At 58.6% G+C, this 280,912-nt stretch overlaps 2 protein-coding genes and 2 long non-coding RNA genes across 10 annotated transcripts; 1 reads left to right on the forward strand and 3 right to left on the reverse strand.

Annotated features, from left to right (window-relative positions):
• Nucleotides 1-10,463: 10,463 nt before the first annotated feature.
• FADD (Fas associated via death domain) lies at nt 10,464-15,837 on the reverse strand. 7 transcript variants are annotated; one of them, XM_066382724.1, is made up of 4 exons: nt 15,142-15,837; nt 11,464-12,111; nt 10,673-10,753; nt 10,464-10,594 (listed from the first exon to the last, which is right to left on the reverse strand). In XM_066382724.1, the coding sequence occupies exons 1-2, from the start codon at nt 15,425-15,427 to the stop codon at nt 11,756-11,758; spliced, it is 642 nt and encodes a 213-aa protein (XP_066238821.1). In that variant the 5' UTR covers nt 15,428-15,837; the 3' UTR covers nt 10,464-10,594; nt 10,673-10,753; nt 11,464-11,755. The 7 variants fall into 7 exon arrangements, with proteins under 7 accessions (XP_066238821.1, XP_066239273.1, XP_066238907.1 ...); XM_066383176.1 differs by lacking the exons at nt 10,464-10,594; nt 10,673-10,753 and adding an exon at nt 10,775-10,833 and having other exon boundaries at nt 11,503-12,111; XM_066382810.1 differs by lacking the exons at nt 10,464-10,594; nt 10,673-10,753 and adding an exon at nt 11,085-11,189.
• A 7,418-nt stretch (nt 15,838-23,255) lies between these two features.
• ANO1 (anoctamin 1) lies at nt 23,256-184,460 on the reverse strand. Its single transcript, XM_066383432.1, has 28 exons — nt 184,250-184,460; nt 106,885-107,057; nt 100,931-101,263; nt 87,682-87,780; nt 86,621-86,772; nt 84,633-84,687; nt 81,360-81,411; nt 76,119-76,184; nt 75,458-75,513; nt 71,404-71,445; nt 65,856-65,920; nt 64,889-65,023; nt 59,800-59,960; nt 54,625-54,707; nt 52,220-52,231; nt 51,542-51,613; nt 48,904-48,981; nt 47,795-47,869; nt 42,649-42,850; nt 42,369-42,480; nt 41,267-41,324; nt 39,130-39,230; nt 38,374-38,519; nt 35,422-35,574; nt 31,397-31,449; nt 29,501-29,685; nt 26,561-26,666; nt 23,256-24,833 (listed from the first exon to the last, which is right to left on the reverse strand). Exons 1-28 carry the CDS (start codon nt 184,305-184,307, stop codon nt 24,591-24,593), a joined length of 3,126 nt encoding a protein of 1,041 aa, XP_066239529.1. The 5' UTR covers nt 184,308-184,460; the 3' UTR covers nt 23,256-24,590.
• A 59,880-nt stretch (nt 184,461-244,340) lies between these two features.
• Nucleotides 244,341-248,563, forward strand: LOC136388523 (uncharacterized). The gene is made up of 3 exons (XR_010748189.1): nt 244,341-244,570; nt 248,036-248,124; nt 248,404-248,563. It is a non-coding gene; the product is annotated as an uncharacterized lncRNA (long non-coding RNA).
• A 4,368-nt stretch (nt 248,564-252,931) lies between these two features.
• LOC136388524 (uncharacterized) lies at nt 252,932-255,760 on the reverse strand. The gene is made up of 3 exons (XR_010748190.1): nt 255,606-255,760; nt 254,509-254,892; nt 252,932-253,354 (listed from the first exon to the last, which is right to left on the reverse strand). It is a non-coding gene; the product is annotated as an uncharacterized lncRNA (long non-coding RNA).
• Nucleotides 255,761-280,912: the final 25,152 nt, after the last annotated feature.

The following is a 280,912-nucleotide window of genomic DNA, read 5'->3' on the forward strand; positions in this document are numbered from 1 at the left end:
GGGGTCTGACTGCTTCCCGCACCTGTGCCCTGGTGCCCAGCGCCGCCCTGGGCCACGAAGGGTGGTCCGGGAGAATGTGTGAACGAGAGGGAGGGTCATTCTCCTGCCTCCGCGCACAAACATCCTTCCGGCGAGTCTCACGCCACCACGCCACCCCCTCGTCCAGTGGGCAGCTCCCCGCGGGGAGAGAGTCTGATTTTCCCAAAATAAAAGGGGATGGGGACCGGAAGTGTGGCTCTCTGCGCTCCACCCTGACTGCTTGGGGCCGGGAGCCAGCAGACGGGTTTATTTCGAGCGCTGGCCCATGCTTGCAGCAGAGTATTTTTGGAGCACACACGAGCCTTACTCGGGTCGCTCCCGTGCTGGGCAGAGATGCCTGGCCACTCGTGAGGCTGATGGCTGCCTGCCTGTGTTGAGGTGGGACAACCTGGGAGCCCCTGACAGGAGGCGGGCCGGCCGGGCTTTATCCTGCGCCGCTTTCTGCGCCCCAGCAGGCCTGTCTGGGATCTAGAAGGTTCTGCAGGGCAGGCCAGCTTCTCTCGGTCTGAAGACTTCACTCACCCACCTCCTCGTGTGAGGGCCCCCGGGCCAATCACCACACTGCTCTGCACCTCTCCTTCCTTACCTGTCAGAGGGGAAAACGGCCTCCCTTAACTACAGTTCGACAACACGCCTGTGCGGCTGACACAGGACATGGGCCCTAGCAGCGCTCTGGAAAACCCCAAAATGTCTCTATACCTTTAAAAACACACCTCTTTCTTCCTAAGTCACGATATGCATTACTACATGTGTTGCCCCTTATAACTCAGCCCGAAAGTGTAAGGACAACTCTTAGGAATCGACTTGTTTTGTTTTCTCATTTTCCAAAGAACAAGCAGTCAGCAGATCTCCTGGTAAAATAAGCGGTATCTTTAGTCCTGTCCTTGGCCTGCTTACTGAACGTATGTCGCTGACCCTTCCTGTCTGGAAGATAAAATCCAGGCCTTTCGCCTGACCAGGCGGTGGCGCAGTGGATAGAGCGTCGGACTGGGATGCGGAAGGACCCAGGTTCAAGACCCCGAGGTTGCCAGCTTAAGCGTGGGTTCATCTGGTTTGAGCAAGGATCACCAGCTTGAGGCCAAGGTCGCTGGCTCAAGCAAGGGGTTACTCAGTCTGCTGTAGCCCCACGGTCAAGGCACGTATGAGAGAGCAATCAATGAACAACTAAGTGTCACAATGCGCAACAGAAACTAATGATTGATGCTTCTCATCTCTCCATTCCTGTCTGTCTGCCCCTATCTATCCGTCTCTCTGACTCTCTGTTAAAAAAAAAAAAAAAAAAAAAAAATCCAGGCCTTTCTTTTACGTTCAGGTTACAAACTCTCCCCTGCACCTACCCAGAACCAGCCCCCCTAATCTGCTTCCTGCCTCCCGAACAAACCCTCTAATTCCAGGCCTCCTGGCTGTTTTCTGTGCTTGAATGGCTCATCATCTGGCGAACTCCTACTTACCCAACTCAGAAAGGCCCCTTCTCTGAAACACAGTTTAAGCGTCCTGGAAACCACATGGGTCGTGGAGTCAGGAGGCCTGGGGTCTAGTCTTAGCCCCACCTTGCGATTTGACAAATCCCTTCAGCATTCAGGACTCCAGTTTCTTCACTTGTCATTGTTTTCCTGTCTCCCCTGTTAGACCTGGAACTCCCGAATGTCGAGTACCACACTGTACTCACCCCCAAGTCCTCTCCTCCTCCCCAGCGCCTAGGGCAGTCACTCCCCTGTGACAGTGATGTCAGCAACCAGACTCCTGGTGCTTCAAGTTCTGCATGGCCTTTGTCCCAGGGCAGCCCTCGGGGAAGAGGGGAGCCCCCAACTTTACTCACGGGAAATGCAGGGGTGGGGGCTCACAGCAGTACGTGGGCAGGGCCACGTTCCTCATGGTGCGCAGTCATAAGGAGCCCAGCTGCAGGACGCAGTGGGTGTCAGAGGCAGCCCAAGGTCACCCTCCTCAGGAGGCTGTGGGCACCACAGCCCTGCGTACTGAGCCCAGACAGGGAGCCAGGCGGTGACTCACGCCTCGTTTGTTTCACAGATTGGATGACAGAGCCTCTCAGATTAACCGGAAAATACAACCAGAACCGAAAACCCCAATCCACCACTTACGTCACCCCTAGCCTAGAGGAGGGGCAGTTTTAAACCTAGGGCTCCACGCTGGGCACTCAGTTTGCCCCGGGGGTGACCACGATGACCTTCTCGGAAACAGTCTCACCACACCGCTCCCTGAGCTTCTGGTTGGCAGTGGGGGGAGTTGTCTCCTGGGGGCCAGATCCCCACAAGACCCCCGGAGACTCTGGAGCAGCTGGGCCTCTCCCCTCCACCCCACCGGGGCCCCTGTCCAGATCAAAGGTGGTCCCAGCCCATCTTGAGGCTGGGAAGGTCAGGTTAGAGCCTGGGGCAATTAGTGTACCTAACACTTGGTGTAGAAACAGTCCTTCTGCCTCCAGGCGGTGGTGGGGCCATTTCAGGGCTCCACCCAGGACCGAACAGACTCTCTGGGGGCGGGGCTAGGGCTTCTGAAGTTTGAACACGTTTCCAGAAGGTTCTTCCCCGGGGCAGGTGCTCCTGCTCTCCACTCGCTGGCCAGCTGGCACCTGCACCCTGGAAGTTCTCCCTCCAGCCCTGCGATGCACCTCCCTGCCCACTGGACCCTCCCATGGAAGCCCCGAGCCCCCCCCCCCCTTCAGTGTGATTGGAACCGAGCATCCGGTGGGCTACCCCTGCCCCACACCACCCCCAGACCCCCTTCTCAGGACGCCATCACCTTCCCCAAATCTCTCAGCACTGCGGAATCCGTTCCTGCTCTTCTCTCCACCGCCACACACTGTCCCCGTGCCCCCCACGCATGTCCCCCGCCTGGCCCTTTCCGTGGAGCCCAGGCTGGCTCCTCTGGTCTCCCTGCAGCCAGAGCGGCACTCAGATGACGCAAATCCGGTCACGCCACCTCCCGCCCGCGCCTCTTCAGGGCCTTCCGGTCACGCCCCCTCCCGCCCGTGCCTCTTCAGGGCCTTCCCCTTGCTCTTGGGGCGAAATCAAACCCATGGCAGGTTCTGGCTGCGAAACAAAGGCAGAAAGCGAAACGGAACAAAGGTTGGAGTGGTTGGCACAGCAAAGCGAGTTGTCAAAGGACAGCAGAGGTCGGGGCACGGGGCCTCGGGAGGGCCAGCACCCAGGAACCAAGCAGAGCTGCTCCAGGGACCCCCGACAGCTGGCACTGCCACCCCAAGCCACCAGGAGACCTCTACCGTGTGGCTCCAGCCCATGCAATGGGGCACCTTGGAGCCCTGCTGGGGTGCTGGGCTCTGGGCTAGCTCTGAGTTGCGGGAAGGCAAGGTGGATGCCTCTGTTCTGGGAGGTGGGGGCTCTAGGCAAGTGTAAGGCCAGGGGCCGCCATTGTGGCCACTCACATGCGCGTTGGATTCAGACAGCCAGTAAAGAAACAATGGAGCCAAAAACTGGTGGGCCATCAGCTTTAACCCTAGCTTGTACCTGGCGGGCAAGTAAAAACACACACTGGGCTCCAAAACCCACTCATTCAGTGCTCACAAAGCTACCGACTTATCCGAGTTTCCTAGAATCAAAGGTTTCTAGCTCACCAGCCTTTACTCACCTCTGTTCCCCATCTCCTTCTCTCTGCACAAAGTCTGCACAAACTGACATCTCACTCAGCACTCCACCATCTTGGCTGCTTCTCCTGGCCTCCTCCACGTGGCCTTCTCTGCTCTCCTCTCTAATGCTGATCTCAGGAACTGAGAGAGCAAGCTCCCGATCTGCCCCCATTTTATAGTGTAGAAATCCAAACCTGTAATCCAATATACCAACAAGGAAGTCTCTGATACAAAGTCACTTATCTGAGGGTAATGGGATTCCTCATGAGAGCGCACCACCCCACATCATGTATCAGTCAAGGGTGTGGGGAAAAGCTTAGTCTTAAAACTAAACCTTAGGCTATAACTACCCTGCCTGTTTACAGCCTGTCCCCCACACCCAATACAAACTATAAGCGAGCAAACATATATATCATATTTACAAACTTATCCGACCAACAGCAAGAATTTCTTAGGCCTGTGTCCCGTGAGCATGAGACAGGAGCCCCAGGGCAGGGCACGCTGATTCAGCCCCTCAGTGATGTTCATCTCTGGGCTCTGCTCTCTCAACACAAATGTCATGGCGATTGTGCCACAGCCCCAGGAACAACAGAGGCTGATGCGTCCTTACTTGTGTCGTGACCCCTGCCTTGTGGGCAGGCCACAGAGTCCTCATGCCACCCTGGGAGGTCAGTGCTCAGACAATCCATTTTGTAGATGAGTTCTTTTGCCCGGAGTCACATAGTTCAGTAGCAGAGCTGGGCTTTGAACTGGACCTGGCCGGCTGGTCTGGTCCAGAGCCAGCCTTCCGGGGATGCCAAGCCCTTGCAAGTGTGAGTCACTGGGTCTCTTATTAGACCCACCTTCTTCATTGTTACCTGTTACCTCTCCAGGGTCCCCCGTGACTTTTTGGCTACTCGAATTTTGATCTGTGTTAAGGAAGATGAGTGTCTCCCATTCTCATCAATCCATGTGCATTGATTTTTCTTCCCACAGCCTTTGGTTTATGGTCTGGGCTGCAGACACCATCACCAGGGCCAGATGACAGAGGGGTCTCTACATAAGAACCCCGGTAGGGCTTGCCAGCCAGGCCTGGGTCACAGGCTGCTCAGAATGCAGCTCGGAGGCTGGGTCGCTGGGTGTCACCCCGCCTCTGAAGGTTTCTGGGGATGAACGTGTGACCAGAGTTTATACTCCATCAAGCTGTCAAGGTGTGAAGGCAAGTCTTTAAAACATGCAGCCACTTGGGGTAAGTAAAAAAATGACATTTGGTGACCTTTACAATGTCCCTACCGGTTACTCACCACACCATCTGTAAAGCCAGTAGCCACGGCCACCATCACAGCAGCCCGGCCCATGCAGGTTCGCATTGGATTCGGACAGTCGGCAAAGAAACAGCAGAGCCAAAAGCTGGTGAGCCATCTTCTTTAATCCTAGCTTGCACCCGGTGGGCAAGTAAAAACACACACTGGGCTCCAAACCCACTCACATTCAGTACTCACAAAGGTTTCTAGCTCACCAGACTTATTCACCTCTGTTCCCCATCTCCTTCCTTCTCCCTGCACAAACTGGCTTCTCACTCAACACTCTGCCATTTTAGCTGCTTCTCCTGGCCTCCTCCACGTGGCCTTTCTCTGCTCTCCTCTCTGCTCTCTCCTCTAATGATAATCTCAGGAACTAAGAGCACAAGCTCCCGTTCTGCCCCTACTTTATAGTGTAGTAATCCAATATACAAAATAGGGAAGTCTCTAATACAAAGTCACTTATCTGGGGTATAATGGGATTGCACCACCCCACATCAAAAAGGGTGGGAAAGGCTTAATCCCAAAACCAAGCCCCAGGCTCCAAGGATCCTGCCTGCCCACAGCCCGCCCCCAACACACATTAATATCACCTGGGCGACGGCTTCCATGTGGGCAGCGCCATCTTTAACAAAGTGAGCATAATATATTTCATCTGCCCAACACCATCTGAGCAAGCCTGGGAGGGGGAGGGTCCCACCAGGGGAGAAAGGAGGTTGAGGAGGAGGGGTCTCCACGGTGGGGTCGGCCCGCTAGAGAGAGGTAGCCCAGCTAGAGCAGGCAGTGCCATGCTGAGCCCATTGCTAAGAATCTCCCGGATAAAAGCATGGGCGGGCGGGTGGATGGAGTATGTGGCTCAGTCTCCCAGAGGAGGGCTGTGTGTTCTTGTGCATGTGGCACCTTCCTGGGGTCCTTGGCTGGACCTGCTGGGACTGGGGAAGTGTGAAAGGTGAATTCTGGGTCTTGGTCGCCATGGGGCTGGCTGGGGCAATGGTGGGTGATGGTCGGCACACCCACCCCAGGAGGAACTCCCCCAGTCTGCCCGGCAGGAAGCCCAGCAAAAGCAGAGCCCCCCGGGGTTCTGACACCCTCAGATGATGTTTTCTAGCTGGCAGGAAACTCTCTCCCCCTCCCCACACCTGGGCATGGCCCTTTATTGTTAAGAGTGTCTTTGTGGAGCTCAGGGAGCTGGGCCCGGTGGGTGGGGCAGGACCAGGGCAGGACCAGGGCAGGAGGGGGCCCAGGGTGGGTAGTGGGGCAGGCTGCTGAGCACCCCTCCAGGGCATCGTGCTGCTGCCGACTGGGGTCGATCCTGAGGGGCCCAGGCACCCTCAGAGCCGGGTTTCTCCAGCCGGTAACCCCTCCAGAAGCAGTAACACTGACCCAGACTCCAAAGAACAAGGTTTTACTTGTAATACTGTCACCATGACACATACAAACACAGGACGGGTGGCCGTGGTGGTGGATGGAATGTCAACTGCAGTGTTATATACCGCTCACAAAAATTAGGGGATATTTCAAAATGAGTATTAGGCGATAAAATGTCCCCTAATTTTTGTGAGCAGTGCATATTCAGGTCGCTCGAAACCATGTCCACACAATAAATTAAAAAAATAAAGGTTTGTGCTTCTAGCCTTCAGCACTACATCAATAAAATCACAGAGAAATGGCTACAAAACCGGTACAACTTAAACTGATAACGCTAATTTAAGTTACTAATTAAATAATTCACCTTTCTAGGTTATCACTGGACGAGGACCCCGCTCACCCACTGAATCGGCCTCTCTTCCTTGGTGACAGTGCGGTGGGTATACACCCATGACTCTTGCCAGTGTCTTAATTTAGTGAGACTTAAAGAACTGAGGGGTCCTTTGATGAAAAGGGATTTCAATTGCAAATTTCCTCCTCCAGAGACAAGCTCTGCCTTTGTATCCGCTCCTGTGGAGGGAGACTGGGCACGTCCTTGTGAACATATGCGGTCCCGTCATGACCGCCTGTCCGGCTCCACACAGGCACACAACAATGTGTGTGTGAGTAGTAGATCGAGTGCAGGGAGCAAGATAACTCATAGTGGTCACAGAAATAAAAACCACAAGTGTATAGAGCTTGTAGTTCTGAGAACAGAGCCAGGGGCCTGCCGTCTGTGGGTGGGGAATGGGTCAGAAGGGGTGGCAGGGGCAGGAAGAACAGAGTCGGATTGTCCAGAGAGGGACTGTGGCTCACTGGGTGGGCGGGAGGGGCTGGGAGATGGGGTCCAGGCAGCCCCTGCGGGCAGCCCAGGTCTGTGCCTTAGGCAGCTGGGTTAGTGGAACCAGGCACGGAGCTGGGCAGGGACAGGGAGGGGGTCACCCACCTCCCACAGAGCCTATGAACATGCTCTCTTACATGGCAAAAGGGGGCCCCCCTATGTGGCAAACACTGCAGGTCCGAGCACCTCAAGGAAAGACGGGGGAGGGACCAGGGACCTGGGATAGGTGAGGCCAAGGGCCTGGGCTCTCTCGGGCCGTCCGAGAGGGCTGGACCGCTGTGGGAGAGGGTGCACAGGAGAGGCTGAGGGAGGACCACTGGGCGCCCTTCACGGAGAACGGTTAAGAGAAGCATCCAGTGCCTTAAGGCTGAGCATGACCGAACAGGTATGCGATGGGTCTGGTGACTTGTGACCTCAGCAAACGCTAGGAAGCCGTTGAGGCCCGAGGCCCGTGAGTGGGGAGAGAATGGGATGGGAGACGGCCTCCCAGGAGCGGGGGGTGAGGGGACCGCCAGAGCCCCGTGTGTCCAGTGAACAGGCCCAGCTGTGGGGTGGGGGGGGGGGCGAGCAGAAGAGGAGGGGGGTCACCCTCTGTTCCAGTAAATGCAGTGGAAGGGTTCCCCTTCTGTGGCCTGCAGTCTGCAGAAGGCATCGGCTCCCTCTCCGTCAAGGGAAAAGGGCTGAGAGTAAAATGGGACCCCGAAGTTTAGCTTTCAAGTAAAGCACGTAAGTGGTGGGCATGCTCATCGGAAATATAAACTTCACACGATTGCAAAAAAGAAAAGGACGTGGGTCTGCGGGGGTCTGTACGCTACCAGAGATCCTGGCCTGAAAACAGTGTAGCTCCGAAGTCAGGACGAGTGCAACTGACTGGGTCTGTGGGGGTCCCTACGCTACCAGAGATCCTGGTCTGGAAACAGTGTAGCTCCGAAGTCAGGACGAGTGCAACTGACCGTCCTGAGGTTATGCCGCTCTGATCAGATACCAGTCACGGCCTGACCTGTGTGGCACAGTGGATAAAAGCGTCGACCTGGAACTCTGAGGTCACCAGTTCAAAACCCTGAGCTTGCCCGGTCAAGGCACATATGGGAGTTGAAGCTTCCTGCTCCTCCCCTCCTTCTTTCTCTCTCTCTCTCTCTCTCTCTCTCTCTCTCTCCTAAAATGAAAACAACAACAACAAAAAAAACAATTTCAAATGTAAGGTTCTTTTAGACACCAGTCACACCTGTCCCAGGCGAGGTTCTGAGGAGACCCAGACACTGCCCGGAGGCAGCCGTCACGTCACCGGGGAGGAAGTGCCCGGGTCCCAAGTGGTGAGGAGGAACACCCCAGGGCCAGAGGCTCCAGTATTCTGAGGGACCCCTCCGCTGCAATTTCACGCCTTAATTCTCAGGCCAGGATGTGGGACAGCACTGGTGTTTCCTCTAATGGCCCCCAGGATGTGGGACAGCACTGGTGTTTCCTCTAATGGCCCCTGGGCAGGGAGATGGCACCACAAAAGCAGAGCCCAGGATGTGCCGCTGGGTCAGGAACACCCAGCAGACAGTCCAGATACCAAGCACACACGTCACAGAAAACGTGGGAAACGCAGCAAGGGTGGTGATGCTGCCATCAGAAAATCGTCCTCAAACACCCGATGTGCCCGAGTCCGCTGTCTCCACACCCTGCGTGTGTCATTTCGCTCCTCCTTCTGTCTCAGAGCTGGGGACACCGTGCGTCCTGAGGACGAGCTGCTTGCCCTGCTCAGCTGAGCCTCACCGCCGGGCCCAGTGGCAGTCCCGTGAACGTCTCCTGTCCACGGGCGGGGCGGGCTGGTGAACTAGCACTCTCTCCTGTCTGGCTCAGAGCCTCCTCCACCAGGGGGCAGTTCTTGTGCAAGTCCACCCCACTATGGCTCTGCCCTGGTGGCACACAGATGCCCAGGGCCGGGTGGCTCTGGGCCCACGGAGCACAGGCAGGAGGCGCGTCCTTATCCTCACCTCTCCTGAGCCTTGTGGCCCAGGAGCTGAGTTCTGCTTGGGTGAGGTTATTAGGTCACAGGACAGGTGACGTCAGACTGCTCCAATGCTCAGGCTCCCTCTTCCTCACCACGGGGACAGGAGCTGCTCTCCCGGGGGCCTGGGGGTGCCAATGCCAGGGGTACTTGGTGAGGGGCCACCTGGGCAAGCTGGCAGAAGAGCTGGGGACCAAGCCCCATGCAGTGCTACCAGGCCACGGAAAATTTCCAGTGCAGTAACCTTGCCATCGAAGCCTCTATCAGAGCAGCTGGTGTGATGGAGGGTCGAGGGTCCTTCCAGGTGAGCACATAGGAACAGGCAGGGTGCTGCCAGGGGGCTCGGATTGTCTACATTTCAGCACACCGTGAACCACAGGAACGGCAGAGCCTCTAAAACCTGGGCAAGAAAGATGGACACAATGCCCAGAAAACCTAATTCTCAAAGCTACCCACTTGGTAAACCGCTCATCTGTATTGGCGGTGACGATGTCTTCTGTCCACAGAAGCAGTCCTGACCCAAGGCCGGAAAGGCCGGGGATGTGCAGGGCCAGGCCACACCATCTGGGACTGGGACCAGCTCAGCTCCTCAGCCACACCCGAACCTGTGAGTGACGGACTGGTTAAGACCCGTGGTCCCAGGAAGGCTTTCAAGGTGATCAGGGAAAGGTCACCCCTGTCCTTTGTGTTGCTGTGGTGATCAGGGAAGGCCACCCCTGTCCTTTGTGCTGCTGTGGTGATCAGGGAAGGCCACCCCTGTCCTTTGTGCTGCTGTGGTGATCAGGGAAGGCCACCCCTGTCCTTTGTGCTGCTGTGGTGATCAGGGAAGGCCACCCCTGTCCTTTGTGCTGCTGTGGTGATCAGGGAAGGCCACTCTGTCCTTTGTGCTGCTGTGGTGATCAGGGGAACGTCACCCCTGTCCTTTGTGTTGCTGTGGTGATCAGGGGAAGGCCACTCTGTCCTTTGTGTTGCTGTGGTGATCAGGGGAAGGCCACTCTGTCCTTTGTGCTGCTGTGGTGATCAGGGGAACGTCACCCCTGTCCTTTGTGTTGCTGTGGTGATCAGGGGAAGGCCACTCTGTCCTTTGTGCTGCTGTGGTGATCAGGGGAACGTCACCCCTGTCCTTTGTGTTGCTGTGGTGATCAGTGAAGGCCACTCTGTCCTTTGTGCTGCTGTGGTGATCAGGGAAGGCCACTCTGTCCTTTGTGCTGCTGTGGTGATCAGGGAAGGCCACTCTGTCCTTTGTGCTGCTGTGGTGATCAGGGAAGGCCACTCTGTCCTTTGTGTTGCTGTGGTGATCAGGGAAGGCCACTCTGTCCTTTGTGCTGCTGTGGTGATCAGTGAAGGCCACTCTGTCCTTTGTGCTGCTGTGGTGATCAGGGGAAGGTCACCCCTGTCCTTTGTGTTGCTGTGGTGATCAGGGAAGGCCACCCCTGTCCTTTGTGCTGCCATGGTGATCAGGGGAAGGCCACTCTGTCCTTTGTGTTGCCGTGGTTATCAGGGAAGGCCACTCTGTCCTTTGTGCTGCTGTGGTGATCAGGGGAAGGCCACTCTGTCCTTTGTGCTGCTGTAGTGATCAGGGGAAGGTCACTCTGTCCTTTGTGTTGCTGTGGTGATCAGGGGAACGTCACCCCTGTCCTTTGTGCTGCTGTGGTGATCAGTGAAGGCCACTCTGTCCTTTGTGCTGCTGTGGTGATCAGGGGAAGGCCACCCCTGTCCTTTGTGCTGCTGTGGTGATCAGGGAAGGCCACCCATCCTTTGTGTTGCTGTGGAGATCAGGGGAAGGCCACTCTGTCCTTTGTGCTGCTGTGGTGATCAGGGGAAGGCCACTCTGTCCTTTGTGCTGCTGTGGTGATCAGGGAAGGTCACCCATCCTTTGTGTTGCTGTGGTGATCAGGGAAGGCCACTCTGTCCTTTGTGCTGCTGTGGTTATCAGGGAAGGCCACCCCTGTCCTTTGTGCTGCTGTGGTGATCAGGGGAAGGTCACTCTGTCCTTTGTGTTGCTGTGGTGATCAGGGGAAGGCCACTCTGTCCTTTGTGCTGCTGTGGTGATCAGGGAAGGCCACCCATCCTTTGTGTTGCTGTGGAGATCAGGGGAAGGCCACTCTGTCCTTTGTGCTGCTGTGGTGATCAGGGGAAGGCCACTCTGTCCTTTGTGCTGCTGTGGTTATCAGGGAAGGCCACCCCTGTCCTTTGTGCTGCTGTGGTGATCAGGGAAGGCCACTCTGTCCTTTGTGTTGCTGTGGTGATCAGGGAAGGTCACTCTGTCCTTTGTGTTGCTGTGGTGATCAGGGAAGGCCACTCTGTCCTTTGTGCTGCCATGGTGATCAGGGAAGGCCACTTCTGTCTTTGGGCTGCTGGGGCTCAGCCCCCGATACAGGGCCTGGCATGAGGAAATCTCTGCTGGGGGTGTGGAGGCTCAAAGGCTGGGTGCACGCTTAGCACCTGTGACTGTGCGCACACTGGGGCCCCTCGTCCCGCTCACTGCTGGGGCTTCACAGCGCTAGCATACAGAAGACGCCTGGCCAGCGTCGGTGGAGGGAGCCAGAGCTCAGCCTGCAGAGGCTCCTGGTCCCTGGAGAAGGGCAGTGGGGTCAGGAAGAGGCTCTTGGGGCGGGGGTATCCGAGTCCCACGACACAAGGGACACGTCACTGTGGCCACTCTCATTCTCGTTCTGGAGGCCCTGGGCCTGCTGCTCCTCCATCACGAGGTCCGCCACCAGGTTCAACCGGCAGGCCCTGAGCGCGTCCACTAGCTGGGACACCTCCGCGTCCTCCCGCGCGGTGTTCTTCCAGACTCTCAGCGACTCCCTCACCTGCTCCGTCAGGTTCCGCGGATACTTCACCTCGATGGCGTCGATCTTGGTGTCGGACACTTTAAGCTGACGAGCCAGTCTCCTCCAGTCCTTCCCCACGTGCTCGCATATGATGTCAAAGGCCGCGCAAAGGTCTAGGGGAGAGAGAACAAAATGAGCCACCAGAGGTTTGGGATGTTCCTTAGGAGGCAGATAACTCCAACAGGCTTCACTGCGCTGCCCCTAGTGCTGGGTACACAAGGGGTCCTCCTGCAAAGGCTGAAGTCACCCAGCAGCAGAGGGGCCGCGAGGTCAGAAAGCCCCATCCCACCCAAAACACTATCCAAGAGGCGTGGCCTGCTGAACACTTCATGGCTGGCGTGGGCTGCGGGGGAGCGTAATGCAGCTATCTGCTCAGGACGTAAGACGCTGGGAAGGAAACGGGGCTGCTCCCTACCCCATTCTGAATCGTGGCCCCTAAAAGACTATGTCCAAGTCCAATCCCTGGACCCATGAATGGTCTGTTACTGAGGGTCTTTGCAGATGTGATTACGTAAACCAGTGGTCCCCAACCTTTTTTTGGGCCACGGACCGGTTTAATGTCAAAAATATTTTCACAGACCGGCCTTTAGGGTGGGATGGATAAATGTATCACGTGTCCGAGACAAGCGTCAAGAGTCTTAGATGGATGTAATAGAGGGAATCTGGTCATTTTTTAAAAATAAAACATCGTTCAGACTTAAATATAAATAAAACGGAAATAATGTAAGTTATTTATTCTTTCTCTGCGGACTGGTACCAAATGGCCCACGGACCGGTACCGGTCCGTGGCCTAGGGGTTGGGGACCACTGACGTAAAGGACCTCAAGATGAGAACATCCTGGATTATGCAGGTGGGCCCTAAACTCAGTGATAAGTGTCCCGATGACACATAGAGAGTAGGCCACGTGACCACGGATGCAGAGACTAAAGCACAGTGGCCACAGCAAGGGTGGCTGGAGCCCCAGAAGCTGGGTGACACAGAACAGACTGTCCCCAAGCCCTCTTTGGTGCGGCCTGTCACACTTCCATTTCTGACACTGGCTCCCAGCTGTGAGAGAACCAACTTCTGCTGCTTTAATTCAGCCACCACGTCTGTGGTGTCTGTACAGCAGCTAGAAAACTAACACCCACCCCAGTTCTCACTTTGGAAGCCGCCCTGACTGACTATTAGCCTTCGGGTCCCTGGCTGCCATGTCCTCATCTTCTGAAGTTACTCCTGAGATCAGTGAGCTGGGTGCTCTAGACTGTAAAAGGGGGGGTCCTGGAACAAGGAGAAAGGAAGAATGCTGATTGCATCTGGGGCTTCTGCAAATCCTCATCTCCAGCTACGAATCCCCGAGACGCTATCGGCCTGGGTGCCACCCCGCCCTGACAGCCCTGTGGTCACTGGCGCTACCATGACCACACATACAGATGAAGAAACTGAGCACAGAGAAGGCCAGTGATTTTCCTGAAGTGACACAGCTAGACGATGGCAGAGCAAGATGCAAACCCTGGTGGTCTGGAGCCAGAGCCCACTCCCACACAATCATTATGCTAAACTGCCTGTCAAGAGTAGTTAAGAGTCACCCCGATCAACTCCCCTTCCTGCACTTAACCTTCCAGTGTACTTTCCTCCCACACATAGTAACCACGTAAATAAAATACAGACACATAACCTAGACTGGTCTCTGCGCTGCGTGGGCTACCTTTTAAATGCATCAGATCAGCACTCTCCCCCCACTGAATCTCCTCGGAAATAGTTTTCCTGTGTCCCATTTTGTCCAGCATCGTGTATATGTATGAATATCAATAAATATGTATCTTAATTTGTTTTTTAGGCAAAGCTGTGCCCTCAGCTTGCCATCAGAAAGCACCAGTCCTTAGGAAGTGACACCTGTAGTGTCATGTGTATATATCCCTTCTGGGTTCAGTGACCTGATGACCAATTCCAGGACACAACCGGAAGCCTGTGAGGAATGCCCCCAAAGCACTTCCTGCCCAGGTTCTGAGAGTGTGGCGTGCAGCTAAGAAACCCTGCTTAAAACTCAGGTCTCCTTTTCCCTCCTGGAAGCCTCTGCAATCCGCGCCTGCGGCAGGGGGGGCGCCTGCGAGCCAGGCAGAAAGCCGCTGCCAAGGAAAGAATGGATCCAAGGGGCAGTTTAGTGCCCCGAGGCCACCCTGCCTGGCTTCAACCCTAGCTCTGTTAGTAACTGGCTATGCGAGTCACTTATTACTGCTCTGAGCCCCAGTCCCCTCACCCGTGAGAGGAATAGGGGCAGATAACAGCATTTAACGAAGGCGGTCACTGAAAACTAAATACAGTAACGCGGCGCCTGGGCGCTTGCTCCCGGGCCGCAGGCGAGTGCCGGCGGCAGCACAGCTCCACGACACTGCCCCACCCAGAGGAAGTTCGCGATGCCTTTTCCTCCCGTGTCCTTCCTAATTTCTGTAGACAGAGTGGGGGTGGTGCAGAATATACCGAGCTGGGGGGGCACAGGTGTGGCCACGCTCTGCAGCCTGGGGTGGGGGGGGGCACAGGGGTGTCCACGCTCTGCAGCCTGGGGTGGGGGGGGCACAGGGGTGTCCACGCTCTGCAGCCTGGGGTGCGCTCCCTGAAAACACCGAGCTGGGGGGGCACAGGGGTGTCCACGCTCTGCAGCCTGGGGTGCGCTCCCTGAAAACACCGAGCTGGGGGGGCACAGGGGTGTCCACGCTCTGCAGCCTGGGGTGCGCTCCCTGAAAACACCGAGCTGGGGGGGCACAGGGGTGTCCACGCTCTGCAGCCTGGGGTGCGCTCCCTGAAAACACCGAGCTGGGGGTGGCACAGGGGTGTCCACGCTCTGCAGCCTGGGGTGCGCTCCCTGAAAACACCGAGCTGGGGGTGGCACAGGGGTGTCCACGCTCTGCAGCCTGGGGTGCGCTCCCTGAAAACACCGAGCTGGGGGGGCACAGGTGTGTCCACGCTCTGCAGCCTGGGGTGCGCTCCCTGTCCCGGGGTTTGGTGGCCCCACGCGCCGCCGCTCAGCCAGGTCTGCTCGGAGAAAACCCACGACAACTTCAAAGCCGGCCAAAGCTAGGCTTCCGGCCGACTCCAGTGGCGGCTGCCGGGCATAGTGGCTCCGCCTCCCCCGGTCCCGGTCCCGCCCCGGCCCCGCGCCCACCTCGCTCCCCCGCCGGCGCCCGGGCCACGGCGCCCGCCTCGAAGTCGTCCAGCAGCCGGAGCAGGTCGCGGCGCCGCAGGGAGACGAGCAGCTCGCGCAGCAGCTCGGTGCGCTGGCCGTCCAGCTCGCTCTGCTCCAGCAGCACGGAGAAGAGGTCCAGGCCGCTCTGCACGCGCTCCAGCTTCCGCTTGCCCACGCGGTCCTGGCACAGGAACTTGAGATCCGTCAGCTCGCCGCTCGACAGCCCGGTGGACACCGAGTGCAGCAGCACCAGGAACGGGTCCATGGCGGCGGGGGCCCGAGCCCGGCTCCGCGCGCAGTCCCCGCCTCGGTCCGCCTTCCGCTCACGGGCCGGCACCCCCCCACCACACCCCGGGACTCCGCGCGGGTCCCGGGTCCCGGATCCCTCTTCACAAGCCCCTCAAACGCGACCCCGCTACCGGAAGTCCACCACTGGGTTGCCTTCTCCGACGCCTCGCGAGAACTTGGGAACTCGCGCATGCGCCCGGAGCTTGATGGCAGCCGTTTCCGCCTGGTAGGCGCGCCGCCGCCGCCAGGGAGCACAACAGACAGGGTAAAGGCGCGGGGCTGGGACGGCCTATGCGCCTGCGCCCTCCGCACCTTCTCTCCTCCGCACCCCCCTCCCTCCCGGCCCGGATGGGAAAGTCTGGCCTTGGAGGTCCCGAGACCTTGACTTGCATCCCGGGAGGGCGATCCTGCGTTTCTTGCGAAACGTGGCAGCACGGATGCTGACAATAAATGCATTTATTTATTAACATCTGTGATGATGCATGGCCTTTAGTTCCCCCTGGACACCTGTGGGCGGAAAAGATTTACTCATACGTTTATTTAAGGGTTCAAGTTTGATATTTGATTGTTAAACTCGTAATCTTTGATGCTATGCATGCTCTTTGGTGTCTCTTGAGCTCCTACTTTGTGCCAGGCAGTAGGTGCTGGGGACAAATTCGGAAAAACATTCGGGAAGTCCCCGCCAGCCAGAGCTCAGTCATCAATCAGTACAGCAGCTTACACAACACAGATAAAGAGGGGCAGTGTGCCCGGGGTCAGTACGGCCTGGGCCCAGGGGGCGGAGTAGGTGCAGGGCGGGTGCAGGTGCAGAGGTGTGAGGTGCAGAGCTCAGCAAGGGCGGAGCAGCGGCGCCGAGGAGGGCCGAGGTTCCAGGAGAAGCAGGGGGACCAGCACTCTGCAGCAGGCAGATTAGGAGGGGCCTCACTGGCCAGGGAAGGACGGCTTTTCTATCCCTGCAGAGTATGAGAGGAGGAAAGAAATCATGAGAGTTTCCTTACACACACACACACACACACACCCCACGCCCTGGCTGGATAGCTCTGGTTTTTTTTTTTTTTTTTGTATTTTTCTGAAGTTGGAAACGGGGAGGCAGTCAGACAGACTCCCGCATGCACCAGACCGGGCATGCCCACCAGGGGGCGATGCTCTGCCCATCTGGGGCGTTGCTCTGTCGCAACCAGACCCATTCTAGTGCCTGAGGCAGAGGCCACGGAGCCATCCTCAGTGCCCGGGCCAACTTTGCTCCAATGGAGCCTTGGCTGCGGGAGGGAAAGAGAGAGACAGAGAGGAAGGAGAGGGGGAGGGGTGGAGAAGCAGATGGGTGCTTCTCCTGTGTGCCCTGGCCGGGAATCGAACCCAGGACTCCTGCACTCCAGGCCGACGCTCTACCACTGAGCCAACCGGCCAGGGCCTGGATAGCTCTGTTTGTTAGAGCATCATCCGAAGCACAGAGGTTACGTGTTCAATCCCTGGTCAGGGGGCACTGCAGATGGCAGATGGTGGCACTTCTGGACTCCCACAACCGCGTGAGCCATTTCCTATAACAAATCTCCCTGTACAGGTCTATGTATCCCATTAGTCCTGTTTCTCTGGAACACCTCGACTCATATAGCGTTTAGAGGTCACCCGGAGAGGGAAGGCAGAAAGAAAAAAGACAGGACAAGAGGCTGAGCCCCGGGGTGTCCACTCATGTCACTTGTCTGCAGTGAAATGCCCAACCAACTTCTCTGCCCTTTTAAAACTTGGGTTGCTTGTCTTTTTGTTGTTGAGTTGAAGGGGCTGTTGACGTATTCTGGATGCGAATTCTATATTGAGATGTATGATGTGCAAAAATTTCCTCCTGTTTCATGAATTGCCATTTCACTCTGTGGATTGTGTCCTGGGAAGTACAAATGTTCTAAACTTGGATGAAGCACAGTGTTTGTATCTTTCTTTCACCTCTCATGTGCCTTTAAAAAAGCCGGAGAAGGAAAAGGTATGTTTTACTGGTTTCACAGACGCAAACTGGTTTCTGTTTGTGCAGCTGATCCATCCGCAGAGCTGTTCTGTTCTCTTTCTCTTTGAATTGTCTCTGTGTTCCCTCCCTTCTTTTGTTCCCCCTTTGAGTGTTTGTTTTGGTCTCTCAGTAATAATGACACTGGGTGTTGCTTGGGGGTAGTTTTTTTTTCTAAAGAAAAAGTCTCCGTGCTGCGGGGCAAGGGTACGTGGCGGCCAAAATAATGCCAACCTCCGCCTCTTAAAAGTCCACGATCGAATTCCCAGACCTGGGAATAGTTTAGTTTCCATGGCAGGAATGGCTTTGCAGGTGTGATGAAGATTAAGTATTCCAAGGTAGGGGATTATCCCGGATTATTCCCAGGGGCCCGATGGCAGCGGGAGAAGGACTCCCCCACTGTGGTTGATGAAGCCCTGCCCACACCTTGATGTTAGCCCAGTGAGACTCCTCCGGAGCTGTAAGATAAAAGAGGGACAGACAGGGACAGAGAGACAGAGAGAGAGAGAGAGGTGAGGAACATCAATTCTCTGTTGTGGCTCCTCAGTCTCCTTAGTTGTTCATTGATTGCTTTCTCATATGTGCCTTGACCAGGGGGCTCCAGCAGACCGAGTGACCCCTTGCTCAAGCCAGCGACCTTGGGCTCAAGCCAGTGACCTTGGGGTCATGTCTGTGATCCGATGCTCAAGCTGGCCACCCTGTGGTTTACAAACCTGGGTCCTCTGTGTCCCAGTCCGACTCTGTATCCACTGTGCCACAGCCGTCAGGTGGTGTGTGTGTGTGTGTGTGTGTGTGTGTGTGTGTGTGTGTGTGTGTGTGTGTGTTGTTTTAAGTCACCTAGTTGGTGATAATCTGCCACTACAACAGAAAACCAGCTCTGGCCCACGTACTGGGTCTTCTCTTCAGGGTCTTTTCTTCCCCGAGTGCAGATCCCAGGCAGCCAGCAGAGGGCAGCAGCCACCAACAAGCAAAGCCAGGGCCGCGCATTGATTTCCGCTGGAAGCAGGTCAGGCTCCTGGTTACAGTGGGCGATGGGGGGCGTGACCAGAGAGGAGCACCAAGGGAGCTTCTGAAGTGCCGTGACATTCTGCTCCGGGTCCTGGCTGCCTCTTATTTTATTTTTTTGTGTGGAAGTTGACTGTACACTTAAGATATGTGCAGTTTTCTGTGTGTTATACTTCCATAAAAATGTGGGGGGTCAGGGGGCCAGGGTAGGGGGCAAAGAGAAGGGGAGAGGAAGAACGGAACACAGGAAGCAGACAGCAGCAGAGCTGAGGAAGTCAGACCGCAGTCTCAGCGGGTTGCCTTTGCCAGGTGTGTGCTCAGAAGGATCCTGGCAGGGGCTGCTCACAGCAGCCCACCCGAGGACAGCGGGCTGAGATGCCTGCGCTGGTTCAAGTCAGCCTTCCAGGCGCAGGCTCATCTGCCAACGGCTGTGGGAGTGAGCAGTGGGGGCTGCAGCTGTGGGCATCTCTGTGGGCCTGAAGGCATCAGACCTTACCCTCCTGTGTGATTCCTAGGTCCACTCTGCTCAAAGGCAGAACAGCTCAGTTGTCAGTCTGTTTGCCTGCCATCCATGCACCCATTCACTGATCTATCCATCCATCCACTTACCCATCCATCCACTTATCCATCCATCATCTATCCATCCATCCATCCATCCATTCATCCATCCATCCATCCACTTACCCATCCATCCACTTATCCATCCATCATCTATCCATCCATCCATCCATCCATCCATTCATCCATCATCCATCCATCCATCCATCCATCCGCTTATCCATCTATCTGAAAGGTATTTTTCCCCGCTGAGGAAGAAGGAAGGGCGTAGCCACGAAGTGTGGAATAATAAAAACTTTATTTAGTACAGTGCTTCCTGGACGATATTCTCAGGTCCCGGGGACAGAGCAGAGAACAGAGAAGTCACATGGGGTGATCCTCGTAGAGGATATTTAAAGGATCCTCTAGGGTGGAGGCGAGTTGATATGACATGGTGAAATTTCACTGGCTGACGGACAGTTGCTCTTTTCCAAGGATTCCAGGAAAGTTTCCTTTGGCACGCATGGGTGTGGGCAGTTCTAGCCAAGTTCCTGGGTCTGGTTCTTTTTTTTTCTTTTTTTTTTTTCTGAAGCTGGAAACGGGGAGAGACAGTCAGACAGACTCCCACATGCGCCCGACCGGGATCCACCCGGCACGCCCACCAGGGGCGACGCTCTGCCCACCAGGGGGCAATGCTCTGCCCCTCCGGGGCGTCGCTCTGCTGCGACCACTGGGTCTGGTTCTTCATGTGACCTTCCCCCATTGCCCATCACCTTACACCATCCACTTATCCATCCATCTATCATCCATCCATCCAACCATCATCCATCGATCCATCACTTATCCATCCATCCATCCACTTATCCATCCATCCATTCATCCAACCATCACCCACCTATCCATCTATCCATCCATCCATCATCCATTCATCCATCTGTCCATCTATCCACCCATCCACCCACCCATCATTCATTCATTCACTCACTCATTCAGCACTTCCTGGTGCCTTCTCTGTGCTTGGCAACAAGTCTGTGCACCTTCTGGGTCTGTTTTCTGGAAAGTGTCAGCATTTTCTTTTTTCTTTTTTAATACAGAGACAGAGTGAGAGTCAGAGAGAGGGATAGATAGGGACAGACAGACAGGAACGGAGAGAGATGAGAAGCATCAATCATTAGTTTTTTGTTGCAACACCTTAGTTGTTCATTGATTGCTCTCTTGTATGTGCCTTGACCGGGGGACTACAGCAGACCAAATAATCCCTTGCTCGAGCCAGCAACCTTGGGTCCAAGCTGGTGAGCTTTGCTCAAACCAGATGAGCCCGTGCTCAAGCTGGTGACCTCGGGGGTCTTGAACCTGGGTCCTCTGCATCCCAGTCTGATGCTCTATCCACCGTACCACCGCCTGGTCAGGCAGTGTCAGCATTTTCTACTCTGCTGTAGCTCCTACAAAACACAGGCAAATGAGTGTTGCCCAAGCGTGGCAACTCACAACACCTGTGCTGGGGGCCATTTTTGTGAGCATGTACATGGCTCCTAGGAACCTGTAGATAAATGAATGTGAGCTGGAGGTGGGGATGTGGGTGCCCTGAGGTGGGCATCCTGAGTCCCCCAGCCTTGGGAGTGAGGACAGCTCTTTCCCAGCATGCACCTCGGTCAGGTTCTGTTCCGGGGGCTTCCGCAGCTGGTCCCGCCTCCCAGGAAAAGGGACCACCCCGCGGCTGGTCTAGAAGGGCCAGTGAGTCCAGGAGCCACCGTCTTAGGTGCCCTTGGGAGGGCGGGAGGTGAATTGGGCTGGGTGGAGAAGACAGGCACCATCTGAAACAAGCCGCGGCCACCAGGCCCCAGGCACACGTGAGAAGGCAGCAGGGTGAGAAACGGGGCTGTGCTGTCAGGTGGCATGATTTTCAACATGCAACTCTGGATCTTTTGGTGGGTCTAACGGGTTTTTCTATGTTCAACCCACTCACATACCAGCGAACACTGACCCCATCAGACGGAGTTTGTCTTGGGCCAGGTGCAGCTGGTACCAGCGTCCACTCTCTAGGGAGGGCAGCAGATGCCAGGGTGGTGGTCCGGGGGGACTCCAACCCATGCCCACCACACCTCCTAGGGGGCCAGTAGCAAAAATGTTCAGCGCTAGGAGCCACAGAGCCGGGTCTGAAGGATGGCTGTGCAGCCAGCTTGCTCTGTGACTGGTGGAGCCCTGACCCTCTCTGGGCCTGCTGTGCCCGTCTGTGAAGGAATGGCACCGGCTGACCAGCCGATCTCCGGGGAACCCTTCTATGGCGGGACTGCAGGGCTTTCTGACGTTACCTGCCGCTCTTCCTCAGCCACTTCTACCCTCCCCCCGCCCGTCCAAGCCCCCTTGTTGCTCACCTGAACTTCGGCAACTCTCTCCTCTCTGGCTTCCCACCCGACCACCACAATGACCTAAAATGTGAATCAGGCCCTGTGGCTGCCCTGATTAAACCCACCCTGCTTCTGCTGTGGCACTCAGGGCCAAGCTCACGGTCCTCACGTGGCCGGCAGCCCTGCATGCCTTGGTCTGGATGCTTCCCCTGCTGTTTGCTCCAGCCACACTGCCCTCGCCACTCCTAGAATTAGCCCAACACGCCGCTGCCTCAGGGCCTTTGCATGTGCGGTTCCTGCTGCCTGAACTGTCCTGCCTTCCTCCAGGGTTTTCCATGCTGGCTCCTCATTGCTTAGCCCTCCAGGGGTCTCCCTGGCCAACTCAGTCACTGTCGGTGGTACCCTGTTATATTTCCACCAGCATCCCTTTCTTTCTGCAGAGTGATCTGGTTTTGGGTTCATTTTCTGGGTCAGTGTCTGGTGCCTTCTGCAAGAAGCCATCCCCCAGGGAAGGGCCCCGCCTGCCTTGGTCACTGCTCTCCTCTGAGACATAGTGTGAAGAAATGGTCTACAGGGTCTGGGTGCCAGTCTCGAGATCTTGGAATCGGTGTTAAGAAGCCTTGTGACCCCTGCCCTGCGCTTTGAACCTTCTCCGTATCTCTCAGATGAGGCTGAGGGTCCCCTTGTGAGCCTTCAGGCTCCTGGAGACCCAGGAGAGGGGGAGGGGTCCTGCGACACGGACCCTGGGTGCTGCCCTTCGCTCAGGACTAAGGATACAGTTGGACAGCTTCAGAAGGACTTCCTGGCCGTGGGTAACCAGGACGCCGGGGGCTTGCCGCCTGCTGACGTTTTCTTGGGGATGGAGTCATGTGAGCACAAGGGGGCGCCCGCGGCCTGCGGCTGGCTGGTCAGCAAGGCTCTGCAGGTGTGTGAGCCCCAGGCCACCAGCGCGGCTCCTGAGGCGAGCGAGCGTCCCTGTCTAACGTGGCTGTGCTGACGTTTGGTGTTACAAATGTCCCTTTTTCACGAAATGATGACGACCCTAGGCGGTGCTTTAAAAACAGGTGCCCCCCCCCCCTTACCCAAATAAAAACCCTGGTGACTCTAGGTTGGTTCCTGAAAGGTTGGGGGGAATGTTTAGCTCAATGAAATCCCAAATATTCCTCTGTGGGGTTGGTGGGACCAGGGGTCAGCATTTGCCGGGAAAGTGTGACAACTCCCTTCCCAGCACACACGTGTACACACAGACACAAGCACCTATAAACACATACACGTTTGCGCACGCACAAGCCCATGCACACACGTGTGCACAGACACAGGCATGCACACGCACATACGGAGAGCGGCAGTCTCAGGAGCCGCTACAACACTTCCTGTGTCTGTCACCAAGGGAAACGGATGCCTGTAGGTCCCCCCTGAATGTGCAGCTCAGCCACGGGGATCGGGGACACTGGGGACAGCCTCTGCAGCTTCCCGGGGCGAACGTCACCGGACAGTGTTCCGGGAGGAAAGCGTCGCACACCTAAGTCTAGTCAGGAGGATGCCTCGCCACGGCCCTCTGGATCCGTGCACGTTGACTTAAAAAAGAAAAAAAAGAGAGGTATCCATAGAAGGATTTTTGGTAATCACCTGATTTTTAATACAATATTCATATACAAAAACCAACATCAGACGACTGCCTGCACAAGAGAAGACAGAAGCATCAGCCCACATGATTTCAGTGAGGAACGGAAGTCGAGGCCACCTGCGGACTGGGGATGGGAGCTGGCTGCCCGCTGGCGAGCGGGAACGTCGGCGTCACGCCACACGTCCGGGACAGACACGGTGGGTGGGAACGTCGGCGTCACGCCCACACGTCCGGGACAGACACGGTGGGTGGGAAGGCCCGCGTCGCGCCCACACGTCCGGGACAGACACGGTGGGTGGGAACGTCGGCGTCACGCCCACGTCCGGGACAGACACGGTGGGTGGGAAGGCCCGCGTCGCGCCCACACGTCCAGGACAGACCCGGTGGGCCGGCCGTGCCTCCGTCCTGCCCCGTGCTGAAACCGTCCTGTGCCCCTCTGGGCGCTCACGAGAATCTCAGCGCAGCACTTCAGGTTTGAAGTCTTAACTGCCGCACGTTCCGATCACCCACGCCACCTACGGGCCCTGTTTTTACAACAAGCTTTTAAAACTCATAACTGTCCAACAGTCTAACGTTCCTGTAAGTAAAAATATAGAGAAAGTGTTACCAAAATAGAAGCCTTTATTGATAAAAATCTTTGGTAGGAACAGTATGTCAAATTCCTCTCAATGATATCGGGTTAACTAATGAAAGAAATTCCTTCCACCTCGGAGCTACAGGGAATAAACAAACAATCAAACAAACAAAAAACCACCACCGCCCTCAGATCAATCGTAGAATCGATTTAAAAAAGAAGAGAGACAGAAAAACTCCATAGATATCCGGGAGCTGTGACTGGAGCCGCGGGGAGCCTGCAGGCTTCCTGAGACCCTTGTCGAGAGAAGTCTCCCAGACATTCTCCTCTGAGAGGGCGCTCCCTGCCCTGGGCCCGTCAGCCTGGCTTGCGGACAGGGCCGGTCACCGGTGACATACTCAGCAGGGACACCTGCTCTCCTTGCTGGTTCTCCAGGAGTCACCTGGACGCCCCACGTCCTCCTACCTCTGGCGGACGGGGCCAGGCCACCTCTCTCTCCGACCAGAGTGCCGGATTCGGAACCTGGACAGCGGACGGAAAGCGAGCGCGCTCTTCTGACCGAGGGGCCAGGTGGGGTCTCACGGACCTGGTTCTCAAATGGTTCCTTGTTCCAGCTGTTCCTCCCTCAATGCGGCCCGGGCATCTGCCCCGGGGCCTCAAAGTACCTTTCACGTCTGTCAGGGAGGATCAAAGGGGGGGGGGGACGTCCGGAGGCCTCTGCTCACCCGCCCCTGCAAAGGAGACCCCCAGCCTTCCGAGAGACCACCGCCGCCAAGTGCCGGCCTTCGCCGCGTTATCACCCCATCCCCAGCAATCGTGCCAATTAACCTTGGATACGAAAGATAAAAAATTCCCTGCATAATGGTTTTGTGCAAAAAACAAAGGGGAAAAAGAAAAAACCCACCCAGAAAAGAGACCAAAAAATAAAAAGAAAAAAATGTCCTATCCAGAAGGTGGGTCTTCAAGGTTTGCTGCCAAGGCAGGAGTCCCCGGGCAGGGCGGGGGCGGGACACCGCCTGCCGGGAGAGGCGCCTGTGGGTCGGGGCCCCGGGGCCGCTACAGGGCGCCCGCGTGGTAGCCGGGGCCGCTCGGGCTGGCTCTGGGGCTGTGGTGGTTGCACGGCTCGTCCTTCCTGGGGCCTTTGTCCATCCAGGTGTCCAGCAGCTGCTGCTTGCCCTGCTCCTCCCGCATGAACAGCTCCACCATGAGCACCTTCTCCTTGTGCATCTGCAGGCTGATGTCCTTGGGGATGTCCGGGATGACCCAGTCCACGAAGTCGCTCATGAACATGACCAGGTTCTGGAGGGAGAGTCAGCACGTGGGGGTGGGAAGGAGGACCCCGGAAATGCCCCCCCATGTTGACCCCCCTCCGCAGCAGCGCTGACCCCTGTCACTCCCCTGCCAGTGGCCCTGGGCACCGCTTTGGAGCTCCTGGGCCTCGGTTTCCCGGAAGGTATAACCGAGGCAGGAAACTGGCCAACATCCCTCCCCTCCCCAATGCCCCCCCCCCCCCAGCCATGTTTGCCAGCCTTCTAGAAGGAACCCGAGCTCCGCCAATAGGAAACATCTCTCGGGGATTCTCAGTTTTGTGGCTGGGAGGCTCAAGAAATGACCCGACCGGTCACGTGTCACCAAGTGTGACAGGTACGAAGGCTTCAGAGAAATCAAAGCGAAAACGGCACAGAGACAGACGGAACGCAAACCCACCGGCGACCCGCGGGCACTTCCGCCGTTGACAAGGCCCCCCAGGATCACCCCACACGTGCGCCCCTGCCTGCTCCTCGCTAGGGAGGTATGGCAGGCCCGTGAGTTGGCTTTTACGGAAGAGCCGCCAGCTCCTGGGCTTTTCAAACTTCCCCCCAGTGGTCATCGTCGTCAGCATGTCCGGCTGAGTTAGCTGCCTTGTCCTGGGTGCTGGCGGTGCCCTCCCAGGCCCCCGGCCCAGTGGCGCTCCCAGACTCCAGCGGTGGCCGGTGTTGGCTGCAGGCTCCCAGCTGCCCCCTCTCTGGGGCACTGCATCCTCCCGTCCCTGCTCCTCCCTGAGCAGGGCAGCCCACAGCCAGCGGCCGGCCACCGTGGGCATTCAGAAGGCCCGCTCTTGCGTCAGGGCGGGCCTGCGCATGTGGAGGGATTCTCGCTCAGGGCCTGGATCGGGAGAGGCCAGGCCCCCCTCCCTGTGGAGCCCCTGCCTCTCCGGGGGTCTTCCCTCAGCTCCCCACATGCACAGAGCCCTCCTCTCAGGCCCCGCCTCTGGAGACCTCAGCCCAGACACGTGTTCTGACCGCTGAGCGTTCTGGAAGGCTGGCCGTGGAGGCCGGGGGGCCTCGGGGGTGGACGTCCTGCCTGCAGCCACACTGTGTGTAAGGGGCAGACAGGGGGGTGGGCTTGAACCTGGTGGCCTTGTTGTGGACTCTGAATGTTAGGGGTCCACATGGAAATCAGACCACGGCAGGGCCCACGTGGTTGAGGGGACTTCCCCGTCTCTGTGACATCAGCTGCCAGGGGCCCCAGCCTGACCCCTCGTGTGGGGTCCTCTCCACTGGAAATCACTCTGGCCTCAGAGCTGGCCCATTCCTGCCCTCCTCAGAGATGGGCTGGGCAAGGCCAAGTCCCCCAGCTGCTAGCTGGAGGGCGGGCATCGGTCAGCATGGCCCTCTTTCCTCCTGTCTGTACTGGCCCCGAGCACCAGGGACACTTCCTGCCCCACAAAGCTTGAGAGAGACGGCCAGGGGCGGCCAGGCGGGGTCACCTCCCTCCCTCCCCATCTCCTCCAATAAAGACCACCTCTACTGACCCAGGCTGTCCTTCCCAGTGGGTCCAAGTCCTTCTGCCGGTGCGAGGCTGCCCCCCTCGCTCATGCACGAGGGTCTCGGGGACCTGTCCTGGCAGGGGTCTGCCAGGCGCTCCAGGGACGCTCCGGGCACCAAGTCCGACACCGGCCGGCTCGGCCTTCCTGACCCTGTCTGAGCACGAAGTGCTTCCTGAGGGCCCCGGTGCTCAGACCCCTGGACATGGGCCCGCCGTACCTGGAAGACGATGACGAAGGCCAGCCGTGCCGCCAGGACGGCCCAGAAGTCCTTGGAGATGTCGTACTTGTGGTCCGACCACGGGGGCTCCCGGTAATCTTTGTACCTGCAAGTGCCGGCGGGAATTGGGGTCTGAGGGGGGACCTGGGGGCAGTGCCCAGCGCCGCGTAGCCCCCAAGGGCCGGGAGAGCCTCAGCCAGGCAGCCCAGCTGCCCAGGGGACGCTGAGTCTCTCTCCATGTCAGAGCGGGCTGTCCAGGAGCCTCCGTGGGCGGGCAGGACCCTGCGGGCCCAGTTGTGGGGCCGCAGACGTGGGCTCTGGCTCCAGCTGGTGAGACCCTTTCTCCAAAGTGAAGTCCCACCTGAAACCACCAGTAGGTCACACGAAGCAAGCGAGGCCTCCCTGGCTGAAGTGGGGTAGGGTCCCCAAGCCTGGCTCCCCTTAACCTCAACCCGACCCCCCTCTGTTCACAGAACTCCGGGCTGGGTCACGTGAAACCCGGTCTGGAAACCACCTGTCCACCCTCTCCCCTTTTTGCAGGGAAACGACCAGAAAAACTTAAAACATTTTCTCAAAGTCGGTGCAGGAGGTTAAACGTACAGTTGGCGCGGCCCGCAGGGCACCCCTCTCTTGCAGCCGCGGCCGCTGGCTGCTCCCTCTGTCTCTGCCAGCGGACCCCTCCTTCCCGACTGACCGAGCCTAGACGCTGTCTGCCGACTTCCTGCTCGGAGAGACCGGCTCCTTCACACCCTCCCCTCAGGCCGGCCTCTGTCCTCCCTTCTGGGAACACTGTCTGTCCACAGGCCCACAGCAGGAGTGACGGGCACCTCCCAAGCTTCTGGTCTCCCCATCCCCTTCCTCTCTCACGGAAGTCCAGAGATGCCCAGGACCGAGAACCTGAGGTCCTGTCTCCACCCGGGCTCATCCAATTGCTCCCTGCATTTGGGGGGCACTAGGGTTTAATGGGGCCGACACCCCTCTGCATTGGGAAAAGCTGTCATAGAAACCCACACTTTCTAGGCATGGGGCTGCAGGTGTGCCCCCTTTGGTCACAGTGGGGGAGGCCAGGAGGGGTGGCACCTGACCCTGGGCACAGGCGCCCTGGCCTGGACCCGGAACCAGCTGCTGCCTTGCTACGTGTCCCCGCGCAGTCACCGGGCCTCTCTGGGCCTCTGTCTGGCATTCCCTCACTCACCTCGTGGGCATTTACTGAGCAGCTACTAGGTGCCAGACCCCAGTCCAGGGGACAGACTCTGCAGGGAACACAGCAGACAGCACGCCTCACCCACAGAGCTCTATGTCTGGAGACAGCCAACCCCAGAGATAAGACTGGGCTGGGAACGCACACGCTGGTGCCAGCTGCTGGGTGGCACAGAGGTTGCACAACCTGAGCTCCGATGGGAACGGGCAGCCCGGGCTCTCCCAGCCTCAGAAGCCACATGCACCTGTGCTCAAGGCGTGCCGCATCGGGAGGTGGGGAAGTGTGTTTGGGTCACCCGGCAAACTCCTATGCATCCCTCAAAGCCCACTCCCAGATCTGCCCAGATGCCACTGCCTGCACTGACCTCTATCAGAGACAATCTTATTTTTTCCCCCTTGCTTAGCTCTCCTTAGCCACCTGCCAGCTCCCCCAGGGGAGGACAATCATGTCCTCTCTGGGGGTGGTTGCGAGCATCGCACAAGACCAGGCCTGTTTCAGGTCAGGAACAAATGGCAGCCAGCTGCGCTGCCCTGCTCAGCTCTGCAGTGCTGCCTCTGCCCCTCCCACACCCGCTGCCCCAGGCCGAGCTGGGTGCTGCCAGTACTTCTGGGAGGGGATGTTAGGGGCGCGGCAGGTGGAGCCCCGGAGCTCACAGCACCTGCCGCCCGCGATCCATCGCCAAAAGACAGGGGCGGGCGGGCCCGGCTGACTATAAGCAAATTCCTGGCCCCCAACCTGCCACCTCCATGGAGGTGAAAGCAACAATACACTTAAAACAACAACAACAACAACCTGGGCCTTTGCCGCGTCGTCTTAGCCTCTCCCCCGTGACCGGGACCCCCTGATCACGCACAGGACGGGGAGCTGCTCCACCCTCTCACCATCAGCGCTGACACCGCAGGGATTTCTAATGAAATGACCACATATCTCCCCGCCTTCCTTCTCCTTCATCATTCTTCCTCTAAAACTCACTTTCCGTTAAATAGGTCGAGCCTGAGTGTGTCCTCGGTTGCAGACAGGCAAACACCATGAAGGTGCTGATGCTCCTGACTGGCTTGGGCTCTGCCCTCCTGGCACCCGGGGCACGGGCCTGTGGCAGGATCTCAGAAAGGGAGTCTGGGGCCCCTCCCCCGTGCCAGCTCCCCAGCACCGAGCCCTCCCCCAGGGGACCAGGCAGAGGCGTGGGGCACATCTTTCTGCGCCGTTCCCTGGTCTGTGCCCACCTCCCCTCCCGGGCACAGAGCATGGCGGGGCACCGTGCCACTGTTTTCCGATAACTCAGGGCCAGCGGGAGTGTCTGCGTTGTCACACCACTGGTAGCACCTGCAGAATCCAGCAGACTCGGTCTGGGGACTTTGGCTGACTACCGGACAAGAGACATTCTTGCCACTGGACTGCAGAACAGAGAGGGTACAAAGCAGGAGCCCCTAGGGGGCCTGTCTGCACACCAGAAAACGGTGCCAGCATGAAGGGAACAAAGTGGGGAGGCGGTGCCCATGTGAGGCCCGATAGCAAACTGTATGGCACCTGGATCCAGCCATGCCTGAAGCCACCATGGACTTCTTAGTTAAAGGAATAAATCACCTTCTACCACCACTTGGGGGGGATCTTCCTTTTCTTGAAGCAAGATGGAGCTGTTCTTTGACCTGCTTACCCCTGCAAGAATCCTGGCTCAAATGGGGGTCCTCCCCGAAACCCACCAAACACGGCTCTTCCCCGAGAGGGGCGGAGGGAGGTACCTGCAGACGTGCACCTCGTAGCCCAGGTCCAGGGGGTCGTTGGGGGCCGTGCCGTCCTGGAAGTCGCTGACGTTGAAGGAGGACAGGGTGTGGTTGACGAAGCCGTGCATGGTCCCGGTCTGGCTGTACATGTACAGGTACACCAGGCGGGGGATGAAGTCGGACGTGAAGGAGATCACGAACGCCTGGGCCGGGAACAGTGGGTAAGCGCAGGCCCCACCGTGCAGGGGCCTGGCCCTGGGACACTCTGCCCGTGAGCTGGCAATGTGATCGGAACCCCGGGTGAACAAAAAAGGGGCTGGGGCACTCCTGTTTGCCCCGCTAAGAGCCCAAGGAGGGAGGCATGGGACGAATGCTGGCCGCCTCTTAGTGGCTGTGTGGCCTTGGGCAAGTCACCTAACCTCTCTGTGCCTCCATTTCCTTCTTGTCATGAAGGGATCACAACACCCTGAGTACAGTCCTCAGTGCCTTGCTTTCCTGGCTCAATTGAAAAGGCATGAGGAAGGGGGGTGGGGAAGGGCTTTGTGACGAAGGTACGGACCTGGCGTGTCCAGCTCCAGGGCTGTTCCCTGGGGGCAGCCAGCGTGGTGCCACCGTCAGAGCAGGGACCTGGAGCCTGGCAGCCAGGGGCCGGGCTATGTGATCTGTTGCCTGGTGAGGTGGGGTGATGGCTCCCTGCCTCTGAGGGCTATATGGGCACCCCAGGCGGGTGGGGCTCACGGAAGGCACTTCGAAGGGCCCGGGACGTGTCAGATGCTCAATGCATGTATGTCAGCTGCCATTATTATTGCTGCTGTTGGTTCTCATGGGACATCCGGTTGGATCCCTGGGGCTCACAGCACCCTTGCTCTGGAGAAGCTGTCTCTTGTGTTCCCAGTGCCCCCCACACCCAGGGCAGGGTGTCCTGACCTGCTCTCTCAGCATAAGGAGCTGACCTGTCCAGTGAGAATCTCTGGTCACGGCCCCCCTGTAATGGGTTTTCACCTGCTGGAGTGGCGGCCACCAATGGGGAAAGCCCCGTCTCGGGGGCTCGAGGGTTCCTGCTCCCGGACTGAGCACACTTCCTGTGCAGTGGGACCGAGTCCCAAGTCCTTACTACGATCCGGACCCAGCCCCCAGGCAGGCCCCGTGAGCAGCCCCCCGCCTGTGTGCAAAGGGTCCGCTTTTGAGGGTTCCAGCTTGGCCAGCGGCGGGAGTGGGGTGGGGGTCACAGGGAGGCACCTCGGGCACTGCCCAGCTGCCCAGGACACAGCCTTCGGGGTGGAAACACCTGGGTGGGTGGGGGGACCACCTGACAGAGCTAAACCCGGGCACCCAGGCCCTGGCCGAGTCAGGGGGACTTAGACAGGAGACCACTGGGAAGACGGAGGGCCAGTCTGCTGTGACCGCGGGCTGTGACACTCCTAACCTGTGGGTCAGAGGTGGGACAGGCAGGAGGGGCTGGGGCACTGTCCTTGGCCAGCCAGGCGTGTGTGGTGGTGGTGGTGGGGGGGTGGGGCTGGCAGCTTTCTCCCGCTTCTCCCGGTTTCAGGATTTCCCCAGAGCTTGCGTGAGCAGACGTGTCTTATATAAAGGGGAATGTTAACGTGTGTGTGTGTGTGTGTGTGTGTGTGTGTGTGTGTGTGTGTAAAGAGCAGGGTCATTGTCTATGAGGAATCCCTCCCTCTCAACGTCTCTCTGTCTCTCTCTTGTTTATTCTCAGGACTCTGGTGGACCGAGGGCTCCAGGTGGGCAGGGTGGATAACTCCGCTCAAGATGGCTTTAGAAAGAGGCCGAGGAGAGTTTGTTGCTCCCTCCCAGAGCTCCCCACCACGTCTGACGACGACCCTGGGACCCTCGTAAAGAGCAAGGCAGCTGGCCGCTGGCCGGGGCCCCCGCTTGCCCGACGTCACTTACGTTGATGATGACGGCGAGCTTGCCGATGCCTCTGAGGATGTTGTACCAGATCCCTGGGGGAGGAGAGGGGCACCGCGTTACAGACGCCGCCGCGGGCGGGCAGCGGCTCCCGGGAACGCTGGCTGGCGCCCCCGTACGGGGAACCGGAGCCCAAGCCCACGAGGGTTCGTGTCTAGAACTGCTACGCAGCTCTTTTTTTTTTTCTGTTCCTATATTTAGGGACAGGCCAGAAGTTGAACTGAGGTCAAAGAGCGAAGCCAGGCCCTGGCCGGTTGGCTCAGCGGTAGAGCGTCGGCCTGGTGTGCGGGGGGGCCCGGGTTCGATTCCCAGCCAAGGCACATAGGAGAAGCGCCCATCTGCTTCTCCACCCCCCCCCCTTCCTCTCTGCCTCTCTCTTCCCCTCCCGCAGCCAAGGCTCCATTGGAGCAAAGATGGCCCGGGCGCTGGGGATGGCTCCTTGGCCTCTGCCCCAGGCGCTAGAGTGGCTCTGGTCGCGGCAGAGCGACGCCCCGGAGGGGCAGAGCATCGCCCCCTGGTGGGCAGAGCGTCGCCCCTGGTGGGCGTGCTGGATGGATCCTGGTCGGGTGCATGCGGGAGTCTGTCTGACTGTCTCTCCCCGTTTCCAGCTTCAGAAAAATACAAAAAAAAAAAAAAAAGAGCAAAGCCAGGGCCCCCGGCTGGTGAGGCCGGGTTACGTACGTCCTGGGTATAAGGAGTGACGTGGCAGCAGTGGGCACAAACCACTTCCTGCTGCTGCACCTGGTCCAGGTGGGCAGAGGGATCACCGCGGGGCAGCTGGAGAAGCACGCGTCCCTCCACAGGCCTCCCCAGCAGCCGGGCCCGGGAAGGACGGGCTTTATCCGAAGGCCCAGAGCCTGCTGGTTAGGGCCTCAGTGCTGTGACTCCTGGATGGGGGCCTGGAGCCCCTTGCCTGGTCCTCACCTCACCGTCCCCAAGTCCTATCAGGTCAAGAACCCTGTCCCCGACCTGCCCCGAACCAGACCCGAGATGGGCGATGACTAGTCCGTCTCAGAAAGGGCGGGAGAGGCCCAAGGCCCGCTATCGTATCCTTGTCATTATGGAAGAATGCGGCAGGCTGGGGTGTCTCTACCCGGGGCAGGCGGAGGCTGCATCAGAGGCCAGGAGAGCCATGAGCACCGGGCGCTACCGAGGCTCTGTTTGGAGGGTGCACACTGGTGGGCCCATGCGGCCCAGAAGCCCCAGGCTCAGAGGCCACACCCGAGGTCAGCGGGCGAGGCAAGGCGCTGCGATCTCTGACACCCCGGCCCCGCCCCCGCCCCGCCCCCGCCCCCGGCCCGGCCCCGCCCCTGCCTCGGCCCCGCCCCCGGCCCCGCCCCGCCCCTGCCTCGGCCCCGCCCCCGGCCCGGCCCCGCCCTGGCCGGCGATTCTGTTCTGCTGGCTGCGCGGGTGAGCGCTCCCTGCTTCCGGCCAGCAGTCCCTGTGCCCGTGCGAGTGCTGTGACCTCATCCGAGATAACAAGCATCTTGTGGTTCCCTTTGGTCTTCCCTGGGGGAGCTTCGAGGCGTGAGAGCACCCCTGTACATACCCTTCACGCATGCACATGGCCCACCTGTGGGGCCTGAGTTTGAGACCCCCAAGCTGGGGCGCTGGGGCACAGGAGAGCCCGGGTACCTTGAGATCTCCGGGTAGGAGCCTCTGCAGGAGGCAGCTCCCACGCTCAGCACCGAGAAACGGTCTGTGGCTGGGCCCGGTGACTGGCCCAGTCAGTCCGGAAAGGGGACAAAGGGGAACCGGGTGGGCCTGTCAGAGCTTTCCGGAGCTCTGAGCTGAGCACGGGTGCTGCAGTGTTTCCGCCTGGCGGCTGGTGGTCCTCAGCGTGACCCCCACATCAGAATCACAGGGTCGTGCTTAAAACATGCAAACCCAGGACGCCAGATCAGCCCCTCTCGGCGTCCTGTCCCCCACACCCCCGCAGTCTCGGCCACCAGGCGAAGACACAGCAGTCCCTGGCGAGAACCACTGCTCGGAGTGATCTCCAGGGACCAGGGACGAGGCCCTCTGGGAAAAACCTTGGGACTTCCTTTGTGAAAATCTTGCAATGGAGGGCAGTGCCTTCTTCAAGGGGCCTCTGCCATTCCAGGGATGCTGAGTCCCATTTTCAAGAACACGCGGAGAGGCGTCTGGTGGCCCCTGACCACACACAGTGCCCCCGGAGCTGAGGGCCAGGAGAAGCCTGTCACCTGGAGGCTCTGCAGAAAGGCGCTAAGAGCAGGAAGCACGGTCATCTGTATGCAGGCCTGGAGGCTGACGCTGGTTCCCACGCAGGGCTGGGTCGCCCTCTGCAAGCCGCCACGCCCCTCTCTGTGCCCACGCTGGAGCCTTTTCAGTAGAGCTTCCCAGCCACCCCGCCCTGAGGGTGCAGGTCACGGGGGCCACTGGGGCCGCCCGTCCCCTCGGGGCCCCGCACGGATCACAGGAGGAACACAAAAGCCTCTTCAGGAGAAGGTTACAGTCAAGGGCCCATAAATAAAGCCATGAAGGAGGCGGATACGCCTGCCACCAGCCCCACAGGAACCAGGAAGTGAGCAGCTGGGTCCGTAAGAACCGGAGAGAAATGAGCCGGGCCAGCAAAAGCCCCCACGAGGTGCCTGGTTGAGAGCGTCTGAGCCCTGCGCGCGTGCGTCTGAGCCCTGCGCGCCTGCATTTGAGCCCTGCGCGCGTGCGTCCGAACCTTGCGCGCGTGCGTCTGAGCCTTGCGCGCGTGCGTCTGAGCCTTGTGCGCAGTGGGAGCGAGGGCCACCGGGGGCCGTGGAGGCCACCAGCCGCCACGGGCCCCTCTCACCCTGGGGGGCTTGCTTGTGTCAGGCTGTGGCTGCAGACAGCCGTGGGGGCCTTTGCCAAGCAAACGGTGCCAAAGCAAACACTGGCCGGCTGTGGACTTGCCGGGCACCTGAGAATCGGGCCTTTGTAAGGAACGGGCGGTAGGGAGGCCTTGCTCTTTCCCGCAGTGCCACCGGGCACGGAGCCACAGGTTTCCCAAGGACTGTCTAGGGCGTGCCCAGCAGGTCCTTCTGAAGCCCTTGGCGCAGGGTGAGCTTCTCAAAGCAACCCTCTCCTCACGGAGGGGTGCGGCTCTGGGAGGGTCCAGAGTGGCCTGCGGCTGTCAGACCCCCGGCCTCGGCCTTCCCGTCTGGAAGGTGGGGCCCAGGATCTGCCCAGTGTTCCTCACGAGGCTCCTCGGAGGACCCGATAGCTGAACAGCTCAGGAGCAGGTCAACGCCAGGCCTGCTCCGTGGGGTCCATCCTCGGGGCAGGTGTGACGTGCTGATGAGAACCCTCGCTGCACAGTCTCACTGGTCTCCGTGGGGGGTGGGGGTGGCCCAGGAGTGAAGACCGGCTTCTTACGTTTTAAAGCACAAGGTGACAAAGAGAGAGACTTGTCCACTCTGGCCCAAGGACGTGGCCTCGTGGCCCACAGACCCCGGGACGCTGGCTCTAGGGGTCTTCATGGAGACGTGCACCGTGCTCTGACCCGTGCCGGGAGCGGGGCTGGACGAGGCAGCATCCGGGGGCTAGAAGAGGCTCAGAGGGCCAGCCCATTCAGGGGCCTCAGCAGTCGTTTGAAATTACACCCGAAATCTTTCAGGGAGGTCCCGTAGGGAGGGCGTCTGTGTGCCGAGGCTTCACTGGGGGTTTGTCATGGAGAGAAGCTAATGTGTCCAAATGCAAGGTGATGGCCGCTACACCCGAGTCCTGGCTCCGGTGACCCTCCCCCTACGGAAGGTCAAGGTGTCCTGCTCCCGGGGCTCGAATGCAGGGTGGCGTCTGAACCAGATGAAGTCGCTGATACATGACCTTGTTTGAGCTGTGAAGGTGGCCGTTTCATACAGTTCAACCTAAGCGACCACGCTCATGGCAGAAGCCGGAGTCCACGGCCTCTCGCAGGCTCTGGCTCTGGCTTCAGCAGAGCGGTGTCTCTTCCTCCACAGCCGAGAATGTGCTCAGAACCTGCCCCCCAACCACCCTCCCTGCAGGCCACTCACCGATGTCTTTGGCTCGGACGGCCACCGGCCTGCGCAGCTCGGTGACGAACTTCTTGGCGTCCAGACGGATCTCAATGATGTTATTCAGCAGGGCAAACAGCGGGGCCAGGGGGAAGGACGCCACGAACAAGGTGACGAAACCAAACTGGATGACTGTGGGGAGAGGGGGGCCGTCAGCACGCACCGTGCCCCACCTGCCACTCGGCGGGGCCCTGCTGCCCCTCCAGCCCCGTGAGCCCCCGTGGGCCGAACGACTCTGGGTCCGGCTGGCGTCCTGCCTCCCCGGCGCTCCCTGCACATGCGTGAGACGGTGACCCGGGCCAGGAGGGGGCTAAGGGGGGTTCCAATTCTGCTCTGGAGCTCAGGGTATTTCTTTAACAAAGGGGCGTGTCCTCTCTTATTGCACATCTAATCTTAAAACAATAATATAGAATGTAAACTGTAATTGAAAAATAAAAAAAAAATCATTAACGGGAAAAAGTCCAGCTCCGTGAGCATCGAGGCCCAGCCTCAGTTATCTGTGTCCATACTGGGGGTGGGGGGACCTGGCATGAGACCCTAATGCTCCCATCAGCCAGACGTTCCTGAACTTGGGGGGCCTGCCAGAGTCTCCAACAGCCCCCAGTGTCCCTTTCGTTTGGGCACGCCACTGTCTGAGACAGTCTCGCCCATGTCTCACCACCCCCCTCTCACCCCTCATCAATAGGCCGCCTCGCCTGACCAGGCGGTGGCGCAGTGGATAGAGCGTCAGACTGGGATGTGGAGGACCCAGGTTTGAAACCCTGAGGTCACCAGCTTGAGCCCAAGGTCGCTGGCTTGAGCAAGGGGTCACTCACTCTGCTGGAGCCTCCCTGGTCAAGGCACATATGAGAAAGCAATCAATGAACAACTAAGGAGACTAAGGAGCTGCAACAAAGAAGTGATGCTTCTCATCTCTCTCCCTTCCTGCCTGTCTGTCCCTCTCTGTCTGTCTGTCACACACACACACAAAAACAAACAAAAACCAAAAATAGGCTGCCTCTGTGGCTTCTCGGCCTGGGCCGCTGCAGCTAGCACAGGGCCGGTGACCAGGACGGGGCCAGGACCAGGTTGCTGGGCAGAACTTGGCGGGGCTGCTGGTTCAGGGCCAAGGCGCTCCATGCCAGGTGGTAAACAAGGAAGTGACAGAGTATCACAGTGTGCCTGGTCAGCTGAGGGTGGCCATTGTTAGTCAGCCCAGCGGGTGGGGGGCTCCATGTGGCCTCTCGGCCTTGGAGGGGTATCCATCCGTCCATGGAGGCTGGTCCCCTGTGAAGGCTGTGGGGGTGGTGGGGGCCCTCGGGTAAGCTCAGCTGCAGGCCCTGCACGTGGGCCAGGGGCTTCTGAGGCCGGGGCTGTGGGTCCCCCACCCCTCTACATGGATGGGCACAAAAAGGGATGGGAGGGAGGGAAGCGGGTCCTCGATGGGGCCTGGCCCGGGGTGGGTCACTCCTGGCTGGGCCTTTTCTTGCTGTGTACGGGCACCTGTGTGTGCCCAGCTGAGCTGCACTCAAGGAGAAGGACGGCAGTGGGTGTGGTGGGGTGACAGCCATTGGGCACAGAGGAGGGAAAGAGGTCTGGAAGACTCATGCGGAGGGTCCCCAGAGTGCAGTGGTCCCTGGCCACCATGGAGAGCTTATTTTAAATGCAGGTTCCCTGACCCATCCCTCCTTGTTCTGTGTGGGGTGAGACGTGAGACTGTGGTTTTCAAAACAAACCCCTGGGCAGACGCAGCCAACGCCGCTGGGCCATGGTCAGGCCGTGCGGGGCGGGGCTACTGAGAACGGGGGTTGCAGGGCAGCCTTCCCTGGCTCCTGCGGGCCCAGGTAGTCCCTCTAGTGGCTTATAGCTTCTTGGGGCAGCATGGGGCACAGGCGGGCCGCTCCCTGGGTGGGCAGGAGAAGCCTGTCCCACAATCCAATGTCATCAAACCCAGAGGAAGATGGGACTCGACCTGGAGCCATCACAGAGAAGAAAACCGGGGAAATGACCTCGATCTCTGAGCCTGTCCCAGGCCGCCTGTCTCCCCCGGAAGGGTGTCTGGGAGGGGAGGCCCTCTTCCCAGACCCCACACCGAGTTGAACAGCTCACCCGCCTTGGGTTCAGCTTGGATTTTATTCCAGGAGAAAACAGAGCATGTCATCCAAACACAAGCCGGTTCCTTTTTGTTTGTTTCTTTGTTTTAAGCCTCAAGATTCTTTTCCTTCTGAGCCAATGGGGAAGCTGGGGAGTGACTTATACAAACCACCTGAGCCAACAGGAGTCCAGGGAAGGCTCAGGTGAAAGAGAGATCTCTGTGCCTAGCGGTTCATTAAAAAAAAAAAAAAAGCCAGGCCCCAGGTCTCAGCCCCCACACAGACCAAGGATGAGCCAGGGGACCAGCATTTTAAATAAGCTGTCGGTGGTGGCCAGAGGGGACCTCCCCTCTGGGACTCCAGTTTCCCTCATCTATTCATTGGGCACACGCACTGAGCGCGCCCGGCGCAACCCGGCTGCTCTAGGTGCAGGAGCTGTGCTAGAAAAAGAGGGTGACGGGGACCATCAAGCGGGGTTCAACAGCAGCCAGGAAGGCCCCTCTGGGGCGGACATGCGGAGCAGAGGCCTCGGGAAGGGAGGGAGGGAGTCACGCAGGTGTTGGGGTAAGAGTATTCCTGTCACAGCCCCAGCGAGGGCGGGGGCGACTGGGTCTGGGTGGCAGAGGGCTTGGGGGGGGGGGGCTGAGTGGGCGTGGTCAGGGAGTGGGGGAGGGGAAATGAGGTCAGGGAGGCTCCAGGTGGTGGCCCTGTGGCCGCACCTGGCCTCTTCCCATCAGTCCCTTGCTCGGCCCCCTGAGGGGTTGCGGGGCCCCTGATCGCTCAGTGCCGGTGAGGAGGCGTCTGGTCCCCCGGGGTGCCCGCCAGCCTGCCTCCCCAGGGCCGGCCCGCGCTCACTCACTCATCTCCATGTACTCGGGGGTGAGGCCCGCGAACGGCTCCAGCGTGAAGTCCGCCTCGTAGCGCTGCACCCTCTTCACCTGCACGTTGTGGGCGGAGGCGCTCTGGCGCTTCAGCCGCAGGTAGCGGATGAACTTCTTCATCTTCCTGAAAGTGAGGCCACAGCCCGTCCCCTCCGTGAGCTTTGCCGGGAGGGCGGGTGTCGGGGGCAGAGGGCGGGGACGGTCTGCACCGCGGGCTGGGGTTCTGATTCCCCGAGCCGTCCTCCCGTTGCACACCCCGAGCTGTCCTGTTGGCCTTGACTGCTCGGGCCACGGTCCCCTTTGCCTTTCCCCCGGGAACAGGGGTCAAGGGCCATCGCTTTGTTTGCAACGTAAGGACACAGAGGTGCAGGGAGGACGGCGGGCACCTGACATTACGGGGAGGCCCTGAGGGTGTCAGGGGTCGGGCTGTGCCTCAGTGGACCCTGGGAGGGCCGGAGGGGAACGTGGACCGAGGTTCCTCCTGCCAACCCCAGGGGGCGCCAGCCACGGGTCTGGTCCGGGGTGCCTGTCGGTGCTCAGCGTCCTCAGCCAGTCGGGGTGCAGAGTCACCAGCCTCCTCCCCCTCCTCCACTACGCGGTGGCTACTGCCCCGTCCCTGCCCTCTGTCCTCGCCACCTCCCTGTGTCCGGTGTCCCCATCCTGTCTCCCACAGCCCCCCCCCGGGTCCTGCCCCCCCGGGTCCCGCCCCCCGCGGCCCGCGGAGGGATACTCACGGGATGCCGATCTCGAACAGGTTGTTCTGGATGAGCTGCTTGCCCAGCATGATGATGCTGAGCTGGATGCACAGTTCCATCAGACAGCCGCCCGGGGCGCACTGCGGGGCGGAGGATGGGCGCGCGTGAGCCCCGCACACTCGGGCGCCGCCCCCGCGGATACAGCCAGCCCCAGCCCCACCCCCACCCCACCCCGCACAGGTCGGGAGGGGAGCTCAGCCCTCCTGGCGTGGGCCGAACTGTGTCCTCCACAAGGACAGGTTCACATCCTAATCCCGGAACCTCAGAATGGGACCTTATTTGGAAATAGGGTCTTTGCAGACGTGACCAAGTTAAGACGAGGTCCTGCTGGAGCAGAGCGGGCTCTGATCCAATGGCCAGCGTCCTTTATAAGAAGAGAAGCACACAGACACCCACAGGAGGGCCCGTGGGAAGACGGACGGAGGCAGGGGTCAGAGGGATGCGTCCACGTCCAAGGGAGCGCCAAGGTCTGCCCACGGCCACCAGGAGCTGGGGAGAGGCCTGGAAGAACCCTTCCTCCAGCCTTCGGAGGGAGCAAAGCCCTGTGACCCCTTGATCTCGGACCTCTGGTCTCCAAAACTGTGAGAGAATCAATTTCTGTTGTTTGGAGCGACCGAGTCTGTGGCATTTTGTCACGCCCCCATGCTTCCCCGGGAAGCTGGTGCACCTGGGCCTGCAGGCTGCTGGGGTGCGGGACCAGGCTCAGAGAGGGAAGCACACCGCCAGGGAGCGGGCAGTGCTGAGGCTGGACCTTCCGGCTCCTCCTCCTCCTCCTTCAAGGCCTGTGCCCTGTCCCTTGCACAGGCTGCCAGTCCACAGACCCTGCATGGGCACAGCAGGCTGGGGCCCATGTACTTCCGAAGCCACGTGGTGAGACGGCTGGCCACCTCTTTGAGGCCTAACGCCTGTCCTCAGGGGGCTTGTGTGGCCTTAGGCTGGGGGCTGGGCAGTGATGATGGGAGATAAGCTTAACTCATATCAGCAAATAGAACCCAGGGGACACTGGGTGACCCGTTGAGCACAGATGACTCATTTATGAGTCCCTAGCAAGTCTTTTTATACTGTTACTCAAGAGTTTATCTTGAAGAGCTATCATTTCATAAAAAAACGGGATCTACCCGGCAACCCCCGTCTGGGGTTGACGCTCAGACCAACTGAGCCACTGGCTGTGAGAAGGGAAGAAGAAGAGGGAGGGGAGAGAAGCAGGTGGGCGCTTCTCCTGTGTGCTCTGACCGGGAATTGAACCCAGGACGTCCACACGCCGGGCCAACACTCTACCACTGAGCCAACCAGCCAGGGCCACTTTATTCAATTCTACAAAGGCATGTTCTCAACTTCTCCAAACATTACATAGTTTGACGGTAGATACGACCTATGTAAAGGGTGCATCACAACAAGAGAGAGCTTTCTGGGCCTTTTGCAAACGTTCGTTACTGTGGATGAGGCCCGTGTCTTGAGATGTCCAGAGGCGGGCACTCAGTGGCTGAACTCTAGCTGGCCCTCCAGACCGCCAGACTGCCCTGTGCCCGAGGTCCACCCCCATCCTCTCTGCCCTGTTCTACCTCCTTGTTTTCAGAGAAGCTCAATTATCCTGACAGTCGGAGATGCTGACGGGTTCCCGTGACCTGAACCACTGACAGGCTCTGAAGCCCCATCCTGGCCTGGGGGGGCGGGACTCGGCGGCAAAGGGCAGCAGTGGGCACTCTAACCAAACCCGCAGTGGCCGGAGCGCTGAGTAGAAGCCCAGGGTCACCAGCATTGTGTTTTGGGAGGGAAGAGAAGTGGGCATTTCAATGTGAAAGTTAAAAAAAAAATGTAGCTGAATTTTGCTTTTCCCTCATCCTAACCAAAGAGAAAACACATGCAAGGTCTAATGGAAAAAGTAAAAAAAGAAAACGGTATCATTGTTTCGTTACAGTGACAGTGAAGATTCTCTATTTAGGATAATCCCATACAGACACACCTAACAAGGTGAGAGCCCGGTCCACCATCTGGCGAACAGAAAGCTTCCCCAGAGAAGGAAGGGAACCGTCGCCTGATACGGGGTCTGCCCCAAGTGCCGTGTGGACAGAACCGGACCTCAGGACGGGGGCGTGGGGACCGTGCGCTCCCTTACCTCTTCCATGCGGAAAGACCGGAAAATGTACACATAGTCGCCTGGGCGTCCCACAAACCTGGAACAGGGGGAGGGAGTTAGAGAGCAGAGCTCTGGCTGGGGGAGACCCTGGGGTGGGGGGTGGGGGTGAGAGGAGCTGAGATTCCCAAAGTTGTAGCCGAGTGTGAGTGCGTGTGTGTGTGTGTGTGTGTTGTGTATACACGCGCCTCTCCTCTCCTGTCTCATCAGCTAAATAGTGACCTCGGGGTGTTCTGTTGGTCGAGTGTTCATGCGAAGCCCAAACCCACACGGGGTCAGACATGTAACAGGAAACCAAGGAGCTGAGGCGTGCATGGGCGGACGGAGCCCAGGAGGGGACTGAGGCGATGCAGCTGCCGGAGTGCAGACTGCACCACCTACCACGGTGGGGCCACGGGACCCCTGGGGACCTCGGACAGGCCGCGGTGGGGGTGGTCCCTGAGGCTGTCTCTCAGCTTCCTGTGGGAGGTGTGGGGTGGGGGGCCCACTGAGGGCCTGCTCCATTGTCACGGATGCTCGCAGGGGGCCGGGACCCCTTGGCCGGGCTCTGGGACCCCAGAGTGGGAGGGCAGCTGTGGGTCTTATAATAAATTACGTGGTGCTGAGGAAGGAGCCTCCGGGAGGGGTTCTGGGGTCAGACATGCCTATCACCCCTGCTGGAGAGGTGGTAGGGAGTCTCGGTGGGGGGCCCAGGATGACTCCAGAGGGTCCAGGCATGGGGTACAACCCCATCACCAGCTGGGAACACCAAGCTGGTCAGAAGCTGTGCCTCTTACACCTTCTCCCATGGCCCTCGCCCTCTTGGGTCACCCTGACACCCTGTGGAAGCCCCTGCAGCAAGCTGCCTGGGGTCCCTGTTATCTGGAGTTCCCACTGTCCAGGGTCCTCACCGCCCGGGGTCCCCGCTGCCTCTGTAGGAACCAGGACTCTCCCAGAACCCAGTCGCAGTGAGAACCACGCTGACCGCTCTGTCCTGGGCCAAGGTGTCGTCCACGTGCAGGACACAGGGAGCGAGCCTCCCGCTGGACCGAGAGGAGCCGGTGAGGGAAAGGCAGTAAGTGTCAGGAGCGGGAGAGGTCCCTACCGGCCCTTGAAGAAAGCCACGTAAAAGATGGGGGTGTAGGAATTGACGAACTTCAGCAGGAAAGCCTTGAAGATGAGCCTCTCCTCGAAGCTCTTCTCCGTCTTTGGGACCTCTGGAGGGAGAGAGACGCACAGGCTGAGTGCCAGGGTGACCACACCGCTCAGCTTCCATGGCAACGGGGCTCAGAGGCGGGAAGTGGCCAGGCCAAGGCTCCCCAGCGGGAGGGAGGGGACTCCAGGGCTCGGCCAGGGGCTGTGTCACCTGGGCTGCGGGCACTCACCAATCTTGGTGAGCCACCTGGCTATGCAGCCGTAGACCTCGTCCAGAAGGATGATGACCACCAGGTTGATGATGACCGCAGTGGCCGTGACCGTGACCCGAATATTGGACCGCACGGAGGGCGAGGAGTTCATGGCTAAGGCGGCCGCCGTGGAGATCCTGTAGATGATGACACCCAGGACGATGGCGAAGGTCACAGCAATCTGCGGAGGGGGAGGGGACGCCGTGGCTGGGCCACCTGGGTCTCGTCAGACCTCCCCCCTTGCTCCCTCAGCCCGGCTCTCCCCACCCATCCTTCAGCGTCAAAACAGAGATGGCTGTTTCTTGTCACCCGCCCCACGCCAGGGGCGTTGTGGCATTCACTCCCTAGACGTGAAACCAGGGACTCATTTCTGTTTTACAGAGGAGAATGAAGATCAGAGAGGTCAGGTAACCAGGCCAGGTCACACAGCGCGCAGGCTGGGATTTACAAGCCCCGGCTTGAGCGACGGCATGCTGCAGGGGTCCCCAAACTTTTTTCACAGGGGGCCAGTTCACTGTGCCTCAGACCGTTGGAGGGCCGGACTATAAAAAAAACTATGAGCCCTGGCCGGTTGGCTCAGCGGTAGAGCGTCGGCCTAGCGTGCGGAGGACCCGGGTTCGATTCCCGGCCAGGGCACACAGGAGAAGCGCCCATTTGCTTCTCCACCCCTCCGCCGCGCTTTCCCTCTCTGTCTCTCTCTTCCCCTCCCGCAGCCGAGGCTCCATTGGAGCAAAGATGGCCCGGGCGCTGGGGAGGGCTCTGTGGCCTCTGCCCCAGGCGCTAGAGTGGCTCTGGTCGCAACATGGCGACGCCCAGGATGGGCAGAGCATCGCCCCCTGGTGGGCAGAGCGTCGCCCCTGGTGGGCGTGCCGGGTGGATCCTGGTCGGGCGCATGCGGGAGTCTGTCTGACTGTCTCTCCCTGTTTCCAGCTTCAGAAAAAATGAAAAAAAAAAAAAAAAACTATGAACAAATCCCTATGCACACTGCACATATCTTATTTTAAAGTAAAAAAACAAAACGGGAACAAATACAATATTTAAAATAAAGAACAAGTAAATTTAAATCAACAAACTGACCAGTATTTCAATGGGAACTATGCTCCTCTCACTGACCATCAATGAAAGAGGTGCCCCTTCCAGAAGTGTGGTGGGGGCCGGATAAATGGCCTCAGGGGGCCGCATGCGGCCCGCGGGCCATAGTTTGGGGACCCCTGGCATGCTGACTACTCGGCGGGTCTTCTCCCCACAAGCTGGTGCGTGAGCAGACGCAGGGGCATCCTCGGGGGGCGGGCTGCTGTTTAAAGGAGGTGTGTGGGGTATGTGGAGGGGGCTCCAATTCTGGGTGGGCAGTGCTGCAGGCTGGGCTGGGACAGTCAGATTGAGTCCCTTCTCTCAACCTCCCTGGAGCCACCAACACCCTTCTGGCTTGTCCCCAAAGCGAGCCTTTATCTTGCCAAACCCGCTGTTGGACCCACATGGAAAATAAAACTCGGGCTGGAGGTGGCCTGAGACGAGGGTGGGGGAACCGGCTAGAATGACAAGTTTGTTCCGTATGGAGCTGTCTGTCTGCCTGCTTGCCTGGGTTCCTTTACCTTTTTTTCCTTGGAGACCCTAACTCACCCGGGAAGCCCCTGTCCTCACCCTGTCCTGCCCTAGGGGTGAGGCCTCCTGAACCCCAAGCCCGAGGACACATGGTGGGGTGCAGGCTCCACGCCCTGCCAGTTCCTTCCTCTGTGTCCCGGGACTACACCCATTTACTCCCACTAAGGGTGCAGAGGGCGGGCCCTGTCCCCGCCAGGGTGGCCCCTTGAGGCCCCTGGGACCGTCCTGCAGAGGCACGGGTGCGCTGTGTGTCTCTGCAGCTCGGAAAGGCTGTGTCCGGTTCAGCTCTTAGGGAAACCACAGCCACCAGACGTCTGCTAGGTCCCAGGAAAGCTCTTATTTTGAACGCTGGGCCGGTAGCTCTGCTTCTGATGGTGACTAAAGGGTGACCACACCCTGCCCCAGACCACACCACCCACCCCCGATGAAGGAGCAGGCCCCATTCTGAGGTGTGGGCAGTGTTCCCCGCCAACCCCGGGGAACAAGGGCTTTCCTCGGAAAATCCCTGCCTCCTGCCAAGGGGCCCCTCCCAGGGGCAGGCACCGCCCTGGCGTCAGAGAGCGTCCTCATGCCAGCGTGTGGAGGGGCAGACTGGGCGGCCGGGCCGGCAGGGTGACTCAGCAAGGGCTCTCCCCCACCCCTGGTCCTTCCCAGCCGGAGGGCTGGCTCCTCCCCACAACTGCCAAGCCCGACGAGGGCCATCTCTCCCTTCCTGGGTTCAATTCCCTTCTGGAAGGAAAGGGCCATGGGGGCCAGGGTTCGGCTAGTGTATTCATTCCAGTGTCCCCAGGACAAGGACCGCGGGGGCACATTGTAGGTGCTCAACCAAAAATCTGGCCAGTGAATGGAGCTCCTGAGTGCGACACAAAACTTAACTGGTTCATCTGATGGGGTCACCAGGCCTTCCAGGGCCAGCTCGTTCCGTACCGACCGCCCCTCCCTTGCTGGGAGTGACAGTGCGCCCAGGTCCCAGCTTTCCCGAGACAGGGTGACCACAGGCGAAGGGCTGACCAGGGAGATGCCAGCAGAGGTTGTCGGGCATGGCTTCTGGAGAGCGCCTCCCAAGAGGGGCTGCCCCCACGGGCTCCGTCTCTTTCCCCTTAGCCCTAACCCAGGGGTCCCCAAACTTTTTACACAGGGGGCCAGTTCACTGTCCCTCAGACCGTTGGAGGGCCGGACTATAAAGAAAACTATGAACAAATCCCTATGCACACTGCACATATCTTATTTTAAAGTAAAAAAAACAGAACGGGAACAAATACAATATTTTAAATAAAGAACAAGTAAATTTAAATCAACAAACTGACCAGTATTTCAATGGGAACTATGCTCCTCTCACTGACCACCAATGAAAGAGGTGCCCCTTCCGGAAGTGCGGTGGGGGCCGGATAAATGGCCTCAGGGGGCCGCATGCGGCCCGCGGGCCGTAGTTTGGGGACCCCTGCCCTAACCCTTCCTCCCGCCCGGAAAGTGGAGATGGTGTTGGAGGTGGAGCAGCCATATTGCGACCAAGAGTGAGAGGAAGGTCGTGGAAGCCAGTGTCTGACGGCACAGTGGGGTTGCCAGACCAGCCCTGCATGGCCCACCTCCTCGCTTTTTATTACGTGAAGAATTCAAAACTCCCTGAAAGACCACTCAGGGAAGTGACACAGAGCCCAAGGGCTCCTTACTCTGGTGCAGAAGGGCCCAGCCAGCGACCCTGCCTCCGGCCAGGCCCTCACTGGTCCTTCTGCAAGGACGCTGCTGCTTCTCCCCCAGGGGCCTGCGCCTCCTGTTTCTTACACCCCGCCCCCCCGGGAGGGGAGCTCTGGGGGAGGCTCCAGGACAGGGACCACGTCATCCTCAGGTTGTGCCCCAGCCCCAAGCCCAATGTCTGCCCAGAGGGACCCTCGTGCGTCTTGGGCATGTGCTCCAGGGCCCTCAGTATGAGGCGGGGTCCGTTCAGAGTCGCCTGGGATGGCCCGACAGCCCTCAGTATGAGGCGGGGTCCGCTCAGAGTCGCCTGGGATGGCCCGACAGCCCTCAGTATGAGGCGGGGTCCACTGAGTCGCCTGGCATGGCCCAACGGCCCTCCCAGCCCCATCGACTTGGCTCCATGGACTTGGGGGTCCCCAGCATGGGTTTCTTTTCACTAGCTGAGGCCCCCCTCTTACCGTGTGAGTCCTCGTTCTGCTTCTAATTACTCAAATTCGAGGACCCTGCCCTTACCCCAGCCCAGAAAACCAAGACAAGCCCTGGGGGCCCCCTGGCTCCCAGTTCACACAGAACAGTGGGCTCTCGGGGCAGATGGCCCTGTGGCATCTGGCTCCATCACCTGCTGGCTGGTGGCCCGGGGAGAGGGGACGGACCTTCGGGCCTCAGTTTCCTCATCGGCTGCAGAGGGTGGGGTCAGGAGAGGCAGGTGTGAGGGCTGAGAGAGATGCTCTTGCTCTGTCTCGGTCTACAGTGGCTAGCCCGGGGCCCCCGGGAGCCAGGCCACGGGGCTGGGGGCTGTGCCAGACCCTTAACTTCAATCACCAGGGCTGGACAAGGGGACAGCCATTCCTTCAGTGACCCCAGGTGGCACTGACCTCTTGGGGAAGGACGAAAGCCTAGCTAGCCAGGGGCAGAGGCCTTCCGGGCAGGAGGCCCAAGCACTGTGGGGTTCAAACCCCCTCGGAGCCCTGGCCGGTTGGCTCAGCCGTAGAGCGTCGGCCTGGCGTGCGGGGGACCTGGGTTCGATTCCCGGCCAGGGCACATAGGAGAAGCGCCCATTTGCTTCTCCACCTCTCCTCCTTCCTCTCTGTCTCTCTCTTCCCCTCCTGCAGCCAAGGCTCCATTGGAGCAAAGATGGCCCAGGTGCTGGGGATGGCTCCTTGGCCTCTGCCCCAGGCGCTAGAGTGGCTCTGGTCGCGGCAGAGCGACGCTCCGGAGGGGCAGAGCATCACCCCCTGGTGGGCAGAGCATCGCCCCCTGGTGGGCAGAGCGTCGCCCCTGGTGGGCGTGCCGGGTGGATCCCGGTCGGGCGCATGCGGGAGTCTGTCTGACTGTCTCTCCCCGTTTCCAGCTTCAGAAAAATACAAAAAAAAAAAAAACAAAAACAAAACAAAACCTCGGAGAGCCGAGGTGTGGCCGATTCATTCAGCAGCACCCGCGAGTCCCGAGTCACGGACCCTCGGTTACAGTCACCGGAGCGGTACCGTCCTGACTCCTGTCCTGTCTGTGCATTATTTATTTAATCGTCTTCTTTTAGAAACTCTGTTTTGTCTTAAACACTATCCGTGAGATCAGGGTTTGAATGAGGAGCTGCTTGAACGTGTCACTCCCCCAATGAACGGTGTGTGTCCGGGACCCCAGGACTCATCGCATGGACCTCGGGGCATGCGGAGCTCCCTTGGGGAATCACTGGGGGACCCTGGTTCCTTCCCATTCCAGGGCCGGGGGGGCACCTCTCCCACCCGCACCCTCCCACACGAATACACCTGCCACGGTGACGGCTGATCCCGGCCCAGGTGTGGGTAACCAACGTCCTCACGCCACTCACCATGAAGACAATGGACACCAGGTTGGTGAAGTAGGCAGGGACCCGGTCCCTCCAGGTCAGCTTCACCTTGTCCGTCTGCAACACAAAACAACAACGCTGGGTCACCTGTGGGAGCTGTCGCGTGGGGAGAAGTGTGTGTGTGTGTGTGTGTGTGTGTGTGCGCGTGCGCGCGCGCGTGTGTGTGAGCACGAACTTGGACGACAGAAATCCTTAGAAACGCCTTAAAAGAAGACATCGGCAGGCAACGATGGAAACGTCTAGAAACGGCTAGGGTCTCCTTACCCAGGAGAGGATGTCACATAAGAATAGAAGCAGCAGTCGTGTAAAAATGGGGTAATCTGTGTAATGAGAATAGGGATATATAATAACGCCAAACGCTTTTCTAAATCAGACAAGTGGACCCCCCTGTCGGGGAGAAGCTTGTGTCTGGAATCCAGGTCGTGGGCTGCAAGTCCCACGTCTAAGATGAGAAGAGCCGAGATGTCTTGCCCTCCGCCACCCAGACCATACTAGTTATTTTTCCTCGGCAAGAGCAGGTTGAAATAAGCCACTACCCGGACGAATTCAAACGCCACGGGCGGCGTAGCCACGGCGGGCGCGGGGACCCGCGGCCTTGCGGGCTCTCTCGGTCGGGAAGAACCTTAAGTAGAAGCTGGTCACTAACCCGGGATGTTTCAAAAGAATCAGGGTGGTTTTTTTTTTTTTTTCCCCAACGGGAAAATGCAAGTATTCGGCCAAGGAATGCTGCTGAGGACATGACACGGGAGGCCACTCGTTCCAGGGGCGGGTGGCATGCGTGTTAACGAGGAGACGAGGACGGCGGGCAGGCAATGGTGACAAGCACATGTCACAAGCTCCCCCCGCCCCCAGCCCCATGGCCCATGGCCCCACTGTAGCCATGCAGTGACATCTCCACACGTCACAGCTCGTTGGGTGTGGCAGGAAGGCCAAGAAGCATGGATGTGAATGTTAAAAAAAAACAAAACACAACCCCCCCCCCCAAAAAAAAAACCCCCAACACAACAGTCAGAGTTTGTTGAGGAGAATGCAATGGACATGTGGTCGTTGCAAACAGTCAAGACTTGCATCGCCCCGAGACAGAAAAGTACCAATTTCACCCCCGCCATGGCTGTCTTAACCCTCTGCTTCCATTTGTTTGTTGACTCTTCTGGAATATTCCGGCGCTTCTGAGGGGAGGTGGGAGGGAACAAGAGAGCACCGCGGGGTGAGGCGTGACCGCGGTCCTGGCCACTGTCGCCCCCCTTGGTGCGCCTGCCACCAAGGCGGATCCGGGTTCTGGGTGTTGCCAACCAGTAAGAGCTGGCGGAGACCCACGTCCCAGGAGGTCAGGGGAGCGGCAGACAGGATCCCGGGACCGAGACCCCCCCCCCCCCCAGCACGGGAGGCCTGTGAACTCCGGCACGCCCAACGCCCACGCCCGCGTGGCAGCTGTAATTTACAGAGCCCCTCGATGCACAGACTCCGGGGACGCCGGGCATCGGATGCCAGCAGAAAGGGAGACACACCCAGAGTCCTCGTAAGCTAATATGCCAATTAAGGGGTGGGTTGCTGCTTTCCCTCCGCAAATTTGGCGCCGGCACCAGGGCTGGGGGTGGGGGGTGGGGGGTGCAGTGGGGGGGATGAAAACCATAAAAGAGCCACCGAGAGCCAATGAAATAGCAGAGAAAATAAAGGGTGTGGGCCAGCAGAGGCACACAGGGCCTGGGGTCCCGTCACCCGTCACAGCCTGCAGAAATTACCCCCCCGTACCTCGTTGTTCCCGGGCGATCAAAGGTCTCTGGTCACAGCCAAAGAGGTGGAGTGACTGTTTGGACTTGGTCAAATCTCTCAACTTAAGTGGATAGGACGTGTGTCACAAAGCTTTTTTTTTTTTTTTTTTTTTGTCCTTAGGAAGTAATGCAATGCCCATCCGTGCTCACACTGAGAGGAACCACTTTAAAGCCACAGGGTGGACTGTCCTCGGGCCACACATCTCAGCACAAGCTTGGGGCTGAGGGTGCCTCACCGAGCACAGGGCGGGGCTCCCAACGACATAGGCGTTTGTGCCTCTCCCTTCAGGAGGGGAAAACAAGCCCCAGCATGGGCCATCCAGGGCCAGGGGGTGCCCGCTGAGAAGGCCATGTGCACGAGGGGTGTGTGTGTGTGTGTGTGTGTGCGCGCGCGTGTGCACGCCCTCTGAGCTGTTAGGTTGAAAAGCCGGCCTCCCGACGCGGGGTGGCGGCTCACGCTCTTGTGGTCACTTCCTTTGCACCCTGGCGTCCGGCTCAGACTTCGAGGACGTGTGCAGAGAAGCGTGACCTCGCTCTGGCTGTAGGAAGACTGAGCTGGGTTTCAGCTGTCATGGAAACGGCAGAGGGGGCTTCTGGTGCACCCGCTTTACCCCCTGGGTAGGATGTGGGTGGTTGCGACCCCCAGCCACTCTGAACCAGCAAACTCTGTCCATGTGACACACGACAAGGAAGGATAGGCCCAGGGCTCTGTCCTGATCGGCCCCCAGAGGCTGAGAGTGCAAAGGGCACGCTGCCCGCTGCCGCCCGGATGAACATCTTCCCGCCGTCCCCGTCCCTCCCTTGAAGCACGGAGGCAAACTGCCCCGGCCCCGGTGAGGCGCTGACGGGTTCGGGGGCTCTGTTCTGGTTCCAGGCCACGTTAAAAAAAAGCCAAAACACCTCCGTTCAAAAAGAGCCAAGCACCTCTCGAGGCTGTGAGACTTCAGGTTGCAGGCGTGAGGCCGCCCACTCGAATGACAGGCGTGGGGGAGGGAAGAAAGGCATTTCCCATAAAAAGGCGAGGGCCCAAGTGAGAACATCACGAAAGCAGCGGCTCCCTCTCTCCTCCTCATCGTCTGTGAGCGAAACACGGAACTGGCCATGGGTTCGGGGACCCTGGTCAGGCAAACCCTTCCGTTTCATCCTTCAACACCGAACACGGGGGGGGGGGGGTAGACAACGAATGCCAAGCATACTATGAAAACGCTGCAAAGCTCCCCGGTTCTTGATGTAGAAACGGTGGCTGAGGTTTGAGATCGTACTCAGGAGAGATCAAAAAGGTTGCTCTTTCTAGCAGGTTTGACAAACTACAGCCTAGGGTCAAATCCGGCCCTGGCTTTTTTTGTTTGTTTGTTTGTTTTTTTTTACAGAGGCAGAGTCAGAGAGAAGGATAGATAGGGACAGACAGGAAGGGAGAGATGAGAATCATCAATTTTTCGTTGTGGCACTTCAGTTGTTCATTGATTGCTTTCTCATATGTGCCTTGACAGTGGGGCTACAGCAGACCAAGTAACCCCTTGCTCAAGCCAGCGACCTTGGGTCCAAGCTGGTGAGCTTTGCTCAAACCATATGAACCCGCGCTCAAGCTGGCGACCTCAGGGTCTTGATTGAACCTGGGTCCTCGCGTCCCAGTCTGAAGCTCTATACACTGCGCCACCGCCTGGTCAGGCCCCCGGCTTTTTTTTTATTTTTATAAATAAAGTTTTATTGGAACACATGCAGGCCCATTTGTTCACCCTGTTGCCCACAACAGGCTGCTTCTGAGCCACCCTGGCAGCACTGAGTCGTTGTGACAGAGGCCTGAAGAGTCTAAATACCTGCTATCTGGCCCCTGTCTGGAGACCGGCTTCGGTCTACACTGTTGATGAGCACACAGCGCTCGCCTCCCTCGGGTCCACACCACTGACGCGTGCACAATGTTTCACCGCTGGGAGAGCCGCCAGCAGCGGTCCCGTACCTCTTTGTTCCTGGATTCTTTCCTCAGCGACTTCTCCAAAACTCTGGCTTCATATTCGGCTCTGGGATGGTCCTGTGAAAGAAATCAAGTTGGCCTTTTTGAACTGGGCGTTCGAGAACCTCACCTTGGGCACGCATGGCACACTCCGTCCGTACATTCACCCCGGGCACCCGTGGGGGGACGGTTCATAGCTGGCTGTTTGTACCCTTCCCAACTCAGAACTCGCCGTGCGCGGTCCGTCCTGGGTTCTCCCCCCTTGTTGGGAACCCCAGCCCGTTGGGGAGGCCACAGAACCTGGCTGCGTGCCCCTCTGCGGCAGGTACGCCTGTCCCCCTGCAGCCCACTTCCTCCCTGGGAACACCCAGCCATGAACTGGCCCCACCAACGTCCTATCAGGAGCCAGTGGGGGTTGGCAGAGACAGCAGTTAAGTGTCAGCAAGCGCGGGCAGACCAGAGGCGCCAGGCCTTGGGGAGCCCGGAACAGGTCAGCCAAGGGCACTGGAACAGAAGAATGGGGTTAAGAGACGCCAGGAGATGGGGAGAAGCGGAGACCCCGCCCGCGGCGAAGGAGCCGAAGGCCGCTGGACGGTAGAAAGAGACAGACGAGGTGCGTGAGAAGGTCCCTCTCCCCCGGAGACAGGCTAAGGAAAGACAGAGAAGTGACAAAAAGTTCCAAACCTTGACAGCCTCCTTCAGGGAACCAGAAACATAGAAACAAAAACAAAAAAGACTGCATTACTTGTGTTGTTTTTAAAGAATTAGGCTGTGTCCTCTAAAGACAATTTTCTCAGGAACCAGGATGGAGGTGATGGATGTGGGTGGACAAGGAGTGCTCGGGGGTCCGAGATCCGCTAAATGGTCAGTTGCTGCTGTAGGTCGAGTGATTTTTGGAAATTCCCAAGTGAGTGCAGGACTGAACTGTCCCAGTCTCAGTTAAGAAGCACACAGGCCAAGGACAGGGACACGGGGTCCTTCAGCTCCCAGGCCAACGGCCGGGGTCCAGACTTCCCGGAAAGGCGGCCTTTTCGCTTCCAGTAATTCCCTCTCAAAGGGTCCTGGACGGTTACGGGAGGAGGCTGAGGAAAGACTCACCTTGGGGGCCTCGCTCAGTCCTCTTGGGCATCGTGGCCAAGGGCTTCAATCGCCACCCCAGAGTCAAGTGCCCAGGGGGCCAGGTGAAGAGCTCGTGGGACGGACCCCCGAGGGGCTGAACAAAGGGGACTGGCCCCTCCCCCTTATTTTCCCCACCCATGGAAACATCACGAAAAGGACAGTCTACCTCTTCTTCTAATTGTGTTTGTTCTTTGTATCGTATTTGAATCTTTCTAACTGAAACAGCAACAAAGAAAGAACCTGCCCAGGTAGCCGCTGGCCCAGATTCCACCACAGAGGACGAAGCTGGGTCCCATCCTGGCTGACCCCTAAATAGCCGTGTGTCCATGAACAGGCTGCCTCTGTCCTGGGGTGGCCGTGTGTGAAACGGGATAACGTGACCCCCTGTGGAAGAGGGTTGAGCCCAGAGGGGGCTAGCTGGGTGACTGGCCATGGGGCACTTAATGGCGCTGGGACCTCCCATGTGTCTACTGACCCCTTGAGCTCTGCCCTCCCCCCCACCCCACCTCAAACCCTCTTGAGTGAGACCTATTCCACAATCCTCTCTGGAGAAGTGAGGAGACCGAGGCACAGAGAGGTTAAGCAACTTGCCCCAGGCCACACAGCACGGGCAGTGCCAAATCAGAATGGAACCCAGCAGCAAGCCCAGCCCCTGAGGGCTGTGCGGCCCCCACTAAGTGCTGCGCCTCTCCCAGCAGACTCCCGTCCCCTTGCCCACCGAAAGGACCGTCAGCACGGAGCCGCAGCATGCCGGCGTCTCTGACTGGCTAGTTTGGGTTGAAGAGCTGCCGACAGATTCAGTTTTGGGAGGGAGTATGTTGCGTGGGGGAATGCAACAGGAATGTTAAAAAAAAAAAAATGACCTGACCAGGTGGTGGCGCAGTGGATAGAGCGTCGAACTAGGACGCAGAAGACCCAGGTTCGAAATCCTGAGGTCACCAGCTTGAGCGCGGGCTCATCTGGTTTGAGCAAGGCTCACCAGCTTGAGCCCAAGGTCGCTGGCTTGAGCAAGGGGGTCCCTGGCTCTGCTGGAGCCCCCGCCCCCCGTCAGGGCACATGAGAAAGCAATCAATGAATAACTAAGGTGTCACAATGAAGAATTCATGCTTCTCATCTCTCTCCCTTCCTGTCTGTCCCTATCTGTCCCTCTCTCTGACTCTCTCTGTCTGTAAAAAAACCCCCCACAAAAACGGTGATTTTCACACAACCATGAACGTTCATGAGACTTTTCTCTTTTTTCTAAAAATAAAATAAATAAGCACGGCGGTTTATAAAATTACGTGGAGACCCGTGTGGCCACACCTTACAGCTCTGCTCTGTGCTGTGGGGACCCCTGCTCCCTGTCATTCCCACTCATCCCACGGGGAGTCCGGCTGGAGCTGCCCGTTCAGGACCGGGCAGCGGCCAGGCTTCTCCGAGGAGCCCCGGGGAGAGGGCTCACCCGCCCGTCCCAGTGGCCATGGCATCCTGCACGCCCCTCTCTTGGGAAAGCAAAGATGTGGCCCCTGCTGTCCCCCTCTGCTAGGAAGGGCTCTGCTCCCAGTTCTCGGACACCCGATCACTGGCTCTGAGGAGCCGGCCAGCCCCCGGGGCAAAGGCTCACGGCCGGCTGCTTTGGGGGGGACTCGGCCTCATGGGGCGGGCGGGCGGTGGCTATTTCCTCCCAGACCCGCCCGGCCTCCCCTAGATAGGATGAGGTCAGCGCGGTGAGTCTTGGCGAGAGACCCTGACCGCGCTGGTGGGTGGGCATGTCCGTGTGAGCATGGAGATCAGAAACACTCCAACAGACATCAAACGGTCGCCCTGGCAACTGCTGGTGACTCAAACACCAGGAACGTGAACTGCTTAGGCAGGGAGCGGCCTCCCTCGTCTGGACGCGGGCTTCCACATGAGTCCCCGGGAGGTAACGGGATGGGGGGGAAGGGAGGACAGGAGGGAGGTTATGGGAGGGGCAGGTGCCACCCACTCACCTCCTCTTCCTCGAAGCCTGTGAGGTCCCAGCGATAATTGAGCCTCATCTGTTTCCGCTTCCAGTGCTCCATGAAGGTGGCGGCTGCAGGCAAGGAGGAACAAGTCAGAAAGTCAGGGGCCGGGGAGCCCCGAAACCCTGGACGACAGAAATGCATTCTCCCCTTCTGCGCCCTGTGGTGAGTGTGTGTGTGTGTGGGGTGACGATGCTTTGGAACAAGAATGTCACACGAACTAACTCCAGCCCCCTCCCCCACCCTGCGGCAGAGACAATCACCTTCCCATTTTACAGATGAAGAAACTGAGGCCCATGGAAATCAAATCCTAGCCAAGGTTGCTCATCCAGCCAGCGAGGGGCCAGGCAGGCTGGTTCCAGAGCCAGCGCTCTGAACCGTGCTGTACCACCGATCTTGAGGACTCCCCCCTCCGGCTAACAGGTGGAGTTCCTGTGGTCAGAAAGCGTGAGGGGTGGGCCAAGGCCGCTCACTCACGCTTCACACCCGTGCAGGTGGCCCGGCTGCCGCACCGCACGTGTAGGCATCATATCCCACTTCCTGTTCCCAAGAGACTCAACAGAATCCAAAGGCCGCCTCCTCCAGGAAGCCTCTGACCATCCTCCTCAGTGTCAGAAAGAAACTCCCTCCTCTTGGGACCTCTCCTGCTCACGGTGTCCACACTTCCTTCCATCCTGACCCCTGTCCCGTGTTAAGAGTGGCCCTTCCCGTGGTTGCGGCAGGGACGCGGCCTCGTTCATCCGGGCCCCCCAGCACACAGCCCGGAGCCCGCACGGACAGGAGCTCAGGAGAGCTCCCTGAAAGGCGGTCGGGCTCGTGGGAGCTCACAGCTGGCACGTGGAGATGCACGCGACTGGCCGAACCCTTCGTCGCCCACGGCGGAGGCTGAGGTCAGAGCGCAGGGCTCGCAGCCCCGGAGCTCAGGGGTCTCGGGCTGTCAGGCGTCACAGAGCGTGGATCTCATCCAACCTCACAGCCATCGCAGGAGGGAGGTGCCCGTCCTTCTCCCTTCTTCAGACTCCGTGAAACCCAATGGCCTCCCTGACGGGGGCGGGGGGGGGGGCATCAAAGCACAGGACACAGCGGGGACAGACTCCCCTGCGTGGTCACCTGCTCTGTCCTGGAATGCAGAGAGAACGGACCGTGCGGGCACTCTGTCCGTCTCCCTCCGCGGTTTCTCAGAGCGTGGGCCCGGGATCCGCGGTGACCACCCTCCAGCGAGCTTGTTGAACCACAGCCTCCTGGGCACCGCGGACCGGGTTCGGAGCAGGCCGCGAGGTCGCGCTTGTGCACGGGGCGTCTGGGAGCACTGACTTGCCCCTCGCCTGTCCTCCCCTCCCCTCCATCCCTACCGGTCAGATGAGTCGGCTGTCCATCCTCCCCGACCCCCACCCCAAACACGCAGGCGTCCTGGGTCTTGGTTTCGGCTCTCCCCGCAGGCCGCGTCCATCCCGTTGCCCTGGCTTGACCTGTCCCAACCGTCTCCGCCGAGGGGCCCGACCCCAGTCTCCCTGATTCCGGATGCCTCCCGGCTGGCTGCTGAACCCCTTTCTTGGTCCCTCCCCCCGCCCCCTTCCCCTGAACACTGTGCCTGTGGCCATGGCATGACCCTTGGCCGGCCTTCCAGCTGCCTCTTGTGCCAGCTTGGCTCATGGGAGCCCTCAGACCTGACGCTGGAGTCTCAGAGGCCACAGAGGCGAGGCTCTGCCCGACCTGGGGGTTTCTGCAGCTGCACACACCCAGACCAGCCCCGACTCCCCGGTGAGGGCCAAGCCGTTAGAGGCCGGGGGTCTTGTCTCCCAAACCTCCAGGCCCGGAGCGCAGCTGGGGCTCCATCAGTCTGACCTCATCCAGGCAGAGGCCACGTCCTCCTTCAGATGCCACCCCTGAGAGTGGCGACCAGCTTCAGGAACGGTGGCCCCCAGCAGTCACACGTTTGCTGGTCACACATCCACTTCCTCAGAGTGGAGATCAGAGGCAAGCCCCCTCGGGAACGGCGGGAGCGGCAGCACTCCGCGCTGCCTGTCAGCGCGCCGTGGGGCCGTGGGGACGGGGCTCAGGCACACAGGCCTCTGGCCCTTCGCTGTGTCTCAGAGTCACCGGGCACCCTCCTCACTTACCCTCCGAACACGTGTTGGCTCACAAACCCGCCCCTGCCCCCCGCCAGCCTTTTAACTGCAGCAGGAAATCACAGCGTAGCTCCCCATGTCCCCGTCTAACTCAGGGTGACCCAGCCGGGCCACCTGTCCACTCCACTCGGACCCCGGTCAAGGGGAAAGGGGCTCCGTTTGTGCCTCTGCCACTTCATGAAAGACCTCTTTCTCCGGCTTCCCGGGGGGCCGGGCTCCAAACCAAGTCATTTCCTTTGTTCTGCACAAACCTGACAAGCGGCGAAAACCCATTATTACACCATAATTTCAGAAAATTGATTCCGGAGAACGGCTACATGGGGTGGGCTCACAGTGGCTTCGTGTGACACCTTGTGTGAGGCTTTCAAATGCCATCAATTCCAGGCAGCAGGGAAGCGGAGGTCTCTGGGACCAGAGTGTCAGCCCCCGGGGGGCGCGGGACCCCACCAGGGAGCGGGGGCCAGGTTGAAACAAGGGTGGGCCCAGAGGGCGTTTCTCCGGGGACAGAGCCTGCCCCTTCTCCCAGGCCGCTTTCTGTCACTGTGCAAGCAGACACGTTAACAGCTGGAGGACAGGACAAGGAAGGACACAGTGGGTGACAAATCGGCAGTGGGAAGATGGTCCCTGAGAGGCTAATGAACGGATCTCAGAGTGGAGTGTGAGATTTAAAAAGAGCAACAATGCAAGATTGTTGCTAATGACTCTTGAGAGCCCTGAGCGGGGGAGGGGCACACGCACCTCTCTGGATCCAGCAAGCAGGCTCTTTCCTGTTGCTTCCGTCTTGACTTATAATAAAACCTCCTTTTTCCTAAAGTGAGCGCTTCACCGCAGGGGTTTGGCTTTTTTGTTATCTGCCCCACCCCTCCTCAAACATGGGAATGGGTACACAGAACTAGCATTTGACACTGTTTGATGGACAGGTGGGTTGGCTGTCTCCTAGGGAGACAATGAGACATAGTTGCCTTTTTCCCTCCTAGGGGTTGGGGCGGAGGTGGGAGGGGGGAATGAAACCTTCTGGTGTTCTCCCAAGGATGGGGCTGTTGGTAAGGGCTGGCCCACACCTCTGAGGGTGTGACGTGGCACAGCTCTGCACGTAGTAGCAAGCCGGCTGCACAGAACGGTGCCGGCTGGGATGCATTTGATCAAACCCCTGTGGCGCCGGCTGGCGGAGTGCCTCTCACGACCCGCCCTGCTCTTCCAGGAGGGCACAGAGCAGGGCTTGGGGGAGGGGAGAGGTATGACCAGGGCACGGATCTGTCATGGGCATTATGAATCTGTTAGCTGTGTGATCCTGGGCAAGTTGCCTAACCTCTCTGGGCCTCGGGGTCCTCCTCAGCAGAGAACACAAACAGAGCCTCCCTCTGCTGCGTGCTGTGGCGGGGTCCCTGTGTAAGCCGTGTGGGGCCCAAGCCAGGGCCTGGCATGCGGCCCGTCCTTGGTGCTGGTGCCGGTTCCAAAGGAGAAGGCAAGAAGACAGAGGAGGAAGCTGTCCCAGCCTAAATGTGAGGTGGTCCCGGGCGGGCGCTCGGTGCGCACGCCGGAGCCGTGTCGGAGCCGGTGACTGGGGCCCAGTGGCGGAGTATTTGGGGGCGGGGAGCAGACGCGGGGGTCCCTCCCTGCTCTGCCTCTCATGAGGGTGCCAGCGGGGAACGTGCCTCAGTGTGCGTGTTCATCTGCTCACGGGGGTCACGAAGACACCGCCTCCTGTAGCCAGCCGTGGGAATGAAGGAGCCACCGCCCGTCAGAGGCTCAGGACCGCGCCTGGCGCGGAGGGGGCCCAGCCCACGGGAACCACTGCTCTTTCCTGAAGGTGGGCTGACGCGGCTCACAGAGGGCCTCAGGCACAAGGTGAGAGTTTAGACTCGGGCTCTGATGTCCCAGGGTCTAGCTGCTGCCACATTTTCAAACAGCAAGTGCTCACTGAAGCGGTGTGCCAGCTCGCACGACGTCACCGCTAGCTCCAGGCACGGTCCGAAGCACGTCACCGGCAGTGACCGGCTCGAGGGTCCCAAGGACCCTGTGAGGTGGGCACTAGTACCACCTTCCACTGTACAGACGGGGAGCCTGGGGCCCAGAGAGTGGAGGCGACTTGCTTGAGGTCTTACGGGTGGTGGGGGACAGAACTGGGGACGAAACCAGGTCTGGCCTGGGTATGGGCGGGCACCGGGCTGGTACGCAGCCAACCCGGCTGGGTTATCCAATAGGACCAACCGTCAAGCTGGTGGTCTACGCAGGCGTGGCTCCCCCACGGGGCTGGGCGCTGCCAGGTGGGCGGGCATTCCCAGCCCTGCCTGGAGGGGCAGCCGGGAGGCCTCAGCCGAGCTTCCCGGGCCCAGCTCAGCGCAGGGGGCGGTGCAGTGAGCTGACCGGCACAGAGGAGGGCCAGGTCGGCTGGGGGTGAGGGGTGGAGGGCAGGGAGGGGGTGTGGGGGGATGTTTCTCCAAGGACACAGGGTCCAGAGAGGCGGAGGAGGGGAGAGGGGAGGGAGCACAGCTCGGGGAGATGGGGGATCAGTTCTCGGACCTGACATTTCAATCCTCACCTTGGTCACTCAGGAAGGAGACCAGTGACCCCGGGCAACCCAGGGGCCTCTCGGGGCCTTGGCTTCCTTACCCGTAAGCTGGGCACACAGAACCTACACAGATGCTGCCGCAAGGATCCCACGAGACACGTGCCCCAGGGCTGGCGCAGGCCAGGGAGGAATGCAGAGCACTGGCCCTCCCTTGCTCTGACGCAGCTGCCTTCCTGGGCCAACAGACCCTGGTCCCAGGAAAGAGGTCTTGATTCTAAGAGCAAAGCACCCTCCTGGGCTTTTCATAGGGGGCTCCGGCTGGGGCAGAGTAACCCGTCTGCAGCATCTGTGACACAGCAGAGACCTTGGGAACCGCAGATAAAGTGGGGGGTTGTTTCTATGGACCGCCCTCCGAGTTCATCCCAGGCACATGCGGCCTGTGGTTACTCCCAAGAAGGACATTAGAGACCCACTCCATTTCGCCTCTCTCCAATGGCCCAGCGAGGCGGGCCCGGTGCTTACCCCAGAGGGCCATGAAGACGGAGAAGAAGACGGTGGCCGGGTTGTCGAAGAGGTGGCTGGCCCGGGCGGTGGCGCACGCCGAGCTCATCTTCCAGTAGCTGCAGGTCTTGTCACACAGCGGGCACATGGTGATGTTCTGTCTCTGGTCACACATCTCCATGCTGGAAGAGAAGGGAGCCGCCCACAGTCCCAGGCAGGGATGTGCAGGGACCCGGCCAGCCCCTGAGGACCGGACGCCTCCTGGGAGTCATGCCGGGGGTGGGGGAAAGTGCCCCGAGCTGGGGGTTGGCAAGAGCCCCTTGGTCCCCACCGTGGTGAAGAGAGGTATGGCATGCTGGTCGGCTTCAGCCAGGGCCACGTCCCTCCTTCCCCTCCTGGGCCAGCTTCAGAGACACGTGACACATGCTGTCACTCAGGGCCCCACATGCAGCAGGGCTCCGTACTTGGTTTCATGTTTGGCTGTTACTGTCTTAAAATTCGTTTTTTTTTTTTTTTTTTTTTTTTTTTTTTGTGAGAGAGAGAGGAGGCAGAGACAGGAAGGGAGAGAGATGAGAAGCATCGATTCTTTATTGTGATGCCTTAGTTGTTCATTGATTGCTTTCTCATATGTGCCTTGACCAGGGGGCTACAGCAGAGCGAGTGACCCCTTGCTTGAGCCAGCAACCTTGGGCTCAAGCCAGCAACTATGGGGTCATGTCTACGACCCCACGCTCAAGCCAGCGACCCTGTGCTCCGGATGGCGACCTCAGGATTTCGAGCCTGGGTTCTCAGCGTCCCAGGCCAACGCTCTATCCACCGTGCCACCGCTTGGTCAGGCTAATTTTGAACAACAGTCCTGCAACTCCTGTCGCTAGTCCTGGGTGTGAGCCCACCCAGACCTTCTGCGTGGCCAGAGACGGCCACCCAGAACTGAGGTGGACCCTGCGGCAGCGGCACCCACAGCCGGTGTGGAAGTCACCCCAAGGAGAGGCCGAGGGTCCCTGGCCAGCCTCCCTCTAATACCCGGGTGCTGTCAAGGCTTGTACTAATATAACGAGTGCTACCCAGGGCTTTACATTAGAGACCCTGGAACTGGAAGAGAATTAGGCGAAGCTGTGGGAACACCACGCCTTCCTGAGCCCTCGCTGTGCGCCAGGCACGGTGCGGGTCTCGCTCTGTCCTCGTGGGGGGGGGGGTACCCTGTGGGGCTGGAGGGAACACGTCCGCAAGCCGCCTGGTGGGGGAGAGCCCCCACAGGGCTGGCTCAGGAAACACAGGGTATCTGGACAGGGCGGTGGGTCGGGCTCAGTGCAGGCTTTTGTTCTGCTGAGTAGACATGACGTCAGGGACAGGAGCTGAGCTGCTGCAGGTGGGCAGACGGACGGATGGATGGACGAACGGACAGACGAACAGAAGGCAGAGGGGAGCCACATGAACCCAGAGGGCTTCCTTCTCCACCCCCTAACATGAAGGCTCTCTCTTACTGACACTGAAAAATGCCAATATCGGAAGGCCCTCAGCTGTGCGAGCAGAAGGCAACAGAGAGCTCCAACCAGGCCTGGAAGAGCTTTGGGGACTTACAATCCCGTCTTCACAGGTGAGGAAACAGGCTCAGAGAGGGGAAGTCACCTGCTCAGGGCCACACAGCAGAGTGGGAGCTGAGCCCTGGTCTCTGTATCTGCAAAGCCTGTGACCTGCGCGGCTCATCTGCTGCTCAGAGGCCACAGGGGGGCTCCCCGCTGAGGTCAGGAGGCCCCGGGCCTTCTGTGCCCCCCAGCCAGGTCCTTTCACCCTAGACTCAGTTTCTCTTTCTGGAAGATGAGGTTTGGAAGGCACAAGCTTCGGCCTGCCGTGGCCTGCTCCCTGCTGACCTGGACAGTATGTGGAGCTAGCTCTAAGTGACCCAGGCTGACGGGCCCACTCTCAGGGATGAGATGGTCATCTGTGAGAAGGCTGGGGGGGGGTTGTTAATTTCTGATGTACAGAATAATTCCTTTATGCACAGAATCATGGCTGGCCCACAGCAGTGAGTGTTTAGGATATGTCTGCTGAATGGCTCAGGGTGGAGAGGGGATGCCCCTCTTTCAGCACAGGGGGCATTCCGGCTCAACTGGGTCCTTACAGTAACTCACTTAATAATAACCGTGCACCTGCCCTCTGTGCCCAGCTCTGTGCTGGGCGCGGGAACTGGAAAGATAGCTGGTGGCCAAGGCTGCTGGCTTGGCTCGCAGTACCCGGGCAACCACGCACGCACGAGCGTGGGTTGGCGGGCACGCAAGGGACGGGTCATGCAGGGGGCGAATCACGCAGGGGGCGGGGCACGCAGGGGTGGGGCACTGGGGGCAGGGCACCCAGGCAGGGCTGGAGGGGTAACGTGGAGCCAGCCAGCCCTGGATTTGAATCTCAGCCCCACCACTTGGGATGTGCGTGTCCTCGGGCACGTTACTCGAACTCCGTGGGCCTCAGTTTCCCCACCTGCGGCAGGAGGATGCTGAGACTGAAGAGAGCCCATGTTACCGGGCTGTCAGGAGGATTACGCAGGAGGCCGGCGAAGCCCTGCATCCGCGCTGGCTCGCGGACGCCACCCTCCTGTTGCAGGAAGAGCCAGGCCCCGGGAAGCGACAGGGATCTTTGAAAGGAAGCCCAGGAGCCGCCTGGAGGGGTCCATCTCTTGCCCCCTTCCTGAGCTTCCTGTCTCCCGGGGGCCTCTCCTGGGAGGCAGAAGGAACCAGTGTGTGAGGGGCAGGGCATCCCAGGGAGCGCCGGGACCTCGCATCTCTGCCTGCTGTGAGCCCCACGGTGGCCTCAGCTGGTCCTCCTCCCTGCCCGTGCTAACGCCAGCCAGACAAAAAGCCTTTTTCCGCCGGTTTTAAACCCTCTGTCTCTCCCTTCACCACCTTCAGCCAAAGTCAAGACAAGGAATGGGATGGCTCGTTCTTTGGATCGGATTCCCAGAGGAACGACACCGCCTTCCTGCGTGGTCCAAGGCGCCGACCGCGCAGAGTCTAAGGCAGGGGTCCACAAACTTTTTACACAGGGGGCCAGTTTACTGTCCCTCAGACCGTTGGAGGGCCGGACTATAAAAAAAACTATGAACAAATCCCTATGCACACTGCACATATCTTATTTTAAAGTAAAAAAACAAAACGGGAACAAATACAATATTTAAAATAAAGAACAAGTAAATTTAAATCAACAGACTGACCAGTATTTCAGTGGGAACTATGGGCCTGCTTTTGGCTAATGGGATGGTCAATGTGCTCCTCTCACTGACCACCAATGAAAGAGTTGCCCCTTCCGGAAGTGCGGTGGGGGCCGGATAAATGGCCTCAGGGGGCCGCATGCGGCCCGCGGGCTGTAGTTTGGGGACCCCTGGTCTAAGGTCAGACCAGCCTCAGGAATCCTCAGTAGGTGCTGCCTGCCTCGGACCACGTGACAGGAGGCGCTGGCCTGGCCCAGGAGATGGCAGCGCCCTCCCTGGTGGGGGATCCATGCCTGCCTGGGCACAGCCTCCACTGGCATGTGACCCCTTCGGGGAGGGAGGAAGGAAGGTAAAGTCCCTGAAGTGGCTTCCCAGGGGGACCACAAGGGCTCCCCACCTTCCACCGGCATGTCCCCCCCGGGCCTTGGGAATGCAATCCTTACCGAGTCTAGGCCGCTTTCATCTTTGCCAAGGTCACACCCAACCACAGTCACCTCATGTCATATTAGCAAACAAAGGGACAAGCTTTCTCCCGCCTGTGCCCCAAATAACCCCAGAGGCGACATAAGCCAGATTCCTCTAACCTTTGATTTTGGGTGGGTGGAATATTTTTGGTGTTACTCATATAATAAAATGTTATTTACACAAAAGTTTACCGGATGTGGCCTTTCTGTGCTGCAGAAAAGGTCCTAATGAGCTGGTCCCCCGGTTAGCTAAGGACTCACCCACTCTTTGAGGTCACTGGCTTGGGCGTGAGATCCTAGATATGATCCCATGGTCGCTGGCTTGAAGCCCAAGGTCGCTGGCTTGAGCAAAGGGTCACTGGCTCTGCTGGAGCCCCTCCGGTCAAGGCACGTATGAGAAAGCAATCAATGAGCAACTAAGGTGCCACAACTATGAGTTGATGCTTCTCATCTCTCCCTGTCTGTCTGTCTGTCTCTCTCACTTAAAAAATAAATACAGTACATAAATAAAAGACCCACCCGCTCTTTACTGAGAACAGCAGACAGTTTCCAAGCCAGGGCTTGGCTTGAGAGACACGGGGCTGAGTTGCAGGAAATGGAACTGCACGGACGTCTTAGGACTTTTCTGGAGAACCTGGGAGCCCCTGGGCGGCAGGGCCCACAGGCAGCCCCCCTCCGTGTAAACCCGGGTTTGCCCACTGGCACAGCGGCCTATCTTCCTCGCACACAACACGGCGATCCTGGGGTCGGCGCTGGCGGGCCCAGGAAGCAACTAGAAAGGACCGGGGACGTCGATGCACGCGAGGACAGTGTTTACCAAGCTCTCATGGCCTAACTCACGCTCTGGCTGTCGTTCTGGGAGACTCACATCCCCGTGCCAGGCCGGGCTGTCCCTGGAGTCTCGCCCTCTTCCCAGAGCCTCGCGCCTGCCCCGCCCCGCCCCTCGGTGAACAGCAGCAGGAACATGGGCTCTGCGCTCAGCGGGCCCGTCTGCTGTTCCTCCCACCCTTCCCCGAGCCCGGGGACAAGGCAGAGAGAGACCTGGCAGGCTGAGTCCCCTGCCCCAGGGCCTCTGAACGTCACCCGTCTCATCTTCTAACCTCCGGGGAGGCAGTGAGCTTTCCTGTCACATAACGACTAAAAACTAAAAGGGGGGGAGGGTGGGAGAGAAAGCTTCCGAGGATGAGAAGGATCGGCTATTAGTTTTCTTTCTGATTTTGACAACAAAACGTCTCCTAGGGTAGGGTGTTCGTGCCCCCAAAGGGCGTAGGCCTTTAGGCCGGCAACAAAGCCCCTTGCATGGGGCCCCTGGTCCTGCCAGCGCGTGGCCGGCATGCCGTGTCCAGGGCGGAGCACGTGCGCAGCGGGAGGGGTGGGCCCCGGCCCCAGGAGGCCTGCAGCCGGTCGCAGGCCTGTGGTCTGTTCTGGGGCGGGGCCTGCCTACCTGGGGATGTTCTCGTTGACGGTGACGCATCCGTAGAGGAAGACGATGACCCCGACCACAGAGGCGGGGATGAGCATCTGCGTGTACACACCCAGCCAGGCGAAGTACAGGCCGATCTTCTCCCCAAAATACTTCCTGCACCGCGGGGCGAAACCAGACAGAGACGGGCTTACTCTCCTTCTATACCAGTGGGGAGATGTGTCTGTGTCCCCCTCCCCCGCTAGCTCAAATTGGGGCCACCTGTTCTCTGGACCAAGAAGTAGAGAGGGCGAGTATCTGAGCCAGGTAACCAGGTTGGGGGGGGGGGGTGTGATCTCTCTGTTTTTTCCTACGCCCACCCCCTGTGTTTTATGCTCCGGGAAGGTGGTTTATGATGCCTATGCTGGTGGGAGTGATGAATGACCCCAGGGGCTGCCAGCTCCTGTCCAGGTCCCGTTTAACTAAGACTTGGAACTGATTCTGGCCTAAAGGTGCCATGAGAACCCACTGCTCCTCTTATTAAGTGTCTCTGGTACCGTGATGGGTTTAAAGGAATTTCCATGGGTTGAGCTCCAGTCTACATTGTGCCCAGAGGACACACACTGCTTAATCTGGTCTGTCCCACTTCCTGCCCTCAGGACAGAGGTCCTCTGGGAGAGGACAGACTTGGAGGCGGCTCTTTTTTCTTTTGTTTTCTGCCTCTCAATACAACAACACAAGAACCCTGCCGGCCGCGTGGCTGAGAACTTAGGAGGAGCCGGTGAGTATGATGGAAGAGCCCGTCCCGCAGTGAGTTCGAGTAAACTGCTTAAACCAAGGCTGCCGGTCCGGCTGGGAGTCCTCGGACCCTCTGCACACGCTCTTCCAGTCCCAGCAGGTTCCGAGGCACGGGACAGTCAGTGCAGTGGGAACACCCGGGGACACTTCTCCAGCTGACACCCAGCGAGGGCCGAGGGCCTCGCCTCCCACCGGGCCCGCCCTCTCTCACCTGACCAGGTCGATGGGCTGGTACTTGTAGAAGACCCCATAGCTCGCCCACTCTTCATACAGGAGCTGGGGAGAGAGGAAGCGGTGAGGGGCTGGTGACAATGTCACGCTGCCAGCCCACACTCCCCAGGACACGGAGCCGATGTCCTCAGCTCATAGCTCCAACGGTCACTTCATTCAAAAACGCTCACGGAGAGCCGGCCGAGGGCCAGGTGCCGTGCCGGGCGCTGGGCTTCCAGAGGTGAGCTCGGCAGACACAGCCCGGCTCCCTGAGCTCCTGGGCTGGTTGAGGTGGTGGTGGGGGGCGGGGTGAAGATGGACACGGGAAAACTGGGTCACCGCCTTCAGCTCTGGCCAGGGTCTCCCAGAGGACCCACCCTCGGTGGGGGCAGGGCTGCTGCTGAGGGGTGGGGGCTCCCTGAGCAAGGGCGAGCCTCCGTTACTAGGGGAAGTTGGGGATGGGGGAGACGCTTCCGGCGTCGGCTTCGTGGAAACCTTCCCACGTGCGGGGCGATCTGGGATAGCTCTAGAACGACCTGACACGGTCTCCCTGGTCACCCCTGTCACACATCGCACCCTCGTGATGAAGGACAGACAGACGCCACCAGGTTTGCGAACAAAGAAATCCATGTGGCACAATTTAAAAAAAAAGAAAGAAAAAAGAAACACCTCACGGGTTTACAAAGAGCGTGACGTTGATCTCCCGGGACAGGCGGTCTGATGAACACACTCAGTGAACTAAGTGAAGTCTACACATCCCCCATCACCATCACTCTCCCTCTCCCCTCCGGGCTTGGGGTGCGGTGGCAACGAGAGAGACAGATCGGAAGCCTTGTACGAACACGCACAGGGTGTCCCAGGCAGGGTTATGTGTTAGCCCTGCTGGTTCTAAGCACAAAATCCCACGCGCCTGGGGAATCAGCGCTCTACCAGCCTTCACTCAGACTGCGGCCACGCGGCTGCCTGGAGGGTGGGGAGCTGAGATCCACCTGGGACCCCCTGTGCCTCGGCCACCGGGGTCCCCCGGTCCCTTCTGCACACTGCAGCTTGCTTTGTGTCCTTTTGACTTTTTTCTTAATATTTAAATTTTTAAAAATTTGGGGAGGGGTGGGTGGTTTCCTGGGCTCAATTAAAACATTTTTTGGGGGGGCCTCCTACGCTCAGATTCCACTATGCTCCCCACGAAAACGTGCATCATTTTATATCATCCCTCTACGCCGTGGATGAAATGTTTGTGTCCCCAGAATTCATGTCGAAGCTCTCACCCCCCCCCCCCCAATGTGGCTGTATTTGCAGATGGGGGTCTTTGGGAAGTAACGAAGGTGAAAGGAGGCCATCAAGCGGGGGTGGGGTGGGATGTGACAGGACTGGGGTCCTCATAAGAAGAGACACGAGAACTCCCATTCTCCACGCACACGCGGGGAGGAAAGGTCATGTGAGGACACAGCGAGAGGGGCAGCTGTCTGCAAGCCGGGAAGAGAGCCCTCCGCGGACCTAGCACCTTGAACCTGGGCTTCCAGCCCCCAGACAGGGAGGCTGAACGTCTGCCATTTAAGCCCTCCCCACCCCCACCCATCCACGGAGTCCTGTGACAGCAGCTGAGCTAACACACTCTCCCCCCACGGACGGCGCAAACAGAGCTTCAGGTTAAGTCTCTGCACACTGGATGCATCGGGGCGTCTCCCGCTGCCACGGGCGGGAGTCAGGCGGTCCCCAGCGACGGCCCTCTAGAGAAGGTGTCTCCGTCCCCTCAGGCCCCTGCAGCTCTGAGACAAGACACCCAGGCGACCGTGGGCACTGAGCTTCCTCACTGGTCAGACACACACACACACACACACACGCGCGCGCGCGCGCCTCCGAGAAGCGGGGAGGGAAGTCACTGAGAAAAGCCACTGCGGTCTCGACCTTGCTGTCGGGACCCTGGGCCGCGCCTGCCCTGCTCTCTCTGAGAGCGGCTGCCTCGAGATCTGACGTGCTCCTGTGAGTGGTACACACAGGATGGACGCAGCGGGGTTCCAAGTTCTGACAGACGAAGGGCAAGGCTTGCTGCTGGGGTGGGCGGGGGCGGGCGGGGAGCCGGCTGGCAAGGGGCCGCCCACGCTGTCTCGGAGGGGGAAGGGTCCAGCAGTTGGAGCTGCGCTGCTGTCCTGAGATGCCCGAGCTCTGCTGCGTCTGGAGTGGACGTCCTGGGCTGGCCTCTCTGAGCCCCTAGTTGGGTGGTCCTGGGCAGACCCTGACCACGGAGTTCTGCGTGGGTGAGCTGGCTGAGCCCTCCCCTCTGAGCTCCAGCCTCCTTCCCACGGGAGAAGGCTGTCCTTCCTGCGGCTCACAGAAGGGACCCAGCGGGACTCATGCCGTTAGGGAGCTCTGTGAAAGGCAGAGTGGGGGTGGGGCGGTGGGGGGGGGTGAAGCCAGCCAACGTGGATGAGATCACACAGCACCTCTGGGAAAGCACGGTGGCCACCGCTGTCTGGGCAGCCTCCTCCCCTTGGCTGAGGTCAAGTTGCTGATTTATATACCAAGACAGGCTGGGAGGCGTGTGGGAGGGAGGGGGAGGGGCAGGGAGATCTTGAGTGGGGGACAGAGAGAGAGAGAGAGAGAGAGAGAGAGAGAGAGGCCGGCACTGTGGAGGGACGGCACAGCGGGAGAGCCTCCCGAGGGCATGGCTGTGCCGTGCTCGTCACCGTGCTCCCAAACCCGCTCAGGGGGACTGGCCCCAGCAGGCCGGCTGCCACCTGCGGACAGCGGTGACAAATGAGGGTGCACCCGGCTTCCTACACAGGCCACGTTACCTCAGTGGGACTTTCTTCCTGCCCAGGAGACAATATCCATCACCCTGCAGCTGTCGGTGTAGAGAAATCTGGCTTACGATTTCCCTGTTGCTGTGGGCAGATTCCGAGAGTGCGCCCCAGCCTCATGAGCCGGGTGGGAAATGCCAGGGCCCTGGGTGGGCGCGTGGGGGGCTGGTGGCTCCAGTCACAGTGACCTAGAGCCTCACAGTACCCAGGCCTTGGAGGGATCCTGGCTCGGCCTGCTGGCATTCCTCCTGCCCAGATCTCCCACAGGCCCGCATGCTGGGGCACCGATGCTGTCCTTAACAACTGTGTATGGACGCGCCCCTTGCCGTGTCCCCCCAGAATGGAGGCCCCAGGAGGACCAGGTTGGTCTGGTTCATGTCATCCTCAACACTTCGAACAAAGCCTGGGGCAGGTAACAGGTTTCCAGTAAGTAATTGCTGGAAGGAGGAAGGAAGGGAGGGAGGGAGGGAGGGAGGGAGGGAAAGGGAAGAGAAAGGGAAGGGAAGGGAAGGAGGATGGGTCAGTACTCTCAGCTCAGCCCAGGATGGAGCAACCTCAGTCCACACCTAGAGGAGGCGACGGGGCTCAGAGGGAGAGCTGCACCCCACCCCACCACAGCGACCGTGCCTGCCCCTTCCTCAGGCCTCTGCTCCTCCAGCTCAGTGCAGGAAGACAGCCTCAGCTGGCCAGGGTCCCTCTGTCTGTCCTGTCCCTGGGGCCAGGCACCCAGGGCTCTTGCCACTGACAGGATGTCACAGGCTTTGTTGTTGGAAAGGCGCAATGTTTAGAACCAGGTCACTTAAGGTGGGGTCATCATGAGAGAATGCGCAGTTCTCTAAGGTTCTAAATTAGGACCCAAACACCTCTCTGGGGCATTCTCCGTCCCTGCCTGGTTTTCATTATTCCATCCATCCACCCACCCATCCATCCACCCATCCACCCACCCGTCCATCCATCTGTCCATCCATCCATCCATCTATCCACCCACCCATCCATCCATCTGTCTATCCATCCATCCATCATCCATCATTCCATCCATCCATCCACCCACCCATCCATCCATCTGTCTATCCATCCATCCATCATCCATCATCCATCATCCATCATCCATCATCCATCATTCCATCCATCCACCCATCCACCCACCCATCCATCCATCTGTCTATCCATCCATCCATCATCCATCATCCATCCATCCATCATGCATCCATCCAACCACCCAACCACCCAAGCTTCTATCCATTCTTCCTCCTGTCCACCTGTCCAGCCCCCTCTCCACCCACCCATCTAGCTCTCCCTGACTACCCCCATGGGCCAGGCCTTGTATTCATGGCTGGGACATACAGTTAAAGAGGGGATGGGTGGAGGGTGGGCGGTGTTCTAGGCCGAGAGAACAGGAGGGTCTGGGTAAATATGAAGCTGTATTTGCTGGGCCAGGAACACAGCAGTGTCTAGTAAGCAGTTCCCGAAAACACAACTGAGTAAGACAGTGTTGGCCCTGATGTGACCGCTGGCCGAAGAATCTTCAGATTAGCAAGGTAGCCAGCGTGGCCAGAGCGTGGGCCGGAGGGCAGGGGGCCAGGGTGGAGGGGCCTATAACCTGGAGGATGGAACTGGTTCCGAAGGGGGTCACTGGTGCCCAAGGGATACAGAGAGAGGAAGGCTGAGGTTGGCCAGGCCAGGCCGGGCTTGCGGAGGGGATGGGGCATTCTGTAAGTCATGGGGTCCCAGACGAATGCCAGATGTTCCACTAAAAATAACCAAATATGTAATTTTGTGCTAGCTCAGATAGCATCTTCAGCTGGATTCCTGGGCGGGCAAGTTGTATCAAGTACCAAAGGTTTAAAGACATGTATGGGGGGCTGGAGGGAGGCAGGGACGGAGAACATTCCAGACACAGAGGTTCCCAGCCCCTGTGATCTGGGACAAGGCCACCATTGTGCCGTTCTCAGGGAAGCGTCTCTACCCACCACCTTGGAAGGACCCGCTCTCGGGGTGAGAGGCAGGACAGGGGGGTTGAGAGGGACACAGGGCCCAGGGAGGGCTGCTCCCTGGGGGGAGGGAGGTCTGAGCTTGTTTGGGGAACAGAGAGGGGTGACACGAGGTCAGGAGCAGGCACGTGTGCAGGACAGCAGGACAGAACTTTCCAGAGTGTGGAGGGGAGGAGGAGAGAGGGTTATGGTGGGGAGATGTTTACATGGGGCAGGGGTGGGGGTGGCTGGAATCAGGGACACCCACTGGGGAATAAAAGAATCACTTGGTGTTTCCCCAAAGTACGTCCCATGGACACCAGCTCCATAACTGGTCCATCAGAAAGGGTTCCAGGTCAGGTCGGTTTGAGAGACACCGGGTTGAATGCTACCCGACAAGTTTCCCCGGGGGCACCGCTGGCCACAGCGGTTCCCCAACTTACCTGCCCGGGGGGCAGGACAGCGTTAGGCTAAAAGAGAGCTGGAGGTTTTACCCCGCTCCAGTCTGGGCTGCCTCCGAGGGGCACAGCCTTTTCCACGGCTACACTAACCTGCCACGGACGCTTCTGAAAATCGGAAGGAGCAGAAAGAACCAACCGGGTGGCGTTAACCCTCGTCCTCCCTCCAGCGTGGGAGCAGAAGCCCCGTGACCGCTGATGCCCGTCGTGCAGTCCGCCCTGCGCGCCCAGGGTCTGCTGCTGGCCCAGACCCTCCCTCCCGCAGCCCCGGGGTCCCTCCAGGCCTCTGCCAGGGCGCCCGCTCTCCCTCTGCGGCCACTTACTTTTCTGTCATTGAACTCCACGTTCTCACCTTCGTAGTCTCCCTGTTTGGAAAAAAAAGAAAGAAGTATTCTTATTACTCCAGGGAGCTCTCAAGTAGTTTCCGTGCCTCCTGTTTCCAAACAAAGCCCGCAGACACTCACTGACACGGTCAGACAATCCCAGGACAGGGCAGACGGTGGGCCAGGCGTCCCTCCTTAGCACCAAGCACCCTGTGTGCCCTGTACCAGGGGCAAAGTCCAAGGAAGGTCCTTCAGTGGCTTTCTGGGTCTGGAGAGCCATGGCAACAGGGTGAACACACGTTCTACTCTGCAGGACGAGTCTCCATGTCTGGTCCCCACCACCCCGCCCACATGGTGTCCCCGTCCACTCTCAAGGGCCCCAGGATGGAGGATAAACGATAGGGTCACTGCCCATGAGAGATCACGGAGCCCAAATCTCTCCTTTTACAGACGGAAACATTGAGGCTCGTTGACCTTCCTGAGGACAGAAGGCTCAGTTTAATCGAGCCCGGGACTAGATCCCGTCTCCAAGGGCAAGGGAAGAGCAGGATCTAAAAGTCAGAAGTGAGCTCCACGTCCCAGCACGGACACCGGTGACTAAGCAGGGGCCACGAGGGAAGGGCTCTGTGAGGACCTGCAGGACTGGTCCCCAGGGTCGCCAGGTAGATAAAGTTCTGAGGCCTCCCGGAAGTCTGCCCACTGCCTGTTCTACTCACCAGCTCCTTCCATGGCCCCACGACCCCACCAGCCCCACTGGCCATCTCTGGGTGGGGAGACCTTGACCACCAGGCCAGCAACCCGGTACCCTGGTCTCCGCATGGAGACACCCCGAGAGCAGTTTAACCAGCTTCCTCCAGCGTCTCCAAGGCCCCTGCCCTGCCCGTGCCCTGGGCTTCTTCTGGCGGCTGAGACAGCCACATGGTTCCCACAGCAGCTCATCTATGCAGAGGTCAGTTAGCTGGTGACCTCGGGGAGAGGGGCGTGGATGCCCACCCACCAGGAAGGAAGCCCAGAAGCTGCTTGAGCAGCCGGCTGAATTGTCAAAGTCCCTCTTCCGTGGCGGACACACTGATTACGAAGACCTCCAGGGGTCTCGCTCAGAGCACACACCGTCTTAGCAGGCGCTCTCTGGTTGGCACCGTGGCCCACACCTCCCTGACAGATGTTCTCTGGGAACAAATGAATGAATGAATGAATAAACGCAGTAAGCCGGGCGTGGGAAGGGGGCGGCGATGCGGTGGGCTGCGCACGGGGGCAGCGAGCAGTGACATCGAACAGCTCAGCGGCGAGTGAGATGGCCGTGTTCTCCGTTTACGCACGCGCAGAATGCACCTGGTCCCACTCAGAGCGATGTCTGACTACCGGCTTTGGTCCTTAAGGAGGTGGGTAACATTCTGCATCCCCCAAGTCCCTAATCTGTCTGGGCTCCTGGCTCCACTCTTCCTCGGCTGTCTGTCCCAGCAACTCCAGCCTCAGTTTCCCTGTCTGTAACGTGGAAACAGTCTGCTTCAACAGCAGACAGACTCAACTGTTGGAAAAATGTGGTAGTGAAGACGGAGAAGGGGGTGCATTTGGCCTTCAGGGAAGGACAAGACGGTGGTCCCCACTAAGGGACAGAGATGTAGCTCGGGGGTCAGAGGGCCCTGGCTCCCCCGCCCCCTTCAGGGGCTGTGTGACCTTGGGCAAGTTACTGAACCTCTCTGAGTCTCCTTATCTGCACCAAATTAAAAAAATAAAATAAAGCTACTAACTAAATAGGGTTCTTTGCACACAGTAGGTGCTCAGGAAGATTGATTTCTCCCCTCTCCCTTTCGAGACTCAAGGAGCTGGCTCAGAGCAGACAGGGAGGCTGAAACGGTGCAGCTTCTGCGTCCCTGACACTTAGTCTCGGGGCCACCAGCTCTGAGACCGTGCAGGTGACTGGCCGGTGCTGGGCAGGGGCTGCATTCCCGGTGCCACTGGGGCTCAACGCTGGGTGAGCGAATCCCCTCCGGGACCCCTGGCTTGGCAGGAGGAGCCTGGAATGATGGGGGGGGACCTGCGGGGCTCTGAGCCCTGCCCTCGAAACATTCATCCAGCCACAGGCCGCTCACGGGGCAACGCGACTAGCTCCAGCCCACACCAACGCCACATCTACTGAGCACCTAAGGGTGCCAGCAGCGAGCTGTCACGAGAGACACACACAGTGAGCAGTGGCCAGAAAGTGGTGTCTCAGTGGGACAGGGAGCGTCAGAAGCTTAGAGGGAGGGAGGCAGGGACAGATCACCCGTGCTGGGGATGTGGGGGGGGGTAGAGGGAGGGAGGCAGGGACAGATTAGGATGTGGGGGGGCGGGGGGTAGAGGGAGGGAGGCAGGGACAGATTAGGATGCGGGGGGGCGGGGGGTAGAGGGAGGGAGGCAGGGACAGATTAGGATGCAGGGGGGGGATGTGGGGGGATGGGGGGGTAGCGGGAGGGAGGCAGGGACAGATCACCCGTGCTGGGGATGCGGGGGGGGGGGTAGCGGGAGGGAGGCAGGGACAGATTAGGATGCGGGGGGGGGGGCGGGGGGATGGGGGGGTAGCGGGAGGGAGGCAGGGACAGATTAGGATGTGGGGGGGGCGGGGGTAGAGGGAGGGAGGCAGGGACAGATTAGGATGTGGGGGGGGGCGGGGGTAGAGGGAGGGAGGCAGGGAAGATCATCCGTGCTGGGGGGGCGGGGAGCGGGGGGTAGAGGGAGGGAGGCAGGGACAGATCATCCGTGCTGGGGGGGCGGGGAGCGGGGGGTAGAGGGAGGGAGGCAGGGACAGATTAGGATGTGGGGGGGGGCGGGGGTAGAGGGAGGGAGGCAGGGAAGATCATCCGTGCTGGGGGGGGGGGAGCGGGGGGTAGAGGGAGGGAGGCAGGGACAGATCACCCGTGCTGGGGATGCGGGGGGCGGGTGGGGGGCGCGGAACAGGAAGGCTTGGAGCAGATGTGATGCTCTGTTCGCCCTGGGGGAGGGGAGAGGCACGGTCCGGGCAGAGGCGGTGGGAAGAGCATTGCAGGCGTAAGGAACAGCATGCACAAAGGCGCAGAGGTGGGAAGCCAGTCAACCTGGAATCACGATAGTGAGTGACAGGGGATGGGAAGCAGGTCAGTGTTCCGGGGTGATGGCCCCCTGTGCTTCCGGCACCTTCCCTCTGTCCTGTCTGTGCTGCTGAAAACCCTTTTCTTTCTGCCTTCCCTCTGGCACCCCACACTGGCCCTGGCAGCTGCACGGGGCGGGCGTTCTTCCCAACTCGCAGGTGGGGACACTGAGGCTCAGCGAGAACAGGGGGTATTTCCACTGCAGACGGCTGAGGGGCGAGCAGCCAGGACGGGAGACTCTGGGTCCCTGCCCCCCCCTCCACCCAGGTCCACCCTCTTCCTCCTGCTTCCTCGCCGTTAGTCTTTGTAGTAACGCACATTGGGAGAGTTCGAGATCTTCCCTGCGGGGTTCCCACACTGCTCAGGCCCCGTGGCCCATTCCCAGTGACCCGCTGACCTCTGGTCCCTGTTCCCATAGAGACAATAAGAAGGAATCATCTCGCTCCCTCAACCCTGAGCCAAGACAACGCGGGCCGGCCTCGGCCGCGGGCTATATTTGTCAGGGGGATTCCAGTGGGATTTGGAGATTGAGCTCGGGAAGCTGGCCACTGGCTCTGCAGAGACAGATAGATACACACACACACAGGGCCTTGGTCCTTCTGCCAGAACCCGGCGGGATGGGGCGGGGCGGGGCGGGGCGGGGAGACCGCGCCAGGGAAGACATCGAGTGGGCCCCACTGGCCGCGAGGGTCAGATAAAGCCCGGGCCGAGTTTCGGCCACAAACGCGGAACGGTTCTGCAAGGCAAAGACGCCCCTGTAACATCTCGGTCCGACGTGGAGAAACAGAGCGGGGCCTGTGCGCCGCTGACATTTAAGGGAGAGCCAAAGCCGGAAGCCCAGACCGCAGGATAATTAAAGCTCCCCCCCCCCGGGGGTGCGTGGCCCCGTGGGGGATTCGGGGAGTCACGTGACGCAGAGATAAACTGTGCGTGTCAAGGTCACTTACATCGTGCAGCGGGTAGGCAGCCGAGTACACCCCGTTGGCCAGCAGGCTCGTGATGCCTTAAAAAACAAAGGCAGAGAGAAGATTATGGACTGGCCTGTTTCCCCCGGCCCCGCCACTCCGTGCTCCAGCACAGCCGGCCCGTCCCGGGCCCAGGTTCAATCCCCGAGCCAGCGTTCATGTCCTCAAAGCGCACCGCACCACACCGCACCACACCGCACCTGGCCGCACACAGCCCCGCCACCTTCCTGGGGCTTCCTTCCCGCCATCGACTAGATGACAAGGACATGCTCTACGGGGCAGAACACGAGGAGGACACAGAGAGAGGAGACACCAAGAGGAAGAAGTTACGTCTGGGAGGAAGGAGGAACCCCGCCGAAACCGGCCAGTCACCAACTACCCTCTGCCCGCTCGATGGAGGGCAAAGCCTGCAGATCAGAAGGACGGATTTTTAATTTCTATTATTTTCCCCCAACCCGAGCAACCGGTTAGAAAAGCTGAATCATGAGAAAAAAAATACGGATGGATGGGGGAGGGGGGGGAGGGGGGCGGGGAACGGATGGTTGTCAGAAGCACACGTATGATTCGGAATTAGATTTTCAGGTTGATTGGAGAAGCCGAAGGGGAGGCCTGCAGGGCCCCGCGCGGGGGCGGAGGCACTTACCGTATTTACCACACTTTCGTCTCTTACTTAAAAGGGCAGAGTCCTTCTTTCTTCCCTCTCCTTGCCCTGTTTACACATCCGGCTATTAGTTACACGCACCAGGGCCTGGCAGGCGTCCCCAAACTACAGCCCACGGGCCACATGCGGCCCCCTGAGGCCATTTATCCGGCCCCCTGCCGCACTTCCGAAAGGGGCACCTCTTTCATTGGTGGTCAGTGAGAGGAGCACTGTATGTGGTGGTCCTCCAACGGTCTGAGGGACAGTGAACTGGCCCCCTGTGTAAAAAGTTTGGGGACCCCTGGCTGACGGGATCAAAGCTGCTGCGTTCGCAGGGGGGAGGGGAGCGCGTGTGTGGGAGGGGGCGGGGAGGAAACGCACCGCGGGTCCGGTGCTTGGAGGCAGGGACCTGAGAGCCAGGCCTTAGTTTGCAGACCCCAGGCCCTGCGCTGAGTATGTTGTCACAGTGACCACACGTGTGCCACCATAGGCATGGGTTTGGGTGCCCAGCCCTGGAAGAGAGCACTGTGAGAGGGGACGGCAGGGCTCGGCCCTGCACGGGGACAGCGAGTCCTGGCTGGGGCTCCGGTCTCGCTCTGCAGGTAGTTTTTTGGGGTTCGGCGCACCATCGAGAAGGGCTCCCAAGGAGCCCCTTGCTGGTCACGGAGTCATCTGCCCGACCCAAGAGGCCTTCTCGGTCACAAGCCAGTCATATCTGTTTTCAGTGGCCAGGCCGGCTGACCCCTCTGCTCCTATGAAGTAGGTGGAAGAGGACTTCCTGGAGTCCACTTAAAAACTGACCACGTCCTCGATCAGCGATCGGGAACAGTCGGTCAGGGCACTGGAGGGACACTTAGAAATCCAGACCAGAGAGAGGTGGGAGCAGGTGGCTAAAATCGCTCACGGGTGAGTTCGCCTGCGACAAGAGGTGGCGTGGGGTCCGGTCCAGGTTGCCGGCCGGCTCCTCACGGTTCCTGGGACGCTCTCCACACGGAGCCGCCCGTGCAGGGCTCCTCCCTCACTCCCTCCTCCCGCTGCTTCTCTGTCCCCAGCTCTCCCCGTCCCCCACCCCCCTGCAACGGCAAGGTTACGATCTGGTGTCTCTGATCATCGACTACCTACTTCCCTCCCCCGGAACACAGACCCCTGGAAGCAGGGGTGCTCCTGGGACGGAGCCTGGCAGGTGACAGTCTCAACCCTTGGTGAATGACTAGGAGGCCAGCAGGGTATTCAGACGCGCCAATGTGAAACGGGGCGGCAGGCAGAGAAGCAGCCGCCCCCCACCCCCGACTAATCTGCATGGACACCCAGCACGGATACAGAAATGGTGGGAACACGAAGTGCTCATCCCCAGGGCCACCTCCAGCGCACGGCCCCAGACCCCGGACTCTCACAGCAACAACCACGCGCGGTTCCTCGGGAAGGGGCCTGACAGGGAGACGGAGCTCTGAGACACAGCACGGGGGCTGGAGCCACGCTTCCTGCCCCGACCTCTGGTGACCCGGGCCATTCTGGAGGCCCTTGTCGAAGGTGGGCCGGGTCTATGGGGACACTGTTCCTGTGGGCTCCTCCTGACCCCTGGACGAGGCCTCACTCCCTCTAACTTAGGACACGGGCTTTGAGATTTCAGGCCTGTAAGGGTGTCCCTGTGACCAGCCATCGGCCACACTGGCCGGGGGACACACAGCTGGCCCGACCCTGGAGGGTCCATCCTCTCTACCCTGCGTCCTGGGCCATCACCTGCAGAGCAGTCTCCTTCTCCTGCTCTCCTGTCCCCTCCACGGCATCCTGCCGTCTGCAGGGAGCAGACCTGCAGGGACTCTCACCCCTGAAAACACAGACTCCGGCTCCTACGAGACCCCCTCGCCCCCCGTGGCCCTCGAGCCGCAGCCTTGCGCCCGTCTATCCCGGTACGGCACGGCAAACGGCACCGTCAGCCCAGCTCTGGGCAGGGCATCGCGGCTCAGAGAGGAAGGCACGCTTTTCTCCGAAAGGCTCCAGGTCAGTTAGTTAGTGCACTCAGCCTGCAGCTGTCGGCCAGGGACTGGGGGCCGGGGGGGCACAGTTCCCCTCCACACACACACTCTAATCGCTGGGATGGTTCTGAGGCAGGTTCCGGAATCAGGGCGTGTGTCAAGGGGGAGCACCATCCCCCAAGGCCTGGTGTGGGGCTGCTGTCGCCAGCCCCCCGGGGGGGGGGGGGGGGCGCCTTCCATGTTAAAGCCGTGAGCCTGTCTGGCAGCACCCGGCCTGGCTTTGGGCCATCGCCCCTGGCTGGAACCCTAACTACTTCCTGCTGGACTGTGAGGGTCAAGAGAGGGTGAAGACACCTGGTCACCTCACCACGGCTTCCAGCAGCGGGACTGACCACCTCTGCGCTCTGTGTGTGTGTGTGTGTGTGTGTGTGTGTGTGTGTGTGGTGGGCTCTGTACTCCACCACAAGTGCCTCAAGCCAAAGAGAAGGGACCCAGACGCTGAGAGGTGCTGGGCCGTAAAACTGCCCCCTGTCCCCGTCCCCGGTCTCTGTCCCTGTCCCCGGTCTCCGTCCCCGTCCCCGGTCTCTGTCCCTGTCCCCGATCTCTGTCCCTGTCCCCATCCCCGGTCTCTGTCTCTGTCACCGGTCTCTGTCCCTGTCCCCGGTCTCTGTCCCTGTCCCCGTCCCTGGTCTCTGTCCCTGTCCCCGGTCTCTGTCCCTGTCCCCGTCCCCGGTCTCTGTCCCTGTCCCTGGTCTCTGTCCCCATCCCCGTCCCCGGTTTCTGTCCCCGCCCCCGTCCCCGGTCTCTGTCCCTGTCCCCGGTCTCTGTCCCCGTCCCCGTCCCCGGTCTCTGTCCCTGTCCCCGTCCCTGGTCTCTGTCCCTGTCCCTGGTCTCTGTCCCCATCCCCGTCCCCGGTTTCTGTCCCCGCCCCCGTCCCCGGTCTCTGTCCCCGTCCCCGGTCTCTGTCCCCGCCCCCGTCCCCGGTCTCTGTCCCTGTCCCCGGTCTCTGTCCCCGTCCCCGTCCCCGGTCTCTGTCCCTGTCCCCGTCCCCGGTCTCTGTCCCTGTCCCTGGTCTCTGTCCCCATCCCCGTCCCAGGTTTCTGTCCCCGCCCCCGTCCCCGGTCTCTGTCCCCGCCCCCGTCCCCGGTCTCTGTCCCCGGTCTCTGTCCCCGCCCCCGTCCCCGGTCTCTGTCCCCGCCCCCGTCCCCGGTCTCTGTCCCTGTCCCCGGTCTCTGTCCCCGTCCCCGTCCCCGGTCTCTGTCCCTGTCCCCGTCCCCGGTCTCTGTCCCTGTCCCTGGTCTCTGTCCCCATCCCCGTCCCCGGTTTCTGTCCCCGCCCCCGTCCCCGGTCTCTGTCCCCGCCCCCGTCCCCGGTCTCTGTCCCCGGTCTCTGTCCCCGCCCCCGTCCCCGGTCTCTGTCCCTGTCCCCGGTCTCTGTCCCTGTCCCCGTCCCCGGTCTCTGTCCCTGTCCCCGTCCCCGGTCTCTGTCCCTGTCCCTGGTCTCTGTCCCCATCCCCGTCCCAGGTTTCTGTCCCCGCCCCCGTCCCCGTCCCCGGTCCCTGTCCCCGTCCCCGTCCCCGTCCCCGGTCTCTGTCCCCGTCCCCGGTCTCTGTCCCCGTCCCCGTCCCCGGTCTCTGTCCCCGTCCCCGTCCCCGGTCTCTGTCCCTGTCCCCGTCCCCGGTCTCTGTCCCTGTCCCTGGTCTCTGTCCCCATCCCCGTCCCCGGTTTCTGTCCCCGCCCCCGTCCCCGGTCTCTGTCCCCGCCCCCGTCCCCGGTCTCTGTCCCCGGTCTCTGTCCCCGCCCCCGTCCCCGGTCTCTGTCCCCGCCCACGTCCCCGGTCTCTGTCCCCGTCCCCGGTCTCTGTCCCCGTCCCCGTCCCCGGTCTCTGTCCCCGTCCCCGTCCCTGGTCTCTGTCCCCGTCCCCGTCCCCGGTCTCTGTCCCCGCCCCCGTCCCCGGTCTCTGTCCCCGTCCCCGTCCCCGGTCTCTGTCCCCATCCCCGTCCCCGGTTTCTGTCCCCGCCCCCGTCCCCGGTCTCTGTCCCCGTCCCCGTCCCCGGTCTCTGTCCCCGGTCTCTGTCCCCGGTCTCTGTCCCCGTCCCCATCCCCGGTCTCTGTCCCCGCCCCCGTCCCTGGTCTCTGTCTCTGTCCCTGGTCTCTGTCCCTGTCCCTGGTCTCTGTCCCTGTCCCCGTCCCCGGTCTCTGTCCCCGTCCCTGGTCTCTGTCCCCGTCCCCGTCCCCGGTCTCTGTCCCCGCCCCCGTCCCTGGTCTCTGTCTCTGTCCCTGGTCTCTGTCCCTGTCCCTGGTCTCTGTCCCCGTCCCCGTCCCCGGTCTCTGTCCCCGTCCCCGTCCCCGGTCCCTGTCCCCGTCCCCGGTCCCTGTCCCCGTCCCCGTCCCCGGTCTCTGTCCCCGTCCCCGGTCCCTGTCCCCGTCCCCGGTCTCTGTCCCCGTCCCCGGTCTCTGTCCCCGTCCCCGTCCCCGGTCTCCGTCCCCGTCCCCGGTCTCTGTCCCCGTCCCCGGTCTCTGTCCCCGGTCTCTGTCCCCGTCCCCGGTCTCTGTCCCCGTCCCCATCCCGGTCTCTGTCCCCGTCCCCGTCCCCGGTCTCTGTCCCCGTCCCCGGTCCCTGTCCCCGTCCCCGGTCTCTGTCCCCGTCCCCGGTCCCTGTCCCCGTCCCCGTCCCCGGTCTCTGTTCCTGTCCCCGGTCCCTGTCCCCGTCCCCGGTCTCTGTCCCCGTCCCCGGTCTCTGTCCCCGTCCCCGTCCCCGGTCTCCGTCCCCGTCCCCGGTCTCTGTCCCTGGTCTCTGTCCCCGTCCCCGGTCTCTGTCCCCGTCCCCGGTCTCTGTCCCCGGTCTCTGTCCCCGTCCCCGGTCTCTGTCCCCGTCCCCGGTCTCTGTCCCCGTCCCCGTCCCCGGTCTCTGTCCCCGTCCCCGGTCCCTGTCCCCGTCCCCGTCCCCGTCCCCGGTCTCTGTCCCCGTCCCCGGTCTCTGTCCCCGTCCCCGTCCCCGGTCTCTGTCCCCGTCCCCGTCCCCGGTCTCTGTCCCTGTCCCCTGTCCCCGTCCCCGGTCTCTGTCCCCGTCCCCGTCCCCGGTTTCTGTCTCCGTCCCGGGACGATGGCTGGCTCTCCCTTCTGAAACGGTCACACGGGCTTAAATCACCAACCCTCTAACATCTATCTCTGAAGCTGGCCGACGGCGCGCCCCCCACGGAGATGATTCCAGGGCGAGATCACCGCTGGGAAACCGTGCTGATGTCAGGCCCAAAAAATGCCCTTACCCATGCTGTACTTGGCCTTGGTACACGTCGTTCTCTTCAGGATTTCATAGACCTGGTGCGGAGACAAGAAGGGAGGGGGCGGACGGTCAGTCCAGCCGGCGGCAGCGGCGGCACGCAGAGGATCCCGCCCCGGGACGGCCGGGAAGGTGGAGCGCAGTCGGCCGGCCCGGGACGACCTCCCACCCCCTCAGGGGGCCGCGGCCGACTCTTCTGAGGGTGTCTGGTCAACAGTATCAGGGGAGATTCGATGTTCTCAGGGATAAGTGGTCTCCGAAGGGGCCCCCTCTTCCTCTTCCCTTCGGGAAGCCGGGGCTCTGGCTCTGGGTCGCGCTGGCGCTCAGGGTGAGGCACTGTCCCATGAGCCCTGTGATGATGGGTTACTCTCCCTCCGGTGGAGAGGTGAGCTGGAGTTCAGAGACATGAGGACCCAGCCAATAGGACCACGCCTGGTGTGGCCACGCATGTTCCAGAGCCCGGGGGGAGTGGGCAGGCCTCAGACTCCATCCCACACTCTCAGGAGGCTGCAGACGACGGGGCACCCCTGCAGAAGCCTCCTCCCACCCTCGAAGGGTCCCAGCGTACCCCAGCTCTGTGCCCGGTTTACTAAGAAAACATGTCACTTGGAGGCGCCAGGAGCCCCAGCTGGGGATGAATCCACCTGGCTGGGTCTGAGTCCGGGCTCCACCACTGGCAGCCATGTGATCTTAGGCAAACTACCTCACCTCTCTGCGCCTCAGTTTCCCCATTTGCACAGTAGGATGAAAATAATCAACCCCACGCCGTAGACAGGCGGGGCAGAGAACACCAACCCCCCTCGCAACCTTCCGCGATGCCACTCACTTGGGCAAGGTCAACGGCCTTCCTGCGCCCCGCCCCCCAAGGCCGACCGTCTGATCTGGTCTTGCCATCCTGTCTGTCCCAGGAACCCCCGCCTGCTGGCTGCTCCTCTCACTCACCAAACCCTCTACCCTAGCCTCAGGGCCTCCATCCTTGCTGTTCCTTCTGTCAGAAGCACTTGTCCCAGAGATCTAAATCAGAGGGGCCTAAAAACAGAACAGGCCGCAGGGCCCCCGCCCTTCCTGCCGCTCTGCCTTCTAACTCTGCTGTCTTGTCCTGAGGTGCATCCCACCCCCACCTGCCCTATTGCCTCCTCCCACCTCCCACTCCCCCAGTCTTGGGCACAGGGCTGTCCAGTGACTGAGTGAGTGAATGGATGATGGCCCACCCGGTTGGCTCCTCCCCTCCCCTCCCAGACCAATAGGTGGCCTCTTCCTGACCACACTGACTGTCTTGTAACTGCCTCCTCCCATCCTCCGCGTGTGGTCACAACCCCCGTTCACAACCACGGCTGTGACTCTGCGTCCACCCGCTTTCCGTCTGCCCTCCCACAGTGGGCCGCTGGCCCTGCTCTCTGAAGGACAGATCTGACCTCCTCTTAAACCTTACTCCACAACCTTCTATGGCTCCCTTATGCCCCAAGGCCGACGGTGGAAGCCCCAGGGGCCGCGCGTTGCTCTGTCTCTGCTGTTTCTGACTGCTACCTGCCTACAAAGCTCTCACTCTGACGCCGGGTACTGTTGGGACTCAAAGACCGCAGGGCCCGGCTAACCAAAGGCGAAGTTCTGAACCACCAAAGAGATGATCTGCAGCACAGGCCGCTGACAAACCGGCCTCCAGGGGTCTCTGGGAGAGAGTGAGCCCACCGCCAGGTCAACGGAGTCATGGGCGGTGTGGTTCGCCCCGACTGCCCTGTCGGAATCGCTTTCTGTGACTTGGGGAATCGCGGACTGAACACAACTTTAGAGCAGATAGACGCTCAACGGGACGAGAACCAGAGCTTTTGGTTCACACTCCCCCTCCCCCTCCCCCCACCCCCTCACCTGGCCGCCTCCCTGAGCGCAAGAGTGACTTTACAAATTTGCAACTGCTGTGCCCTCGGAGCGTTTGGGCAGCCCTCAGATAATATAAAACGTTGGGGCGCACAGATGCATGGACACACCGGCACGTGACTCAGTTTACTCCGCCGGTCTCTCCTACCTCAGACGGGTGTAGGAAAAGGAAGCCATCTGGGTTAGAACGGGACGGTTCTCCCAAGCTGTGGGCGTCCCCAGAGAGACGAGTTACCCTCTGCGGACACACGTCAGCCCCTGAGCTATATACCAGCTGGCTGATGTTTTTGTAGAAAGGAATCCCACCCCCCCTTCCCCACACCCCTCGTTCATAATTATGGGATTGAATTGCTAAAATTAATAAGCCACACGGTTAATAGTGAAAGTCACGGCAGGGGCCCTGGTCCCAGCGCTGCGTCCAGGTGAACCGTGGAGGAGGCGCACGGCTGTCCTCTGAGCAGGAAGCCGGGTTCGTGCTCGGGCCCCTGCAGGCTCAGTGACTCCCGGAGTCACGAGGCCGGGAGGGAGCTGAGGGCGGACGGGACCCGGATCTGCCTGTCCTGGCAGCGGCCCGAGCCCCCAGGCCAGTGCGACCCGCAGCACTGTCTCTCTCCTGGCCACCTTCCCGTTTCGGGCGGGGAGCGAGGGGCAGTTTCCTCTCCAGGGCAAGCCTTGCACCCCTCTCTCCCCGCCGGGCTGGGCCTTCCAGGCCGGGTGGCTCGGCTCGGCTCGGCTGCGAGGTTAATTTCTTGTTTAGACAGAAGTTGGGTCCTGAGCCGTGCGCGGCCCCGCTTGGCTGGCAGACAAGTTGGCGACCGATGGATAAACATTAAACCAATACCTTGACGAGGGCAGGGCGACCTGGTCAGATTTCAAACCTTGGCAGGCTTCTCTGGCAAAGCCTCGGAGAGCTGCCCAACCCACACGGCTCTGCCGCCCGCGCCCGTCCCCTCCGCCTGGCCTGCTGGCGGGCTGGGCCACCTCTGGGCCTGGGGCCCACGTGCGAGGAACGCACAGATTACTGGGCTGTGTGGCCGGGGGCTGGGAGGAGCGCAGACCAGACCCTGAGAGAAATCACCAGAGGGTCTGGAATCCCTCTCCCTCTTCCCTTCCTCTCCTCCTCCTCTTCTTCCTCCTCCTCCTCTTCCTCCTCCTCCTCCTGCTGGGCTGGACCATCCCCCGGGCCCCTCTGAAGCCCACTCGGTTTTATGACTCTAATTATTTCTGTCACAGACAATTAGAGCCTCTTCCACCCCAAGGAGTTTCTCAGAAATGAAACGATTAAACTTTTCCTGGGGCCACCCGGCCGGTGGGCATGAGCGAGGAGGGGGTGCCGTCGTCCCCCCCCCACCCCCCCTTCCCGGGCAGGGCAGGCGAGACTTACTATGGAGCTCCGGGTTTTGCTGTCGAAAAAGGAATCCTTGTCTGACAGGTCAAATCTGTTGAAATATCAGGAAGAAGAAGAGACACCGGTCACTGGAGTCCCAAGGCCCCGCACACCGGACTGTCCCCGTGAGCACTGGCTGTGAAATGGGCAAAACTGTCCGCAGCCCAGGTTGTGACCAGACCCCGGGCATTTGGGAACAGTCTGTCTCTCCCTTGCCCTGATCCTCCAAGAGTCTGGGAGACCCCCAGGACTGGGAAGTGACCCCAGAGACAGGTGTGTTCAGACCCCCCTTTGGAGGACCCTGCTTCCTGTTGAGGACATGGTGAGCGGGCAGCGTTTCCGGCCTGTGCCTCCACCCTGCTGGCAGTGGGAAGGGTATCGTGCCGCCCCCACGGTTTCAGTTATTTAAGATAATCGGCCCTGGCCGGTTGGCTCAGCGGTAGAGCGTCGGCCTAGCGTGCGGAGGACTTGGGTTCGATTCCCGGCCAGGGCACACAGGAGAAGCGCCCATTTGCTTCTCCACCCCTCCGCCGCGCTTTCCTCTCTGTCTCTCTCTTCCCCTCCCGCAGCCAAGGCTCCATTGGAGCAAAGATGGCCCGGGCGCTGGGGATGGCTCTGTGGCCTCTGCCCCAGGCGCTAGAGTGGCTCTGGTCGTAACATGGCGACGCCCAGGATGGGCAGAGCATCGCCCCCTGGTGGGCAGAGCGTCGCCCCTGGTGGGCGTGCCGGGTGGATCCCGGTCGGGCGCATGCGGGAGTCTGTCTGACTGTCTCTCCCTGTTTCCAGCTTCAGAAAAATGAAAACGAAAAAAAAAAAAAAAAAGATAATCGCCCCATAGCTTCCACACGGTTTTGGTCCTGAGGTCTCAGGCCCCTGGAGATTGCTCAAGGTGTCTGAGGGCACGGGGAGGTCGGTGGGAATGGGGACCCCTGCCCTCAGGAGAGCTGGGAGGGAGGTTGGTGCGGGGGGGGGGAGTTCCATCCCCACAGAGCCTGGAGGTGAGTCTGGACTGACAAGGTAGGGGGTGCAGGGGAGGGGAGGGGACAGGGCAGAGCGAAGGAGGCCAGACCTGGGGTCCTGGCAGGAAGCATCTCCCTCTCATGCCCGGGAGCTCTGACCCGGAGCTGCGGGAAGAAGCCGGGCTGGGGCCCCTTTCTTCTCTCCTATGTCTTACCCCCAGGAGGATGGGGATAAGCCCGTGACCTCTGCTCCGAGACCAACCAAAACCTCTGCCAGGCCGAAGCCCCAGTTCTGAGCCCAGGTGCAGAGCTCCACGCCCTGTGAGAGCCGGGGGTGTCCAGGGGCCCCAGCCGCACCCCGGAGCTGTCCATCAAAGCCCCAGTGCGTTCCCAGAGCCGAGGCTTTCTATTCCCACCACGGCCCACGTTCTCGCTCTGCCCGGCGCGGTCCCACGGAGGCCTTGCCCCTGCCGCTGACCCGGGTGGCTATGCCCCACTGCCCAGAGAGGAGCGGGGGCGGGGGAGGAAGGCTGGAGAATGGGAAAAGCGTTGCCAGGCAACTCCGGGTCCCCGGGGACCTCAAGACTCCCCGCTCAGCAGCCTTCAGGAGGGCTGACCAGACCTCCTCCTTGGACGCATCCCACGAGGGGCAGAGTCCGAGGGAGGGCGGGAGGGAGGGGGGCCAGACCACTGCCTGGGGGCCGGGATCCAAGGCCCACGCCTGCCCTCGCTTGTGTCCCTAAGTGTCACCAGACAGAATGACACGACTTCGTGCCCCCTTCATTCCTCAGTTAACCGTGACCACAGAAAGCATATTCGGGGTCTCTTCTGCGCTCAAGAGCCCCCAGGTCTTACGAGAACGGGCTCCAGGGGTTGCCAGTCCCACCTCTGTGGGGGACGGAGAGCTCCCTTTGGCTTCAGAGGACTCTATCCTGCAGCCTGCATTTCTTATGCTGTGCACGGTGAGGATGGGGCGGTCACCCCGCAGCCAGGCCCTCTGGGAGGGGTGGAGGGCTCCTCACTTACAGGTGCTGCTTCTCCCTGGAGAAGGGGTAGGAGAGTCTCTTCATGGTCTGGGGCCTGTGCTCCGCCACCTTGGGCTGGATGGGGTCTGTGATTTTCTGGAGCACGGAGTTGATTTTCTTCAGGAGGCCCCGGGTCTCGTTCATGTGGTACAGCTGTAGGTGAGAGCGGGAGGGGGGACGGAGCCCACGTCACCTGCCGAGCCGGGAACCTCGGGATCTGTTCTCAGCGGCTCCCGGAACTGTCCCCTGCCCCCCGCGCCCCCACCTGAGACGGCCCACCCTGGGAACGCACCCCGGGATCCGCCCGGCACCCCTCTCCACACCCGGCTTCCAGAGAAACCACGAACCCTCTGCCCCCCCCCCCCCATTTCAACAGAGCCCAGCAGCCAAAGGAGCAGTTACAATACATGCCAGGAAACGCCCACCCCCCACCCCCGGACTTGAGTTTCAAAGGAGGTGACTCAGAGGATCCCAGGGGACCTGAGCTGCCCGGAGGACGTCCTCCTGGCATGGTCTCCCCTCTGGCTGCCCTCCCCGCCCCCGGGACCCCGATGCCCGGCTAGGCCCTGGGAGCGCACTGTCTGTTGGACGGTGTATGAGCCACACCATTTTCAGAGATCGAGAAGAAAAACCCCAGGCAGCTAGGAGACGCAGCGAAACGCGTCTGAGGGACGGACGGACGGCCGGGCCAGGACACGGTGAGCGTGGCACACCCGAGCGGGAACGTGAACTGTGTCTCTCTGTCACAGCACGTCCCATCCAGTGGCCCTGCCCTTGCCACCGGCCCTCTGACTGCTGCGTCTGCGCGGCCCTCTGGCCGCTGGCGACCCCACCCCACCCCACACCCACCGCCGCGGGCCTCAGAGCGGACTGGTCCCCACCCCCACCCCCAGCGCCGCGGGCCTCGGAGCGGACTCGTCCCCACCCCCACCCCCACCCCCACCCCCACCCCCACCCCCACCCCCACCCCCACCCCCACCGCCGCGGGCCTCGGGAGCGGACTCGTCCCCACCCCCACCCCCACCGCCGCCGCGGCCTCCGAGCGGACTCGTCCCCACCAACCTTCTTGGTCGGCATCTTCAGTTTCAGAAACTCGGCCTCTCTGCACAGCACGTTCCAGGGCGCGTGGATCTTCACAAACCCGACCCCGTGGATTTTCGTCTGGAAGAGGAGAGCTCTCAGTCAGCGTGGGCAGACTCGGCTGGACGCCGTGCCCCCTCTGGGCCCAGTCGCAGTGTGTCGGGAGCTGGTGCTGCACAGGGACGCTCTCTCGGCCCCTGGGGCCCCTCGGTGCCTCGCTGGCTCCCCGGGGCGGCGGCGGCGGCGGGGCGGAGTCCCCTCCGTGCAGGGGGCGCAGGGGACTCGGGAGGCTAAGTCCCACGGAACAGAGGAGAGCCGGGAGGGCTGGGGGGGGGCCCCAGACTCCAAACACCTGGGACACAGGGGGCTCAGCTGAGGCCCCAGAGCAGCCCCCGCCACAAAACAGGCCCTTTTACAGAAACCCCCGGGGCCCTTCGACCTCCACCGGGGTGGGGACGGCTCAGTGTCCTCTTATCCCTGGACGGGCATGAGGGGGTGATGCCGAAGATGGCCCCTCTGGGGTCAGGCCACACCTCTGCCAGCGCCTATCCTGTCCTGTCCCCTGCTTCCCTGCGTCTGCACTGTCTCCATCCTCACGCGGGTGGGCGGCCTGGTGTGTGGCGGTGCGCGGGGCCCCAGTGCGAGGCCAGCCCCCCCACCAGACTGCTGTGAGCTCGGACCAGCCGCTTCTCTCTGGCCTAGCGTGTCTGAAGGGCAGGAACGAACAGGGTGGCCGAGTGCCGCCCAGCCGGGAGCTGCACAAGCCACGGGCTTTCGTGAGAACCGCCGCCGCCCACCTTCCCGACCAGCTCGATGACAGAGGCACCAGGGGGCCCCCGTCACAGATAGATACCCGGGGGCTTGGGAGAGACCGGGTCACAGTCTGGGCTCCTCAAGATAAAAGGAGAGAAACTAGAAGCACCAGGTGATTCAGCAAGCCCACCTCTGGGAATACAAAGAGAACGAAATCTGGATCCTGGCACCCGCCCTTGACTCCCGTGCTCAGGGCAGCATCCGCCACCACAGCCGAGACAGGGACACAGCCTCAGTTTGCCCAGCGACAGGTAGCTGGATAAAGATAATCTGGTGGGCACACACACACACACACACACACACAGTGGGATATTATACAGCCGCAAAAAGAACAAAAGCCGACCGTTTGTGACAACGCGAATGAACCGGAGGATGTTATGGTCCGTGAGATAAGACAGACAGAGAAAGACGCAGCCCGAGTGATCTCACTGACATGGGGAATCCGAAAAAAAAAAAAAGCCAATTTCATAGAAAACAGAGAGTAGAAGGGTGGTCACCAGGGGCGAGGGGGAGGGGGAGAGGGAGAGATTAAGCTGCCAGGCTCTAACGTACAGCATGGCGACTGGAGTTAATAACACAGTGTTGCATCGTCGAAAGTGGATCTTCCCTGTTTTCACCACACACACAACACACACACACACACACACACACACACACACACACACACACACACTACACACACACACACAGTTACTCCGGGTGGTGATGAATGTGCTAGTTATCTTGATCTTGGAAATTATCCCATGATGTAAATAAATGTATATCAGACCATCCCATTGTAAATTCAAATGTACACAATTATATTTCTAAGTCATTCCCCAATAAAGTTGGGGGGCAGGGCCCAGAACCCCATAGCCAGCCAGTGTGGGGGCCCGTGTCCTCAAGCGGGACGTGTGGCCCGGAGCCCGCACTCAGTCACGGAGGGGATCCGGGAGGCCCCCACTGACCCTCTTTCTCCTTGTTTCTCCCCCCTCATCCCGAATTTCATGTTCGGGAGGTTTTCTTTACTGGGGTGGGGGCAGGGTCAACGCAGCAATAACACACTTCCTCATCAAAGGCACAGGCAACACACACAGAGCTTCTGACCTCCCTGAGATAACAGGTGGGGGGGGGGAGAGGGGGGGTGCCCTGCGACGTTGATGTCATCGCAACAAAAATCAGAGGGCCAGGAGGTTTCCCTGAGCCAGAGTGGGCTTTGTGAAGTCCACTAGCCTCTCAGGGGACCTGCAGGAATCTGGGAGCCCAGCCTGGCCCCCCGCCCCGTCCCCCCTGGCTAAAGTCCCTCTGCCTCTCCTTCCTGCAAAGCTGAGGCTTGAAGGGACTGAGTCTCGGCCATGGAAATGTGGCCAGCCCCGGGCCACACTCCGGACGCACGGAGCCAGGCGGAATCAGGGTCCCCCCTTGCTTCCGGGCCCCGTGTCACAAGCTCAGCCTGAGCGTGTGGGCCCGCCATAGGGGTTCATTGCAGGTGTTGGGCAAAAAAAAGCAATGGAGCCAAAGTCACCTGGGAGCGGCTTGTAAGAAAAGAAAGTTAAGTGGGACAGACACAGCCACGCGGCGTGAGCCCAAGCAGAAGCCCTTGGATGCGACATTCACAGGAACCCAGGAGAAGCCGGGTGGTCCGGCAGCCCCACCTGGAGCCCTGCCTGGGGAAAGGGGCCCTTCCTGGCACTGAATTCCAGGCGGGCTTCCTCCCCATCTCAAGAGAAGGGCAAATTCACACGTGATAGGTGAATCCTCTCTCCTCTGCTGAAGCTGACACTGCCTCCCCCCCCCCACCATCCCCCTGCAGGGAACTGTTCTCTCCCAGGGCCCCAACCTCAGGGCCTTTGCACAGGTCTCCTCTGTGTAGCTCCAGCACATGGGTGAGTCCTGCTTGGGGCCCTGCTGCTGAATGGGTGGGTGAAAACTGATGGTGATGGTGATGGTGATGATGGTGACAATGACAATGGTGCCACTGCTCCTGAGGAGGCTGAGACCCACTGGGTCTGTGTAAACGCATTCAAATCCTCACAACAAGCCTGTGAGGCTGGTCCATCGACCGTCCTCGGTTTGGAGCCAGGGAAACTGAGGCACGGAGGTGAATGACATGCAGCTCCTTACAGGAGTGTCCTGGGCTGTGGTAACAAATGGCCACAAACCAGGTGGCTTTGAACACCACACATTCATCCTCTCTCAGTTCTGGAGACAGAAGTCCGAGATCAAGGTGTCCTAGGGCCATGTTTTCCCTGGAGGTGCCCCAGGGAGGGTCTATCCTGCCTCTGGCAGCTTCTGAGGCTCCAGGCCTTCCAGGGCTTGTGGCTGCATCACCCCAATCTCCGCCTCTGCTGTCACATGGCCACCTCCCCTCCATGCATCTCTGTTTCAAATCTCTCTCCTTTCTCTTCTAAGGACACCTGTCACTGGGTTTGGGATCCTGTCGAGAGGTCCTTAATAACTACTAACATCTGCAAAGACCCTGCTTGCAAATAAAGTTACATTGGCAGGTCCCAGACGACACAGCTATACTCGTCTCAAAGCTGCAGGTCCTGACCCACACGGCTGTGTTTACGGGGCTGTCTAGCTAGGCTGTCAGGGAAGCTTCAGAGAAGCCTGGGGCCGGCAGCTGGGGCTGGAGGCTGCTTCAGGGGCACCGCCAGGGCCAGGGTGATCAGGCACAGGGGCCCACCGGGTGGGCAAGGGCTCAGAGGTGTGCCAGCCTGGGTCCCGCTGGTAGGGAGCCTGAAGCCCTGAGATGCAACCCAGGGCCGGGGGGCTCAGGTCAGGTGCACACTGGGCAAGCTGCTGCACCGTCTGAAGTTGCTGCACGGTCTGACCCTGGTCTAAAGTTGTTGCACCCTCGAGAGGAGCCAAGTATCCAGCAGGGAGCTGAGGGGAGGGTGCTGTGCACACAGCAGGGACCAAAGGCCCTTCCTTAGAGGGACTTAGAGGGCTTGGGATCAGGTGGGCGGGGAGGCAGTCCTGCCCTGCCCCTGTGTGGTCTCCAGCAAGTAACTACCTCTCTGAGCCCCTGTATCTTCATCTGCAAATCTGAGCCATACAGGACTTGCTTCACAGTCGGGGAGGGGCCTGGTGCCCAGCCCCTGGCTGGCGGGAGGGGTCAGACAATGAGGGGCAATGTTGTCCCTGCCTTGGACCACCTCTCCCTGGCCGCGAGGCAGCTGAGACCACACCTGCTGGGTGGATGGACTCCTTCGTCCGAGAAGCTTCAAGCAGCTCCCCCAGCCCTGGACAGCCCCGGAGGGTGCCTAGACCCCAGCCCTGGTGCCTCGTGGGCTCCCCTGAGCAGGGAGCAGTGGCCGTGGACGGCCCGCACGCGGCCTCTCCCGTTGCAGAGCAGGGTTATTTCTGCGCACTGCTCATCTGCACGCAAAGACCCAAAATACATCCTTCTGGGTCCGTGGAGATTTCTCTCGACATTGGTCCCAGGGAAACATCTGGCGGATTTGGGAAAGGGCTCATGGGACCGTTTTGGCAAGAACCCACGCGGGATGTTTTAAAACACGATGCCTGGCTTGACTGTAGCCCACCCCAGCTGGAGGAAACTGTGGGCCACCCGGTCCCCTATTCCAACAGCCAGAGGCCCCAGAGCAGTGACATCTGTCCGACGGGGGCCCCTGGCGCTGGGGACCTTGTAGAACACCAATGGGCCAGGGGCGGAGCCTTGGCCTGGGGGCTCTGTGAGGAGACAGGGCCCCCTAACCCCAACCGGACGGGGCGGGGAGGCAGGCCGAGGACGCTGCCCTGGGTGCAGGGTTCTTTCCGCACAAACTAAGTGCGCTTAAACCTCCATCCCGAGCCCACCCTGCAAAGAGCTGTCTCCCCGGAACTCCCCCGGACCTCCTCAGTCACAGGCGGGACCCGTGTGCTCCACGACCCGCCCTGTCGTGGCCACCTAAGCGGGGGGCTCAGAGATGGCTGGAAGGGGCGTGGCCGTCTCCGGTGGCCCCTGGGGAATCTGGCCGCACCACCTCCCACCCCCACCCACCCTCGCGGCGTGGAGGGCGCCTTTTCCTCTAGGGATACGGGACTGAATCGGGGAGTTGGGAGTCCCCAGGGCTCTAGTGCTGCGAGGGGAGCCTCCCTAACAGTGCCCGTGGGTGTGGCTGCCCCGGCTCACGCTCACGTGGGGGCTCCGGGGAGGGCGCTGAGCACACAGCAGGGCCCAGAGGCTCCACCTGGGGCAGGAGCTGGGCAGCCCGGTGGCTGGGCCGGAGCCCTGAGCATCATGGGGAAACCCCCTCTCTTTCTGTCTTCAGCTTCCTCAGCTCCTACGAGGACACTGCCACCCCCGTGGGTTCAGGAGGGACAAGGAGGGTGCAGCCTCTTCTGACTCGGGACCCCCCCACCCCCGGCTGCCCTCTGGGAGGGGTCAAGCCCCCGACAACAAACAGGTTTTCAAGGCCTGTGAGGCCCAGTGCCATGTCCCCCACCGGTCCCTTGTGACCAAGTATGTGGCACTAGCCTGCTCTTCCCATTGGCACCAGCTTCCTGTACGGATGTGAGCTGGTTCTGGGGACCGGAGACATTTGTTTAGCTGACTGATGTGCCCTAGGATGGAGACGGAGCGTGGCATGGAGCAGGTGCTCCGTGACATTTACTGAGAGCCCTGGAGGACGATGGGGACCCACGGTCCTCCCCTTGACCTCCTGGCAGGCACCCCGTGCCCACTTTCACTGGCGAGGACCAGGTCTGGGTAAGGCCTGCAGCTCACCCCTGGGGCTGGCTCTGAAATGCTCACGATCGCCCCCCCTCCCCCAGAGGACTCCTGGGAAGGGAGAGGAGGTGCCGTCAGTCATGGGCACCGGTCTGCACACAAAGGACGCCTACGAACCGGCACTCCCCGCCCCGCGGTTACCGCTGACCACGTGGGCACTGCCTGGGAGACGCAGCTTCCCACTGCGCGGGCACGGTCACGCAGGGCACTGGGAGCACCAGGCCTTCTACGTGGTCATGGTGCCCTCTCGACTTGTCTCAGGCGAGATGGGGACCCAACGCCCGCTGCCTCTGTGGGAGGCCGGGACCGGCTGGGGCCTCCTTACCCCTCAGGCCTCCCACGGGCTCTGCCCCCAGGGCCTGGCAGCTTCAGGGAATAAACGATACGTAAATCAGCAGGAAATGTTCACTCACAGTCCTGCTCCGTGACAGGGGGCGGGCGGGAGATTACTCAGACCCACTTTCCCACGGCAAACTGCAAAACACGCTGAACAAGTGTAATAAATAAATACAGCACACGCCACGGCCTTCAGTTTGCTGAGTGGCTGAGAAGATGGCGGGGCTGCCAGGCTCAGAGGAGGGACCTAGGGACATCTAGTGACACGGCCGTGTGGTGAAGGCTGGGTCGGGACAGAAGTTTCAGCCCCTGCCCCACCCAAGGTGAGGTGTTTAATAGGAGATGATACTTTCAGGTGACCCAGGGAATTGTAAGGACAGTGGTCATGGTGCATACGGACCAGAAGGGCAGGCAGAGGAGGGGGTGACAACCACCTGCTGAATCCAGTCCCCAAAGGCCGTGGCCCCGGTAGATCTGGGGAACCCAGCCAGCGACCTTGGTTCAAGGTGGTTCTGTCCTTAATGCCCTCAGATATGAGATGGCCGCAAGCCCCAAGTCTTTCTGGACAAGGGCTCCTTCCTCCCAGGCCTTGGGGAACCCCCCTCCCCCCCAGTGTGGGTTATGCAAGGATGGTGACCGGTCAATAGGGGAGCCAGGCCCACCAGGAGAGGAGATGGCTGGGGGAGAGTCCAGACATGAGCCCTCCTTGGCCTTGGGTTCCAAAAGGACTGGGTGGGTGATTAATCGGAACGGTTCTGCACAGGACAGGAAGCTGGGAAAACACGAGGCGGCCACCCTGGAAACGAACCCCACAGAACCCCCAGAAATAAAGTGTCCCGTTGAGACTTAAAAACTCAACAGACGTGTTTGAAACATACTCAACCCCTCCAAGGAAGGGAAGACGTGGGGAGGGGGGGGGGAGAGTGGGGGAAGCTGGGGGCCTGGCTGGCTCTCCAGAGAGAAAGACACAAACCCGGCCCCCATCCATGGTGGTAGCACCCGCCCGTTTCCGTGGGGTTAACACTCCCGCCGTGGCTTACCGCAAGCTACCAAAGGGGTAGCACCCTGACCTGCCGACTCTCACACCCGCTCCTGAGACACACGAGGGCGTCAGAAAGACAGCCAGCGTGTCACAGATGTCATCGTAAGTCACCTGGGACCTGGGCAGAGCTGTGCAACCATCTTTGAGGGTCTTCAAACACGTGGTTTTTAAAAAGAATGTCCAGCATTACACTTCAAGAGAAGCGTGTTTCCGCAAACCAAGGCAGGCCCAAAGGTAGCCAGGTGGGCATGTACAAGCCTCAGCAATAGACTCAAAAGATATACAACCTTTAGCGCCAAAGAAATGAATGCGTAACAGTGGAATTCTGAGGGGAGAGATGACAACTTCAGGAATAATAGACTAGAGGTCTCTGACGTCCCACCACGGGAGAGACCCACCAGGGGGCACAAAGCCTGGAATGGAGGGGGCAGTACTGGAGACTGCATGGTTCAGGGCAAAGAACACAAAGTTAGGAGCCGGGACCCAGGTTCAAGAGCTAGTCCTGCCCGGGTCAGGCCCTGTGGGCTCAGTCTCAGAGCCTCAATTCCTTTCTTTCCATCTGTAAAGAGATCAGCAAACTCCCCCACGACCTGCTCATGGCGGGGTTAGGCAGCTCACTCGGGGTGGGGTGGGGTCTGCTTCCAAACCGACAAGTCCCCTGAAAACACACGCTGCTCATTTGTTCTTACGTACAGAGATGTTGGGATTAGACCCCAGGTTCCTCAAAGTCGAGGACCCCCGACCTCTAAGGCCGGGGGGCTGTGAGGAGGGACCCAGCTCGTCACCACGGTTAGGCAAGCCCCAGAACCACTTGGGACACTTGCCCCTGACCTCAAGGCCATAGTTGGAAACTGCAGGAAACATGTCCTCTCCCTGTGACCATGAGCAGGACGGCGGCAGCCCTACCCCTGCCCCCTGCCCCCTGCCCCCTGCCCCCTGCCCCCTGCCCCCTGCCCCCTGCCCCCTACCCCTGCCCCCTGCCCCCTGCCCCCTGCCCTGCCCCCTGCCCCTGCCCCCTGCCCCCTGCCCCCTGCCCCTGCCCCCTGCCCCTGCCCCCTGCCCCCTGCCCCCTGCCCCCTGCCCCTGCCCCCTGCCCCCTGCCCCTGCCCCCTGCCCCTGCCCCCTGCCCCCTACCCCTGCCCCCTGCCCCCTGCCCCCTGCCCCCTGCCCCCTGCCCCCTGCCACCTGGTGGTGTCTCCACCTGCAGGGAGACCCCTCCCTCCAGATTTGCCTCCTGATTCCCGACAGCCAGGAGAAGGGGCAGGAGCTGAAGACCCGGTGGCCATGACCAGGGCAGCCGGTGCCTGGGCCTCGGGGTGAGGGGGATCATTAGCTCTCTCAGCCCTAGCCCACCACTCCCTGGGGAAGGGAGGTACCATCACCCCCATGTCACAGACGGGAGAACCGAGGTCCAGGAAGGGCAGCCCCTTGCCCGAGGCGGTTCAGCCAGGAAGTGGCTGAGGGGGGTCAGAACCCGTGCGGTCGGCTCCGAGCCCACGTCCTCACCAGCCCCCGACACACCCCGCACCCGAGACTGGGTCTGAGAGCTGCCCCCATTCTCCCACGGTCAGCTGCTCACTTGTGTCTCATAAAGAACAACCGCAGTCATGGAGATGGGACACAGATGTCACCGACGGACCACACGGGCTCCGCAGGAGGAACCCGGGCCAGCCGGCCGGGCGCAGGGCCGAGCCCCGGGCGGCAGCATGAAAGCTGACAGACTTCCCAGGGTTCCAGTGTCCGCAACCTTCACGATGCTGACAGAGCCAGGGTCAGGTTCAACCCCAGGGCAGCGTGGGCCTCAGCCACCCCCACCGCACACAGCCAGGATTTCGGTGTGTGGCCTTCTCGGCAGTGACCCACGGACATAAATAATGTCCAGCAGGCTTTGAGGCTGGACCTGAAAAATGCTGATGGCTTTCGGTTGTGAGGAACATGTTGGCCACAAGCTGCTCTCGTCCGTCTAATGGGGATCCTGACCCCACTGCTGGGGAGGGAGGGGCTGGGCGGGGCAGGGCCTCCTGCCTCGATTTCTCTTTTTCTTCTTGTCACTTCCTCTCATAGGTGCTGTCTCTACATGGGACCCCTCCTAGACCCCTGTGCCAAAGGGTCACCCAGGGTCTCTCTCTTCCAGGCGTCTGGGGAAGCAGTTTTCAAACTGGGGTCCTCCGAGCGCACAGCCCCTGGGTAGGGGTAGTGGGAACAGGGAGAATGGGGACCCTTGGTCACTGCCTGTGGGCCAACCTTTATCTGTCCTATATGTGGGGGTTATGAACAGGGCGTCGTCCCTCAGTATCAGCAGCCAGCATGTTTCCCTTAGAAACCCATCGCTTAGAACCCATCGCTCCCCCGCTGTGGGCTCTTGGCTCGTTGTGACCGGTACTGGGGGCTCTGTCTGATGCTACCCGTGGGTACTGACAATGGATTGGGGGCTTGGGCACTGGGGCTGCCCCCCACCCCGACCACCTGCGCTGCTCTGCCCCCCAACCACGACCACACCTCCCTGGCTCAGTGCTAGTACCCCTGCCTGATCCACCCTGCTCCTGAGGTCACTGCTCCAGTGCACGGGCTCAGCTGCTGTGCCAGGGAGGACGGTGCCCCCCAAAAGAGATGTCCGTGTCCTAACCCCTGTGTCTGTGACTGAATGGGACCTTATCTGGAAACAGGGTCATTGCAGATATAGTCAAGTTAAGATAAAGTCAGACTAGATTGGGGTGGGCCCTACACCCAATGACTGGTGACCTCATAAGAAGAGAGGGGAGACACACAGAGGTCGTGTGAAGACAGAGGCAGAGGCTGAAGTGTCATGCCACACCCAGGGACGCCTGGAGCCCCCAAGGCTGGAAGAGGGAGGAAGGAGCCTCCCCCCTCAAAGTCTTGGGAGTGCGGCCCTGCCCACACCTGGACCACAGACTCCCGGCTCCAGAACTGGGAGACAATAAAACTGTATTATTTTAAGTCCTCCCCCACTGACCCCCTGTTTGTGGTCATTTGTTTTGGCCACCCCAGGAGACTAACCATTATGTGTCCCTAAGAACCAGCCCCCACTGTGCCCTGGGCCAGGGTGGTCTTCCACATGTCATCACAGGATGTCTTCACAACAAACCTCCTGACTAAGGGGGAAAGAAAGCAATGATGGTGGGGGAGGGGGCGTCTGCATGGGGCTCACAGCCCCCCCTGCTCAGGAGCGGCACAGCATAGCACCCTGCTGGTCCCTCGGGGAGCAGAGGCAGGTCACGTCTGTGTCACTGTGTCCTCCTCATGGCTGCCTAGACCTGCAAGGCCTCAGAAGGCTGGATGAGCAGACAGCTGGGGCGGGGGGGTGCCATTGTACCCAGGGGCCTTATTTCCCTCTCTCCCCACCCCCCATCCTTTAAAGCAGGGACTTTCAATATTAGCCTCCAGGGGACACTTAACAATGTCTGGGGACATTCTGGGCTGCCTGACTTGGGGGTGCTCCTGGCTAGAGAGGGGCCAAAGGTCAGTGCCGAGGGTGAGAAACCAGCTTTGAAGTGGTGGTCCCTCATCTCCAGAGGTCATGGGTCATTTGAGGGTCTGATGGACTCCATGGATTTTTCTGCCCAGGAAAGTACACATAAACCCCCAATTTTGCTTCAACTTGGGTAAGATTACGCCCTTGGGTCTCTCCGAGGCTATCTTATTTCCCAAACTACAAAGCCTCTGTCAGTCCTTGCAATAGCCCTTGCCTGCCCCCGGGACAGATTCATTGACAAAGGCGGCTCTTCCCTGAAATAAACACAACTGCGGCTGTCTGTCGGCTAATCGGGCTGGCCGGGGCCCACGCACGCCTCAGAACTGCAGGAGCCCACACGGCCTCCTTTGAATAGACTCTGAGTCCCCCCCGGGGGCACAGTGGGTGAGAGCACAGCACATGGAGGCTTTGCCCAACCTCCTTGGGCCTGCCGCATCATCCCAGGTGGGAGCGCCCAATGACAGGGGCCCCCCCGAGAGGGGGTTCACAGTGCAGACACTCCATGCTCAACTTCAGCTGCTTTGAAAACTGGAACCATCTAGTCGACACCACCATCATGTTTTCATTTTAAAATGGCCCAATTGGTGGCTGACTCAGAGAGGTTTCTCATAGCTACCCTATGCCTCGCCCACCGCACTGGGCCAAACGGACAATGACATTTAGGGGGTCCCTTCTTGGACAATGACATTTAGGGGGTCCCTTCTTGGGAAAAACTCGATCTTTCCAAGATGACAGGAACCAATGTCTTTTATGTTAGCTTTTCACTTCCAAGTCACGAGGGAGAACACAATGTTTTTTTTGTTTGCTTGTTTGTTTTTAAAGACATAGCTCTTTTCTCTTCTCTTTAGTGGGCACTGCCGCTCCCCCTTCCCCAGGAAGTCATATCCGATACAGTGTTACTATCTGTCAATAAGAATTTGACACACATGGGACTTGGACTAGGAGTTAAGCACTTTGTACTTTAGGCACAATAACCCAGTGATATTTAACACTACGGTTGTCTCCCCTTGACACACAGGGAAACCGAGGCCTGGGCAGTTTAACAGGTCTTATAAAGGACAGGCCGAGGGCCTGGGACCGGGCCAGGGTCAGTGTGAATCACCAGACCTCATGGGTCCTTTCAAGCGTGAGGTTTCATAGTCGTAGCGAGGAGAGAAGGGCAGCGGACAGGAAATCCCTCGGTGAGTGGACAAAGCACACACCGTCCTGAGGCCAAGAGGCCTACCCAGCCTCTCCTGGAGCTTGTTTGTCCCTCCACTTAGAGAGTGACATGTTGGAGTCAGGTCTGCATAGAGGCAGTATTGTTTCCGCAGAGAGGCGTAGGACTGGCCGGGGGTGGGGTGGGGTGGGGTGGGGGGTGGTGGAGGAAACAATGCAAAATGTCAGCAAAAATGCCTGCTCTCTTCCGAGTGGCTCCAGCACAGGTCTACGACAAAGCGCGCCACAAAACTTGCAAGGGCCAGCCACACACCTGTCTGCAGCTGCTTCCCAAAGTCAAGGACAGAGGCGTTCTGCCACCTCGTCAGGACCAAGTCTTTGCTTCCTTATGGGCAAAGACATCTTAAGGTCCCTCATGTGTCCCTGCGACTCCAACATCCCTGCAGCAGAAGTCACCCACACCTGGCAGGCAACCCAAACTGCAGAGGTGAACGTAACCCGGAGAGCCGCTGCGTCCTGAGCACAGGTCCCCTGCGCATTTTTATGTTGCTTTCAGGGGACGTCCTAGGGACTTGCCATGAAACAGACATTTTCATGGGCTCCCTAATTGACCCCCAAAGGTATTCTTATCACCAGACCCAGAACATCCGTTATTGATTATGGTTCTCATCAATGAAATAATGAATCGGTATCAACTTTTATCTTGAACACTCATGGGGTGACCACTAGCTTCCCAACTTCACCTGCTGATGACTTGTTCTGTTCTTAATAAGTTGTACAGACTTTCGTTGATTCTCAGTTAACCCTCAGTGTAAAGCTCTGTGGGAGGGGGGCCTGTCACCAGTGTTCACGGAAGGCAGACCGCAGTGCACAGAGAGGTTAAGGGGTTGGAGGTGGAGCAACAGCAGAGCAAAGGCTGCTAAGGTCCCTCTCCAAGCAGTGCTGTGCCTCTTGCTACTAGGGAAGCCCTGCTTGCCAGGTAAGTCCGCCTTTTGCTCTCCCCCATATCCTCCCCTTAGAAAGTTTCTCAGGCTTTGCCCAGGAGTGGGGCTTCCGAAAATTGTTAAGAGTCACGGGATTTCAGAGCACCAGGCCCCCAGAGATCAGTCAGGCCAACCTTCTGCTTTGGAGAAACTGAGGTTGTGAGAAGGGCCAAGGCAGACCGCCAGGAAGATTCACTCCCAAGAGAGCTCCATCCCCGGTCCCCTGACTATGGCACATCTTCCCAGGGAAGGAACTGACCAGAGCAGGGAAGGCCCCCTCTATCCCAAAGGCCATCGCTAGAAAACCAGTCCTGCCCCAGAGGAGAGGTGCCCTGGAGTGGGGATGGTTTGGGGCTCCACCCAGAAGCGGTTTCTACCCAGTCTCAGCAAGAGTGGCGTTCTCATCCACCTCCCCTAAAACCACGTTTAAAGCTAAGAGGACATGTCCACTAACGTCTTCTGAAGACAAGACGGAACAGCAGGGTCAGCTCTCCGCGCACCCCACCCACCGGACACGCCCCTCCCACCCTATACCCCGCCTACAACACGCTCCACCCACTCAATGCCACGCCCCCACATCAATGCACCACCCCTCCATGCCCCGCCCACCACATGCTCCACCCACTTGATGCCCCGCCCCTGCCGACGCTCCGCCCCCCATCCAAGCCAATAAAAAGCGAGATAATTACGTCCTCGTCGCGCTCCAGCTCCAGACCCGCCTCCAGCAGGTTGCCCTCGTACTCCTCTCTGCGGAACCGCTTGTCGTCCTCGTGGAAGTCCAGCGGGGGGTCGGGCCCGCCCGTGCTCACCAGGCTCCCCTTCCCGGGCAGGGGCTGGTCCTGCCTGGCGCTGCGGGCGGCCGGCGAGGCGTCGTTGTGGTGGAGCCTCCTGGCCAGCGTCCTGCTGCCCGAGGGCCTCTTGTGATGGTACACCAGCACATAGTCCACCTTGCGTTTGCCGTCCCTGAAGTACAGGCCATACTTGCACTTGGCGTCAGGGTCCACGGACAGCGAGTTCAGCAACTGAGGGGAAGAAGAGGGAAACCCAACTCACTGTCAAGTTGTCGGTGGCCCAAGCCGAACCACGTCATCCCCTCGCTCCCTCAGTCAGTCAACAAACACCGGATGCCGGCAAGGGCATGACCGTGACCGCAGCACACGGGCCCTGCCTTCCCGCTGCTGACATTCGAGGAGACAGACAGTCACTGCTAACGGCACAGGAAGCCACCAAGCAGGCCACCTACCCTCGGAAGGCCTCCTGGTTCCAGGAGCCCGAACGGGCTGGCCCAGAGGGACCAGATGGTTTGCCAAAGGCGACTGGGGTCGACCCCCAGAAGTGCTCTTCACATAGGGTCGCAAGCAGAGCAGAGGCCCAGCGAGGTGATGGGCTCCCGGGGTTACAGTCCAGCCTGGAATCCCATCTGCACACCCAGGGTGCTCCATCTCTCAAAATTAACTGCCCCCCCCTTTTTTTTTTTTTAGCACGGAGTGAGGAAGGGGCCATAAGGGGCAGTGGCCGAGCACCAGGCCTTGCAGCCAGCCAGAACTGCCTCTAAGTCTGGGCTTGGACCCTCTCCATCTACGAGGCCTGGTGGAAGGTTTACTACTCGCTCTGACCCTCAGTGTCCATCTCTGTAAAATGGGACGATAATATAAACTGTCCACTGGCGGCCAGGAGGATGATCTGAGTAAAAAGAATGCCCGTGTTGGGCAGACCCTCCATCTAATTCCCGAGACAGGGGCCGGGGAGGCACCCTGTCACCCCGCCCTCAATCCCCGTGCCAACAGCACAGGCTCGTTCTTATTCTCGATATCTCAGGAATGTCAGAGAAGTGCAGAGTCACGTTGAGCTGGTGGCTCAAGGTGGTTTCTCTTCTCCCGGCGGAGCGAACAGAAGAGTCAGACCCGGACGCCGCCGGGGGAATCCACTGGCAGGCGCTCAGGGAAGGAATGGCTGCGGGCAGGGCAGAGTGCAGGCAGGGGCAATCAGACCGGGGTGGACACGTGATCTCGGGGACGGGCAGGGCGTGGGGGCGTACTGCCTGCTGCCAGCATCCTGGGCACTCCGAACTCCCCGTGTCTGTACAAGGTGCTCCTCCTTCTTTTCCAAACGGGGAACTGCCATCTGCAGAGCTGAGCCAGGTGCTGTGTACGGATCTTACCAACTGGCTGTCCCTCCTGGTGTCCTGCCCGCACCACCTTCCTTAGCTCCCTGTGCCCGACCTCCCCCGGGGCCTACACTGGAGTCAGGACATCCTCATCCCCTGGGCATGTGCTGTGCTCCCACCTGCAAGCTCTCCCTTCCTTCTCTGCGCTTTGTAATTCTATCTAGCTCCCAGGGCATGGGACACATCCCCTGTCCTCCACGATCTGGGGGCCCTGGCCACTCCAACCTGCGCAGATCTCGTGTGGTGGGGCCGCCTTGGAACCTGCATCCAGGAGCTCTTTACTCACGGCCCTTTGAGCCCGGAGGCAGGATCCCTGAGGAGAGGCCGAGAGCTTCCCCTAACACACCTCCACCCAGAACTTGCTACCCACATAGTGGGCTCGACACCTGGGGCGGACCCCATGAATCCCCTGGTGGTCTGGGATAATTGCTAACGATGAACCAAGTGGACCAACAAATCCTTAGAGAACGAGAAAGGGACTCGGAAGGACCCATCAAACCAGAGAGCAGGGAAATGAACCTAGGGGAGCAGCCCCAAACTCTCCAGCAACACAAGACAGGAAGAGGTTACCAGGTCCAGCCCTGGACCACGACCGTCCCCGGGGGTCTGACTGAGGACCCATGAGGCCTGACAGTCTGGGGGAGCAGAGAGACATCCCCAAACATCTCTTCCCACCTGAGGGGTGGTCAGCTGGGCCTCCTCCTGCCCGAGTTCAAAGACCAGCCACTACTGCTGCCCTATCCCAGACACACAGGCCTACTCTCTTGGTCCTCTGGATCCTTCTTTGTAAAGTCGAGGGCCAGGGGAATGACAAGACCTCCCTCATCTGACAGGACTTTCCTCACAGGGTCGCTGCAAGGATTAAACGTGTTAAGGTACGTAAAGCGTTTACAACAGTTCTCTCCCACATAGTGAACCCTCAACAGGTTGGCTCAAGTGGGGAAGTGAGACACAGCACGAAGAAAGGACTAGGGGAAGACAGGGAAAAGCAATCTCGCGGTCAGAGTGGACCACAAGTGGAAGATGGTGCCAAATCTAGATTTTATAAAGTTATAGAAGGGAGCCGGATGCACTACCAGGACGTGCAGGAGGCAGAACCAAGCGCTGATCTGAGAGCCCCAGACCCTGCCCCCAGACCTGGCCCCGTCACTGATTTGTGATCCTGGGCAGTTGATTTGTGTGTTCGCATCTTGGTTTCACTTTACAAAATGGGGACGATCCTACCTAAATAATGGTGAGCCTCGGTTTTCTCATCAGTGAGATGGGGACAAAACGTCTCAACATAGGTCACAGGATGTTTGTGAGGACAAGGTGTGATTGATGGGAGATTTGGAAATATTTTGAAGATGAACCCCTAGGATATTTTTTTTGGAGGGAGGGGAGTGCTCCCAGAAGGAACTTCCCCAAGGGAGACAAAAAAATGCTCGAAGGGAAATGGTTCCCTGTGGTTCCACGGGAAGATGTCAGGGGTATCAGCACACTGAGGGCAGTCCACATGTGGGCCGCACCTGCCTCTTCAAACTCCCTCCCCAAACCCTGAGAAAAGCGCATAAGAGGGGACTGGAGCTCCATGTCCAAACCTGGGGTACCCCTGGGCCCCAGTGCATTCATTTATGGCTTCTGACCTGAAGCTGGCACTCTAGGAGCTGGATTCACCCGTTCGTGTGGAATAGCCAAAGTCTCAATGACCAAATGGGAAAATAAAATCCGTGACCTGCCAACTTTCTTTTGGTTCTGAATTTCAGATCCAAGGGGACTATCACCCTACAATTTCATTTTATTGCAAAAAAAAAATTTTTTTTTTTTAAATTAAATCACTAGCACTATATCTCCATTTCTGATGATCGAGCCAATTCTGTAATCTCTAAAGAGATCATCTCCCATTGCAGATAAGCAGGGAAGCGCTCTTATCTTGCAGGCAGGCAGATTCCAGCGTCAGGTGCCTCGCTCTGGGGTGTCTGGGCTTGTCGCGCCCACAGACGGAGCCACCGACAGCCGTCAGATTGAAGGAAGAACGTGGAAACTCTCAAAGATGAACACAGAGAACCAGCTGTTCCTGAGATAAATGTCACCAGACTTGGCCTCTGGCTTTTGAGCCATTTCTTAGCACCAGCTTATCCAGAAATCATGCAGTGACTTTTCCCCTTGAATTTGGGAATGAGAGAGTCCTGGGCTGGGAACAGCAGCCTGTGCCACCCCGGACGGGCTCCTTCTGACGGGCTGATATAAATCACGCCGGCACCCCATGGATGGGGTACACGCCTGGGAACTGGATAGGAACTTTCTGAAAAGCAGCCCACGCCCTCTGGCCTTCACATGCACAGAGCTGCTGTCACCTGGTGACTCAGGATCACAACTGAGCAGCAATGACTGGCTTCAGCCGTGCCAGGGATTCCCTGGGCCTGGGAGCTTCTCCCGTCTCACTGCCCGCTGTACGCCCACAGGGGCCTGGCTCCGAGAGCTGCCGCTTCCAGCCGGGCTGCGACCACCTCTCCTACAGTCCGTGCTCCCCCCACCCCACCCCCCAGCCAGCGACACCTGAAACCTGCCCATAGTGAGAGCTGTGTGCAGGACAGGAGGACTCGGGGGTCTCTTCAGGGCTTTGTCTGTGTGTTTCCAGACCGTGAAGACCTGGAAGGAAGGCCGAGCGGCCCCTCTGCAGGCTTTGGGACCCTCCCGAAGGTTTAGGCGAGACAGTTTCTGGATCTGGATAAGCAAGGTGTGTGGGGGGGGGCGGGGGTCCCCAAACCAGGGCCAGGGCCATTGGGTTAAGGGCTCCGTGTCTTCTTTCAAGTCAAATCTGGTCTCCCTCTGGAACGCCCGTTCTCTCCCTGTCCTCGAATGCCACCATTATCTCACGCCTCCTCTTAGCTGGTGCTCCACACCCCCACTTCTGGGTGTTTGCACATTCTAGCTTTTAGCCTGACCCCCACCCCCAATGCAGGTACAACGAGCTCCTTCTCCAGAGTGTCCATTCCTTCAGGAGGCCACCTGCTTGTTTTGGCTTGGACCTGCCCAGCTTTCTCCTCCCAGCTGCTGGGTGACTGGGAACAGGCCCTCAGTCCCCTCCTGGCCTCAGTTCCCTCGCCTGTAGGAAGAGCACCTACCCCACATGGCTGTTGTGAGAGTTAAGGGAGCTATATGCAGTAGATGGCCCCCTTGCTATGGAAGTCTCCCTGGCCACGGTCCTGGGTAATGTTCCCTCACTGCCCTCTAAGCCCCAGATGGGCGTGGCCTCCCTGCCTCAGTGCCTCTGGGGACGCCCCCCCACCCCCATCCAGCACAGCCTGGCACACAGTGTTTGTTGAAATGACCACCCTGAAGCTCTCAAGGCCAATGGTGTTTATCGCAGACAGACCCCCGCTCTGTCAGCACTGGTTCCCAAGGCTCCCGCACCCGGTGCAAGCCCAGCCACAGAGGAGCCTTGACATGACCACGGGGAGCTCCATTTGTGACCCTAGAGGGGGCGCAAGGCCTTCCGGTCTCTCTCCTGCAGGGGTCAAACATGGGAGGCACCTCCCTAGATGCCAGCCAGTGTCCAGCCCCGAGGCTACAGGTAGGCCAGGGTGATCCCGGTTTTGTTCAGGGCAAAGCAAGGGGCCTGTGGCATGGGACTGCCTGGGGACCTGCCCTGACCCTGGCCTTCGCCCAGGGTGAGGGGAGTCTGCTCTGTTCGGAGGGAGCGGCTGCAGGGCTCCCCCAGCCGAGCTCAGGGATCTCAGACCTTCCCTCTTAGGGTACACTTCGTTCTAACGTTAAGCCAAACCTCTGACGGGCGGGCGAAATCAGCCCTCCAGGGATCCCTATTACCTCTGGGTCGGACCCCAAGAGGGTGGTGGAGGTAGCAGGGACCCCGTAGAGGTCCCCAACCACGTGGTCGGCTCCCCGCTGGCCCATGCAGCCAGTCTAGCGCCGGGATCTGGCGCTGGTGCTGGGTGGGGACAGAGATCAGCGCGGAAAGAAGTCTTAACCGACCAGAGCCCGCCTGCTGCTCAGGGCGCTCCCGTTCCGGCCGCGCGCCCTGGGAACTCCACGCGCCCAGGGCAGGTGAGGGAGACGCCGGCGGGGCGCAGCTGTCGCCAGAGGGTGGCGGCGCCGTGGGGCCTGGAGGCTGCCACCCTCTTCCAGCGAGGCGGCTCCTCTTACCCAAACCCTGGCGAACCCAAGCTGGAAGGGAACGTCCCACGGTGGGCCCCAGCCGTGCTCTCGGGCTTGGGCTCCGGGCCCGGGGCGGAGGGACTGCGAGCCGAGACGCGCAGCCCCGGATCCGGGCGGGGGACGCCGCATGGGGCGGGTGGGCACCCCGCCCCGGACCCGCAGACCGTGTGCGTGTCGGCGGTCGCGTCCCACGTGCAGCGGTGGGCGCCCCGCACGCGCCCCAAGCCCCTCGAGTCCCAGTCCCCCCCTTGCCGCCCTTCCCCCGGGCGCAGCGCAGGTGCGCGGCCCTCCCGCCGGGTCGCGGCCGCCCGCACTCACTGTGCCCTCGGACGGCAGGTAGCCGATGTCCTCGATGGCGCAGATGTTGATGATGTGGACGCTGCGGTCCTCGGCCGGGAGTGTCGAGTACTTCTCGTTGACCCTCATCGCGGCCGCTTGTGCGCCGGGACCGCCGGGCGGCGCGCCCTCCCCATCCACGGCCCCAGCGGCCTCTGTAAGCGGACACGGCAGCGTTCGCGGCGGGCGCGCTCGCTCGCTCGCTCGCAGGGGGCCGGGCCTCCCGCTCCGCCCGCCGCCCTCGGTCGCCCGCCGGCCCGCGCCCCGTGCGCCCACCCTGCCGGGTCCGGGGGCCGACTGCCTGCTCCGCCGGGCCGTCCGCCCTGCTCTCTTTTCCTTAAAGAAAGATATAAGCTCTCTGCGCCCGCTCAGAACTGGGGCGGCGGCCGCCGGTCAGATTTTCCGTAGAAATTTAAACACAGGAAGAAAGTATTGCGTTCCTGCGGGCCCCCTCCAAGTTTTATTTTTATCCGGGGAAAGCGCCCCTTGGATGTTTCTGAGGGTGGCCAAGATTTCATACTTGGGAGGAAACTCCCAGCAGCCCCCACCTTAAATAAAAAGTCTCCAAACGTCGCCCTTCTGTGTCGGGTCGCCTTGCACGCGGAGAGGCGCCTCTGAGAGTGAAGTCAGGAATTCCCTCCCTGCCTCTACCCCCTCCGCCCGCTGGCAGACTCCTGCTATCACTCAGTGTCACCTCCTCCGGGGAGCCTCCCCTGTGTTCTCCAGGCCCGCCCTCCCCAGCTGGCCCTGGCCCAGGGCGTGCCTCCCCCAGGGTAAGCATCTCTCTGGACCCCCCCTAGTGTTGCCTGCAGCCCCCATTTAAGGAATGCTTAGTGTCCTGTGGCCCCGCAGGAGCAGAGACCCTTAGTGTCCTGTGGCCTCGCAGGAGCAGAGACCCTTAGTGTCCTGTGGCCCCGCAGGAGCAGAGACCCTTAGTGTCCTGTGGCCCCGCAGGAGCAGAGACCCTTACACAGCGCATCTTGTTCAACCCCCACAGCCTGGTCCTCATTTTGCAGAAGGGGGGGGGTTGAAGGCCAAGGAAGGGGGTGGGGTGTGCGTTCCTGCCCGGTTGGCTGCACTCCTTGCATGACTCTCTACTGCCTCCCTGAGGGAGGGACAGTGACTTCGATTGCTCTCTTCCCAGGACCAGCAGGCACCTGGTGCACAGTAGGTTTTTTAATCCTCTACCCTGGCAGGAGGAGGACAGAGGTCTCGAGGGGCAGCCACACCCAGGTTTAGTCCTCAGGGGCCACACCGGCAACCCTGCCCAGTGGGAATAAAGTTTCCCTTTCCTCTGCCTCCCTACATCCTGTTGGTTCTTCAAGCTGTGCGCCAATGCCGCCGCCTCCAGCAAGCCCTCCTGGATTGCCCCACCACCCAAGCACAGGGCCCCAAGAATTTGCCCTCAATCACAGCCCTTGCTTTCTTTACTCCCCTTCAATCATTTCTCAGAGGGTTCATACAGTTGGCACTCAACAACTGCTCCATGCATGGCCCCTGAGGGATACTCAGGGCCTACAAGAAGTGGTAAGAAAGCTGCCTTCCAAAGTGATGATGTCACCAGCATGCCATGGTTCCAAGGGTGGACGCTGGAATCAGACAGGACGGGGTGGGGGAGATGGGATGGCGTTGGGCTCCAGCTCTGGCCCTTCCCAGCCCTGTGACCTTGGGCGAGCCAGCGTCCGGAGCCTCGCTGAGCTCTGCCTCCTCTGGGAGGGCCTCAAGTGTGTGTGAAGCTGCAGCTCAGCGCCAGGCGCTGGTGGCGGCTGGGGAGCGGAGGCCGCTGTGACCACTGCTGCCATCTTGTCTCTGCCCTGACCTCCCCTCTCCACCCCTCCCCCTAATTTAGCCTCCAGTGTGTGAACTTGGAGAGGTTCAGGAAAGTCACTCCGTCCCTGGGCCGGCCTTGCCAGTGGGTGCTGAGTGGCCCTAAAGGACCCTTTGTCTGCACCTCAGACAGGGATAACAGGTTTGAAAAAGGGCGCTAGGCTGGCCAAGTCTCCGCCGGAAACAGCTCTCCATGGTCTCTGTCACGCCTAAAAGTTCACGTTTTTAGAGCTGGGAAGAATCACCCCCCCCCCACACACACACACAGGGAAGAATCACACACAAACAGACACAGGATTATGTAACTTCATTCTCTTATCCTTGTTGGTAAACAACCAAGATTGTGTAACCCTCGTGTCTTTCTTTCTAAATTTATTTTCAAGGACAAAGGGTCTTTCAGAAGTCTACGAGGTATAATTTGTGAAGAAGAGTGATGAGGTGTTTCCTCAATTCTGGATACACTGGCATTCCCCCAAAATTTGGGAAGTGACTTTTCTGACCCCGAGAGGGGAGCTGAGCCCTTTTGGGGGCTACAGGGCGGGGGACAGTCTCTTAGGCACGGCACCTCCTTACTTCTTTCTGGGACGGTGCCCACTATGGCTTCGCCTGAGAAGCTGTGCTTCCCCTCTTGTGTCTGTGATTTGTGCCTTAGCCAGCTGTTTAAGACATCTGCTTGCCCGCCACACGTCACTTCTGTTGGCCACACCGCAGTAGCCTTCCTTGCTTTGCCCCTCTCCCGGCGTTCTGCCCCCTCTCACCCCTCCCCCAGCCGTCCCAGGTGGACAGTGTGGAAATGCTTCCGCACCTGGACGGGAGACCCAGGAGTGGATGACCAGCAGGAATCAGTTCCGCCTCCAGGCCACTCTCAGTCAGGGCTGGATGTTCCTGGATCTCAGGGTCTCAGGGACCAACAAAAAGTACACATGACATTCCACCCAAATCGGGGAGGCGCAACTGGATTCTTCTCCGTTATCTCCCAAGTTAGAGGGCTTCACAGGGCCCCTCTCTCAGCTCTCACACCGTGGGCTTCCTGGTGGGAATTCTGCCTCTACTTTGAGTTGCTATTACGGACAGGCTTTTTAAATCAACTGTTGTTGCCTTAACTCTGCGGTTTTCTTTGTGACCCGGTGGTTCTCATCATTAAAAACACAAAGGGAGGATTTCAGCAGCAGGATGAAACCCCAGCCCATGAATTCCTCACAACCAGCTTCGTTAGTCTCCACGGGGCATTGGATGATGGGACGTTCTAGGTGTCACCGCTCACCCTGTTTGTCACGGTGTTGCCCTTTCGTGTCCACTCTGATGTCACCCACCATCAGACACTGATGTCTCTGCTGACATTTTAATACTAGGAACATAGGCACCAAGTGACAAGGGATGCAGGAGGTGGCTGAGCGAGCGTCAGGGGGCAGTTAGGGGCACAGAAGGGCACCTTTTCCTACAGTGTCTGATTCTCCACATCGGTTTCACTTCCTTGGCTGCCACTGGAAAGGACACCTTGCCCTCTACCTAGTGACACACGTCTGAGTCTGAGCGCTCACTGGGCCATCTGCAACTCAGTGACCAGGCAATACTGCCAAGTTCTGCAAAGGATGGCAGAACAGGGCCCTCCGACTCCCCTGGCAGTGGCGGCCCAGGTCAGGGGCTGTTCCAGGGTGGTCTCGTATGTGGTGATCACGGGGGCACTGCTGACATGTGATGCTGGGTTGGTCCTTGTCCTGGTGGTGGATTTAGCCACCTTCCTGGCCACCAGGATATTTGTAGCACCTCTGTTCTCCCCCCCAGGGTGACCACCAAAAATGTCTCCAGACTTTGTCACATGTCCCCTGGGAGCAATCAGTGGTTCTCCTCTGTAGTCTCAGGGAAGACTTAGGGGTGGGGAGGAGGCACCAACCTTATCACCACACATTTCTCAGGTGAGAATGTGGAGTCCTGGAGAGGTGAAATGTTTGGATGACGGTCCCAGCCCAGAGGGTAGGGCTCATTCCATGAATTCAGCCCGCAGAATGAGAGAGCTTGAGGGAGCAGGTCTGCTTTGCTATTACAAAATACACAGATGGCCCTGGGGCTGCCCGGGGTTGGCAGGGGGGCTCCTGCCGGGCAGCGGGGGCTGCTGTGTGCCCGGGTCCAGCCACCCCTGCGCAGGGCAGCTCTCTGCCCAGTAGATCTCTGCACTCAGAGGTGCTAAGCAGAGGCTGTTGGTGCAGGATGGCTGGGGTAGGGGGTGGGGAGGAGCATGGAAGAATCGAGCAGCTCCTGACTCAGGGCCATTGTGAGCGTCAGCGGCCACTCCACTCCTGAGCTGGCTCCCGTGGGCAACGCCAAACAGGTGTATGACCTAACTCGCTTAAAAGGGACTTGGGGTGTAATTATCCCGGGAAAGACGTGCCTGTGGAACTTATAACTCAGAGACGGTGGGCGGGAGACGGGACCGCGGTCATTTCCTTCCCTTGATGATGTCAGAGCCCGGAGTGGAGGCCTGGGAAGCTGCAGCTGGCTCGGGAGACTCCATGGGCACGGGCGCGGAAACCACCGGCCCAGCGTTCTGGAGTGCAGCCAAAGCGTGAAGTTCTGTCTGGGGGTGGCCTTCTGTCCCCCCTCCCTCCCAGAACCCATGGCTGTTGTTTCCAACCCAGGGTTTTCGGAGACTCCGCCTTCTGAGAATTCCTAAGAACTCTAAAACGTGCCCGGGGTGGGTTCGAGCGTGGCCAGCTCAGCAGCCTCCTCCCGGAAGCCTCTCTGGTCCGGATCTCTTGTATTACTCATGTTGGTTCCGCTGGCCCGGCTCCAGCCTCTGTCCGGGCACTCGGGCCCATTTCTGCCCCATCATTCTCTGCCTCCAGCGTTATTCCCACACTCTTCCCCCCTCCCCCTTGCCACACCGGCCGCAGTCCCCCCCCCCCCCCCGTCTGTTTATTTATTTAACAAGCAGTGTGGTTCGATGCTTACGGCCAGCCAGCACCCCGCTAAGCCCTCTACAAATACCAGCTCGTGTTCTTATATTCTGGAAGTGGCTTCACACAGATGTCCTGCCCCCCCCCCCACTGCCACCCGGCCACCCCAGCTGGGGAGGGGGGTCCCTGCCTTGGAGAAAGAAGTCCAGACTTGAGTCTCAAACAGCTCCCTCCTCCCGGGCAACGAAGGGAATCGCAGCATTAATCCCTGTGAGGATGCCTGCCTCCCAGGGGACAGTGGACAGGGGATGGGGACAGCCGCTCTGTGGATGTGGGATCCGGACGGGAGAAGGGACAGCCACCCTGCCCAGCAGATTACGGAAACTCCTCATCACGGCTGGCCCTGCTGACTCCACACTTCTCAAAAGGAAGGCCTTGTCTGCTGGTTTAATTCTCCTCCCCGGGGTTTGAGAGAAGAACTTCAGATTGCCCGGCTCTGAGCAATAGCAAGTGCGCCCATCAAGACCCCCACGAGAACAAAGGGTTTCCATGTCTCACACAGGAAGGAATCTCTCTGATCTTAACCCCGTTGATGGAGGCGGGGCCTGCCTCCCCGGGTGTGCTGTCCTCCAGATCCAAGGGCCTCTGAGAGACAAGGACCGGGTCCTGCTGGCCGAAGGCTGCTCGAATCCCCCGGCTCCGAGCTGGGCTGGGACGTGGGACCCTGCCACAGTGGGGGCGCGTGCACCTGACTGAAGCTGTTGTCACCACACAGCCTGACAGCCCTGCACCCTCCGTGTGTGTGTGTGTGTGTGTGTGTGTGTGTGTGTGTGAGAGAGAGAGAGAGAGAGAGAGAGAGAGAGAGAGGGAGGGAGGGAGAGAGAGCACCACGCCTGCATTATTGCTCCCCTGGGGTCAGTGACCATGCCCAACCCTTCATTTCCTTAAAGTGCCATCTCCGGGGGGGCTGGACCCTGATGTCATAGGCACTGGCTGCACTGATGTCATAGGCAATGTCACAGGCACTTGCTGGGACCCTCTTGGACCAGTGCAGCCTCACACAGCTGTCCCCGACGATCAAACAAAGCCACAGGCCCCTGGACAGACAGCAAGGCTTTGGAACCTTTGTGGGAAGACGCCAACACTATCCTGTGAGACCCCGGGACTGGAATCAATGAACTCCCAGCCTTTCTGTGGGACCCCGGATGGCCTCTCCCTGGAAGCCCTGGTGTTCACATGTCTTCACATGTGTATGACTCGGGGCCAGTGTCTGCCTTGTGTCAGGGCCCGAGGCAGGTCCAGGCTCCCCATCCTGAGCCGAGCTGTGGGCTGCAAGGTTCTCTCAGGGGAACACAGTGTCCTGCATGCCCAGGGGCTGCCCGCTGGGCACCCAGCCAAAGCAATGGCCTGATGTTTGCGGGACCTACTAATGAGCCAATGAGCCAGCGTGGAGGGGCTTACCGGCCAAGTCAATGGATCTCCCCAACCCAACGCCGGAGGTCAGAACCTCCACCAGGTTCCAACCTCAGTCCTCCTCCTCCTGTGGGGACTTCTCGGGGTGCTCACGGAGGGCCCCCCCGCAGCGGAGCACCGCCCAACAGGAGCGTGAGGCCATGCCAGCCACATGGGCAATCTGAGCGGTTCCAGCAGCCATGTTAGAGCGTAAAAACAATCAGGTGAAATCAGTAAAGCATTTGGCGTGGCCTACTGTATAAAATAGTACCTTTTCAGCATATAATCAAAATAAGCATTATTAAAGAGAGAGGAATTTGAGTCTTATTCTTTCCCCCTCCCGGAAACCTGCTGTGGACTTCATACTCACAGCCCGTCCCAGTTCAGACCAGGCTCAGAGCCTCGTGTGGTCGGCTGGTCCTCGTGACGATGGAACAGACAGCTTAGCCACAGAGCCCTCTCCTACTCCTGACGGAAACCCATCGGATGGCTTTTATTTCTGCTGCATACCTACACTGACATACCATGTACCCTGCAGACTTACATCGGACTCTTTTATGGTTTAAGAAAAAAACAACAACCACCAGCTAATTTATTGAGCGTTATTGGCAAAGCACGGATTTAGAGAAAACCACCTGTGCCCAAGGGCCAATTGGAGGCACATTCATCGAATAGTTGACAGAATCATCTTCAATTACAAAACATATCTGGTTACACAGCTGGTCACACAGGCTTTTAGTGGAAGAGGTGAGCGAGCTCTCTGCTTGGAGACCAAAGGAAATGCACCGGCCGCTACCCCTCCCCGAGCGCGTCCTCCGAGGGGTCCTCCGTGTGGTGGAGGACATCTCCGTGCCCACCTCATCACGGGACACGCAGGACCCACTGCTGCAGGGGTCGGCTGCATGTGCACGGCGGGGGCGGGGTGCGTCTGACTGAGCCGCCTCCACCCCACCAAGGACGCCTGGACACTGGGGTCAGGCCAGCGCTCAAGGTGTGGGTCCCCGAGGAGACGGCTCGGGGGTCCTGGCCCTCACCTCCTCTGACAGCACCAGGCTGGCTGGTTGGGGGGGGCTCATTCGTTCACTCGCCCACGATTTATTTGCTCATTGACTGACTCGCTCGCTCGCCACCCCACCACTCCTTCATCGACTGGTTGCCTTTGCTCACGCATTCCCTCACACCTTCCCGGGCAGAGGCCTTCCCTCACTTCCCCATCATCCCCTCACTCACGCACTCGTTCTCTGACCCCCACCCCCGCCTTGACCACCTTCTCGGCTCTGCTTCCCCCATAGCCTTGCCCACCTCCCACCGTCTGCATCACTTGTTGCATTATCTCGTCTGCCATCTGTCCCCCCCCCCCGCACCCCCTAGGGTCAGCTCCCGGCTACGTTGTTGTGATTTGATAGCTCCAGATTTTTATGCCTGAAAATGATTTCAGAGCGAGCCCCGGGGACCTAGGACAAAGGCACGGAGTCGAGCCAGAGAGTCCACACGTTTGGGCCCCACCGGTTTGCTCTTGAAGAAATCAAACGTGGGAGGGGCGGAGAGAAGTCTCTGTCTTTGCGGAATGCATTCACAACCGACAGCGAATCAACTGAGCCCTTTCAGCCCCTTTCCTTCTGCAGACAAAACCCAAAGGGTCGTGTCCTGTAGAGTTAGTAAGTACACACACACAAATATACACAAATACACACACACAAATACACACACACAAATACACACACATGCACACACTCACAAATACACACACACAAATACACACACACACAAATACACACACACAAATACACACACACAAATACACACAAATACACACACAAACACACACACAAATACACACAAATACACACACACAAATACACACAAATACACACACACAAATACACACACAAATACACACAAATACACACACAAATACACACAGAAATACACACACAAATACACACAAATACACACATGCACACACACAAATACACACACAAATACACACACATGCACACACACAAATACACACACAAATACACACAAATACACACACAAATACACACAAATACACACACACAAATACACACAGAAATACACAGAAATACACACAAATACACACACACAAATACACACACACACGCACACACACAAATACACACATGCACACACACAAATACACACAGAAATACACACACATGCACACACACAAATACACACATGCACACACACAAATACACACACAAATACACACACATGCACACACACAAATACACACACATGCACACACACAAATACACACACACAAATACACACACAAATACACACACACAAATACACACAAACACACACACAAATACACACACACAAATACACACAGAAATACACACACAAATACACACAAATACACACACGCACGCACACACACAAATACACACACATGCACACACACAAATACACACAGAAATACACACACATGCACACACACAAATACACACAAATACACACACAAATACACACACACACAAATACACACACACACAAATACACACACACGCACACACACACGCACACACACACACTCTGGCTCATCCATAAAGGCTTACAAATGGACCCAAAGTGTCACCTGCCCCCTCACGTGTGTATAATCAGTGGTCCCCAAACCCATCACTCCAGGACGGCCGCTTGTCGCCATGCAGATCCTCCCAGATTGGTGGTCACACAGACCTGTCAGGGCCACAGGCCACCGTGGGGCGCCCGGCCTCTGCCCCCACGGCTCGCTGCCCAGAGCTGCCCAGCAGGCTGCGTCCCTGCTGCTTCTTGTGTGGGAGTCAGCAGGTCTGAGATCGGACTTTCTGGAAAACCAAATATCTCCATTTTCCTCCTGACCTTCCGCCCGCCCCGAGCAGCAGGAGGAGTGGGAAAGGATTGCTTACTTTTTGTCCTACAATCTGACCCCCAGCAGGAGCACCGGGAAGATTTTCCGTAGCCCCGGGCTGTTCCTTCCTGAAGACCACCCAGGGCGCCCCAGACCCCTCCTCTCCCTGCAGAACCACCACGGCTCCTTCCAGCCACCTTGCAGGAGGGGACACCTGTCGGGGGCGGGGGGATGGCGGTGGCCCAGTTCCTTCCCAAAGGAAAGCAGAAACTCTGATGGTGCCCAGAGATGGAGCGGGCCTTGTGTGAGCAGAGTCACGAAGATCATTTGGTGAAGGCCAGGTTAACGGGTCGTTCTCCTGTCCAGAGTGTGTGTGTGTGAGTGTGTGAGTGTGAGTGTGTGAGTGTGTGTGTGAGCGTGTGTGTGTGAGTGTGTGAGTGTGAGTGTGTGTGAGTGTGTGTGAGTGTGTGTGTGAATGTGTGAGTGTGTATGTGTGTGTGAGTGTGTGTGTGATTGTGTGTGAGTGTGTGTGAGTGTGTGTGAGTGTGTGTGTGATTGTGTGTGTGTGAGTGTGTGTGAGTGTGTGTGTGTGAGTGTATGTGAGTGTGTGAGTGTGTGAGTGTGTATGTGTGTGTGAGTGAGTGTGTGTGTGTGATTGTGTGTGTGTGAGCGTGTGTGTGTGCGTGTGAGCGTGTGTGAGTGTGTGTGTGTGTGAGCGTGTGAGTGTGTGTGTGAGTGTGTGAGTGTGTGTGTGTGTGAGTGTGTGTGTGACGGGATGGACAGGCCAGCCCAGCCTTCGTAAATGTGCCTTGGAGAGAACAGGCACGTGGCTGTCGGTCCTTGGAGCTAGCTGGGTCTGTGCAGCACCGGCGACATTTGGGGACAGCTTTTCCTGGGAGGAGACGGGTGGCAGACCCTCCCTTCCTGCTCCGGGTCGCAGTCCACAGCCTGTCTACCTTGGGGACCAGACAAAGGGGACTGTTTTCCCTTAATTGACCACTGGGACCACTAGGCTCCCCTCCCCACGGAGCAGATATTTGCTGGTGGCTGCACAGGAGTTCCTTTCCCTCGCTCATGTCCCCTGATCAAACGTGGTCTTTCCAGAGAGCTTCCCTGGTCCTTGCTCCAGGCCCCTTTGTTCCTCCAATGCACCAGTCACCTGACCTTTATTTTCTCTCCGCCCTGGGAGCGCAGGGACCTCTGTCTTTCTTATTCTCCGCAGCGTTCCCGGCAGAGCCGGATGCCGCAGGTTGCCAGAGAGTTTGTCAGCAGCGCGAGCCAGTGAAAAAACACTCCCCTAGCCAGTGTCCACGGATTCCAGCACCGTGTGGAACAAGAACATTTCCCAGACGACAGGGCCTCCGGAGCAGGTGCCAGCGGCCACAGGTCCAGCTGCCCCCAAAGCCCCATCGACAAGCCCCTGTCAGCCTCCCGTTGCCGTGGGCCCTTATCCAGGGAGGGAGCGGGGCTGGGCTCCCCAGACTGGGGGAGGAAGCCTCCCCCTCCGTGGGGCAGTCGGCATGCTCACGGAAGGTCCCGCCACGTGCAGCTCGGAGCTGTGAGCCACAGACACCCAGTAGAGGCGGAGCTGCCTGCCCAGGGTTTGTGATTCCCTGGGACAGTCAGAAAACCAGGGTCGGGGGGCTTACAGAAGCATGGAAGGGCCTAAGGAAAAAAAAAAGGTCACGGTAGCTTCCAGAAGGTTCTCCAGAGGGAGTGGCTTCCGAGCTGAACCCTCAAAGATCACCAGGAACGATGGCCCTGGCCGGTTGGCTCAGCAGTAGAGCATCGGCCTGGCGTGTGGGGGACCCAGGTTCGATTCCCGGCCAGGGCACACAGGAGAAGCGCCCATCTGCTTCTCCACCCCCCCCCTTCCTCTCTGTCTCTCTCTTCCCCTCCCTCAGCCAAGGCTCCATTGGAGCAGAGATGGCCCGGGCGCTGGGGATGGCTCCTTGGCCTCTGCCCCAGGCGCTAGAGTGGCTCTGGTCGCAATATGGCGACGCCCCGGAGGGGCAGAGCATCGCCCCCTGGTGGGCAGAGCATCGCCCCTGGTGGGCGTGCCGGGTGGATCTCGGTCGGGCGCATACGGGAGTCTGTCTGACTGTCTCTCCCCGTTTCTAGCTTCAGAAAAATACAAAAAGAAAAAAAAAGAAAAAAAGAAAAAAAAAAAGATCACCAGGAACGAGGAAGATGAAGAGGAGGGGACGGCTGCTCCAAGGAGGGGGAAGGCCTGCAGGCCGGAGCACTGGGGGCCCAGCCCGGAGGAGGTCCCCATGGGGACAGTGGAGGGAGGGTGGGGGTGGCAGGGCCGGAGGGGCGGGCAGCTGGGAGGGGCCGTTGGTGCGTCCATCACCTAGTTGTCCCTATGGCATGACCATCCCGTGACACAGAGCTTAGGTTATAATGGTGACACTGGAGCAAGGCAGAGGGGATCGGAAGGACCCGGAGTGACCAATGTGGGCAGCGCCTGTCAGGACCCTGGACGCCAGCAGCAACTGGCCTTCCACATTGTCACCCGGCCTTTCCCGGCCTCTGGGCCCCTTCGGGTGCGGTTCATAAGGGTAGGCAGGGGCTTCCCTTCTGAACTAACAGTGTCCGTCCATGGGCCCAGGGCTGAACGGGACCCTGTGATGTTAGTGTCTCCTCGGGCCGTGTGCCTGGGGCACTTGCCATAACCTGTTGGACATCGCAGGGATGGGCCGGCCCACACTGCGGCACCTGGATGGGCTTTAAACTCCCCGGGAGAGAATTTTTCTCTGTGCCGCAACCTGGAGAGGGGGTGGGGGAGCCAGAGTTGGGCTGCCCTGCCCCCAACCCCTCCCATCACCAAGGGGAGGAGGAGGCGACCTGCCTTTGGCCCTGACACACAACAGGTGCTCGACAGACGGATGCAGAGGGGATGGTCCCAGAGAACTTTAAGAAGCCTCGATCAGAAAAGAACTTTCCAGAGAAGCCAGTGACAGTGCCAGGCATCCTTTTCTACTCCCCACCCCCACCCCAGGTCCCTTCCTGCATGCTCACAATGTGTCCTTGGACACGTTCTATAGAATCTGGGGCCCCTGTCTCCTCACTGGTCCCAGTTATAGACAGGCTTTTGGGAAGCATGGATCCCATGTCTAACATGACCTCAGCACCCGGACACCAGGGGCCACCACTATGGTGAGAAGCTCAGCGTCTGGCTGTCTGCTTGTTCTCGCTGTTTATCACGGTGATGGTCACAGGTGCAGAGGGGACTGAGCAGAAGGAGCACAGCCGTCAGGCCCAGCGACTCCCACGCCTGGCCTCTCGGCCGCTCCTCCGTTCGCACAATGGACATGCACACACTCATTCATCCATTCATTCATTCCTTCACTGAACACCCCCGAGCACCAGGCACAGAGCGGGTGCTGAGACACGGGATGACACCGCAGACAAGTCCTGTTCCCACAGGGCTTCCCTTCCGGTGGGGGAGGCGGACAAAGAACAAAAAGGCAGGTGAACCAGCGTTTCAGAGGACGGTGACGGCTGTGGGGGAGGTGACACAGGATGGCAGGCTATCGAATGTGCATTGTAGCCATGGACCCCCGAGCACCACAGCTGGCACAACCCCTGACAAGACAATGTGTGTGGCCTCCTCTAATGACGCCCAATCCCTGCGACAGAGACTTCACTGCCTCTGTGGGGGGAGGGGGAGGCAGCTGAGGGCCCCTGCGGCATCTCCACTTGTCTCAAAGGGAACTAACTGGCTTTGCAAAGTCGGCCCTGCTCCTACATTTCACCCAACTACTCCAGAAGAGAAACATCTAAGACTGAAGAGTCAGCTGGATCTCACAGCTCCCTGCATCTCCTCCCTGCTCAGCCAAGCAGCCCCCTCTCTGTCCTTGGTGAGGCCACACCCCACTTTCAACATCTTGGGGTTAGCAGCCTGTGTGTGTGTGAATGCCTCCTCTCAGAGGAGGGGACCTCTGAGGTCAGCTTCCCCCTGCACCCTTCACTCCTGTTCCACCGTAACCGCCTCAAGTGTCTCTACTGCGGGCTCTCAACTTCTCATTGATGCAGAGGACAACCATCCCGAGAAAAGGCAAACTACTGATCTAATTCACACTAAGGTGTGAATGACTTTCTTCTCCCAAATTACTTTGATGGATGAACCAGGCCCATGGACATCTGGAGAGGGGGGAAGTGGAGAAAGGGAGAGAAGGTCCCACAGATACGGGAAAGGGAAGAAGGAAACCATTTTGGGGGAGGGGGGCAAGGAAAACGTTTACTTCTTCCTGGTCTGGCCTGGACTGACACAGCCGTTCACTGCCCAGGGCCTTGAATTTGGAGGCCAGCACAAGCAGGAAGAGGGAGGTGGGGTCAGCATCTGTCTGATCTCCGGGGACAACTTTAAAGCTCCGCTCGGTCCAGGACATCCATCTGAGAGATCTCTCCAGAGCAAAAGTAGGACAAAGAACAAAGAAAAAAAATGGTCGACAGCACCAGGGGCCATCGGAGGCAGAGGGCTGTTTTTCAGATAAGCAATGGCCTGGGGAGATTTCCTTCTCACCTGTGGGGCTGAGGCCAGAGAAGCAGCTGCCGCGGGGGCTGGAGAAGAGGCCTGGGGCTCCTGCTGACCATCAGGGCCTGCGTGCAAGTGTGGGGAGCCCAGCGGGCACAGGCTGCGGCACCCCCACCCCGGACCCGGATCCACCCCTGCGGCTGGGCCTCCAGCTCATCAGCACGGCCTCGGAGCCCCTGATGGCAGCAGGAAGGACCCAGCTGATCACGGACGTCCTTCCCTCTCCGACCACGGATGTGCCCCCTGGCAGGAGAACTCTCGGGGTTCGCATCGCAAAACCACCCGTGCACCCGGGAAGGAGACGGATGTGGGCAGAAGGCTCCCCCGCCGCGTTCCCTCCCCCACCGCCCGGAGTGGGGAGACTTGTTTCCAGACCAAGACGCCAGAGGAATCAAGGAAGGGAAGAAACGAGAAAGAAATGAGAGTGTGTGGGAACGACAGTCAGAGCAAGAGTTGCCTGAAAAGTCCGGAGCCGCCGAGAGCAGACCGATGAGGAATCCTCAAGGGGCCGCCGGCTCAGGACCCTTATTGTCACATCTCAGTACTGGTGGCGGCTTGGATTTTGATGTATCAGAAAATAACCAAAAGAGAGGAAGGGGAAAAAAGCCTTGCTATGACGGGTCATATTTCTCCAGAACAAATGGGGTTCGGCGGGTTGGGGGGGGTGGGGCGTGGGCGCCCGCTCTTGGGGAAGCACACCGCATTCTCCGGTGACAGGCGCGCTCCTTATCGCGGTAAGGCGACACCAAGAAACGGTGGGTGAGAACGCCTGGGGAAGGCCAGGTTCCCCTGCAAGTGGGAATGCCTGTGTGGTAAGACTCACATTAGCATACATTTTGGTTTTATCTTTAAGAAAGGCAGGAACCGCTCAGCTAGAATGCCCACTTTCGTGGCAAGGTCTCCGGTCAGCAGACCGCGGTGGAGCTGGGCTTGTTTTGATGTGATGGAAGGATCTAGGTCCCAGGAGTCCGGTCACTTTCCTAGGGAGTGCCTCCCCCCCCACCCCAGCTCCCCTCTCTGCCCACATTCGACAAACGGATAGTACCAGGCGCACCCTGGCTTAGAACCGTTTCCTACCCCGGGGGGGGGGGGGAGAGTTCAGTGTCTTGGCCGATGTTTATGAAATGAAGGTCCAGACAGCCCCCACTTCACCTGGGAGCTTTAGACACTGCGGGTGAGGGGTTTTCCCACTTGGAGATTTCCCAGCCACTCCCAGGGGATCGAGGGCGGCCTGACGGGGACCTGCCTCATTCAGGCACACAGGGAGACAGATGTGCACCCAGGGAGACAGATGTGCACCCAGGGAGACAGATGTGCACCCAGGGAGTAGATGTGCACACAGGGAGACAGATGTGCACACAGGGAGACAGATGTGCACACAGGAGACAGATGTGCACCCAGGGAGACAGATGTGCACACAGGGAGTAGATGTGCACACAGGGAGACAGATGTGCACACAGGGAGACAGATGTGCACCCAGGTGACCGTGGGACCGCAGGACAAGGAAGCCCTCATCCAGGCAGGCAGGGAGTCCAGGGAAGCCCCCCAGGAGAGGATGCTGGACGAGGCTCTGAGAGAAGGGAACTCCTGGACCCTCCGCCCGCCTCGTTGCACCTCACCTCTCGAACACGCCACACCCCTGCATGTTATTCTCGGTTATTCTGCTTCTGCTTGGTGGGTGGGGTCCAGCTCCTCAGGAAAGTGTCCTGAGGGCTGTCCACAAGACGCCCCCTGGGGCAAGGTTTCCTGGCGCACACGCCCAACTCGACAAACATTTGCAGATGTCCCTCAGGGCTGTGGAATGTTCACAACAGCAAAGGGCTCTTGTCCTGACTCTGTCCCCATAGTTGGGGTCCATTGCATCTTCTTTATTAGGAAGGAAGTCACTTCCCTGTTTCCCCAAGTATGCCTGGCTGTGTCCCAAAGGCCCATCCCCACGGGATGTCTATGAAGTCCATGGTATGGGCATCCTTACATGCACTTTGCAGATGAAAGCACTCAGGCCCCGACAGGCCCGATGGCTTACTCAAGGTCCTGCAGTTGGAAGCAGCAGAGATAGGGACCCTCCCCTAGGCCAGACCCCCCAGAACAAGCCTTGCCTCAGCACGCGGTCTGACGCTCCAACTCTCACAGCCACACTCTGCGTGTACGCCCCTCGACGGCGTGAAAGGCCCTGCCGGGGGCAGCTCGGAAGACCCGTAATGGGGGCTCTGCTTCCCGCCACCACAAGATAGTGACTGTGTAGGGTGCTCTTTCTGTTAAGAACAACTACAGAAGCTGGAGAAAAACAAAAACAGAGAAACCTACATGTGGGAAGGACTTGGAGGACAGCCAAGGCAGACAGGACTCCAGGGCCGAGCTCCCAGGGAGGAAGGAACCGTGAGAATATGAGCCCAACATTCTGCTCAGCTGGTTTCAGGAGACTCTCGGTGCCGGGGAGGCCAGAGTGGTGTGGTGGGCCCACCCTAGAGGCAGGGGTCCTGGCAAATCCTCCAGGACCTTTCAGGAGCTTTTTATCGAGAACCCTATAGCGATATTCTAGAAGGAGACCAGCCTTCCCCAGATCCTGATGTCTAGCCTCAAATCATCTCCAAACCTGATAGAAGCAAGTGGACCGGTCCATATTCCACCTGCCAAAGAGACCAAAGATCCTCTCTCTCTAGGGCAGTGGTTCTCAACCTTTCTAATGCCGTGACTCCGCAATACAGTTCCTCATGTTGCGGTGACCCCAAACCAAAAAATAATTCTGGTGGCTACTTTATAACTGTAACTTTGCTACAGTTATGGTTCGGAATGTAAATACCTGATGTGCATTATGTATTTTCCGATGGCTTTAGGCGACCCCGCCGGGGTCACGACCCACAGGTTGAGAACCGCTGCTCTAGAGGGAGTGAACATCACCCAGAACCCTCCCCCCTCCCCCAATTTTTCACACACAACATCCAAGAGTCAGTGAAAAATGACCACAAGTGGCAGGAAGTGGGGTCAAACAAGGAAAAGTAAGTAGAAATAAACAAACAACAGGAACAGAAACAGACTGACAGCAGCTCCGGATGTTGGAGGTTGCTGCACACGCACATTCTTACGGCAAAGAAAATACACGAAAAGTTGGGGAATGTCACCGGAGGGCCTGGAACCTACAAATAATAATTGAATGGAAGGTCTGAAGTCAAAAACAGGAATTCAAAAGATGGGTAGAAGAGCAGATGAGTGTGGAAGAGATCAGTAAACTGGAAAATAGTTTAGTAGAAAATCTTCAATTTGAAGCAGAGAGAGAGAGAGAGAGGGAGGGAGGGAAAAGTACATAAAACAGAAAAGGCCAAGGGAGTCGTAAAAATTTGGGTGAACACACCTAACTTATGTGCTATGGGGGTTCCAGAGAAAGAGAAGAGAGAAAGGGGTCAAGGGAAATATATATATATATTTTTGTATTTTTCTGAAGCTGGAAACGGGGAGAGACAGTCAGACAGACTCCCGCATGCGCCCGACCGGGATCCACCAGGCACGCCCACCAGGGGTGATGCTCTGCCCACCAGGGGGCAATGCTCTGCCCCTCCGGGGCGTCGCTCTGTTGCGACCAGAGCCACTCTAGCGCCTGGGGCAGAGGCCAAGGAGCCATCCCCAGCGCCCGGGCCATCTTTGCTCCAATGGAGCCTTGGCTGCGGGAGGGGAAGAGAGAGACAGAGAGGAAGGAGGGGGGGGGGGGTAGAGAAGCAAATGGGCACTTCTCCTATGTGCCCTGGCCGGGAATCGAACCCGGGTCCCCCGCACGCCAGGCCGACACTCTACCGCTGAGCCAACCGGCCAGGGCCCAAGGGAAATATTTAAAAAAGAGTTTGAGCAAGGATTGTCTACAACTGGTAGAAGAGACAGGCCATGTTTAGTTTTGGATATGAGCAGTGGGTTTCAAATTATTTAACAACCAGTTAGTTCTCGGCCCTAATGACTGTTTTAAGAAGAAGAAGAAAAAGAAAAAAGGATACATGGAAAGGAAAGGTGGTTTATTATTTCATGCATTGAATACTTAAATATGAACAATAAAAGAGGTACACAAAACTAGATTATAAGAGTTTTAAAATGTTAATGAAAAAATATTAAATAATACCTGACCAAAAAAAAAACAAACCAATAAAACTGTTATTTAAGATATTTCCATATTGCTTCTTGATTGGTATGACACCACTTGGCAATTTTTTTTTTCACCTATGGGTGGAGTGAACATTACTACAGGTGCTTAGAATACACCGTCACACAGATGAACGTTAAAAAAGAGTAAGTTATGTAATTTGTGATTTCTACCTTAGAGAGAACCCTGATTACAAGTGCCATTTTGACAATCAGTTTGCCAAACTCAACAAAAAATTAGGTATCGGTTCTACCAAACTGGTGCGAACTGGCTGAATCCCACCACTAGCTAGTGAGCAGCTCTGTAAGCTCAAGTAGGCACAGACAAAAGAAACCACACCTAGGCACATCACGGTGAAACTGGCGAAAATGAAAAGACAAGGAAATGGTGACAACAATTCTAGTGCCATGACGACTTTTCCTGGATGTGGACTTTTCCTGGACTCCTGCTCCCTGTGACAGCTCCTAACAGACTGAACTGTGGTTGGGTTGCATTTTTCAGGAATTTGGCATGGTGATGGGGCCAAATTGGACTTGGTGAACATGTTAAGGACACTACTCTTTTATGGATTCTTGCTGTATTGGCCAAGAGTTTGCCTAAAGGCTTTTAATCACTGTAAAAAAAAATAGAAGACTGGATAAAGAAGATGGGGCACATATACACCATAGTATACTATTCAGCTAGAAGAAATGATGACATCGGATCACTTACAACAGAATGGTGGAATCTTGATATCATTATGTGGAGTGAAATAAGTGAATCAGAAAAAAACAAGAACTGCAGGATTCCATACATTGGTGGGACATAAAAACGAGACTAAGAGACATGGACAGGAGTGGGGTGGTTATGGGGGGTGGGGGAGGGAAGGAGGGAGAGGGGGAGGGGGAGGGGTACAAAGAAAACTGGATAGAGGGTGACGGAGGACGATCTCTCTTTGGGTGATGGGTATGCAACAGAACTAAATGACAAGATAACCTGGAAATGTTTTCTTTGAATATATGTACCCTGATTTATTGATGTCACCCCATTAAAATAAAAATTTATTTATTAAAAAAAATCCTAAAAGCAGCCCCAGGGGGAAAGAAAAGACTATTTTCAAAAGACCAGTAATTACGCTGACATTTCCACAGAGACAATGGAAGCCAAAGACGATAGAAACAGCCTATTTAAATTGCTGGAAGGAAATAATGGCTGATTTAGGATTCTATACCTAGAGAAAGTATCTTTCCAAAACGAAAGGGTAACAATGTGGGCAAATCCAGATGGCTACTGATTGTATAGCATGGTGATAATAATGCCTTGCAGGTGTTAATATATGAATAGAAGTAATACATGAGGGGTCAAGGAAATGGAAAACATTTGAGGTTTTGGCATTGTCCAAAAGTGAGTGTAAGAGCACTATTTATAGACATACTCTAAAAAGCCAGGGTTGCATTTGAATACAATAATAAAGGAATGTGTATAATTCATCAGACAACAGAAGGGAACTTGGAATAAAAAATTTGATTAATGGAAAAGAAGTTAAAATGTCAAAAAAGAAAACAAATGAGGCAAATAGAAACAAAGAATAAAACGAGGGGTGTAAACCCAGCTCTATGAAAATAATTATATTAAATATAAACGGGCCAAATACTCCAATTACATGACAAAAGGTTATCAGTCTAGATTTTTTAAAACGTTAATTCTATCCTATTCACAGAAGACACACTTTAATATAAAGACTCGGAGTGAGGACAGTGGGAGGAAGGAAGAAATATATACCAGGCAGCACAATGAGAAGAAAGCTGGTGTAGCTCTATCAATATCAAATAAGGTAGATATCAAAGTATGACATTTTCCAGAGATAAAAAGGATGTTTTATAATGAAACAGTACATCAATTCACCAGAAAGACAAAACAATTCTAAATTACATTTACCTCAAAAAATGGACAGAACTAAAATAAATAAATCATCAAAATTGAGTGTTTTTAACTGTTAAAATGTAACAAAACTCTTCTAGCAAATGGTAGAATTGCAGGCAAAAGAAATTAGCTGAAATTACAGAGTCCTGATTCTTCTCAAGTGCGCACAAACCACTGACCACAATGGTACGTGCTGGACCATAAAGCCCGTCGCAATACGTTCCAAAGGGCTGAACTCTGTCCTCCAACAACAGTGGAAAAAAATAATGACCAATAACAGCAACAACAGAAAAACAACCATAAAAATCTCCAGATATTTGGAAAGTAAGTATAACTCTTCCCCAAAAAATCCTAGCTCTAAGAAGAAATCACTATGAAAATCTAAAGATACTTTGAACTGGACATAATACCAGTACAATGTCTCATACCACACTACATTACTGTATGCACATAAACCCGGCCTGAAGACCACTGTAGAGATTTTGACGCGCTTATCAAAAAGAAGGCTGAAAATCAATTATTTACAGGCTCATAGCATGAAGCAAGGAAAAACAGAACAATAGCAAATCAAACCCAAAGTAGGAGGAAGCAAAATATTTCTTTAAAACATGGGCATCAGTGATTTAGAGAACCAATGTATCGTGGAGAAATAAACAAAATTAAAAGCTGCTTCTTTGAAAAGACTCATAATATTGATAAACCTCGACGGAGACTCAGGCTGGCCCCTAACAAGAGCATACCACATGCCCCAATCTCTAATACTTAAGTTACAAATCAGCTATGTTTCCTCCCATGCTGAGAAGAATACATTCATACGACAGACAGAGAAGGTCAGCCTCACATTTAGGGGTCGCACACTCCGTGGCGATTTGTGCCAGAAGCCCGGGTGATGGGGCGATGGCCCCCGCCCCCCACTCTTGCCACCCTGGCACCACCAGGCACCACCAGGAGCCTGCACGTCCCTGCTCCTTCCACAGCCCCACAGACAGCAGCCCCTCAGCTCCCGGGGGGCCTGCATGGTGTGCCCGCGCTCTGCCTTTCGGAGTGCGGGCAGGGAGTGGCCGCGCAGGCTCTGTGGGTGGGCTGGGGGTTTGGGTAGGGCTCTTTGGGGCCCGAGTGTTAACCTACGTGCAAGGGTAGGTAAGTGGGCAACGCGTCAGGGCAGAGAGACCAGCAACAGCCCTAGATGAACTCGTAGAGACGTGTTTTGTTATTTGATTTTACTGCAACGGCACCGCTGGGGGAAAGGCCCATCTTTGGGATCAGTAAACGTGTGGATGCCCAATAGGGAGGAGGGTGAACCCTCACTTCCTACCTCCCACCACACTCCAAGCCAGTTCCAGACGCGGAAAGGAGAACAGCAAAGCTTCCAGGACATAGCGTAGGAGGCTGTCTCCGTGACCCCTCACACAGGACACAGAAACCACAACCACGAAGGGCATCCGAGTCCGTGCACGTTTAGGACTTGTGTGGATCAAAAGACGTCACCAACTGAATACGAAGGTGAGTCACGGAGCAGAAGAGAGTTGCGGTACACGTACCTCCATGGACTTGCTTCCAAAAATACATATTTAAAAAAAAAAACTCTCACAAAGGAACAAAAAAAGACAAAACCCAATTTTAAAAGGTACTTGCTGTTCCCAAAGAGGCTCCCCACGGCCCCTGATCACCACTGTCTGTGCTCGGAGAGCAAAGGACACCCAGCAAGAGTCCCCTGCACACTCACCAGGTCGGCTTTGTGCCGAGCAAAGCAGAACGGAAAATCCCGAGCCTCCTCCTGACCCCCACGTGTTGGGAGGGTGCGGCTTCCCCCGGGCACCTTGCACGGCACTGGGGGAAGTTTGGATTCGTACAAGAACTTTGGGAAACCTGGCAGTAATGACCGAAGTGGCACGTCCGCGTGTCTGGTGACCAATTCTGCTCCCAGGTTCCCGGGGGAGGCGTGAGGATGCTTCCTACAGACCCGTTGAGAGTGTTCTGGGGGGGGGGGGGCTTCCAGCTTTTCATCATCGCCCCCCGCTGGAGCCTGTGCAGGTGCCCGTCAGGAGAAGGAGAGCTGGTGTATTTACACAACGGACCACCCAGAGCCATGACAATGAGCAGCTGTTACATTCGACAACACAGGCGCATCTCACAGACGTGATGTGCCCACGCCAGATTCCACTGAGCTCCGAAGCAGGAGAATTAAATGCAAGGTGGTGGTGGTGGGGGAGGTGAGGATGGGGCGGGGGGTGGGGGGTGGGGGGACAGGCCTCATGAAGGGGCTTCCGGGGAGCTGACGATATTCTCAGCTGAGCCAATGGACCCACTCTGTACAGATCTGTGCACTTTGACAAGTGCTTTACCTCAATACAGAATGTTCCACTCAAGATAAAAACATGCAGGAAATGACGGCAGGCTCTTGGAGCGGAGTCCAGCTGACGTCGGGGACGAGCCACGTGTCACTTCTCTATCCTCCCGAGAATTTCCGAAGACACCTCCTCTCTTAGGTTCCCCTAGGGCTGTGCGCATCCCCATTTCACAGTTGAGGAGACTGAGGGCGGAGATGTGAAGGGACCGGCCCAAAGTCACACCGCTAGGATTCAAACCTAGGCCATCGGCCTCCCAATACCGTGTCCTCGCTGCCTTTCTAAAGTGACCCACCCTGAGGGGAGACAGACCAAGAGCCACGGGCACGTATTCATTGAAACACTAATCATCGGGGAGGCACCTGTGGGTGCCGAGCTCGTCAAGTCCCAGCAGAGGAAAGGAGCGTGGAGCCTGCCCCCGGGGCTCTGCGGCTGCCGGGAGAGGAGACTCAGGCCCCCACGGCCCCAGGCAAGGGGCAGAGGTGGGCACCAGGGCCCTGTGTGGGCGGTGAGCACAGAGAGAAGCACGGGGGTGACGAGGGCCAGAGGAAGGGGGGACAAGCAGGACCCACGGCCCTGAATCTGGAGTAAAGGGGTGGCCTGCAGCTGAACTGGGGCACCCCCACTCTGGGGAGGAGCGGGCCCCCACTCCCCGAGCCTGAGCTTGCCAGCACGTCTATGTTAACAGTCATACAATCCACACCCTACTTGTCACAGAGGTGTCTAGTGTCACGGGCACAAAAGGGCCGTGTTATCCTAACTGCTACAGGTCCGAGGGGGAGACTGGTTTTGTCACTATGTACCTTCATGTAACTTGCACCTCATGCAGGATACTGGTTACTGCTGGTTTCCCATCAGGGGACTGGGGCCAGGAGGAAAATCTCCAGGTAACATTCAAGTGATTTTCCCAGAATGCACTGTGCCCTCTGGGGATGGAGGAGTCATGCGCAAAACAGTCCAGGCGCCATGTCTGTTCCTTAAAACAGAGCACGTGTATTTGCAGAAGACCAGGTGGACATATTGCTTTCCCTTCCTCCCTCCCTCCCTCCCTCCCTCCCTCCCTCCCTCCCTCCCTCCCTCCCTTCCTTCTTTCTCTCATTCATTCCTTCCTTCCCTGGAATAGTTACCCCACCCGTTACCTTTTAGCATTTATCCAGTGAGGTAAATTCAGGACTGATATTTATAAAATCCGCCCCCCCCCCTCCCCAGCACCCATAGCGGCGCCTGGAACATTGTAGGTGTTCAAAGCACGGCCTGCTCAAAGAATCAACCAACGACCATTCATTGAGTATCAACTACATGACAGGCATTACATTTTATCCCGTTGTTTTGGTCATCTCTGAGAAAATCTTCAGGCGGGGACTCTTATCCCCATTTGACAGATGAGGAGACCCAGGGACTGAGAGGCAAAGTCACTTGGCCAAGGTCACCCAGCTGTCACCAGCCGAGTCAGGGCTCGAAAGTGCAGAGCCGGAGAACCGGGAGGCCGCGGGAAGTACAGACGGCCGTGGGCTGAGGTCCCTGGTCTCGTTTCTCCCTCTGCTGAGCTGGGCTTTTGGCACCTCGTCGGACCTTGGCTTTTCACTTCCCAGGTGGCTTATGTTGGCAGCCAACTCCCAACATAAACCACCCGAAATCAATCAGAGGCCGTCCCCTGTGGCGATTGCTGTGAAAGCAGTCGTGGTTCAGGAAGAAAACACATCCTGCTGGTCCGGGAAGCCTAGGCCCAGGTGTTCACAAGACACACATTACAAGCCCGCAGAAACAAGGCTGAGCCCCGCCATTCCAGAAGAACCTGTTTCCGCTGGCAAAGCCTGTGCCCAGAATCCTGCCCGTCCACTTTCTGGCGAGGCCACAGGGCCCCGAGGTATATCATTTCCTGATGGGCAGAAACCAGCTGCCAGGCAGAGGTGTCTAGTGTGCACAGGACAACACCTAGAGGCTGGGAAGGTAACTGTGAGTCCATCTGTGCCCACCTCTGGGGACAGAGAGGGGCAGGGGTAGGGGTGCAGAAGGGGGAAGGGAGGGGGAAGGAGAGGGAGGGCGGAGAAAGGGAGAGAGGGGGAAAGGCAGAAAGGGAGGGAGGGAGGGAGAGAGGACAAAAACCAAGGGCAAAACTTATTTCAAATCTGATTTCGCGACGTTCAATCCTACGTTTAATCAATAAACCACACCCTGCTCAGAGCCTAACCTCAAAAAACTTGGTTAAATGCAAGCAGCAATGGCTTTTAGAACCGTTTCTGAGGCAAGATGGGGAGAGAAAAGAATATAAACTAATCTTTAAAGAAAATATTTTGCATGGACCTTAAACTTTAGTCAACCTTAAAAGAAGCTAAAACATCTAATAAACTGATACAGTTTAGAGAAACCAGATAGATTATTAAATAGAAAAAATATGTTTACTATGCTTCAAAAATTCAAATCCAGCCCGTTCATCCGTTGGGTAAATGTTTAGCTAAAAGTTCAGGGGCAAAGTTAAACAGTTGAAATAAAATGGAATTAAGCCTTAATATTTTGTTTTACTTTTGAGTAGAGATGGAAGACAAAAATAATATCTCATAAAACGGAAAGTTTCTATTTTCACCAAAATATTTGGAAAAGTGGATTTTATTTTTAATTTGGATACTTCGATTTGATGTAACTGTGGTGAGGGAGGTTTCCTGTTAAACCCCTGAGCTACAGTGTATCTGGAAACTGGCTTTGGTTCTTTGGTTATTATTTGAAACATTCAGTCCACAAAGATACAATTTGTTTCAAAAAGTGTCAGACCAGCCAGAAACTGCCTGTAAAAAGCAGCTCTTTTAAACTCCCAATGACTCCCGGGGAAATTCCATTCCCCTTTGCTTTCATTTGACCACATCTCAGGTAGAAAGGCAGGTCCCGAGCCTTACACCTACGGTGCTGCCCCGCTCGGTCAAGTATTTTATTTCTGAGGTCTCTCTCTCTCTCTCTCTCTTTCTGGGTCTTTTTAATGATGATGATGATGATGATCTTATACATAATTGCCAAAATTATTTTATTTATTTATTTATTTATTTATTTTTGCCAAAATTATTTTAAAGAGTGTCTCTGGGAGTGCGGAATGACAAGAAAAGGTCATTGTAATTCAAAGTTGTACAGAAATTTTTTTTGTTTTGTCTTTGCTTTCAGTTGAGAAGAAAGTCTGCAGAGACCCCCAAAAAGTAGACAGAAGTTATTTTTCATAGAATCCTTTCTTAGGTCTTTTTCTCCTCTACCCCACTGCAGAGAAAGTTCTTCACCCTGTTTTTCTGCTCTGGTAGGTCTTGGCTTCACATGTGTTAGCTTTCTCGCTGATCATTCAAAGATTCTTACATCTTTGATGTGTTTTAATCTATGGTGGTCATGATTCTGATTTTTCCCTGGAATTATTGTTGTCATTATTATTATTTTTGGTGACAGAGACAGAGAGACAGAGAGAGAGACAGATAGGGACAGAGAGACAGGAAGGGAGAGAAACGAGAAGCATCAATTCTTCGTTGCGGTTCCTTAGTTGTTCATTGATTGATTTCTCATATGTGCCTTGACCAGAGGGCTACAGCAGACCAAGTGACCCCTTGCTCAAGCCAGCAACCTTGGGTCCAAGCTGGTGAGCCTTGCTTAAACCAGATGAGCCTGCGCTCAAGCTGGCGACCTTGGGGCCTCGAACCTGGGTCCTCCGTGTCCCAGTCCAATGCTCTATCCACTGTGCCACCACCTGGTCAGGCTATTGTTATTATTATTTGAATAATCCTAGCTTTACAGAAAAACTGAGGTACTCAGAGAGCGTTCCTATATCCTTGGACCCCTAATTTCCCATGACTAACATCTTCCATTATATGGGGCATTCGTTACAATTAATGAACCAACATCAATACATTATTATGAAAGTCTATATTTCATTCACAGTTTCTTAGTTTTTACTCGATGTCCTTTGTCCTTTATCCATTCCAGGACCCCACTCAGGTTTACTCAATGTCCTTTGTCCTCTATCCGTTCCAGGACCCCACTCAGGATACCATCTGATGTCATCTTTCTGTTTGGTGTCCCAGTGGCCTCCTCTCGGGCCAGGGGAGCCCCTGGGACTGTCTGACCCGCCCGTTAAGCTGTGAACACTCCTTGGCCATGTGGCCCCGCCAGAGGCAGCTGTTTTACTTGTGTCCTTTCTCACGCAGGGACCTGGAAACAGCCATTTCCCACGGGATCCCGCGTGGTCTCCTTTACCTTCACCTGCCACGTTCCCGGAAGAGCCGGAAAGAAGAGCCCCCATGTTGCATTGACATCTTCCCAATGCGGGACCTGTGGCGATGTCCTTAGCCCTGTCGTGCCCAGGTGAGATCTGCTCAGCTCTCTGGGGTACAGAGGTCCCCAGTTGCACACATTGTTACAGGGCCCCCCCGGAGGCAGAGTCTTGGGCGGGTGTCCAGTGACAACCAGTGACTCCGGGTGCCACCCTCGCATTCTGTGTGCTGACACTTGAATAAACAAACAAACAAAACCATCAGTTGCTCCACGGGGAACTACAGATGCCGCCACGTTATTAAAAAACACAAAACAGAACAGAAAGTGGGCAAAGCAGCCCAGACCCCGCCTTCCCCTCCCACTCACGCACTGCCCCTTCCTCTTGCGTCTTGTCTTTCGGTGGTTCCTGCCGGGCCACGCTGGCCGGCGTTGTGGCCAGACTCGCCCAAACAGAGGGTGTCAGTGATCTGGGGACGACGGAACTCCGTGTCCCTCTCCTGCACCTGGTTTCCTAACTGCTGGGCCACGCTGGCCAGCGTTGTGGCCAGACTCTCCCAAACAGAGGGTGTCAGTGACCTGGGGACGATGGAACCCCGTGTCCCTCTCCTGCACCTGGTTTCCTAACCGAGTCACCTAAGTGGACATCACATACCCCAGACAAGGTGAGACGGATGGCGGGTGAGGTGCATTCGTCCGTTTCTTGCTGAAGGCCGGTCCCCCACGAGGCGAGACCTGCCGGTCCTCACCGCGTCTGTGCGGGGCGGAGCTATCGCACACAGAGCCCCTTTGGCTCCGCCACTTTGCTCCCCAGGTGGGGAGAGTTGCTCTCGGAATAGTTTTCACACGGATGGGAATGGAGGGGGAGGTCTTCGGAAAGCAAAGCTCTCCCCTTAAAACCCCCCACAGGAAACCGAGGAACACTCCGGGTGTCGGTCACGTGCGACTTCCCATCCAGGCAAAGCAGAAGCGGCTCTGTCGGCTGACTGGCTGGCTGAGCGTCCGCCCTGGCGGCCGGCCTCAGACGTTCGTCATTCTCACCCTGGTGCTCATCACGGTCCCAACCCTGGAGCTCCGGGCCCACCTGGAGGACTGTGGGGCCACCCTTTGCTCTCACGTAGCCTGTTCTTCAGCTGTTTTCTCTCTGCACGACCATGGGCCTGGAGGACTGTGGGACCACCCTTTGCTCTCACATAGCCTGTTCTTCAGCTGTTTTCTCTCTGCACGACCATGGGCCCACCTGGAGGACTGTGGGACCACCCTTTGCTCTCACATAGCCTGTTCTTCAGCTGTTTTCTCTCTGCACGACCATGGGCCTGGAGGACTGCGGGACCACCCTTTGCTCTCACATAGCCTGTTCTTCAGCTGTTTTCTCTCTGCACGACCATGGGCCCACCTGGAGGACTGCGGGACCACCCTTTGCTCTCACGTAGCCTGTTCTTCAGCTGTTTTCTCTCTGCACGACCAGCCAGTTGTAGCGACTTGGCCTCTGAGCGTGTTTGGGGTGAACTTCTGCTTATGGAAGAGGAAGGGTCAGCTTCAAAGGGATGGTGTGTTTTTTGGTTTGTTTTCTGTTTTTTTTTTAGATTGACAGGAAGGGAGAGAGATGAGATGCATTAATTCTTGTTGCCGCACCTGAGTCGTTCATTGATTGCTTCTCGTTAGTGCCTTGACGGGGGGGCGGGGAGGGGGACTACAGTGAAATGAGTGACCCCTTGCTCAAGCCAGCAACCATGGAGTCATGTCCATGATCCCACGCTCAAGCCAGTGACCTTTGGGCTCAAGCCAGCGACCCTGCGCTGAAGCTGGTGAGCCCGCGCTCAAGCCGGCGACCTCGGGGTTTTGAACCTGGGTCCTCAGAATCACAGGCCGATGCTCTATCCACTGCACCACCACCTAGTCAGGCAGGGTTGATTTTCTTTGTGTGTGTGTGTGTGTGTGCGCATGTATGTATGTGTCTTTGTTTTGAAAGAAAAAAGTATCGAATCACTCCAAACGTGGATGTTGCAGGATGATACAGGGACCGCTGTCTAGCTTTGCCCCAGATTCACAGCCCTTGACGCGTTCCCCAACTTTACCACTGTCTCTATTCTCTCTCTCTGTGTCGCCATCTGTGTGTATCTACAAATTCTTTCTTCCCTAAACCACGTGGGGATAAGTCGGAGACTGACTACCTCCGTGTGCAGCTCCCAAGAGTGAAGACGATCTCACCCGGAACCGCAGCACAGTGGTCGAAATCAGGACGTTCCGTGCAGACACTCGCTACTGTCTGAACCACGGCTGATGCTCAAACGCCATCACTGTCCCGATCATGTCTTAAATAGCTGCCCCTGCGGGCCCGGGGTCCAAGCTAGGGCCAAGCGCCGCATTTCCATGTCACAGAGTTTTATAGTCTCTTTCGACCTGGAATAGTTCCTCAGCTTTTTTTGGGGGTGGGGGGGTAACATTCTTGATTGTAAGTAACAGTACTTAAGAATACAGGCCAGTCACTATTTTATTTTCTCCCTTTGGAATCAGTAAGGAATTTGTATGCAAAATGCCTTCAGAGGTGTAAATGCTGTGCCTCTCACCAAACATGCGCTATCAACGGCAGCTCTAGGTGCTCCTATATTTACAATTTGGTATTCAATTGTGAGAAAAATCTCTTTCGGCCCCCCACTCCTGCTCCCATAAACTCATAGTTCTCTGTTTGACTCAATGGACTATAATTGTTACTATTTTAATACTCCGATCATTTTAAACTTGGCCAGTGAGAGCCCCTTCAAGCTGGACCATATTTTTCCGCTTCTTGGCTTGCCTGGTAATTCTCGGTTAGATGCCAGACATTGTGATGCTATGCCGTTGGGTGTGGGGATTTGTTGTTTATTCCTTTCATGAGTGTTGGACTCCATTCTGGTGAGCACGCTCAGAATCAGCTTCCCCCTTTCAAGAGAAGCCCTGGGTCCAGGTGACAGGCTTTGGAGGACACGGCGTGTGATGCCCTGTGGATGACGAGGTCCCTCACTTTGGCTGGTGGGAACACGTGCTCCTCCCGGCCATCTGTGAGCCCTCAGCGGTATCCGATCTACTGGTCTTGGTGTTTCTTTTCCCCAGTTTCCTCTCAAGTCTGGGAGGGTCAGTCCTTGGCCAGAGACTTGAGGGCACTCTGCAGATCTCTGGATCTCTTTCTTCTCTCTGTCCCACATCCTTTACTCCACAGCTTCGACCTGCTCAGCCTCCTTCAGCTCTGCTCTCTGCATCCTCAGCTCAGTGAGACGGCTGGGCGGTGGGGGTGCCTCTCCCTGCGCTGCGGCCTGAAAACAGCCTCTAGGAAGGAAGGTGGGGAACTCACCACGGGCTCACTTTGTTGGCCTCCCTGGGGCCGGGAGTCAGGGTCCTGAGCTGCCCCTGGTCCAGCGTGCGGAGGGCACTGCTCTCTGGCTCTCTAGCTGCTTGAGGTGCGGGGTGGGGGCCGTAGGTCCGGCGTGCCCCTCCGCTGCGGTCAGAACCCGTGTCCTCTGCGGTCAGAACCCGTGTCCTCTGCGCTCAGAACCCGTGTCCTCTGCGCTCAGAACCCGTGTCCTCTGCGGTCAGAACCCGTGTCCTCTGCGGTCAGAACCCGTGTCCGCTGCGGTCAGAACCCGTGTCCTCTGCGCTCAGAACCCGTGTCCTCTGTGGTCAGAACCCGTGTCCTCTGCGGTCAGAACCCGTGTCCTCTGCGCTCAGAACCCGTGTCCTCTGCTGTGTCTGCGGAGGGCCGTCGCTGCCCCCGAGCACGTGCCCCTGCCCGCAGCCGGCCACTCCTCTGAGAAGCCAGGTTCCTCTCCGCGGAGAGCGGTATTTGGGAAGCTGAGGTCTAGCTAGCGAGGTGCGCGCTCGTTGCTTCGGGTTTGCCGGCACACTGACAAAAGCAGACATCGAAGACCTACTCAGGGACCCAGCTAGGAGCCTCAGGGAAGTCCCACACCCCTTTTTCTTGAAATGAAAACACTGCTGGGTTAGAGAATGCATGTTCTTGCATTCTCAGCGGACAGAGACTCTCCTCCCAGCAGATCTGTGGGGACCTCCTGAGTGCAGGGTCTGTCCTAGAGTGGAGGACGCAGCGGCCATGGCCACGACACGCCCCACCCCACGTGCTCACACAAGTACCTGCAGCCACCAGGGTGTCCCCCTCCGTTTCATGAGGAAAGGTGGCCATTCCTCCACAGTTCCAACCTCAGCCTGCAACTCAGCCGTGTTATCAACTGTCTAAACGTGTGTACACGTAGTCACTCGGGCGTGAGGCTGAACAGCCGGGCGGGTGGGTGTGGACTGACATTTCAAGTCTCCGTATCACATTTGTACATGCACACACCCAGATGTTCGGTCCCGAGTGAAAAGGGTCACCATCGCCATGAGGCGCACACCTGGGCCGGTCCTCGAGGGGTCAAGGTTGACAGCAAGTGTTAACTCGCTTACCCTCACATTCAGAGCCGCAATGCAGCGCTCACAGAAAAGCCACGTCTTGTGCAGTCAGGTTGAAATGTGATGCGAACGCAAAGGTTGCTTGTGATTTAAGGGAGCACCCGGGGTGAGCGCCCCCTCCTCCCAAATGCCACACGTGAGGGCCGGTTCAAACACGCAGCTCCCTGGAGTCTGGAGCTGGGAGGACACGGAAAGTCCACCCACCGGAACGCTTTCTCTGGCGCCTGAATGCCCCACACGAGGTCCCCACCGAGCTTCTGGGCCGTCTCCGTGGACGGAGCCCCTTCCGCTGTGACGCGGAGAAAGTCCTCTCCAGGTGCGACGGAAGACTGGCTGATGGCTTCTTGATGCCGCTCTCCTGCTCTTGGCGCTCTGCAGGCTGGGCCCGTGCCCCCCGCGGCTGGTTCACCGCTGGACGGAGAGGGCTTCCTCTCCTCTCTGTCCCGGAGCCTCTGTCCTGGCTGCTGACCAGGCTCCCCGCAACCTGCTCCCGAGTCCTCTCGGGGTTCGGCCTTCAGAACACGCTCCCGCGGGCCAAGTCCTCGCCCCGCCCCGACTCTGAGCGGCTGCGTCCACGGTGGGCCCTCTTCCTCGGCACGAGAGACACGGGCTGCTCGCCCTGCGGGCTGGGACTCGAGACTCCACCCCGGACTGAGCTCTGCCACCCGGACAAGTTTCTTAACGGCCCCAGTTGCCCCCTCTGTTCCATGGCAGTGACCGTGCTCACCCAGGGCGGAGGTGAGTGTCCAGCTACGGCGGGGGGACGGTCCCCCCGAGCCGCCCCAGGGAGCGCTCAGCCAACGGGAGCTGGTGCTGCGTGCTGCCCAGTGCAATTTCAAGTCTTCAGACAACCTGTGGGACGTTAGGACGGGTTCTGGGCGGCTGGGCGGCTCTCCCCAGGTCCCACGGCTAACGTGCGTGCAGGGGCGGCGGGGCTCGCCACGCTGTCACCCTGAGGACTCGCTCTCCCCTCTGGGCCGCAGGTCGCACAGCCCGCTCCGCCTCTGCCGCCTGCTTCCTGGACATGGGTGTCCCCAGGGCAGGCCCTCTTCCTCCTCCGTCTGCACGTTCTCTCTGGGGAGTCACATCGCACCCAGAGTCCCAGCCGCCCCCACGTGTTCATATACCAAGTCCAAGACCTTCCCCAGCGCTGGCGTTCCTCCAGGGCACCAGACCCTCAGCCTCAGGCCCGAGGGTGGACTGCTGAGAGCCGTCCTCGGTCGGGGTCCCGTGATGGCCCGGCTGCTAGGGTGATGGATGAGGAAGAGGCGGAGCCTGACCCGTCACTCATCCACTGTGATGGCCCGGCTGCTAGGGTGATGGATGCGGAAGAGGCGAGGCCTGACCCGTCACTCATCCACTGTGATGGCCCGGCTGCTAGGGTGATGGATGCGGAAGAGGAGGGGCCTGACCCGTCACTCATCCACTGTGACGGCCCGGCTGCTAGGGTGATGGATGCGGAAGAGGAGGGGCCTGACCCGTCACTCATCCACTGTGACGGCCCGGCTGCTAGGGTGATGGATGCGGAAGAGGAGGGGCCTGACCCGTCATTCATCCACTGTGATGGCCCGGCTGCTAGGGTGATGGATGCGGAAGAGGCGAGGCCTGACCCGTCCCTCATCCACTGTGATGGCCCGGCTGCTAGGGTGATGGATGCGGAAGAGGCGGGGCCTGACCCGTCACTCATCCACTGTGACGGCCCGGCTGCTAGGGTGATGGATGCGGAAGAGGCGGGGCCTGACCCGTCCCTCATCCACTGTGATGGCCCGGCTGCTAGGGTGATGGATGCGGAAGAGGCGGGGCCTGACCCGTCCCTCATCCACTGTGATGGCCCGGCTGCTAGGGTGATGGATGCGGAAGAGGCGAGGCCTGACCCGTCCCTCATCCACTGTGATGGCCCGGCTGCTAGGGTGATGGATGCGGAAGAGGCGAGGCCTGACCCGTCACTCATCCACTGTGACGGCCCGGCTGCTAGGGTGATGGATGCGGAAGAGGAGGGGCCTGACCCGTCACTCATCCACTGTGATGGCCCGGCTGCTAGGGTGATGGATGCGGAAGAGGCGGGGCCTGACCCGTCCCTCATCCACTGTGATGGCCCGGCTGCTAGGGTGATGGATGAGGAAGAGGCGGAGCCTGACCCGTCCCTCATCCACTGTGATGGCCCGGCTGCTAGGGTGATGGATGCGGAAGAGGCGGGGCCTGACCCGTCCCTCATCCACTGTGATGGCCCGGCTGCTAGGGTGATGGATGCGGAAGAGGCGGGGCCTGACCCGTCCCTCATCCACTGTGATGGCCCGGCTGCTAGGGTGATGGATGCGGAAGAGGAGGGGCCTGACCCGTCACTCATCCACTGTGATGGCCCGGCTGCTAGGGTGATGGATGCAGAAGAGGCGGGGCCTGACCCGTCACTCATCCACTGTGATGGCCCGGCTGCTAGGGTGATGGATGCGGAAGAGGAGGGGCCTTACCCATCACTCATCCACTGTGATGGCCCGGCTGCTAGGGTGATGGATGCGGAAGAGGCGGGGCCTAACCCGTCCCTCATCCACTGTGATGGCCCGGCTGCTAGGGTGATGGATGCGGAAGAGGCGGGGCCTGACCCGTCACTCATCCACTGTGATGGCCCGGCTGCTAGGGTGATGGATGCAGAAGAGGAGGGGCCTGACCTGTCACTCATCCGCCTCCTCCCTGCACAGGGAGCCGGCAGAGCGCCAATCACTGCCCTGGAAGCTGGGACACAAACTAACTCCCTGGGATGTGGCTGGTGGCCTCTGAGAGAAAGCAGGTCGAAGACACACGTCAGAACCGGTGCAGGACGGGGCGAGGTCCGCAGCCCTTCCTAGCTTCATCCTCAACAGGAAGACTGTCCCGCTGAACCTCATTAACCGGGGGCGGGAGGGCAGTGTAGTGGGCTGAACAGCGCCCCCCAAAAGAAATGACACGTTCCAGCCCCTGGAGCTTGTGAAGATGACCTAATTTGGAATAAGGGCCTTTGAGGATGCAATTCAGTTAGGGAATCTCAAGATGAGATCATCCTGGATGATTTAAGTGGTCCCTAAATCTAATGACAGGTGTCCTTCCAGGAGATGACACCCAGAGGGAAGACACAAAGGAGGGGGAAGGCTACGTGGCCACAGTGGGCCAGGGCGGCAGAGGCAGAGGCTGGGGCCCCGCAGCCACAGCCCAGAGGGAAGACACAAAGGAGGGGGAAGGCTACGTGGCCACAGTGGGCCAGGGCAGCAGAGGCTGGGGCCCTGCAGCCACAGCTCAGAAGGAAGACACGGAGGAGGGGAGGGCTACGTGGCCACAGTGGGCCAGGGCGGCAGAGGCAGAGGCTGGGGCCCCGCAGCCACAGCCCAGAGGGAAGACACGGAGGAGGGGAAGGCTACGTGGCCACAGTGGGCCAGGGCGGCAGAGGCAGAGGCTGGGGCCCCACAGCCACAGCCCAGAGGGAAGACACGGAGTGGGGGAAGGCTACGTGGCCACAGTGGGCCAGGGTGGCAGAGGCAGAGGCTGGGGCCCCGCAGCCACGGCCCAGAGGGAAGACAGAGGTGGGGAAGGCTACGTGGCCACAGTGGGCCAGGGCGGCAGAGGCAGAGGCTGGGGCCCCGCAGCCGCAGCCCAGGACCTCCTGGGGGCGCAGACGCGGGCAAGGCAGGAAGGACCCTTCCCTGGAGCCTTCGGAGGGAGCATGGCCCTGGGACACCTTGATTTTGGGATTCTGGCCCCCAGTACTGTGACAGAATAAACTGTTGTTTTCAACAGGTTTGTGAACCTGTTTCCCTTGGTTTGTGGTCACTGCCTATGGCCGCTCGGGGACACGGACACAGCAAGGTCATAATAGATGAAAAGGTCCCACGGGGGCAGAAGGACTCGCCCCCCTTGGCCTCCCCCTTCTAGAATCAGCTCCTCGGTCAGCCATCCCCTGGTGATAAAATCTACAAGAACAGCACACAAGCCTCACACAGACCTGTCCCTAGACTCCTGCTCCCGTCCGGCTGCCAGGCAGCTGCAGGGACACAGCCCTGGGCTGGCTGGAAAGTGGACTCCGTACCCCTTCCCGGCCGTTCCTAGAACTCCCAGGGACAGAGCAGAGGCTCAGCCCCGCCGGACCCCGGCTCATCAGAGCGTCTTAGCAGCACCTGCGCCCACTGGGAGGCAAGAGGAAAGTGTAGCCACTGGGTCCTGTTGTCCCTGCCCTTCCTGCTCCGGGGTGAGGCGAGGACAATTTGTCCACTCAGTAAATACTGACCCAGCCGCCCAATGTGACACCCCCAGAGCGGGAGCTCTGCTGGCTCCACCCCACCCCTTTAAACACGGCTCCAGTCAGTGCCAAAGCCCCAGCAGTTTAAGCCACTGCTTGTGCCCAAACTCTAAGCTGTTCTGCGCCCAGTTTGGGGAGAGTGTTCCCGCTGGTCTCCTCCCTGGGGCCCTTGTGTCCGGTAAGGTCCCCCCTAAACGCAGAGCCTCGGCAGCGGCCCCCTGGCGGTGGGACCGCAGGGCTGTGGCCCTCGCAGCAGAAGGAACTCCAGGTGGGGGAGGGGGGAGAATCAATGTGTAATCACTCTCTTTTTCCTTCACCATAAATAATTTATGTCGGTTTGGACACTGCATTGGTCAGGAGTGCAGGAGAGCCGACTCTCCCTCCTGGCCCGGCCCCACGGTGCCCAGGGTGCCCGGCTGACCTTGAGGCCTGTGCCCATTGGCCTCCCCCGTCCCCAAAGTCTGGATGCCGTAAGCACCGGGGGCCCGGGGACAGTCTGGGTCCCTCAGCCGGCCAGGGAGGATTTCTCTGCCTTCTGAGCTCCTGAGACACCGAGCCTGCCCCCTACCCTCCCCCCCCCCCCAGATGGCATGCAACGCTTTCTACCGTGAGGTCATCATGAGTTGGGAGCTTGCTTTATTTTCCAAACCAGGTGTCCACCACCATTTCCTGTGAAGGACTGGACGGGCACCTATTTTAGGCATCAGGTCCCTGGATGGGGTGAAGGGGAGACTGAGTGAGGGGGATGACCCAACTCTGAGCACAGAGCTGGCACCGGGCACATGCCACCCGAGCTTACCAGACCCGGTGGCGGCAGCCCGCGGCCTGAGCTGGAGCCTCCGCAATACAAGGAGAGGGCGTTACAGGGAGCTGCTCACTGTGTGTGTGTGTGTGTGTGTGTGTGTGTGCGCGCGCGCGCGCGAGTGACACAGAGAGCAGTCTGGGAGGGGGCAGTCTGCACTGCGCTGTGGTCTCCGCCTGGGGGGCCGGCACTCATCTCCTTGGTGACAAGTTATTTCTCTCCCTTCTTTTTCCTTCCCTCCCTCCCTCCCTCCCTCCCTCCCTCCTCCCTCCCTCCCTCCCTTCCTTCCTTCCTCCTTTCCTTCCTTCCTTCCCTCTTTCCTTCCTTCCTTCCCTCTTTTCCTTCCTTCCTTCCTTCCTTCCTTCCTCTTTTCCTTCCTTCCTTCCCTCTTTCCTTCCTTCCTTCCTTCCTTCCTTCCCTCCCTCCCTCCCTCCTTCCTTCCTTCCCTCTTTCCTTCCTTCCTTCCTTCCTTCCTTCCTTCCTTCCTTCCTTCCTTCCTTCCTTCCTTCCCTCCCTCCCTCTTTCCCTTTCCTTCCTTCCTTCCTTCCTTCCTTCCTTCCTTCCTTCCTTCCTTCCTTCCTTCCTTCCTTCCCTCCCTCCCTCCCTCCCTCCCTCCCTCCCTCCCTCCTTCCTTTCCTTTCTCTGCAGTGAGCCAGAATCCCCTTCCTAACCCGACAACACAAAAGCCAAGCGTCTTCCACCCATGAACAGAGTGGGCTGAGACACAGGCACGCGGACCCTGGAACTGTTCCTCCTTTTCCCAGAGAATGCAGAACCCGCCGTCAGCCGGCCTCCTCTCAGTAAACGGAGGTGCATGGACCAGAAACTGGGAAGCCCCCCCCCAGGCCTCCCTCCCGCCCCCCTTGCCTTAGCCGCCCAGCTTCCCACGCTGGCCCCGCAGGGCAGCGCCCGCCCCTGCGCTCCCCCCTCGGCTGATAACTGCCCCCCCCCCCCGGTGGGAGAAGAGGCCTGCTTCTGTTCCGCGGTACTCAGAGGCCCAGCCCTTCCTCAGCCCACGCGGCTCTGCTGGGCTCCTCCCTGCACCCCCTGTTCCTCTCTGAGTCACAGCGACCCCGGGACCTCAGCCCCCTACTGCCGCCCTCCCACACAGAGGGCCCGCCACGTCTGTGTGGCTCTTCCCTGGGCCTCTGGAGCCCCGCGGAGTGCCCTCCGGCTGTCCGGCCCTCAGCGGACACTGTGGAGTGGGTGGACAAGCGAACGCAAGGGCCGTGGGGGAGGGGGTGGGGGAGGGGTGAGCCGACGGGGTGCTGCTCAGAGTCCCGGGGAGTCTAAGGCGCTTCACAGGCAGGAGGGAAGGTGCTGGGCCCCAAGGAGCCCTGCAGGGCGGCGGAGCTCTGCCTCTGAGGCATCCCAGGCTGCGCTGCTGGGGGAGCGCGATGCGGGGGGGGGGGGGGGGGAGCGCGATGCCGGGGGGGGGGGGGGAGCGCGATGCCGGGGGGGGGGGGAGCGCGATGCGGGGGGGGGACCGCGATGCCGGGGGGGGAGCGCGATGCGGGGGGGGGGGACACCGCGATGCCGGGGGAGCGCGATGCGGGGGGGGGGGGGGGGGGAGGGGGAACCGCGATGCTGGGGGGAGCGCGATGCCGGGGGGGGGGGGGGACCGCGATGCCGGGGGGAGCGCGATGCCGGGGGGGGGGGGGGGACCGCGATGCCGGGGGAGCGCGATGCCCGGGGGGGGGGGGGACCGCGATGCCGGGGGGGGGGGACCGCGATGCCGGGGGACTGCGATGCCGGGGGGGGGGGGGACCGCGATGCCGGGGGGACCGCGATGCCCGGGGGACCGCGATGCCCGGGACTCCACCTGGCAGGCCAACCTGCACTTGGAACAGTTGATCAGTACCTGTGACGATGGCCCAGAGACCCAGGGCATGGAAGGGTCTTTGAGAGTCTCCAGCTCATCTCCAACCTCCCCCCCCCCCCCCCCCCGCACCGTATTCATCCCCCCCACCTTAAACAGGCGACCCCTCCCTCCTCCCACCAGCCTCGGGGCTTCTGGGATCCCTCCGCCTGGCTCTCTCGAGCCCACTTCAAAGGAGCCTTTCTCCTCTACGCCTCCTTCCGCCGGGTGAGTGGCCACGGTCAGCGGGATAATGTCCCTAAAGGAGTCTGTGTGCCAACCCCTGGGACCTGGGCGTACCTCACTTGATATAGCAGAGGCACTGTGAAATGTGATGAACTTTAAGGCTCTTGAAATGGGGATATTCTTAGATTACCTGGGCCCTAAATGCCATCACATGTGTCCTCATCAGCGGGAGGCAGAGAGACATTTGACTACCTATGGAGGCAGAGGTTGGAGGAGTGTGGTCACAAGCCCAGAATGCCCAGAGCTTTCGGGGGGTGGGGTGGGCCCTGCCGACCCCTTGAGTCTGAACTTCTGGCTTCCAGAGCTGTGAGAGAATCCATTTCCGTTGTCTGAAGCCGGCAGTCTGTGGTCATTTGTTCCGGTGGCCACAGGAAGCCAGTGCGCAGTCCCAGCAGGAGCACCAGGACGCTCTCTGAGGCCTGTGCCGTGACCCATGACCTGCGCAGCTTTGACCCTCATCGGGCTGCGTCACAGGCGCTGGTGTGGATGGGACCTTCTGCTGGGATGGAGGCGCCTGCAGAGGAAGCCCTCGGGGGCAGGCAGCCCAGGGTTCTGGGCTCCAGGGAGCCCCGACAAAGGGCACCGGGCCCTGGGCCCTGGAAGGGGCTGCTGGTGGCTGCGGGTGGCCTGTCCTTCTCTTCCCCCTCCACGGACTTCTAGGCTCTGCTGGTGGCCTTGTACCCTTGTGCAGGGAGGGGAACGGAGGGGAGGGAAGGCCCAGTCTCTGAATCTGAAGGAGGAGGAGTATCCCAGCCCTCAAGTGCTCCACAGGCTGGCCCCCCCCCCAGAATGAGGCACCCCACCTTCCACGCATCAAGCCCTGTGGTCGGGCACCCACAGAGGCTGCAGAGTGTGTGTGTGTGTGTGTGTGTGTGTGTGAGACCAGCGCTCCTGCCTCTGAGAAACTTAGAGCCGGAGGGCCCCGGATCCTCCGTGTTTATGCTCCGGTTTGAAACTAGACGAGTGAGCCCACCACCAAACTGTTTCTTTACACGTTGTCGCTCCACCAACTGAAGATTTCCGACGTGACTAAATTCTGGATTCTGCTGTTTTGCAAACTTTCAAAACAACCTCGACTAAGGCGGTGACATGGGAGGGGGACCCCGATGGGTTCCAGACGCACTAGGACACGGAGCCTCTCTACATGGGTGTGCAATGCACACACACACACGCACGTGGACTTGGCACGCTCGCCTGTCCTTAAGCTTCACACAGCGTTCTGCAAGCGAGACGGGGCCACGGCTGGGAACGGGGAGCGAGGACCTCGCAGGCTCCCGTAAGGTAAACTCTGAAACCCCGGCGCAGCTTGCGAGCCATCAGACGCCTTGGGCTTCAACAGGCCAGACGGGTCTTTAAAGACCCTTCATCTTCATCCCCCACCGACTGTCAAACACACCAGTCTCTCCTTGGCCAACGGGTTTGTTCATTCCCACCCATTCCTTGGGAGAGAAGTTCAGGAGTGTCTTCCCTTTCCATGACATGATCTATTTTTTTTTTTTACAATAAAAAAATACATTTTACTTTAAAAAAAAAGAAAAAAGAAAAAAGAAAGTCACAAGCGTGTAAGTATTTCAAAATACAAATGAAAACCGCCGAGGTTCAGAACCCAGAGGACTTAAAGTCACACAAAATGACATTGCGCAGAGACTGGGGCTCGCACGGTGGGCTTATACCGCAGCTTCAGGAGTGGGCAGCCACAGGACTTTAACCCGTTTCAGGGGCAGATGAAGCCCTGGCTCCCTGTGAACGGGAAGGTCACCTGCACCCAAAACTTCCCCGGGGCCCTGGCTGGTTGACTCAGCAGTAGAGCGTCAGCCAGGCTTGTGGAAGTCCCGGGTTCAATTCCCGGCCAGGGCACACAGGAGAAGCGCCCATCTGCTTCTCCACCTTTCCTCCTCTCCTTTCTCTCTGTCTCTCTCTTCCCCTCCCACAGCCAAGGCTCCATTGGAGCAAAGTTGGCCTGGGTGCTGAGGATGGCTCCATGGCCTCTGCCTCAGGCGCTAGAAAGGCTCCAGTTGCAAGAGCAACGCCCCAGAGGGGCAGAGCATTGCCCCCTGGTGGGCATGCCGGGCGGATCCTGGTTGGGACCATGCAGGAGACTATCTGACTGCCTCCCTGCTTCTAACTTTGGGGAAAAATACAAAAAAAAAAAACCCCAAATAACAAAAAAAAACCCTTCCCCAGGCACCACCCACTGCCCTTCAGGTAGAGACTCAGCAGCAGGACCTGCCGGGTCTGAACCTTGTTTCCAGATTACAGAAATGACAGCTGCTATCGATTCTACCACAGACTGTGGGCCTATTATGCACGAGGCATGCCGGGGGAACGAGTTCCCACCTCCACGCGGCTTATGGCAGACGGTACATCACTTGCTACGTGACTGTCAGGGAGTGAGGAGTGCTACAGAGGGAAAAAGCAGGACAAGCAGATAGAGAGTGCCCGGTGGGGGTGCAGTTCAGGGTGCTGCGGTCACGCTCAGAAGTGTCAGTGACACCTTGCTGAGGAGGGGACACTGGAACAGAGGCCTGAATGAGGGAGGGCATGAGCAAGTGGATAATGTGAGAAAAATGTCCCGGGCAGTGTGGATAGCAAGTACAAAGGTCCTGAGGTGGAAACACACCAGGCGCGTCTGAGGGACCTCTTGAAGAGGAACTGTTCTCTCTGGGGCAGACCCAGCCCGTTGCAGAAGACTCCTCTGCCCAGCGTCCACTCCCTGACTTTTGCTATTGGCACTTTGGTTCCCTGAGGAACCACCACACTGTCTCCTCTCAGACCATGTGGTTTAGGGACAGTAAATTCTCCCCGTGCTCCAGGAGTGGCCATGGGGTCTGCTTCAGACCGCTCACAGCTTAGCACAACCCAGGCCATGGTGACTCACTTGCGGATGCTCACAGAAGTCAGGATGACCAGAGGTAACCTGGGGACGCTTGCCAGAGGGCCTAGGAGACAACGGGTCTCAGGCCACTGGGGCTGTGCCAGGTGGAGGCCAGCAGGTGTGCTGAGTGTGGACCCAACCCAGAGAACAGCAGAGCCAAGAGACATGGAGGAAGACGGAACTTTGGAGACATTGAGCCCCTGGATCCAGCTATGCCTGGAGCTGACGTTGGGTTTTCGGTCACTTACCATGCGAACATTCCTGACTAGTACGGGGGGGGGGGGGCCCTGAACCACCTGCATTCTCCCATCCAGTCTCCGGGTGATGAACCCCCCAGATTTACTGAAGTGTGAACTTGGACCGCAGGCCGGTTTCCTTCCACATCTTCCTCCCTGCAGCCCACGGACGGCCCAGGATACCAATACACGCTCCTATGCCAAGTCTGGGAAGTGAAGGTCTACGTGAATCCAGGGACACAGCCTTTTAGTGTCAGCCATCTAGTGACCGTTCAAGTAGTTGGCATTTCTTGTAATAAACGGAGATCTTCCCAGAGGGGTCCTCTTGTAGTCTGGGCTCGAGGCTGTGACTCCCAAACCAGGAAAGGACAAAGCCGCCCGCCATGGGCCCTGCCCTTGGCAGCGACGGGGCCGTCTCAGTCTCCGTCCAGCCTCACCCCGGGAGGGAAGCAGAGGGACCTGGGGTCCCCTGCCTCTGGGAAGGGCTGCCCTCTGCCTCTTCCTCGTGGCCCGTCACCGTGTCCGTCAGCCACGAGTAGGTGTGCTAGGAAGACATCGACTCGGCCTGTGTGAGTCCAGGCTCCCCACACGGGTCAGTTCCCGCGGGCAGGGACTGGGTCCCCCGTGCCCCTGCTGCGTGAAATGCCCCGGTGCCACGGAGCCTCAAACACCCCTCTCCTCAACTCCTAATGCCACGTGAGTTTCCCCGGGGGTGTTGTCACCAACCCCGACACGTAGCGGCTTACAATAACACACACCGATTGTCTTATGATGCTGGAAGCCAGAAGTGGACATGGTCTGAAGCCAAGGCGTCCACTGAGCCTTGCTCCTTCTAGACGCGGCACGGGGGAGGGGGAGCTTCCCGGACCCCTCCAGCCTCCTCGGGCACCTGCATTCCTGGGCTCGTGGCCCCTTCTCCATCATCAAAGTCAGCAACACATCATTGCAACCCCTGCTCCAACTCACCTCTCTGGCCCTGACCCGTCTGGACCCGCCCCGAACTGTCCTGGGTTCTCTCCATCAGTCAAGGTCAGCTAATCACCTGCCTTCATTCCACCTGCAGCCTTAAACCCCGTCCCCCTCCATGAGGTAGAAAATAAGATATGCACAGGTCCCAGGGATTAGCTCCTGGGCAGCTTGGGGGGCCTCACTTGGCATGCCACCCTACTGACTGCAAACATGACCAAGGTTGGGGGGGGAGGGGCAAGAACTGAGTGGAGATGTACAGGGCCATTCATGCATGTCTGCATGCACTCAGCAGCTGTCTACTGTACAGGGCCATTCATGCATGTCTGCATGCGCTCAGCGGCTACCTACTGTACAGGGCCATTCATGCATGTCTGCAAGCACTCAGCGGCTATCTACCGTACAGGGCCATTCATGCATGTCTGCATGCACTCAGCAGCTATCTACTCTACAGGGCCATTCATGCATGTCTGCATGCACTCAGCAGCTATCTACTGTACAGGGCCATTCATGCATGTCTGCATGCACTCAGCAGCTATCTACTGTACAGGGCCATTCATGCATGTCTGCATGCACTCAGCAGCTATCTACTGTCCAGGGCCATTCATGCATGTCCGCATGCACTCAGCAGCTATCTACTGTCCAGGGCCATTCATGCATGTCCGCATGCACTCAGCAGCTATCTACTGTCCGGGGCCATTCATGCATGTCTGCATGCACTCAGCAGCTATCTACCGTCTGGGGCCATTCATGCATGTCTGCATGCACTCAGCAGCTATCTACCATCCGGGGCCATTCATGCATGTCTGCATGCACTCAGCAGCTATCTACGTCCGGGGGCCATTCATGCATGTCTACATGCACTCAGCAGCTATCTACCGTCCGGGGCCATTCATGCATGTCTGCATGCACTCAGCAGCTATCTACCGTACAGGGCCATTCATGCATGTCTGCATGCACTCAGCAGCTATCTACCGTACAGGGCCATTCATGCATGTCTGCATGCACTCAGCAGCTATCTACCGTACAGGGCCATTCATGCATGTCTGCATGCACTCAGCAGCTATCTACCGTACAGGGCCATTCATGCATGTCTGCATGCACTCAGCAGCTATCTACCGTACGGGGCCATTCATGCATGTCCGCATGCACTCAGCAGCTATCTACCGTACGGGGCCATTCATGCATGTCCGCATGCACTCAGCGGCTATCTACCGTACGGGGCCATTCATGCATGTCTGCATGCACTCAGCGGCTATCTACCGTACGGGGCCATTCATGCATGTCTGCATGCACTCAGCGGCTATCTACTGTCCAGGGCCATTCATGCATGTCTGCGTGCACTCAGCAGCTATCTACCGTACAGGGCCATTCATGCATGTCTGCATGCACTCAACAGCTATCTACTGAGGACAGACTGTACCAGGCCCTGATGATGAGTCCTGGGGGGACGGATACAGCAGCACAGAGGCCAGACCAAGTCCCCACCCTCAGGGGGTCTTTTCAGGTAAAATAAAGAGGGGAAATGACCCCAATGGGAATTCATCCCGGAGTGCAAGTTCCTGTCCACCCCTCCCTTCTCCCCTCTCCGGCCATCCATGGACCAGGCTCTGAAATCCTTGTATTTCTCTGGGAGTTCTGCCTTAAAGTGAAATGTCAGAGGGGCAGGAAGTGGAGGGAGGGAGGGAGGGAGAGAGGGAAGCAGGCAGGCGGGCGGGGACACTGTCCCGGGGAAAAGCGGAGGTGTTTTCTCAGGTGGGGTTGGTGGGTAAGAAACCAGCCCCATACACCTGTTCTTGGTTTTGTCTCCCCATTTTTTTTTCTGATATCCTGGTCCTTTTGGGGGTGGGAGCAAGCTCTCCTGAGACAGCAGGCCGGCTCCGATGGAAATACCAGCTTGGAGCACTCCTTTGGATTCAGTTCACACGCTCCTGACTCTGGATGTCAGCACGGTGGAAGCGGAGGGGTTGGCGGAGAAGGCGGGCGGGCGGGCAGGGCTCGGGGTCAGGCTTTTACGGGCTCTCACTCGGCGTCTCTGGAGCCTTCCTGGGCAGGAGCCCGGCGTCCCGAGGCCTCGCCCAGCCTCTGGCCCAATGTTGCATCCATCTCGTGGCTGGCTGGGAGTTCTCAGATGAGGAACATGGGAAAACCGAGGGGCGGGCGGAGGAAGAGCACGCATTAAAAATAATGAGGCTGCTTTACACGGACCCAGGTTCCGGGGAGAATGGGAACCAAGCCGTGGGTTTATTTTAAAATATACTTTCTTTTCCGTCCTGTCTCTGTTTAATCTCTTCTGAGAGAGCTAAAATACACACACAGACATGCACACGCACGCACACGCACACACACACACACACACACACACACACACACACACCAGACCTTCTTTTCTAAAAACTGAAATTTACACACAGCTTAAAAAAGAAAAACCGGGTGGCTAAAATACAGCTCAAAATAGCACCCTGCAACCACCACGGTTCTCTGAGTCCAGTGGGGCCAAACGAATATTGGATCAACGAGCAAATTGATACCTGAAATTTACGACGAACCCAGTCTTGGCTCCAGGTGGGGTCAACGTGTTCAGAGGTTCCATCATGTTACTTTTTATTTTTAATTTCTAGTGAGAGGAGGGAAGGCAGAGACAGACTCCCACCTGTGCCCTGACCGGGATCCACCCCGCAAAGCCCACTAGGGGGCGATGCTCTGCCCATCTGGGGCGTTGCTCTGTTGCTCAGCAGCTAGAGCCATTTTTAGCGCCTGAGACAGAGGCCATGGAACCATCCTCAGTGCCTGGGACCAACCTGCTCCAATTGAGCTTGGGGAAGAGAGAGAGAGAGAGAGAGAGAGAGAAAAGCAAGAGGGGGAGGGGTGGAGAAGCAGATGGGGACTTCTCCTGTGTGCCCTGGCCGGGAATTAAACCGGGGACTTCCACACGCTGGGCCGATGCTCTACCGCTGAGCCAACCGGCCAGGGCCTCCATCGTTTTTCTTAATCATCCCTCAGATCAATTTCTTTTTTCTAAATAATTCTATGGCAACACAGCGAGAATAAGCACTAACTTTGGGATCAGGAAGATTGGGGTTCGAATGCTGCTGCCCCTTAGCAGCTGAGTGAATGTGGGCAAGTCTTTCTACTTCTCTGAAAAATAAAAACTAATCCCCCCAGGCGCGTCCTGGTGCCGACAGGTTTGCAAAGGAAGCCTGGCTCCAAGTGACCACACAGCACAATGTAGCTCTGACCACCTGCGACCACTGTGCTATAATGTAGCTCTTACCATCAGCGACCACTGTGCTATAATGTAGCTCTTACCATCGGCGACCACTGTGCTATAATGTAGCTCTTACCATCGGCGACCACTGTGCTATAATGTAGCTCTGACCACCAGCGACCACTGGGCTATAATGTAGCTCTGACCATCGGCGACCACTGGGCTATGACCGCACCGACAACCTAGCCTCTTTTCTCATAACAGAGATAGCTTTCGGCTTCTCGGAATAATAGTCAAGAACTTTAGCGCACAAAGGATAGTTTGTTTCCGTGAGCCTCGTTCTGATTTAGGCTAATGACTCCTGCTCAGGTACTGCCTGCCGAGGAGGTGACCAGCATCGGATGGATGACCTGTCGTCACTGGACCTCCCAGAGTGTAGGGCAGACAGCCCCTTGGGGGGGGCTTGGCTCAGGTCCCTGGGGATGGGGGAGGGTGAACCAGAGTCTCACATGTGCTTCAGAAGCATCTCTGGCGAGAGGCTGGCTGAATAGTCCTGGGCCACGGGGTCAGGGCTATGCTGTGCTGAGTGGGGACCATCCCCGTGGACAGCAGGGATGTGGGGAGCAGATGGGATGAAGTGTCAGAGAGGTTCCTACGGAGCAGAAGTGACCCTTCGGACAGAGCCGGCAGGAGTGAAGAGACTCTGTTACTATCAACTGCCGATGCTTAGGGGGTGGGGTGGGTTCAAGTGGGATATTCTCATCATATCCGGTCTGAAAGAAACCCTCAGCAGTATCCCGAAAAGAGCCAGCTTCCAACATCCTCCCCAGCCAGGCGATCCAAGCGCAGGCAGCTGGTGCCCTCTGTTTCCCCAGCCTCCATCCTCTGCCCCCTGCCCTGGAGGGTCTGAAGGCTGGAGACCAGGATGGACAGGGGGGAGAAGCCCAGCAGGGAACTGAGGTCAAGGGCACACGCCCCCCTCCCAGCCGCGGCCTCACCTGAAGCCGCTGGGCTGGTGCAGGGAGCACACGGTGCCTGGTGTGAAACCTCACTCGGGACTGGACTTTCCTCACCAGAACGCACGCTTTCACGACAACACACGGCTGGGAAAGCTTTTATTACGACAGTGACCAGGAAGTCCTGGGGCCTGCCCTAGCGTTACCCAGGGGGCGGGGAAGAACCAGATCCAGACCGTGGTGGGCGGGTCAGCCGGATCTTGGAAACAAACAAATCAGATCTAATTTATAGTGTTTGACGATGACATGGTGTAAATCTTCCCACCGCTGCTGAATTCAGGCTACTAGCGTGACATCACTGATGCAGAGCTGGGATGGGGCGTGGGCCAGTGTGAACTTGGGTGAGCTGGTGTGAGCCCGGGTGAGCTGGTGAAAGGTGGTGTGAACTGGTCTGAGCTGGTGTGAGCCAATGGGAGCTGGTGAAAAGTGGTGTGAACTGGTCTGAGCTGGTGTGAGCCAATGGGAGCTGGTGAAAGGTGGTGTGAACTGGTATGAGCTGGTGTGAGCCAATGGGAGCTGGTGAAAGGTGGTGTGAACTGGTCTAAGCTGGTGTGAGCCAATGGGAGCTGGTGAAAAGTGGTGTGAACTGGTCTGAGCTGGTGTGAGCCAATGGGAGCTGGTGAAAAGTGGTGTGAACTGGTCTGAGCTGGTGTGAGCCAATGGGAGCTGGTGAAAGGTGGTGTGAACTGGTATGAGCTGGTGTGAGCCAATGGGAGCTGGTGAAAGGTGGTGTGAACTGGTCTGAGCTGGTGTGAGCCAATGGGAGCTGGTGAAAGGTGGTGTGAACTGGTCTGAGCTGGTGTGAGCCAATGGGAGCTGGTGAAAGGTGGTGTGAACTGGTCTGAGCTGGTGTGAGCCAATGGGAGCTGGTGAAAGGTGGTGTGAACTGATCTGAGCTGGTGTGAGCCGCAGAAGCTGACTTCAGCACACCCCGAGAGCGGTGGGAAAAGAACTGGACCTTTCTCACTGTGCCCTCTGGCATCCTGCTCCCGGAATGTAATGGTTTCCCTGCTTCACACTCCTCCAGAACACGCCCACCCCTCATGTTCTGTACATGCATATCTGTGAGTGTGTGTGGGGGGTCTTTTTCTCTCCCGGACATCCCAAGGTGCATCAGAACAGGCACACTGTATTTACCACTGCCTACCCCCCCCGCCCCCCCTCCCCCGCATAGGCTGCCTAGGCCTGGCTCTGACCTAAGTAATTGTTGAATGAATGAATACATGAATGGGGCACCTCCTCCAAGAAGCCCTCCCGGACCTGTGTCAGGTCTTTCTGCCACACGTTGGCACGATGCTGTGGGCTTGGCAGCACTTGGTGCAACCGCGGGCAGTAATTCTGTGGGCTCTGGGTGTGCCTGTTCTGCTGGGAGGCTGTCAGGTGGAGACCTCGGGGCCTGATTTATGACCACGTCCCAGGCTCCACGCCCTGCACTTAGCAGACCCCCACGAAATACCCCTGAACAGGTGAACACGAGCATAACTGATGCGAGGGCTCTTGCCTGTGTAAACACGGTTACGTAGGCTCCTCGGCATTTTTTTTTTTTTTTGCAGTTTTTAAAATGTTTTCCCATTGAGAATGAGAGAGAAGGGAGAGAGAGTGAAATATCAACTTGTTTCACTCCGTTGTTCCATTTAGTTGAGCACTCATTGAGTCTTCTAGTACGTGCCCTGACCCGGGGGGGGGGGGGAGGTCGAACCTATGACCTCTGGCATGCTAGATCGACACGTTATCCACTGAGCCACCCAGCCAGGGCCAGCTCCTCCATCTTTGACTCACCGGAGCTATCCATTAAACAGGCAGGTTCTACCGAAGTAACGGGCAAGGCCCGTCCCCGGGCTTCAGAGAGCACTTCATCTCTCGCTGTGCTGCCAACGTCCACCCCAGCTGGTCAGGGGCTCTGCTCATCGAGACGGACAGGGTCCGGGCAGAGAGAGCCGCCGCCACCCCAAACGTTGTCAGGCACTGCGCCAAAGCAGCCAGAACACGGAGGCGCCTGGAAACAGCCCCGGAATGCTCCTGCCCAGAAGGGGCCCGATGCCACCTGCCCTCACCACCGGAGAGCCAGACTAGTCCACGGCCAGCACTCGGGAGGGCCCAGGAAGCAGCCCCATCCTCCATAAGGAGGGAGACCTGGAGGTGCTCGGTGATCAGTGTCAAAGTCTCCCCGGCCGTCTGAGTCTCAGGCAGGCCTGGCGGGGTGGGCACAGCCCACAGACGAGACATCCGGCAGCATGGCCAAGGCCGGCAGCCAGGCTGAGGGCCGCCCGAGAGGGTCTGCACGGTGGGGTCAGCAACCTGCAGGGCCCAGCAACACCTCCTGTGTCTTTCACTGCTCACGGGGCGCGTCTCCGCCCAGGCACACAGGGCCCTGGGTTCAGTCTTCCCTGGTGGCCCTCTTGAAATTCTCCATCATTTTTGTTAAAAAAGACCCGGCATCTTTGCATTGGAAGGGGCCCCGCAAATTACGCAGCTGACCCTGATGCCACGGCACACCGTGGTAGGAAGGGGGTGACAGGGAGTGTCCCGGGAAACATCTGGGCGTCGGCCTCGCTCGGCAGGCAGGCCGGGGAGGAGCCGGTCCCCGCCTGGGAGCCGCCGGCACATGACTGTACACGGAAACGGCCTCGTTAAAAGTGCGAAGCGGGCGCAGGCCTTAAAAAGGGTTTCATTTGGCTCCGGAAGGGCTTGCTTTCATGAGTCACTGTGTAGGCGTCGGGCTGTTGGGCTGGACCGGCGAGAGGCAGCCGGCACAAACCGCTCTGCTCACATTGACCAGGAGACATGCGCGGGCGTGGGGCCTTTGCCTAGCCGCGCCAGGACCCATGCACACCGTGGACCATGTGCGTGCGGTTCCTGCGTTGGACACGGTAGGGATGAGCCCGGCCACAGGCCGGCCATCTGTTAGGGAAACAGGAAGTGAAGAAAACGGCACAGGCCTTGCCGGCGGCAGGTGGCTTCCCAGCGGGAAGAGGCACTAGGAGAGGCAAAGGGGACGAGGTCAGATGGACGGAGAGGGAGGCAGGAACAAAGCAGGGGCCACGTGCCCTGGGGCAGAGGGCTGCCATTGGGCGGGGCCGGGGGGAGGGCACCCGGCAATGGCCCGCTCACTCACGGAACACGGCAGGAGCCCTGTGTGTCTCTGGCTCCGTCCATTTCTCCCGTGCCCACGACATCCAGGGTGCAAGTCAGCATGGAGCTCACAGCCCCGCTGCAGGGACCCGGCCTGAGCCTTGACCCCTTCCATCCTTGCCCGGGCCCGACGGACTGGGCAGAAAATCGTGCAGGGAGACAACTGAGGCCGCCTCCCAAAGGCCCCCTGTCCCCGAGGAGCCTCCGGGCGGGGGTGGCCCAGCAGGGCCCAATAATGTCCCACTTGTGCTCTGTGCAATGTCCCGTCCTCGGCACCCCGGGCCAGCCTCTGTCCTTCGATGGCAATCAAATAACCGAAGTGGGACAGAGGGAGGGTGGCTTGGCCTCCAAATCCAGGGGAAAGACACAAACGACTGCAACTTTCTGTCACTCTCTTTGCCCCCCCCCCCACCCCAACACTCTCCTCCACGTCTTCCTTATTTTTAGTGAAATGCACATGGAGAAAACCACGAAATAAAGCCATGCCTCCTCTGTGTCGTTATCTTTAGAGCAGACGGCTCGGAGGTGACATCCTGACACCTTCCTGCCACCTCGCGAGAAGGGTACGGGAGAGGCTGTGTCCTTTGAAGGGTCCTTGCAGCCGCATGAGGCCCTGCGCACGTCTCCTGACCACTGTGGGGGTCGTGCGGCCCCTGCCGCGCCCCTCACCCCAGGTCCTTCTGCAGGATGCCGTAGACCCCAGGGTGTCACAGCTGTTGTCCCCTGTCGGTGCTGGAACCTTCCCAGCCCTGAGCCGCTGGCCCGGCGTTGAGCTCTGGATCAGTTCGGCATGGCCCACTGCGCAGGACCGAGAAGATGGAGCTTGAACAGAAATGGCTCACCGGGCAGCTGAGCTCGCCATGCGGGGGCGCTGTGGCCGGGCACCGCCAGCGGCCAGAGTCACGCCAGCTCACAGCTCAGCAACAGGGGCAAAGAAAAGCAAGGTGCCATCCTTCCTCAGAAGCGCCGAGAATGTGGTCCTCTCGACGCTCCTAGCCAGGGTCCTGGTCCCTCACGGTCAGTCAGTGATACACAGAGGTGGTGCTCAGTGTTTTGGGGGCCACATCTTGGCACCCCTCTGGATTATAACTGCCCCCCCCCCCCGCCAAGGGCAGGGAGGACATTTTAGCCCCCTGGATTATCAAAAAATGCCAGGCACAGAGCAGGTTCTCAATAAATCAGGGGCCGGTTATCGGGAAGTGAACTCCCTGGGTTTTAACCTGCTTTTTCTCCTTGGCTTGAGGATTTAAAATCATTAAGAAAACAAGCACAGTGACAAAACCCCAACAACGGGGCCAAGACGGGAACCGTGGGAAGACAGAGGAGCTGGACGGGCAGTGGCCCCTGCGCTTTATAAACACCGGGAGCAGCTGGGCTTGGCAGGAAGGAAGGCACGCAGAGCCCTGAGCACGAGGGTTACACACGGTCACTGGTCCACGTGCCTGGGTCCCCTCAGCCACCACCCCTTCTCTCTGAGTCCCAGAACAGCCCTGGTCCCCAGCCCCACTGACCAGTCCTCTGCACGGCAGACAAAGTGACCCTGTACAAAGGCAAAGAAGGGGCCCTGGCCGGTTGGCTCAGTGGTAGAGCGTCGGCCTGGCGTGCAGAAGTCCCGGGTTCGATTCCCGGCCAGGGCACATAGGAGAAGCGTCCATCTGCTTCTCCACCCCTCCCCCTCTCCTTCCTCTCTGTCTCTCTCTTCCCCTCCCGCAGTAAGGCTCCATTGGAGCAAAGATGGCCCGGGCGCTGGGGATGGCTCCGTGGCCTCTGCCCCAGGCGCTAGAGTGGCTCTGGTCGCGGCAGAGCGACGCCCTGGAGGGGCAGAGCATCGCCCCCTGGTGGGCAGAGCATCGCCCCCTGGTGGGCGTGCCGGGTGGATCCCAGTCGGGTGCATGCGGGAGACTGTCTGTCTCTTCCCATTTCCAGCTTCAGAAAAATACAAAAAAAAAAAAAAAAGAAAGGCAAAGAAGGGCTGAGGAGGCGGAGTGTCCGGAATTCCCTCACGGAGCTGGTGGAGCGTCACTGAGCACAGTGATCTCGGAAAACGTGCGGCTCCACCCACTTGAGTGCCCCCTGTGCACGCCGGCGACCCGGGCGGGGCCCGACAGCCGTGCTTCCACATGTCCACCCCACAGATCTGCACAAGCAAGGTCGAGCAGCACCGGCCCTGACCCCTGCACGGCGTGCCTGTCCGCAGGAGGACGGGTCAGGATGCGTGGTGCCCACACACACGCAGGAAGGAAGTGCAGGAACCCAACAGCACAGAACGGCGGCGACGCCCTCACAGGCACACAGAGCGACCGGCACAGAGCGGTGCCGACAAACTCGCAGGCACACCGAGCGACCGGCACAGAGCGGCGCCGACAAACTCGCAGGCACACCGAGCAACCGGCACAGAGCGGTGCCGACAAACTCGCAGGCACACCGAGCAACCGGCACAGAACGGCGCCGACAAACTCGCAGGCACACCGAGTAACCGGCACAGAACGGCGCCGACAAACTCGCAGGCACACCGAGCAACCGGCACAGAACGGCGCCGACAAACTCGCAGGCACACCGAGCAACCGGCACAGAACGGCGCCGACGCCCTCACAGGCACACCGAGCGACCGGCACAGAACGGCGCCGACGCCCTCACAGGCACACCGAGCAACCGGCACAGAACGGCGCCGACAAACTCGCAGGCACACCGAGTAACCGCCGGACAGAGCGTGCGCTGCTCGATTGCATTGGTCTATAGTTCAAGACAGGTGCGGCCCGTTTGGGGGCTGGGTGACTGGAAGGGGTCATGAAGAGGATGGGGGGGGGTGTCACATCCTTTTTCCTTTATCTGGGTGCTAGTTACACGGGTGTGTTCAGTTTATGAAAATCCATTGAGTGGGTCTATGATGGACTGAATCATGTTCTCCCTGTAGTCACATGTCGAAGCCCTAACCCCAGGGTGGCTGTATGTGGGGGTGGGGCTTTTACAGCAGTGATAAAGGTTAAAGGAGGTCATAGTGGGGGGGTGGGGAGTCCGACGCCGACAGGGCTGGTGTCTCCTAAGAGCCCAAGAGACTCCAGCTCTCCCTGCACGCACACGAAGAAGAGGCCGTGTAGGACACAGCGAAGTGACCATCTACCAGCCAGGAGGAGAGGCCTCAACAGACACCAACCCTGCTGACACCTGCAGCTGCCTCCTGGCCTCCAGAGCTATGAGACTATAAATGTCTGCTGTTGAAGTCCCGAGTCTGTGATACTTTGTTACAGCAGTCCCGGCTGACAGTGTTTGCAGGGTTGTGTGTGCTTTTCTCGTTTCAAAACTTAATTTTGAAAGGTAAACCTGGTCTAGTCCTCCTCTCTTGGTAATGCCTCCCTGACTTCTCATCTGCTCTTCAGGTCAACTCCGAGTTCACAATGTGGTCTTGAAGACCCAGCATGACCAAGCTCCCTCTTGTTGGCCTCTTCAGCTTTGGGCCACTCTGTCACAGCTACTCTGACTTAATCTCCATGGTTCGAACACACTGAGCACTGACCTGTCTCAGGGCCTTTGCGCTTGCTGGTCCCTCTGCCTAAAAACACTTTCTGTACTTTTTTGCCTACTCATCATTCAGGTCTAGCTTGAGCATTTTTTTTCCTGGAAAAGGTTTTCCTGATCTCAAGCTGGGTCAGATCCCTCTGGTGACAACTCTCGAAGCACCTGCCTTCTCTGTCACTGTGCCCATCATGGCTGGAAATAAATAAAAACAGTGCTGCCCATGGTCTGTCTTCCCCACTAGCCTGTGAACTTCCCGAGGGCAGCGGCTGGTCTTGATCTTCAGTGAGATCACAGTGCCCATTGTGACTGAAAGGCTAGCTGGCTGCATAGGTGAACAGATATGTAACTAGATGAACAGATGGACAAATGAGTGGATGGATGAATAGATGGACAGATGAATGGATAGAGGAGTGAGTAGATGGACATATGGGTGGATGTTTCGATGGGTGGATGGATGGATGGATGGATGGATGACTAGAAAGACAAATGGATAGATGGATGGATGGATGGAAGAGTGGGTGGGGGGATGGGTGGGTCGGAGGGTGGCTGGCTGGCTGGCTGGATGAAGGATTGATAAGTTTATGAACAAATGGTTGGCTGGGTGGGTATGACCCATCCATTCAGCAGAAATATCTCCAACAGGCAGTTCTGTTAGGACGTTGTGATCAGAGCCATCTACTGACCCTCTGAGGTGCGTGAGCGCTTCGAGAATGAGTCAGCGCTCTCTGCTCTGCTGATTTGTAAGAAGTGATCTAAGAATACATCTCTGAGGCTTTCAGCGATGAGGCAAATGGGGGACTTGTTTAATTATTTATGTTTCTAAAGTGCTAAAGTTTGGAAACACCTAAAAAATACCCGTAGCCGTGATGTATTTATTGCCTGCAGACGCCTGCTCAGGGCTCTCCAGCTCTACGGAAAGGGGAACAAGTAACATTTTAAAAATGCATCAGAGGCAGAAATGTGAGAAAAATTCTGGCTTTTGTACCCTGGTGTGTGGGCAGGTGGCACGTGCCGGGGTGGCGGGCGCTGTGGCAATCAGAGTGCCCCTCTGAGACTGCAAGGTCAGATGGGCAGAGGCAGGGGCGGGCCCCAAACGTGTCCTCCAGCTGACAAGGCACTGAAGGTTCCCACAGCTGCATGACCCCCGAAGGCACCTTTTCACCCCCCACCGCGCTCAGCTGCTGAACTCCAGCCCGAACCCTTGTCCCTCAGTCCCTCCATCCTGCGCTCTCTCCCCTTCAGGCCTTTGCATGCACTGTTCCCTCGGCTTGGAACACCCTTCCTGCACCTTTCAGCCTGGCTAACTCCCACTCATCTTATGCGTTGTCAGCAGAAAGACCACTTCCTCCAGGAGGCCCTCCTGAGATGCCTTCCCAGCACATCACATCAGCCTCTCTGTCCACTGTTCTCTGGCCCCTGGCCCTTGCCCTGTACGTTCAGTCTGTACTTACAGAGCGCCTGCTGTATACAGACCAGTATACTGTACACAAGACCCTGGGAGTGCGGTAAGGGAGCTTACGCCCTGGTGGGGGAATAATAATGTCTACTCTCAATACCGAGTGGGACACTGGGGAGATGCTCACACAACAATCACATGGCTGGGGACCTGCACAGAATGGGGGGCACCCCAGGTGGGTGGTCGGGGAGGTGTCTGAGGATGCGCAGTGTGGATGGGGCTGTGCAGCCCTCAGGGGGAGCGTGTCCCAGGCAGGAATGACCCCAAGGGTCAGGGCCTGAGGCCGGAGGCCCGGGGAGGCCCAAGGTCCCTCCCACCTGCTTCTGTTGTCACGTGGGTGTCCCCCTGTCTGTGTGACGGTCTCTCCCAGGACAGTGCAGTGTGCTCTGGGTCCCTGCCGTCCCTGTCCTCAGAGCAGCCCAGTGTGGCTGCCCCGGGTGGCCAGCCCCTCACCTGCATGGGGAGGCCCCTCCGGCCTTCGACAAGAGTTTCTCCAGCTCCCCTTCCCTCCCCCGACACGGCCACGCAGACAGCCCGCTGGGAGGACCGAGAAACTCGGCCTGGAGAAGGAAGACACTTGCTGCAGTCAGACATGATCAGCAGCAGCTGCAGGAGGCCCCGGGTGATGGCTGCAGAGACCCCCGAGTGTGTGTCTCCCCCAAATACAGGCTCCGAGAGGCGATCCTGGGTGGGTGGGTGCACCGACACCAGGCTAGCACCCAGCAGTGGGGGGGGGGCTGGCTGTGTGGCTGAGGTGAAAGCTCGCTGTCGGGCTCAGTTGTGTCCCCCCAAAAGTCCTTCATTGAAGTCCTGACTCCACACCTCCGAAGGTGACTGTGTTTGGAGACACACCCTTCACAGAGGTGGTAACAGGAAAATGAGGTCATTAGGGTGAGTCCCCCAAGGGGACTAGTGGGCTTATAAGAAGAGATCAGGACGCAGACACACAGAGGGACGACCATGTGAGGACAGAGGGAGAAGACGGCCGTGTACACGCCCAGGAGAGAGGCCTCGGGAGGAACCAGCCCGGCCGACTCCTGGGTCTCGGACCTCCGGCCTCTGGGACGGGGTCGGTAAATACCTGTGGTTCAAGCTGCCCATCTGTGGGGCTGTGCTGCAGCTGCCACAGCAAAACAATGCATTTCCCTTTAAGGGGAGGACAAACACGAAATGCAACGCTCCCAGACGTCTGCAACGTGGAGGGAACACCCCGCCTGAACCTGGGTGGCAGGGCAAGCAGTGACAGGCGGTGGCAGGCGGGGGCGGAGCCGGCAGTCCCCAGCTCTCCTTCAGGAGGCCTGCACGTGAGCCAGGGCATCGCACCGCTCTGGGGAAAGCAATCTTAACGGAAGCATGGGTGTATGGGGTTTGCTTCTCTGCGCTTCTAAACCAGCCCCACGAGGGGACTCCCCGGCCCCTCTCATACTTCAGGACAGGAGCCTAGGGACCGAGGAACTGCCAGTCACACGAGGAAGGCAGAGCTGGGTCCTCGCTGTCCCCACGTCAGGGCCCGCCACTTCCCTAGGTGTGACCTGTGTCCCTCCCGGAGCCTCCCTGTCGCCTGCGAAGACTTTCTCAAGACTGTTCTGGCCCAGCTGTCACCTTCTCCTGAGAAAGAGCCGCAGCCGTGCGCCCGCGCCCAGGGCCGCGGGAAATCACGGGATGGCGCCCCCCGCCTCCACCCCCACCCCCGCGCCGCAGAGCTCCGGAACACCGAGACCCTCCCCGATCCGCGGGCTCTTGCTTGTCACCACTCAAGCTCGGTGACACAGGGAAACTGCTCCACTGTGCCCTTTTTTCATTTGGTTCCCAGTTGGCATAAGTTCTGCTGGGTGTTAAGAGAAGGAAATGAAAGCTGCCAGGGTGACGTCATCATTTCCAGACGTCTGGGGGCGCATGTGGGAAATGCCTGTATGTCTGGCCCCGAGAAAGCTGTCTGGGAGCCCGGGCCCAAACCTAATCGCCTGTGGAATGCAACTCTGTCTCACTGGGGACTCTGGCTGGGGGGTGCTCACTCCTCCCCCCAGTTCCTTGATGCCCCCCCCCCCCCAGATGTGCGGGACATGGGATGCTGAGTGTTGCATCCATGTACGCTTCCTGGAGGTGGTGTCTGCTCCCGGGGAGGGGAAGGCTGGGAGACACTCTACCATGTACAGTGACCAGGACTATACTCAGGATGGCACTTGGGATTGGCACAGTCTCTCTTGGTAAGGTCTTTGTGGCCGTCCCTTGCCACCAAGTCTATAAAGCACCTGCTTTGTTCAAAGCTGGAGGAAAAGTGGGGGCAGGTTAAGGCATGCGTCGCCAAAGAGGTAGACAAACACCACAGCTGTTACAAAGCGCCAGCTACTCCTCAGAAACAGCATGGGGGTGGCACAAGGACAGACACACGGGCCAAGGGAGGGGACGGAATGGAAAGCCCCGGAAGCAACCCCTCGCGTATGCGGTCAAATGATGTTCGACAAGGGAGCTGAGACTGTTCAGTGGGGGAAGGAGAGTCCACTGAACAAGTGGACTGGGAGAACTGATGTCCCGTGCTCAAGGGCGAGGCTGGACCCTATACCTCACACCACACACAAAAATGAACTCAAAAGCAATCAGAGAAGACCTAAACCAGGGATTGGGATCCTATGGCTCGCGAGCCAGATGTGGCTCTTTTGATGGCTGCATCTGGCTCACAGACAAATCTTTAATAAAAAAAATAATAACGTTAAAAATATAAACATTCTCATGTATCACAATCTATTCATTTCCTACCGCTCATGTTCATGTTGCGGGTGGCTGGAGCCAATCACAGCTGTCCTCCGGGACAACACCAAATTTTTATTGGATAATGCACGTACACGGGTTGTTGTACGGCTCTCACGGAATTATATTTTAAAATATGTGGCGTTCATGGCTCTCTCAGCCAAAAAGTTTCCTGACCCCTGACCTAAACGTAGACTCGAAACTATAAAATTCCAAGAAGAACACATCAGGGGAAAAGCTTCGTGACACAGGATTCAGCAATGAGTTCTCGACCTCGACCCCAAAAAAGCAAAAATAAACTAAGGGGACTAGGACATCAACTGATAATCCTCTGTGCATCAAAGGGAACCATTCACAGAGTGAGAGGCAACTCACATCACGCAAAGAGGACATATCTGCATACCATTTGTGTGACAAGGGGTTCACATTCAGATTATATAAACCATCCCTACAACTCAAAAACAAAAAACCCTCCAAAATATGATGAAAAAGTGGGTGAAGGACATTGCTCCAGGGAAGATACTCAAACGGCCCACAAGCAAATAAAAGACGCCTGGCAGCCCCAATGGTCAGGGAAGTGCCAGTCAGACCCACACGGGAGGTCGCCTCCCACCCATCACAACGGCTACGATCAAACATTTGTAAAATAACAAGTGTTGGCCAGGACGCGGAGGAATCGGAACCTTGCGCGCTGTTGCTGGGGACGTAAATAAAACCGGTGCAGCTCCTCTGGAAGACAGTATGGAGATTCCTCAAAGAATGAAAAATAGAATTACTGTATGATCCGGCGATCCCATTTGTGGGTATACTTACAGATCCCCCAAAACTTGAGAGCAGAATCCGGAAGAGATCGCTGATGCACCCAAGTTCAGTGCATCGTTGGTAACAGTAGCCAGGAAGCGGAGGCGCCCAGGTGTCCGCCCACTGACGAGCGGATGCGTCAAGAATGAATGGCCCATCCACGCAACGGAACATCATTCGCCCTTGAAAGGGAAGGACACTCTGATCCCTGCTACAACACGGATGGACCGGAGGACATCATGCAGAGTGAAAGAAGCCAGCCACAGAGGGACAAACCCTGCCCCGGTCCCACTTAGAGGAGGCATCTAAAAGCGATGAACTTAAAACAGAAAGATGAACGGCGGGGCCAGGGGCCGGGGTGGGGGGCGTTGCTGTTCGGTGGGGACAGAGTTTCAGTTTTGCAAGGACATAAAGTTCTGGAGAGCTGCTGTACAGGACACGTGTGCGGTTCACGTGACTGTGCTACACATTTCAAACGGTCAGGATGGCCCATTTGATGTAACGTGTTTGTCTTTTACCACAATAATAATAATAATAATAATAATAAGCTGAAGGCTCTTTAAAGAATCAGAATTTGCAGGCCCTGGCCGGTTGGCTCAGCGGTAGAGCGTCGGCCTGGCGTGCGGGGGACCCGGGTTCGATTCCCGGCCAGGGCACATAGGAGAAGTGCCCATTTGCTTCTCCACCCCCCCTCCTTCCTCTCTATCTCTCTCTTCCCCTCCCGCAGCGGAGGCTCCATTGGAGCAAAGATGGCCCAGGCGCTGGGGATGGCTCCTTGGCCTCTGTCCCAGGCGCTAGAGTGGCTCTGGTCGCGACAGAGTGACGCCCCGGAGGGGCAGAGCATCGCCCCCTGGTGGGCGTGCCGGGTGGATCCCGGTTGAGCGCATGTGGGAGTCTGTCTGACTGTCTCTCCCCGTTTCCAGCTTCAGAAAAATACAAAAAAAAAAAAAAAAAAGAATCAGAATTTGCAGGAAAGAGTGGTGCGTGGGGGTCAGGGCAGGGGGCAGAGCTGAGGGGAGGCGGGTAGGAGGCGAGGTGCATGCCGGGTCAAGTTCGAGGTGGCTGTGGACACGGGCAGAGCCCAACCCAGCCCAACCCCCCCACTCCTGGACGTGACAAGTTCTCCTCACGGAGCTGGGGGAAGACAAGGTTTGAGTGAATGCAGGGAAGACACAGGTAGGAAGGAGCCACAGGGTTACCGTGTGAGGATGGGAGGGAGGGGGCCAGTCTGGCCACGGGGACACACACTTGGGTCAGAGGAAGTCTGGGTTTGGGCTGGAGGCAAACTCCCGGAGCTCCTGCTCCATGCTGGGCTCTGTGCACGGGGTGGGGGGTGGGGGTAGGGAAGCCCATCAGCAGGTAGAGATGACAAGGCTCAGGGGACGTGTAGACAGGTCAGGGGCCAGGGCTCGTCTCCATGTATGCAGAGTCTCGAAAGGGTTCTCTTCCCGCGAACATCATTTGATGTGTAGGTTTCTTGCTTGGTGGCGGTGGCAGTGGCAGACGGGAGCTACGGTAAATGTCCCCACTGAAGTCTGTTGGCCCACACGGGCGCACACGGTTTCTCCCATTTGGTTAAAAGAGAAACAGTCCTTAATTGGTAGCCCCTTTGGGTAACTACCATTCAACACGATCCAAGCGTGGTCCTGGACGAGACGGACGCTCATCCTGACAAGGCACCGAAAGCCACCTCGTGGTGCTCAGCCAGAGATGCTTGATCCAGACGTCCCTGTCCCTTCTCTGTTACTCACGGGAACTTTCCATTTTGAATTCTTTGGAGCTGGTACGTGCATTTGATTGGTCAGCTCACTTGTGAATCGTGCACAGGAAGTAAAACCAGAGGAGGGGGGGGTGAAGCCATGGCTTTATTTATAGAAACCTAATTTTTGCTATTTATCAAAAAATAAACACAACCCACCTCACACTAAAAATATGCCTCCGAAGATCAACAATGAGGCCATGTTTGTCTGATTCCATAGAGAAGTGTAACTTGCAAATCATAGGAATTTCTCACAGACGGTCTTAGAATAATCCAGGGCAGTATGCCAGCAAGCCTTTTTTTCCCCTTCTCCTTTCCATTAACATTTTAAGCAACATGTCGCCTCCTCCCTAATTCTGAACCTGGCAAAGAAAAGCCTCCTGACCTCATACATTATCGGTACAAGCTGTGTGACCTTTGCCAAGTTACTCAACCTCTCTGAACAGTTGCTTTGTAGAATGAGGATCATGATCCCTACCTACCTTCCAGGAATGCTGTGAGGGGTGAAAGAGATCATAAGCCCGTGCGAGTTCTAGATACTAAAGAGGTGCTCAGTAACCAGCCGCAATAATGAATAATTATAGTGCGCTAACGGTGGGAATTTTTGTCACCAGTGCTAATTCCACAAATCAAGGGCTTGTCACGGATGTGCTGGTGGAGTCAGCCCCGTGTGGGGCCGCCCTGTTAAACCTCTCCAGCAGCACTGAGAGATGGTTTGCGGTCATGGAAAAAAAACGGTCCTGTTGCTCCCGGGCGCATCTTAAAGGCAGAGCAAGGGAGGAGCCCATGGTTACAGGTGCTAAGAACAGAGGATGCTGCACCATGTCTCAACATATTTTATTCCCCACTTCCATCTGAGAGATGCCTGGGGTGCCGGGACGTACACGGTCTCGCTGTGTGAATGTGAACCCTGAGCCCACCGTCTCCTAATGGCAGGGCCTTGGCTGTCTCTTCATCTGTGAATGAGGAAGGAGCAGACAGACTTCCCTCCTGAGGTTCAAGGATGACCCGTCTGGAGTGCACACAAGAGTCTGGTGGATAGCCAGACACTGTAAATCTTAGCCATCCTAAGTGTTACTGATGATGGCATTTGAGAATCTGTTCTTCTTTCTCTCTCACCATTTAAATGTTTTTGGTTTCTTTTTAGGTGAGAGGAAGGGAGATAGTGAGGCAGACTCCCACATGCACCCCTATGAGGATCCACCTGGCAACACCATCAAGGGCTGATGCTTGAGTACTGAGCTATTTTTAGCACCTGAGGCTGGTGTGCTCCAACAGAGCCATCTTCAGTGTTTGGGGCTATGCTTGAACCAATTGAGCCATGGCTGCAGGAGGGGAAAAGGGAGATGGGGGGAAGGGGGTGAAGCAGATTGTCACTTCTCCTGTGTGTCCTGACTGGGAATTGAACCCAGGATGTCCATATACTGGGCTGACACTCTCACTGAGCCACTGGCCAGGGCCCACTTAAATATTATTTTTCTCACCATGGTAAAACCCATACCTAGAACAAATCAGATGCTCAACAAGATCTGGCCAGCAAGGCAGGAACATGCCCTACCCTCATGAAGATAAAGCCGAGCAAGGCAGGGGTGACCACACCCTGTGATGAGCAGCCCACTGGAGGACCGGGGCTGTGGGGGACTCTGGTGGGGCCACTGATCAGCTCCTGGGAATGGAAAGGGGTTAGGAGGAGCAGGAGGAGAATGACTCCTCTCAGGACATCTAAAGGTAGCACTCGGCCCTCGCTGTGAGCACTGAGACTGTTTCCGATTTTTTACTGTTCTATGTGAAACATTCATTGCTCACCTCCTGCTCAATCAATTCCTTAGAATATATTGCTAGAATTAGAGTAATGGGATCATGTGTAAACACCTGTTTTATGCATATTTCATCCATCCATCCATCTATCCATCATCCATCACCCCATCCACCCATCCATTCATCTCCATCCATCTCTATCCCCATCCATCCATCCTTCCATCCACCATCCATCCACCATCCATCCATCCATCCATCCATCCATCCTTCCATCCACCATCCATCCATCATCCATCTCCATCCATCAACCCATCCATCCAACAACCATCCATCCATCATCCATCATCCATCCATCTACCTTCCATCCATCCATCCTTCATCCATCCATCCATCCATCCATCCATCCATCCATCCACCATCCATCCATCCACCATTCATCTATCCATCATTTATCCATCCATCCATCCATCCATCCATCCATCCATCCATCTCCACCCACCTACCCACCCATCCATGTATCCACCAACTACTTAGTAAGCTCCCGCCATATGCTAAGCTCTGGAGACAGAGGGTGAGAGGGCCCCGCTGACCACTGCCCTCCTAGTATGCAGCTAGTTCCCTGGTGCCTGGAGAGAGCTATGGAAGGGAAGGCTTTTCATACAAGAGCACCTGGCACATAGTCGGTTCACAATAAACCTGTGGGGGAACGAATGATCTCCCACAGCCAAGCTGCCCCGAGATGCTGGGACCACATCAGAGTCGAGAGCCATTTGGGCCGGAGCTTGTTTCCTGTGGGCTCAACCATCATCGGGGTATTGATCAACACGGCCAATCTGCTGGGCAGAAAGGACAACCTGGATGCTACAATATTCATTTCTCTGATTACTAGGAAAGCTGTCATTTCTAGACATTTAGTCTTTTTTTAAGAGTAAGCTACCTAGTATGGTCTTGTGCTAATTTTCCTATTTGTGTGTTAGTCTTTCTTTAAAAAAAGAATCCGTAAATACTTCTATTTTAGAATGATGAAACTCAGTACTCAGCAAATACTCCCAGCTTATCTTTTATATTTGTTTCTAGTCATTATTCTTAATCTGTAAAAGTTAAAATTTTTTGCTTTATAAAAGTATTTTTGGGGGTTTAGTATTGTACTCAGAAAAGTCTTTACCCAAGATCATATGGATGTCAATCTTATTTTCTTCTACAATACTGATTTTTTTTTTTACACTTAAAAATCTTAATGCCTCTGAACTTCATTTTGGTGGATTTTGGGTTTCCGTGTCAGATGGGGACGCAGACCTGCTTTTTCTCAGTGGCTGGCAGTTGCTCCCTGCCACGGACACGCTCCGACCATCCGGCCTCTCTCTGTCCTCAACTTCCTCCAGGAAGTCGACCGTTTCCTGACCTGGATCTTCCAGGCGAATTTGAAAGTAATTTCAACACCCTCCCTTCTCGAACTGAGCATTCCACCGGAATGCCATCTCACTGCTAGGTCGTCTGAGAAAGAATGTGTGTCCTTACGACGACGGTGACCTGCTCTTTGATGCTTGAAGGGTGACTTTCCATTTGTTTGAAATTCTGTTTTTGTTTTGTTTTTTTAAATTTGGGTCCCTCAGCAGATCTTGGCATTTTTTTGTTCTTAGTGGCATTCCATTTCTTTTCAGTTTATTCCTAGACTATTCTATTTCCCCCTGCCCTCGTGAACTGGGTCTTTATCGCTTATAATTTCGACAGTGTCACCGGCTCTGGCCAGGCGTGGCCTCGGGAGGCGTGGCCTCGGGAGGCGTGGCCTCGGGAGGCGTGGCCTCGGGAGGCGTGTTGAGCCCGGCCCCTCGCCGCCCTCCTCCGCTAGTCCTCTCCGTGTGTCAGTGTGTCAGCTGACACTTCTTCGTTTTTTGGGGAGGCCATCGTTCCATCTTCACCCAGCTGTCCCGCTATCTCCTTCTTTCCTGAGCTGTAATTGTTACTGAATTTTCTTGTCCAAGAGCACAGCCTAGAACTTCCCAGAACCGGTAACAGAGCTGATCACGGCATCCTTGATGATCTGCCCCTGACGTTAATGAGACCACTTTTACCGTGTCACTACTCAGCGTGGTGATGGAGTCTGTTGGCTTGAAATAGACACTTGAATTCTGTTACAAAGGTGTCCTTTTTTTTTTTTTTAAGGTTTTGACAGTCCTGGCCAGTTGGCTCAGTGGTAGAGCATTGACCTGGCGTGTGGAAGTCCTGGGTTTGATTCCTGGTCAGGGCACACAGGAGAAGCGCCCATCTGCTTCTCCACCCCTTCCCCTCCCCTTATCTCTCTTTCTCTCTTCCTCTCCCATAGCCATGGCTCTATTGATTGAGCACATCGGCCCCGGGGAACGAGGATGGCTTCATGGAGTCTCCGCTTCAGGCACTAAAAATAGCTCAGTTGCAAGCATGGGCCCCGGATGGGCAGAGCATCAGCCCCAGATGAAGGTTGCTGGGTGGATCCCAGTCGGGGTGCATGTGAGAATCTGTCTCTCTGTTTCCCCTCCTCTCACTTAAATAAAAAATAAAATAAAATAAAAAGAAATCAAGAGTTTTGAGTCGGCAGAGATGTTGAGTTCTAGCAAACGTCTTTTTTAGCCTCGAGTTAAGCGGATCACCAGTGAGGTGGTTTGCAGAAAGGCCACAGGTCTCCCACCCCCACCTATACCTACACCCTTCCCTGCGTCACTGCACTGCCTGCCAGCAGGGGCTCTTGCTCTACCTGGACTGAGGCAGGCTCTGTGACTTGGTCTGACCAATAGGACACGGCAGTGACAGGCCTTGTGTGTGTCCCCTCTCCGTCCCAGACTCTCCACTGCCCTGTGAGCTCCGGGCCAGTCTGCTGGGGGATGAGACACATCACCACTGTCACCCCCGCCAACGGCCAGCTTGTCTATGACTATCTGCGCCCACCTTCTACCAGCCAGCCCCCGCTGACCCCGTCCGCTGACTGGCTGCAGGACAGAGCCCCGTCAGGAGCGGCCAACCCCGGCCCCAGCCAGCCCCCGCTGACCCCGTCCGCTGACTGGCTGCAGGACAGAGCCCCGTCAGGATGGGCCAACCCCGGCCCCAGTCAGCCTCGCTGACCCACAGCCTGATGGGCGAGGAGGAAGGGTTGTTGTCTGAAGCCACCACCTTCTGGGACGTTTGTCATGCAGTGACAGGAAACTATGCCGCGGCTTCCGTCTCTGACCTGCTTAGCTGAACGGACTGTACTGCCGCGTCCTGGCAACCACGGAGGAAGTCCACACGTGGGACGTGCCCGGCGTTTCTGACACCCTGCCGAGCTGCCCAGACCTCGGCCAGAGCGACCCGGCGCTCTTTGTCAGAACTGGCCACCAAGACCTTGTAAAATGTAAGGCTCATTTATAAATGTGTTGTCGGCCCCCAGAGTAACCCTGCAATCAACGTGTGTGTGTGTGTGGGGTAAGTGCAATCTCTGGATTTGCCCACGATCCTGGGTTCTGGATGTGTGACAGTCAGAGGAGAATGAACATAATGTCCCGAGTGCGGACACAGCGGCTGACACCCAGGAAGTCTTAGGCCCGCTCCACAGGCGCAGGCCAACGGAAGCCGCTGACCGCCCGGGTGGGGCTTAGGGACTGGTGGTTCCGCTCCATGAGTGGTCACAGAATGAGTGGAGCGCCCAGAGTCCTGCTCTCGCTGAGCTCCGCTGTGGCGGTTTTACACTGTATCCCCAGGTTCTCTGAGCTCCTCTGTTCGGAGGGTGGAGCCTCACCTCCTCCCCTTGCAGGTGGGGCGGACCCAGCAACCAGCTCCTAACAAACGACGTCAGTCAGAGGTCACCGTGTGACTCCTGAAACTGGGTCTCACGAGGCGTGTCAGCCCCTTCCTTCCTCACTCCCTCCTGGGCCACGGGCTGGGGGGGGGGTGTCACCGCCCTGTGGGGACAGTCCAGCAGCCCTGTGGAGGCCCAGCCGACGCCGTGACTACCACCTCCTCCCGAGAGCCCCTCGCCGGAATCACAGGGCTGAGCCACCCCCCGAGTCTCTGACGCACGCACAGACTCCGAGCTCGCGTTTCTAGTTTTGAGACGGCTCGTTCCGTGGTGCAGGAGAACCGAGACGTGTCTCCCGGAGGCGCCGGAGGTGAGGTCATCCCTGCCAGCGTGCCCTTGCTCATCAACGCCAGGGCCTGCCACCGACTTCCAGCCTCCTGCTGATGTGGAAGCCTTCGCTCACCGGACACTCGGCTCAGAGCGCATGCCAACGGAGCCAACCTGGGTTTCCCGGGCCCCTGGCGTCCGCGGGAAGCAGGGGGCCTGACCACGCCCCTTCCCCAGACCTCGAGAGAAGAACCTCCCAGGTGCTGCCAAGGACACGCCCTAACAGCCCCTCGCACTGGACTCAGCCTCCTGCAGGGACCGGGCGCAGGCTGAGCTCAGCAGGGGAGAGCTCAGCGGGGGGCACCCCTGTGCAGACAGAACCACCGCTTCAGGCGGCTCCAAGCAGGGCGGCTGCCGGCACTGCCCTCTCTGCCCTTCTTAAAGACGTGTCATGGACGCATCAGACATGTAGCTGAGCCCACACAGCTCGGTACGCTTTTGCGAACTAAACACACACCCGTCCCGGTCCCCGGAAGCCCCTACCTTTCCCCAGAGGGACACCCCCGTCCTGGGTCCTGTCTCCGCAGGTGCCGGGCCCGTTTCTGCCCGTTACACACACACGGTGCGCACCCTGCCTGGCCTCCCTGGTGCGTCACGACCTCTGTGATTCCTCCCCAATGTCGGGGGCCGTGGTGACCGACGGAGCCCCACGGCCGTGGGACGAGCCGTGGCGGGAACAGCCCGCACACACGTGTCCGTCCTGTGTCCGCAAGCGTTCCGCGAGCTTCCGGTTCGGCGCTGCTGGGAACCACGCTCGATGGAGCCGGCGTGTGATTCCAGGCAAGCACCTACCTACCCAGGAGCGGACGCCGAGTCCACGTTCGCCGGACAATAGTAAATGCCGCCCTATCGGTTTCCCAGAGCGGCTTTCACCGGGAGTTTCCTGAGGGCCCCGTGAACCTGAGCCCCTTTTGATGTGCTGAGTGGGCCCCTTCTTTTCAAAGGCTTCCTAGTGACCCGACAGGATCTCTGCATTAATGGGAGGCTGCCTCTCTCTCGGGAACGGGCTGATAAGCGTCCCCTAGAAGTGGGCGACACGTTCCATTTTCCGCCTAGGCCAGGAGCCCAAACACACAAGTGAAACTTCTAGCTAATTATTGACAGAAAGAAGGCTTATCAGGCTGCCCCCTCCCCAAGGACTCGTTTTGCATCGCCATGTCAACCTCTTTAATGTCCCCATTCAACAAGGCATCTCGCTTACAGCTCGGCCACAGAAGTTTTCTCCTGGGCAGCCCCCCGGGGCTTCTCTGTAAAGTGCCTTCTCCGAGACCTCGCTTGACCCAGGTGGGTTTCTGGTTACACCTGACTCAGAACCCTTTCAGTACGCGACAATGCAGGCCACACCGAGCGGAGGACACGCGGGCTTCCCCGCCCTTTCCTCCTGGAGGAAACCCAGAGCACGGTTACCAGACACCCCGGGGGCCGAATCCCAGTGGACTTGGGACAGCCCCGCTCGCTCCGGCTCTCACTGTCTCCCCGTTCACAGCGGGGCGTGGGGCTCTGGGCAATCAGCAGGGCAAAAAGCACTGCAGGTATTGCCTCGATTTGACAAAGTGCACTGAGCACCTGCTTCCTGCTGGGCGCTGAGGACATCCACCAGGGCAATCTTTGCCCACCTGGGGGTTACCTGGTGGGGGAGGGGGGAGGCCGGGGGTGGTGGTGGTGGTGACCCTTGACCACCTGACCTTTATGTCCGGCCGGCAAGTGGCAGTCGATGTGTCCAGCCCACAAACGCCCGATGACCACTCTCAGAGACTGCTGGGTGTGGGAGGGGCGCTACGGCCACCGGTTTGGCAGTTTCTTGGATAAATAAACACACGTCTACCCTCTGACCCGGGATTCCAGTTGTTGTCATTTAGCGGAGAAATGAAAACACACGTCCATCCAAAGCTCTGCTCCTCGCAGCGTTCCTGATGGCTCCAAACCGGAAATGAGCGTTCTTTCTGGGAGGCTGGGCACGCAGACTGGGGCCATCCACACCACGGGAAACGCTCAGTCACGCGCCCCCTCCCCCCTGCCCCCGCCCCTGCCACCCTGGGCGCACGGAACATGGTGCCAAGCACCAGAAGCCAGACGCAGAGAGTTTACACTGCCTGAGCTTATGTAGGTGAAGTTTAGAGTGGAATTACTCCACGATGACGGGGGTGAGAGGGGTGATGGGGCACAAGGCCATTCTCTGGGGGTGACAGAAATATTCTACACCTTAATGGTGTGGGGGTTACAGGGATGCATGGATTCGTGATAAGAATGATGGACTGTGGGCACCTTACTGTACATCAGTTATACCTCGGTTTAAAGCACCTAAATTATGGAGCCTGATCAGAGTGACAAGGAGAGGGCGGCTGGCGTTGGGGGTGTGGCTGAGGGGCACCCCCGGGGTGGGGGTGGAGTGGATCGGGAAGGTCTCTGTCTACAGAAGACCTCGGAGGCAAGAGGAGAAGAGGCTGGGGTGGGGCGGGGGAGGTCGTGCTCCAGGGGGGCTGCTGTGAAGAGTCCCCATGGCTTCCGTCTGCGTCTGCGGGTGGCTCCGGGAAGCCTGTCCTGAGCCCTGTGGTCTGTGTGACCAGCTGGAGCCCAGGTGAGCTTTGCCTGCCAAGGGCTTGGGCTCCCTCCCGGCCCCCTCTGGCCCCTCCCGGCCCCTCTTGGCCCCTCCCGGCCCCTCTCTGGCCCCTCCTGGCCCCTCCCTGCCCCTCTCTGGCCCCTCCCGGCCCCCCTCTGGCCCCCCTCTGGCCCCTCTCTGGCCCCCCTCTGGCCCCTCTCCGGCCCCTCTCTGGCCCCTCTCTGGCCCCTCTCCGGCCCCTCCCTGGCCCCTCTCTGGGCCCCCTCTGGCCCCTCCCTGGCCCCTCCCTGGCCCCCCTCTGGCCCCTCCCTGGCCCCTCCCTGGCCCCTCCCTGGCCCCTCCTGGCCCCCCTCTGGCCCCTCCCTGGCCCCTCCCTGGCCCCTCCCCGGCCCCTCCCTGGCCCCTCTCTGGCCCCTCCTGGCCCCTCCTGGCCCCTCCCTGGCCCCTCCTGGCCCCTCCCTGGCCCCCCTCTGGCCCCTCCTGGCCCCTCTCTGGCCCCTCCTGGCCCCTCTCTGGCCCCTCCTGGCCCCCCTCTGGCCCCTCCTGGCCCCTCCCTGGCCCCTCTCTGGCCCCTCTCTGGCCCCTCCCTGGCCCCTCCCAGCCCCGACTTTTCCTTCCTTTGGTTTTTTTCTTCACCCTAAGGCTAATTTATGGGATTTTCTTATCTCTTATTCAAACGCAGATGTGGACCCTAACCCTTTATTTGAGAGATGGGAGGAAAAGCAGGGTATTTAAAAAAAGAATAGAGTTCAGTGTACAACGTGAGGCGGCCCCGGCATGCTTTGAGGGGCCACCCGCACTCTCCTGGTGGGGACAGCAAATGCATGCAGCTAACCTGCCTGGTCCCCTCCCCACGAGAAAAGAACGATGATGAAAGCACACATTTAAACCCGGGGGGAGGCTCCACTCGCCAGCCCCCTCCCAGGGAGGACAGGGCCCAGGAGGAGCCTCGTTTGCGGGAGATGAACCCCTCCTGCCTCTCAGCACGTGGGCGTGGGCCGCCCCCTGAGCTCCCAGCCTTCCGGGAGCTCTCTGCCTTTTCCAGGCTGATGGCCTCTAAACGCAAGCTGGAGGTCAGCCGTCACTCCGCTAGAGACGGCCGTGTCTTCAAAGGCGGCACTAGACTGATCATGAAGGTTGGTCCCCGACGTAGCCTCCTGAAGGGACTGTCACAGGTGACCATCCTTCCACGCCAACCTCCTCATTGGATCAGGGAGGAGGAGAACGCGGTCCTGTCTCTGCCACCACACCGCTGTGTGTGACCTCAGGAATGTCACTCGTCCCCCCCCCCCCACCCGCCCCAGTCTCCTTCTGCCACCTGAAGGCTGGGCTTCGCCTTCTCAAATTCAGGGGTCTCTGGAGGAAATACGGAACACACAGTCGCCTCTTTAAGGGCAGAAAAGCACCTGCTCCAGTGAATAGTTATTAAAAACCAGTGACCACTGTTTCCAGACTCTCTTTGACGCGGAAGCCGGACAGTCCCCCTGCCCGCCGGGCAGGCTGAGGCCAGTGGAGGCCAAGACTTCAGCCATCTCTCCGGGGAACACTTCCAAGCACCCTGGGCCTCGAGCTGAGTCAGAGTTTTCAATCGTCTTCTCCGTCAGCTACGCTTTAATTTATAATCACACTCTCACGTGCACACGCGCGCGCACACACACACTGCCAGCAGCTACGGGATGCTGAGGTTACAATATTCCTTACGGAACAGCCTGCGTACGTGCGACCCGGCCTGCTCAGCTCAGCCAGGATGCTTTTATAAGTTGACAGCGCTGATCGGAAACCTTCCGGGGCCCGTAAAATAAATCTTCAAGAACTGCAGACGCCAGCGTTCAAAAGAGAAACAAGGAACTGACCACGGGGGGGAGGGGGGGTGTTGGGGGCGGGGGAGCTGACAGCTCGCCTGAGCCAGGTGAGCAAGGTCCCCGTTGCAGGGTGAGTCACCCAGGGCGTGCGCCCGGCCTGACGGGATGGGAGGAGAAGGACGCCTCGCCCCCCCCCCCCCGGGGTCCTCCCCGAGCTCACAGCCCCAGGCTGATGGTGACCAAAAAAAAAAAAAAAAAAAGAAAAGTTCCAATTAAGGACATCCCACAAAAAGGCTGCACAGGCCTCCTCAAAACTGCCAGGGTCATCAAAAACAGAGAGAGAAATGTCACAGCCTACAGGAGGCTCAAGAGATGTGAGCACCGAGAGGGACATGGTGTCCCGGACAGGGAACCGGGACAGAAGAGAGGACATTAGGAAAAAGCCAGGGGAATCTGCATACAGGACAGGCTTTAGCTCAGTGGTCCCCAACCCCCGGGGCCGCGGACCGGTACCGGTCCACGGGCCATTTGGTACCGGTCCGCAGAGAAAGAATAAATAACTTACATTATTTCCATTTTATTTATATTTAAGTCTGAATGATGTTTTATTTTTAAAAAATGACCAGATTCCCTCTGTTACATCCGTCTAAGACTCACTCTTGACGCTTGTCTCGGTCACGTGATACATTTCTCCATCCCACCCTAAAGGCCGGTCCGTGAAAATATTTTCTGACATTAAACCGGTCCGTGGCCCGAAAAAGGTTGGGGACCACTGCTTTAGCTGATGCTGCTGTGTCTGTCCGTGGGACAAGGTTCCCCATGGCTGAGACGTCCCTGACGAGAGACTGGTCTGGGGTACTTGGGAAGTCTCCGTACTACCGTGGTAAGGATCCTGTAAATCCGAAACTGCTCTAACAGAGAAAGTTTACTTTAACAAAAACAGAGTAACGATGGTGACAATTATCCAGTTATAACTGGCTGGGAGTGAACCCTGCTCACCCGGCCGGCTGCTCCCACCGGGACCGACCCGGGAACCACCTCTTAGGTCTTCAAAGCAACATACACCACCAACTGGCTGATTGTTAAAATGTATCATGCAAAATGAAGAAAGTAGTTCGGGGCTGTTTTGTTTTTTTCCTTTATGTGACCACATCACCCCAGATCAGTCCTGTGAATGACAATTTTTAATCTATCTAAGTAATCTATATATTTATAAAGAAAGGTTATGTCTTATACAAAGTCATTATCTAGAGATCTATTTACTCCATCCATCCGTCAAAGACGTGGGAACCTTTTCCTGCTATACCAATATCCAAAATGAAGTGTTTTCACCTAAAAGCACGTCTTTCTCCTAGAGCACACAAATGAAATACAGCGGCATCTTGAACTCCCGGGAGCCTTTTCAAGAACACCGTGAAAGGGTTTCCTGAGCTCCGGTGAGTGATGCTGAGAGAGTGGGAATCGGAGAGACAGAGAGCCCCACCTGTGAGGCCGGGAGACCACCGTGGGGGCCGGGGTGGGGGCGGCGACACGGGCGGCCAGGGCGGAGGCAACCGTGAAAAACACACCCGGGGCGCAAATTTGAGAAAGGCGCAAGGGACTGCCCTCCGCCCCGCGCGCCAGACATGGGGTGGGATGTAGAGGCGCAGCAAAATGCAGAGTCCACGGCGTTTGCAGCCTGTGGCTCCCACGGGCATGGGTGTGGGCTGGGTCTGAGCCTCCTCGCCCCGAGAACACAGCCAGGACTAGGACCAGAGCACCCCAAACTCCAGCACGGGTCACCGCCGGGGCCCACCGCCCGCGTGCGGACTCCAGACCCGCTCCAATCCCTGCGGCTCGCCGCCCAGGAAGCGCCATGTATGTAGTAAAAATCACAGCGCCGTCACACGCCTCCGCCCTGCCGCACCTTCCTTCCATAGCCCCGTTTCTGCGCAAGCGGTGTGTTCAGACTTCTGCACCAAAGTGCCTTGTCAACGCATTAAAAAAATCATTACACACCCGAGGTCGTCGTGGGCACAAGTCGTTCCGGCCAAGGGAAAGGATTAAACCTTAGGTGTCAAGGGTAATGTTTGCACACCACGCCCGAGAGTAAACAGGGGTGCAACGGGCAGCTCCCAGCGGCAGGCTGACCCATGCACGGGGCTGTGACCGGACCTCCCAGCCTGGAGCGTTCAGTTGTGTGTGGGAACCCAGGGCTCAGCCCAGTCTCGGTGAAAGGTCCAGAGGGGAGCAAAGTGTCCCCTGGGCTGGGTTACAGGCCCAGTGTCTGTTTGCTGCACACGAGGGACCAGCCATGTCTACCTAATGGCCACGTGAGCTCTGTCAAAAGGGATTCTTAGAAGGTTTTTAATACTTCATTAAACATCATGAAGACCCCGGCACGTGTGCCAGTGCTGACGGCTGAGGGCTGTGACGGACACTGAGTGGGAAATGACCGCCAGGCCAACATCTCCTGAGCCACCAGGCCCCCTGCTGGGTTCCTGAAGCAGCAAGCCCCCCCAGCCCAGGGCCAGGACGGACTTCTCCTTGGAGAGCTAGGGAGGCAGTAGCTGAGTTGAGGTAGGGGGGAATAATCCAAGGACCCAGTTCTAGTCCTCAGCTGACTGTCCTCTGGTCTAAGTGTCAAGGTCTCCCTGGTACAGCCAGCAAGCCCCGTCCACCCCAACTGACTGACAGGGCACTCTTGGCTGTGTAAGCATGGGCATGTTACCTGTTCTCACTGTGCCTTGGTTTCCTCATCTGTCAAAAGGGGCTCATAATACTAACACATGAATGGGTATTAAAGGGTATGACAAATGTAAAGGGCTTGCAACAGTGCCACCATCCACCCATCCATCTGTTATCCATTCATCCGTCCATCATCCATCCACCCATCCATCATCCATCTATCCATCCATCCATCCACCCATCCATCCATCCATCATCCATTCATCCAACCATCCATCCATCCATCCATCCATCCACTCATCCATCCACCCATCCATTATCTATCCACCCATCATCCATCTATCCATCCATCATCCATCCATCCATCCATCCACTCATCCATTCATCCATTCATCCATCTATCCATCCATCTATCATCCATCTATCCATCCACTCATCCATCCATCCATCCATCCATCCATCCACCCACCCATCTACCCATCCTTTCATTCATCTATTCATCCACCCATCCAATCACCCACTAAACCCCACCATATTAGGCCCTGTGCTCGGGCTAGAGAAATGAGTCCATCAAGGGAGGCTGGCATGATGGATGCAGTTAACAGGGACCTAATCTGTTGTGTCCTTCAAGGAAGTGACGGCTGAGCCGCCACATCAATAGCTCAAAGGTGAGGAAGTGGGTCACGGCCTTGGCACACCGAACTCACTTAGCCAGAATCAGGAAACTTCCACACTGTAAATCACAGCATAAATCTATGTAGGCTGTAAACTTCATGAGAGCAGGGTCTGTGGCTGCCCTGCATCTCCAGCTCCTGATGCTGTAACTGGCCCAGGGAAGGAGACGCATCACCACCTGTTCAAGTTGAATTGAACGGGGCATCACAGTGCAGTGGAACCGGACAGCCAGCTCAATTTGTCACACCGCAGCACAGAAGAGAATGCGTCATATGTGAGCACGTCAAAGGACATTGTCAAGAAAGTGAAAAGACGACCTAAAGGGGGCAAGGAGAGACTTGCAAATCATATACCTGGTAAGAGTTTACTATCCAGAATATATAAAGAGCTCCTACAATTCAACAACAAAAAAGGCAAACCAACCATAAAACGTGGGCAAAGGAGTTAAATTGATGTACAAAGAAGATATACAAACAGCCCATAAGCACATGCAAGGAGGCTCAACATCACGGGTTGTTAGGCAAATATAAATCAAAGCTACAATAAGATACAATTGGATAGCACTAGGATGGCTGCAATTAAAAAAAAGATGCTCACATACACACAGAATAACAAGTGTTGGTTAGGACGAGGAGAAGTCGGAGCACTGGTACCAACTGGGAACTGGGAGCGGTGGGAACACAGAGGGGTGCAGCCACGGTGGAGAAAGTTTGGTGACCGTGAGACTAGAGCTATGACCCAGCGACTCCACTTCTGCGTGCATCCCCCCAAAAGAACTGAAAGCAGGGACTCAAACAGACACTTGCACGCAACGCAAATGGTCACTGCGGCATCATGAACAATTGCCAAAAGGTGGAACAGACAGTTGAGTGAATAAGCAAACGGTGGGCCCTCCCTACAAGGGAATATTACTCGGCTGTGAAAAAGGAACGGCGTTTTGATGCCCGCTATGCCTCGAAGACACGCAAAGGGTAACACACCAGGCACAGACGGACAAATACGGTGTGATTCCACTCCTGCGAAGTATCCCGAACGGTTAAATTCACAGAGACAGAAAGCAGAAGAGGGGTTACCGGAGGCTGGGGGTAGGTAGGGGAGGGAGATGGGGCTGTTGCTTAATGGGTCCAAAGTTTCTGTTTGGGAGGATAAGAGAAAGTTTTAGAAACAGGTGGCGGTGGTGGTTTCATAACACCGTGGATGGACTGAACGCCACTGAATTGTACATGGGTGTTTCCAACAGCCGGTCCGGCAGAAGTTTCAGGCTGGCCCGCAAAAGAGTTAACCACCCTGATGTTGTATGAAGATCCTCTGTTGTACACGTATGAGCGATTAAAATGTCATGCTATTTATTTAACCTCGATTTAAAAGAACAGGAACAAACAAAGAAACAAACAAAAAACCTGGAAAGGCAGCCCCTCACCTACCCCCACCCAAGCAAGCCTGTTTGTCCCTTGCAATCCCGAAATCTTGGCCCTGCCTCCGACACCTCTCTGACTCTGAGACCCCACGTCCAGTGACTTCCGACACACACAGAACCGGACCTCCGCCTCTCCCCACACCCGTGTGTGCAGCATCTCACACCCGGATTATTGCCGGGGCCTCTGACGCAGCCTCTGCCTGTGTCTGTCAGCCTGTTCTCTGCAGAGCAGCCGGAGGGAATCTGCTCAAACCCGAGTCAGCTCCCGGCCAGCCCTGCTCCAGACCCCTCCACCAGCTCCTGCCTCAGCCAGCTCAGGTGAGGGGCTTTGTATTGGCTATTTCCTCTGCCCAGAATGCCCTTCCCCTGCTTCCTCCAGATGGGATCCCTGGCTACCTTATTTAGAATTGCCTCTGGCCTGACCGGGTGGTGGCACAGTGGATTGAGCGTCGGACTGGGACGCGGAGGACCAGAAACCCTGAGGTCGCCAGCTTGAGCTCAGGCTCAACAGCTTGAGCGTGGGGTCGCTGGCTTGAGCATGGGGTCGTAGACATGACCCCATGGTCGCTGGCTTGAGCCCAAAGATCACTGGCTCAAAGCCCAAGATCACTGGCTTGAGCAAGGGGTCACTCACTCAGCTGGAGCCCCCTGGTCAAGGCACATATGAGAAAGCAATCAATGAACAACTAAGGAGCCGCAAAGAAGAACTGATGCTTCTCATCTCTCTCCCTTTCTGTCTGTCCATCCCTATCTGTCCTTCTCTCTGTCTCTGTCAGAAAAAAAAAAGAAAAAAAAAAGAATCGCTCCTGTTCCTGTTCAACTTTTCTTCATGAGACACCTTGCTAAGCCAGCAGAGTAGATATTTAATTAGGTACTTTTGATGGTCAAGAAAGCTTCAGGAGGGCCACGCCTTTGCCTGCTCTGTCTCCATCTGTGTCCCAAGCCCTGAGGACGCAGTGCCAGGCGCCCAGCCAGCCCAGCACTGTTGAACAGGGGCATGAAAGATTGGGGAAGGGAGGGAGGGCTCTTCTGTCTCCACTGAGCGGGCAGAATAACGGCCCGCTCGGGCTTCAGGTCCGGCCTCCGCCACTTGTCAGCTGTGTGACCACGAGTAACCGCTTTGTGCCTCCTTCCCTCATTCGGAAAGGGGGCAACAGCGGGGCCCTCCGCGCGGAGTAAGTGAGGACCACGCGTGAGAACGCTCACACACCCACTCAGCGAGTTAGCTATCTGCACTCTGCCTCCCTCCTTCCCTTCCTCTTTTCTTTTTTTCTTCCCTCCCTCCCTCCCTCCCTTCCTCCCTCCCTCCCTCCGTGCCCAGGAGGAGGCCACCGGTGTAGAGACACACGAGGGACATCCTCACAGGGTTTTGCGGGATGAGCAGGAGCAGGAGAGGCGGTGGAATGGCTTCCTCCACCTGCCCTTGGAGGAGGTGCAGACTGTGGGCTTGCGAGCAAACAGCTTCTAAATAAATAATGAGGGAGCCGGGGAGGACGCCCGACTGGGAGGTGACAGGTGTGACAATCGATGGCGCAGGCAGGTCAGAATGAGCCGGTCCTAGGACACGGCGCAGAGCGTCAGATGCGGTGTGACCGCACATCTGGGTCCCGCGAAACCGGGCTTATTTCCAGGAAGCCTCGCGAGAGCAGGGGACACTTGGGCCAGGGCCTCCGGGCTGACCTCTTAAGCCAATGCCTTCCCTCCCGCACCCAGCTCCTGCCTCCCGCTCGCCCCCCGCCCCCCCCTGCTGGCGGGACCCTCTCTCTTCCTCCTGGACCCTTAATTGGATGAGTACCTAGTGTCACTTCTAGAAAAAAGCCAAATTGGGCTGTTGAAGAAGCAGACATTCGGATTAAGTTTCCCCTTGGAAATCAAAACGGAGGGGGAGCCGGTGGTGGTGGCGGGGAGGAGAGAGGGAGCGAGACAGAATCAAAAGGAGAGCTTCCCAGGCTATAGTTAGCAGCTCTGGCGGGAGGTGGCACGCTGATTGTAGGGCACAGACTCCTAACCAGGGCGCTCCGGGAGGGTGGAACTCCGCTGTGGAATTTCAAGAACACGCGTGCGTGCGGCGGCGGCCCCTTGTTACAGACACACTCGCTCCCAGGTTTATTTAATAACCTCTGAACTGCGGTGGGTGGGGGGTGGGAGGGGAATCATCCAGGAAGCATTGCTTGGGTCATTTATTTTAAAAATTATTGGTATAAAAATATCCAGGGTTGTGATTTATGGGCAGGGAGAGGCCCAGGAAGTGAGGGAGTCCCCCCCCTCCCAGCTGGTCCCAGCCTCATTCCCCCCACCCCCCCACCCCCGCCAAGTTCGTCTGCAGTTTCCATGATGACTTCAAATCATAGTAGTTACTTTATATCGCAAATAAATCTCCAGAATAGCATGGAAATATTGTGTGTATTAATAGCGTCTGTAAAAACATCCGAAATCCTCCCATCTGCCCGGCGGAGGACGCTACAGGGCTTGGGGGTGCTCTCCTGGGACGGGAAACCTCCAGGCAGCCCAGCAGTGCCCCCTCCCCAGGGGCGCAGCTGCCCCCACCCCCACCCCCTGCCCAGCCCGCGACCTGACAGCCCTCCGTCCGTCTGTGGGTGCCCCCCAGTGACCTGTGGCCGACAAAGTATCCCCTTCACCCAAGAGCAGTGCGGGAATGGTCCCCGCCAAGGAGACTGAAGTCCTAGTCTCCCGCCCCTCCTGCGCCCAGAAGTTCCCAGAAAGCCTCCATCCCCGGGCGTCCCGGACGTCGCTGCTGTTCAGGGACCCTCGCCACCACCTTCCACCCCATTCGCCGCCCCCGCGCCGCCCTGTACACTCACGGGCTGCAGGGTCTTCCTTGGAGGACAGCCCCTCGAGGCCGATGTCACCCTCCAACATGGCTCGGCTTGCTGCCCGGGTCCGGTGCGCCGGACGCACGGGTTCCAGGAGAGGGGTAACTTCGTCTTCGAGGGCTCTGAAGGCCGAGGTCCGAGCCCAGATGGTCAGAAGACAGTCCCCCTCCTCCTCTGCAGACGCAGGATGCGAAGCCGCGCGCGCGCGCCGGAGCCCGAAGTTGGCCGCCCTGGTGCACCGCGCGCCACTCCTCCCTCTCGGCTTTTTGGGCTGGGGGTCCCGGGCCAGCCTCCCGCCCCTGGGGGCTACCTGCGGACACCGCCCTCGCCCCGCCCCGAGCGCAAATCGACTCCCTGGCGGTCACCAGGCCACCGAGCGAGCGAGAGCGAGCCAGTGAGCGAGCGCACGGGACGCTGGAGACAAGTCGCCGCGCTCGGCCCGCGGGTCCGGCCCGCCCCCCGCCTCCCCTCCGCGGGCGCGTCTCCACCGGCTCTGGACCGGCTTATCAGCCGCAGCGGACAGTGGGGCCCAGAGCGGCGGTGCTCGGCGCGCCCCCAGCCCGGCCCCCCGGGAAGGATGCCCACTGGGGGAAGTGCGGGAGCAACGACCCAACCCTAAGAGACGCGCACAGCGTGGGGTGATTCCGTGGGTGGCCCATCCAGCGTCAGTGAGCACACTTGCCCCAGGCGGGGGGACCCTACCACGTGCTCTCTCAGACCAGAGGAGGTAAAGCCCTGGCTTGGCAAGGAGAGCTGGAGGTCACAGGGCAAGTGCGGCCTGAACTTGAACCCGGGCTTAGTAAGAACTGGAACCTGGGTAAAGGAGAACTGCCCCCCCCCCCCAATAGGAGAAAGATCCAGTTCTGTGAGGACTCCAGTTAAGTGAGGCTGGAAGAACTGGGCCAGGGGCGCAGGCGGGGGCTTCTGACCCACATCCTACCACCAGCGCTGGGCTGGGAGCCGGAGGGGCCACACTCCAGCCCCGTCCATGTCTGGAGGGCCAGGCTGGGACAGGTCAGCATCCTTCCTGGCAGTGGAGATGCAGGCACCAAAACAGCTGAGAGCCACAGGAAGGCCCCGCCTGGGTCTGCCCAAGCCTCACACTCACAACACCCCACGGAAATGCTCAGCAGAACTACCTCCGACAGACAAACCGCTCGGCCGCCCCCAACCACCACACAGGGGCGGCGGGACAGGGGCGGCGGGACACGGGCAGCCCGCACGACCTTTCGAAAGGTCCTCTGACACTTTTTGCACCACGAGGAGCTAGGCTGGTGCTGGGAGCCCTCCTGTACCAGCGACCGCTGAGTCACCTGCCAAGTTAACTTGCCACAAGCCACCAGCTTTGGCTGGCCCCTCGTAAAGACAGACCCAGCCAACTCGTGGGGGCGGGCCACGTCCATGTGAAAAGCATCTATGCATCGTGGTGGTGGTGGTGGTGGTATGGGGTGGGGGTGGTGGTATGGGGTGGTGGTGGTACGGGGTGGGGGTGGTGGTATGGGGTGGTGGTGGTACGGGGTGGGGGTGGTGGTACGGGGTGGGGGTGGTGGTGGTGGTGGTATGGGGTGGGGGTGGTGGTATGGGGTGGTGGTGGTACGGGGTGGGGGTGGTGGTGGTGGTGGTGGTGGTACGGGGTGGTGGTGGTGGTGGTGGTATGGGGTGGAGGTGGTGGTGGCAGTGGTGGTGGTACGGGGTGGTGGCAGTGGTGGTGGTACGGGGTGGTGGTGGTGGTGGTGGTACGGGGTGGGGGTGGTGGTGGTGGTGGTGGTGGTACGGGGTGGTGGTGGTGGTGGTATGGGGTGGAGGTGGTGGTGGCAGTGGTGGTGGTACGGGGTGGTGGTGGTGGTGGTGGTACGGGGTGGGGGTGGTGGTGGTGGTGGTGGTACGGGGTGGGGGTGGTGGTGGTGGTGGTGGTGGTACGGGGTGGTGGTGGTGGTGGTGGTATGGGGTGGAGGTGGTGGTGGTGGTATGGGGTGGTGGTGGTACGGGGTGGTGGTGGTGGTGGTGGTATGGGGTGGAGGTGGTGGTGGTGGTATGGGGTGGAGGTGGTGGTGGTGGTGGTGGTACGGGGTGGTGGTGGTGGTGGTGGTGGTATGGGGTGGAGGTGGTGGTGGTGGTGGTGGTACGGGGTGGTGGTGGTGGTGGTGGTATGGGGTGGAGGTGGTGGTGGCAGTGGTGGTGGTGGTGGTACGGGATGGGGGTGGGGTGCCGTGCTCCCTGGTCCACGCAGGCCTGCTGGGATTGGTACCATGTGCCCTGCTCTGGGTGGGTGGAAACTCTCCCGGTAGCAGCAAAACCACAAAGAAATGTCTCCAGTCTAGAACATGCCCGGCCCCCACCCCAAGTGCTGTGTACAGAGTCCAGCGCCCTGCCTCCCAGCGGGTCAGGCAGAAAGGGGACCTGCCATTGGCTTTGGTATTTGTCCCCGTTCAGTCTGGAACTAAGGAATTGGGGGACAAGGCACCAAGTGGGTCCTCTTATCCTCCATGGAGGGAGGCTCCCCTGTGAGAGTCTGCCAGGAAGCCCCGCAGCGTGGGCCGAGCCTCCCACACACCTGTCCCAGGTTGGGAGGACAGAGCATGCCCTTGCTGGGACCGTGTGAAGTGCACACAGCCAGTCCTCCTGACCCAAACCACTGTTGGGAGGAATCGAGATTAAAACACTCATTTTTCTTGGAAGGGCCTGATGGCCAACGTGATACATTAGCAATAGCTCCGTTGTGTAAATACACCGAGAAAATTTTAGAATTCTAACCCCTGGAATGACGAACTATAAACCGAAAAGGCTCAGGGGGAAAAAAATGTAAATACGTCCCGGGGGCTATTTTTAACCACCATTGTTTACCTTTCTGGGCCAGGGATGGGCTATTGTACATTTAGCCAGCTTAAAAAAATAAAAGAAAAAGAAAAAAAAAAAAGCACATTATTTTAATGCATTATGATTAGCAGAAATATGTTAAACGGCCGTGAACAGAGGTTGATTCATTCTGAGTGACGCCATTTTCTTCTTTTCATTTTTGAGTCACATTCTGATAAAAAAAAAACAACAAACCAAAACAACACACAAACAAATGAACCTTTCAGCCTGAGTCCAACATACGCGAAAGAGCCCATTGGTCCGTCCGTCGTAGAGCGAGGACCACTTAAGCAGTTCTCTCATTCTATTCAGTTTAGAAAGATATTTTAGTAAATACCCGAACCAGCTTTTTTTTTTTTTTTTTTTTTTTACAAAGATTGGTTTGGGCTGCTATTTTGGTAAACATTGCCGGGTGAGAAGGACGCCAGTCTGGGGAGAGATGGGACTCCCGCGTGGTCTGAGCGGGGACCGCGCTGCCCCGGCAGGAAACGGAACCCCCGGGCCCCCGGCCCCTGCTCAGGGAGCCCCACGAGGCCGCCAGGAACAAGCCGCGTGTGCCAGGAAGATGTTTATGTCCGAGGCAGACTGGGGCAAGGGGACTGGCGCAGGGAGGTGGCACGCCTGTCACCACAGCCACCACCGTCATTACCGTCCACAGCAATCACGCCACACAATGCATATAATCATAGAAAATGGTTTCCCTTTTTGGGGAGGCGGCGACGGAGTAGGAGAAGGCCCACGCTTCGGCCCTGGACTCGGCCACGTTTTAAAATAGGCTTTGCAGGGGGTGGCTCGGCCCCCGCTGTGGGGTGGGGGTTCAGCCCGGCCTGATCACACACCGGCGTCTTGTAGCAACTCTGAACTTGCATGTGACTCAGGGCGGCCAGCCACAGTCCCCGAGTCCCCACGGCTCCCGCAGCTGCTCAGAGCCCAGAGCCCAGAGCAGAGGGCCAGGCCGGACTCAGTAAGCAGAAGGTCACCGAGACGAAACTACCCCCTCCGCAGCCCCGTCAGTGTGGCCCCTGCAGTAACCCAGCCCCTCGGATAAACCAGGAGGTGCCCACGGTGTCCCCTACACCCTGTCCCCACGGTCACTCGTCCCCAGCCAGGAACAGGGTCGCAGGTCATTTCAATACTGACTTCTTGCAGTCTCAGGAAGTCTGGCTTCACCTCAGCCCGGTTCTCTGAGCACCTGGCGCGCGGGTAGGGCCCCGACTCCGGGCTGGCAGGGGGTGGGGTGCAAATGAACCAGATGCTCCCCCCAGAACCGGCACACAGTTTGGGGAGATAACACAGGCGTTGGAGTTAAGGTCGGGGCCCCACAGGGAAACAGACAGCAGCTGGAACCCCCACCGTGGGCAGGTTTCTCCCGGGGACCCCAGTTTGTGCGGCTGTGCGGAGGGCCTTGCCTCTCGGGGGTTTTGCAAAACGGGAAGGAGAAGCTTCCCGCCCAGAGCGCGGCTCTCGCAGGCACCGGACTGGAGGGCGCCCCGCTTACGATGCGTGTCGTCCTCAGGTCAGCTGCGCGGTGCAGCCTGGGTGGACGCTGAGGCCCAGGGAGCGGCTTGGGGCGGGCAGTGGCCCCTGACCTGGGGGCTGTCAGGGGATGGCTGGGTTTCTCTGGGTTGAGGGTGGCTTTGGGGCAGAGGCGGGGACCAGGCGTGGAGGAGGGGGCAGTGGGGGGGAGCAGGCCAGCCTGGGAGGTGTGGGGTGCAGGGTGCAGTGAGTGGTAAGTCAGAAGGCCGGGTCTGAGCAGATCCCAGGCCTGGGCAGCTGACCCCTGAGCAGGGCTGGAAAACATTTAAAAAAAATTGTATCCAGGTGCAAGTCATGTAACATGAAACTATGCATTGTAAAGTAACAATGTGATGGCTTTAGGACATTCACGGGGGGTGTGCCACCATAGCCACTGTCTAGTCCCAGGACCTCTGCGTCGCCGCGAGGAAAACCCCACGCCCCACGGAGTCAGTCCCCCTCCCCTCCCCCCGCCCCCACTGGCCTCCAACCGCCCATCTGCTTCCTGTCTCTGCGGATTTATGCGTTCTGGACATTTCGTATAAACGGGGTCATACAATGTATGGTCCTCTGTGCACTGATTCTCTCACCGTGCTCCCCCCCCCCCCCGCACTTTATACTGCTCTTGACCTTCCCCTACGTGGGAGCCTGTATCAGGCTGAGTAATATTTCGTGGCGTGGCTATGCGATAGTTCTTTACCCATTTATCCTTTGGTGAGCATTTGGGCTGTTTCCAAGGGGTGCCATCACGGAGCATGGCTGGGGTGATGGCCCGAGGGTCCCTGGCAAGGCTGGGCAGAGGACACCGTGGCTGGGCCAGGCAGACTGCGAGGGGGACGGGGGGGGGGACGGAGATGGGCAGAGGACACCGTGGCTGGGCCAGGCAGACTGTGAGGGGGACGGGCGGGGGGACAGAGATGGGGGAGCAGGCAGGGAGCTGGGGAGCACCGGCACAGCCTTCCCACAGCTAGACACGCGAGGCAGCCGCTCTCGGCTGCCACAGGGGCTCCTAAGTAGGTCACAGGTGATGGAGTGAGCCGGCCCCTCCTCCCCGCACAGAGGCGGACGACCCGCTTCATCTCCCTGGACGTCACCCGCAGAGGGGCCCGTGGACCAGGTCAGCTGCTTGCCCGGGCTTCCCCGTTGGAGCCTGTTTGTTCAACGGGCCGTTAGGCGGTCCTTCCTGTGTGCTGGGTCCTGTCCCAAGCGCTTCATGACCTCCGCTCTCTGCCGTTTGTGCTGATGTCATTCCCACGTGACAGAGAAGGAAACTGAGGCTCAGAGAGGCAAAACCACGTGCCCGAGGTCACCCGGCAGTCAGCGTGGGCGCCAGGACTGAGGCCCAGGCAGCCTGGCTCCACGGTCTCAGCCTGTGTGTGACCTTCCCCGAACACCAGCCATCCAAGTGCCACCTCCCCGGTCAGAGCCTCGGCTGTGATCCTCCTGGGCTGGGAGTGGCTTCTTATTTTTCTTTGACCCGGCTCACTTTTTCAAACATTTTTAAAAAATTTTTTGGTTATTTCTATTCTTTTATAACAATGTGGTAAAAGAGAAATGACACAAAATGTACCGTTGTAACCATTTCCAGGAGCACCGCCCCGTGCCACCGAAGTCCGTTCGCGCTGTTGGGCAGACGTCATTTATCCACGGGACTGTCTCACCTCCCCAAACTGCGAGGGTCACCAGGACACACTGGCCCCCCCGGCCCTCCCCCGGCCCCCACCGCCCGCTGCCCGCCTTTCTGGCTCTGACCCCGGCTCCCCCGGCCCCCGCCGTCCGCTGCCCGCCTCTCCGGCTCTGACCCCGGCTCCCCCGGCCCCCGCCGCCCGCTGCCCGCCTCTCCGGCTCTGACCCCAGCTCCCCCGGCCCCCGCCGCCCGCTGCCCGCCTCTCCGGCTCTGACTCCGGCTCCCCCGGCCCCCGCCGCCTGCTGCCCGCCTTTCCGGCTCTGACCCCGGCTCCCCCGGCCCCCGCCGCCTGCTGCCCGCCTCTCCGGCTCTGACTCCGGCTCCCCCGGCCCCCGCCGCCTGCTGCCCGCCTTTCCGGCTCTGACCCCGGCTCCCCCGGCCCCCGCCGCCTGCTGCCCGCCTCTCCGGCTCTGACCCCGGCTCCCCCGGCCCCCGCCGCCCGCTGCCCGCCTCTCCGGCTCTGACTCCGGCTCCCCCGGGGGCCCCAGGCGAGTGGAATCACATACACTTTGGCCGAGTCTGGCGTTTTTCAGGAAGCCCAGAGCCCTCAGGTTCATCCAGGTGGCAGTGAGTTTCAGAATTCCCTTTTTCTTTTTCTTTTTTTAAAAGGGCTCATTGACCTTCCTTTTGAAAGAACCCGATATGGTTATCGGAAATGGAAAGTTAGATTGGGCCGTAAACAGACGGTGACAGTTTAGTCAAGCACAATAAAAATACAGCAACGTTCATTTTCTACCTGGGTGTCCTGCCTGGGGGCGGGCCCTGAGCCCGGATGGATGAGTGACAGACCTCCTGACCCCAGGCCGAGGCTTTGCCCTAGACATACCCCAAGAGTCTGCAAGAGCCCGGGAAGCTGACTGCCTGCCCTCTTACCACGTGCGGCCACCCCCACTTGTCGGCTGAGACCCCGTGCCCTTGACGTGGGCTCCCTTTGCCCTAACGCGTGTTTATAGAACGCCAGGGTCTGGGGGGCGGCATTGGGGGAAATACCCAAAACAGCAAGGGTCCCTTCCACGCACCACGCAGGTTCCGCGAGGTGACACTGCGGCCCCGTCACGTTTGCTGTCTTCCCTTTCAGATGCAGGAGAACCACTGCAGGCTGGTCGATTTGGGATGAAATATTCGCGCTGTATTAATTTTATCCGTTACATCAACCATGTGAGAAATGGGTTATTATTCCCACTCCCATCTGTGGACACTGCCACCCAGACAGGGTGAATGGCTTGCCCAAGTCCACACTGCTTCTAAGTGGCAGAACCAGGAGTCAAATCCAAGGGGCGACTGATTCTAGAACTTTCTAGCCAACCCTGGAACCCCTCCCACCACGCCGTCCCAACCTCTTTTTTATTTCTCTAGGGTCGGAATCAGCCTGGTTGGACCAGCTCATCAGCTGTAACGCATTATTACAGGAACCATAGGAAGGCTATAGAAACAACAGGGGGAAAAAATCCCATCTTGCCTGACCAGGCGGTGGCGCAGTGGATAGAGCGTTGGTTGGACTGGGATGCCGAGGACGCAGGTTTGAAACACCTAGGTCGCCGGCTTGAGCGTGGAGTCGCTGGCTTGAGCATGGGATCATAGACATGACCGCACAGTCGCCGGTTTGAGCCAAGGACACTGGCTTGAGCGAGGGGTCACTTGCTCTGCTGTAGCCTCCCTCCCCCCCACCCCCATCAAGGTACATACGAGAAAGCAATCAATGAGCAACTAAGAAGACTAAGAAGCTGCAACAAAGAACTGATGCTTCTCATCTCTCTCCCTTCCTGTCAGTCTGTCTGTCTCACACACACACACACACACACACACACACACACACACACACACACACCCCATCTTTTGTCTTTGTGGTTGGCCATGTTTGAAATCCGGGCTCAGGGCTTCTTGGCGTCTCTGCAGCCATCCGCCTGTTTGTTTGCAGGACGAAGACGCTGGGCCCGCGGTCTTCCGGGAATGACTAACATCTCATGGCCTGTGTGCCCTTCCGGACTGCCCAGATGGCTTGAGTTTTCGGAATTAAAGGAACTCTAATTAATGGTGCAAATATTTGCACTCAAAGCTTCATCAAAGAAAACACAGCCTGTTGGGTTTTTTTGTTGTTGTTGTTTCTTCTTTTTTCTCAGAGTAAATAACACCGATGCCAAAACTCTTGGCAATAAACCAGAGGCGAGATGACGGACTCTAGATAAGTTTTAAAGCTATCTGTGGGTGGTGGGTTTCTACAGACAGTCCCTTCTATAATTTGACACACCTGGCGGGGTCCCTCCCCCCTGCCCTCCACCAAAGGCCGAAGTTTTTTCTATTCAGCCTTCTCCACTGAGACACCAGGCTTCCTTCAGGAGTCGATGATGAAATCCCTCCCCAGAGAAGAAGGATCGCTTCACAGGCATTTATTTACAAATAAGACAATCGGAGCTCGCAGTCTGTAATCGCCCGGGGCGATCTGCTTCTCAAGACTGGGCCTTTGTGTGGCTGCTGCGCCAACGAAAACTTAAGACAGGACCGTCTGACCAGAGGGGCTTAGCCCTGAGAACCGGTGGGAGGAGGCAAGCCTGGTGTCACTCGGGGAACTCTCCCTCAGGGGAGCAGTTCTGTCCCAAATGCTTCGCTTACCCTCGCTGTCAGTGTGGGTGGGTGGTGTGACAGTTCCCAGGGAAAGAGAACATGGGGTCAGGCTGCTCTCGGGACGCCCGCTGCCCGCCTCCTCCGCTCCCAGGGCCCTCGGCAGGGCTGCTCGAGTGTCCCTCGCAGAGCGTCCCCCGGGAAGCACATGTAGCCGCGTCAGGCGAGGTCGGTGCACAGACCGTCCTCGCCGGCGCGATGGTGCGTTTCCCAGACGCTGGGCGGAAATCTGAGAGGGGAGGGCAGAACTCGACCCCGTTTATCTCCAAAGGGCTGGGAGCCACCAGGACGCTGTGCCTGAGGTGCCCTGGGCGTGGGGCGCACAAAGCCACAGTCATCTAGGGGTGGGTGGGTGGGTGGGGTCCAGCCTGACCAGGAGTAGGCGTCCTTTGTCCTCCAAAAGCAGAGGGTGAGTCACGTCCCCAGGCCACCCTCTGCCCCATTTATGATACATTTGATTGAAGAAAACCTCACACTCAGAGCATCAACTCACGTCAGCCCTCCTGCCAGGGCCCCGCGGGCTGGCCTGCTACTCGGGTCCGCTGTGACTGTGACACGGGCCATGGCGTGGCCCCTTGTGGAAGGGTGACCCTGCCACCCACCCACCGGGCTCACATCAGAACCGGTCAGCCCTCCTGCCTCACTAAAGCACGTAGGCGGCCTTGCTGGGTGAGGGCAGACCTGGATTCCAGGCGGGAGGCTGTGGGCAGGACCGCCCACCCACGGTCTCGTCTCGGGCTTGGGACAGTGGCCGACTGTGGGCAGGACCGCCCACCCACGGTCTCGTATCGGGCTTGGGACAGTGGCCGACTGTGGGTAGGACCACCCACCCATGGTCCCGTCTTGGGCTTGGGACAGTGGCCGACTGTGGGCAGCGCGCTCCCCGGGTCTGTGTCTGTGGTCTTGGACTGTCGTGTCGTTTTGGGGGTTGAATGACCTCTTCCAGCCTCTTCTGCGCTCACAGGCAGGACCCGCCAGTGCCAGGGTTGCTTGACGGGTCTGGTGGCCCTCAGAGCTGGGTTCTGGTCCCCTCTTTTCGCTTCCACCAAAGGGATTGAGTGCCATTTCGGGCGGCGTCCCCCTCTGGACGATGCGTCCTGTCACACTCCGAGAAGCAGGGGAGGGCGGGGAGGGAATGGGACCGCCTGGGCCCCCGTCCTGGCTGTGCGGCTCACCGTGGCACCCCCCCGGCCCTCCCACACTCATCCTAGCGCAGGGGACGCCCATCCGAGGGGCAATGAGTGTGAAGTGAACCCCTGTGGGGGCACCTGGCCCAGGGCTGTGTGAGCACCCACACATCGGAGCTGTTGTGAGCTCATCCTGGTGTGCACCGCTCAGGGCGGGGCCGCCAACCGCCGGCTCCCTCCCGTTGGGTTTGAATGAGTCAGCGCAGCTGCTGTAACAAATACCACAGGCGGGCGGCTTAAACCACACACGTTTCTGTCCCCATCCAGGAGGCTTGAGGTCCGAGATCCAGGTGCTGGCTGGGCTGGTTCCTCCTGAGGCCTCCCTCCTGGGCGTGTAGACGGCCCTCCTCTCCCTGCATCCCCACAGGGCCATCTCTGTGTGTGTCTGTGTCCTGAGCTCCTCTTCTCCTGAGGCCTCTCTCCTGGGCGTGTAGACGGCCCTCCTCTCCCTGCGTCCCCACAGGGCCATCTCTGTGTGTGTCTGTGTCCTGAGCTCCTCTTCTCCTGAGGCCTCTCTCCTGGGCGTGTAGACGGCCATCCTCTCCCTGGGTCCCCACAGGGCCATCTCTGTGTGTGTCTGTGTCCTGAGCTCCTCTTCTCCTGAGGCCTCTCTCCTGGGCGTGTAGACGGCCCTCCTCTCCCTGGGTCCCCACAGGGCCATCTCTCTGTGTGTGTCTGTGTCCTGGGCTCCTCTTCTTATAAGGACACCAGTCCCATTGGGTCAGGACCATCTTAGTGACCTCCTTGTATCCTAACCACCTCTCTAAAGACCCCGTCTCCAAATACGGTCACATCGGAGGTGCTGGGGGTTAAGATTCCAACATGGGAATTTGGGGGACGAGGTTTGGCCGTAACAGGCTTTAAGGACAGGACGACTTCAGAGGCCGGGGTCTGGTCAGGTGGAGCTGACGAGGGGTGGGGAGGCACCAGCCCCCCCCAGCAGCACTGGGAGCCGACCCCCAAGGGCAAGGGGAGGGGACGGGGTGGGGCAGGGCCGGAGGGCTGGGCGGACGAGACGGCCGCCCGGTGGGGGCTGCAGCTTCAGGAGAGGGAGCGTGTCCAGGCTTCAGAGGGTGGGAGGGACACGTGGAACCAGGCCTGCGCAGAGCGGAGCGGGGTGGCGGGGGGCTGGGCCGCGGAGGCTCCGGCACGGTGTCCGAGCTCTTGACCTCAGCTGTGTGGACAGCTCGATAAACAAACAAACCCGAGCAAACTAAAACAAACAACCGGTCAACGGCCCGGGTCCTGCCGGCCAGGAGGGTTCCAACGAACCGTTCTAAAACAGCAAGCCGCCCCACCTGGTAGAGGCTGCCACCTCCTCACCGGCTTGAGGGAAGGACACGGTTCCGGGACCGGGGAGGCCGTTTGGGCAGGTTGTCCAGGAGCGCGCGGGGCCCAGAGCCGCAGCCCAAGTGGGCACCACGGCCTCACAGAGGTGCTTCTGCATGTTTCCAAGGAGCCAAAATCACCCACAAGTCTGTGTGCCAAAGGGGCCTGTAAAGCCAGTAGCCAGGGCTGCCAGGGCCACTATCACAGCAGCCCAGCCCTTGCAGGTTCGCATTGGATTTGGACAGTCGGTAAAGAAACAGCGGAGCCAAGAACTGATGGGCTGTCATCTTTAATCCTAGCTTGCACCCGGTGGGCAAGTAAAAACACACACTGGGCTCCAAAACCCAGTCACATTCAGTGCTCACAAAGCCACTGACTTATCCGAGTTTCCTAGAATCAAAGGTTTCTAGCTCACCAGCCTTATTCACCTCTGTTCCCCATTTCCTTCCTTCTCTCTACACAAACTGGCATCTCACTCAATACTCCGCCATCTTGGCTGCTTCTCCTGGCCACATGGCCTCTTTCTGCTCTCCTCTCTGCTCTCTGCTCTCTCATGCTAATCATCCCAGGAACCAAGAGAGCAAGCTCTCGTTCTGCCCCCATTTTATAGTGTAGCTTCACAACCTCTAATCTAATATACAAAATAGGCTAGCGTGCGGAGGACCCGGGTTCGATTCCTGGCCAGGGCACACAGGAGAAGCGCCCATTTGCTTCTCCACCCTTCCGCCGCGCTTTCCTCTCTGTCTCTCTCTTCCCCTCCCGCAGCCAAGGCTCCATTGGAGCAAAAAGATGGCCCGGGCACTGGGGATGGCTCCTTGGCCTCTGCCCCAGGCGCTGGAGTGGCTCTGGTCGCAACATGGCGACGCCCAGGATGGGCAGAGCATTGCTCCCTGGTGGGCAGAGCATCGCCCCATGGTGGGCGTGCCGGGTGGATCCCGGTCGGGCGCATGCGGGAGTCTGTCTGACTGTCTCTCCCTGTTTCCAGCTTCAGAAAAATGAAAAAAAAAAAATTAAAAAAATTAAAAAAAAATATATACAAAATCGGGAAGTCTCTAATACAAAGTCACTTCTCTGAGGCATGATTGGATTGTACCACCCCACATCAAAAAGGGTGGGAAAGGCTTAATCCCAAAACCAAGCCCCAGGCTACAAGGATTCTCAACACACATTAATATCACCTGGGCGACGGCCTCACATGGGCAGCGCCATTTTTAACAAAGTGAGCATAATACATTTTATCTGCCCAACAGAGCCCAACTTGCCCCTACAGGGGGATCGTGGGTCTGCCCTCAAGGGCAGCTCCCTCAGCTCAGGGTCCTCACTTCCAGCTTCTCAACCAGAGCCTGCGGCTCTCACGGACCCCACAGGAGGCCGACCTGCAGGACCCCGCAGGGAGGGTGAGATGGGCTTTGGTCATTTGGGGCAGGGGGCTGTCCAGCACCTAACTGCCCTTCCTATTGGAGGACCCCTAGGTGAAACACGGGTGGGATTGGAGCCCACTCCTATGTAAGCAGGTGGGAAATCCTCCCCTTCCATCTCCCTGGCAACTGGGCCGGGGCCATGCGACCCAGGCGTGGCCGACCAGCCGCACCCGTGAGTGGCTCAGCCTCTGGACCAGAGAGGGCAGTGCTGGGATTCTCTGAGGACAGCGTGGCACTGTCCAGTGGCTGTGGCAGCCGCGCGCGTGGCACTGTCCGGTGGCTATGGCAGCCGCGCACGGTGGCGAGGCGTCCTGCTGCGACACGGAGGGTGGGGCGCCTGTCCTTCCTGCTCACGGCTCTCCTGGGGTGCCTTCTCCTGGGGCGCCTGTCCTTCCTGCTCACGGCTCTCCCGGGGTGCCTTCATCGCCGCCTCTCCTGGGGCGCCTGTCCTTCCTGCTCACGGCTCTCCCGGGGTGCCTTCATCGCCGCCTCTCCTGGGGCGCCTGTCCTTCCTGCTCACGGCTCTCCCGGGGTGCCTTCATCGCCGCCTCTCCTGGGGCGCCTGTCCTTCCTGCTCACGGCTCTCCTGGGGTGCCTTCTCCTGGGGCGCCTGTCCTTCCTGCTCACGGCTCTCCCGGGGTGCCTTCTCCTGGGGCGCCTGTCCTTCCTGCTCACAGCTCTCCCGGGGTGCCTTCTCCTGGGGCGCCTGTCCTTCCTGCTCATGGCTCTCCCGGGGTGCCTTCTCCTGGGGCGCCTGTCCTTCCTGCTCACAGCTCTCCCGGGGTGCCTTCTCCTGGGGCGCCTGTCCTTCCTGCTCACGGCTCTCCCGGGGTGCCTTCTCCTGGGGCGCCTGTCCTTCCTGCTCACGGCTCTCCCGGGGTGCCTTCTCCTGGGGCGCCTGTCCTTCCTGCTCACGGCTCTCCCGGGGTGCCTTCTCCTGGGGCGCCTGTCCTTCCTGCTCACAGCTCTCCCGGGGTGCCTTCATCGCCGCCTCTCCTGGGGCTCTCTTCCATCGTGTCCTTTTCCAGATCGGCAGCCAGACTGGGTGGGGCTCCGTGACTCACGTCCGGGGATTCTGACCCCACAGAAGTCGAAGTCCGCATTCACGCCCGGAAGCCCGGGGGTCTCCAGCACCGTCCTTCTGAGGGACCGGTGTGGTCTCGTTTCGGGGTAGACACGGGGTCATACAGTGGTTCTTGTTGTTGCCTCCTAGACTTGGCTGGTGGGGCGCTCAGAGACGACCTGGGGGGGTGCATCGGGCCCAGGAGCATGGGTGGTCCCACGCGCTGGCCTCACTCCTACCAGCCCTCAGCCAGCTCGGCCATCTTGGCCCGGTGCCTTTTCCTGTCTGTGCCTCAGTTCCCTGATCTGTGAAATGGGGATCCACTACTGTGAGCTCCCCCCGCCCCCAGCCCCAGCCCCCTCAGGGACAGCAAGCAAGCGAAACAGCAGAAACACCGTGTCCTGCCCACAGCAACCGGGCGGCAAAACGATGGCATCCTATTTAACCATCTTGTTTCCGGAACCTTCTTGTCCCCGTGTCTCCTTTTCCAGACACACCTCCAAACAATTTTATTCTGCGAGGACTAGTCAAGGGGTTAGTCAGCTACCTTAACGCCCTTTAGAGCAAGATGGAGTCTCAGAGCCCACGCTCCGGTGGAACGCCACGTGACGTCTGCCGCCGAGAGCAACCCCCTGGCGTGGCCAAGTCAGAGAGTTAAACGCATGTTCCCTCTCGCGCAGAGTCTCGAAGGACCGATGGGAACTGTTCAGGAACGCGGAAGACCTCCTTCCAGGCAGTGACTATTGATCAGGCAGCCCCTGTTGCTCTGACACAGGCCTGGGTGCCGAGGGTACAGGGCTTTGAAAAGTCTTTGCGGCTTTTTGGAAATGATATTCTTAAGCAGGAGAAAGGAAATAAGCAAATAATATCGCACTTGAGGGCGAGGGGGTTTTGAAGAAATGTGAAGCCAGGGGAAGGGAGAGAGAAAGACAGGATCCCGTAGACACGGGCCAAGGAAGGGATGTTCGCACGGAGGTCTGGGTCAATCAGGAGCGAGTCCTGCAGGCGTCTCAGGAAGGAAGGACATTCCGGGCCCAGGGAACAGCCGTGCAAAGGTCCTGAGGGCAGCTGGCTGGGCTGTGACTTTTACAACACGCTTCACCGGTCATAGGAATGTGGGTGCGGAGGAAGGACACAGAATCCTCCTGGATTTACGAACACACGTCCTCAGGCGCAATCCCGGGTTCATATTGATACAGCCTATTTACATAGAAACGTCTTATCACAATACGGTGCGAAAGTGACCCAGAAAATCCAACCGGTCACGCGTTGTTTTACGGTGCCAGGAAGGTGACACATACGCTGTTCATGGCCACATTTTACAGTCCCCCCAGGGGAGGAGAAACGCACGAATATGTAAGGCGCACCCAGGAAAGGCGCTAGCTCAGCTGTCTGTCTGTGAGGCGGTTGTCACAGAACTGATTCGGTGCCAGCTGCCTATACCTTTGCAGGAGCAATCACAGTTTTCTGGGACTGAAAAACAATGCATCCAAACGACTATGTACCCACCTAAAAGAAGAAAGAAAAAAAAAATCTAAGCACGCACGACTCGCTGTGTGCGTCTGAGACAGAGATCAGGGTGACATTTCTGATCACAGCCTAGTCGTCCAAGACCCCAGCGGTGTCTCTGAACTCACCACCGCTTTTCTTTTCAATGGAGTCTTTTATCTGAAGCAGAGGCGTTGAGAACCGACAGATGAGAAGCCCATGCTCAGAAGGAGGAGAAGAAACCCTGATTAATTGATAACCTGTCGGCCCCAAGACTAAAAATTGTCCTGAACCTGTGTCACCGACGGCCAGTTGCTACCCCCCCCACCAATATTTATTCTCTGCCTTTTTCTTCCTTTTTCCTTAGTAAATGAACGCCTAGTTTTTAGCGGCACGCACGTGACTGCCCAGAACAAAGACCGCCTCCCTGGCCGCCCCTGCAGCTTGGCGTGGCCGCGGGACTCAGGTCAGACCAGTGGAAATGAGTGAAAGTGTGTGGGCAAGCGTCCAGGGAGGGAGACTGCTCTTCTTTGCCTTTTCTCTTTCCTGTGCCGGAATGCCTATGTGATGGCTTGAGCTGAAGCAGCCGTTTTGGGGCTGTGAGGCGCATGCCTTTGCAGAGCCTGGCAGAGCAGTCTAAGGGAAGGTACCCTGGGTCTCAGCTGACTTTGGGAAGGCTTCTACCAGCCCTGGAATCCTGAAATGCCCACCATTAGACTTCTCTTATATATGAGAGATAATTTCTTCCACCTTTTAGAAGAGAGTTTTGTTTCTCGTCTCTTGTTGCTGAAACAACACAGGCCTTCCCCGAGTCTCCTCTCCCTGCAATGCGGCTGCTAATTTAGCTCCCTCGTGATGTTGGGATGAAGAAACAGCCCCAGGGAGGGGGTGTGCCCTGTCCGAGGTCACAGAGTCCTCCTATATAAACACTTAACTTCAGACCTGCGTGAAATGATTGCTGAAGCCCTCAGCCCTGCCTCCAGCGTGCGGGCTCAGACGGCAGCTCCGAGAGCCTTTCCCAACGGGGTGTTCCCACGGGGACCCCAGTCAACGAGGCTGGTGACGCTCTGAAGGCCTTGGCTGCTGTGGCTGCTGTCAGCCCAGCTGTGCCCCACCCTCCCCGAGCACACAGGCGGCAGGGCCCGGGTCTGCAAACCCGTGCGTGGCTCAGAGGAAACGCTTCCCTGGAGGACCGGCTCTGGGCCGGTTGGACGTACTGCCCATCGCGCTCCGGTCAAGCTTCTGATGCGTCACCTCACCCACTCGTTTGTCTGCCTCTCCCGCCTCCTCGCAAGGACCCTCCCTCTGATCGACGAGGACAGACAGAATTCATCCTGCCTCGTGCCTGCCTTGGGGGGGGGGGTCTCACGGAGCTCCAAGCTGCCTCCTCCTCTCCCTTGAGAGCCCTCCCAGCGGCCTACCCCCTGGGCGAGGAGAGGCCAAGTTCGCAACGGAGTCAGATACTCAGGGCTCCCTTCTACAGAGGACACGGAGGCCGCAGCCAGAGAGAGAGGCCCTTCCAGCTCCCCCGTCAGAGAGTGAGCGCCAGCAGGGGAGAGAGGCTGCCCTGTGCAGCCTGTCCTCCCGGGAGAGGTGGGGACAAACCTACTTCACAGAAGAGGAGGCGGAGACCTGCGAGGTTGATCTGCCCCGGGTCCCAGCAGCCAGGCACTGTCGGCACCGGGGCCCAGCCCGACCTCGGACCAGAGCCCCAGATCTCTCTCTCGCCCTTCCCAGCCTCCGCCCTGGGAGGAAGTCATCACGTGTGCCCCTGGAAGGGAAACCCCCTGCCAGGGGTCCCCTCACGGTCCTTGCAGCCCTTGCTGTCCCTCAGCTATTCAACATCCCGCAGGCAAGCCCATTTCCATTCAGCCAGCAGTCACGGGGGAGAGGCTCCTACCAACCTTATTTATACTGGGGTGTGATTGACTGATACGTGTCTAACTGTTTCCCTTCAGAGACGCCGGCATTCTAATCGAGGGCTCCGAGAGCCTAGAGCTCAGTATCAAAGAAGTAAAGACTGAAGGATGAGCTTCCAATAATGTAACAAGGGGTCTTTTTAGGGGACCCTCCCTTCCCACGCTGCCAGGAGGAAGGTACCTAATCCGGGTCAGAAGTCCACGGGCTGTGCAGTTAGCATAGGAGTATCACTCACTGTGCAGCTCCTGGCGGAAGTCCTGCCCAGGAAGTGCTCCTGGGAGAGGTGGATGCTGGGGGTGTCTGATGTCCGTGCTTGCCCCCTCCAGAGGCAGGTGGTGTGGACACGGCATCCCAGCCCTTCCCTGGCAGGAACCCAGCGGCAGGCTCTCTGCCCTGCCTTCTTCACCCTCTCAATGAAACCGCTCATGTGTTTGCCGTAAGATTTGACATTTTCCAGAGAATTCCGAGCCGCCCCCCACCCCCACCCCCAGCATGTGCATCAGGCCGGTCCCTCCCACCTGATGCCACCGAATCTCTCGCTGACCGGCCGAGGGCCACCGAGGAGGAAGGCGGTGCTTGGACAAACTCAGTTGTACGGGTCTTAAAACTTTGGCAAAAACCCTTGTTGCTATTTGAGGGCTCCTCTGTAAACATGGGATTGCTCAATTCTCATTCCTCCTCCCTCTGTCTTGACTCTCAGGCACTTTTCGGAACAAACCAAAAATAAAAATTAATCCTTTTCCAGCGAATTCATTCACTTTTGCAAATCCTCACTCTGTACCCCTCTGCCCTCTGAACTTGTTTCCCAAAGGAGGCCAGAGGGCCCCAGAGGCGGGGGTCATTCCCAGGGGGCTGCTCCAGCTTCGGCCATGGAAGTCTCTGGGAAGGCCACTACCCCGCGACTCTGACCTCTGACCTCTGACCTCTGGGGGGGAGCGCAGAGTCAGGGCTGCCTCCTGCCTACAGGAGAGGACCACGCCCAGCTCCTGTCCTGGAGTCCCCTCTGACGGGCTGGGGGGAGTACGGTCAGCGTCCTCCTTCATTCATTCTCTCACAGACGGAGTGATGTCATTCATTCATTCTCTCACAGACGGAGTGATGTCATTCATTCATTCACAGACGGAGTGATGTCATTCATTCATTCTCTCACAGATGGAGTGATGTCATTCATTCATTCTCTCACAGACGGAGTGATGTCATTCATTCATTCTCTCACAGACGGAGTGATGTCATTCATTCATTCTCTCACAGATGGCGTGATGTCATTCATTCATTCTCTCACAGACGGAGTGATGTCATTCATTCATTCTCTCATAGACGGAGTGATGTCATTCATTCATTCTCTCACAGACAGAGTGATGTCATTCATTCATTCTCTCACAGACGGAGTGATGTCATTCATTCATTCTCTCACAGACGGAGTGATGTCATTCATTCATTCTCTCACAGATGGAGTGATGTCATTCATTCATTCTCTCACAGACGGAGTGATGTCATTCATTCATTCTCTCACAGACGGAGTGATGTCATTCATTCATTCTCTCACAGACGGAGTGATGTCATTCATTCATTCTCTCACAGACGGAGTGATGTCATTCATTCATTTCCTCATCAGAGGATGGGGGGGGGCCGGGGAGGCAGACCAAGTCAAGGCTAAGACTTGGATTTGATGGCTGAATTTCCATGAGACAAGAGCAGGGCTTTGTTTTGGGGGGGAAAAGAGCCCTCTGCCCTCCCTGCCCCCAAAGCGTCCCCAGCTGGTCCCTGATGCCAGGAGGGCGCACAGAGCGCCCCGCCCCCCTTTCCAAGCCGAGTCCCCTGGCGAAGGACCCAAAGCAGGGGGCTAACGGCCGGAGACCAGAGCATGGTGTTCCCTCTCTGGGCTTGGCGGTCCTTGTCCACCTGAGGGGGGGGTGTGACCGACCCCACCTACCTCACCAGGCAGGCCGGAACTGCTCAGAGCCCATTACTCGGAACAGAATCTGCTTGTCCTGCCGGCCCGGAGCCGGTGGCGAGCTTCCCTGGGCTCCCCAGTGAGAAAGAGGGGGGGCTGAGACCAGGCCCCGTTTCTAAAGTCTTAGTACCCCCTTCACAGCACCCCCTCTTGCTAAACGGGGTGGCTTAGTGGTCACAAGAGAAGGCCCTGGAGAGAGACAGTCACTCACAGCCCTGCCACCACCAGCTGTGTGACCCTCGGTGGGGGGCGGGGTGACTTCATCGCTCCTGGCCTCAGCTTTATCCTCCCTTACGCGAGATCGGATGAGATCGGATCGTACTTAGAGCTGCCAGGCCCTGGGACCGCAGCCCCTCATCACAGCTCAAGTGTCCCCCCGCCCCCCCCAGAGTCCTTTGGGGTGGACGCTATTATTGGCCCCATTTCATTGCTGAGCAAACCGAGGCACAGAGAGGAGAAGCGACCCCTTTAGCCGGCCCCGTTGGGAAACAAGAGGTGGGGGTCTAACACGGGGTCTGGTCCCAAAGCCTTGGCGTCGGGGCTGAACTCATAGGGCCCCTGGGAGGTTCAGATGCATTGCTGCCTGCAGGCTCTCCTGGATTCTGGTTCTCGGCGCTCAATGCAGGCGACAGGGCGGTTCGCAATGGAGGGAGGGGCGTGTGCCTTCCATTGGCAGCGGGCGATGGAGGTAGGGGCGTGTGCCTTCCACTGGCAGTGGGTGATGGAGGGAGGGGCGTGTGCCTTCCACTGGCAGTGGGCGATGGAGGGAGGGGCGTGTGCCTTCCACTGGCAGTGGGCGATGGAGGGAGGGGCGTGTGCCTTCCACTGGCAGTGGGTGATGTCTGGAGACATTGTTGGGTTGTCACAACAGAGGGAGGGGAGGGTACTACTGGCCTCCAGTGGCTAGGGTCCACTCTGCTGCTAAACCCCTGCGGTGCACAGAGCGACCTCCCCACCACGGGAATGCTCCAGCCCCACGGGTCAACAGCACGGAGGCTGAGGAGCCCGGCGTTGGGATCTCGAAGGCACCTTGTATTAATGTGCACACCGTACACTGCGCACCCCCGAGGGAACTTACCCCAGCCGGCTGGTCTGCGTGCCCCTGGGTCCTCCCTGCACCCTCCCAGGGCCCCGGAGAACAGCCCTGGCCGGGCCGGGCCGGGCCGGGCTGGCGGCTGCGGACGGCGCTCCCCGGCCCCCACCCCGTGGACCCCGCGCTCTCCTTACTCTCCAGCAGAGGGTCCAGTACTGTCTCCTCCATCTGAGCACCTCCTCCTGGGCCCTGGCCCCCCGGGGTGGGCGCTGGGTTCCTGCGGCGGGTCCCGCAGCAGCAGCTCGGACTCCGGGGCTGCAGGACGCCTCGGTGTCGGAATCTTGGGCGAAGTGGCGGAGGCCACTCCCGAGGGCGAGCGGAGTTTGCAAAATGAGTCAGTGGGGCGACAGGGTTCACAGCCAGGTGTCGCACCCGGGTTAATGATTAACGCACAGCTCGGACACTTCCCCGGGGATACCTGCGTGGCGTCTGCCAACCTCAGCCATGGTCTCATGCAACCCCCTCCCAGGGCCCGGCTTAGAGCCTTGTTATCTGCAGAAGGGGAGGGTCAGTCAGTGCCCAGGGACCCTCTCTCCCGTTACCCACAGAGCTTCCACCCTGAGAGGTCAGGGTCATTGGAGGAGAGTGGTCCCACTTGGCAGCCGGCACTGCCCCCCTGTCCGGTGACAGGGCCCTTCAGATCACTCTGCTGTCCTTTCCTAAGGCCTCTTCTGTTCCCCAGGCTGTGCCAGGCACTCGACCTATGGCATCTCCTTGGCTGTTCTCACCGACCCTGCGGATGAAGGGTCGTGTACCCCCATCGCCACGGGCGCCCATGCACGTCACCCTGCAGTGGCAGGTCTGGTTAACGGCAAAGAAGAAAAAGAGCAAATCATTTCTTCTCTTGGGGGGGGCCGGGGGGCGTCTCTGTTTTCTCAGCTGGCAAATGAGCTAGCTCACAGTAGTGTGCAGGACTGAGGGCAGAAAAAGTGCTGAGCACAGGTCTCTGAGCACACGGTAGGTGATCAATACATGCTTTGGCTTTTCACGCCACCGGGTCACGTCTCCAGGCCAAGGATGCTTGCCCGTGGGTGCCGGCCCACGGCTGCCGTTGGGTGAATGGCTACGGTCAGGTGACTTGGCCACAGCCACAGGGCAGGGCAGAGTCTCCAGGCCGGTGGGTCTGACTCCCAGTTAAACAGAGATGCCTTCCGGGCCCTGAGATACTATTCATTACGGGCAAAGTGAATCACACTTCCTCTGGGTGGGCAGGTCTGACAGCGGCCGTCCCGGGGTGTGGGGTGTGGCCCCGGAACTCCATCCACACGGGCTCCCGGCCAGCGGGCCTGCCCGACATGCCTCCACCGGTGCTGCCCTGGCCGGGGCCACCGTGTGGCCGCTGGGCTGTCACCTGTGTTGCTCTCCTGATTGGAGGAGGGGCGTGAGGGTGTGGACCCTTAAGGGTGGTGGCTGGGTGAGGGGACGTGGAGAGAGACCTTCCCTGGCGGGTTTGGAGGAAGCTCTGAGGGGCGGGGGTATGTCTGGGGGGGCCGCGCAGAAAAACTGAGGACAGATTGCTGTTGGCTTCCTCGGGGGTCAAGCATTTCATGGTCAAGCCGGTCCTGGCTCCCTGGGGCGCCGCAGACCCATCGTGCACGGCCTCGGGTGGGATTCGAGGGTGGGGTGGGGGGGTTCCTCAGAGGCTGCCATAGGGGAGATGTCACGATACGTTCACGTCGTTTATGTACCCATTTATTCATTCATTCGCTTGGTCTTCAATCATTCACTCATTCATCAATTATTCATTCTCCCCTCCAGGAAACATGGCCTGAGCCCCCTGAGGTCCAGAAGGACGCTGTGCAGCAGAGAGCAGAGATGAAACCAGCTGGTTCCTGGTGTCCAGCGGTGTCCGGGGACAGTGTGCAGGGCGTGGTGGAGGAGAAAGGCGGGTGGATTCCTCCATTCAGGACCGAGGCTCTCCCGTGGTCTGTCTCGTGAGAGCTGGCCCCCATCCTGGGTTCCGAACGTGGCCGCACAGACAGCGCCTGGTCCTGCGAACCCCACGAACCCCGCGGCGTCGGCATCGTCTCAGCCACGGGTCGGGTTAGCCCACACGCAGGGCGCACATGCCAGCGAGTTGAAGCTTTGTTTAGCGTCTAAAGCCTCCTAATGGGTTTTCAACATTTACACTTGTCTTATTATGAACACCAATTACTAAGACTCGGCCCCGGCCCCAGGGAGGGTGTGGATCGTTTAATAAATACTGTCAGGACAGGAAGGTCGGCCACAGCTCTCCGCGGGAGCCACGCGTCTGATTTGCAAAGGGACGTTTGGAATAGATCCTCAGGGCGGAACGAGGCACCCACCTTGGCCCCGGAGCCTCGAGGCTTGCCCCTGGAAAGGTGCCTGTCTCTGGTTTCCCTCAGGCCCCGCAATAAAACTTTTAGGGGCCCCCCAGACCTCTAAATCAGGCGTGCTGGATGTTCAAAGCTGGGTTCTGCCAGGGCCGGGGTGCCTGGAGGCGAGGCTGGGTCCCCTCTTGGGTTTGTATTTAAAACGTGACAAACGGTTGTTTCTGTAAGGAAGGGGGAGCCGGCTCTGGGCAGAGTTATGGGTGCCGGGCGTGGAGAGATGGCGAGAGCTACACTTCTCCCGTGCCCTCTGAGCGCCAGGCTTCGGGAGCGCTGTAAACAGTGAAATGTAATATTGCCTTATTTGGTCACGGAGCCCAGTCATCACTTGAAGAGGCTTCTTTGCTTTTTGACTGGGCGAGACAGGCCCGGGCAGAGAGAATGTGGGGGCGGCCTCGGCCACCCTGCCGGGGCTCCGGGACCCCCTGTGTGGACGCAGCTCCCCCCTTCCCTGGGATCTGGCACCGATGGGCTGCTTGTGCAGGGGTGCTGCCCAAGTCTGGGGTGTCGTCCCTGAGTCTGGCCGCCCCCACAGCGGGCTTTGCAGTAGATGGGGCGTCTCGAGCGGGGACTGGGTATTGGAAGGAGGTCCGGGTCCTGTGGTCTGCAGCGAAACCAATCGTCCTAAAGCAGAATGGGAGTGGGGAGCGGCAGGCGCCCTCAGATTTCAGGGGTGTCAGGAGACGCACCAAGCGCAGTCAGGGGAAGCAAAGTGAGGCGTCTCCTGTGGCTGGCGTTACTGGGGTGCCAGGCTCGGAGACCAGCACCTGCCAAGCATCTGGACACTGACCCGAGGGTGGCTCCTGCCGGTGCTCAGGGAGGAGGGGTGGGCCACAGGCTGCTTGGCTTCTGTTGCAAGGGAGGATGGCTGGAGTCCTGGGGCTTGAACCCGAGCCCAGTGACAGCCACTGAGAGGACGTGTCCTTCCTCCCAGAGAGCTCCGGGGAAGTCCCCTCGCAGGGCCAGCCGCCCGAGCTCCCAGGTCCAGGGACAGGACCCTCCTCCGCCCACCGGGAGAGGCTGCCTCCTGTGGAAAAGATGGCCCTGCCCAGAGCCCCATCTGCTCAGTCCCCACTCTCCATGCCCGGTGTTCCCTCCGAGGGGTGGTCCGAGGTGGGCCGGACGCTGAATCACAAGGAAACAAAGAGAAAAGAGAAAACGCCGAGGGGCTGTGACTCACCGGGCGGCCCAGAGTGGGCAGGAAGTCCTGACGCACGAAGTGGGGGGCTGGGGGGGCCAGGCTGCATCAGAGGGCCGGGGGCTGGGGGCTGGGGGGGCCAGGCTGCATCAGAGGGCCGGGGGGTGGGGGCTGGGGGGGCCGGGCTGCATCAGAGGGCCGGGGGGTGGGGGCTGGGGGGTCCAGGCTGCATCAGAGGGTCAGGGGGTGGGGGGGCCAGGCTGCATCAGAGGGCCGGGGGGGGGGGGGGGGGGGGGGCCAGGCTGCATCAGAGGGTCAGGGGGTGGGGGGGCCAGGCTGCATCAGAGGGCCGGGGGGTGGGGGGGCCAGGCTGCATCAGAGGGCCGGGGGGTGGGGGGGCCAGGCTGCATCAGAGGGCCGGGGGGTGGGGGGGCCAGGCTGCATCAGAGGGCCGGGGGGTGGGGGGGCCAGGCTGCATCAGAGGGTCAGGGGGTGGGGGGGCCAGGCTGCATCAGAGGGCCGGGGGGTGGGGGGGGCCAGGCTGCATCAGAGGGCCGGGGGGTGGGGGGGCCAGGCTGCATCAGAGGGCCGGGGGGTGGGGGGGCCAGGCTGCATCAGAGGGCTGGGGGCTGGGGGGGCCAGGCTGCATCAGAGGGCTGGGGGCTGGGGGCTGGGGGGGCCAGGCTGCATCAGAGGGCCGGGGGGTGGGGGCTGGGGGGGCCAGGCTGCATCAGAGGGCTGGGGGCTGGGGGCTGGGGGGGCCAGGCTGCATCAGAGGGCTGGGGGCTGGGGGCTGGGGGGGCCAGGCTGCATCAGAGGGCCGGGGGCTGGGGGCTGGGGGGGCCAGGCTGCATCAGAGGGCTGGGGGCTGGGGGGGCCAGGCTGCATCAGAGGGCCGGGGGCTGGGGGCTGGGGGGGCCAGGCTGCATCAGAGGGTCAGGGGGTGGGGGGGCCAGGCTGCATCAGAGGGTCAGGGGGTGGGGGGGCCAGGCTGCATCAGAGGGCTGGGGGCTGGGGGGGCCAGGCTGCATCAGAGGGCTGGGGGCTGGGGGGGCCAGGCTGCATCAGAGGGCCGGGGGCTGGGGGCTGGGGGGGCCAGGCTGCATCAGAGGGCTGGGGGCTGGGGGGGCCAGGCTGCATCAGAGGGCCGGGGGCTGGGGGGTGGGGGGGCCAGGCTGCATCAGAGGGCTGGGGGCTGGGGGGGCCAGGCTGCATCAGAGGGCCGGGGGCTGGGGGTTGGGGGGGCCAGGCTGCATCAGAGGGTCAGGGGGTGGGGGGGCCAGGCTGCATCAGAGGGCCGGGGGCTGGGGGCTGGGGGGGCCAGGCTGCATCAGAGGGTCAGGGGCTGGGGGGGCCAGGCTGCATCAGAGGGCCGGGGGGTGGGGGCTGGGGGGGCCAGGCTGCATCAGAGGGTCAGGGGGTGGGGGGGCCAGGCTGCATCAGAGGGTCAGGGGGGTGGGGGGTGGGGGGGCCAGGCTGCATCAGAGGGCCGGGGGGTGGGGGGTGGGGGGGCCAGGCTGCATCAGAGGGTCAGGGGGGTGGGGGGTGGGGGGGCCAGGCTGCATCAGAGGGCCGGGGGGTGGGGGTGGGGGGGCCAGGCTGCATCAGAGGGCTCTAGGCTCGGGCACCCAGGCAGGGCCACACAGACCGCGGAGAGGAATCTGGTTTGTTCGTTGTTTTTCTTTTTTTCAGGTGAAAAGGCAAGGTCAGAGGATGATTAGTGTGCAGGGGGCTGAGCAGCCCTCCAGTGTCACGCTGGCTGCTGCCGTGCCCTGGCCTTGACCTCTGCCCCAGCTCCCCGTCGGCCGGACAACACCAGGTAAGCAAAGTCGCCTGGGCTTCCTGTGTCCCGTCCTGGCACCCGCTGTCTCGAACAGGTGGCACCCGGGAAGAGGCCTGCCGGCGTCGCCCGGAGCTCCAGGGGACGTCCCTTGGGCCAGCTGTCCTTCCCTGGGCCCTGCTTGACCTCCTCATCTACTGAACGGAGACGTGCTGGTCCTGACTCCCGGGGACATCGTCCTGACTCCCGGGGACATCATCCTGACTCCCGGGGACCTCCTCATGGCCGCGCGAGGGGTAGTGCCCTTTCTCCGTGAGTTTCCCCACGCGCCTGTCCCTTCTGCGACCCTCATTTCCCCTTCAGGTGTGTAAAGCCACTTGACTTGTCCGGCGGGTGAGAAAACTGACATCTGAAGAGATTAAGCAACTTGGCTGAGGTCACGAGGACCTGGCTGCAGGGCGGCTGCTGTCTGCCCCGCGGCCCCGGGGGGATGTCTGAGCCGGGCAGGCCCGAGACCACCCCTCTCCCTGCCCAGCCAGGCTGAGTTTCTTCTGGGTGAGGAGAGGAATTGGGTCTCCAGAAACATTTTTTTTTTTTTTGGAAAGTTAAAAAAAAAAATCCCCATCATTAAACAATGCAGTGGGTGTGGGGGGGAGGGGCAGGCAGAAGGGGAACATCGGATCTGAGTGTTGGTCTTCCTCCAAAAACCCATCCAATAACTAAGAAGAGTGGATGCCGTTCTGCCCATTAAACTTGAGCCCCACTTCATCATCTCCTGACACGCTGTGTGGTTATTTGGGAACTGTCGGCAGGCATGCCCGGAGCTGCGGCCGAGGCTGGCGGGCGTCCCGCGAGGCAGGCAGGCCCCCTCGCTGGGGCCTGGAGACAGGACCACAGCGGCCTCCCGCCGAGGGACCCACGGAGAGGCGCGGCGGGCTCGCCCTCCTCAGATGGTTCCGCGTCTATCCGTCCGTCCGTCCATCCGGCCTCCGGGGCTGCGCTCCTGGGGGAAGTGCCCAGAGGCCTTATTTGGGATTACTGAGTTCCTGGGAATTTATGGGCATTCAACACTGGCTCCCAGTGCCGGGTCTGGGCTTCAGTTTCCACGGTGGGTGGTGGAAGTGGGGGTGGGGGTGACAGTGGGGAGCTGCTGGGAGGCTGCTTGTGACAGGGTGCAGCTGGCAGGCCCGCCCGCCGCAGGGGCAGCTGGGAGGGTGGACAAAGCTACCCAACTTCTCTGTGCCACCTCCTCTCCTGCAAGGTGGCAACAAGGACAAGCTTGGTTGCCTGTGTGAGAGGCTGTGTGTGTGTGTGTGTGTGTGTGTGTGTGTGTGAGAGAGAGAGAGAGAGAGAGAGAGAGAGAGAGAGGCGGATTAGAAGGCCCACGCCAGCCTCCAGTGGTGCCCAGCCTGCCCAATGGGCTGAGACTAACGTGAGCGGCGGCTTCAGAGCAGGCGCTGTGGATCCGGAGCTGACGCGGGCGCTGCGGTGCTCAGTCTTCGCAACGGGCCAGCTGGATGGAGGAGGGGAGTGCGGCCCAGAGAGGTCGAGTCGCTCTCTCAAAGACACACAGCCCGCGAGCAGTCACGCTGCGCGGGTCATTCTTCCAACCTCCCCGGCCACTGTCGAATGCCCACACGGGCAGTGCTGGGGCCGGGGGCTTGAGCCACTGCCGCTGGCTTTCCTGCAGCATCGCAAGTCAGGTGTTAAAAAAACACTGCAGGGCCACAGTGATACATTGTATCTCAAGTCATTATACCCTTGGGAACAGAGGGCAGAGGGGCCTGCTGGCCCTGGCGGCGCAGCCTTTCATGAGCCCCCCCTGTGCATGCTCGTTCTGATCGGTTTCACTCAGCACTCCAGCCCCTTCTCCCACCTGGCCGTGGGACCTTGGGCTGGGTTCTTGTCCTTGAGGCTTCCATGTCCTCACCTGCAGGCTGGGGACCGTGGCGTCCAATACCAGATGCCGTAGACCTGAGTGCCATCTTGGTCTTCGGGCAGCCTGGCCAGCTCTCCTGGCTCCATCACTTACCCCCTCCTGACTCAGTTTCCCCACCTGTAAAGCAGGGTTAATAATAAGGGGCCCCCTTCCTGGGGCAACTGTGCAGCCGAGGGGCCCGTGGGGCTGAGTGCTCAGGACAGCGGCCAGGTGACACCTGGTGAACAAGCAGCTGTCATCGGCCGCGGTGAGGACAGAGGGGGCCGACTGGGAAGGACACAGAGGGTCCCCTGCTTCACCCCACGCCCCCGAGCCATTCCAAGAGCCCGAGGTGGCGGGAGCTGGCCTCTCTCCAAGTGGGCCTATTTGTCACCAGGGCCAGCCGTGCCCGCGGCCCTCGCCGGGTCCGCAGCTGTGATGCCAGCGTCCAGGAATGCCCTGTCCCACAGCCTTCAGTCTCTCCTCCAGGAGCTCGTGCATCACGGCCCCAGAGATAAATAAATGCCGTCAGCCGCGTTGGGGCCGCCAGCCCCACCGGTGCGGCCTCAGCAAGCGCAGGGTGCCACCGCCGCACGCTGGTGTTCCGCGGCAGCTCTGACGGCTCCCTGTTAAAAATGGGGTGTGACGGAATCTCCGCGGGGGCCCAGCGGGCTGGGCACCAGCCTGATCCGGCCTGACCCCGGCTGTGCGTGGGGCTCCTGCAGACCCTGGATCATCCCTTCTCCCTGTGACCCCTCCTAACCCTCTCAGACCTCCCCCCCTTTCCTCTTGGTCTCTCTGTCTCTCTCTCTTTTCTCTAGTGTGTGTCTCTGCCTTTGTGTGTGTGTCTCTCTGTATCTCCTTGTCTCTCTCTCTCTCTCTCTCTCTCTCTCTCTCTCTGTCTCTCCCCCGTCCTGCCCTTGGTTACACCAAACCTCCCAGGAGACCTGGAAGGCAGAAGGAAGGCGGCAGGTTCCACCGCCCGCCCTCACATCAGCCGTGGTGTCTGACAGAAAGAACAGAAAACCCAGGGAGGCTGAGGTTCTCCTGCTGGTCTGCAGGGGTTTGGCTAAGGGCAGGTTTGAATGAAAAGAAGAAGAAGAAGAAAAAGAAGAAGAAGGGGAGGAGGAGGAGGAGGAGGAGGAGGAGGAGGAGGAGGAGGAGGAGGAGGAAGAAGAAGAAGAAGAAGAAGAAGAAGAAGAAGAAGAAGAAGAAGAAGAAGAAGAAGAAGAAGAAGAAGAAGAAGAAGAAGAAGAAGTTAAATTGAATCCGTTCCCCTCATTCTAGCCCAGTGGAAAGGAGCTGCACTCATTAACCACAGGGTTGTGACCCAGATCGGATCCAAGGAGGCTGAGCTCAGGCCTCGGGCTCCAGGAGGCAGTGGGGAGAACGCCTCCTTTAGGGGCGACCTCGCAGTCAGTACAAATCCTTGCACTCTGAGCTCTGAGGGCCCCGGGGCTTGGCTGCCCCCCCCCCCCCCGCCTCCATCTTCCAGTTCTTGACAGCTGTGTCTTTGAACTTGTGTTTGGAGGTGGAATGTCATGGGCCACGTGCGTGAGCACAGCAGCTGGGGACCAGGCGCCGCTCACCTGCCCACTGGGTACACGCAATCTGGGTACACGTGAACGCCAGAGTTCCGAGGCACCGCGATGTGGGGGTTCAGTACAAGGTAATGGGGCGCCGTCCAAAATGAGTAAGGAAAGTGGATGCTCAGCCCCCAGGGAGAAGGCCTGGCTGCTCCGGGAACCCACCCCGCCCTTCCTGCCTGGGTCACTGCCCTGTGCCATCCAACCACGGGGACCCCGACGGTGAGAGGGGAGGAAAGGCCGCGACACAGCACAGGAAACGCGAGGGGTGTGGTTTCAGGGATTCCACACACGCGTGCGACGCTCTCTTATGTTGGCATTCAGAACCGGAGCTGCGCGAGGTCCTGGGGAGCCCTGCCCCGGCCCCTCTCCCGGCCTGTGGACCCCTCTCCCCCCCACCCCCCACTCAGAGCCCCTCTAGGACTTGGGTTCCAGCAGTTACGGTCACAACCGGAGCCCAGCTCCACCTGGCAGGCTGTCAGATGGGAGAAGTGTCCCGTTTTTTACTGTGGTTAAGGCTGCGGTGCCACCTGCTTTTCTGGCCACGTGAGAACGAGGGCAGCAGTGCAGACAAGGGCTCGATGGGTGGGCTGCGGGAGGGGGGCGGGGAGGTAACGGGGCCTGACCACCTCTTTGCTCTGGTCCCCCGAGGAGTGGTGCCGCAGAGCAGGCGGGCACACGCGTCCTCCCGGGGTGGGGGTGGGGGTGACGCCCTGGTCCCTGGACACACTCTCAGATGGATGGGAATGGCTCCGACTGAGGTCATGGACAAAAGAGTTCTCCAGGGGACCCCACCTGTGGGCTCTTCACTTGAGTCTGAGGTGGAGAGAGCTGGTCCCGCCAATGGTGGTCCTGAGGGGAAACAGAGACAGCCCCTCGGATCCGGACGTCCGTTAAGCCCCGGCGTGGGACGCCACGAGGACCTGAGCTGGCCTCCCAGGCGGGAGTCAGGATGCACGGGGCCCACGCTTCACAGCAACGCCGTGTGGCCGCAGCGGAAGCCTCAGCGCCCCCGTGGGCTCTGGGGGCTGAGTGGAGCGGTCGGTTTAGGGCCCCCAGTCTCTGTTTGGAGGAAGAGGAAGCCCCCGGAAGCGCCCAGGTAGCTCCTGCTGGAGGAGGAGGAGGCTGGCAGAGGAAGAGGCCGGACTTCGGGCTAAGACGGGCGGAGGAGGACACACAGTGGGTCGGAGGGCCGCAGAGGGAGGGCGAGGACACACAGTGGGTCGGAGGGCCGCAGAGGGAGGGCGAGGACACACAGTGGGTCGGAGGGCCGCAGAGGGAGGGCGAGGACACACAGTGGGTCGGAGGGCCGCAGAGGGAGGGCGAGGACACACAGTGGGTCGGAGGGCCGCAGAGGGAGGGCGAGGACACACAGTGGGTCGGAGGGCCGCAGAGGGAGGGCGAGGACACACAGTGGGTCGGAGGGCCGCAGAGGGAGGGCGAGGACACACAGTGGGTCGGAGGGCCGCAGAGGGAGGGCGAGGACACACAGTGGGTCGGAGGGCCGCAGAGGGAGGGCGAGGACACACAGTGGGTCGGAGGGCCGCAGAGGGAGCGAGTGCTTCTATCTGGTGGGGGTGGTCAGGCGGGTCACACCTTCAGCGGTGACACTGGCCTGGTGTGTGGGGGGTTGGCCCGGGCACTGTGGTAATCGAGCGCAGAACCGGGAATGCGTGTCCCACTGGAGAAGGAGGGCAGCCCTCTGGTGACCCGCCCGCCCCCTCCGGGGCTCACGGCCTTCCAGAGTGTCCACCGAGGCCCTCACCGCTGACCTGCCTCCCTGGCCTGCACTGTGGGCTGACAAGCCCACCTACTGCCTCCACCGGGCTCCCCTGGGGACCACAGCGGCGTCCACCCTGCTCTCAGATCCGAGCCCCTCCGCCCGAGGCAAGGACTTGCCTGGCCTTGCACTCGGGAGGGAAACTCATTCGTGCCCAGGAACGCTGGCCCACGGCGTCTGGCTGTTCTCGCCCAGCTTTGTCCTCCCAAGGCCGGCCTCCCTGCTCCAGGAGAGGGTGGGTCTCTCTGAGTCACCTGGACGTCCCCGGGAGGGTGCCTGACCCTCAGCCACGGGGGTAGCTGTCACTTAACAAGTCTGACCTGACCGCCAGTCCTGATGGTCAAGTCCGCGAGTTTCACCGGGTGTGGAGCGTCTCCCAGGCGGCAGTCCCCACGGGCGTCCTGCACCCACAGGAGCAGGACCTGACTTGCCCAGAGTTGGACGTGACAGGTCACTGAGACCCACACCCCTCTGGGCGCAGGGGTCCCTCTCCCGAGTCCCAGGTCAGAAACCCTCCGGTGTTCCTCGGAGCCACCCTCTGCCAGCCCGGCGCCCCGGACGGCTGACCTGCACGGGTGGCACATGACCCTGTCTGTGTCCTTGCCCCTGGCTTCCAGTCGGGTCGACCGAGAGAAAAGCTGGCCGCGGCAGGGAACAGAGAGGGTAGGCAGTTTGTCCCTGCGTCCATCCTGCAGTGGCTGCTTTCCTCTCCCCCAGTGGTGGTCCACCTGGTCCCTACCGCCCCCCAGTGGTGGTCAACCTGGTCCCTACCGCCTCCCAGTGGTGGTCAACCTGGTCCCTACCGCCCCCCAGTGGTGGTCAACCTGGTCCCTACCGCCCCCTAGTGGGCGCTCCAGCTTTTACGGTGGGCAGTAGCGGAGCAACCAAAGTATAAATAAAAAGATAGATTTAACTATAGTAAGTTGTTTTATAAAGATTTATTCTGCCAAACTTAGTGAAAATCCGACATAAAGTACTTGGTAAGTAATTGTTATTCTATGCTTTAACTTGCTGTCACTTTCTGCTTTATAAATTTTATAAAGTAAAGTGACTTCCCTACTTTATAAATCACCATTACCGTGGAACCGGTGGGTGGTTAGAAAACTTTACTACTAACAGAGATACAGAAGTGGGTGGTAGGTATAAAAAGGTGGACTCCCCCTGCTCTACCCGAAGGGGCAGGGCCATTGGGTGGCCCGCCCTGCAGCCAAAGCTGGTGACACCCTCCCCTGGGCCCTTGCATCTGGGGACACATGGTCTGCCCACCCACTGCTGCCAGCCCTGGGGACCCTGGGCATCCCCCCTCCCCGTATCACTGGTTTCTCTTTTCTCTGTTCACACCTTTAAAAATGATCCCATTTATTAAAACGCTTAGACCCCCTTCTGACAGGGTGTCATCTCTCTTCATCTGGGCATTTCTGGGGAGGTAGCAGTCCTCCGAGAAGCCAGCTCTGCTCTGGGCTGGCAATACAGGCTAGCACGTGGCTCTTTCTCTGTTTAAAACTGTCCTGTATCACGACCAGTCCCTATGCTGAGGACAGACCGCCAGCCTCCCTCTGCTCTCCGCCGTGAGTCAGCACTGCAGACGGCCGGGAACAGCCACGCCGGCCCTTCTGTCTCCCACCCGCCACCCGGGCGGTCCCGGAGGCACCGCCCCTCCCCCTGTCCGGTCTTTGTTCTCCAAGCACACCTGGCGACTCAGGGCTCCCTGGACAAGCAGGCCCAGACCTGAGCTTGTGCCCTCCTGGCTCTTGTCGGGCGAGGTGGGGCTCAGATCTACAGAGAGAGCCCAGGGCTCGGAGACGGGGCGAGGGGCAGGGTGGGGGACGCCCCTCTTATCATCTGTTCACAGACATGGGAGGGGCAGGTCCAGGGGCCGTTCCCCACCCCCTGAGAATCCAGACAGCAGTGTGTGTGTGTGTGGGGGGGTGCTCTCTGAGGTCCGTGTGTGTGGGGTGGGTGCTCTCTGAGGTCCGTGTGTGTGTGGGGGTGCTCTCTGAGGTCCGTGTGTGTGTGGGGGGGTGCTCTCTGAGGTCCGTGTGTGTGAGGGGGTGCTCTCTGAGGTCCGTGTGTGTGGGGGGGGTGCTCTCTGAGGTCCGTGTGTGTGTGGGGTGGGTGCTCTCTGAGGTCCGTGTGTGTGGGGGGGTGCTCTCTGAGGTCCGTGTGTGTGTGGGGGGGTGCTCTCTGAGGTCCGTGTGTGTGGGGGGTGCTCTCTGAGGTCCTCTTTGTCCACCCAGAATTCCCTGCACAGCCCCCACCCAGCCCGCGTGGGAACAGCCCCGCCCCAGCTGTGGACTAGGGTCGACTGAAGAGTTTTTGGAAGTAGAGGAGCCCAGGACTTCCGGCGTGGTCGTCCAGGACCAGACGCACTAGGGATTCCAGGAAACCCCTGAGGGCTTGGGGCATGTGGTCTGGGCAGGGCTGGTCAGCTCGGGGAGGCCCGTGAGATGGGCTGAGGTCGGGCGGCCGCCCTGTGCCAAGAACACCTGAGTCAACCGGGGTGGTTGTTACAGAGAAACACAGATGAGGCCTGGGGCTATCTCCATGGCTGTGATACTTAGAAAGTCGGGGGCTGGAGTTTCCGGAATGATCTGACATTTTCCAGAATGTTCACTGTGTCCGGAGGGACCACAAACCATTTTGGGTTTTCCCCCGTTTTTGTTTGTTTGTTTGTTTTTTATAACTGTAGGAAATGCAGAAATGCGGTAATCTGAATGTGTGGGTGATCCCCTTGTCCACGCTGCTGGGCTCTGTCACGGGTGGCCTCTAGCTGTGTGGCAACTCCATGCAAGCCAAGTTCATGTGCCCTTTCGAGGTGACAGAGAGCCTAGGACGTCTGGGGGAGTGATGGCCCTGAGGCGCGTGCCCCGCCATGCAGGGCACCGAGCACGTATGGACCTGAGTGTGTGACCCCGCAGACGGCCGCGTGATCTCTGAACCTGGTACGGACAGTTTCATAAGGGAACACAGAAGAGAGACTGCTGTGCCCCCCCCCAGCCCAAAGTGACCTATTGAAGCCTAGCCCCCAATGGGATGACATTGGGCCTTTGCGAAGGGATTAGGGTTACAGGAGGTCGTGAGGGTGGGCATCGCTCACTCCATGGCAACAGCCCTCAACATCCCGTCAATCTTGTCTTTTCTCCATCAGACCCGTCGCTGCTCCCGTCGCCCCCCTCGTGGCCCTCGGGAGAGCCCCTTATCCTCTGCCCACCTCCCACCTGGTGCCCCTGGTCTTCTCTCTCCTCCACCCTCAGCAAAGATAACTGCACGTATCGGCCTCCTTCCCGGCAAGGCCGTGGGGCAGCCACACTCGGACGCGAGCACGCTCTGAGGGGCTCCCTGTTGCCACACACGGAAGAGCACAGAGAAGAAAATTAAAACCACAAGCAGCCTTGCCACTTGGAGGCAAATTTTATTAGTCTTTGTCCATCACTATTGAGAACATCTTTCTACAAGATTGGAGACTCTCTGAACTATGGAACCCAATCACTCCCTTACCTACCTATCCACCACCCAACCTCTTACATGTCCATCTGTCTGTCCATCCATCCATCTATCCATCCATCCACCCAACATCCATTCATCCATCTAACATCCATCCACCCAACATCCATTCATCCATCCAACATCCATTCATCCATCCAACATCCATCCATTCATCTATTCATCCATCCACCCATCCAAACATCCATCCAACATCCATTCAGCCATCCAACATCCATCCATTCATCTATTCATCCACCCATCTAAACATCCATCCAACATTCATTCATCCATCTGTCCAATATCCATCCATCCAACTTTCATCCATCCATCCAACATCCATTCATCCATCCAACATCCATCCATCCATCCATCCATCTTCCCATCCATCCATCCATCCATCCATTCATCCATCCATCCAACATCCATTCATCCATCCAACATCCATCCATTCATCTATTCATCTATCCACCCATCCAAACATCCATCCAACATCCATCCATTCATCTACTCATCCATCCATCCATCCATCCAACATCCATTCATCCATCTAACATCCATCCACTCAACATCCATTCATCCATCCAACATCCATTCATCCATCCAACATCCATCCATTCATCTACTCATCCATCCATCCATCCATCCAACATCCATTCATCCATCTAACATCCATCCACCCAACATCCATTCATCCATCCAACATCCATTCATCCATCCAACATCCATCCATTCATCTATTCATCCATCCATCCATCCATCCATCCATCCAACATCCATTCATCCATCTAACATCCATCCATCCAACATTCATCCATCCATCCAACATCTGTCCATCCATCCGTCCAACATCCATCCGTCCATCCATCTATCCATCCATCCATCCAACATCCATCTGTCCATCATCCATACACGACTCATCTCTCTCCCCGCCGCCCTGCTTTCTCCCCATCCATCTAGTCATCTATCTACACACCCAGCTTTCCCCCCTCCCTCCCTTCCTTCCTCCCATCCAGTAAGTAGCTGAGCACCCGCTATCTCTGCTGTCCCTGAGTGGTATCCACTGGGAAACGAGCCTTTGCTGACTGAGGCCCCTCAGAGTCAAAGGCCACCATCCCGGGGACCAGCCTCAGGAGCTGCAGGCCGCGTGAATGTGCCCAACCCCAGCCCCCCGCCGACTCGGATTGGAGTTGTTTCCTCTTGACCTGCTTTCCTGTGGTTTGCTTCAGTTATGTTCTGCGGGTGGTAACCCAGCCTCGGAGGCAGTGTGTGTGTGTGTGTGTGTGTGTGTGTGTGTGTGTGTGTGTGTCCTAGGTCTCTAAGTTGTGGTTAGTCCAGGGTTAGTTTGCTTCCACCAAGTGACCCCTGAAGGCAGGTAAGTGGAGCCAGCCTGATCCTGGTTAAGAGATGAGGTGATTGGGGGTGGGGTGGGGTGGCCCAGGAGAAGGTGTAGGTGGGTGGAGCCAGCCTGATCCTGGTTAAGAGATGAGGTGATTGGGGGTGGGGTGGGGTGGCCCAGGAGAAGGTGTAGGTGGGTGGAGCCAGCCTGATCCTGGTTAAGAGATGAGGTGATTGGGGGTGGGGTGGGGTGGCCCAGGAGAAGGTGTAGGTGGGTGGAGCCAGCCTGATCCTGGTTAAGAGATGAGGTGATTGGGGGTGGGGTGGGGTGGCCCAGGAGAAGGTGTAGGTGGGTGGAGCCAGCCTGATCCTGGTTAAGAGATGAGGTGATTGGGGGTGGGGTGGCCCAGGAGAAGGTGTAGGTGGGTGGAGCCAGCCTGATCCTGGTTAAGAGAGGAGGTGACTGGGGGTGGGGTGGGGTGGCCCAGGAGAAGGTGTAGGTGGGTGGAGCCAGCCTGATCCTGGTTAAGAGATGAGGTGACTGGGGGTGGGGTGCGGTGGCCCAGGAGAAGGTGTAGGTGGGTGGAGCCAGCCTGATCCTGGTTAAGAGATGAGGTGACTGGGGGTGGGGTGGGGTGGCCCAGGAGAAGGTGTAGGTGGGTGGAGCCAGCCTGATCCTGGTTAAGAGATGAGGTGATTGGGGGTGGGGTGGGGTGGCCCAGGAGAAGGTGTAGGTGGGTGGAGCCAGCCTGATCCTGGTTAAGAGATGAGGTGACGGGGGGTGGGGTGGGGTGGCCCAGGAGAAGGTGTAGGTGGGTGGAGCCAGCCTGATCCTGGTTAAGAGATGAGGTGATAGGGGGTGGGGTGGGGTGGCCCAGGAGAAGGTGTAGGTGGGTGGAGCCAGCCTGATCCTGGTTAAGAGATGAGGTGACTGGGGGTGGGGTGGGGTGGCCCAGGAGAAGGTGTAGGTGGGTGGAGCCAGCCTGATCCTGGTTAAGAGATGAGGTGACTGGGGGTGGGGTGGGGTGGCCCAGGAGAAGGTGTAGGTGGGTGGAGCCAGCCTTATCCTGGTTAAGAGATGAGGTGACTGGGGGTGGGGTGGGGTGGCCCAGGAGAAGGTGTAGGTGGGTGGAGCCAGCCTGATCCTGGTTAAGAGATGAGGTGACTGGGGGTGGGGTGGGGTGGCCCAGGAGAAGGTGTAGGTGGGTGGAGCCAGCCTGATCCTGGTTAAGAGTTGAGGTGATTGGGGGTGGGGTGGGGTGGCCCAGGAGAAGGTGTAGGTGGGTGGAGCCAGCCTGATCCTGGTTAAGAGATGAGGTGACTGGGGGTGGGGTGGGGTGGCCCAGGAGAAGGTGTAGGTGGGTGGAGCCAGCCTGATCCTGGTTAAGAGATGAGGTGACTGGGGGTGGGGTGGGGTGGCCCAGGAGAAGGTGTAGGTGGGTGGAGCCAGCCTGATCCTGGTTAAGAGATGAGGTGACTGGGGGTGGGGTGGGGTGGCCCAGGAGAAGGTGTAGGTGGGTGGAGCCAGCCTGATCCTGGTTAAGAGATGAGGTGACTGGGGGTGGGGTGGGGTGGCCCAGGAGAAGGTGTAGGTGGGTGGAGCCAGCCTGATCCTGGTTAAGAGATGAGGTGACTGGGGGTGGGGTGGGGTGGCCCAGGAGAAGGTGTAGGTGGGTGGAGCCAGCCTGATCCTGGTTAAGAGATGAGGTGATTGGGGGTGGGGTGGGGTGGCCCAGGAGAAGGTGTAGGTGGGTGGAGCCAGCCTGATCCTGGTTAAGAGATGAGGTGACTGGGGGTGGGGTGGGGTGGCCCAGGAGAAGGTGTAGGTGGGTGGAGCCAGCCTGATCCTGGTTAAGAGAGGAGGTGACTGGGGGTGGGGTGGGGTGGCCCAGGAGAAGGTGTAGGTGGGTGGAGCCAGCCTGATCCTGGTTAAGAGAGGAGGTGACTGGGGGTGGGGTGGGGTGGCCCAGGAGAAGGTGTAGGTGGGTGGAGCCAGCCTGATCCTGGTTAAGAGATGAGGTGACTGGGGGTGGGGTGGGGTGGCCCAGGAGAAGGTGTAGGTGGGTGGAGCCAGCCTGATCCTGGTTAAGAGATGAGGTGACTGGGGGTGGGGTGGGGTGGCCCAGGAGAAGGTGTAGGTGGGTGGAGCCAGCCTGATCCTGGTTAAGAGATGAGGTGACTGGGGGTGGGGTGGGGTGGCCCAGGAGAAGGTGTAGGTGGGTGGAGCCAGCCTGATCCTGGTTAAGAGATGAGGTGACTGGGGGTGGGGTGGGGTGGCCCAGGAGAAGGTGTAGGTGGGTGGAGCCAGCCTGATCCTGGTTAAGAGATGAGGTGATTGGGGGTGGGGTGGGGTGGCCCAGGAGAAGGTGTAGGTGGGTGGAGCCAGCCTGATCCTGGTTAAGAGATGAGGTGATTGGGGGTGGGGTGGGGTGGCCCAGGAGAAGGTGTAGGTGGGTGGAGCCAGCCTGATCCTGGTTAAGAGATGAGGTGACTGGGGGTGGGGTGGGGTGGCCCAGGAGAAGGTGTAGGTGGGTGGAGCCAGCCTGATCCTGGTTAAGAGATGAGGTGACTGGGGGTGGGGTGGGGTGGCCCAGGAGAAGGTGTAGGTGGGTGGAGCCAGCCTGATCCTGGTTAAGAGATGAGGTGACTGGGGGTGGGGTGGGGTGGCCCAGGAGAAGGTGTAGGTGGGTGGAGCCAGCCTGATCCTGGTTAAGAGAGGAGGTGACTGGGGGTGGGGTGGGGTGGCCCAGGAGAAGGTGTAGGTGGGTGGAGCCAGCCTGATCCTGGTTAAGAGATGAGGTGATAGGGGGTGGGGTGGGGTGGCCCAGGAGAAGGTGTAGGTAAGTGGAGCCAGCCTGATCCTGGTTAAGAGATGAGGTGACTGGGGGTGGGGTGGGGTGGCCCAGGAGAAGGTGTAGGTGGGTGGAGCCAGCCTGATCCTGGTTAAGAGATGAGGTGACTGGGGGTGGGGTGGGGTGGCCCAGGAGAAGGTGTAGGTGGGTGGAGCCAGCCTGATCCTGGTTAAGAGATGAGGTGACTGGGGGTGGGGTGGGGTGGCCCAGGAGAAGGTGTAGGTGGGTGGAGCCAGCCTGATCCTGGTTAAGAGATGAGGTGACTGGGGGTGGGGTGGGGTGGCCCAGGAGAAGGTGTAGGTGGGTGGAGCCAGCCTGATCCTGGTTAAGAGATGAGGTGACTGGGGGTGGGGTGGGGTGGCCCAGGAGAAGGTGTAGGTGGGTGGAGCCAGCCTGATCCTGGTTAAGAGATGAGGTGATTGGGGGTGGGGTGGGGTGGCCCAGGAGAAGGTGTAGGTGGGCACCGAGGAAGACAGCTCTACTTTGCCGGAGAGACATCCTGTCTGCTAGCCCAGGAGCAGGAAGCCCCATAGAGAGCAGACAGGGGTTCCTAACAGTGAACTACTCCTGCAGGGCCTGGGGGTGTGGTCTTCTCCCAACCACAGGCCTCTCTGAGCAGAGGAGGCCTGACCCAGCGCCCTGTCCCCGGCACCTGGCTGGTGCTGGTGTCGGCTCAGCGAGAACCTTGGCCACCCAGGCCCTGGGGGCCAGCAGCCTTCCATCAGCCCCCACTGTGCAGCTCGTTCTGATGGGTTGCCCACTGTGCAGCTCGTTCTGATCGGTTTCCCGCTGTGCAGCTCGTTCTGATCAGTTTCCCATTGTGCATGCTCGTTCTGATGGGTTTCCCATTGTGCATGCTCGTTCTGATGGGTTTCCCACTGTGCAGCTCGTTCTGATGGGTTTCCCACTGTGCAGCTCATTCTGATGGGTTTCCCACTGTGCAGCTCGTTCTGATCGGTTTCCCACTGTGCATGCTCGTTCTGATCGGTTTCCCACTGTGCAGCTCGTTCTGATCGGTTTCCCGCTGTGCAGCTCGTTCTGATCGGTTTCCCGCTGTGCAGCTCGTTCTGATCAGTTTCCCACTGTGCAGCTCGTTCTGATCGGTTTCCCACTGTGCAGCTCGTTCTGATCAGTTTCCCACTGTGCAGCTCGTTCTGATCGGTTTCCCACTGTGCATGCTCGTTCTGATCGGTTTCCCACTGTGCATGCTCGTTCTGATCGGTTTCCCACTGTGCATGCTCATTCTGATCGGTTTCCCACCGTGCATGCTCGTTCTGATCGGTTTCCCACTGTGCAGCTCCTTCTGATCGGTTTCCCACTGTGCATGCTCGTTCTGATCGGTTTCCCACTGTGCAGCTCCTTCTGATCGGTTTCCCGCTGTGCAGCTCATTCTGATGGGTTTCCCGCAGCGCTCCAGCCCCTTCTCCCATCTGGGATGGGGACTGTTCCTTGAACCCTTTCTAGCTGGGCTGGGACCGGGGGTCCCCTGGCCAGCACTCTGCTGTGGCTCCCAGGCACCGCTGTGGCTCAGGCATGTGACCCTCGGGCCTGCCCATCCGGTACAGGCCTCCGAGCAGAAACAGTGCGGGGGAGAATTGGAAGGAAGACCGTGTGCTGTGATGTGAGGTGTCCACGGATTTATCCAGGGGAGTCGGTATTTCCAGGGACGTGGTTGCTTGGCAGGAGGTTGAAACATTCCAAGTGACCATCACCGAGAATCTCCGCATCACAAGCCAACATCAATTCCTTCCCGCCAGGATGGATCTCAGTCCTCCCAGGGGCCGTGCAGGGAGGACGACTCCACAGTCCTGAGTGGTCACTCACCCCCGTGCCAGCGCGGGAAGAACCCAAGGGTGCCCCCGGTGGGGGGTGAGTTCCCTGAGTCTTAGTGACACGCCCAGAGGTGTGAAATCAGGAGGGCCTCCCCAGTCCCGAGGTCAGGACCCGGGTGGGGCCCCTCCCCGCCCTGCTGCAGCCCCCCAGCAGCGCAGAGCAGAGCAGAGCGGCCTCTCGGAGGACGGAGGCCGGCCCCAAGCCTCTCAGTGGGAGTCTTCCGCTGCGGCCGCTCTCTCAGGGCTGTTCTGGAGAGACTCCCAGCGCCGCCGGCTTCTGGCTTCCGGGTCCGGCCGGGGTCAGTCCCTGGAACAGCCTCCCCGTGGGACCGGGTCTCTGCACTGCGGGAGGGCGGCGTGGGAAATGGCTCCATGCAGACCCGCCACCTCCCTCCAGCCCGGTCCCCCGGGGAGGCGGGGAGGAAGCCTGGCAGAGCAGAGCAAGGCATCCTGTCCTCGAAGCCCTCTGCCTGCGCCGTGGGGTCATCCAGTCCCTGCACCGCGCAGCCCGCCCCCCCCCCCACACCCCCCACGCTCAGCAGGAACTCCACACGCAGACTTCTCCTCTTACAGGATCGCACTCGGGCTCTGCCTCCCGCCTGCAAGACCAGCCTCGCCCAACGTCCACGGGGCCTTGGCAGTGACTGGACCCAAGTGGCGGTGTCCTTGGGGTCAGCAGTGGCCTGAACTCTGGGGTAGGTCAGGGCTCATCCTCGGCATCTTCCTGGGACCTCTGGAACCTGCCTGCCGGCTGATTGGTCCTGGCCCTCCAACACCAGCCTGTGGAGGTTTCTACGGGTCCCCAGCAGGCCTGAGGGGCCAGTGGCTGGAGAAGAGACAGCCCTCCTCATTGCCCATTCATTCATTCATTCCTTCATGCATTCATCCATTCTTCTACCCACCAAATAGTTCCCGAGGCCTGCCTACCGTGAGGTGCCCTACGGGACTCAGCTACGACAGGCGAGACGGACACCAATCACAGAAACACCCAGAGCAAGGAAAACCGACGGCCGGGACCCACAGAGACGGGGAGGTCCCAGGTGTCACGAGGCTGTGCCCCATGGAAACTGGTCCTCGCCAGGGAGGGCCAGGGGATGCTTCCTGCAGAAGGCGACACATGAGCTGCGATCCGGAGACCGCAGAGGAGGACGGAGGACAGGAAGCAGGTCACCCACAGGACCACCGGGTCAGGTCGCTGTTTGAGGGAAGCCTGGATCTTGGTGGGTGGGTGGGGGTGGTCCGAGTGCAGGCGGGGGCGGGGGAGCAGTTAGGAAGCAGGGCCGTCGTCCAGGTGAGACGCAGTGGGCCCCGGGTGGTATGGGTGCAGAGGGGAGACATGGGTACATTGCGATATTTGCAGAACTGACCGTTTTCCTTCCTTTGATAAACCAAGTGCTGCAGCCACGGGTCTGATTTGGTCTGCGGTGGGTGGGGCGCAGCCTGGCCCGCCGGGTCCCCCCCCCCCCCATCACTGCCCTGGCCCTTCCTCTGAGGGCTTCTCACAGGTCTCCTCTGTGTGGATCTGGACCTGGGACAGAAGTGCTGACCACTTGGTGGTCTCGAGGATCCGGCACCTGCTGTCTTTTCCTCGAAGAACCAGTCCTGTGTCCGGGGTCTCTGCACCTCTTTGCGGGAAAGGTCCTTTATTTTCTGAGGGTTTTGTCTGAGGAATCCCGTCGCAGGCCCGTGGAGGGAGGGCGGAGGCCCCAGGAGGGTGGGATCAGGGCCGGATTCGCACCTTCTCGGGACACCCACACCTGGCGCACCTGGCCCATCTGCCCTGGGCTCCCGGCCTTGTCCAGTGGCCCTGGACATGGGGAGGCCGAGCTGGACATCGGGCTAGACCTTCCTTCCCTCCCTCCCAGGGACAGGTGGCTGCCCTGGGGCAGTCGTTCTCAATGAGGACAGGGAACGAGGACAGGGATTTTTACCGCCAGGGACACTTGGCTGTGTCGGGAGGAATATCGGGCTGTCGCAACTAGGAGTGGCGATGTTACTGGCTTCTCGTGAGTGAAGGCTAGGGATGCTGCTCAACACCCCGCAGGGCACAGGACGGACGCCCCCTTCCCCGGAGCGAAGAATGTTCTGGTCTCAAACGTCACCAGTGCTGAGGAGGGAAGACCCCAGTGGTGGGTTGACCTTGGGGTTCCTGTGGTCCCTGTGAATCTGGCACTCACTCTGGCCCCTCTGGGCTAACGCACTCGTTTTCTATCTTCAGGAAAGGTTTGCTGTGGGCTCTGGGCTGCGCTGTCGGAATACAGAGGAGAGCAAACATTGGAACATGGGCAGGGGGAGCTCAGGGCACCAGGGACAGAGCCCAGCACGGGGCACTTACAGCTTAGTGTGATCCCTGCTCTCATGGGAGTGTTGGTGGAGGGGGAGCCTCCTGAACAAGGGGCTGGATCTGCCCCATGGATGTGGCTTCAAGGTAGACCAGGACAAATCAGGCCGAAGGACATAGCATGTGCAAAGGTCCTGAGGAAGAACCCCTCCATGGCTTAACACCCATCTGTCTGAGCTAAGAAGCTGAAAGAGGGAAAGGTCCGTCCCCCACCGGGGTCTGGGGATCAGGCCCAGCCTGGGAGCCGGTGACTGCTCTGCTAGACACCCTCATCCCCCTCCCGGCTGCCTGGGGTCCCAGCCTACACTCATCCAGCCTCGTGCCTCCGTTATCTCCGGGGAAAGAATGCCGACTGCAGCCAGGCCATCAACACGGGCTTTCAACATGAAAAAAAGGGCAAACTCTGAGGCCGCCACCCCAGTGACCCCGAGAGGACATCTCCCATTCCTGCACTGTGGCCGGAAACTCAGCCCAGGACGCCTGCACTAACGAGCCTGGAGTCTGCCCAGCCCTCAGCTGCGGCCATCCCACGGTCTCTCCCAGGACGGAGGGACCCATCTCAGAGCACACGGGGCGGGAAGGGGCCGTTCCCCCAGGGCCCCACCCCCAGGGCCCGGCCACGCCCTCCTGCGGGCGCCCACCAGAGCCGGGCACCCTGGGCAAGGCTGGGCATTCACTGTATGCAGATATGTGCACTTTCTCTGTTCTCCACCACACTGTCGGCCTTCAAACTTGGCGGATGAACTTCCCGGCAGAGATAATATCCTAGCAACACCCCCGCCACCCCCCGAACTGGGACACCCGCTGCTTCGAGCTGCAAAGCTGTTTATACTACGTTTTATGGCATCTGAGAGAACTTGGCTGTTTCGAAGAGGGTGGCTGTTGAGAACTTCCCAGACTCAGTCCTAGGGCAGTGGGGTCTAGGAACTGACGGGCTGACTTTGTGGGACCGTGAACTCTAAACTCTCAGCACGCCCCTGGGCGTTTGGAGGCCGCCTGGCTGGGGGAGAGCCCGGGTCTCCTGTGACAACCTCCCAGTGCCGTGCACGGGTGCCTGGCTCCCAGCCGCCTGCTGGAGCCCCACTGGGAAGTGCGTGTGTTGTCCGGGGTGGGCGCGGGGGTGCCCGGGCTGGGTGAGACAAAGGAGTGGAAGGGTCTGCCCCCTTTAAGAGCAGCGTGCAAGGGGTGCTCAGCGTTGGTGGGAGGCAGAGTAAGTGTCCTTTTACTAATGACGGCGGTGATGACATAGCACTGATTGTCTTTTCCTGTTATTTGTGTTTTGAAGAGATCCAGAGATAATGCAAAAAAAAAAAAGGAACCCACAAATAAATAAGAAAAAGAAAAAAGGAAAAAGAATGAGTTTCTAGAAGAGGAATTGTGGGGTCAAGTTGACAGGGATCGTCCAACCGACGCCTGTGGACGGTGGGCCGGTGCACAGGAATGCGGGTTTCCCCGCATCACCCCCTCCCCCGCCCCCTGGAGCTGTGCGCTGTCCACCGTTGGGGTCTCTGACTGGTGAAGACGTGTAGCTTTTTCCCGCAGTTCTCTGACACCGACTGAGGTTGGGTTTTCTCCCACGCGTGCAGGATGATTCCGTTTCTTTGGCACAAAGGTCTCTGTGCGCAGGCTTGGCCCGTTTTCCCACAGGGTCCTTATTAGGGTTTCCTGCTGCACCCTGCTGGCTCCCGTCCCGTCTGGGAATGCGGGAAAGCCCCCTCTGAGCCACACGGTGACTGCCCCACCCCGTGCTGCAGAGGGAAGTCCCCACGTCCCTGCCTGCGTGAGCATGTCATCGCCAGGTTGAGGCCCTCAGACTCCCCTTTTCTGCCTGGCCTGGCAGACCGGCGACATCTGAGACAATGGCAATGTACCATGAGAGACAGACGAACCACTGTCATTTCAAACCACCATGACAACGGGGGGGGGGGGGGGGTGTTTTGTTTCTGCAGCACCTCATCTTAGCCTGACTGGCCTGCGTTCTTATTGATCCATAAAAGCTTCTTTATTTATTAAGGAAATTAGCTCTTGATCTATGATATGAGTGATAAATATTTTATAGTCATTTTTGACATTGTGATGTTTTTATGCCAAAGTTTTCAATTTTTGTAGAGTCGACTGTGTCAGTCTTTTTTCTTGTGGTGTGTGTGTGTGTGTGTGTGTGTGTGTGTGTGTATAGGAAGTCCTTGCTTAGTCTAAAAGTTTTTTTTTTTTTAATAATCCTTCCTGTTTTCCTTTTTCATTTTATGGCTTTATTGAGAGATCATTCAAATGCCATAAAACCTACCCGTGTAAAGTGCCCATTCCCTGAGTTGTACGAAGCCACCGCGATCTCACTTGAGCGCTCCTCCTCCCTAAGAGCAACCCGGATGCGCTGACGTGCAGTCATTTGCTATCCCTGCCCTGCCCCCAACCTGAGGCAGCCGCCAGTCACTCTCAGGCTCTGTGGCTGTTCCTAACCAAACAGAATCGTGTAATTTGTGGTCTGCTGTGACTGGCTTCTTTCAGTCGGCGTAATTATTTTGAGCTCCATCTAGGTTGCAGTCAGTGGCGAGGTTCAGCCGGTTCGCACGGATTCGGATTCCGCAGAACCGATACCTCGTTTATCCGTTGGGTTTTAGCGCGCCGGTTGTTAGCGTGGCGCTCGCCATCAGGGTTCTCTCTCGGGTGGGCGCCTGGGCAGCTGCCCCACGTGGAAATCACCCGCTGACATTCTAAAGGAATGGGATCCTACTCCCACAGTGAAAAGGTGGTTGAGGATAAGTCGCACAGCCGATGACGCTCAGATAAAAGCAAAGAAAATCTCGCAAGTGAGGACGCCAGTCAAGAAGCAATACGGAAATATCTTAAATAACAGTTTCATTGTGGGATTTTTTTTTTTTTGTATTTTTCTGAAGTTGGAAACAGGGAGGCAGTCAGACAGACTCCCGCATCCACCCGACCGGGATCCACCCGGCATGCCCACCAGGGGGCGATGCTCTGCCCATCTGGGGCATTGCTCTGTTGCAACCAGAGCCATTCTAGCGCCTGAGGCAGAGGCCACAGAGCCATCCTCAGTGCCCGGGCCATCTTTGCTCCAATGGAGCCTTGGCTGCGGGAGGGGAAGAGAGAGAGAGAGGAAGGAGAGGGGGAGGGGTGGAGAAGCAGATGGGCGCTTCTCCTGTGTGCCCTGGCCGGGAATCAAACCCAGGACTCCTATAAGCCAGGCCGACACTCTACCACTGAGCCAACCAGCCAGGGACTCATTGTGGGGGTTTTATTTTTTGGTCAGGTGTGATTGAATATTTTTCCATTCATATTTTAAAACTCTTTCTTATAACCTCATCTAGTTCTGTGTACCTCTTTTATTGTTCTTATTTAAGTATTAAATGCATGAAATCATAAACTACCTTTCGGTATATCTTTTTTTTATACTTAAAATGGTCATGAGGGCAGAGCGAACCAGTTATTAAATTATTTGAATCCCACCCCGGGTTGTAATGTGCATCCGTGCGCTGTTCCTTCATATGGCCGAAATATCCCATTTCACCAGTTGATGGACATTTGGGTTATTTCTGATAGTGAGTAACGCTCTTATGAACAGGTTCTTGCAGAGACATATGTTTGCACTGCGCTTGGGTGTCGGCATCGCCGGGCACATGGTAACTCCGTGTTGAGCGTTCCGAGGTACTGCCAGATGGATTTCCAAGTCAGCCTCACCGTTTTCCATTCCCACCAACAGGAGACGAGGGTTCCGACCCCTCCACGTCCTCCCCAACACGTGCTCCTGCCATGTATATAAAAAGAATCGATGCTACGACCACCTGACGTTTGTTCTAGGAACGCCAGGTGGGTTTGACATGTGAATATCAATTAAGGTAACACACGTGTCATCCGAACAAAAGACAAACACTGCAAGTTTTTCTCCACAGATGTGGGAAAAGTTGCACAAAGCACAGCACTCCCTCGTGGTGGACACACTCAGCCAACTAGGGCTAGACGGGAACTTCTGTTACAGACTCGGGTAAAATGGATCCTAAGCAAATGTAAATGATAAGACTTTTAATCCCGGTTTCCAAAATCTGAGCCACCCCCCCTCCCCCGAGAGAGAGAGAGAGAGAGAGAGAGAGAGAGAGAGAGAGAGTGAAGTTGTTTCTCATTGTGGTGTTGACTTAGCATTTCTCTAATGAGTCGTGGTATTTAGCATTTTTTCTATATGCTTCTTAGCCATTGGTATGTCTTCTTTGGGGAAATGTCTGTTCAGAGATTTTGCCCATTTCTAAACTGGGTTCTTCAGTCTTGTTAATTTGGGGCTGACAGGGTTCTTTGGATGATTGACAAACCCTTTCCTCCTGCTCTGTGGTTGTGTTTTCATTTCCATGATGACGTTGTGTGTAATAGGAAAGTTTCTGGTTGTGACGAAGTCCAATTTACCTAGCTTTTGTTGTTGTTGTTACTTGGGCTTTTGGTGTTGTGTCCAAGAAGTCTTCTTCTTACCCAAAGTCATGAAGACTTAGTCCTTTATTTTCTTCTAGAGGTTTGGTCATTTTAGCTCCAGGGACTATGTTGAGTTAACTTTCATCTATAGTGTGAGGAAGGCGTTCCACTTCCTTCTTTTTTTTTTTTTTTTTGTATTTTTCTGAAGCTGGAAACGGGGAGAGACAGTCAGACAGACTCCCGCATGCGCCCGACCGGGATACAACCGGCACGCCCACCAGGGGGCGACGCTCTACCCACCAGGGGGCGATGCTCAGCCCCTCCAGGGCGTCGCTCTATTGCAACCAGAGCCACTCTAGTGCCTGGGGCAGAGGTCAAGGAGCCATCCCCAGCGCCTGGGCCAACTTTGCTCCAATGGAGCCTTGGCTGCGGGAGGGGAAGAGAGAGACAGAGAGGAAGGAGAGGGGGAGGGGTGGAGAAGCAGATGGGCGCTTCTCCTGTGTGCCCTGGCCGGGAATCGAACCCGGGACTTCTGCACGCCAGGCCGACGCTCTACCACTGAGCCAACCGGCCAGGGCTCCACTTCCTTCTTTTGCATGCAGATATCCGATTAGTCCAGCACCATCTGTTGAAAAGATTATTCCCCCCGCTCCGTGGAACGGCTTGGTGCCCTTGTCAAAAGTCAAACGGCTCCACATGAGAAGATTTGCCTCTAGACCCTATTCTGTTCCAACGATCTCCAAGTCTGTCCTCATGCCAGAGCCATCCTCCCTCATTACAGTAGCTTTGACATCAGGAAGTGTGACTCCTCCAACCTTGTCCTTCTTTTTCAAGATGGCGTTGGCTGTTCTGCATCCATACGACTATTAGGATCAGCCTGTCAATCTGCAAAAATAGAAAAACCAAACCTAGCTTGGATTTTGGTAAGGGATTGCGTTGAATCTGTAGGTCAACTTTGGGAATGTTGGCATCTAACAAAACTGAATCTTCTGAGGCATAAACGTAGGGTGTCTTTCGATTTATTTAGACCTTCTCTCATTTAATTTCCTACCTTTCAACAAGGTTCCAGTGTACAAGTCTTGTGCATCTTTTGTTAAATTCCTTAGATTTATTTTATTTATTGATTTTTAGAGAGAAGAGAGAGGGGGGAAGAAGAGGAAGGAGCGAGAAGTATCAACTTGTAGTAGTTGTTTCCTGTATGTACCTTGACCAGGCAAGCCCAGGGCTTTGAACTGGGGGCCTCAGCCATCCAGGTTGACATTCTATCCACTGTGCCACCACAGGCCAGGCTTGTTAAATTTTTTCCTCAGTATTTTCTGCTTCTTGCTGCCATTACAAACGGGGTTGTTTTCCTAATTCTATATTCGGTTACTTCCCTTCTGGTACGGAGAAATAAGATTTATTTATTTATTTAGTATACTGACCTTGTGTGTTGCCATTGATAAACTAGATGATTAGTCCAAATGTTTTTTTATAGTGGATCCCTTCCTATTTTCTATATACAAGATCATGCCATCTGTGAATAGAGATTGTTTCACTTTTTCCCTAATCTGGATGGCTTTCTTTTTTTTCTTGCCTAATTGCTCTGGCCAGTGACTCAAAGTGGTGAGAGTAGTCATCTGCTCCTTGTGCCTGATCTTAAGGGGACAGCATCAGCCTTTCACGGTGAAGGTGACGGCAGCTGGGAGGCTTTCACAGAGGCCCCTCGTCAGGTTGAGGTGAGTCCTTTTCTATTCCTAGCCTGGGGCATGCTTTCATCATGAGAGAGAGTCGTGTGTCATTGAGTGTGTTGCCTACACCTATCAGAACAAACTTTTATCCTAACAGTAGGATGTATGACACAGATTGATTTTCATACGTCAAACCCATCTGGCACTCCTGGGGGAATCAATGCTGTGGAGTCAATCATCTTTTTATGTGTTTTTATCCATTGCTGAGTTTGGTGTACCAGTGGTTCCCTGAGGGTTTTTTTTGCCTCTGCATCCACAAGGATTTTGAGCATTCGCTCAATTCTTTATCAGATGTTTACATTAATATTCTTAAGACTGGACTACGGTTTTTGAAATTTCTGTTCTCTCTTGAATTCAGTATCAGTGTTAGACTTTTTCTAAAGATTTAAAAAAAAAAAACCACAAAAAAACTTGTCTATTTTTTCCATGCCCTGGAAGAGCTTGGTGGCATTGGAATGACCTGCTTCCTAAAATGGTGTTAGAATTCCCAGGCGGACTCACACGGCCTGGTGCCGTTTTGGCACAGAGTGTAGGCATCTATTTAAGACCTTCGTTATCTTTTTTTTTATGGTAATTGGGTCATTTTCTTTCTTTCTTTTTTTTCCTGCTTCTTCTGGGATTAAGTTTTATCACGTACACTTTTCTTAGAAAGAACTCGATTCATCCAGGTTTACAGATTTATTTGCATTGAGTTGATCAGAGCATTCTCCGTGGTTCCGTTCAATTTCTGTCTGCTGAGACCTCTCTTGTGCTTTCCAACTGTGTGTTTGTATGCATGCATGCAGCCCCCTTTTCTCTTGATTATTTTAGCCTGTTTTGTGTTTGTTTCTTTCTCCTCCGGAAGGTGCACTTCGCTGACCCTTTCCCGGGATGGCTCAGTTCGAGGCTCCCCTGCACCGCGGTCCCGACACCCCTCGCCCGCCATGTCGGCGGTGGTCCCGCTGTGCTCCGAGGGTTCCTGGCCCTTTCTCCTCTTCCTCCCTCAGTAATTCTCTTCCGTGTCAGATCTGCTCTCTGCACCTGGCTCTCGGCGGCCCCAATCACTTCCCGTTGGCAGTGTAGAGAACGGGCTAGAAGGGGCGGAGAGGCCTCGCTGTGGTCCAGTATGTGGCCGGACCCCAGCAGGTGGGGAGTGGGAAGGAGTAATCAATCCGGTGGTGGTGGTGGTGGGGTGCTGGGGGGGGTGCAGTGAGCCCTAGAGAGAGCTCCTTGGGATCACCAGGACTTGGGGGGGGGTCAAATGCACAGCTTACACTGAACCATTTATTTTTGTCACATTCCTTCTCAGGATCACAGGACCCAGGCAAAGCCACACAACCGAAGATAGGCTCAAAATGTGTATTCACAACCTATCAACTTTGCCTTAAACCTCCCGTCAGATGGCAACAAAATCTCACACGAGAAAGAGCGGTGGCTCTAACGGGCGGGGACAGTGAATGTTATTAAACAGCCGGGAAGGCCCGCCCCGCCCTGCATGCTGAGGCTGGGGGCAGCGGAGGCCTGGGCAAGGCACCCGGAGCCAGGGTGCTGACCTGGGAGGGCCGATGACCAGAGCCCCCCTTCCCCCAGATGCTGAAAGACAGAGAAACCTGGAAACACCCAATACTTGTCAGGTGTGTTTTGTCTAGTTTTTTTGTTGTTGTTCTCGGTTGGTTTTTGTTTTTTGGGTTTTTTTGTTTGTTTTGCCAGCGTATACATTGTCTCTTTTAGGAAACAGAATGTTTTGGTGGGAGGGGACCATCAAAGGCCGTGTTCATCACCTGGCCTTCATAGCAGAGAAGGGACACGGGCGGCCAGCCGGGGGTCTTCCTGGTGTCCCCCACCTATGAGCCAGGTCACTCTGAGTTCCACACCAGGTTCCTCTCCCGCCCTGCGGGCAGCGGTGGCCTCTCAGCGGTGGCCGCGCTCCCTGAGGGCAGGGTTTGCTAGTTTAAGTTGAAGCTCGGAGCTCCAGCCCATTGCATGCAAAACGCCTGGTGGCGGCTCTGAGCCCCTGAGCGGGCGGCAGCGCGGGCCATGGTTCCAGCCTGGGAGGACTGGACACCTCACAGTGGCTCTCCTGGAGGGGCACCGAGGCGCCAGGGCCCACCGGATGCCGGACCCACCGTCACCATCCCTTCCCCCGCCGTGGATTTCACCGCCCCTCCCCCACGTCACTGCGCATGGCCAGCCGGTCTGATCCGCGCAGGTTGCCAGGCCTCCGAGTGACAGTGCTCACTGCGCGGGGCCGCCCGACGCAGAGGCCGAGGACAAAGCAGAGAAGTGAGGTCCCTGCGGGCTGAGTGCTGGGATCCACGCGCGCGCACAGCCAGCTCCTGGGCTCCGTCCACGTGCAGGCGCCCGGCACAGCCAATCTGGGCCCCGGCGCCCGTCGCAGCCAATCGGGCCCCCCGGCGCCCGTCGCAGCCAATCGGGCCCCCCGGCGCCCGTCGCAGCCAATCGGGGGCCCCCCGGCGCCCGTCGCAGCCAATCGGGGCCCCCCGGCGCCCGTCGCAGCCAATCGGGCCCCCGGCGCCCATCGCAGCCAATCGGGGGCCCCCGGCGCCCGTCGCAGCCAATCGGGGCCCACAGCGCCCGTCACAGCCAATCGGGGCCCACAGCGCCTGGATGGAGAAGAAAGGCGACGGGCAAAGGGCCTGGGAGGGCCCCGGGAGGCGAGCGGTGTTGGGTCTCAAACGGTCAGGTCCAGACCGACCCTGAAACCCCTGAGCGAGGCCCCCAGGGGCAGCTCAGACGTCTGGGGCCCAGTCACCCCCACCCCCAGCCCCCCTGTGAGTGAAGAGACTCCTTCTCCAGCAGAACTGTCCACACATGTCAGCAGAGCCAACGCCTCTAAAGCCCTTAATCTCATTATCCCTTTGTGGGAAGGCTCCAGACATTCTTTCATATAAAAAAAAAAAAAGAAAGAAAGAAACCCGACAAGTTTCTTAAATAGCATTCTGTTTCTTACCCCGGATTTCCGGTAGGATTATTCCCTCCTGGAGCCAGAGACGGGGTCCTCCCAGGTGTCGAGGACGACATGGGACAGCCCTCAAACAAGGTCTCTTCGAGCCTGGGGCGACAAAGCACAGGCTGTCTGCGCCACCAACGCCCAAGCGAGCACCCTGCCCGCCGCCCCCCTCGCAGGAAGTGAGGGCAGAAGCTTCCGGAACCTGGCTGCACACCCAGGTCCCTAAGGCACTTGCGGGAAGGCAGCTCTCCAGGCCTCACCGTAGCTGCAGGTGCGGCAAGGGAGCTGAGACACCTGCGTCTCTAGCCGGTGCCCCGGGGGTGCTGCCATAGTCTGTCCATGGCCGGGCATTTGGGAAGCCTGGCCGCAGGGGACAGTGAGGCAAGATGGACACCCCCTGTCTCTGGGACGCTGGCTGTCTGGAGGGGAGGGTAAGACGTGGGCCCCTGTCAGAAAACATCACCCCAGAATCCAGGGGGCATTGTAGCATCTTGAGGAGACAGTCCAGGCCTCCTGAGTGGGGACGGAAGAAGGAGCTGTCCCTAAGACCTAGGCCTCTCTCCTCCCGGCCCACCCCTCACCCAGGTGAGCAAGGGGACAGGAAACCTCAAATGCATCTCGGATGTGACCGCTGCCAGCCACACGGTGGGCCTCCCCCCACACACACACCCCCATCCTCCGGTGCAGCCCAGGAGGCCATGCGTCTGCCATCAGTCTGGCCCTTCATAAATCACCGTGCTCGGACTTCGTCTGAAAGCACAGTTGGGTGGGCTCTCCGGGCCCTGCTTGTCCTTCAGACGAATTTCCTCCTGAAACTGCGGCCCTGGGGCTGGGCAGCCATGCTCGTGGCTGTGGGGTGGCCATCTTCCCACCAGACAGGGCACTGCGACCTTGAACCAAAGCCAGGCTGGGGTTCCCGGGGAGCTGGGAGCCCAGGGACAAAGCTTGTAAATAGGGAGGCCCCATCCCCCTCCTGTCTCACTGGGTGAGCACGTTGCCTGCCTGCCCCAGCCCCTTCCCTTCCGGGATCCGGCTGTCCTGGGAGGCCCTGGAACCCCACTGCCCAGGGCCAGGCAGGACGTTAGGGCTGCCCATCGCCTCTGCGTCTCCCTGGGCTGTGAGAGTCATGGGGACTGAGACAAGTGGCACTGGGGGATTACGAGACCTCTCCCCATCCCTGCTCTTCCCCCGGGGAATGGGTGGGTCACAGGTTCCGGCCAGTCGTGAGACATGACCCCCGCACACACACACCCTCCCACCCCCGCTGGTGGCTGGAGGAAGCCATTTATCATCACGGAAGGATCTGGCCACTGGCGTGTTTATCTGAAGGAAGGAAATGAACTCTTTTCATCTCCTCCCAGCGGCGTCTGGCCCGCTCACCGCCCGATCCCTTGGCCGGGGGATTTTAAATAAGGCGTCCACATCTGTCAGGACCTGGTTTGTGTCTCCCGCGAAGAACCCTCCCTCCGCTCATCACTCCCGGGGTGTCGCCCTTTATTGCTCCTTCCTCCTTTAAATAAACTCTGTCATACGTTTCATTCTCGCTGGAGCTGAGTTTACAAGCCTGGTTCTGAGGCAACGCGGCCCAGCAAGGCAAGGCACTCTTCTTAGCGGGTGTCCACAGCGGGACTGCCCGGGACACCTGGGCCCGCCCGCGGCTGCTGGCTGGGGTGCCTGCCGGGGTCTGGGAGGCTGCTCACCGTCCAGATTTCCAAGTCAGGGGACAAGTAGTAAAAACAACAACAACAACAAAAAAAAATGACACCACTCACCTGGCAGCTGGCATGGAGATTGCTAGAGTGTGAGTGTACAAAACCAGTCACCCATCCACACACTGCTGGCCCATAGGGTCGTCCAGCTAAGACTGCCTTCCAAACTAGCAGCTGTGGCATTTGCTCCTCCAGTCTCCCCCGTGGCAAAGTGACATAGGGGTGAGACCATAGAGCAAGCAGCCTCCCATCCGTCCGTCCGTCTGTCTGTCCCTCTGTCTGTCCATTTGTCCATCCATCCATCCATCCATCCATCCATCCATCCATCCACGGAGGCACCATCGTTTCAGATGTCTCACGGTGCCCCAGGGAACCCATTGGCTGTGGCGAGAGGGGGCCTCTGTCCTCGGGGTGCTCAGGGGTGTGATCGTGGGGCAGCTGTGGGCTGTGCTCAGGAGGGAAGGGGCACTCATTCCGCTGCAGCTCTTGCTCTCGGGAACCCGGGTTTGCTGGGCTCCCTCCCTGCTGTCTCCAGAGCCTCGTGGGGGTGCAGGCGGGTTCCCCCACTAAGCTGCGGGTCCTCTGGTGGGGACAGTGCCAAGCTGAGGTCAGGGAGGTACCCAGCTCTGCCTTCTTCCACCGCCCGGCTCTCTGGCTCCCACCGGCCTTTCCCAGAAGCCTCAGGTCCACCCAGGCCTTCTGGTGTCCTTATTTCCAGAACCAGCCCAAGGACACTGTTCCGGGGCTGGTTTTCTGAGCCCCATTCTGCTGGTCCTCAGGCTCTGCCATCCGCTGCTGCTTGGGGCCCCGGGTGCATCCTTATGCGGGATGTGGGGCTTTGGAGTCTCTGAGGGATCAGGAGCTGTGTGGTGAGCCACCAGCTGGCCTGAGACCCCCACCCCCACCCCTTCGGCCACTTAGAGAAATGGAAGGGGGAGAGGATGACAGCTGCTGAAGCCACACACAGGAGACACGGGCCAGGGCCAGGTAACAATGCCACTCATCGTGAACGGCCTTCCACCTTCTCCAATGGGCAGCGAGCCCAAACCTCGGAACCCCCCACCCCCGCCACACCCCATTTCTCTGGAAAGAGTTGCTCTTGGCGGGGTGGGGGGGACATGACACCTACTTCCTGCCTCACCCGCCTGCGCCCCAGTCCCTGGGCACATGGGGAACTTTCCAGCCTTTGTCCACGTGGTGCCCTGCACACACCAGAAAAGTGCTGTCCTGCCCCTGCCTGTGGCTGAGTCCCACCCATCAGGAAGCCCCGAGGTCCCAGGCTCTGCGGGTTTGTGGGAGCTTTGAGGAGGCTCCATGGAAGCTGGCTGGTGTGTGGGGAGGACAGGGTGATTGGAGAAGGGCCACACGCAGGAGGATTCACCCTGAGGCAGGAGGACTCAACAGGGAGCCTCCAGGTGTCCCCAGGCAGGGGACTGGCCTGAGAATACTGGGAGTATTGTGTGCATACTTAAGTGTATGTGTGCGCGAATGTGCATGTGTGTGCACAAGTGTGTGTGCAGGGGTTAGCAGGTGTGCAGACAGGTGTGCAGGTGCATTGGTATGAGTGTGTACATGCGGGCGTTGTGAGTGCTCATGACCTTGTGTGCGTGTGTGTGAGTGAGCCCCATCAGTGTGTGCATGCACGTGGAAATGTGAGTGGGTCTGTACGTGCACTTGTGTGAACGTGTGAGAGGTGTACGTGTGCGTACACGCACACACACGTGTGTTAGTATGCTGTGTTTCTGCGTGCATGCGTGCGTACCGGTGGGAGCACCAGGGAGCCGCGTGCCCGCGTGGAGAGAAGAAGCTGTGAGGCCAGGCTCCGCCATCCGGGTGGTGGGGCCTCCCAGGGCTCCAGGCGAGGACAGGTGTAAAGGAGGGGTGGGGACAGTGGCCCACGGTGGTGGGTAGGGGAGGGAAACCAGGGAGGGGCCAGGGGAGGAGGCGGGCCCCAGCGCACTAGGCTGCTGCAGGTTGGTCCCGAGGAGCGCCGGTGGGATTTCACAGAAGGACCCCGACCACCATGGCCTTCTCGGGGGTTGTTAATCTTGGGAGCCTCTTCTAAGGTTGTAGGAGCCAGAGTGGGGTCTGAGAAGGGCCGACCTTCACCTTCCCCACACGGTGGGCCCCTGCGGGGAGTGGGAGAGACATCCAGGGCACCCACAGAAGACGCAGAGGTGAGAACGATGCTGCCCCCTAGTGGTGGGTGAGCCTCGGTCCTGCGGTTGGTGATTTAAATTTCCCATTGCCCAACTTGGCAGGAAAGCCGCGGAGGCTTTGATGGAAGATGCTTGTACACCAGACCTTCTGAGTGAGGCTGAATGACCCAGTGGCCTCACGTTGAGGGATGGGGAAGAGGGGGTCATCACGACTCTTTATTCCCCACACGCCCTCCAAGGCTGGGGTTGGGGACTGCTTACCAGCCTGTCCTGGGGGCTCTGCTGATAGCCACCCGAATCCAGGCTTGAGCCCCAGTCTCTCCGCCTGACTCCACAGTCCGGTTTGCTCTCCACGTGTTACAGCAGGGGAAACTGAGGCTCACAGGATGGACGGGCCGTCCCAATCACCAGTGTGGGGAGTTGCCCTGCCCCCCGGCTGTTCACCCCAGTGGTTCAGGACCCCGGGGAATCTGTAGACTGAAGAGATGTTTCCTGCTGGACATGACGTGGGGCTGGGGGGGGGGGTGACGTGTTACCTGGGGGTCATTCTACAACAGAAGCCTGGAGCTGGCCCTGGCCCTCTGAGTGTCCGTGTTCCTGTGGCCGGGCGCCTTGGCCTCGCGAACATCTGTCTGCCCTGAGATCAGGGACGCCATGACCTGCCTTCTCCACCTGGTGTCCCACCCGGTGTCTTGATAGAGCTCCTCAGGAGGGTACGGCCCCTGCACGCAGCTGGTGCTCATTACTATAGTGAGTTCCTTGAGCACCAGCCGTGTGCAGGTCTGTGATAGACCAAGGAATGGATTCCACTCCCGCCCCCCAGGGATGTCCACATCCTAGTGCCAGAACCTGTGAACACATAGCCTTACGTGGCGAACGGTCTTGGCGGATGTGATGCCGTTAAGGGTCCTGAGATGGGAGATCATCCCGGGTTTTCTGGGTAGGACCCATGTCACCACACCACAAGGGTCCTTACGAGAGGCGGGGGTAGAGTCAGAGAAATGACGTGACCGACCATGGAGCAGAGGCCAGAGGGAGGAAGAGTGATTCGAAGACATGGCGGTGCTGACACTGGAGGTGGAGGAGGGGGCCGCTAGCCAAGGAGTGCGGGTGTCTGGAGGCAGGGAGAAGCAGGGACAGACTCTGCCCCGGAGCCCCAGCAGGCACCAGCCCCGTGACCCCACGATGTTAGCTCTGAGACTGCTGACCTCCAGACTGCTGGGGGCAAATCCGCGGTGTTCCAAGCCAGTACGCCTGTGGTCGATTCGGTCAGCAGAGCTAGGGGACAAATGCAGGTCCCACTCTAGGGTGTGCTTTAGTGTCCTCTACGTCAGTGGTCCCCAACCTTTTTCTGTCATGGACCGGTTTAATGTCAGAAAATATTTTCACGGACCAGCCTTTAGAGTGGGACGGATAAATGTATCACGTGACCGAGACAAGCGTCAAGAGTGAGTCTTAGACGGATGTAACAGAGGGAATCTGGTCATTTTTTAAAAAATAAAACATTGTCCAGACTTAAATATTATACAAATAAAACGGAAATAATGTAAGTTATTTATTCTTTCTCTGCGGACCGGTACCAAATGGCCCATGGACCGGTACCGGTCCATGGCCCCGGGGTTGGGGACCAATGCTCTACGTGAAACAGCATTGGGGGCTGATTCCATAGTGCTCCTATCACCCCCACGCCTGCCGTCCCTGTCGGAAGGGACCCTGGCTCCCTCTTGTCCAGACCCCAGTGCCGGGGTGAGGCGGCCCTGGGTGGGGGGAGTTGAAGCGGCCTCACTTGTCTCAGAGAAGTAGGCAATTGTTTCCACTGTCCCCCACCTGGCTGTCCAAGGAGGGACTGGGGCTTATTGCTCAGGGCCCCCAGAGCGCTCTCAGGAGCGCCCGTCCGGCCGGAGCCTGCAGGGCGGCCCAGCAGGAAATAATAGTACATTTTGGATATGTGTCTTCCTATTTCTAAACCATCTGCCCTTTTCCCCATAACTTGTTGAATGTTGAGAAGGGGCTGGGGGTGGGGGAGTGACACTCCCCAGTCTGTCTGAGATCATCCCGGGTGCCTCTCCGCTTCCCGCTCTGCGGAGGGGAACACAGAGGCTCGGGAGGGGAAGGGACTCAGCCAATGTCACTTGTCACCTGTCACTTGGCCGCTGAAACTGCGGGAACTGGATCCAGACCCGGGTCCCCTGAAGCCAGCAGCTGGTTGTTTTCTCCCACGACACCATGCTGCCCCCCAGAGGTGAGTTCGGTTGTCCAGCGAGTACTAAGCTGACTTGGAGCACAGCGGCTCCTACAACCAACTGTCCCTTCTCAGCTGTCGCGGTCAGATCCAAAGCTGGACACAACATGATGGATTCATCAGGGGATAGTGTGTGTTGCTTACACACAGCTGGTCCCAATGTGGGGGTGCTGGGAGCTGGTACCCTCTATGTGGGGGAAGCAGGAAGTGAGCAGAGTGCAAGCCCCAGGAGTCTGGGAACTGGGCTGCATTGCATTTGCATAGGGGGCCTTAAGAATATAACAATGAGTGCTTTGTGTCTTTGCCTCATGATAATGTATCGAGTCCTACTATGTGCTGGGCCTGATACAGACTGGAGAATGGCCTCGCGGAGAGTGGAAAGCACTCCACAGAGAGTGTCGTGGAGACTGAGGCAGAGGGTGATATTTAAGCTAAGACCAGCTCTGGGGGGGGGAACTTCACTGGGCAGACAAAACAGCAAGTGCAAAGGTCCTGAGGCAGGAAATAGGGCCCTATTTAAGGGCTAGCAGGAAGGTCTGTGTGGCTAGTGCAGGGTAGGGGCACATCGAGGGGGTAGGGGTGTGAGGTAATGGAGAGGTGACCTGGGGTCGGAGAGCGGGGTGGGGCATGGAGGCCGTGGCAAAGAGCACGCAGTGGTTGGGCTCTGCGGGACGCGGCCCTGAGTCTAGAGGGTCTCTGGAGCCGCAGGATTGCTGGGAGTGGAGATTGGGGAAGTTCTGGAGAATACATTCATCGTCTTTGACCTGGCAAGGGTAGGCCTATCGCTGCACGACCTGCCTGCAGTACTGAAATTCCCAGAAGGACGCAGTTTTCCTGATCCTACCTACTGAGGCCACTAGCCTCTTCTTCCCAGAAAGCAGGGTTTCTGCACCCTCATCGCGCAGGGTTTCCTTGCAGACCCGCAGGGTTTCCGTGCAGACCCGCAGGGTTTCCGTGCAGACCCGCAGGGTTTCCGTGCAGACCCGCAGGCTTTCTGCACCCTCATCGCGCAGGGTTTCCGTGCAGACCCGCAGGGTTTCCGTGCAGACCCGCAGGGTTTCCGTGCAGACCCGCAGGGTTTCCGTGCAGACCCGCAGGGTTTCTGCATCCTCATCGCGTAGGGTTTCCGTGCAGACCCGCACTCGTGATTCCTCCCGCCTCCCGGTGTCTCTGTGTTTCCCCACTCCCCCAGCCGTGGAGCGGGAGGTGGCTGAGCCCTCCTCCCGAGGGTGTCTCCTAGGTTACTGGGCTCCGCCTCAGCTCTCTCCATCCCTCCTGACCCGGGCTGTGAGCCTGTGCGGCCTAAAGGTGTGGGAAGAACAGAAAGGGAGGAGAGTGCGGAGTGGGAGAGACGTCACAGTCAAGCTCAGGCCCAGCGTCCCCAGGGGCAGCCACACCGGCATTGACACGCCCCTCACCCCCCACCCCAAGTATTTTGCTTGTACTGCTTCACAGAATCCTCTCACTGGCTCTTGCAGTGGGTGGATCTAGCTTCTTACAGGTGGGGAAACTGAGGCACGGGGGTTCATTGATTGGCCCAAGTCCTGCAGGAGGTGACGCCGGGCAACCAGGGTGGAAAGCGGCATTCTCTGCCTTCCCTTCTCGGGCAGGGCCCCGCCTCAGGCTGAGTTCACACCCTCCTCTCTGCTGCAGGCCCGGCAGCTGGGTTCTCCTCTCTGTCCTCTTGTTTCAGGCATTTGGGGGACCTCGTCGCCCCCAGGGCCAAGAAGCAGCAGGTCAAACGTTTGATGACACTTAGTTGTTCTTTCTTTGCGTTACTTATTTTATTTAGTTATTTTTCCCCTTCGACGGTTAGGCCCCTGAAGGTAGAGACTCTGTCCCCAAGGGTCGAGACCGTGCCTGTCTTGCTGACCACTGTCTCCGGGCACCCAGCACAGGCCTGGCACCTCGTAGGGGCTCAGCGAGTGTTTGCTGAATGGAGGGATGTGTGAACCCACGGGCACGCGCTCCCTTGTCAGGAAAGTGACATTTGCTCCGCCTCCTTCTTTCGGAAGAGGGGTCGCGCGGGGAAAGGCGGACGGTTGTCAGGATCAGAGGAACAACTTCTGGGGGAGGTTCTAGGCGCCCAGGCTCCTGTACCTCCTGCACCTTCATTCAGCCTCGTTCCCTTTTCCCTTGGCTGCTAGGAAGCTCCGAGCCAGCTTGTGTAGCCGAGGGCTGTAGTATCTCCCTCAGGTCCCGGAGTACTCACCCCCTACCCTCTGCTCTCTTTCTAATTTCCTTTCTAACTGCCTTTCGTTACCTGCCATCTCCAGTGCTGCAGAGAGCAGGCAGGGTGACAGACCGGGCAGGGTGACAGGCAGGGCAGCAGTGCTGAGGGAAAGGGACAGAGGCAGGCCCGGGGCGGAAGGCCCTGCCCCCTGGGCCGATCCTCGGCACCGTGGGTCGCCCGCCTGGGCCTCCCGGGCCTGCTGGGGCCAGCTCCACTACCCTGCAAGGACACCAGATAAGATCTCACCAGCTAAGGATCGTTGACCCCGGACGTGAAGGAGTTGGAGCTTCCACCGCACTCCCCTGGCAGCTGACTTTCACGGGAATAAAATCCCAGGTGCAGGTGGGTGTGGAACCTGTAGAGAGACTTCCCAGCCTGGCACAGCCTGGCCGGGGACACTGTGCCAAGGTGAGGAGCCACAGGAAATTCCAAACCTGGCCCCACCCAGCAGGAGAGGCAGCCATCCCGGGCCCTAAGCGGGTGTGCGGCTCAGAGGAGGAGAGCCCGGGGCAGGTGCCTTGTAAACTGTGGAGCGCTGTGCTCCTGCTACGGGCTGGCTGAGGGGGACCCCTGGCTGCTTCTCCCACGGGCCCCTAAGCTTGGCGGACGGGCCCAGCCACCCGCACTTTGAGACCCTTGTGTCCCCGGTGAGGGGACCTGGGGGGCCAGGCTGGCAGACTGGGTCCGGCCTGGACGCTGCTGTCCCGCTGCAGGGGGCCGGGCGGGAGGTTGAGGCGGGTGGTCACGGAGATGTGGGGCTCAGTCCTGTGTCGTAACCACCACCCTCTCTGCAGTACGCGTGTGTGCGCCAGCCCAGGTGCGCGTCCAGCCCACGCCCCACACCTGAGCGCGTCCTCCGGGCGCAGCCCCGGGTCCCCATCCAGCGGGCATGGGTGGGCTGGCGCTGTGGGGAGGGGCTTCAGGGCGGTGATGCTCTCTGCCCCCCCCCCGCCTGACCCAGGGGGTGTACAGAGGGTGCGGTTTGGGCGCCTCTTGGGGTTTCAGGAGATCCACAGAGTCCTTTGAGGGCCCCTGGCAGGTGAGGGGGCCTTGGGTGCCCACTGGGACGTGTCCTGGGCAGCAGCTGACACCCTCACCCCCAGGAAACAGAGATTCCAGTGGGCTGCCCGCTGGCACGGAAGCCCTAGAGAACGTTTTTTTCCGGATCAGCCGGCTCTTGGCCTGAGAGGGACCTCTGCTCATGCGGTTCCTGCGAAGGCCCTCCAGGGGGCAGTGCCTGCCTGGGGACCGGCCTTCAGAGGGCCAGGTTCCTCCCTCTCGGCAGGATGGCTGGACTCGCTGTGTGGCCCCTGAGGAACAGGCTAGCCGCCCCTGCAGTCAGGTGGAGGAGAGGGATGTGTCCGAAGGGAAGTTGCCCAGAGCCGAAGAGACTGGGAGCTCAGAGGGCGGCGCCTCCCTCCCCACTCCAGGCTCGGAGGGCCAGGGCTTCCTCCCCGCTCCAGGCTCGGAGGGCCAGGGCTTCCTCCCCACTCCAGGCTCGGAGGGCCAGGGCTTCCTCCCTGCTGCCCCGTTCCTGGCCTGGCTGCTGAGGGGCGCTCCCAGGATTACGCCCACCTTGCTGGCTCGGTGCTCTCCACTGATCCCGTCTCCCCAGCTCACCTGACTCCTGCACCCCGGTCTTTCTGACCCACTCGAGGCCACAGGGGAGATGCCTCTCTCTCTCCCTTCATTCATCTGCTCCAGCCCCTGGCACAGAAAGGCAGAACCCAGGTCTCCTGGCTCCCCGGCTCCTTGAGATGCGGCCTCTGTCCCCTCCAGTGCGGTCCAGGGGCTGGTGACGTCCAGTCTCTGCACTGGCTCCATCTGCTCCCCAATGTTAGGCGGGCGGGGGACGTGGGCTCCACTGTCACACCCCTGGTGCCACCGGTCCTTTGAGGGCGGTGGGGATGTGGGAGCGGGTGGAAGGATGGACGGTCCTGCTGGCCTTGCCCTGCTGGGCACCCTCTAGAATAAGGAGTGTGAATGAGGACAAGTGGGGCCCCGGGCTCCTGGATGGAGGGAGGGGGTGGGTAGCCCCAGCTGCAGCCCCAGGGGGTGGCCAGTGTGAGCGCTGAGTCTCCCCAAACCCTCTGGACCCACCGCCGCTTGAAGACAGCCCTGGCCTGACTCAGGAGGAGCCCTGGTGTGGGACCCTGGCCCTGCTCACAGCTGTCCCCGGCTACGCTGGGATGCTTTCCCCCTCCCAGCCCCCCACCCCCCGGCCCCATCAGCCCTGGAGCAGAGCCGCGTTCCCTGTGCACACCGTCTGAGCCTCGGGCCCCACTTGGGAAGCTGCACCTGCCAGCTCAGAGCGCGGGGCTCCTGGCGGGTGTCAGGGGAGCGCCTGAGGGGCTACACCCGGTCACCCCCCAGCCTGCCTTCGGGGACCCTCTGGAAGAGGCTTGGTTGCCCAGCCTCTCTGCTCCCAGACAAAGGTCCATCCGGGCTCACCCTTGACAATTTTGCACCTGAGGCTGCCTCTGTCAACAACCAGCAAAATCCTCATGTCTGGTGCCTCAGCTGCCTCCCCTGTTGAATGGGGCGATGGTGTTACCTGACTCCTGAGGCTTTTGTGACCACTTTCTGCATCCTTGAAGGTCAAGGTCTTGGCATTGTGTACCGGTTAGGGCTTGCTGATTAACGTGGGCATTTAGATGGGCACCTGGTTCCCTCCCCTGGAAACCCTGAGCTATCTGGAATTTTCCAACGAAGAGCCAGGAACTCAGGGGGATGACCAGACCTGCCCGGACTGGGGGATTCTAAGTCTGGGCCACCTCTTCCTCAACCGGGCACATGCCACCTGCTGCCAGCCCAGCCTGCTGAGCGGTGGAGCTGGTGGCCCTTGCGAGTTACCTGGCAACACCTACTCTGTGGACCTCTGTTTCCCCCACCTGTGAAATGGGCCCACCCAGCTCTGGCCTCAAAGTGGGGATTATGGTGCACGACCCCCGTGTAATGTTCCGGTGTGGCTGTGATCGGTGACCACATACTGGCTGGATTAAAAGCATCAGAAATGTATCTTCTCAACAGTTCTGGAGGCCAGACGTCCAATATCAAGGTTTCTCAGGGCGAGCGTCCCCGGTGGGCTCCGGAAGAAGGTTCTTTCTGCCTCCTCCAGCTCCCTGGGCGTGTGGCCGTGTCCCTCCGCTCTCTGCCTCCACCTTCACAGGGCCTCCCCTGTGTCCCTGAGCGGTCTTTTCCTTCTCTGTCTCTGATAAGGTCACTCACCGGGTCTGTGGCCCACCCCAATCCAGGCTGATCGCATCTCGAGATCCTTACGCCTACACTGGGGTCTTACGTCAAAGCCATGTTTGTTCCGGGGTGAAGTCGTGAGCGGATGTATCATCTTACCCTTGATACCGTATTTCAGCTGTACGTTTCCTCTACTCGGATATGTTCAGATACACAGAATCTCCCGGCTGTGTTACGCGCGCCCGCAGTCCTTCCGCGCGGTAACCCGCTGTGCAGGCCCGCAGCCCAGGAACAATGGGTGCACCACGCAGGCCGGGTGTGCAGCAGGCCATGCGCGTAGGTTTGTGTGCGTGCGCCCTGCGGCGTTCGCACGACGACATCATCGAACAACACGCTTCTCGAAGAGTGTGCATGCGACACGTCTTGTGGGGGAGGGAAGGACACGATTCACACCAGCTCAACGCCTCACGCGAAATCCAGGATGAAAGCACGGTCACCCGATACACTCGGTTGCAGGATCGTTTGTTTGTGTGTGCAATTTTGGTTTTCTGGGGGAACACTTTAAAAATACTTTCTCTTCGTTTTCTTCTTTCTCATCCATCCCCTCCCTTGCAGACGCAGCCCGTTGTACACCCTGCGTCACACGTGCCAGTCACAGAGCCGGAGGGAGAGGAAATGAGACAAGGTCTGTGAGATGGCACCCTGTAAGTAATCAATAACATCCGGAAAGGAACCGATGCCCCAGGAGGTCATTGTCAGGGACAAGCAGTGAGGGGCTGTGGAAGGAGGAGGGGCCAGTGGGCGGGGACCCAGGCCTGACCTCAGCCCCTTAGGTATGTCTGGCTGGGGGTCAGCCGTGTGCTCACTTACACGCCCCCACCCGCAGAAGGAGCCCGCAGCAGAGCGAAGGGAACTTGCCCGGGCTGCCCACAGCCGGGCCGTCCTGCCAGCGTCATTAATTAACACCAGCCTCTGCCTCTCAGGCGATGGCCCAGCTTGGGCGAGAACCTCCATCCGGTGGGTAAACCCTGGGCCTGGGGTGAACGCTGCCCACCTCCCGCTTTAGTCCGGCCCGCCAGTGAAGACCAGCGTTGGCACTTCCAAATGAGTGAGGAAGGCAGAGGGAGGACAGAGGGAGCACAGAGGGAGGACAGAGGGAGGACAGAGGAAGAAGTCGGTTCCACAGCACACGGAAATGATTCGGAGTTCCCAGTCAGCTCCGGCCCGACTGTTCCTGGCAGACAGACGCCCACGCGTGGGCTCCGGGGTGGTTTTCTCCTGACAAGGCAGGAAGTGGAGTAGATGCCACAGGACCGTGTGGGCTGCGAGGTCCGACGTCTTCCCTCCTGGCCCTTTACAGGAGGCAACCAGCCTTCAGTCTCGACCCCATTTTCAGACCTCGACCCACACACACGCTCACCCTAGGGAGGGGCGGCGACCAGCCTTCAGTGGGGCAGGGGGCGGGGAGGGAGTGTTCTGCGTGGATTGTGGCTGACCCCCCTGCGTCTTAACATGAGGTGCGGACAGAAATGCCATCACTAGGTAAGACTGCTGAGCACAGGCACACCGGGCACCGCAGCGGTCACGGTGCCCAGCTGGGGCTGCTTTGTGGCTATGGACACAGGCTCTGGATTCAAGTTTCAGCTCTGCAGTCACTCACTGCCTCAGTTTCCCCATCCTGAAAGTGGAGGTGCTTGCACCTCCTTGGGAGAAAGGATCCGTGAGTCGAGGGCGCGTGTGGCGCGCAGAACGGTGCTGACCCCTGTGGAGGCGGGCTCGGTGCTGCACGCACGTGCCTCCCTGTCGCGGCTGCCTGTCCAGCCGCAGAGCCCGCTCCACGCCCCGTGGAGACCAGCGTGCCCCCCTCACACCACCTTCTCTGCCAGCTGTTTTGTCCCAGTACCAGCCACTCGCACCTGGACTGTGCCAGAGCCGGCTACCTGGTCTGCCCCTTCAGTCCACTGTCCACTCGGTAGCGAGTTTTACTACTGTCCACTCAGCCAGTGAGTCTTTCAAAAAGCAGGTAGATCATCATCTCTCTTGGACTCAACATGCCCAAAGGTCCATCCCACTCGAGTCAAAGCCAAGTTCACGTGCCAGCCCTGTACTTCTGGGTTCCTCTCCTGACCTTCTCCCTGAGGCCTCACCTCCAGTCCTCTGGCTGTCCTCTGTATACACCACGCTCCTGCCCCGGGCCCTTTGCACAAGCTGTGACCTCTTTCTGGACCACTCTTCCCAAGATCTCCATGTCTCGCTTCCCATCTCTTTCGAGTCAGATGTCCCCTTCCTGGTGAGATGTCCCTGACCACCTGATTAGAAACTGCGGCTCCCTCCCTGCCCCAGACATGCCTATCCCCATCCCCTTCACAAGTTTCCGGCTGGGCTCTCATCACCATAAAATGGACCACAGGTTCTACTTACTTGTCATGTTTATTGTCTGTTTACCCCCATAGAGTGTAGGGGCTGTGTCTGGTTCGATCTCGGCTGTGTCCCCAGCAGCCCTGCATGTCCCACAAATCCATTTGTTGAGTGAAAGAATCCAGGGGCTGAGGCTGGAACCCCTCACCTGGCAGCACGCACACCTGGGGCTCAGCCTGGCCCTGAGCACCTTTCGGGGAGGGACCAGGGATCCAGGCTGTGGAACCTTCTGTGAAGGACATCACTTGGGTCAGACCCCTCCAGCTGGTTTACAGGGCCCTGGACGCTACCACCACCTGTGGTTCCCCATCGTCACTCTGCGGTGGGGGCTCATTTGACGGGGGAGGAAACTGAGGCTGGGAGCCGGCGGAAGCATTCACCCTGCAGGCTGGAGGGTAGAGACCAGGCTTTCAGGACCCAGGTGTACCTTGAGGGGCAGGAAACCAAAGGGTGAATATAAGAAGAGGCCTGGGGGGCTGGGACACCCCAGAGTCTCCCTCCTAGAGGCTCTTCCTTCTGCCACCCCCTGACCTCAGAGTCTGGGCTCTGCTTCCACTTCCGGGCCGGTGACCCTGGGTCCCCACAGGGCCCGTGCAGCTGCTGAGGCAGGGCTGGCACAGGGCCCGGCCCTTTATAGGGAAGCACTCTCGGCCATCCCCACTGCCAGGCGCCTTCGGAGATCGCTGCCACCTCCCCAGAAGAGGCAAACTGCCCTCATAAAAGCATAAACCAGTGACTGGCAGTGAGGGGCGGCTGGAGATAAGATAGATCTTTATGACCAGATAAGCTGAAGAGGGCTGTCTGGGCCCCTCATTTTGGTCCAGTACCATGCACAGGGCGGAGCAGTGCCCAGCGGGGCTTCTGAAAGATAAGAGGACAGAGGTGGGCTTCCTGGGCTGGCCCCTTTGTCGGGGACAGGGACGAGGACCAGGGGATTGGGGACCAGGGGAAATGGGGCCCACGGCAGGCCTCTGGGTGGGGGTTGGGCTGGGGAAGAGGCCTCCTGAAAGCTGGTGACATCTGCGGGGACCTCTCCAGGCCGAGGGCTCAGGCCCAGGGGGCTTTGTGTTTGGGTTTGTTTGTTTGTTTTTGACTTGGTTGCAAAGGAAGCAGCCCTTCTAAAGTGTGGCTGAGGACACCTCGGCCTAGCAGCTCAACGTGTGGCCGAGGTCTCTGTGGGTCTCCGTCTGGTCTCTGCTGTCACTCTGGGCAGTCGTCCCCGCCCCTGTCATCTGTGTGAAGCAAGTCTAGGCTGGCATCTCCCTCCTCCCGGTCCTGGGGAAGGACAGCAAGCTCCCTCACGCCATGTTTCCCCAAAAGCCCCAGGAAAGAGGGCACCCCCTGACCTCAGAGTCAGGAACACACCCCGTCCCATGGCCAGCCCGCCCGGGCATGGCACATTCCTCGAGCAGGGACAGGGCGGGGCAGGGGGTCCCCCGCAGGTCAGTCAGGGGACCCGGACAGGAGAGGGCGGAACCTCTCGGGTTGAGGCCGGAGGGGAAAGAGGCCCCACCCACGACGGGAGAGGCCTGTGAGGAGCTGGGGGTGGGGTGCCTGACACTGCGAATCTCCCTGCACCCCGGCCCGGTTTTGAGATGACCGCGGGCCAGTGTTTGCCAGGCAGCACTGAGTAAGGGTGGTGGTCCTCCCACCGGAGCCGCATTCGTCACCCACGTGCCTCGGGGGTGGTGCTCAGACTAGCGTGCCTCAGAACCCCAGGCTCTGATTATGCAGCAGGTTCTGAGTCCCCTGCCTAGAGGTTCGGAGTCTGGGGCGGGGGTGAGCGGGGGCGAGCCCTCTGACTAACGTCGCCCCGGGGGCGCCCTGGATCCACCCGGAACCAGCATTTCCTCCTCTTTGCATTTTTTTCCCAAAAGGGAAGTGGACAAGATAAGGGGGTGGGTGGTTATCAGGGAGGGAGAGTCCCCACCGGGCCCTTGGGCGCCCAGTCTGCGACACGGGCACACGGGACTTCAGCCACGACACGGGCGTGGCCGCAGCCTGGCCCCCGCCACGCACGGAACAGAGGAAGAGGACTCCTCCCGACACCCTTCAAGGCAGGAGTGGCTGCCCCCGTCTTGAAGAGAGGAAACTGAGGCCAGAGAGGAAACATGATGTGACCAAGGCCCCGCGGTGGTCAGTTCCCGGGGACCGGCGCCCCAGGCTCCTCCCCCCTGCACATTCGGAACCTGATTGGGCGATGACCCTCCACATCCCCACCCCGCCCCTCCCATCAGCATCCCTAAGGGAAATAAGGCCCTTCATGGGGTTCAGGTTCCCTGGGCCTATTTCTCAAGGGCGCCCACTAGAGGAGGCTGAGGGCACAGTCGCTGCCCTGAACGGGAGCTTCCTCCCACCCCCCATTCCTCAGGGGCCCACTCAGCCTGACAGCTGTCATTTTACTATGATTTATGGAGAGAGAGTAAATACCTTTTTAGAAAGACCAGCAGGAAATAACACAGGCTAACGTGGCACATTTTCGGTGAGAATAAAAATGATTGGTACTTTTTACTTGGTTCTTTTCCTGAGGTAGTCAGATTTTTAAAGCATCTTGTAATAACTCCCACCCCCTCTATTGGGCACGTGTGGGCCCCTCACCCACCCACCCACCCACCCAGGTCTGAGTTCCCGGGAGATGGGACTGAAGGGTTATTTTTTAACTAGACCATCCAACAGGGCACCCAGCCAGGAAAGGAGTTTCCTGGTAGTTTGGCCCAGGAATGCCTCGTTCCTGTGACTCAGCAGGGCTTCCGGGCACCACGCTGGTGGCCAGGGACATGCCCTGCAGGTCACTGATCCCCACGAGCCACCTCAGAGCCAGCCCCGACTCCGATCCAGCTCTGCACGGTCGCTCTGGTGAGCTCGTGATTATTGCCATCTGACCAGGGGCGGCAGGGGGTGTGGTGGGAGGCAGGGACCCAGGCCGGAAGTGCCCAGACCGGGGACGAAGGGCTATTTCTCTTCTTTCCTTTCCCAGGGCTTACCTGAGTAACTGGTCTGCTGCCCAATGGAAACCAAGTGGGAACCACAGGCCAATGTTACCTTCTCTACGGGCCACATTAAAAATAAAAATAGCGAAACAAAGCAGGTAGAGTTCGTTTAAATAATATATTCTACTGAACCCCATACATCCAACATGTTATCATTCAGACATGCGATCGACATTAGAACATCATGAGCGAGATGCTTCCCAGTCCCGTGGGCATACTCAGGCGGCGAGACCGGTGTGTGTCTTACACTCACCGCACGTGTGTCTGTCTCCCTTTGGACTTGCCACAGGTCAGCGCTCCACAGCCACGGTGGACGAGTGGCCGCCATCGTGGACGGCACAGGTCCAGGCTGTCTTGGCTCGCGGGGGTCATTAACAACTTTCAGAAAAGCAGCAGGAAACGGTTGCAGTGGCCAGAGGAGGTGCCTGGGCTGCCTCTCCTGGCTCTCTCCTCGGGCCGCGGCACGTGCGTGTCTGATTAAGCAGGTCTGACAGTCGTGTGGGGTGGCATCAGCCCCTGTCCCTCCCTGGGAGAGCAAATGGGGTCCAATTAGCTCTAGGGGTAAACACTGCGCTGATCCCATCTAAACATTCCAAAAGCAAGACCCAAAATGATCCAATGTGACTACATACAAGTAACGTAACTACACCCACACTCAAAGACTATTCATAGGAATTAAAAAAAAAAAAAAAATTTGGCGCCTAGCAGCATAACATTCACAATGCCAGGTATCCAACCAAAAATTGCCAGTCATGCAAGGAAGGACACTGTGGCCCAAAATGACAAGAAAAAAGCCAAGAAAATGAAACAGACCCAGAATGGACACGGGTGTTAGTTAGATTCAGCAGATGAGGATGTGGAAATGGTTACTATGACTGTAATCAATATGTTTGAAGAACTCTAGGAAAGAGTGAGTGTGCCAAGCAGAGACACAGATGACAGAGAAAAGGATGTATTGCTTATCCATCACTGTGTAATAAATTATCCCCAACCTTAGCGGCTTGGAATGCTTAATATCATATATATATATATATATATATATATATATATATATTACACATATATTATATATATTTATATATGTATTATATAATATATATGATATAATAAAAGTCCCCAAAAGCAAGAAAAAACGGGGAGGAAAAGAGAAAAAAAAATCTGAAAAAGCGATGACCAAAAATTGTCCTAAGTTGATTAAAAAGGTAAATAAGCCTGACCAGGCGGTGGCGCAGTGGATAGAGCATTGGACTGGGATGTGGAAGGACCCAGGTTCGAGACCCTGAGGTTGCCAGCTTGAGCGCGGGCTCATCTGGCTTGAGCAAAAGCTCACCAGCTTGGACCCAGGGTCGCTGGCTCCAGCAAGGGGTTACTTAGTCTGCTGAAGGCCCACGGTCAAGACACATATGAGAAAACAATCAATGAACAACTAAGAAGTCGCAACGCGCAACGAAAAACTAATGATTGGTGCTTCTCATCTGTCTCCATTCCTGTCTGTCTGTCCCTGTCTATCCCTCTGACTTTCTCTCTGTCTCTGTAAAAACAAACAAACAAACAAACAAACAAACAAAAAAAGGTAAATAAGTGAATAGAGCCACAGACCCAAGAAGCTTGGTGAACCCCAAGAAGAAGAAACCGGAAAGAAACTATACCAAACGGAAAACAAACAAACAAAAAATGCACCATCATCAAACTGCTCAAAACCAGTCATAGAGAGAACATCGTCAACCTGACAGAGACGAGAGAGTCTGCATGCAGGAAGGCAGAGGCCGGCGAGACAGCGGGTTCTTCCTCCCGAAATGGTTTGCGTGATAGGACGGCGCGGTGGCATTGTAAAGCTGCCTGGTGTTCTCCACTTAGCAAAGATGGCTTTGTTTGTTTGTTTGTTTTTGAAAAATGAAAATGAAATAAAGACTTTCTTGGGTAAACAAAAGCTGGAAGAATTCACTACCCATAGACCTACCCTCCAAAAAAAAATGTTCAAAGAAGTTCTTTAGGCAGAAAGGAAGTGATACCAGCTAGATGGCTGAATCTATATAATGAGGTAACGAGCATCAGAAATGATAACTGCAGGGAAAAAAAAAAGTATAAATTGTGAATAAGACATATAAATTGTTCCTGATTATTTCAACACCTTTTAAAAATTAATTAATGATATAAGCAAAGATAAGAGTGTAACGTTATTTTTCTAACATATGTATAAGTAACACGGAGGGCACCAGGAGCATAAAGGAGAGAGACGGACTAGAAATATACCCTGTACAATTCTTATACTAATGAAGGGATACAACAGCATATGGAAGTGGATCAGGAAAAGTTTAAGATACATATAACAGACTGTAAAGCAACCACTCACGTACAAAACAAGGAGTGATAGGTAATCACGCAGCAAAGGAGATAAAAATGAAATCATAAAAAGTCCTCAGTTAATTCAAAAGAAGAAGGAAAGGGGGGAGAGGAACAAAGAACAGACAGACACCCCACAGAAAGCAATAACAAGGTGACAGATGCAAACCCAACCATGTTGATGATTACATTAAATGTAAATGACTAAAATACCCCGATTGAACGGCAGAGATTTTCAGTTGTGAATAAAAAACCCAAACCCAAATAGATGCTGTGTATAAGAAACTCACTTTAAATATAAGTAGTTTCCAAATAAAAAGTCAGGAAAAGATACATCACGCCTTACAGAAACTGTTAACAAAGCTGAAGTGGCTCTACTAATACAAGACTTGCACCACAACACTATCAATCAGCGTGACATAATTTACACTTACACAGTTTTCCGTCCCTCTCCCCCCAAAACCAGAATATACATTAGTCTGGTCTGGGCAGGTGCAAGGACCATGACGGCCGGATGTTCGCTAGACCCGTCCATCGATGGCGTGCTCCACGAGGCAGGGGCCAGTCTGCGCTATTCACCAGCGGAGCTCCATGCATGGCAGACAAGGAGAAAGATGTATGTTAAGGAACTGGCCCAGACGATCCTGGAGGCTGGTCTGCCCATCTGCACTCTGTGGGCCAGGCCAGCAGGCGGCTGGAGACTCGGGCAGGGTTTCCGCCTAACGAGCCTTGAGGCGGGACACTCCTTCCCTAGGAAATCTCAGTGTTTTTGCTCTTTTGGCCTCCGACAAACTGGATGAGCCTCAGGCTCACCACAGAGGCCCATCCCCTTTACTTAACGCTGACTGACGGCAGCTGTTCATCATACAATACCTTCGCAGCAACACCTGGATGGGTGTTTGACCAGACGATCGGCAGCCTGGCCAATGAAACGAACCATCACAATAAGTGAGCCATGTCAGGCAGTGGGGGTGAGGGGCTTGCCCACTGGGCTCCAGCCTCCCCAGAACCAGGCCCAGGGTCCTCCTTGGCTGCAGAGCTTGGGGTGTCCCAGAGGGGCAGCCCCCAGGCACAGGAGGGTGCTACGCTGTGCTGGCGATCCTCTGCGGGTCCCCCCCATTTCTCAGCCCCAGGAGGCTGGCTGGTCACCAGCTGCAGGCTTCTGGCTTCCAGCTGGGTTCAGCCAGTGGGAGGAGCCAGGGACAGATGGGAGTGTGGAGCCGGTGGATTCCTGCTGAGCCGTGGGGACACTGGGTGGCCGTCGACCTAAGGCCGCAGCTCCCATCCACACCCCTCCCATTCCCCGTCTCTCGCCAGCTTCTGTGAGGGCTCCTGGTTGGGATGTGAGCAGGGATGCCACCGTCGATGGCCCTGGGGTGGGCCGTCTGCCTCAGCCACAACCCTGATTGACACGAGTCTTCAGAACTAACATCAGCAACGGCGGCAATAATGATAATACATGTTTATGAATGTGGAAACTGAGGCCCAGGGGAGCAAGGAGCAGGGTTGGGACCTCGCTGGGCAATGAGGAAGCCAGGGGTCTTCTCCGAAGAATGGACCCTCTCCGCGTCCGGACCGTCCGTGGATTCCTGGATGGACACCTTGACCCTGGCCTCTGGCCGGCCCGGGTCAGCTCACACGCCCGTGCCCTGGGAGGCTACGTACCGTGTGCCAGCGGTGGCGGGGTGGTCACCGGCAGAAGCTTGACCTCGGCAGCCTAAGCGTTGCCCGGAAATTACCTCGGTATCCAAGTGGCATGCATGTTTCTTTCTGTTTCCTTTCTCTCGGGACGGAGGATTAACAAGGAAAGTCAGCGATCCCCGGGGTGACAGAGTACAAGCTAAAAATACTCCCAATAAACAAACCAACCCAGCCCGCGGTCGGCATCCAAGGGACAGCAATTGCTGGTGCGCAAAGGCCACCGTTTATGGCCGCGGATCTGGGTTGGTTGCCCGAAGAATGCCATGCCCGAGATAAAGCAGGCAGTGTCCCCTTCGGGAAGGACACCGTGACCCACATCAAGTCGTTAACCTCCCCGGGAGGCTGCACCTTCCTGTGGCCGGGGTGCCCCCTCACGTGCTCTCCTGACAAGGGCACCAGGGCCCTGTCTCGGGCGGGGACAGGGCTGGAGTCGGGCACTGAACCAAGATGGGACACCCTCTGGCTGAGAGATGGTTTATTATCCGGACCAGATGGAACAATCACAGAGCCACTTCTGACGTGACTGCTCTCACATGTTATCAGCTTGAACTCTCGGGACAGAGCCACCCGGTGCCCGGGACCCCACGCTGCTCAGCCGGTGGGCCTCCTCCCGCACCCCTGCCCGGGCGGGGCTCGGGGCGTGCGTGAGGACTGGGGGGGGGCCCACTGCGGGAGGGGCAGCTGGCTTGGTCTTCGATATCAGGATGGTAACCAAAGATAAACGCATCGGTTATTATCTCGGTGGGTGATCTTGGATAACCTTGGAAAGACAGCTGAAGCTCTCAGAGCCCGAGTGTGTGTTAAATCGGGGCGATAGCAAGCCTGCTTCCTCGCGCTATTGAGGGGATTCCAGAAGATTCCGTAGGATGTAGAGCCTGCACGGAGCTCGGTGTGCAGGGGGTGCCTGACCGTGGTGGATACTGTGTCTGTTATTGGTACAGCTGTGATTCTGCTAATTTCAGAGACTCGCGGAAACAGGGTCCCCAGGGGAAGCTAAGAACGTCCGTCCTCTGCTTTGTTCCTGGGGCTCTTCCTCTCGTTAGCCTGCATAATGAGCCGGAACCGCTTCTCCTTGGCAATTAGGCACGTTCCCCCCACCCCCCCGGGAACCCTGGCTCTCTGGAGGGAACTGCCAGGGTGGAGGGGGGGTGATGTAGGTGGCAGGAGGGGCTGGGCTCTTAAGGAGGGGTCTCACTTGCCCTTGGAGCCATGCCAGGCGTGGCTGGTGCCGGTGGAGGCAAGGGTGGGGCCACCTGCAATGAGAGAGGGGCACTGGGCACTCCTGCTGAGGCTGCCCCCCCAGGACCCCCCTAGATCAGCACGTAATGGGCTTCTGCTGCCCAGCTCCCAGCAGGGACGTTCTGTGTGGGAGAGGCCTTAGGGACTGAGGTCTGCATGGAGGGGCCCCGAGAAGTTTTGAAAGGCAGAGCTGAGCTCTTTTTATGGGACTTGTGGTTTGTTTGGGGGTTTTTTTGAGCTGCTGGTGGGGACTGCAGGGTGTGAGGGGGCTACCAGAGAGAGTCATGGCCACCGGAGAACCCTGCAAGGCCACCAGCCACCTCCTGGGGACGCAGCGCACACACTCTGCAGCAGAAGTACAGAGCTCTGGGCGAACGTGGCACCAGTTTGCACTCGCTGTCTCAGGCATCGTCACCGAGACCACGGCGGCAAGTCGCCGGAGGAGCTCGAAGCTGGACCCGAGGAGCCTGCATCCTCGTGGTTGCCCGTTCACTAGGATGGAGAGGGTTGAGGCCTAGGCTGTCTCACCCCCCAGCAGTTCCCCCAATTCCCAGAGGGGGGATACCTCAGGGCACAGTGTGGCCGGGGTGTGTGTGTGTGCAGGGACAGGCAGACCGGGGTGTGTGTGTGTGTGCAGGGACAGGCAGACCGGGGTGTGTGTGTGTGCAGGGACAGGCAGACCGGGGGGTGTGTGTGTGCAGGGACAGGCAGACCGGGGGGGGGGGGTGTGTGCAGGGACAGGCAGACCGGGGTGTGTGTGTGTGCAGGGACAGGCAGACCGGGGTGTGTGTGTGTGCAGGGACAGGCAGACCGGGGTGTGTGTGTGTGCAGGGACAGGCAGACCGGGGTGTGTGTGTGCAGGGACAGGCAGACCGGGGTGTGTGTGTGTGCAGGGACAGGCAGACCGGGGTGTGTGTGTGTGCAGGGACAGGCAGACCGGGGTGTGTGTGTGTGCAGGGACAGGCAGACCGGGGTGTGTGTGTGCAGGGACAGGCAGACCGGGGTGTGTGTGTGCAGGGACAGGCAGACCGGGGTGTGTGTGTGTGCAGGGACAGGCAGACCGGGAGGTGTGTGTGTGCAGGGACAGGCAGACCGGGGTGTGTGTGTGTGCAGGGACAGGCAGACCGGGGTGTGTGTGTGTGCAGGGACAGGCAGACCGGGGTGTGTGTGTGTGCAGGGACAGGCAGACCACACGTGCAGAGCGAACCCCTAACCCCATTACACAGCAGTTTACTTGCAGTGGAGGCTGAGTGAGTGTGCACAGGGCCCCAGGAACCCCCGACACCCTCGCCTCCGCCTTCCGTGGGCGCAGCCGCTGGGGCCGCCGGCCCTTCTGGACCAGACACGGCACATCCTGTACTTTTAAAGTCCAAGTCTGCACGTGACCTCTGAAGGCTCTGTTTTATCTCTGCATCCACAAGTCCCCTGGCCGGCAGATGACCGGGGCAGGTCCCCTTGGGGGTCCTGGCGGGGACATTTGGCTATAGGATTCTGAGGCCCATAACATTGGCTCTGACAACCTCTGACAAGGGAGAGCCTTCAGCTGAAAACCAGGGGCTGGGGGCTGGGGCAGGCGCAGGGGTGGGGGCCGTCTCGCAGACGCCCGGGGAAGAGAGGGTCTGGCTCTCGGCCGCCCAGACAGGGTGTAGCAGCGCTGGCTCTAGGACACAAGCCTCCTGCTGCACTCTGACTTTCCCCCTGTCTTTGGGTCCAAAGGCGGAGCTCCACGTGCCCACCGGTGCGTTTCCGTCCAGGGCACCTGCGCGGGCCAGGCCCACGGGAACTTCTCCCCCAAGCGTCTCCACGCTCCCATTAGCACTCGATTGGCAATTAGCGAATGTCACGACCCCTCCTTCTCCACGTCAGGGAGGGGCCGTTTCAGACGTCAGCTTTCTGCCAAGCTCCACGTCTTGTTCTAAAACCCCTTTCCAAGGGGGACTCAGGGGAAATTAACACGATGCCAGACAAGAAAACCCCTCGGAGCCTTGAGCGTGCCGGGCTCTCCCAGGGCGGGAATCCAGCCGCCGCAGGATGCAGGCGCGCGCACGGAGCCGCGGTGAAAGATTAATTGGTGTGGAGAGAATTATGGAAATGCGCGAAGCTGTTCCCACCTCCGATGCCTTTGAAACCGGGTCCCCCGGTCGCAAGAGCGCACGCGTCAGGCCCACGGTGGGGCTCCTTTTGTCCTCTCCGAGAGGACCCCCCTCCCGACCCCGGAGAGAAAGTCCAGAGTGGACTGTGCTTAGCCTTAGGAAGGCAGCTGGACAATAGTGTGCTGCTCCCTGGATTTCCTGTGCACTTACTGTATACCCTCTGCCGGGCGGAGCACTGGGCCGGAAATGAATCTCTCTGAATCCTTGCAACGACTCCGGCAGTTCTGTCACGGTTCCCACTTTGTGGACGAATGCGCCGGGGACCGCTACCCATCTGGTGAGGGACAGAGTCCGGAGTCACCCAGGCAGCCGTCCCGGAGTGGCGCCCTCTCTGCCAGTCGAGTGTGCGCACAGGCAGGCCCGACACCGGCTTTGCACATCTCCTGACCTGGGAGAGCCTTCCGCCGAAAGCCAGGGGCGGAGCGCGGATGGGTCCAGGCTCCTGTCTCACAGGCGCCCGGGGGAGGGCCGGCCGGAGAGATGCCTTCTTGCCCCGCCATTCGGGCTTCTTGGTCATTTGTCCACTGAATAGTTAGGAGCTCTCATCCCAGTGGGCTGGGGGCTGGGGGCTGGGGACAGGGATAGAGAACGGAGTCCCTGCCGCAGAGCTCAGGGTGTCCGGGGGGCAGCGGGGCTGGAGGAGGTGAAGGGTGCCACGGGGCGTTCGGGGACACTGCCCACATCCCCGGCGCCCAGCAGGTCTGGAGGCCTCGACATCCTGCTCTCCCAAGCTGCCAGGTGCTCTGCAGACGGGCCAGGGAGCCCCTGGTGCCTGTGCCCAGCTAATCTCTAACCAGCCTGGGGGAGACCCCCAGGAGGGTCCGGCTTCTTCAGGCCCAAGTTAGGACCGCACGGCTGTAGATACAGGTTAGTATGTATCAGTGTAATGGTCCCATTTCACAGGCCAGTGGAGCTGGGGTGGGGGGGAGGCGGCTTCCTAAGTCCCCAGGTGCCCAGGGGGCCCCAAGCCCTTCCGGGACCAGTGTGGAACAGTGGGGAGGAAAGGCAGGTGGCTCCAGACGGAGCACCCAACTGTTCCCAAATAAGAAGGTGGCTGAGCACCGGCCCCAGGGTCCCATACAGCCCGGGGTCACGCTCGGTGTCAGCCCGCCCTCAAAATGGCCTGGGACAAACTGTCCAGAAAGGAAAGAGAAGGCCGTGCGTCTCCTGCCTGGTCCCGCGGCCGCCACAAGATGGCGGTCTTTTGTGGGGTTTGTGGGTTTGGTCTCCTTTATCTGCAACCCGAGTGACAACCCCAGGGGCCTTCCCCAGGTTCGATGAGGCTAGGTGCACGTGTGTGAGTACGGAGGTGTGTGCAGCGTGTGTGTATGTTCGTTTATGCGTCTCTGCACACGTGGTGTTTGTGCACATGTGCACCTGTGTGTGGCTGCGTGTACATACATACGTGTGCTTGCCTGTGTGGTACTGTCTGTGTGTGCATGTCTGCCTGGGCCTGTGTGCTCACATATGCAGATGTGCACGTATGCATAATCTTATATTCTTACACGTGGTCGGGAAGCCAGGGACTTGGGGAGTGACCGGCCCCTGGGAGAGTTTGTTGAAAGCTCTGGGTGCTGGAACAGTGCAGGCACCCAAGAACCCGCCCTGGTGTTAGGGCTTCACTGACGACGATCTCCAAGCACGGGACTCCCTGAAAGGGGGGTTGTCTCGAGGCTGACACTGCCCGCACCATCCGGGGTCGGCCAGCACTCCGTTTCCCTGTCTGCAGGCTCCGCCATTGTTGACAGCCCTGCCCTGCCTGCGACCGTGCCCCCTGGGGCTCCCCTGGGCTGGGGCCATGGGTCCTGTTTGCTAGCAGTGCGTGGGATGAGAGAGAATGAGAACGGGGCAGGAACGTGAGGGAGGGGCAGACAGGCAGAGCTGGAGGTGAAGTCCAGGGGGAGGTCACTCTGTGCTTTTGGAGAGAGAGAGAGAGAGAGAGAGAGAGAGAGAGGAGAGAGAGAGGAGAGAGAGAGAGAGAGAGAGAGAGAGAGAGAGAGAGAAATATCGTGTCCTCCTCCTGAGAACTCATATAGGACAAGCCTTCCAGCATCTCTCTCCGGAGACAACTTCTGAACTCAGCCCTGGGTGCAGCACGCCCCCCCCCCCCCCCCCCCCGTCCACACGCCTGCTGACCTTCCTCCCACCCACCTCGTGTGTGTGTGTGTGTGTGTCCGCAGCTTCTCCTGTACTTCCTGTCCCGCCCACAGGTCGCTCACACCTGAGGTGCGCGCCCTCGCCAGGGCTCAGAGACCCCACCTGCAGACCTGGTGACCGCTCTCTCCCGGGCACAAGCACTGCCCGCTCCGAGATCCACCTCGTGCTTAGCAGACCATTGGCGAGTCACCAGTGTTTGTTGATTGAATTTGGTTTGGGTTTGAAAACAAAGGTCTCCAAGCCCGGAACCTTGTGTGTCCACGCCCCACCTGGGAAGAGGACCAGCTCTGGGTAGATCTTTCCAGGGAGGGAGGAAGGGAGGGAAGGAGGGAGGCGCGTGTGTCGGGGTCCCCGAAATCGAGCCCGTGGCCGTGGGGTTTCAGCGTCGACTGAGAAGAACTCTGCAAAGTCCTCTTTGCCGCCAGCCCCGGCCTTGGAATGCCCCGGTTGGGATAAATTAATGGTTTGGAGGCCCCAAGTGCTGTGAGGTCTGTGTCTGGGTGGACGGAGAGAGGCGAGCTGAACTGGGATGCATTCTGACCCCAAACTCCGAAGCATTAATTACTTAAATGAATAAGTATTAAATCAAAGGCCTGGCTTCAAAAATTAAACTCAGATTAGCCCCTTGCTCTGCTTCCTGTAAAATCAAAACCATTTGGTTGAGGAATGGACACCCGGGGGTGGGAGGTGGGGGTGCTGAGAAGAAAGCCCTGGTGGCCGGCTTCATCCCTTCCCCGGGGCCAGGGTCGTTGGTGCCTTCCGGAGAGTGGCTACTGGTCCCTACTTCCGCTGCCACCCACCGCTGTGGCCCTGAATGAGAACCCCAGACTCTGAGCAAGCTGTTCACACAGTGGCCTCTTATCCTTGTGTTCCTGCATTAGCCAAGCGTGGGGGGGGTGGAAGTCTCTGGAATATGGGGGGGGGGCTAGGTTGTCATGTCAAACTTGGTGGCTCAGAGCGTGGGGGGGTGGAAGTCTCTGGAATACGGGGGGGGGGAGCTAGGTTGTCATGTCTAACTCGGTGGCTCAGGGCGTGGGGGGGTGGAAGTCTCTGGAATACCGGGGGGGGGGGGGGGAGCTAGGTTGTCATGTCTAACTTGGTGGCTCAGGTGGATTCTTGGGCCGGATGCTGTCTCTGCCTTGAGTGCCAAGGCTGCTCTAGAGGCTCCGTGCCATCTGAGCTAGCCTTGTGGTCAGGGCCGCCCTGGTGACCACAGCCAGCAGGAACGGATGGCTTCTGGGCCCACCCAGGAGCCCTCAGAGAGCACGCCTCTGCCCCCTGCAGCTGGAGTTCTGTGCTGGGTCTGTGGGTGAATCGGCCCTGAGCCGGTTGGGGGTGACAGCGCTCACAGGGGCGTGTGGGTGTGCCACGGACCCACACAGGCATCGTCTGACACCTCTAAGGAAAGGCCGGGCCTGCAGGAGCCCCGTCCTGAGATCTGGCCAGAGGAGCTGGCCTTCCCGGGGGCTGGAGGGGCGCCCTGGCACCACCAGGTGGGCCGGAGGGGAGGGGCGGCGGGCAGGGCCGAGACACGTGGGTGTGGAAAGATCGTGAGCCGGCTGCCGTGGGGGGGGGGCTAAGGGGAATAAGGACAGTCCTGGATGGACTGTCAGTTCAAAACCACCCAAAGTAGCCCGTTCCCCTCCCTTTCTGCAGGGCCCACAGTGGACGAGAACCCTCGCAGACAGGGAGGGAGCACTCCCGGTGGGAAGAGGATGGAGAACAGCTGGTCCTCCTGTCTCCAAGGCCTTGGCTTTTCCATCTGTGAAACGGGCAAGCACAGACCTGCCCACCCACCCCACGGCACCCGACCTGCTCAGGATAAGGGCTGGGCCAGCTCACCCCCCACGGAACAGATGCGGCTGGACCTGCCCGTGACCTCAGCCACGGGAGAGGCTGGGGCCCACAGCTTCCTGGCTTCTCCTGAGACCTGAAGATGCAGCACCGTCGGGCTGTCACTATTGTTTTTAACAAACATTTCGGTCCTTGCGAGAGTGCTGTCCCCTCTCTTTCTAAGCCGCCCCTCCAGGAAGGCAGACCCCACTCTCTCTGCCCGGTGAGGGGCCGGGCCTGGGGAGGGGGCTGTCCAGGGTCATAGCGGCAGCTGCCCTGATCACAAGGCATAGGAAGTTTATAAAAAAAAACCCACGAAAACCCTTCTAGCCCCTTCTTGGGCCTGGGTCTCCACAGGACACCATGCCTGGGTGACGGGGGCCATCCCAGCGCCTGCCTCAAGAAAAGTGCCATTTGGCTCATCAAAGCCATTTTGTCCCTGACTAGGCCCAATTCACACCTGGTTGCAGGTCACTGAACAGGGCGAGGAGAAGCCGGAATGTGTTTATGATGGGCGGGGCGGCCTGGCAGCCTTCGGCCAGGGGGTTCCCGGCCCCTGGAGGTGGTGGAGTTGGCACCTTTTGGAGCCCCGTGTTGGGGTGTGTCCCTCTCTGCGGGTCACCACACCACACGGCAGACCGGCCAGCAGGAGGGAGGTCACTGGGAGCCAGCTGTCAGGATGTGCTCGAAGGTGGCTGGCTGGGGAGTGGCCACCAGGCGGGGATGGCAGGCCCCGCCCCTGCAGGGAGGGGGCAGCGCCTGGGTATTCATGGGGGCCCCCTGCCTCCCAGCAGGTCTCCACGGGGACAGCCCGAGTGGTCTCTCCAGAAGGAAGTAGCCTGGGTCACAACCCCACCAGCTTGGAGCTTTCCAGAGCCTTCTCTCAGGCTCAGAGTCCTGGCTGCTCCTGCAGCATCTGGCCTCCTCCTCACCCCCCCCACGCCCACCCGCTACCACACACACATAGGGCCCTGCTCTGCCCCCCCCCCCCCCCGCCAACACCCTCCCCAGCTCAATTATCACCTCCCCGGCAGGTCCTCCCGGATCTCCCTGCCTGGCCACCCCCTCCCAAGTCTCTCACAGCCCGGATCTCAGGATTGGATCAACATCTATCCTCCCAGCTGAACTCTGGGCCCCTGGGGGAGAGGCCTCATTGGTGTTTGCTCAGCTCGGTGTCCCCAGCCCCGCAGCCAGCCTTGGACCACAGCGGGTCCCCCGGAAGTGGCCGGGCGGGGCGGGGGTAGCCGGGGACAGCTGCACGTGGCTGGATGAGCACGTGGCGAGGGTGCCGCTGGGCTCTGATAGGCTGAGGGGCCCCAACAGGGACCCTTCCACGGAGGACCAGCCTCCCCCACCCCTGACCCCTCCCCATGGCAGTGAGAGGACCCGGGAGAGCCGACCTCAGAGGACTCGGGGTTCAATGTGGCCGCACCCGGGCAGAGCTCTGGGTTCGAGGTTGAGGCCTCTGCCAGCCCATTCTCCAGCGCCTGCCCAGCCGGCACAACGAGGGGAGGGGAGCTGGCAGTTTGCACAGCGCCCCCAGTCTAACCCCGTTCCCCCAGGAGACTGGGTTCAGTCCTGGTTCTGGGTGGGCCCCCGTCAGACATAAGCAGCATGTGAGTGAGCGGCCTGGGGCCCCAGATACTTCTTTTATTTTTAATTTTATTTATTTATTTTTTGTATTTTTCTGAAGCTGGAAACGGGGAGGCAGTCAGACAGACTCCCACATGTGCCCGACCAGGATCCACCCGGCACGCCCACCAGGGGGCGATGCTCTGCCCCTCCGGGGCGTCGCTCTGCCGCGACCAGAGCCACTCTAGCGCCTGAGGCAGAGGCCACGGAGCCATCCCCAGCACCCAGGCCATCTTTGCTCCAATGGAGCCTCGGCTGCGGGAGGGGAAGAGAGAGACAGAGAGGAAGGTGGGGGTGAGGGTGGAGAAGCAAATGGGCGCTTCTCCTGTGTGCCCTGGCCGGGAATCGAACCCGGGACTTCCGCACGCCAGGCTGACGCTCTACCACTGAGCCAACCGGCCAGGGCCTTATTTTTCATTTTTTATTGACTCAGCCAGAGGGAAAGGGGAAGAGGGAGAGGCAGGAACGTGCATCTGCTCCTGTATGTGCCCTGACTGGGAATCGAACCGGCGACCTCTTCGTGCTCTGCTTTGGGCCGACGCTCTAACCCACTGGGTCTCGCTCCCTCCTGCCTGCCGGCCCCGGGCTGCCTTCTGTTACAGAGCTGCCCGGTCTTCTGTCCGGCTGCCCTCAGGGAGCAGAATGTCTAAGGCTCCTTCGTGCTGCAGCGAGTCAGGCCTTGGTTCCCCTTTGGTGGCTCCGTGGTACCCCGTGGCGTGGGTGGGCCACATTTCGCTTGTCCTTTATCAGCTGGGGGGCGAGGGGGCCGTCTCTGCTTTGGGGCTCTGTTGGATCAGGCTGCTGTGAGCACGCGTGGATGAGTTCTGAGTGGACCTGTGTTCTCATTTCTAGGAACAGGATTGCCGGACCGTACAGTCGCTCCAGGTGTACCCGTCGGAGGGGCTTCCGGGCTGTTTCCCACAGCAGTTCACCGTTTCCCAGCCCTCTGGGGGGGGTGTGTGTGCGAGGCTCCGGGCTCCCCTCCCCGGGCCCTCGCCATACCTGTTGTCAGCCGGCTTCCCGATGCCGGCATTCAGGGTGCGTGTGAGCAGGTGACAGCCCCTGGCAGGGTCCCTTGGCGGGGGGCAGAGTGTTTCTCTCCATCGTGGGACAGGACCGGAGTCCCCACGCAGCCCCCTGGGCCTGAGACCACCTGGGTGCCAGTTCAAATTGTGGAAGGAGCCCCAAAGCCAACAGGGGGTGATGTGCAGAGGACACCTGGGGCCGGGAGGGTCCTGGGGCGTGCTGCTGGGAACCAGCCTGCTCAGAGCAGTGTGGCCAAGCTGGTGTCCACGGAGAGACTCAGTCCCACCCACCGTGCCGGTGGGGGCCCGGGTGCGGGCTCCGCGGGCGGGGGCCTTTAGGGCGTCAGCCGGACCTGCAAACGGCAGACCGGGCGTTCCTGGCCCTGGAGCTCCGAGCTGTGTCCGAGCGAGCGAGGGCATCGGGCCGGAACTGCCCTGGCTGCCCCCAGGACGCGCACGTGCGGGCAGGAGGGCCTGGAGGGGGCGGGCTGGCCCAGCCATCACTTCCAGCTTGAGCCAGTTTAATAAATAGCTAAATAAAGCGACTGAGAACGCTTCGCAATTAGCCCGGATTCCTTGCTAAGTGGTAGGTAGGTGGTATCCCATTTTCTTAAAATAAGTTCTTTCCACTGCCTGGTGGCCTGGCAGCTGGAGCCCCCGGCAGGAGGAAAGCCCCTCCTGGCCGCTGGGACACGGATGCCTGGCGGAAGGAAAGGCCCACTGCACTCCGGCGTGGTGGGCCCTTCGGAGTTAAAAACGCACCCAGGGGGCCGAGCTGGTAGTCTCCTCTGCGCAGATAAGACCCACGCGCGCGCCTGCCATCCTGACGACCGTGGACTGCTCCCCGGCGTCGGGGGGACCTCGTCCTGTGGGGCCCCCTCTAGAGCAGTGCCCCTCCCCTCCAGAATCCCCCCCCCCGTAAATCACACTGGCAGCATGAACCCCGGAAGGCCACTCGCCCTGCACCAGCAGCCGGAGACCACCCCCCCACCCCCCCACCCCCCCACCCCCCTGGGTGTTGTGTGTGCCCCTCATCCCCGGTTGCCACCCAACCCTGACACTGAATGAATGCTGGTTCAGTCAGGAGGTAGTTGGCACCCTTGGGTGACAAGAGTCTCTCCTTTGTCACCCTAGAGCACAGAGGGAGAGCACATCCTGGACCAAGGCACTGGACCTCCCCCGAGCCTCAGTTTCCCCATCGATAAAGTAGGGGTGATCATTCCAATTCCACCTGACAGGGTTGATCGAGGCGGGGGGGGGCGGGCTGTCTGCTTGGTGTCAAGCGTGGGGACATTGGGAGCATTCAATAAAGTCTGTCCTCAGTTTTGATCAAGGGTCCAGACCGACCAGGAATAAGGCAGTGAAGGGTGCTGGCCACTGAACGGCAGTGTCCCCTGCCCCCACCAGTCAGGACAGCACAGAGCCGGAGGGGTGACAGGTGGGGGCTGGTCCTCCGGCTCTGGTGTCACTTCTGTTCTGTGATGGCCCCTTTGAAGGTGCGGAGACTGACAGTCCCTTTTCGGGCAGTGTGGGGCTCAGCCTGGGAGCTGGCACCCTGTCACCGGGGCGTGACCAGGGGAGAGGGCCTCTTCCCCGCGGTCCCGGGGGGCTTTGTGCAGGGCAGCCCGCGCGCTGGCTGGGCGGCCGGAGACAATGGGGGGCTGCGGCCAGGGGGGCTGGCATAGCAGGCTGGCAGGGAAGCGGAACCTTCCTGTACCTCCGCCCTCGCGAGAAACCTAATCCGGGGGGTGGGGGGGGCAGGGCTGCAGCCTGGGGTGGGGGCGCCCCTGCGGCCTTCGGGCTGCGGTGTGTGTTCACAGTCATTTGAGGGCTTCCACTGGGGGGTTCCCAATCATTTGATGTGGCAATTAGCAAGGGGACTTTTGTCCTCCGGAAAGACACAGCCTCCCACTTCAATCACCCTGTTTATGCCCCGCAGAAGCCAAACAGCCCCGGCCCAGATAACGGTGGACTTCAAACAGCCCCGGGCCGGTCGCCCCTGAACCGCTGGACCGCGCTGCACCCCCCACCCCCTACCACCGGCCTTTTATGCAGCCAAAGCGTTACTTTTCCCATGAGAAATTCCGGCCCTAATGGCATCGGACGACAAAGGCAGGCGCTCGCCCACCAGAGACCTTTTCATGTGGGTACCTGGCCCTTGAGGTGGGCGGGTGGGGGCCCGGTCAGTTCTCTCAGGTTCAGAGGGCATGTGGCCCCTCCCAGTGGGGTGGCCCGGGTACCCTCGGGGAGCCCACGAGGGAGAGCCTGGGGCCCGGCCCCTGTGCGGGGACGGATGCTCAGAACTTGGGCTTTGCTCTCCCACATGCCCAGAGGGCGTCCCCACATTTCCCAGTGAGCTCTGCTGTGGCTCAGAGGACGATGCCGCGGACGCTGTCTGCCTCAACGGTGTGAGGCGCCAGGCCCTGGGCCAGCACAGCCGCGCGGGAGCCTCCGCTCCGAGAACACCTCTTGCCGACGCCCGTGGGTTCGCAGGCCCGGCTGGAGGAGCCTCGGGGACTTGCTCCAGAGGACGCATCAGGCAGCCAGTGCGAGTCCAGGGGACCAGCACCCCATCCTGCCTCTTGCGGCCGAGGGCCAGCAGAGACCCTGTTGAGCCTCGCCAGCGGGAGAATGAACCTTACCCCCAAACCCCCGCTGTGGCTGGAGCGTGCGGGTGTCCCGAGAGCCGAGCAGAGGAAGGCCTGGCCGTGCTGACCGTCAGCGGAAGCGTGGTCCCCGCTCCCTCGGGGTCTAGTCCCCCCCCCCCCCGGGAGTCGGAGCAGCAGAGAGGGAACAGGTGCAAAGCTCCTGGCACACCTGTGGGGGCTGACCCCACCTCGGTCTCCTTGCTCACCGCACACGCACGCTCTGTGCCGGCATCTGGCATCTAAGCCCTGGCTCCTCACAGGCTGTCTGGGGACAGCTGGGACATCCGTGTCCCTTCCTGTCCGAGCTGGACGCCCCCTGGCTGCTCATGAAGCAGCCACAGGTATGTCTTTCTTGACAGACTAAATCCACACATGTATCCACTGACTGATTTGTCCCTTCTAGACCAACCGGTGTGCCACGCTGTGGACGGGTTGGTAACAAGACAGAGGAGGGACCTATTAGGCTAGAAGTTACACTTGGTGAGGTGACTACAGGCCATTTCTAGGTGGAGACCCAGTTCATTGTCACGTCTGCTCATGGAGCTAGAGGGACCTGGAAATAAAACCCCCGGGGGGTCATGGTCCAGCAGGAGAGGTGGACAGGTAAACAGCAGGAGCTTACTGGAGTACCAGCACAGGGAGGGCCAGGCGGACTTCCTGGAGGAGGTTACTATCGCTGAGTTGTGAGAGGGTTGGCAGCAGCAGTCCAGGGCTTCTGGATAGAGGTACAGCGGGGCTTGCTCCTCGTGCTCTGAGTTCCTCCCGCTGGGCTGCTCTCGGCAGGGGCCTCAGTCAGCTCAGGCCTCAGTTTCTTCAACATCCTCGGTGGCACTGGGTGGGTCAGTGTCGGGGCTCAGGTTCTTCTTCCACAGGGCGCCTGCTGTCCGCTGACCCCCATGCTGTGTCACAGTCTGGGCAGGGCAGGTGACAGGATACAGAGGTGAGGACCTGGCTCTGTGACTTGCTTGCTGTGTGACCCTGGGTAGGAAGCTGCCCCTCTCTGAACTGGCAACTTCTCTCTTTCTGACACCCAGAGAATGAATGAAGAAGTGGGGTGTTGACCCAGGGCTATAACCTCAAAGCCTCACTCAGTCCTCTGCCCCGTGCCAAGCACAAGGACTCGGTCCCCACCACGGGGACCTGGTACCCTGCCCCATGCCAGGCACAAGGACTCAGTCCCCACCACGGGGACCTGGTACCCTGCCCCATGCCAGGCACAAGGACTCAGTCCCCACCACGGGGACCTGGTACCCTGCCCCCCACTCTAGCCTCTGCCTTGATCTTCCTACATTCCACCCGGCCCCTCCCACATAGGGCTGGCTAATTTCTGCTCAATATTCAGGCCTCGACTAGAAGTCCCCGGCACAGAGCAGCCTTCCCTGACTGGCTGTCTCCCTGCCCACGCTGACCGCTGGCTCTATCACAGTGCCTGCCTGACAGCCACGCTTCCAGGGGTGGAGGGAGGCAGGGACCCAGACTCAGTCTGGCCCTTGCAGCCCTCAGGACACATCCAACACAGGTGCACACACGATGCCTGCTGCTCCAAGGGGGACAGGGAAGGGGACATGCTCTGAGCGGATGTGACTTCCTGTCCCTGACCTCAGAAAAGCAGTAAGGTGAACATTTTCTTCCTTGTTCGAATGATAGGAGAAGGTGGCCAGTCCCCCTTCCCCGGAAACCACAGGCGTGTGAATTCCAGCTCCTTCCCCGTTTGGTCAACAAGATCCCTTCTTGGGACTAAGACGATGGTTTTGGATGTTTCAAGGTCCATGACAGACCTCAGCAGTGACAGACGCCCCACGGGGTGGTCGTGGTACCTCTGGAATCGGCCAACGAAGAGGAGTCACCCGCAGAGCCTGTGTGGGGGGCGGGCATGTTTTCAGCGGCTCCGTCCATCTGTCCGTCTCCGTCTGTGCAACCCAAGGCCGGACGCCAGGGCTGACGACGCCACCATGCTCCCGGCCCCGGGCTCACAAGCCCCAGCCCTGACGGATCACTCACCAAGGGGAATGTCTGTTCCTAATGTCAGTCCTGCCAAAAGGCCTGGCCCAGGCCCCAGCCTGCCGCTCCCGGTCCCCGCCGGGTGGACAAGGGCGGGGGGTGGGGGATGGAAGGCTGGAAGGAGAGGCCCCACCCACCCACACCGCCACCCAGGGTGAGTCCACCAGGGTCGGGTTGGTTCCGTCGGTGCCATCTCACAGGTGGTCCTAAACGGGACAGGAGAGCGCGTGGGGGCACTGGGCTTTGGCACGAGGCTGGGAACACTTGCTCTGTGTGGGGGCAACTCGCTAGCTTGTCCCTTTCTCATCTGTAGATTGGGAGACGGGACTCCTTACTGTCCCGGGCGGTCATGATGATACGACAGGGTGACGGGCAGAGGGCTCGGGTCAGAGTGGACAGAGCCCGGGCCCCTCCCTCCCGGCATTGTACTCACCATCATCATTGGAATTGGATGCAGCTCAAACGCTAGCCGGCCGGCGTGGGGCTTGGCTGCTGCCCCGCTGGGCTGCCCTGAGGCCCTGGATCCTGGGAGAGGGAGAGGGAGAGGGGCCCTGCTCAGCTGACCAAAGCCTGAGTGTTGTGGAGAGGAAGGTGCCAGGCTGGGGGGAGGCAGCCCGGGGGTGCCCAGAGGTGCAGTCCAGCTGGCTGATATCTGGAGGCAACTCTGAAGTCAACCAGGATTCCTGGGGGGGGGGGGAACGACTCCTCAGCGGCAATGGCGGTAAGGGGGGCCCCAGCCACCAGACCCCCAGGGAACCGGGGAGTTGCTGGTGGTTGCTGCTCTGTCTAGTGATCCGTCAAGCCTTCACATTCTGTCCCCACAGAGGGACTCCTGGGGGGCACAGGCCTTTGACACCTTCCTGGACACAGGCTGACGTAGTTGGCTCTGAGACAGCAATTTGTCACTCCATTATGAGTTTGATGGATGAGCGCCGGGCTGGGACAGCAGTCCCTTTTAGAGGAGCAGCAGATCCTGGGCCGCCTGAAGGGCTGGTGACATGCAGGACACAATGTTTCCTTGCGTCCCGCCCACCCGGGGCGGCGCGGGCCACAGGCCCCCTCAAAGGAAGTGCAGTCGCTGCAGAAGCGATTCAGGCTCCGTCCCTTTGTGGCGCCGAGGCTGGCCTTTCTTTGGCGGTGGAAGAAAGGGCCGCCGGCTCCTTGTTGTCCCTGGGAAGGCTGTCCCGTGGGCCACCAGCCCTCTGACCAGCACGCACAGGGCCGCTCCTCAGTTCGAGAGGGCTTCCAAAAGGCCCTGGCGACCCTGCACCCGGGGCTGCGCTCGATTTCGGAAGACAGGAAGGGGACCCTGCGTCTCAGTGGCCAGTGGCAGCCTGAGAAGGTGCCCATCCCTGCCGGGCCCTGTCCCCCTCCCTCCACCACTGCACAGTCATCGAACAGGGGACTGGATCATGCAGATTGGCATCTTGTTCCCAAAAAAACACTCACTCCCTCTACGCGGCCTGTTCTAACTGACATTGGATTCCCGCCCCCCGCCCCCGCACTCGCGTTGCTGGGAGGTTTCGATGGGCCTCGAAGGCCCCAAACAACTCTGTTGTGATCTCCACTGTGGGGTGGGTGCACAGGTTACAGGGCTGGACGCCCTGGAGTGAAGTTCACTGTGTGTTCATGTAAAGAAGAGTTATCTCACCTGCCTGTGGTGGCGCAGTGGGTAGGTAAATCATCCACCTGGAACGCTGAGGTCCCCGATTTGAAACCCCGGGCTTGCCCGGTCCAGGTACAAGAGGGAGCAACTATTACAAGTTGATGCTTCCTGCTTCTCTCCCTACTCTCTCTCTCTCTCTCTTTCTCTCCCCCAAATCAATAAATAAAATCTAAAAATAAAAGAAGAATTACCTTTATTGGGACAAGGAGGGGCGCAGAGGGGTGCAGGGATAGGAACCAGACTCCTTTAAATATGTCTCCTGTGATTGACAAGACACAGTCCTCCCCGAAGGTGCTCCCGTCCTAATCCCCAGAGCCCGCGAGCCGTGATCTTACAGGAGAAAAGGAATTCTGCAGGTGTGACTGTTAGGAATCCTCGAGACTGCCCTGGGTTCCCCAAGCCGACGTCATCACCGGGTCCTTAGAAGCTGGGGGTGCGCAGGAGGGTGGGCGTGAGCAGCGCTGTGACGAGAGGAGCGGAGGTCAGAGTGATTTGGGGAGGGGGTCGTGGACCAAGCACGGAGGCGGCCCCGAGCAGGAAACACTTCCTCCCTGGAGCCTCCAGTAGGAACTGTCCCTGCGGACACCTCGGTTTAAGACTTCCGACCTCCAGAACTGTGTGAGGCGTGAACCTGTGTTGTTAGAAGCCCCCTAAGTTGGGGGCCGTTTGTTCCAAGAGCCGTACACAACACACACGACCTCGTTTTCAAATCTGGTCCTGCAATCAAGTCGACCCTGCACACAATGAACGAACACCGGGCTGCATTACGAAAGGAGTCCCTGAAAGTCCCTGCAAAGGCAGCGGAGGTGCACGAGGGCCCAGGCGCTGCAGGGCCTCCCACTCGGCCTTCCTTCGCAAAGGAGGACCCGGCTGAGGTAGTGGGACCCCCCACTGTGGTGACTGGGCCCGGCCTCCCCCGGCCAGTGTATCCTGAGCAGGAAGCAGCCCTGTGCTGGACACGGGCAGCTCGGCGCGGGCTGGCAGACTTGCTTTGCTGAGATCCTTCCCTGGTCTGAGCCCCCTTCTTGCTCCAGGGCCTCGTGGGACAGTTGTGAGCTGCCGCGTGGTGGTGCGGGGTCTCCCAGAGGGGCTCCGAAGCGGGGCTCCTGGCTCTAACCCTCCAGCTCCTCCCCGCAGAAGGAGGAGCTGGAGGGTTCCTGTTTCACAGGACGTGGGGAGAACTCAGTGATGCGCCCCTGACCCCGAGCCTGGCGGACAGCAGGTGTTCGGCCTGTTGTGAACGTACCCGCGCGCTGCAGCCGCACGAGATAAAGAAGTCCCGGCTCTGGGGCGGCTCTGGGGCGGCTCTGGGGCGCTAGGTCCGGGAGAGGCTCGGCTGGATGTGCGCTGTGGGACGCCGCGGGGGGCGAGAGCCATAAGCGATGCTGGAGTTCCTCGGTGCCCCTAAAAGCTCCCCTTCTGTGGCCGAGTGAGCAGCCAGGTTCCCGAGGGCAGGGAAGCTCCCAAACCCGCCCACCCGCCCCTGAGCTGGACACCCCAGCTCCACTCTCGACCTTGATGAGTTGATTTTTTTTTCCCCATCTCTTAGGTGGTTCAAGGCAAGTTCTCTTGCACTCACAGCCCAGGGTTGCCTGAGTACCGCACCCACCCTGGGTATCTACACACGGTCTCTCCCTCCAGCTGGTTTTAGATAAGGAAGACATGCCCCTCACCCCGGGCCGGCCGCAGAGGGCTCTGACTTTCCGTTTGGCTGCCCGGAGAACAGAGCACTTACCCGGGGACCCTACGCCGGTCTCTCTCCCTGCAGCTCCTGTTGGTAACCGTGCCTCATGGGTTCCGAGGCTCCGCTGGGCCCAGGTTCCGCCCTCCCCTGCTGGGAGGCCGCACTGGTGGCTATCTACTTTGCCGGGGCCCACCGGAGGTCCCTGCCCCACCTGTCCGTTGGCACAGAAACAAAACTTTTTTTTTTTGTCACTCAAAGAATCATTCAAAGAAAAGGACGTGGATTTTTATATATATAAATATATATATATGTGTTTAGGAACATGTCACACCCAGTTTTCTAAATATTTACACACAACCGTGTCTCCGCTTATTCCCCATTATAAACACATCTGGTCGGTTTGGCTGATCAGACGGGCCCGGCCATGCCCTGCACTCTGTCCCCGGAGAGCTGAGAACACGGCGCACACCTGCACGAGGGAGTATGGGGCGGCTCCGCCCTCTCCTACCTGAGTGACCGCAGACGTCTCCTCCAGTGGCTTCTCCTCGCACCCGGAATAGTGTCTGGAGTCCTCAGGGTGGCTTATGAGGGCCTGTGTGATGGTCCCCCGCCTCAGTCCGGGCCTCAGCGCCACCACTGACTCACCCTGTGGTCACTGTAACAAATGACCGCAACTCGGTGGCTTAAAACAGTCAGAATCTATCCTCTCACCGTTGAATTCCAGGCGCTCAAAGTCAAGCTGTCAGCAGGGCTGAGCTCCCCGCAAAGGCTCCGGGGCTGGGTCCTTCCTCTATCTTCCGGGCCTGCTGGCTGTTTGCTGTTTGCCAGGCTGGGCCCCAATCTATGCCTCCACGGCGAGGTGGCCCGCCGCTCCTCTGTCTCTCCTCTGCGTGTCTCTCTTCGAAGGACGTGTGTGATTACACGGAGGGCCCTCCCAGGTAACCCAGGATGAACACCTCATCTCAAAATCCTTTACTTCACTGCACCTTTCGCAATATAACGTAATCTAAGGTGACCAATTGTCCTCCTTTAGGGAGGACAGTCCTTCTTTTTTAAGTTCTGTCCTCCCTCGAAAAGTGTCCTCCTACACGTCCTCCTTTTTGATATTGGAAGACTCGTCTGTCAATGTCCGTCTTCGATCACTGCAGAGTCGATCCATTGTGTGTGATGTGACGTATTTGTATTTGACATGACGATTCGTCAAGGATCAGTACAGTGCAGTGAGGCGCGATTATGAGACGCATGCGCTCCGCACGGGAGACCTTGAGAGAGCGTGTGATAAACCCGGCACGCAAATGGCTTTGTGTACTTCTTACTGAAACATGACACGGCACATACGACATTGGAGACTCACGATTATTTTTCTGTGAATATTCAATCATAGACAGGTGGGCACAATTCATGTTTTATTTATTATCTGTTTAATAATTTCCAAATACATATTAATTTCATTTACAAATATTTTCCTGAAATTCAAGTTGTAAAGTGGAAATCTAACCTCAAACCATATCTATTAATAATGCATTTTGATTAAATAGTTACATAAAGCAGATGTTTTTTAATTAGAAAATGATAAATAGACCCGAATATCACTCCAAATTAGTGGCTTTGTTTGATATTTAGTTTTACTAAATGAGTACTTTTTTCTTACAATTATTATTAAAAATTAGTAGGCATATAAGCATAATTACAATATAAAGTATTACAAATGTTTTTATTATGCATTTATCATATTATAGTGTATTATTGCTGCAATGAATAAAATGTTTCCTTTATTTGCAATATTGTTTTCTCCCATTTATTTTTGTCCTCCTTTTCATTGTAAAAAAGTTGGTCACCTTAGCAATTCTCACAGGTTCCAGGCACTGGGACCTAACTAAGCATATCTTTTGGGGGGGCACATTCAACTCCATGCACACCCCAGTGTTCACACAACCCCCCCAGCCTTGGCTGTTCCTCACACATCCAAAGCACGTGTCCAAGGCCCCTCCCCCTCTGATAAACTGTCCCCCCCGCCCCGCCCCCCAGTGGCTTGCTCTAGCCCTTTGTATAGGAGTGAGAGGTCACCCCCGCTTCTGCTAGACAGCACAACCTGGCTGCTCCCCATCCATTCTCTTGGCTTTATCACATCTGGACTTGAACATATTTGCATAGTTATTGTTTCATGCCCTGTCTCTCTCAACCAGTAAGAACGCTCCACAGGGCAGGGGCACGGGTGAGCGTTTCGGCAGCACAGGTCAGCATTCCAGCACTGGTGTGCTGGTCCGTGTCTGTCAGCCACCCTGGCGCTTTCTGTCTTTCTGCTCCTCCCTCCTCGGCACGTGACTTCCTTTCTTGTGGCCTCATGATCCGAGATGGCTGCTCTAGCTCCAGCCATCCTGTTGGTATCCCAGGCCAGGGAAGGAAGACAGAGGGAAGAGCAAAAAAAAGGATTTTCTTGAAAAAATAAAACAAAAACACCTTATCCAATCACTTCTGCTCACATCCCACTGGCTGCATCAGCCCACAGGGCTACTGTTACTACAGAGAGGGAGACGGGATTGAGGAGGCACCTGGCTGACTCTGGACAGCCGGGCTTCTGCACCAACGCCGTCTAATTATGGGTCCCCATGAATCTCCGGGATCCACTTAAGAACGAGAGCAGTCGCTTCAATTCAAGGATGTAGGGGGATCGTTGGAGAGAGCGCTAGAATGGGAATCAGGAGCCTGGGAGGCCAGGCCTGGCTCTGCCACTGATTGCTTGGTGACTTTGGATTTAGTTACGCCCATTTCTGTGCCTGTAAAGAGGAGACTGAAATAGGTAGTCAGCGGGAGTAGCATCTCAATCGTCACCATCTTCATCCTCGTCGCCTTGCCTATCGTCCCCGTCATGACCACGATCGCATCGACTTCTCCATCGTTAGTCGTCGTTGCTGTGGCCGCCATCATCTCCATCACCCTCATCACTAACGCACAAGCACCACCGTCTTTGGTGATGTTGTTGTCTTCCGCCTCACCACAGACGCGGTCTTATCCATTGCCACCGCCCTCATCTTTACGTCACAGACGTCCTCTCTGCCTGTCACCACCTTCGTGGCTGTCACACCTTTATCATCGTCTCCGCCATCACTGTCACCGCTGTCATTACCGCCATCCTCACCCCAGTTCCTCCTGAGCACCCAGTGCCTAGCGGGGCGCTGTTTTCCACCAACACCTCTCCCTTCACAATGAGGAAACTGAGGCTCGTGGAGGGTAAGTGACCTGCCGCAGGCGTAGGGCCGGGAAAATGCTGGGTCTACGATGCCAGCCAGATCCCTCTGTCTCCAAAGGCCCCCCGCGCGGGGTTCTCTCTCTGAGGTTCCATCCTGGCTGCCACCCACCCTGTGACCTGTGACCTCAGAGCCCTGACCTCACCCAAGTGCTGACAGTGCCTCTATGCGAATTGCTTCAGAGCCAATTAGCCCCTTCCCCAGGCCCACGCCTCGGCCCCCAAAGCTCTCGTGACAGGAGCCCCTTCCTTCCTTTCACCTGGGATGAGGGGGCTCCCTGCTTCAAAGTCAGCCTCTCCATGCAGGGCCGGCCTATTGATGACGCCAAGTTATCAAAGGGCCACATCAAAGCCTGCCAAGGTGGCTTTCAGACGGGCAATTTACAAAACAAAAAAGGAAGCCTGCGGTGGGGAGCGGTGGGGGCTGGGTTGGTGAAGCCCTGCTTGAAAGTTTTGGCTAAGAAGTTGGTTTTGCTGCTAAAAGTGAGAGGCCACAGAACCACGCCCCCTTGATGCCCTGGCACCAGCATAATCAGCACCTTCAGACAAGGGCTCTAGGCCTCTCCTGCCCATGCGGGGCTCTGGGTACAAGGAAGGGAAGCCTCTAGCTCTGTGGGAGCAGGGAAGCTGAGTCAGGTGCCAGCCTGCACCTCCCCTGGACCTGGAGGGTGGCTGCAGCTCCGTCGGCTCAGCTGCCAGGGCCACTGGGTGCAAGTAGCCTGGCAGTTCCTGGAATGGAGGTCCTGGCCTGTGGCTCTTTGCAGCGGTCATCAGGGTGCTAATTAGGCAACTCCTAAACTTCCTGTCTTCTCTGAGCTCAAAGCTGGACCCCCAAAGCTCACGTGGTTCCTCTTGAATGAGGAACCAGCTTCTGTTAGGTACAGAACCCAGACTGGGCTCCTCTCAGTGTCTCTCTACCTCTCTACCCTGCAAATCAGGTTTGTCCTGCAGCCCACTCTCTACCTGCCACTGACAAAGCCACAACTTTCTGAGAACTTAGAATAGGCTGAAAACTTGAACCATCATCATCATCACCATCATCACCACCATGATCATCACCACCATCATCACCATCAACATCATCACCATCAACATCATCACCACCATCACCATTATCACCATCACCATCATCACCATTATCATCACCACCATCATCACTATCAACATCATCACCATCAACATCATCACCACCATCATCACCATCATCACCACCATGATCACCACCATCATCACCATCAACATCATCACCACCATCATCACCATCATCACCATTATCACCATCACCATCATCACCACCATCATCACTATCAACATCATCACCATCAACATCATCACCACCATCATCACCATCATCACCACCATCATCACCACCATCATCACCATCATCACCATCATCACCACCATCATCACCATCATCACCATCATCACCACCATCATCACCATTATCACCATCACCATCATCACCATCATCACCATCATCACCATCATCACCACCATCATCACCATTATCACCATCACCATCATCACCACCATCATCACTATCATCATTGTCATCTTCATCACCATCATCACTATCACCATCATCACCACCATGATCACCATCACCATCATCACCATCATCATCACCATCATCACCACCATCATCACCATCACCATCACCATCAACATCATCACCACCATCATCACCACCATCATCACCATCACCATCACCATCAACATCATCACCACCATCACCATCACCATTATCATCACCACCATCACCATTATCATCACCACCATCATCACTATCATCATTGTCATCTTCATCACCACCATCACCATCACCATTATCATCACCACCATCATCACTATCATCATTGTCATCTTCATCACCATCATCACCATCATCACCATCATTCTATTATTATTGTTGTTATTAGCTAAGATCATGCTTGCTCTCTGCCAACACTATTCTAAAGACTGTGTATGGGTTAAGTCATTGATCCTGACAACCCCCTGCCAGGTGGGTGCCATTATCAAGACCCCCCACTTATACATGGGGAACTGAGGCCCAGATTGGATAAATAGCATACCTAAGACCACTTAGCTGGTACATGGCAGGGTCAGGACTGGAACTCAGGTCTGTCTGACTCCAAACATCTGTTCTGTGGCTTTTGGATTCAGCCTAATGCAGGCACTCCATGATGGACTCAACTCTGAGTGGAAAGTTGGTACAATGAGCAAGAATATGAAAGCTTCTATAGAGCCATCCTCTGTCATCCTGAAAGGAAAAGAGGTGTGCTCTGTCCTGAGTATTGGAGACTTAGCACGTGGTTGAGGACACATGGGTCTGGGGCTTCCTGAGGCATTATGGGGGCTGGCTCTTGATGAGCGTGAGAAACACCCCAAACTAATCTGGGAGCTACAGCCTGGACTGGGAACCCGTCAGTTCAGTGATTGTGTGTTGATCACGGAGAAAAATGATTGTGCTAATAACATATGTGTGTGTGTGTGCCAAGATGTATAGATGACAGATAGATAGATATCAATATAGACATACATTTATCCTTGATTTACCCAGGGAATTGGTCGTGTGACTGTGAGGCTGGCAGGTCTGAAGTCCACGGGGCAGACCAGCAGCTAGAGACTCCCAGATTGCTTCTGCATGGGAGTCCTTGGTCGGAGCACTTCTCTAAGAGTCTCTCTCATGGGCAGAGTCCATTTCCGGGTCGCCCGGAGTAGTGATGGGCGTACACTGGGCAGAGGCTTGTTGGGA

This window comes from Saccopteryx leptura, chromosome 1 (genome assembly GCF_036850995.1).
Source record: "Saccopteryx leptura isolate mSacLep1 chromosome 1, mSacLep1_pri_phased_curated, whole genome shotgun sequence".
Lineage (NCBI taxonomy): Eukaryota > Metazoa > Chordata > Mammalia > Chiroptera > Emballonuridae > Saccopteryx > Saccopteryx leptura.

Excerpts from the sequence above, each read along its gene's own strand:
- FADD (XM_066382724.1), bottom strand. The coding sequence starts at position 15,427 with ATGGACCCGTTCCTGGTGCTGCTGCACTCGGTGTCCACCGGGCTGTCG. Across the intron at positions 12,112-15,141 it reads GGCGCCGGCGGGGGAGCGAG|ACCTTTGCGCGGCCTTTGAC; the intron begins GTGGGCGCGGGG and ends TCTCTCCCCTAG.
- ANO1 (XM_066383432.1), bottom strand. The coding sequence starts at position 184,307 with ATGTTGGAGGGTGACATCGGCCTCGAGGGGCTGTCCTCCAAGGAAGAC. Across the intron at positions 47,870-48,903 it reads CCATGGCGGGGGTGAAATTG|ACGGACAAGGTGAAGCTGAC; the intron begins GTACTTTTCTGT and ends TTTGTGTTGCAG. Across the intron at positions 42,481-42,648 it reads CAGGTGGCTCACCAAGATTG|AGGTCCCAAAGACGGAGAAG; the intron begins GTGAGTGCCCGC and ends CTCTCCCTCCAG.